Consider the following 284,526-nt stretch of genomic DNA (forward strand, 5'->3'; position numbering starts at 1 on the left):
GCAAAATAATAGAATTGCTTAATCTTTTTCTTTCTTTTCTTTAGAGATTGGTTCTCACTCAGTCACCCAGGCTGGAATGCAGAGATCACAGCTCACTGTAATCTCCAACTCCTGGTCTCAAGCCAGACTAATTTTTAAATTTTTTAAATTGAGACAGGGTCTCAATTTGTTGACCAGGCTGGTCTCAAACTCCTGGCTTCAAGGGATCCTCTCGTCTTGGCCTGCCAAAGTGCTGGGATTACAGGCATGAACTACTCTACCAGGGCTACTTAATCTTTCTAAGCATTTGTCTTATCTTAAAAGGCACCTAATCAGCACTTAACAATAGTTACTAACAATAGAAAACTAAAAATAATACGGATGTCCAACAGTAAGAGAACTGTCACAATTATGATCAACTAATAGATTACTTTTTATGAAACCATTAACAATCCTGTTTTGAACAATATTTAGTTAGAAAAATTGTTCCTATACTTACCTTTGAACTCCATGATTACATTTCCAACTAGATTATTTTCACCTGGCTGTCTCATGGTCCACAGTACACAGAAGCAATTAACCATAAGCAAATTCATTTTCTATGCCCCACCTCCATCAGACTTGCTTCTCCATTAGTGTTCCTTCCCTCGGGGAAAGGACACGGCCACGCCTTCTTCACCATCACTCCTTTCCCCCACACCCTGTCCATCTTCAAGGCCTCTTAGTATTACCTTCAGATTTATCTTGAGTCCAATTACTTCCCTCCATTCTCACTGTCCCTATACTAGTCCTACTTGGACTATTGCATAAGTCTCTTAACTCTTAAATTCACTCCTCCCTCTGAGAGGTGACAGCGTGCTGGCAGTCCTCACAGCCCTCGCTCGCTCTCAGCGCCTCCTCTGCCTGGGCTCCCACTTTGGCGGCACTTGAGGAGCCCTTCAGCCCGCCGCTGCACTATGGGAGCCCCTTTCTGGGCTGGCCAAGGCCAGAGTCGGCTCCCTCAGCTTGCGGGGAGGTGTGGAGGGAGAGGCGCGGGCGGGAACCGGGACTGCGCGCGGTGCTTGCTGGCCAGCGCGAGTTCCGGGTGGGCGTGGGCTCGGCGGGCCCCGCACTCGGAGCGGCCGGGTGGGGGCAGTGAGGGGCTTAGCACCCGCGCCAGCAGCTGCTGTGCTCAGTTTCCCGCCGGGCCTTAGCTGCCTTCCCGCGGGGCAGGGCTGGGGACCTGCAGCCCGCCATGCCGGAGCCTCCCCCACCTCCGTGGGCTCCTGTGCGGCCCCAGCCTCCGCGACGAGCGCCGCCCCCTGCTCCACTGCGCCCAGTCCCGACGACCACCCAAGGGCTGAGGAGTGCGGGCGCGTGGTGCGGGACTGGCAGGCAGCTCCACCTGCGGCCCTGGTGCGGGATCCACTGGGTGAAGCCAGCTGGGCTCCTGAGTCTGGTGGGGACTTGAAGAACCTTTATGTCTAGCTAAGGGATTATAAATACACCAGTCGGCACTCTCTATCTAGCTCAAGGTTTGTAAACACACCAATCAGCACCCTGTGTCTAGCTCAGGGTTTGTGAATGCACCAATGGACACTCTGTATCTAGCTACTCTGGTGGGGACTTGGAGAACCTTTATGTCTAGCTAAGGGATTGTAAATGCACCAATCGGCACTCTGTATCTAGCTCAAGGTTTGTAAACACACCAATCAGCACTCTGTGTCTAGCTCAAGGTTTGTGAATGCACCAATTGACACTCTGTATCTAGCTACTCTGGTGGGGACTTGCAGAACCTTTGTGTCCACACTCTGTATCAAGCTAGTCTAGTGGGGAGGTGGAGAACCTTTGTGTCTAGCTCAGGGATTGTAAGCGCACCAATCAGCACCCTGTCAAAACAGACCCCCTCAGCTCTCTGTAAAATGGATCAATCAGCAGGATGTGGGTGGGGCCAGATAAGAAAATAAAAGCAGGCTGCTCGAGCCAGCAGTGGCAACCCGCTCAGGTCCCCTTCAAGGCTGTGGAAGCTTTGTTCTTTCGCTTTTTGCAATAAATCTTGCTGCTGCTCACTCTTTGTGTCCACACTGCCTTTATGAGCTGTAACACTTACTGGGAAGGTCTGCAGTTTCACTCCTGAAGCCAGCGAGAACACGAACCCACCGGGAGGAACGAACAACTACAGATGCGCTGCCTTAAGAGCTAGCTGTAACACTCGCCGCAAAAGTCCGCAGCTTCAGTCCTGAGCCAGCGAGACCATGAACGCACCAGAAGGAAGAAACTCCAAACACATCCGAACATCAGAAGAAACAAACTCCGGACACGCCTTTAAGAACTGTAACACTCACCGCGAGGGTCCGCGGCTCCATTCTTGAAGTCAGTGAGACCAAGAGTCCACCAATTCCGGACATACCTCCCCACTGAGGTTCTTCATGCTACAACCAGAGTAATATTTAAAAATTTGGCTAAGCCGGGTGGCTCACGCCTATAATCCCAACACTTTGGGAGGCCAAGGTGGGTGGATCACTTGAGGTTAGGATTTTGAGACCAGCCTGGCCAACATGGTGAAACTCTGCCTCTACTAAAATAAAAAAATTAGCTGGGCATGGTGGTGGGCACCTGTAATCCCAGCTCTTCGGGAGGCTGAAACAGGAGAACTGCTTGAACCCGGGAGGCAGAAGTTGCAGTGAGCCGAAATTGTGCCACTGCACTCCCGCCTGGGTGACAGAGTGAGACTCCGTCTCAAAAACAAAAATAAAATAAAAAATAAAACAATAAAAATTCCCAACCCTTAGCTGGTCTGATGGTATTGGGTTATCAGAACTTATTAACATTAGTATCACTACACTTTGTATTAATATATAACACCCCATTGCTAAATTTGACTGTCTTTAAAAAATCCCAATTCTGATTCTATCTTTCCCCTACTTAAAACTCTAGCAATATCATTATTGTTAAGATAAAATATAAAACCCTGGACATGTCCCATGAGTTGTACATGATTTGGACTCCTTTCCTCTATTGTCTAGTAATTTGGACACCAGGTCAGCCTTAATAATTTACTGTTCCCTCACCAGACACACATACCCTTGATAAGCCAATATCTTTAAATGTTAGTCAAACACTTATTTAGGGGGGTGGAAATAATTTTCTTTTCCTTTTTTTTTTTGAGAGAGTCTTGCTCTGTTGCCTAAGCTGGAGTGCAGTGGTGCAGTCTCAGCTCACTGCAACCTCTGCCTCCCAAGTTCAAGTGATTCTTCTGCCTCAGCCTCCCGAGTGGCTGAGGTTACAGGCATGCACCACCATGCCCAGCTAAATTTTTTTTTGTATTTTTAGTAGAGACAGGGTTTCACCATGTAGGTCATGCCGGTCTGGAACTCCTGACCTCAAATGATCCGCCTGCCTCGGCTTCCCAAAGTGCTGGAATTACAGGCTTGAGCCACCGCACCCAGCCAGAATTTTTTTTTTTCTCTTGTGTTCTCTCTTTTTTTCTTTTTTTTCATTTTTTGGGACAGAGTCTCACTTTGTTGCCAAGGCTAGAGTGCAGTAACCTGATCACAGCTCACTGCAGCCTCCACCTATGATGCTCAAGCAATTCTCCCATCTCAGTGTTCCTGGGACTGTAGGTGCACACCACGCCCAGCTCATTTTTAAAATTATTTGTAGAGACGGGGTTTCGCCGTGTTGCCCAGGGTGGTCTTGAACTCCTGGGCTGAAACAATCAGCCAGCCTCGGCCTCCCAACCAAAGTGCTGGGATTACAGGCGCGAGCCACTGCACCTGGCCAGAGTTTTCTTTTAGAAACAAATCAATTTACCAATTTATTTCTTTTAGCCTAAGTGGAATCAAGGTTCTAAATAGTTTGGCAAAAGATTTCTCACTTCCTGTGATTCTTATTTTCTCTTCGGTAATGAGTGTATGTGTGAGAGACATTTTCTTACGACAGAGAAACATATTGAGAACATAATTGTTTTTTAAATTAAAAAATATCCGGTCTAGGCGATAGAGTGAGACCCTGTCTCAAATAAATAAATAAAAATAAATAAAAATAAAGCACTTGTTCCTGAAAATTATATGCCACTATATGCACTATTCTTCGAAATTTTGAAGAACTCTAATTGACTAGAACTGCATATCATGTAAGCCAAATATTGCACTCAGTAGACTCCAGAGGAGTTATTTCCCCTGGCAGCTATAGTTCTTTCTGGCAGGAGTGGGACTAGTTTACATTTCAATCAAAGTTAACTGGCATATGGCAGGGCGCAGTGGGTCATGCCTGTAATCTCAGCACTTTCAGAGGCTGAGGTGGGTTGATCACTTGAGGTCAGGAGTTTGAGACCAGCCTGGTCAACATGGTAAAACCCCGCCTCTACTAAAAATACAAAAATTAGCCTGGCGTGGTGGTGGGTGCCTGTAATCTCAGTTATGCAGTAGTCTGAGGCAGGAGAATCATCTGAACCCGGGAGGCGGAGGCTGCAGTAAGCTGAGATCACGCACTCCAGCATGGGCGACAGAGGGAGACTCCATCTCAAAACAAAACAAAACCAAACCCACAAAATTAACTGCCTTATTTTCTGTTGTACTTTTTGTGCTTAGTAGATTCATGTTCTAGACAATTCTCAGGTCATTTGTTCTTTAACCTGGCTCTGCTCCAGCCTCTTTCCTGCCTTTCTCCTTGTTCTCTATTACCTGACAATCATAGTCTTTAGACTTACACAAAATACCAGGTCCCCACCTGTCTGCAGGCCATTGTATTAGGTTGGCGCAAAAGTAATTGCTGTTTTTGTCAAACGGCAAAAACGCAATTGCTTTTGCACCAACCTACTACATGCTGTACACTCAGCCAGGAAACTCATCCTCCTCTTCCCTTCATCGTCACCTGGGGCATAGCTACATCCTTTGGTCCTCCACTTAAAGGTCCCTTCCTCAAATGATCTCATAGTTTCTGTAATTTTCTTTCTGGCAGTTCTTGGAATGTGCATGCACACACACACATTTGTGTAGATATTTAATATTTAGGTACCCCAAATTGCATGCTCCATGAAGTTAATTACCTACCTTAAAAATTTGATATAGGGCCGGGTGCAGTGGCTCACGCCTGTAATCCCAGCACTTTGGGAGGCCGAGGAGGGTGGATCCCCTGAGGTCAGGAGTTCAAGACCAGCCTGACTAACATGGAGAAACCCCATCTCTACTAAAAATACAAAATTAGCTGGGTATGGTGGCATGCCTGTAGTCCCAGCTACTTGGGAGGCTGAGGCAGGAGAATCGCTTGAACCTGGGAGGCAGAGGTTGCACTGAGCCGAGAATGCACCATTGCACTCCATCCAAAAAAATTTTTTTTTATATAGTTGTACATATTTATGGGGTACATGTGGTATTTTTATACAGGTATACAATATGTAATGACCAAATCAGGGTAAGTGGGATATCCATCAACTCAAATATTTATCTATTCTTTGTATTGGGAACATTACAATTCTTTTCTTTTAAAATATACAATGTTATTGTTAACTATATTTTCGTACCGTATTATTGACTACAGAACTTACTCTTTTTATGTATCTGTATTTTTGTACCCATTAACCAACTTCTCTTCGTCTTCCCTCCCCTCTTCCCTTCCCAGCCTCTGGTAACCACCTCTACTTCCACGAGATCTACTAGTCTCAGCTACTTGGAAGGCTGAGGTGGGGGATCACTAGAGCCCAGGAGATGGAGATTGCAGTGAGCTGAGATCGTGCCACTGCACTCAAGCCTGGGTGACAGAGTAAGACCCTGTCTCAAAAAAAAAAACAAAAACAAAAAACAAAAAAGAGAGATGGGATCTTGCCATGTTGCCCAGTCTGGTCTGGAACTTCTGGAATCATGTGATCCCCCTGCCTCAGCCTCCCAGAGTGCTGGGATTACAGGAGTAGATATCTCTTAGATATACTTATTTCCTTTCTTTTGTACATACCCAGCAGTGGGAATACTGGATCATATGGCAGTTCTATTTTTAGTTTTTGAGAAACTCTGTGCTGTTTTCCTTTATTTTTTTATAGAGACAAGAGTCTTGCTACGTTGCCCAGGCTGATCTCGAACTCCTGGGCTCAAGCCATCTGCCTGCCTCAGCCTCCCAAGGTGCTGGGACTACAGGTGTGGGCCTCCATGCCCTGCCAATACTGTTTTCCATAATGGCTGTACTAATCTATACTCCCACCAACAGGATATTAGCATTCCCTTTTCTTCTCGTCCTTGTCACCATTTTGTATTTTTTTTTCTTTTGATAACAGCCATTCTAACTCGGCTGAGATGATCTCTTATTGTGGTTTGGATTTGCATTTCCCTGATGATTAGTGATAGTGAGCATTTTTTCATATACCATTTCTATGTTGGCCATTTGTATGTCATCTTTTGAGATATGTCTATTCAGCAGGTCTTTTGCCCATGTTTTTCTTTTTTCTTTTTCTTTTTCTGATATGGTTGCCTAGGCTGGAGTGCAGTGGTAAGATTTTGGCTCACTCACTGCAACCTCCACCTCCCAGGCTCAAGTAATCCTTCCATCCTCAGCCCTCCGAGTAGCTGGGATTACATGCACAGGCCACCATGACTGGCTGATTTTTTGTATTTTTGGTAGACACGGGGTTTCACCCCATGTTGCCCCGGCTGGTGCCCATTTAATTATATTTTTTCCTTGCGTTTATTATATATTCTAGTTATTAATCCCTTGTCAGATGGATAGTTTGCGAATAGTTTCTCCCATTATGTAGGTTGCTTCTTCACTGTTTCCTTTGCTGTGCAGAAGCTTTTTAACTTGATGTAATCTAAGACCTATCATTTCTTAAATCACTGTCTCCAAAGCACCAAGCCTGGCAATCGTTCATAAAGTGATTTTAAACATTTAACGTATAAACATAACAGTAACTGTAAACGGTGAGATACAAAACCATTTACCTGATTATCTCAATATGGGGAGAAAATAAATATGCATAGAAGAAAAGAGAAATACACTAATTAAGAAGGGAAAGAGTCCTTTTTTTTTTTTTTTTTTTTTACAAAACTAAACGGAAACATAATAAACTAATGTAAGCGGTAACCTGTGGAGGAGTAGGAACACTTTTCTAAAGTCTATTTACTTTAAAATCCGGTTTTCATTTCTGAAACACTATAATGTATTATCTATTCAAAAACATCAAATGTTTAGAGGGCAGACAATACACTAAACCATTAATAGTGATTATCCCGGAAGGGTAGGAGTCAGGTTTTGTTTTCTGCTTCTGTACTTTTATGATCAGAAAAAGGATGCACTTTTTGGAAAAGATGTTTGGCGACCTCGAAGGACACGTCTCCGTGGAGTCGGGAAGGAGGAGGGCCAGGATGCGAAGGCAACGCTTTGTAGGTGATCGGACGGATTTGTTCCCACATGGGAGAGACCAGAGCACAACACGTTTGTGTACTGCCAGGAGGGAACCACGAAAAAAGCAGAGCATAGAAACGCAAGCACAGGATGGTGGTGGCCAAGAGGCGCCTGCCCCTAGTGACCTCACTTCCGCGGCCAGTGAGAGAGGCGAGGGAGCTCCAGCTCTGCCTGTAAGGTCTCGGAAGTAGGAGGCGGAGGGTAGGAAAAACGGAGGGCCAGACTGCTGTGGCTGCGGTGGAGACGAGAAACCAGGAAGAGGGTCGCCTTCCACTCGGCGACCGTAAGCGAAGCAGCGGAAGGCGAGCGCAGACATCAGCAGCTGCCCCCTAAATCCCCCCCTTCGTCTTGGCGGAAGCGGGAGACGGAGAGACGCGCGCAGCAGGGGCGGGACTGGAGAGGGGCCCCCACGCGCGGATCTCGCGAGAGCGCTAGAGGGCGGGAGCGCTATCCGAGCAGGATGCGGTTCGTGGTTGCCTTGGTCCTCCTGAGCGTCGCAGCGGCGGGTAAGACCCTCCATCGCGCATCCCACTCTTGCCCCCAGATCCCCCATTCTCACCTGGGCAGGTCACCTCTAGGCTCGCTTCTTCCCTGCCCGACCCACCTCTCCGCTAGCCATCGTCTCCCGCCCCACCCCCCACTCCCCATTCCCCCGCTGCTCCCGATCTCTTCGAGTTCGGAGGAGTTCCTTCTTCCCGCCTCCCCTTCTCCGGTGCTAACTCGTTTTTCTATTTCAGGAGCCGTGCCGCTCTCGGACACCGGAAGTGTCAAGCAAGAAGAAGCTGGAGTACGGCCTTCTACAGGAAACGTCTCCATCCACCCCAGCTTGAGCCAACGGCCTGGAGGCTCTACCAAGTCGGAGCTGGAGCCGCAGATTCCAAAAGGCAGCCCTGGCAAGTCGGATCCGGAGCCGCAGACTCCAAAAGACAGCCCTAGCAAGTCGAGTGCGGAGGCGCAGACCCCAGAAGACAGCCCCAACAAGTCGGGTGCGGAGGCAAAGACCCCAAAAGACAGCACTAGCAAGTCGGGTTCGGAGGCGCAGACCACAAAAGACAGCACTAGTAAGTCGGCTCCGGAGCCGCAGACTCCAAAAGACAGCACTGGCAAATCGGGTACAGAGGCGCAGACCCCAGAAGACAGCCCCAACAAGTCGGGTGCGGGGGCAAAGACCCAAAAAGACAGCCCTAGCAAGTCAGGTTCGGAGGCGCAGACCACAAAAGATGTCCCTAATAAGTCGGGTGTGGACGGCCAGACCCCAAAAGACGGCTCCAGCAAGTCGGGTGCGGAGGATCAGACCCCAAAAGACGTCCCTAACAAGTCGGGTGCGGAGAAGCAGACTCCAAAAGACGGCTCTAACAAGTCCGGTGCAGAGGAGCAGGGCCCAATAGACGGGCCTAGCAAGTCGGGTGCAGAGGAGCAGACCCCAAAAGACGGCCCTAACAAGGTGGTTCCAGAGCAGCCTTCCCGGAAAGACCATTCCAAGCCCATCTCCAACCCTTCTGATAACAAGGAGCTCCCTAAGGCTGACCCAAACCAGCTTGCTGACAAAGGGAAGCTTTCTCCTCATGCTTTCAAAACCGAATCTGGGGAGGAAACTGACCTCATTTCTCCCCCGCAGGAGGAAGTTAAGTCTTCAGAGCCTACTGAGGATGTGGAGCCCAAAGAGGCTGAAGATGATGATACAGGACCCGAGGAGGGCTCACCACCCAAAGAAGAGAAAGAAAAGATGTCTGGTTCTGCCGCCAGTGAGAACCGTGAAGGGACACTTTCGGATTCCACGGGTAGCGAGAAGGATGACCCTTATCAGAGCGGTTCTGGAAGTGCCAGCGCGGAGAGCAGCCACTTCTTTGCATATCTGGTGACTGCAGCCATTCTTGTGGCTGTCCTCTATATCGCTCATCACAACAAGCGGAAGGTAAGTCGACAGCGGCCTTCCGGAGGGGAGGGTTTCCAGCACCCTGGAAGCTTGGGTGTGGGTGGGTATCCCGTCACTAGATGCCCGTGAGCACTGGGGACTTTAAAACAAACCAGTTTTTTCCTCAGGCCCTATTAGGCCTCTTTACTCTTGTTTTGTGAATCGTGTTTTCATCCTGTCACCTGTTGACTCTGAGTGTCCTCTGCTACTGCATTAGGAGCCAAGTTAAGACATTATTAGGATCTGACCTGACTTGGAATCTCCTCCCATAGCTTTGCACTTAGGCCCTTCACAGCCTCAGAGGACCTGCGTACTTGACAGTTAAAGCACGTACCTTCCATCCTATTTCCATTCTTGAGACGAAATGTCATTTCTAGCTTCCTTTCCCAACATTCTCTCTTCCATCAGCAGTGGCACAAAGAACGGTTTCAATTACTGCGTCTTCGATACCAGCAGCAAAGAGCCCAGGGACTTCTGCAATTAATAATAATTAGAAGAAAGCCCAGAAATTGCACAGACACGTACATCTGTTACTTTTTCAGCAGGGTTTCGTCTGTTTATTAGCAACCACTCTAATGACAAAATGATGGCATTTCATATTGAGCCCCCAGAATTTAGAAGCTAGTTTCTGTAACCTGCTTAAAATTGGAGAGTCCAATTCTGGCCATAAGGCCTGTGGCTATAAAGAATAGAGGGGAAGACCTCTAGTAAAAATGTGCATTCCTGGCCAGGTGCAGTGGCTCATGCCTCTAATCCCAGCACTTTGGGAGGCCGAGGCAGGAGGATTGCTTGAGCCCAGGAGTTCGAGACCAGCCTGGCCAACATAGCAAGACCTCGTCTGTACATATAATAAAAAAACTAGCCAGACGGTGGTGGTGGACGTGTGTGGTCCCATCTACTCAGGAGGCTGAAGTGGGAGGATGGCTTGACTGTGGGAGGTCGAGGCTTCAGTGAGCCATGATCACGCCATTGCACTCCAGCCAGGGTGACAGAGTGAGACCTTACCTCTAAGAAAAAAAAAAGTGTATTTCTTATTCTATGTCCAAGCGTCCATTATGCAGGGTAACCTTGGTCATGAAATGAGATTGACAGAGTGTAGTTGACGTAGCAGCGTGGGGTACATTTGTAGATAGGAAATTCTGATTATGGTTTTTTTTTAAAGGAATGTCCTATATGCTAGATATCTCTAGGAAGGAGTTGATAGATCTTTGACTGTGTACCTTTGAATAAATCAAACAGACTTCCTCCCACATGCTAGAGCTCAGACAGCCTTCTATTTGTTATTTCCTATTAAGCAATACAAAGGATTCTGATGTAATTAGGCTCTGTGTTTCTTAAAATGGTTATAGTTTAAATAGACCTCTGTGAGTGTACTGCTCTTTCTACAGTCAGGGTCATTAATAAATATGCTACCAGGTGACTGGCTCTAATTTCAGAGACTGAACTATGCCATTACAGAACCACCTGTTAATCATTTTCTTTTTCCTTTCCTCAGATCATTGCTTTTGTCCTGGAAGGAAAAAGATCTAAAGTCACCCGGCGGCCAAAGGCCAGTGACTACCAACGTTTGGACCAGAAGGTAAGGAAGGAGGAGCCGGGTCCACGGGAGGGATAGGAGGGATAGGCAACGTCAGATGGACCCAGTAGTGGGCTTGCATTTGCCATGAGGCAGCAGTGGCTGATTCTGGGGGAGCTGTTGCTGTTGCATTCGCCCTTTTTAGACAACAAACTAGAAACATCTAGATACGCATATCTGTGACGTTAGAGCTAGCAGAGACCTTCGAATACTCTACAGCAGCTACCTCCCTTGACAGATGAGGAAATAGGCCCACGCAGAAACACTCTTTTTTTTTTTTTTCACTAAGTTTCTACTGCAAGTTAGTGGCAAACTCAGGACCTGATAGCAACTCCCTCGTCTCCCAGTCCTGAGCTTTCTGCATTCTACCAGCGCTCCATAAACTTTAATAGGCATTTGAATCACCCTGGGGAATTTTGATAAAAAGCATTATCTGATTCATTAGATGTGGGGTGGAGCCTATATTTCTACATTCTTTTTTTGGAGACGGAGTTTCACTCTTGTTGCCCAGGCTGGAGTACAACGGTGCAATCTCGGCTCACTACAACCTCTGCTTCCTGGGTTCAAGCGATTCTCCTGCCTCAGCCTCCCGAGTAGCTAGGATTACAGGCGCCACCACCACGTCCAGCTAATTTTGTATTTTTAGTAGAGACGGGTTTCTCCATGTTGGTCAGGCTGGTCTCGAACTCCCAACCTCAGGTGATCTGCCCTCCTCGACCTCCCAAAATACTGAGATTACAGGCGTTAGCCACAGTGCCTGGCCTGTGTCTACATTCTTAGGAAGTTCCCAGGTGAAACCAAATGCCACTGGATCCACACTTTATGTGGTAAAGTGCTAGACTGTGCTCCCTGGAAACACAAGCCCAGAAGCACATAGGCCTCCAACTCCCCACATCAGCCTGGCTTAAGCACTGTAGGCTGGAGTGAGTACAGCCAGTCCATTCCTCTGTCAGACAGATAAGCCCTCCTTCCACCCCATGGCAGCAGAGCTGAGCAAGGGTCTCTCTAAAGACAACCTGTCTAAGCAGGAAGACTGTACTCTCACTGCGTTGCTACCAGCATGCACCCTTCCTTCTGCTTTCAGCATAGCAACAGCCAGGACATTGGCAAAGAACCATTGGTGGCCCAACTATGAATTGTTCCCAGACTTCCTGCAGGGAACACGATTCTCTTATACAACTCAATATTAGCCACAGAACGAGCCACTGAGCTCAGAACATCTTTGCTAACTAGTCCAGTGGGCTAGCTTTACAGTTTAGCTCTGGACTACTACCTTTTCAGATAATTGACTTTAAGGATTTCCCCCTTTTATGATTTTTGTTTGTTTCTTTGTTTTTGAGACGGAGTCTTGCTCTGTCGTCCAGGCTGGAGTGCAGTGGCGCAATCTTGGCTCACTGCAACCTCCACCACCCGGGTTCAAGCAATTCTCCCTCTTCAGCCTCCCGAGTAGCTGGGATTACAGGCGCCCACCACCACGCCCAGCTAATTTTTAGATTTTTAGTAGAAACGGGGTTTCACCCTTTTGGCCAGGCTGGTCTTGAACTCCTGACCTCAAGTGATCCACCCACCTCAGCCTCCCAGAGTGCTGGGATTACAGGCATGAGCCACCGCCCCTGGCTTATGATTTTTAAAAAAATACACATGTGGCTGGGCATAGTGGTTCACGCCTGTAATCCCAACAATTTGGGAGGCAGATTACCTGAGGTCAGGAGTTCGAGATCAGTCTGGCCAACATGGTGAAACACGATCTGTACTAAAAATAACAAAAATTAGCTGGGCATGATAATCCCAGGTACTACTGAGGAGGCTGAGGTGGGAGAATCGCTTGAACTTCGGAGGCAGAGGTTGCAGTGAGCCAAGATCACGCCACTGCACTCCAGCCTGGGTGACGGAGCAAGACTCCGTCTCAAAAAAAAAAAACAAAACAAAAAAACCACCGCCAACAAAAAACACATGTAAATAATTCACAACAGTACAGAACAGTATGAAGCAGAAGCCAGGATTCCTCTCTCTCCATCAAGTTAGGTTTCATTTGAAACTTTAAAAATCATTTTGTGTGCTATTTTAATTAATTACTGTTTCTGTGCTGGTGGGTCAGTATGTCTTAATTCTGAATGTTTTCCCTGCACCTCCTAAAAGATCTTTTTTTCCCCCCAAAGTCCTAACAGAATGGTATATTCCTCTGGAAAAAGATGAACGTCACCAATGGATTGTGCTGCTCTCGTTTCAGCTTTGATTTTTTTGTCCTTGAGAACCTTGTCCTCCCTGCTGATTTGTTTCTAAATCAAAAGAAATGAAGAAAAAAGTACTGTGACCTAAGAGACACCCTCCTCTAGGATTTAGTGGCGGGTCTGGGCTGGCAGAGGTAGGGGGCTGCTTTGGGCTTTGCACCTGCACTTTGGTGACATTGTTCTTCTGTGTTCCCTTTATTTATGCTGGTGGCTTCCATCCATTCCTCCTCTGAGTGTGAGTGGTGGGGCACATGGAAACACGGCTATGACCAAAGGGAGATCCCAGCCTGGGCAGGCTGTGCTGCTGCCCACCCTCCCTGGGGCCCGGGCTCTGTAGGAAAGTTGTCCTTGACTGTGGCATTGCACTCTGCACTGTTTCTCTCTGCAGACCTAGGGGAAAACTGCAGGTAGAAGTGCTTTTCTACTAAGGCCTCTTACTTTGGGGGGGATGTGCCCTACAAAAGACATAGAAGATGGAGAAATGCCGGTGGGCAAAGAGCTACTTTGAATACATAATTCTCTTCAAAGACTTCAGCGGCAAACCAAAACAGCAGGTTAAAAAAAAAAATGCTTTTTTGGGTGCAAGTCTAACCTGTCTAGCATGAGATCTTCTTGATTTTCTGATTATTTTATGTAGCTTGAGACAAAGTAAATCAACTTCCACTTGGTTGTACCGAGCATAAAACAGAACTTGGGCTTCCTGGCAGTGAGGCCACTGTCCCATCACAGATTTTTAAAATAAATATGATTTGAAGTAGCGTGATCTTTCACACAATCATACTCAGTAGGAACTTTTTGAAATTGGGCGAGTTCATGTTTCATGCGAGAAAACATGAAGGAGGGTTTTGGTTTTGGTCTGCAGTTTTTCCAAAGGGCTTTTTTGAGATACATTTCCCACAAAGTCCATTTTGCCTTTGTTGCCTAAAACAGACAAAATAGACTTAGATGTATTAATAGAAACTATACTCTCTGCCCATTTTTACCTCAGTGTATTTAATGGTCCTTTAATCTGATATAAGATGCCAAGGGTATTTCATAAAAGTTCTTCCTCCATGCCATGTCAGGAGTTAATACAAATGAAGAAATTCCATGGGTTCCCCTGGGATAAGTGAGGGTAGTGTCTTGGACGACACTATTGTTTGAAGGTTTATCTCTTCTAATCATGCTCTACCGCATTGTAGAGAGCCTAAAGAGAGTTGTTTCTGAGTTGATCTCAGGGAAATACAAATAACGGGAGATGAGGGAAATAAGATGAATTCTGTGCTGTCAAGGCACTAAGTCTGCAGAAAGGACCATGCTTCTTATATTATCTTCCACCTTGCTTAAAACAGCCCATAGCTTTGAGTTGACATTTTCATTCTTGGCGGGTAGCCTACTTTATGAAGGTAAGTAATGAACTCCTACCCTTCTTGGGTCATTCTCTGTACTGATGCGTTAGTCTTATAATACTTTGCACCAACCTGAGGAATCTTTTAGGCTTCTCTAGCATCCCCTAAGACTGTGGCTATTTCACTTCTCTCTCCCTGCCTGCCTCCCTTTTCCCTGCCTTTCCCCTCCTCATGTTTTCTGGTTGTGCCCATCTATACCAGCTCCTTTCCTTCCACCTTCGTATGCACCCAGATTTTTCTGTTCCCATCTGTCCTATTTGTTATTCATCCCGCTGCTCAACTTCTCCAGTACGTTGCTTCCCTTAAGTTGCCATTCATTCTCTTCATGACTTTTACTAACTCACTTTGGTCTCTGTCAACTAAGCTTTTCTAAAGGTTACCAGTTATCCGATCACCAAATCCATGGCTTTTTCTCAAAGCTTAGTCTTGTCCTTGACAGAACTGGACAGTATTGACCATCCAAATGGAAATTCCCCTTTCTTGGTGTCTGTGACAAATGGTCCTTTGCCTTATCGTGTGCTGGTGGGGAAGAGGCCCTCAAAGCCAGGCCTCTCTATTCCTTTGACTGTCTCCTCAGCCATTCACCCATTCTTCATCCTCGGAGTGAGCGATTCCCAAGTCTTTGTCTTGGCTTAATTCCTAAAGAACCCAATCCTGCTGGTATTGAATAGTTCAGCTTGGTTGTCACTGAAGGGAATTTCTCTCTTCTGCCCATCAGTCTGTCCCTCCCAACTGTCCAGGACAGTCTTCAGTCACCTAAATTCCTAACTGCAGACTTTTGCCCTTTTTCTCTCTCATCACCAAAGTCCTATCCATTTTTTTTTTAAATAAAAGAGCCTTAGCTACAGTCTTTCCATTTTCCTTGCTTCTCTTATTGCACACCCCCAACCCATTTTGCTTCTCTCTTGGATTTTGTTTTTTCAGATCCACATTTATTGGGTTTCCTGTCCAGCTTCTTGGAAAGGAGCTCAATCTTGGAAAGACTGATCTTTCCAAAATATTTTCCGTGGTCTGAAGCTTTGGTCTGAACTTCTCAAGGCTTAGAGAATCCAGTTACAGACCTTTTGGGGTTCAGGATGCTATAGATTGACACCCTCCTGCCTGTTTTTCTCTGCATCCCAACCTGGCCAAGGCCCCTCCTGTGGGGTGCCCATCTGTGCCTTTATTCCGGCTGTGCCCTCGACTTTCCAGCTTCCCTTGGTTCTTTGGTTAGGTTTCTCTCCCTTCTCTTCTCTTCTTTCTCCTTCCCCAGTCTGCCTGTTTCTTCAGGGCCCAGTTCGTTTCCTTGTACACCTTCCTCACTACCCCACCCCACATGGTGGACTCTTTCCCTCAGCTCCACTAGCTCTTCATCATGCCACTCATTTCAGAACTTCAGCAAAACAGGGCAGTCAGGATCTCATGTCTTTCTGGTCTCCCTAAGAAAACTAAGCTCTTGAGGGACAGCCCTTGGCAATGCTTTCCTATCTGCTGAGCATGGTGACCTTCCTTAGGACTTCCAGAGTTCAGTTCCTTCTGGCAGAGAGGTTTTCTTTCTCCATGCCATATGGATGTGACTCAAATGAGGGGTCCCACAGCTTTTCCTGGCTACCACTTGCTGTGACCTTATACATGTTGGGGTTTGCTCTTAAAGAGGAGAGCAGGAAGAAAGGTTGGTTTCAGAAACCAAGAGGGTCGGCAGTGGACACATACATTTTGTCATGGAGTCCACAGAGCTGAGCTTTTGAGCAGACTCTGAGAAGTATCATTGCTTGTGTTGAAAGAATACAACAGGATTTAAGTTTCTCTTTAGAAATTGCACTGAAGAAAGGCTGGGTGCGGTGGCTCCCCCTGTAATCCCAGCGCTTTGGGAGGCCGAGGCGGGCGGATCACAAGGTCAAGAGATCGAGACCATCCTGGCCAACATGGTGAAACCCCGTCTCTAATAAAAATACAAAAATTAGCCGGGCGTGGTGACGTGCACCTGTAGTCCCAGCTACTAGATAGGCTGAGGCAGGAGAATTGCTTGAATCTGGGAGGCGGAGGTTGCAGTGAGCCGAGATCGTGCCACTGAACTCCAACCTGCCAATAGAGTGAGACTCCGTCTCAAAAAAAAAAAAAAAAAAAAGAAAGAAAGAAATAGCACTGAAGAAAATACTGCACATCAAAGGAAAACTTATTTTCTGCATGGTGTCTTTTCAAAGATAGAATATTTGAAGCATGTTTTCTAGCGATTGTGTGGATGAGGGTGAGCTGGCTGAGGCATCGCTCAAGCTTGGGGGTGGTGTGTAAGAAGCACGTGGAGCCACAGGAGGCACCTCCTATAGTCAGCTAAGGGCTTCCCTTTCTGCGCCCAGCTTTTGGGCGAAGGGTGATTTCTATTAGACAAATCTGTGCTTCAGTCATAGATGTTAATAGAGGAAGCAGTTTTCCTGCTGCAGATTCCTGAATAGAGTTGCTGAAAGAGTCTGCTTCTGGACTCAGGGGAAGTTGAAGGCCAGTCTGTGTAGAAAGGCTGAGGCAACTGGGAAAGACCTGACAGCTAGTTACATATACTCTGACATAGTACCCCCATAATGGCTTCTAGTGACACTTGTGCTGATAGAATTCTAAACCTCTGGAATTTCCCTGCTGGTGACTTCTATGGCCGTTGACTGTACAGGGTAACCTGATGCCAGATGCTGTGGGTGTGATGAGAACTAGAGCATTGCAGCATGGAGGAAACTGTGAGGCACCAGATCCTGTGCTTCTGCAGGCCATTTTCTGAAAACCCCTGTTAGGAAGGTTGGATTTGGCATGACTTGCTTGAGCAAGAGTCCTGGGGAGAGATTTTGAGGTTTAATTTAACGGTATATCCACAGCTAGCAGTGACTCAACTCGTCTAGTTCTGCAAGTCAGATGTAAACTTAGAGTCTCCTTTGTGAAGGGTTTGGGTCTGAGCTGTATAGTATGTCAAACTGCCAGTAAGCCAGCCCTTCACCCTCTGATAGATATTCCTTTAATTCACCAGACTTCATGTTCGATAAATGATTAATGGTTGAAATTGTTTCTCTTCTTTTGTGTTTTCCCAGTTAATAGATGGCCACTGTTTCCACAATGTTTTATACTTTCAGCTTTTTGTAACTTAACTATAATTACTTAATTTTATTTTTTTAAAGCTTGTTGTGGTCTAATGAGAAGTATTTTTCAGTGCATAATGTTTTTCTGAGCTTCTGTAAATGCCATCCCAATGTGGTTTTGTTTTGTTGAACAGAATCCAAAATAAATTTCAAAATGTTAAAGCAATGGATTTAATACATTTATTTATTTATTTTATTTTATTTTTGAGACAGAGTCTTGCTCTGTCACCAGGCTGGAGTGCAGTGGTATGATCTCGGCTGACTGCAGCCTCCACCTCCCAGGTTCAAGTGATTCTCCTGCCTCAGCCTCCCGAGTAGCTGGGACTACAGGTGCGTGCCACCATGCCCAGCTAGTTTTTGTATTTTTAGTGGAGACGGGGTTTCACCATGTTGGCCAGGCTGGTCTCAATCTCTTCTTCATGATCCGCCCACTTTGGCCTCCCAAAGTGCTGGGATTACAGGCGTAAGCCGCCGCGCCCGGCCAATAAATTTATTAATATTATATTAAGATGAACTACAATAAAACCTTTGGTATGTCAGTTTAACATAAGTGAAAGGTCCTTTTTATGCCTTTTGAGCCTTCCTTCACCTTCCATCCAACACACACATGTACCAGTAAATTGCAGATGCCATTTCTGGGCTTTGCACACTTTCTCTGTCTTTCCATGTTCTGCTCCTGACCAACTCTCTTACCATCTGACTCCTCCCAGCCTGGCTGCCTGTGTTGCTTTCAGTAGCTGGGCCATTGCTGGGAACACTCTGTTGCCTCCCTGCGCTGTCTACTGCTGTGCCATTGTCTGGAATGCCCTGCAGCCTGCCTCAACACAATGAAGTAATCTTCTTACCAGTCGATGCCCTGACTCCTGACATCACCCTTCCCTGCCCTGCGTCACCTTTCCCTTTTGGAGGATAAGGCTTGATTGAGGCTCGGATACCGAGCTCCCTGAAGGTGCCTTGACGCTGGCACATCGAGAACCAGATGCCACCCCGATGATACGGAAGACAGACCCGGGACTTCCATATGAATTGGATATGATCATCTGACATGCACCCTACTAACTAATGGATCCTGCTGTTACCCCAAAACTCCAGAACAACACTGGGCTGGACACAGGCATTTCCTGTTCCCTGAAGAGCCACTGAACCCAGCACAAAAGAGATCTAGAACTCTCCAAACCTATGGAATGGCAACCAAAACCATGCCCAGGTTTTGAGTTAAGCCTCATTAGTCTCCCTTTTCCCTTGACAGAGTAGAGCTGTGCAGCGCAGCACTAAGTGAATGAGAGCAGAAGCCTCAGGACAGAACTGAACCCACCAGCTTGAGCTGACAACACTGCCAGGGGTTCTATCCACCGACGGAATATTCGCTTTGATCACTGAGTTAGGAGGCATGGGTGAGGGATGCAGAGTGCCGCTCGTCATGAGACATCAAGCTATCCAAGTCAATATCCTATTAGTGGGGATGGCATATTATAGAAGGTGTAAAGAGCTCACCTGCCCCAGCTGGAAGCAATGATTCCATTGCCCCAGATTCGGAATTGTGATTTAAACTAGGCCTCTCTTCAGGCATCAGAACCAAATTAGAGTGCAAGGAACTAATGCCCCAGCCATTGGGCAAATTCCTCTGACTGCTCCCTGATGGAACTAATTCTTCTGTGCCCAGATCCTAGAATCAAGATCCTTAAGGTCTGAGTACAAGTTCCACTTCAGGATGGCGCTGCTGCACAGCAGGCCACCTTGCAGGGCCCCGACCAGCCCACAGGTGAAGATATCCTGGCCTAGGAGGCAAGAGCAGAGGCCCCTGAGCGTGCACCCAGGCAGGCCCAGGGGAGGGTGGGGCCCTGGTGCTCTTCCCTCCACGTGAGGGCCACCCAGAGCTGGCTCCAATCAGGACCGGGGCCACAGCCTGCTCAGGCAGCCCTGCTCAGGGGATGGGAGGCTGCAGGGGACAGCAGGGCCTGAGGGCAGGAACAGAGGACGTTGGGCGACAGGAGCTCAGGGTCTCAGGTCCTGACAACATGGGGCAGTGAGTATACCTGTCAGATAGAGGTTGGTGATGGGGCTCTGGGCCCTCAAGGAGGCCATCACACGAGGGTGCACGCGGCCCAGGTCATGGTCAGCCCCATAGCAGGCACCTCGGGGAGCAGCCAGAACTGGTTGGTGAGTGGGGATCCTGCAGTCACACTCTCCACCTGAGGGCACAAAGGGTGGGGCAGGCATGTGAGATCCTGGCTCCCCTCCCTCTTCTGCTCTTTCCCATTCGCTGACTCCGGGGTTGGGTGCCCTGTCCTTCCCTGGGGCTCGTGTCTTGGGGCCCAATTCCCCTGTCTCAAGGAAAGGGCAGAAACCGCACCGTGAGGTCCGTCACCACCCCAAATACTTTACCCCCCACCTTCCCCTCCAGCTGTGGAAACAGTTTCAGGACCACTGACATAGAGGCTTCCACAAAGGAGTTTTTGAAGGTCTCATGGTCACTGCCCCGCTTTCCCTTCAGCTCCGCCTGCCACTCCTCAAACCACTCGTAGGTGGTGGGTATGAGCATGATCATGGTGGACCGGCCTGGGGATCAGAGCTGATATTACTACTGCCCGGCCCCTCCCTCCACCCCCTCACCCGGGACCTGCAGCCCCACCTGGGAATCGGTCCTCCCAGGTCGGATCCTTGGTTGATGGGAAAGCGATGAAGAGAAGAGGGATGTGTTCCGCAGCCTCTTCCCTGGGCATGGAGACGTAGCGCTCCATCCTGCGTGTGACAAGAGTGTGGTGCTATCTCCAGGCTTTTGTCCTCAAAACCCCAGAACCACTGCAAGGACTGCTCATCCCTAGGGACTTCCCACAGGGGTGAGGCTGAGCCACAGCCTTGGCGTGACAAACTTCCAGGAGCAAATTGGAAATTGCCCACTTCCTCCCATTCCGTAACTTCTGCTCGTTCTCTGAGTCAAGTAGGGAGGCACAGGACACACACACGCACGCGCGCGCGCGCCATACGCCTGGTCCATGTCCGTGTCATAGTAAACATAGTAGTTGGTGGACGGCAGATGCAGGTCTTCCTTGGTGCCTCGCAGGCAGATGAAAACAGAGGTCATGCCTAAGCCGGGCCGCACCGTCCCCAGCTGCTGCTTCACACCTGCCAAGGGGAGTGGTTGGTGCCTGTGTGGACCATTGCCGGAGACAGCCACTCCCTGCTCCCAGGAGAGCCTCAGGGTGCCTGCTCACTGTGTCCTGAGCCTTATCCTCAGTTGCCAGCTTTGTGCCCAAGCCACTTTTACAGCTGTTTCAACTTGATGTTGGCAGGGGCCTGCTCTTCTGTGTCCTCCTGCCTGGGAAGGACACTACCCCAGGTTCCTATTCTTCCACCTTCCCCGCCTCTGCTCCAAGCCCCTTCAGAGCCAGGTGAAGCCCAGTCCTGGTCCTCAGCCCCCATGAGCTGGCTCAGCACCTGCAGGAAGGTCAGGCTTACTGCCTCCCATCTTCCCCTTTGTGTCTTGAAGTGGGGAGCGCATGACTGGGCTCCCCCCATGAAGACCACACATGAACAGCAGCTCATTACCAGCCTGATTTCAGGATGAACTTCTATGCAGCCACGGAGTGAGTGAACATGCATGATTCTTAGTGTGACATCAGAACACAGGGCCTCCAGAGGGATGCCATGCATGTGAGCAAAGGCAGGCAGCCTGACTGGTACTTGGCATCTCAGGACTCAGCTGGAGGGAGGAGGGAAGAACTGCACTACGGCAGAGGCCACAGCCACTGTGGGGCACCTGATGTCCCCCAGACCTAAACAGCTGGGCTTCCCCACTCCTCAGCAGATGACCCGAGACCGGTGTTCTGGAAACTGCCCCCACAGATTCTTCTGCTGTCTTCCCTTTCCCGTGCCAGAGGGATGCCTGGCCCCTGGCTTCTCTGCTTTTTCCATTTTTTAAAAATTTATTTATTTTTAGATGGAGTCTTGCTCCGTCGCCCAGGCTGGAGTGCAGAGTCCAGGCGATCTCTGTTTACTGCAACCACCTCCCGTGCTGAAGTGATTCTCCTGCCTCAGCCTCCCGAATAGCTGGGATTACAGGCATGTACCATCACACCCACTAATGTTTGTATTTTCAGTAGAGACGGGGTTTCACCACGTTGGCCAGGCTATTTTCAAACTCCTGACCTCAAGTGATCTGCCTGCCTCGTCCTCCCAAAGTGCTGGGATTGAAGGCGTGAGTCACCGTGCCCGGCCTGCTTTGTTCATGTAACTAAATATTTGTGAGTCCCTCAGGTTGTGTTCAGGAGGAAGAGACACAGGAATAGGGATGGAGGGCAAGAGGGACAGATGGCTCTAGCTGGGCTGCCTGGGTGAGGTGCTGGGGCCTGGCCAGGACAGTGTCAGTTCCCAGAGATCCTGGGACAGGGGAGAATGGAGGTGTCAGGGTCCCAGAGAGAAAGGCAGGAAGTAGCAAAGGCAGAGTCTGCCTGTGCACCATGCCCGACCTCCCTGCTCTGCCCCTGGGCCGTCTCTACCTCACCCCCTCAGCTCCCCTGGTCTGAGAGAGGGGAGGCCAAGCAGGCTGCAGGCCCAGCCACGTGGGGCAGGGGAAGGAGAGGCTGGCATTGGTGGAGCCACCCACTGCACTGCCAGTCATACAAAGTCTATCACACAGAATTATGTGCAGTATTTTTTTTTTTTTGAGACAGAGTCTTGATTTTGTCTCTCAGGCTGGATTGCAATGGCACAATCTTGGCTCACTGCAACCTCCACCTCCCGGCTTCAAGCGATTCTCTGGCCTCAGCCTCCCAAGTAGCTGGGACTACAGGCGGCCGCCACCATGCCCGGCTAAGTTTTGTATTTTTAGTAGAGAGAAGGTTTCACCATATTGGCCAGGCTGGTCTTGAACTCCTGACCTCAGGTGATCTGCCTGCCTCGGCCTCCCAGTGTGTTGGGATTACAGGCGTGAGCCACCGCGCCTGGCCTATAGTACTTTTTAATGAAAGAAATTACTATGTTACTGGTTTATGTATTTGCTATATTTTTATTGTTTTAAACAAAAAAGTTTAAGAAGTAAAAAAAAAAAAAATGTTTTTGTTTTTGTTTTGAGAGGGAGTCTCACATTGCTGCCCAGGCTGGAGTGCAGTGGCATGATCTCAGCTCACTGCAACCTCTGCCTCCTGGGTTCAAGAGATTCTCCTGCCTCAACCTCCCTAGTAGCTGGGATTACAGGCGCCCGCCACCGTGTCCGGCTAATTTTTATATTTTTAGTAGAGTTGGGGTTTCGAGGTCATGGTCTCAAACTCTTGACCTCAAGTGATCTGCCCACTTTGGCCTCCCAAAATGCTGAGATTAGCAGGCATAAGCCACTGCACCTAGCCCCAAAAAAGACTTTAATTAGAAAAAAAGCTCATAGAATAAGGATATAAAGAAAATATTTTTGTGTAGCTGTACAATGTATTTGCGTTTTGAGCTAAGTGTTATTACAAGAGTCAAAAAGTGTTTTAGTTGATAAAGTAAAAAAGTTAAACTAAGGTTAATTTATTCTTGAAGAAAGAATAATATTTCTTTATAAACCTAGTGTTGCCTAAGTGTACAGCGTCATGGTTACTCATCACTCACTGACGCACCTAGAGCAGCTCCCAGTCCTGCAAGCTCCATGCCTGGGAAATGCCCTATACAGCTATGCCATATTTTATCTTTTTTTTTTTTTTTTTTTTTCCCAAGACAGAGTTTTGATCTTGTTGCCCAGGCTGGAGTGCAACGGTGCGATCTCGGCTCACTGCAACCTCTGCCTCCTGGGTTCAAGCAATTCTCCTGCCTCAGCCTCCTGAGTAGCTGAGATTACAGGCGCCCGCCACCACGCCCAGTTACTTTTTGTATTTTTAGTAGAGACAGGGTTTCATCATGTTGGACAGGCTGGTCGCTAACTCCTGACCTCAGGTGATCCACCCTGCTCGGCCTCCCAAAGTGCTGGGATTACAGGCTTGAGCCACTGCACCCGGCCCATCTTTTATACCAGATTTTACTGTACCTTTTCTATGATTTGTTTTTGTTTTTTTGAGAAAGAGTCTCACTCTGTCGCCCAGGGTGGAGTGCAGTGGTGCGCTTTCGGCTTACTGCAACCTCTGCCTCCCGGGTTCAAGTGATTCTTGTGCCTTAGCCTCCTAAGTAGCTGGGATTACAGGCATGTGCCACACACCTGGCTAATTTTTGTATTTTTAGTAGAGATGGGGTTTCAACGTGTTGGTCAGGCTGGTCTCGAGCTCCCCACCTGAGGTGATCTGCCTGCCTTGGCCTCCCAAAGTGCTGGGATTACAGGTGTGAGCCACCACGCCCAGCCACCTTTTCTATGTTTAGATACACACTCACCACTGTGTCACAGTCACCTATAGTATTCAGTACAGTAGCATATGCTGTACAGGCTTGTGGCCTAGGAGCAATAGGCTATACCATATAGCCTAGGTGTGTACACCATTTAGGTTTTTCTAACTACACTCTATGATGTTTGCACAATAAAATTGCCCAACCACGCATTTGTGAGAACCTTGTCTCAGTTGCTAAGCGATGCATGACTGTATATGAAATGTCTAGAATAGACAAGTTTGGAGACAGAAAGTAGATTAGTTGTTGCCTAGGGCTGGGGGAGATGGGCAAAATGTGGAGTGATTTTCAAAGGATATGGGGCTTCCTTTGGGGCTGACAAAAACTTTCTAAAATTGACTATGGTGATAGGTGCACAACTCTGAACATACAGCCAATGAATTGTCTACTTTTTTTTCTTTTCTGAGATGAAGTTTTGCTCTGTTTCCCAGGCTAGAGTGCAATAGCGCCGTCTCGGCTCACTGCAACCTCCACCTCTTGGGTTCAAGTGATTCTCCTATCTCAGCCTCCCGAGTAGCTGGGATTACAGGTGCGCATCATCATGCTTGGCTAATTTTTGTATTTTTAGTAGAGACGGGGTTTCGCCATGTTGGCCAGGCTGGTCTCGAACTCCTGACCTCAGGTGATCCACCCGCCTCGGCCTCCCAAAGCGCTAGGATTACAGGTGTGAGCCATCGCACCCAGCCTGAATTGTATACCTTTTTTGTTTGAGGCAGAGTCTTACTCTGTTGAGAAGGTTGGAATGCAGTGGCACAATCATAATTCACTGCAGTCTTGAACTCCTGGGCTCAAGTGATCCTCCTGCCTCAGCCTCCTGAGTAGCTGGGACTACAGGCTTGTGTGCCACCATCCCCAGCTATTTTTTTTTTTTTTTTTAAGAGATCAGGTCTTGTTATGTTGCCCAGGCTAGTCCTGAACTCCTGGCCTCAAGTCATCTTCCTGCCTCAGCCTCTCAAAGCATTGGTATTATAGGCAAGAGCGGCTCTGCCCAGCTGAAATGTATACTTTAAATGGGTGAAGTGTAACTTTAAATGGCTGAAGTATATCTCCATAAAGCTGTTACAAAAAAATTAATTGTGGTGCTAGATACTATGGGAAGTATCCAAAAGATGCTTCCTCACATCTTGGCAATTACAAGTCAAATGGGTGATAGAAGCATAAGCTGAATGTCATTCCAGGAGGTAAATGCATTTAAATCAACTGTGAAAATGATTACTCCCTTTGCAGCTCAGTCATGGACACTGACTGGCCTATGTACATTTGAGACATAGGAAGCTGGGCTCAGGTTCTCTAAGGGTGTCAGGCATGCCTAACATTCCCGTGGCAAGTGGCAATCCTCCTTTGCATATCTGCGAAAGTCTAACGCAGGGTTTGGGAGTGAAACAGGGGGTTTGATTCAACAAAAGCACTAAAGAAACACTCAGAAAAGGTCTTGCAACTGCAATTTTATTTTCTTTTGTGAAAATAAACAACTGGGAGTTTAAATTGCTCCAAAAACCATAAAAACAAAAAGAAATACACACAGAAGCATGTGAGGTGATGGGGAAGGGAACAGGGTCTCTAGAACTTTGGCAGATTGTGCTGGCACGGACCCAGGTGACAGGAGCCAGACCATGGGGGCCGGTCCCACTTGCCACTCTGGGACTGTGAGGGGAATGATCGCCACTGGCAAGGATGGGGAGGAACACAGACTTCTTCGCTGAGTAAGTGGCAGGCACCTTGAGTCCCTTTAAATGTAGGGCTTGGGAGGAAACCATTTCAGAGGACCGCTTTCTCCACTGAAAGCTGGGGCTGGCGAGTTCGGGCCCACTGAGGGAGGGGACGCTGGTGGCAGCAAATCAGGCCAAGATGTCTTCTCACATGGTGACCGCCTCACACTGGGCAGAGGACAGAGGACGAAGAAGAACCCACGGTATTGAGCAGACGATGAAAACTTGGGCTGGGTAACAGGAAATGTCACAATGGCAGAGCTGCAGATGGAGTGGGGGAAGCTGGGGCAGGCGGCAGGGGCGAGAGGAGACAGGAGACAGAAAGTGCAAGAGAGGTAGAGAGAGATGCACCCTCTGCCCAGGTCCATCCACCACAGCACCTACAGGACGAACAGCACGCTACTTTTCAGTTCTCTTTCTTTAAAGATTTTTTTTTGTTGTTTTGTTTTGTTTTTTAAAAAAGCCTTAAGATCAGCTACTGGTTACATCTACAAACTGTAAAGTGCTGTTGTTACCAGCCACTTTACAGAACAGTCCAGAGTGGTCAAATATTGACCAATAAAGTCTCCTTTTTCTTTTTCTTCTGAATCATTACTACTCAATGAGTCACGTGATAGCCTGCAGGGGTCAGGGGGCAGCTTAGTGGGCAGACTTGGTGACCAGGGAAAGAGGCTGGGCCTGTAGCACCGGGAGGGCCTGGTGGGCATGGAGCGTGGCGGGGAAGGATGGGGGAGAGGCCAGCAGAGCTGTGGGCATGGACCCAAGGGGGAGGGGCCGGGACAGGAGGGGAGGCTGACTGCCCATCTGCCCAGAGGAGGAGGCTGCAGCCTTAGCTGACAGGAAGGCGGCAGAGTGGAGAGCCAGCTGGGCCCGGGTTTCTGGTTTGGTGGTGAGGGAGAGGGGCTGGGCTTGCTCCGAATGGGTGGCAGCAGGGGCAGCTGGTGAGGCCAAAGCTGCAGAGGGAGTGGCCGGGGAGTCCAGCATGCTCCCGTGGGAGGAGGCAGGGCTGTCACAGGGCTTCTCGGGGGGCAGGTACTGAACACATGGCTTCTTGCTCTTGGAGGCCAGGGCACCTAGGGGGAAGATACAAGAAAGAGTGAGCAGCTATAGCTCTGTGAGAGGTGGAGGCTGAGGAACAGCCCTGGTGATACATGTGCTTTGGAGACATAGGGATGCTTTTGGTGAGGACCTGACATTACTTCCAAAGCTTTCAAGACTAGGAAACTGCATTCACAAATACCCAGAGAACAGAGAAGAGCAATGCCCAAACTGATGAAGATCCACCCAGCATCAGATCGGAGAGAAGACGGCTCAGTGTCTCACAGGACCGCCCTCCTTTCCTAAAGCTCGTAACTTTTGGGATGAATCTCCAGTTTGCTTTGAAATCTTTGGCTTATGGTATTAATACAGTCAGAGAGAGTGCATGCCTGCTGAGCAGTGTGCCAGACAGTGGGTTCTGTAGCACGCATGGGTTCCACTCATGTGCGCTCCTATGTATAATGGAAGGAAGGAAGGAAGGGAGGAGGGGAGGGAAGGAAATAGGGAGGGAGGGAAGGAGAAAGGGAGGGCGGAGGGAGAAAGCAGGGAAGAAGAAACGGAGGGAGGGAGAAAGGGAGAGAGGGAGGGGGAAAGGGAGGGAGGGAGGGAGGGGGAAAGGGAGGGAGGGGGAAAGGGAGGGAGTGAGGGGGAAAGGGGGGGGAAGGGAGGGAGGCAGGGAGGGGGAAAGGGAGGGAAAGAAAGAGAGGGAGGGAGAAAGGGAGGGAGGGAGGGAGGGGGAAAGGGAGGGAAGGAGAATGGGAGGGAAGGAGAAAGGGAGGAAGGGAGAAAGTGAGGGAGGGAGAAAGGGAGGGGGAAGGGAGGGAGGGGAAAAGGGAGGGAAGGCGAAAGGGAGGGAGGGAGAAAGGAAGGGAGGGAGGGAGGGGGAAAGGGAGGGAAGAAGAAAGGGAGGGAGGGAGGAAGGAAGGAGAGAGATTGAAAGCACTTTACATCGTGCAAGCAGCGATACACTTGTCCTGGAGTGAGCACGAGATGGGGGCGTGACCTAAATATTAATAATAATCGTCACAGTGTGAGCATCTTTCTGTGCTAGGCAAGATTCTGTGCTAGGCAAGATGTGTATATAGAGATTTTATACACGGTTTTGACACAAAGTGCCTCCTAAACCCAAGCAAACTAATTTTTTCTGGTGTTCAACCAAAGAAACATCCAAGGAAACCTGGGGTCTCCTGGATCCACTGACAGGTGGGATGTCAGGGGCTCATGTGCTGCCTTCCTAAGGGTATTTCAAAGACAATTTCTACCTCATTCTATTAACCCTCAGGTAGGATGATTCACTTTTCAATGGAATTAAAGTATCTAGGCTTTGAAGTGACAAAGTCCTGGGATCAAATCCTACCACCACCACTGAAGCAGAGTGCCTGGGAAAATGCCTTCACATCTCAGAGCCTCTTAAGTGGCCACCTCGAGAAAGGGGCAATAGCACCCGCCCGCGAATACCGAGGCAGAAGCCCTGACCCATCAGGGAGCTAGAGACAGCATGGGCAGGTGTGGCTGTGATGGAAGGAAAAGCAGGAGAAGAGGCCAGTGCCCCCAGACGCACCCTCTGCCTCCTGGACTTGCTGCTGTGACTGTGTCTGGGACAGCTGCTTTTCTCTCTTCCTCTTCTTTTTCTTACCCTGGAAAATACAGCCAAAGGAAGAGGTAAGCTGGGAGAGAAGAATGCTGGCTTCTCAGGGGCTCCCAGATCAGAGAGAAGACAGGACGTTGCCCTTTACTGCTCTTGATCCCTCAGGGAGGGTGTGGAGAGATAATTCAGATCACAGCCGTGGGAGCCTGCGAGGAGGCAGAGGGAGCCCTTCCTCTCCTACAAATGCGTTTCCCCTCCAGGTCGGGTATCCAGGCCTTCTTGGAAGGCCTCCTCCCTCCACTGCCCTTCAGACTCTGTTTTTCTGTTTCTCTCCCTAGAACAATGCTTCTAGATCTTTTCTGAGGGGTCCCAGATCCCTTTGAAAGTTTGATGCAACTGTGGGTCCTCTTACCAGAAAAAAAGCAAAGAAGAACACGCATGCAAAAATTGGCTTGGTTTCCGGGAGCTTAGAGACACGCCCCCTGAGGCTCACACACTGGTCTTTGAGCCCTGGGTTAGGAGTGGCTGGAGACAACTCTTCCTACCACAGCTAACCCCGCGCCCTGTGTTATGAAATCGAGGGCAGAGTCCAGTTCAAAGGGAAATGCATAAACTGAAGTCCATCCTCAGGACTTGTTGACCTCCTGAGAATTAAAACGCCTTCCTTATTTCTAGAGAAGTATGGGCTTCTCCTTGATCTTAAGAGTCCTCTATAAATGCAGTCACTGGCCGGGCACGGTGGCTCACGCCTGTAGTCTCAGCACTTTGGGAGGCCGAGGTGGGCAGATCACGAGGTCAGGAGCTCGAGACCATCCTGGCTAACACGGTGAAACCCCATCCCTACTAAAAATACAAAAAATTAGCCGGGTGTGGTGGCGGGCGCCTGTAGTCCCAGCTACTCGGGAGGCTGAGACAGGAGAATGGTGTGAACCCGGGAGGCGGAGCTTGCAGTGAGCCAAGATCACGCCACCGCACTCCAGCCTGGGTGACAGAGTGAGCCTCTGTCTCAAAAAATAAAATAAAATAAAATAAAATAAATGAAAATAAACGCAGTTGCTTTCCTTTGCCCTTCCTCCTCTTGCAGAGGCTGCTCCTGGGGTCTGAGTGTCCTCTGCCCAGAGTGTGCACTTACATAGTTGTCCCGGGCTGACCAGGTTGGGTAGAGCTGCGAGTGAAGCTGCCGCTCCTTCCGGGCCAGCTCGTAGTACTTGGCCTGTTCTTCTCGAGACAGGTTGTGCCACTGGGGGAGAGAGGGTCAGAGACCACACGGAGCCATCAATGCAGGGACGCTGCCCCCATGGCCTGGAGGGAGAGGGCAGGTCTTACCTTTCTTCCCAGGATCTGGTTAATGGCTGCGCTTTCCTTCAGGGTGCACTCAGCCACCACCTTGGCCCTCATCTCCTTCATATACAACATGAAGGCATTCAGAGGCTTCTTCACATGGGGCTTCTTTTCTTCCTCCTTTTTCACGGTGACTGGTGATTTCCTGGGAAGGCATGTGGTTGTAGGTTAGCATGTCAGGTGTCACACAACTCATCAATCCCTGCCTGTCACTGAGACACCACTGATTGTCTCTGGGGAGGGGGGCAGGCTGCCTGGATACTAATTCAAGTGGCCCCATGGCTGCACTCAGCACCTGAGCACCTTCCTCCCGTAGTTTCCCACCTTTGAACGATCTCCAAGCCAGATTCTTTGAAAATCTACTCTCTAATTTCCTGACAGAGGAACAGAGCGTGGTGGGGTTGCTGAGATGAGCTCCCACTGGAGCTGGCAGGTGCTGGCGGAGGTGACATGACACAGTGTGGGGCACTCTGGGAAGAACCAAGTGGGGGGGGGGTCTCCTGGGATCTCCAGGGAGCACTGACTTTGGCTTCCTGCCATCTTTATGGCACATGGGCAAGGTAAGGACTCTGGTGCTCATCTCAGCTCAGACACCAGCCCACCACGAGTCCTTAAGAAAACAGTCTCCTTTCTGGGCCTCACCTTTTCATATATCTTATGGTGGGGTGTTAAAAGCTTTCTCAGGTTCTCTTTCAGCCTCTGAGACCTGACAGTAAAACTTTCCTTAATAAGAGAGAAGATGCACCATGTCCCTGAAAGGACAGGGACCCAGAAGGTCAGAGGGAGTAAGTCCCGAGGGAGAGGGAGGGCCTGGCTGGGGAGGCTGTGATGCCTGCTGAGTGACACCAAGAGAGAAGAGGACATGACATTTGCTGCTCAGAGTGTGGCCACCCCTCTCCACAGCCTGCACCCTCCCACCCGCAATCCAGGCTGCCGCTTACTTACGCGCTTACTGCAGGGCTCAGGCTGGGGGGTGCCGGTTCCTGCTTGACGATGGGGGAGACGATGGCAGGGTGGGGGATCCCTGAGGTGGGCAGGCCAGGGTGGGCGGGAGCTACCATGTGAGGAGAGAACCGACTGGAGACCAGGCTGTGCACCGGATAGAAACAAATGACAACAGAGGGGTTCAGGGTGGATACCTGCCACCCAGCAGAGGACACGGTGGCTCTCTGCCTTGAGGGCACAGGCATGTCCGTGGGGCAGAGTCTGAGGACTAGAAGGCTATTATTTGTCGTCTTCTAGAGAACCAGGTTTGGGAGATGCTTAATGCCTCTTCCCTCTCCCCACCAACACCCAGGCTGCCCATCTGGTGCTGGAAGCAGGTGGGATGAAACACACAAAAGGGGAGGAGGGTCAGAGGCCCGGGCACACTGTGGAAAAGAAGGGCTTAGGCTGTGGGCAGCTTTCCTCTGTCCTCAGAGGTTCCACTGTCAGGTAGAGCTGGTCCCTGAGACAGAAATCCCCTTTCACCAGCTCCTCTCTCGACATCATTTCAGGAAAAATTCATCTTCTCCCAGTCCCTGGCTTCAGTGCGATATACAGACAGTCCACGACTTAGGATTTTTTGACTTTACGATGGTGCAAAAATGGTATTAATAAAGTACTCTCCTTGACCTAGATGGGGTTATGTCTGGATAAAACCATCATATGTTGCAAATATTCTAAGGTGAAAGTTGTGTTTTCAATGTATGATGGGTTTATCAGGACGTGGCTCCGTCCTAAGTCGGGAGCATCTGTCCTCAAAATGCTTCAGTGCCAGAGCCCATGGCAGGAGGCAGAGTGCTAGGGCTTTGCAATCCTTCTGTTGGAGAGATGGGGACAGTGATCCTGTGGTCTCCATTCTGACCTGGGGGTGGGGAGCGCGTGGCACGAGAAGGTGCTTGATCAAAGAGAGGTGGGGGGACGGGTGAGCCCTGTGCCTGCTCATTAACTGGCTAGAAAAAGCTGTTTCATGGTCAGAAATGGAGTGGTTGCTAAGACAAACATGCGGACAGCCCCAGCCCCGGGACTCACCTGGACATCGAGGCGTTCATGGCGAGGGCAGGGTAAGGGTGCCGAAAGCCACCAGGAGGAAGGGAATACATGGGCTGGCCTTGCCTGTGAGGGTGAGGAAATCTGGTCAGCATATTGGGAAAGTTCAGGGCAGAGGAGGAGAGGCACTCGGGAAGAGGGGATGAGAAATATGGGAAGGAAGTGGGAAGGTAGAGTTGGGAGCAAGCTGCCCTGGCGGGAGCAGGGAGGCCTAATCCTGGGCTTGCCTCTGAGGGGGCTCCACTGTGCAAGGCGCGCAGGGCACAGAGGCAGAGCTCAGCGCAAGGAGGGAGCAGGGGGAAGAGAGGCTGTGGGTTCCTTACTGTGGGACGAGCCAGCCGAGGGGGTGGGGGATTTGTCCGACAGCTCCGGGAGAGAGTGGGTAATACGGTGACAGCTCGGATGGGTGAGGGGGCCGGGGGATTCCTGCTTCCAAAGAGAGATATGTCAGACTGTTCCCTCGCCCTGACAGAGCACCTTAACGAACATCAAATGGGAGCATCCTGCCCTATGTCCCTGGTGCTCTGGAGCCTAGCAGGTGCTTGTGTCATCGTCCTTGCCCTCTGTCAACTCCCTAGCAGCTCTCACCAGTCAGTCAAGGACATATTCAAGGGAGGCAGAACTAATGCACACCCTCTCTAGCTGCACGGATTCTATCTCTGTAAAGAGTACCTTCCAGCTGGCTGTGATACAGAAGCCAGCGTCCTGGAAGAGAGGGACAGGACCCACAAGATCAATGATAAGAGTCACTGGTGAACCAAGTCTCTAGAAAGCCCACCTCATTCATGGAGAAATAAACTTTGGATTCCTCCTCCACATGTGTCTTCCTCATTATCTGTAACTTGTAGTGACTGTTGTTTCTCCAAAGAGGGGCTCCAAAAATGCTTTGCCTTCCCCTGGCAACTCTGTGTGAATGCTATAAAGACAGTGTCTCCCTGGAATCGACAGGTCTGGTGGGCAAGTTTAAAAAAAAAAAAAAGGCCGGGCGCGGTGGCTCACGCCTGTAATCCCAGCACTTCGGGAGGCTGAGGCGGGTGGATCACGAGGTCAGGAGATGGAGACCATCCTGGCTAACATGGTGAAACCCCGCCTCTACTAAAAAAATACAAAAAATTAGCCGGGCATGGTGGCGGGCATCTGTAGTCCCAGCTACTCGGGAGGCTGAGGCAGGAGAATGGCTTGAACCCAGGAGGCGGAGCTTGCAGTGAGCCAAGATCGCGCCACCGCACTTCAGCCTGGGTGACAGAGCGAGACTCCGTCTCAAAAAAAAAAAAAAAAAAAAAAAAAAAAGCCAGCTCAGGTTGGGCACAGTGGCACACACCGGTAATCCCGGCACTTAGGTGAGTTGATTGCTTGAGTCCAGGAGTTTGAGACCAGCCTGGGCAACATGGCAAAAACCCATCTCTACTAAAAATACAAAAATTAGCTGGGCAAGGGCATGGTGGCATGCGCCTGTGGTCCCAGCAACTCGGGAGGCTGAGGAAGGAGGACTGCTTGAGCCCAGGAGGTCAAGGCTGCAGTGAGCTGAGATCACACTACTGCACTCCAGCTTGGGCGACACAGCAAGACTGTCTTAAATAAACAAATAAATAAAGCCAGTTTGGCCTCACTGCTTTACGGTTGCACTTCTATGTCTGCTTAGACTGATGAATCTATTTAAAAATGTTCAGTTTAGGGCAAAGGTGTCTTGGTGTAGGGAAGCACGGCCCACAGCTGGGCTAGACTTGGGCAGAGCCACCCCACACATTGCCTATGGAGCCAGGCCCTGTGCTTTACTGCATTTAATTCCTGGGGGCCTTATCATGACCCTATGGTGGAGAAGGTACTAGGGAGGCACAGATGAAAAAAAAAACGACAAGGCTAAAGTTAGCAGACAAGGTCCAAAGACTCCTGAGACAAAAAGCCATGATTTGAACACCCAGGTCAGCCTGATTCAAGGGCTGTTATGTTCCCACAAAAGAGAAGCCCGCCCGCCCTGCAGCAGCACTGCCTGAGTGGCAGACGACTTACCTGTCTTTGGATCGATCTCTGAGGAGAGGTGGGTGGGAGGGGAGCCGGGGGAGAAGTGGTCATTGCTGTAGGTGATGAGGGGAGTCAGCGGATGCATGTGATGCGGGTGCTGAACGACAGGAACTTTATTAGACTGAAAGAGAGAAAAAAGACCAGGAATAGTTGCCAAGGAGATGGAGAGTATGACCAGCTGTTATTTATGGAATCAAGTAAGTGCCAGGTATTTTCCAGGCAACATCCCATTCAGTCCTCAAAACATTCCCAGAGAGATGACAGCGGTGGACACAGCAGAGAAAAAGCAGCAGGACTTGAGAAAGGATCACACCCACCCTCCAGCTTCTCCCCCAAGACAACCCTCCATCGCTCCCCTCACGTGCACTGTGTGTGGGAAACACTACAGGCTTCTGGGGAATGATCTGCGCTGTGTCATCTCAAACACTACAGGCTGCTGAGGGATGATCTGCACTGTGTCATCTCACTGAATCTAAAAAGGTTTTTTTTTTTTTTTTTGAGATGGAGTCTTGCTTTGTCACCCAGGCTGTGCAGTAGCACGATCTCGGCTCACTGCAGCCTCTGCCTCCCGGGTTCCAGCAATTCTCCCATTTCAGCCTCTGGAGTAGCTGGGATTACAGGCGTCTGCCATCACGCCTGGCTAATTTTTTTGTATTTTTAGTACAGACAGGGTTTCACCATGTGGGCCAGGCTGGTCTTGAACTCCTGACCTCAGGTGATCCACCCGCTTCGGCCTCCCAAAGTGCTGGGATTACAGGTGTGAACCACTGCGCCCGGCCCTGAAAAGGTTTAACACACATTTTTCAAATAAACTTCATAGAAACAGTCGCTCTCAGGTTTAAGTCTGGGACTGGGAACAGGGCAGGGGGAGAGTTGCCCCCATTAGACCTCATACCACCAAGTCTCATATTCAGGTTTTACAGACACAACCCCAAAGCACTTGAAACACTTCTCTCTGTAGCACTTTACTCTGCTGACCTCATTACCACATTCTGTGTAAAAGACCACCAAATAGAAGGAGCACCATTATTTTATAAAGCTATTGAGAAAGAAAAACGCTGGCACGCCACAGACACATCTTCAGAGATGTTAACATGGGAAAAACCCATGCGTCCTACAATTGGTAAACAGAATTAACTTTTTAATTGTTTAAACCTAATCTGACTTATCCATAAGGCTTTTTATTTTAAAAACATCTACACGTCACTGAACCCTACATTACAAACACAGCACCAGGCATAATGTCTACTCCTTATAACCTAGAAAAGAAGCTGTGATTACCCCCATTCCAGAGATGAGGGAACAGCCCAGAAAGATTCCATGACTTAGCCTGGAACATAGTTAAGTGGCAGAGCTGGGATTCATATCAGCTGTTTATGGCTTTAATAAACAAGAATGTTTTCTCTTGTACAACCTGCCTCTCCCAGAACCTTCTCAAAACGTAAAACTTGTCACAGAGAAGGGACACACATTATGTTTTTTGATAATAAGATAAATGAGTTACAAGTGGAGAAGAGATTTCTTTTTAAAAGAGATTTGTGGACGGGCGCGATGACTCATGCCTGTAATCCCAGCATTTTGGGAGGCCAAGGCGGGCGGAACACCTGAGGTCAGGAGTTCGAGACCAGCCTGGCCGACATGGTGAAACCCTGTCTCTACTAAAAATACAAAAATTAGCCAGGCATGGTGGCGTGTGCCTATAGTCCCAGCTACCCAGGAGGCTGAGGCAGGAGAATTGCTGGAACCCAGGAGGCAGAGGCTGCAGTGAGCCGAGATCGTGCCACTGCACTCCAGCCTGGGTGACAGAGCAAGACTCCATTTAAAAAAAAAAAAAAAGATTTGTAAAAAAGATGATTTGGAGGTGACCCAAGGGCTACAACTCCAAATGGCTATATTCCTGTTTCAATTTTTCATTTCATAGAGTCCATGAGCCCTTTCTTTCATGTGGTGCCTATTTGGTACTCATAATGCAAACTCCAATCCATAGATTTCCTGGGTATCCTTGAGCTCACCACAGCCTTGTTCCTTTTCAGTGTGCCAAGCAGAGCGGCGAGGCGGAGAATTAAACCGTTTATAACCATGACCACCAGGTTGCGCCAGCACGCAGCTGGGCCCTGCTGGTGGCTGGTGGGCTCACTGGATGTTGCATAATGAATTTAAAAATTACTGTCTTCTTACTGTTTTCACCTGTCCAATTACTCGTTTTTGAAGATATCTCCATATACGTGAACATACAACACAAAAGTATTAAAAATTATTGTAAGATCAGATTTCCAGGAAGCCAATGCATCTTAATGATAGAGTTTCTGGAAACAGCTTTGTCTAAAGGGTGACTTTTAGTATTATAAATGCAATAGAATTATTACCAGAGTGAAAATAAATAATCACAATTAAAAAATACATAAACTCGGTAATTTAAAAAAAGGCTAAATAGAAGCACACCAAAAATGTAAACAAGTTATGTTTGAGTGGTGAAACTATGGGTAATTTTGTTTTTATTGTCTCTCTTTCCATATTTTCCAACTTTACTTTCACCATGATCTACTGCTTAAAAAAATATACTATGAATAACACAAACTTTCTAAGAAAGAAATACAAACTATATCATAATTATATCACAAAGCATTTAGACAACATAACTGCACCATCCTAACCCTGTCGCTATGGTCATTTTGCCATATCCCCTTTCATTAAGACTTTCTGGGCATCAGTGTGTGTGTGTGTGCGTGTGCGCGCGCGCCTGAGACAGGGTCTCGCTCTGTTGCCCAGGCTGGAGTGCAGTGGTGCAATCTCGGTTCACTGCAGCCTCTGTCTCCCAGGCTCAAGCAATCCTCCCACCTCAGCCTCCCAAGTAGCTGGTACTACAGGTGCGCACTGCCACACCTCGCTAATTTTTTGTAGAGACACGGTTTAGCCATGTTGCCCAGGCTGTTCTCGAACTCCTGGGCTAAAGTGATCCACCCACCTTGGTCTCCTAAAATGCTGGGATTACAGGTGTGAGCCACTGTGCCGGGCTCAGTGGCTCAAAATAAAATTTTATTTTATTTTGAGACAGAGTCTTACTCTGTCACCCAGGCTGGAGTGCAAGTGGTGTGATCTCGGTTCACTGCAACCTCTGCCTCCTGGGTTCAAGCGATACTCCTGCCTCAGCCTCCCAAGTAGCTGGGATTACAGGCGCCCACCACCATGCCCGGCTGATTTTTTTGTATTTTTAGTAGAGATGGGGTTTCACCATGTTGGCCAGGCTGGTTTCCAACTCCTGACATCAGGCGATCCCCCTGCCTCGGCCTCCCAAAGTGCTGGGATCACAGGTGTGAACCACCACGCCCAGCCTCTGCATCAGTTTTACATTAACATTTATTTACATCATTTATAGCTGTCTTAAAAACTGGTGATAGTATTAAGAAATCCTGATTGCTCATGTGCTGTATTTGGCCCGGGGAGAAACCAGCAAACAGGACTCAATGGGTAACAGAATTAAGTATTAGGTTGGTGCAAAAGTAATTGTGGTTTTGGCCATACTTTTAATGGCAAAACCACAATTACTTTTGCACCAACCTAATACAAAGTAGGGAAATTTTTATTTGAAGATCTATGTATAGTTGTCGAAATGCTGTGTGAGTTCTTACCGTTTCCCACTAGGTGGCATCATTGTCCAGAAAATGAACCGGGAGGAAAGGCGGGAAGTAGATGTGGCCTCCTAGAAGGAAGGTTCTCCTTGCAGGCTTCTGTCCCAATAAAAGTTCCTGCTCATTGCTCTCCTCAGCTGCCCCCAGGGACAGGATGTTCACAGCATATACCCAAACTGAGGACTAGGAATGTAGGGAACCACCGCACACCCCTCTGTGGATAACCCCAACAGGGACAAAACACACAAGCGTGGGCATGGGTGTGCATGGCCAGGAAGCTGAATCCAGATGCATCCAAAGAGCCCCTCAGAGCCACCTCAGACCTAAATCCTTCAGGCAAGCGCTGCAAGCCAGCTCTTTCTAGCTCAGGTGTTTCCTGTCTATTTCAGTCTGTTTCTAGAGTTGGTACAAAACAAAGGTCTTTAAACTCTGGTCTCCCTAGGAAGCCATGTGTCCTCTCTCACACACTTTTTTTTTTTTTGAGACAGAGTCTTGCTCTGTCACCAGGCTGGAGTGCAGTCTCGGCTCACTGCAATCTCCGCCTCCCAGGTTCAAGCAATTCTCTTGCCTCAGCCTCCTGAGTAGCTGGGACTACAGGCACCCGCCACCATGCCCAGCTAATTTTTGTATTTTTAGTAGAGATGGGGTTTCACCATGTTGCCCAGGATGGTCTCGATCTCTCAACCTCGTGATCTGCCCACCTCAACCTCCCAAAGTGCTGGGATTACAGGTGTGAGCCACCGAGCCTGGCCTACACATTTTTTTTTTTTTTTTTTTTGAGATGGAGTCTCACTCTGTCACCCAGGCCGGAGTGCAGTGGCGTGATCTCGGTAAAAATATAAAAATTAGCCAGGCGTGGTGGCACATGCCTATAATCCCAGCTACTCAGGAGGCTGAGGCAGGAGAATCGCTTGAACCTGGGAGGTGGAGGTTGCAGTGAGCCGAGATCGCACCACTGCACTCCAGCCTGGGCGACAGAGGGAGACTCTGTCTCAAACAAAAATAAAATAAAATAAAATAAATTAGACAGATAAATAAGTTTATTAAAATATTTTAATACAATGTTAAAATGCTAAGAAGAAAAACTAAGAGAAAGTATAAAAGAAATATAGAGGGAATGAGCAGGTTAAACAGGATGTTTCTAGGATGACCAGGGAAGGTGTCAATGAGAAAATGATTTTTTTTTGGAGACACAGTCTCACTGTGTCCCCCAGGCTGAAGTGTAGTGGTGTGATCTCAGCTCACTGCAGCTTCTGCCTCCTGGGCTCACGGGATCTTCTCACCATCCCGGGCTAATTTTTGTATTTTTTGTAGAGATGGGGTTTTGCCATGTTACCCAGGCTGGTCTTCAGCTCCTGGACTAAGCAATCTGCCTGTCTGGGCAACACAAAATGCTGGGATTACAGGTGTGAGGCGCTGCGCCTGGCCTGGGAACATGACTTTCACATTTGAAAGAAGTGGGGAGCTGGACACATTGATTGTGGGGAAGGACATTTTGGCGCAAGAAACACTAGTGTAGTATGCCCGGCATAGCACATGTGGGGACCCACAGCAGGCCAGCGGACTGCAGCAGAGAGGAGAATGAGGGTCTGTACGGATGTGTCAACAAATACTTTCTGAGCTCCTGAAAGTGGTGTGCTGCCGGCTACGAAAAATGTGAAGGTAAGTCAAGAGTCTCTGCAGGGCAACAGGAGACAGAAAAGGCTCAGGGAACTGGAATGTGCTTTCAGGTCCTTCTGAGCAATGGTATGTTTCTGAGGTCTTTGCAAGTAGGACAGGATTTATCATTCTTGGGATAAGCCTTTCCTTACCCAAACTCTTCTTTTCCCACTGTTTGCTGGCATTAAGGGTGGCAAAAGACAGCCCTAAGGTTACCTTTATTTTTGTTCCTTTGGCATTTGCCTTTTTTTCTCTTCTGCATGGGTGCTTGAAGGAAAACATTTCTAAACCCTTGCAATTTGAACTGTTTTTAGGATATGTCTAGGTGAATGTCAATTTTCATTGAGTTTTATAGAATTCAAAGGAGCTCTTTCAATCCATAAATTCAAGTTTTTGTTTTTAGAGCCCACTTTAACTTTCTTAATTGCCTCTTTTCATTCAGTTTGGTCTCTTCTTTAGAAACACTATTTGTAGAATGGTTTTTAATTTTTTTTCTCTGTATCCATCAGCGACTTTCTCATCACAGTTACAAATGGCACAAATGTGACTTGCCACAATGTCAACTCCAGTCTATACAAAGATGAATGAGCTGGGAGACATGAGTAAGAATTTCAAAGACGCTGAAGCTCAACAGCAGAAATGAATGGAAGGAACGATGCAGGTGGAAAACCATCACTGCTTGCTAAAACTAGTGGGTGAAAAATTGATGAGAAATAGGGCATTGGCATAGCCTTGGAGCCTCTCCCTACGAAACACTTATTAATTACAAAGGGAAAAATTGTTACCCTCGGGTGGAAACGTTTGTCAGATACCACCTAATCCAAACAGTTGACGCTAACATCACTAATACCGGGACAAAGGCAGACTGTAGGGCTGCCTCCTGAAATGAGGTACCGAGGATGCAATTTTAGTGCAGTGACATTCTGGCCAAAAATGCACAATCTGAATCTAACCATGACGAAACATCAGACAAACCCAAACTAAGGGACATTCTACAAAATAGCTGGCCTGTACTTCTCAAAAAATGTGAAGGTCAAGAAAGACAAAGACAGGCTAAGGACCTCTGCTGGATTTGAGCGAACTAAAGAGACATGATGGCTACATGTAATCCAAGATGTCGGGTAGAACCCGGGACCAGGAGAAACACATGGGCTATCATGGACATTATTGGGACACGGGCCAAAAGTTCAGTCTATATTGCGAATTAGATAATAATATGAAAAGTTAATGTTACTGGCTGGGTATGATGGCTCAAGCCTATAGTCCCAGCACTTTGGGAGGCCGAGGCAGGTGGATCATTTGAGGTCAGGAGTTTGAGCCCAGCCTGGCCAACATGGCGAAATCCCGTGTCAACTAAAAATACAAAAATTAGCTGGGCATGGTGGCGGGGACCTGTAATCCCAGCTACTCAGGAGGCTGAGGCAGAAGAATCACTTGAACCCAGGAGGTGGAGGCTGCAGTGAGCCGAGATCGTGCCGCTGCACTCCAGCATGGGCGACAGAATGAGACTCTGTTTCAAAAAAAAAAAAAAAAAAAAAAAGTAAACGTTACTTTCTTCATTTTGAAGACTGTACTGTGATTATTTAAGAGAATGCCTTTGTTCTTAGGTAATATAGCTAAAATATTTAAGGGTAAAGGGTCACAATGTTTCCAAGTTACTCTCAAACTTTTCAGAAAAGAAAAAACAGAGAGAAAGAGAAGCACAAAGCCCAGGGGAAAAATGTGTAAATCTGGATAAAGGTTATATGGGAGTTCCTTGTATTATTCTTGAAACTTTTCTGGGAGTTAAAATAATACTCAAAAGTGGCCAGGCACCGTGGCTTATGCCTGTAATCCCAGCACATTGGGAGGCCGAGGCGGGCGGATCACCTGAGGTCGGGAGTTCGAGATCAGCCTGACCAACATGGAGAAACCCTGTCTCTAATAAAAATACAAAATTAGCCGGGCATGCAGGCACATGCCTGTAATCCCAGCTACTAGGAAGGCTGAGGCAGGAGAATCGCTTGAACCTGGGAGGCAAAGGTTGCGGTGAGCCAAGATCACGTCATTGCACTCCAGCCTGGGTGACAAGAGCGAAACTCTGTCTCAAAAAACAAAACAAAACAAAACAAAAAACCCAAAAGTTATTACTGTGTATTAAGAATTACAATCAGTATTGAGGGTAGTACAGAGCACCAACAGGATATGCTATGGGTTTTGGAGTTTTCTACATCTACACAGGTATACTGGTAAGAAGATACCAGTATACCTGGTTATCTGTTTGTTATGTACAATTTTATTAAAAAAAAATTTTTTTTTTCAGACAGGGTCTCAGTCACCCAGGCTGGAGTGCAGTGGCCTGATCATGGCTCACTGCAGCTTCAACCTCCTGGGCTCAAGCAATCCTCCTACCTCAGCCTCCTGAGTAGCTGGGACTGCAGGTATGTGCCACCATGCCTGGCTAATTTTTTTTATTTTTAGTAAAGATGAGGTCGCACTATGTTGCCCAGGCTGGTCTCAAACTCCTGAGCTCAAGTGATCCTCCCACCTCAGCTTCCCTAAGTGCTGGGATTACAGGTGTGAGTCACCATGCCTGGCTATATGTACAGTTGTAAAAGAGAAATTCCAATGAATATTTTTGAGAATTGGCATGTTAAGCAGCATCAGGTTTCTCAGCTCAAAGCTGGGGCAGAGCTATTGATGTTCTTTCCGAGAGCATCCAGCACTGGCTCAGCAATCAATAATTTGGCATGAAACTATCCAGTTTGCTTCTGAGAGTGACCCAATTTGCAATGCTAAAACTGGGTGTTTACCATTATTAGTGCAGACAATGTCCCTATGCCAGTGGTTCTCAAAGCTCAGTCCCCAGACCAGCAGCATAAGCATCACCTGGAAACTTGTTAGAATGCAAATTCTCAGGCTCGACCTACCGCGATCCACTGAATCAAACTCTGCAAAGTTTGATTCACCCAGAGATGAAATCACCCAGAGAGCTTTTAAAATTCCCAATGCTCGGCCGGGCGTGGTGGCTCACGCCTGTAATCCCAGCACTTTGGGAGGCTGAGGCGGGCAGGTCACGAGGTCAGGAGATCGAGACCATCCTGGCTAACATGGTGAAACCCCGTCTTTACTAAAACTACAAAAAATTAGCCAGGCGTGGTGGTGGGCGCCTGTAGTCCCAGCTACTCAGGAGGCTGAGGCAGGAGAATGGCGTGAACCCGGGAAGTGGAGCTTGCAGTGAGCCAAGATCGTGCCACTGCACTCCAGCCTGGGCGACAGAGCGAGACCCCATCTCAAAAAAAAAAAAAAAAAAAAATTCCCAGTGCTCAGGCCACACCTAAATTCCATCAGAAACTCTAGGAGTGGGGTTCAGCAATCTTTGTTTTATCAAGTTCCCCAGATGACTCCGATGCCTGCTCAAGAGACCCACCAACGGGATGATAAGGAAGATGCTGCCAGTGTCTAAACAGTATTGGTAGGGTCCTTCTAATACTGAGAAGATGACAACCAAGAGAAATTCTAATTTTGATCCTACTGAAGATGCTAAACTCTGACAGGAAGTACTTGGACACGAGACTGTTAAGACTTGCAATAATTTATTTCTGTTTAGAGTATGTTCTACATTCTTGAATCTCAAATGCTAAACAAGATCAATAGGTCAAGATGTAGCCATGTGTTTGCTTTTTTATTTATTTATAATTCTCTTTCCTTCCCTTGCCCCATCAGTATTAGACTTGCCCCTATGTATTAGTCTGTTCTTCCATTGCTATAAAGAAATACCTGAGACTGGGTAATTTATAAAGAAAAGAGGTTTAATTGGCTCATAGTTACGCAGGCTGTACAGAAACCATGATGCTGGCACCTGCTCGGCTCCTGGGGAGGCCTCAGGAAACTTTTAATTATGGAGGAAGGTGAAGGGGAGCAGGCGCATCTTACTTGGTGGAGGAGGAACAGGACAGAAAGAGTGGGGGAGGTGCTGCACACTTTTAAATGACCAGATCTTACAAAAACTTGCTTGCCATCACAAGAATGGCACTAGGAGATGGTGCTAAACCATTCATGAAGGACCACTCCCGTGATTCAGTCACCTTCCACCAGGCCCTACCTCCAACATTGGGGATTACAGTTAGACATGAGATTTGGGTGGGGACACAGATCCACACCATATCACCTTATGACTTGCTCTGACCAATGGAATATTAGCAGACATGAAATGAAGTGAGAGGAAGCTTTCAATATGCTTCCCTTCTTTTGTATCTGCCACATGCCATGAGAAGGACATGACCTGGATAGCCACTGGTCCTGGGATAAGAGCCATGTGGAGAAGACCTGAACCTCCCCCTTAACAAGCTAAAAGAGCCACTCCAAGTGACCCACAGGTCCACCAGTGGAAAAAGAAATGTTTGCTAATGTAAGCCACTGAATTGTTTGTTACACAGCATTATCAAAGAAACAGTTGACTTGGGCTGGGTGTGGTGGCTCATGCCTGTATTCCCAGCACTTTGGGTGGTCAAGGCAGCCAGATTGGGTGAGCCCAGGAGTTTGAGACCAGCCTGGCGAACATGCTGAAACCCCATCTCTATAAGAAATACAAAAAATTAGCTGGGCTTGATGATGCACGCCTGTGGTTCCAGCTACTTGGGAGGCTGAGGTGGGAGGATCACTTGAGCCCAGGAGGTGGAGGTTGAAGTGAGCCAAGATTGTGCCACTGCACTCCAGCCTGGGTGACAGAGCAAGACCCTGTCTTAAAAAACAAAAAGAGAGAAATAGCTAACTTAAGACATAAAGTCTACAAAAATATTTTTTGAGAAATACACAAAAGTATAAAGAATGATACCACACCCAAAACCTGCCATGTGGGATTGTTTTTATAGCTTTTAAATTTTGTTCTTTTTTTCTTAAATAAAACATCACAGAAAGTTAAATCTTCTTAAACACTCCACCAGTCTCATGCTCCTCCCCACTTCCCAAAGGCAGCTACCATTTAAATGTTCCCATTCTCCCTTAAAAATACATATGACCAGTAAACTCAGCACTTTGGGAGGCTGAGGCAGAAGGATCACTTGAGCCTGGGAGGTCAAGACCAGCTTGGGCCATATAGTGGAACCCCATCTCTACAAAAAATAATAAAAATAGCTGGATGTGGTGGTGCACACCTGTAGTACTAGCTATTTGGGAGGCTGAGGAGGGAGGAATGCTTGAGTTTGAGGCTGCAGTGAGCTATGATCATGCCACTGCACTGCAGCCTAGGTGACAGAGTGAGACCCTGTCTCAACAAAGCACAAAAACCCAAAATCCGGGAGGCTGAGGCAGGAGAATCGCTTGAACCCAGGAGGTGGAGGTTGCAGTGAGCTGAGATCACGTGCCACTGCACTCCTGCTTGGGTGACAAGAGTGAAACTCCGTTCCAAAAACAAAACCAAAACCACAAAACCAAAACAAACACATACACACAAAAACGAAACCCCAAAAATATGGATGTTAAAGGTGCTTCCGGTAAGGCTTCAGATGGAAATGGGGAACATGTTATTGGAACTAGTGGAAAGGCGATTCTTGTTACAAAGTGGGAAGAAACATGGCTGAGTTATTTTGTAGTGTTTTGTGAAAGGCAGAACTTGTGAGTGATGAATTTAGATATTCAGCACAAGTTATTTCTAAGCAAAGTGCTGAAGGTGTGGCTTGGTTTCTCCTTACTGCTTGTAGTAAAATGTGAGAAGTAAATTATTGTTAAGCAAACAGGAATCAGAACTTGAAAATTTAGAAAATCCTCAGCCTAGCCTCATTGCAAAAAAATGAGAAGGTGTGTTCCTGAGAGAACACCAATGGTGTGGCTGGACGATCAGATAATAAGACTGGGGCTGTGACTCATGGATTCAACCAACCACTCCAGCAGAAATTAAAGCGGACAAACGACGAAGGGAAAGAAGGCTGTCAGACTTCTACAGAATGGACTACAGTGATGTGGCTGCAAACATTTATTATCTTTCAAGAAGAGGGAAGAATGACCCCAACAGGGGATTCACAAGGTGTGGCTGCTGCCCAGGGCCTCAGGGGCACAGCTCCCAGCTCCCATCCTGGTGGGCTGGAAGGACAGAGAATGAATGGTGCCAAAGAGGATTATTCTTGAGCATTAAAATTGAATAGAACTCTGCCAGCAGACTGCCTTTAGACTTAGACCGTAACTCTTTCCTGCCAGTCTCCAGCCTACCAGCCTACCATCTTAAATCTTTCTCCCTCTACACATTCACACTCACTCACTCACTCGCTATATATACATACATCACCTTGGTTCTGTTTCCCTGGAGAACCCTAACACAGAACTGTTCTATATCTTTTTTATTTTTACTTTTCATACCAAGCTAAGCTGACTAGGAGAACTGTTCTATATCTTGATTGTGGTGAACTCATGTATGACTGTAAAAGTTTGTCAAAACTCACAGAACTATATACTCGTGTGAATTTCACTATATGTAAATTATATCTCAAAAATGGGGAGGTTGGGCATGATGGCTCGTGCTTGTAATCCTAGCACTTTTGGAGACTGAGGTAGGAGGATCACTTGAGGCCAGGAGTACAAGGCCAGCCTGAGCAACACAGTGAGACCCTATCTCTAATTTTTTTTTAATGGGGGGAAAAGCGCACATATATACAAATATATGCACAGGATGTTAACTTTAGCTTAAAAATTGGGGCCGGGCGAGGTGGCTCACGCCTGTAATTCCAGCACTTTGGGAGGCCAAGGCGGGCAGATCACCTGAGGTCAGGAGTTCAAGACCAGCCTGGCTATCACGGTGAAACCCCATCTCTACTAAAAAATACAAAAATTAGCCGTGTGTGGTGGCAGGTGCCTGTAATCCCAGCTACCTGGGAGGCTGAGGCAGGGAGAATTGCTTGAACCCGGGATGTGAAAGTTGCAGTGACCTGAGATCGTGCCACTGCACTCCAGCTTGGGCGACACAGTGAGACTCTGTCTCGGGGGAAAAAAAAAAAAATTGGGCTAGCCGTGGTGGCTCGTGCCTGTAATCCCAGCACTTTGGGAGGCTGAGGTGGGTGGATCCCGTGAGGCCAGGAGTGCGAGACCAGCCTAGCCAACATGATGAAACCCCGTCTCTACTAAAAATACAAAAAAATTAGCTGGGCGTGGTGGTGAACACCTGTAATCCCAGGTATTCGGGAGGCTGAGGCAGGAGAATCTCTTGAACCCAGGAAGTGGAGGTTGCAGTGAGCTGAGTTTGTGCCACTGCACTCCAGCCTGGGCAAGAGTGAGACTGTCTCAAAACAAACAACTGGAAACCATCTATGTCTATCTATTTTTAAAATGTTTAAATAAGAGGCAACCAGGAAGAGAGAGGTGGCAAAGTTTCAAAGCTGGTAGATATTTCTGCCTTTGCACTAACCTCATCTAGATTTTTCTCCACACCTTCCTCTATCCCTCAACTCCTTACTCTCTAGGTCCCTTTTCTGATTCTGGATGCTCAGCCTAACAGCTAAAATTTGCATTAAAAAACCCCTGAATATCTGACCATTTTCCAAAAAGCTGGATTAAGTCACTCTAAAGTTTTGGAGAACTGCAACCATTTCCAAATTATCTGGATTATTTGTCTCCTGGTCTCTGGGTCTCTGGCCCCATTTGCCTGTAACTCAGCAGAATTTATTAGGCATCTACCTGGACAGGAAGCATTCTGGTCATCAGAAAGCAAGTTATAAGTATACACACACACACACACTCCAGACTGAAATACTATTTAACAAAATGTTTGTGGGTTGTGGGATTATAGATCTTTTTCTGTGCTTTCTGGCATTTTCCCAAGAGTTCTACACAGTGCATGCATTAGTTTTATGGTTTCAAAAAAAGATTTTTTAAAATTAAAAAACAGTTCTGAAAGAAAAAAGGGATTGGATCTTGGGTAAATGTGGGTAGAGAAGGGGTATTAACTTTTTACCAGACCATTCATTCTTCCATTCATTCAACAAATGCTCCCGAGCATTACAGCAGGCGCTCAGATGCAATTCCTGTCTTCGTGTTGTTTATATTCTAGAGGGGCTTATATGTGTTTTGCGTGGCTGGACACAGTGTTCCTGGGGGACAGTGGAGGGAAGACAGGCACCTGGCATGTGGGGCCATGGTGAGGGGTCTGGATAATAATCTGCAAGTGATGAAATTACACTGATCGGATCTTACAAATAGTTGCTTATACAATGTTACTGTTAGTCTTTAGAGCTCGTTTTGAAGGTGTAAAGTCCAAATTATTAAGCACTTAACTTCATCCCGCACCCTGGCCCAGTTGTGACTTGCTTAGACATACTTCCTTGTTAGGCAGCTTCTACATGACTCACTAAATCTCTGCAAGTATGCAGGCTGTTTCCTTCACTTGCTCTACGCCCAGGGCAAACCTCATCTGAAATATTTTACTCCTGACTCTAAAATACATTTCATAATCTCAAGTATTTTAACAAAAAAGCCGGTGTCCAAACCTCTGTGACTCCCTCCGAAAAACCTTCAAGTCCTGCTCACACGTCTGGCCTGGAGAGCCGCATCAAGTAAACTGGGATGTCTCTAGGTCCTCCTTCCACTCCGCCTCTGGTTTGTGATTTGCAATTACAACAGTGATCCTCGACTCTGGCTGCCCCTTGGAATCTCCCGTGGAGCTTAAAAACTAAGATACCAGCCGCACCCCAGACCAATTAAATCATATCCTTGGGGGATTAGATGCTAAATTCTATAGGCTCATTATCTCTGTTACCTCTGCAATCTGTCCATTTGTTCTGGCACCTAATTCAGGCCCTCATTACCTCTTAGTTTTGCTAATTAAACAGTATTTTCATTGTTCTTTCCCTCTCATTTAATAATAGTAGAGGTAGCGGTAGTGGTGATGGTGATGCTGGGAGTAGTAAGCTAATAGTTATTGAGGACTTATTTTGTGGTAGAGGCACAATTCTAGACTCATTACAATACACTGGCTCATTTTCGCACAACGACTCTATGAAGTCAGTCCTCTTTTAATCCCCATTTAATAGATGAGGAAACCAAGGCAAAGAGAGATGAGGTAATTTGCTTGGAGCTGCATAAATAGAAAGAGGTGGATCTGGGATTTCAACCAAGTGTATTATACAGCCTCCCACTCATATACCCTCCTCCCCGGGTATCTCAGGTTTTGCTCCTGCACGTACACACCTCTCGTTGGAATAAGATGCTCTGCCTCAAAAATTGAGAATGATGGTCTTCGCCCCATCTGTTGAATTCCCAGTTAATGTTAAGATTTTCTCCCATAAATGTTCCTTAAGTTTTTGAGGCCTGTTTCTGCTTTGCTATATTATAATATAGACTATGGTAATATAAAATTTACTAGAAAACTATCCATGTTGCTATCGATAATGCCATGTATGGCAACGGTTCATGCCTCTCTGCCCTTAGACAAAATAAGGGACCCCTGCTCCACCACAATGCTGAGTTATTATTTGCGGAGCACACATCTGCAGTGGTTAGATGTTTGTTTGGCAGTTGGAACTATGGGTGTAGAACTTTCTTGAGAGTTCTACAGCTCTCTTGATGAGATCTTATATATTTTTCTGTCACAAACATTGAGAGTAATAAGTGATGATGAAGAGCTGATTTATTTGAATAGAAGTCTAGAAAGAAAATGGGAGCTTCAAAAGGACAAACAACTGATTATGTGTATTAACACAATATCTTGGAGTCAATGAAAAGATTTACAGGAAGCAGAGAGTAGTCAGGCCTTGGCTGTCAGCTGTGTTGCAAAAAAGCAGGAAAATGAGTGGAGTTAGTTATTCGATGACGACTGGAGCGCTGAGCTGGGCTGCAGTGGAGTGGCAGAATAAAGGAGGTGACAGAGGTGTGGGAAGTCAGATGGTAAACATTAAAAAAGAAACAGGATGGTGCTCACAGGAACAGGAAGGCTGAACACAGGGTTTTTCTTTCATTTCTCAGAGAAGGATTGCTCTGTGCAAAAGGAAGAATGGGAAACTCAGAGTACACGCCTGTAAGTACTAACTAACACAGGCGTGTTAGTTTTGTTTTTTTGTTCATGACAGGGTCTCACTCTGTCACCCAGGCTAGAGTGCAGTGGCACAATCATGGCTCACTGCAGCTTTGAACTCCCGACTCAGCCTCCTGAGTAGATGGGACTATAGGTGCGAATGACTGCATCTGGCTAATTTTAAAAATTTTGGCCGGGCACAGTGGTTCACACCTGTAATCCCAGCACTTTGGGAGGCCGAGGAGGGTGGATCACCTGAGGTTGGGAGTTTGAGACCAGCCTGACCAACGTGGAGAAACCCCGTCTCTATTAAAAATACAAAGTTAGCTGGTGTGGTGGCACGCGCCTGTAATCCCAGCTACTTGGGAGGCTGAGGCAGGAGAATCACTTGAACCTGGGAGGCAGAGGTTGTGGTGAGCCAAGATCACGCCATTGCACTCCAGCCTGAGCAACAAGAGCAAAACTCCGTCTCAAAAAAAAAAAAAAAAAATTTTTTTTTTTTTTTTTGTAGAGATCTCGCCATGTTACCCAGACTTGTCTCAAACTCCTGGCCTCAAGCAATCCTCCCTCCTTGGCCTCCCAAAGTGTTGAGATTAAAGGCGTGAGCCACCATACCTGGCCCCTATATGTTCGTTCTTTTTTTTTTTTTTTTGAGACAGAGTCTTGCTCTGTTGCCCAGGCTGGAGTGCAGTGGTGCAATCTCAGCTCACTGCAACTTCTACTTCCTGGGTTCAAGCAATTCTCCTGCCTCAGCCTCACAAATAGCTGGGATTACAGGTGCATGTCACCACGCCAATTTTTTTTTGTTTGTTTTTGAGACGGAGTTTTGCTCTTGTTGCCCAGGCTGGAGTTCAATGGCACAATCTCGGCTCACTGCAACCTCTGCCTCCCGGGTTCAGGCGATTCTCCTGCCTCAGCCTCCCAAGTAGTTGAGATTACAGGTATGCACCACCACGCCTGGCTAATTTTGTATTTTTAGTAGAGACAAGGTTTCTCCACATTGGTCAGGCTGGTCTCGAACTCTCGACCTGAGGTTATCTGCCTGCCTCAGCTTTCCAAAGTGCTAGGCTTACAGGCGTGAGTCACCGCACCCGGCCTCATGTGTTAGTTTTTAAAGGGAAATAACGTTCTTGAAAAGTAGATGGAGATGCGACACTATGCAGAGAGACACTAAGACAGAGGACCCAGCCATCTCAGGTCTTCAGGAGTGGGCTGGTGGATGGTACAGGAGAAGGAGAGGAAGGCACAGATCTGAAACGGAGATGGCTGCACTGCGGGGAGGTGCGGGGCACGAGCCAGGTCTAGGGTGGGCGGATGTGGTCTGGACATCCTCCACCAGGGCTGACTGGCACCACTAGAGGGCACCCGTGCCTCGTGCTTGGCCATCCCAAGTGGGACTCCGGGCCAGAGCCACTACCCTGGCTTATGCCTGAGGTGTGGAGTGCTTGTTCAATGGCAGCTTGTGCCTTGGCGACTGGCTGCAGAACCTGCTGCCTTTCCCGGATGGCTGGTCCCGCCACTCACAGTTCCTTCCACTGTCATCCTTGCCTGACTCCCTGGTGATGGCTGTGACAATCACCTGAGAGCTACATGTGGCATCCCACTGTAGAGCCCACTGTAAACTCCCAAGGGCTCCACAGGAGTGGGTCTCCTGATTACTGGAAATCATACAGGCTCCCTGCACCCCTATTTATTTAGCTTTCTGCACATATCTTCTTTCTTTTCTGCTAGACTCTAAGCTTTTAATGAATAAGAATTATCAGTATTTTTTTTTTTTTGAGACGGAGTCTCTCTCTGTTGTCTAGGCTGGAGTGCAGTGGTGCGATCTTGGCTCACTATCAGCTCTGCCTCCGGGGTTCACACCATTCTCCTGCCTCAGCCTCCCTAGTAGCTGGGACTACAGGCGCCTGCCACCACGCCTGGCTAATTTTTTGTATTTTTAGTAGAGACAGTGTTTCACCGTGTTAGCCAGGATGGTCTCGATCTCCTGACCTCGTGATCTGCCCGCCTTGGCCTCCCAAAGTGCTTGGATTACAGGCGTGAGCCACTGCGCCCGGCTATCAGTATCTCTTAAAAATGTCCTATGAGATGAAATAATGTCTGGGATTCACTTTAAATCCCAATGTAGCAGGAGGGAAATTCTAGGTGAAGGGAACATGGGGATTCATTATGTAATTCTCTCTACTTTGATACATCTTTAAAATTTTCTGTAATTAAATTTTAATAAACATCATAGAAGCCCAACGCCTAATACCTAGTACAGGGCAGTAACTGTGAGGTCCTATGTCTGCTCGTCTGTAAAATGCATAGGTCATGCAGGATGAGGGTCCCTTCTAACCGCATTCCCTGATTCTGAGGCTCACTGTACAGTGGGCAAGCACCAGTTAGCTTGTGGGGTGAGTGTGTCTTAAGGCAAGTGTTGACCCAAGCACCCAGGAAAAGTCCAGGAAAGTAGGATATCTGGTTCTGTTCCAGGAGTATCTCTTATCAGCTTTGGGTTTCAGTCCTTTGCATGTCCTGAGGAGGCCAGAGGAACTGCTTGGATCCACTGCTCCCATCTCCCAGGATTGTCCAGACCCTCCTTTCCAGCTGGTATTGCCACAGGGCCTGGCAGAAGAGGCTCGGCTGCCCTGAGGAGCATTTGTTTGCATATGTCCTACTGAATTCTTTCCTATAACATCCTGTACAGAAGAGCCTCTTCGGCCGGGCGTGGTGGCTCATGCCTGTAATCTCAGCACTTTGGGAGGCCGAGGCTGGCGGATCACGAGGTCAGGAGATCGAGACCATCCTGGCTAACACGGTGAAACACCATCTCTACTAAAAATACAAAAAATTAGCCGGGCGTGGTGGCACATGCCTGTAGTCCCAGCTACTTGGGAGGCTGAAGCAGGAGAATCGCTTGAACCTGGGGGGCAGAGGTTGCAGTGAGCCAAGATCGTGCCACTGCACTCTAGCCTGGGCGACAGAGCCCGACTCCATCTCAAAAAAAAAAAACAAAAACAAAAACAAAAACAGAAGAGCCTCTTCAACTATTGCCTGGCAGCTATGAGGGAGAAGAGGAGGCAATTCTGGGTAAGCCTCAACAGGAGAGAGAGGCCACTCTTGCCCACGTGAAGTGGGCAGCGGGTTCAGATGGCAGCCGGGAAGGATCGGAGGCAGGCTTCCGTGATGAACCAGGGTGAGCAGCCAGGGCCGTGGGGGTTGGGGGACGGCTCTTCCAGTTACACAACATCTGAGGCGGTGTGGTGTGTGTGTTGAGGTCACAACCCAATTGTTAGCCCCAAGCACTCAGCTCTTCCTCACTGTACTCACACATTTGAGGAAACACTGTTGGACCCCATCTGCTTCAGCACAATGGCAGAAGGCAGTGGCATGGGATGAGGCCACTAACAGGGCCCTTTGGTGCTTTAAGGTGAAACAGACTTACCAAGTGTGCTGGAGATGGTGACCTCGTGTCCTTGACTGTGGCGCTGGAGGGGACATCGAGGAGGGGCCATTTCATCTGCAGGTACTGCATAGGGAACAGAAAAGAAAAAGTTGTTGGTGAGATGAGGCCTCACAAATACCCAAAGTTTGCTGGGCTCTGCTGTTAGGGTGCCGGGGCAGGCCACTGGGGTGGCCTGCATTTTCATGCCACGTGCCCAAATGATTATAACAGGGGCGAGCATATATTTACAATCACTACCACCCTCACCATGCCCTCAGTCATTTTGGGGGAGACACGAATGACAACTAAGCTGAACTTTAAGTGGTGGAGAGAACTGATCCATTCCAGCACAACCAATCAACATATTAAAAGAACCTATTGGTGAGGCTCAAGTCCCCTCCCTATGCTGTAGTCATGGACAGGCAGGGCTGACCAAGGAAGCAGAGGTTCCCAGATGGCCATCCTGCCTCACCCATTTCCATCGCTTACGACATCCACACACAATGCTCCCTACGAAACAGCCGTCCAGAAGTATCTGGGAATGAATGAATAAAAGCCATCTGCCTGACACGGAGTCATGGGCAACATCTACCCTAACTCAAGGATGCTGAGCTTTACTTCATTATAGCGTCTCTCAATTCTGAAGAGATTAGCCAGTACCCCATTCTTTCTCACATCAGTGCAAAAAACCGAAACCAAACATTACCTCCCCAACACACACACACACACACACACACATACACACACACACACAATCTCTCTCTTTCTCTGGCATGGCACAGTCCTTGTTTGGAGGACTAGGGACGGTGTCACATATTGAACACAGTGCCTCGCACATGGGAGACATTTGATAAATGACGCCTATTATTTCCATAAGCAAACCATTAGTCTTTGCCAGGAGCAAAAGCACACGTGTTGTCTTAGTGTCAACACTGACAGGTTGCTTCTGGGCAGCAGACCCGCAAGCAGCCTCTTCGCAGAATTCTTGAGACTCCTTTGAGAATGAAAGCTGTAACGGAAAGTGGTGGCCCCAGGAAGTTTCACAAAAAGAAGTCTTTGGCTGGGTGCAGTGGCTCATTCCTGTAATCCCAGCACTTTGGGAGGCCGAGGTGGATGGATCACTTGAGGTCAGGAGTTCAAGACCAGCCTGGCCAACATGGTGAAACTTCGTCTCTACTAAGTGTGTGTCTCTACTGGGTGTGGTGGCGCAGGACTATAGTCCCAGCTACTTGGGAGGCTGAGGCAGGAGAATCACTTGAGTCTGGGAGGCGGAGGTTGCAGTGAGCCAAGATTGTGCCATGGCACTAGAGCCTGGATGACAGAGTGAGACTTTATCTCAAAAAAGAAACAGAAAGAAGCCTTTGAATCATCTCTCACTCTGGTTATGTAATATCAGGAAAAATCAATCACAATCTGGCTCTGCTGTGTACAGGAGCAGGAGGGCAATGGGAAGAGCCCCAGAAGGCCCCTTTGCTCTTCATTCACCATAAGTCTTGACCAAGACGGCAGGGACTGGGCTTTCAAAAAGGTGTCCATGGGCAAGAACAACAACTTAAGGTCACATGTGCCACAGGCCAGACTAGCACATGGGATGGGCCAAGCAGGCCTGGCGTGGGAGACCTGGTGGGAAGTGGGAATGAAGCCCTATGAATTAGGATAGTCTTTTCACTTTGCGACCTCTGCACCCCCACCCCTCAGCCCTCAAATGGGGTCTCACCTCTGTCCCTGTCCTCTGCTGACCCTATCTTCTTCCTCCCTTCCCACCACCACCCATCCCTTGCCCTACCCAGAGCACACACCCCCGACATGAATTAACTGGTATTTCAATGCAAGTTAAAGCACTGGGCAAATATTGGTATCAATAGTTAAAACTCATTTCCACTGTGAATAACATTTGTGCTACATTTGCACTTGTCAAAGCATTTTCACACAGAAAACCCAGTGTAATCTGCACATCAACCCTGCAATGACTAGTAGGGGTGACTATCCCAAATTTTAAAAGGAGCTAGGCCGGGCGCAGTGGCTATGCCTGTAATCCCAGCACTATGGGAGGCCAAGGTGGGCAAATCATTCGAGGTCAAGAATTCAAGACCAGCCTGGCCAACATGGTGAAACCCCATCTCTTACTAAAAATACAAAAATTAGCTGGGCGTGGTGGCGTGCACCTTTAGTCCCACCTTCTTGGGAGGCTGAGGCAGAAGAATCACTTGAACCTGGGAGGCGGAGGTTGCAGTGAACCGAGATCACACCACTGCACTCCAGCCTGGGTGACAGAGTGAGACCTTGTCTCAAAAAAAAAAAAAAAAAAGGAGCTAATGGACATAAACAAAGGCTAAACGCTTGCCCAACTTCATACAAGACAGCTGGAGCCGGAGCCTAGGTCTCTTGACTTCAAATCCCACACCTTGCACAAGACCAAGTCACGAAGCTTTTCCTAAGACTGTCTTCCTCAACTCTCCACCCGCAGCCTTTTCTTTGCTCGGATGTGTTTTCTCTCTCCTTCTCTGTCTTGCACGGGGCTGATCACCCAGGAACAGAATGGGTCCATGCATGTCAGTGTTCTCCTGGAGGGATGCTGAAGGTGCCCAGAGCTTGCACTTGAAACCTAAACACCACACTAGTTTTTCTCGAAACAACAACTTGAACATTTCTGGTTTTTAAAATTAAACTACAATAACAACTATCAGGTGCTAAAGAGAAGTATCCCAAATCTATACCCCCTAATATTAAACAGGATAGATGGGTACCTAAAAATCCATCAACTCTACCAGCATCTGCTCCCTATTTAGGGCCACAAAGACACACATTCATTCTTGTTGGCTTACCAGGGATGTCCTTAGATCATATGGGGGTTGTCCAAAGAAATGTAAACCCTAGTTTGGGATGGTGCTAGAGTTTTGGGTCTTAAATAATCCTCTCAAGTGACCTTATAGTTTGTCTGGCAGAGTTGGCTTGTAGGACTGTAGTGCAGGGTTTCTCAATCTCAGCACTATGACATTTTGGGCTGGATAATTTTTTTATTGGGGGTGGTGGGCTCTCCTGTAAAGTTTAACATCTTTGGCCTCTAACTATAATACTAAATGCTGATGCGCTCCCATATAGATCATCAAAAATGTCTCCAGATTTTGCCAAATGTCTCCCGGGGCTGAGGGAGAGAATCTTCCCTCCCCCAACTGAGAATCACTGCTCTAGTGGCCAAGGAGCTGGTACCCAATACACTGCGAGCTCCATGAGGGTTTGTCTGCCTTGGTGCTGGGGATATCAAGGTACAGGTACATTTATGTATGCTTGTATTTTGTACACACATTCATAGTAAGGGTTTTCAGTAATAGCCACTCTTTTGGGTGTCTGACCATGTACTTGTTTTATCCACGTAACAAGAAGTCTTGGCTTCTGCTGGGAGGAGACCACACTGGCTGTGCCTACCACTGATACCTGGCCCCTTACAGCGAGTCAGGCAGTGTGAGGGAAAAGACTAGAAGGGAGAGGTGGTCCTGGGAACAGTGAGCATCTCACCGGGACTGACCCTGCTCCAGCCCTGCCTGGGGTGGTGCAGGGGCGGTGTGCAGGGAGGGACTCACTCTGGGAGGCAGGGGTGTGGAGGATCATCACTTCCCCTTTTCTATTTGTCTTTTTAAGATTTGGAGATAAGTGATGGGGGGAGGAGGAAGAGCTCTAAGACTTTGGAGCCCCTACAGCTTGGCCATGGACGGCCTCTGCATCACAACTCTGAGGAAAGGACAGTTGAACTTCCCAGAACCATGAATTGGGGCAGCAGGAGCCAGTGACACCCGTTGTAATCCTCTTCCACTGCAGTACCAGACATTTGAAGATGGCCAGGTAGTTCTGAATTCCTAGGTCAGGCCCAGCCCAACTAGAGTAGAAATAAAGTTCTTCTGTTTATTTATTTATTTTTATTTTTTATTTTTAGAGATGGGGGTCTTGCTATGTTGCCCAGGCTCGTCTTCAACACCTGGGCTCAAGCAATCCTCCTGCCTTGCTCTCGCAAAGTGCTGGGATTATAGGTGTAAGCCACCATGCCCAGCCAATAAAGCTCTTCTTAGCTGTGAGGCCAACCCCACGATCACCCTGAGGGCAATCACTCATGGGTGGGAGCATGTCCTTGGGGAAGTAAGTGATGCCGACTGTGCTTAGATTCTTTGCATGGTAATGGTATGTGGGCAGGTTAAAACTGCTGGTTTCTCCATGCCCAGTCTAGGGTACATTTAACTGGCTCTGCAAGGCCCAGCTCCTGACCAGTGTGTCATGGCTGGGCTTCAGCCCATAGCGAAGATGTGTACACAGGCTGGTCCAGCCACCTCCGTCCTGGGGGATGCCCACTGGAATGTAACACATTGAAATGATGATGAATGACATCAATGCAACTGATGGCCAGGCAACAGCGATCGCTCCCACTTCTGGGGTGCTTTCTATGGGTTAAATACTCGCTTTTGAATACTCAAAAATAGAAAGGAAAACACCGAACCCAAACGGCAGGTACGACTGTCTTCGATTTACATACGTCGTGACTATGTAAGACAGGACAGATACACAGTTTTCCAATCTCACTGAATCTGAGAAACACTTTTCTGGGGACTGGGGTTCTGCTACTGTGGTTCACAGTTAAGTAGACTGAGGCTGTGGTTTAAAACATGTCTTTACCTCGTTAAGGAAGGATGATTCTAATCCTATTTTTACATTGTTTTCATTGGAGCAGTTGTTGCATTTTTCTCTCAGCATTTACCAAAATGGTCATGTGGTTTCTCTTATTTGACTCATTTATGAGATGTATATATAGCAATAGATTTTCTTCATGAAGGCATTTTTGCATTTCCCAGGTAAGCCCTATTTGGTCATGGTGGTTTGTTCCTTCTTATGCTGTGTTGTGGAATGCTAGTCATGTTTTAAATGTTTGACTTTTACATTCCTAAGTAAAGGTGAACAAAGTTTTCTTTTCTTTGGGTGACATCTTTATCGAGTGTTGCCATCAGTGTTCTTGCGGCTTTATTATTCAGAGGGGCTCTGCTCCTCTCTTTCTCAATGTTTTTGGCCCCTCCTTAGAGCCCTCCTTGGGGCGAGCACTTGGCCAGGCGGGCTGTTTCTACTCAACGTGGATCTCGGGAAGGGTCCCTCTGAAAGATGCTGTCACTAGAGAGCTAGAGCCCCCTTTCCTGCAGGGAGGCGGAGAATCCATCCTACAGAATCCTCGCTTTGATTGGAGCCATGGAGCAGATTAATTGCAGCTGTGCCCTGGAATTTCCCCAACACACAAATCTTCATGATGTAAAACAGCTGGGAGGAAATCCCAGCATGCCCTGTACAGAGGCAGGACTGCCAATGAGCTACGGAGATTAACCCTCCGGCTCCCAGAAGGTAGGGAGGGCCCCGCCCCAGCCGTCCTCACCCTGTCCCACACTTGCTTAGTGTGGACAGGACTTTACAGGGCTCAGGGGAACGCCCACATTCTCCCTGTCCTCACGTTCTCACAGAAAAGCCTTTAAGCAGGGCCTGGGCAACAGAGGAAACAAAGCTTCATGTTACAGAATCCACAGCTCCCCACAGTTGCACGCAAGGAAACCAAGTCAGCTCCAAAAACTGCACAGGTGAGAAAACTCCAGCCCAGAGAACGCCTTCCGCTGCTTCTAGAGGAATGGCCCAGTAGGCAGAGAAAGCGCCCCTTGGTCCAGCCCCACAGTCTCGCCCATTTTTGGCCACTTGCCCATCAGCAGACGCAAAGGGTCCCTGTTTTGGTGACCGGTCCTTCCTGCCTCTCTGGACCCCTATGGTAAATAGTGACTTTGGGGACCTAGAGCCAGGATCCCCTTTGATAGAGAAGCAAGGGTTGCCCAGGCTTTTCGGGAGATGTAAAGTCCCAGTGCCACGCAGAACCCAAGGGTACACCCAAACTCCGGGTGCAGGCGGCTTCCCACCACAGTGACAATGACATTATTCAAAATGCTCTCCTTGTCCTCTTAGAGGCTCTATGTAACAGGAACCTATACTATAACTGTATTATAAATGAAAAATGTGAAGAAGCGATCCGTGTCTCCCCGTCTCCATTCTGCCACAGTTGCAGTCGTTTCTTGCCTGGACTACTGCAAATCCTGCCGGAGTCAGCCTTCTAAACAGCAGTCACATCTTTCCCCTGCTCAAAACACTTCCCTGGTTGGTTTCTGGAGTCAAGAGATAAAGCCCCCAAACTCACCAGCAATCCCGCACCACCCTATCCTTCTGGCTTCCACCCTCACCGCCCCCCACCCCGGCTGCACAGAGTCCTCACTGCACTCTGAACGCATCACGCTGCCCTGCTGCTCCCCGGCCTGCTACGGCCTTTACTGCGTCCTTCACTCGTGGGAAACTTTAACTCCCCTTCTTCAAAACCCAGTCCTCCCCCAAGGTCACCCTCCCTGGCATGAGTCCTCCACGAGTCCATTGCTCTCGAGGAGCAGCACATGGTGTTTCCACGGCACTCACCAGGCTACTCCTCCCCATTTGCACACTCTGTCTGCCCTTGGGACTGTAAGCTCCTCAAGGGTCATGCTGCACCTCAATTCCTTACCCAGAACCCGGCAATCATGATGTGTTGAAACCCTGTCCCGTGCTGTATTAATGCAGTGAGCTTAGGCCCAGTTTCCACATCTGTAATGTGGGGTTGAACAGCCTCTCCCTGAAACCTTTAGAGCAGGGGAGAGATGTGACTGGTGTTTAGAAGGCTGACTCTGGTAGGATTTGCAGTAGTCCAGGCAAGAAACGACTGCAACTGTGGCAGAATGGAGACGGGGAGACACGGATCGCTTCTTCACATTTTTCATTTATAATACAGTTATAGTATAGGTTCCTGTTACATAGAGCCTCTAAGAGGACAAGGAGAGCATTTTGAATAATGTCATTGTCACTGTGGTGGGAAGCCACCACACGGGAGCCTATTTCACTCGTGGGCAATGCCTGCTTCTCACAGTAACTGGCTTGGTCTGCCAAGAATATGTAAACGTAGCATGGAGGCTGGGATGCCCAACTTGGCCAGTTCCTGGAGACCTGTTTCTTTCTATCTTCTGTAGGAAAGTTCACAAATGGATCTAAGTTTGAAAATACACTGACACTGAGCAATGAACTCAGGAATAGGGAGACAGAAAAGCTTTCCCAATTGGGAAAACATTTTTAGTTTTCAGCAGTCAGTAAGAGAAAACGAAAGTGTAAAGAACTTGTTCCCAAACAAGATGGATTAGACAAAGAGTTCCAGGGGCAAAAGTGTAAAAGAAGTTTTATACTCTTATCCCTTCTTTCTTAAGAATGAGTAATTTATGCCTTTGCTTAACTTTGTGGATAGCACTAAATACCAAACACATTTTTTGTTTTACCTGAGGGTAGGTTAGATTCTTTCTTGAGGTTTTTTTTTTTTTTTTGAGATGGAGTCTCACTCTGTCGTCCAGGCTGGAGTGCAGTGGCGCAATCATAGACCACTGCATTCTCCACCTCCTGGGCTCAAGCAATCCTCCCATCTCAGCCTCTCAAGTAGCTGGGACCACAGGCATGTGCCACCACGCCTGGCTAATTTTTTGTATTTTTGGTAGAGACAGGGTTTCACCATGTTGCCCTGGCTGGTCTCGAACTGCTGAGCTCAAGTGATCTGCCCACCTTCACCTCCCAATTCTGCTGGCATTACAGGGGTGAGCCACCGCACCTGGCCTTCACTGGTCTTAAACCAATGAAGTGACTTTGCTGTCTCTAGCACCTGTTACAGCATTTAGTCAACAAATGGTTTTAAAGCCCATGCACTGGAAGCAGAGGGGCTCCAAAAGCATTTCATGACTGAATAGTAAACTCAAAAGTAAGAGTGTGTCAATTAGGTGTCAGTTTCACCATAAACACCTCTTTCCCCTGCTTTCCCCAAATGATTCTTTCTTTTGTGGATGATCTCAAACTATTCTCTTCCCCTCCCATTCCAAAGAACCTGGCAATTTTGCCTCCTAGATTTGATCAAAGGTTTGTTTTTAAAAACTGGCTCCCCCGCAGAAGCCAAGCTTTCGTTTTAGAGCACAGGAGGCAAGAGATCAGGGTTCCAGGCTCTTTCTAACCTTTCTGGACTCCATCTTCTCACCTTTAAAATGGGAATATTTTACTTCATCAGCCTGAAGCAGGGGCCTGGACTAGATGGTCTCCTTTGGAAGGAAAAATCAAACGCAGCTGTTTGTCTAAACACAGAGGGCGCTGGGAGTGCCGACCGGGTTGAGGTGTTCAACAAACATGGAATCAGGGGTCCTAGCTGAACCCCACTTACAAGCTGTGTGCCTGTATACATCACCTTTCAGAACCTCTGGTTTCCACATGTAAAATAGGAATAAGAACACCTACTGCCTGGCAGAGTGATTATCTCACGTGTGGCTGTCACACTCAAGTGTGAGTGTCCTCTCACACTGGAGAGGACCAGGCAGAGTGTGGGGCATGCGGGAGCTTGTAAGAAATCTGTGTTCAGTCACTAAATGTGTAAGTTATTGGTATTCTAGGAGCCTGTGACCTGCACTTCACCTGGGGAGACAGGTCTGGTTCAGTGGTGTGTTGGTAAATGCCTAACAACTGGCTCTCTAAGCAAAAAACAAAGTGAAAAACCGAAGCATTTGCTGGTATTCATGGTGTAAATACTCCCGCTGATTTCAAGGTACCACGATGAGTCACTGAAGGCTCAGTGCGGAAGAGATGCTACCAATTGGCTGGGTGCTGGCTGGCTCGGGCACACCAATGCCCGTGGGCAGGAGCCGGGTTGGGGGGCTGATCTCAGATGTGTCCTGACTTGCTGGGACTGCTGGAAAGCTGAGACACACATGGTTCTCAGCTGACGTGGGCCTGCTTGAGGTCTTGATGGAGAGCCGGACACTTGGCTAGGTATGTCCCCCTGACAGCTGCATGCTCTGGAGGAGGGAAAACTCTGCTCCCAGAGCACTAGGCATAGCCATTCCGTGGTGGCCCTGACCAGGGGGACCCCGGGACAGAGCCCTAGGTTTTCAAACAATGTCAAAGTTCAACTTGCTTTCGGGTCCGCATTTCTGCAGCCCGGAGCGCTGGGCCTGCTGAGTCGCAAGCTGCCTCTCCCATCGGCTGTGACCTTGGGTTTGCTGGGCCTGGGCAGTGTCTGTGCTCACTGCCCAGCCACCAATGCGCTGCAGGAAGTCTTCATGGAAACTGGCTTTGGAGGCCCGGTCCTCCTTTCTCTGAGGTGAACCCTGCTGGGCCCCTCCCTCTGTCTCTCCCCTGTCACTGTGTGCCTGGGAATCTACTGACACGCTTCCCTCCCCTCAGGCCCTTAGGTGAGAACATCTGCCCTGGCCCCCACGGGATGCAGAGTCCACCTGCTGGCCTCTGACCGGGAGCTCAGACTGGGCTGAAAGAGCAAATACCTTTCTCCTTCACAGCCTGCAGCCTGTTCTCTGGCCTGCACATATCCACCCACGCCACTCTGTCCCCACTCCATTTGCCAGCATAGTAGGGCTGGTCCCATAGCCATCCCCACAGAGCTGCCTCCTCCTGGGTTACAGCTACATAGCAGCCACCATAGGGTGGTGCCATAACCGACTCAAGGGGCCCATGCTCACAGACATGGAGGTGTTTCCCAGGCTTCTGCTGCAGTGAACACCCTTGAACAGTCACCATGTCGCCCATGTATGTCTATAATGGGAGGACACATTTCCAGCTGTGAGGGGAATCACTAGGTCAAAGATATGCACACTTAAGTTCTGAGGAGTGTTATTAAATTTCTCCCAGTTGACACTGCTAACAGCAACCTGGGAGAGGGCTTATTTCCCCACACCCTTGCCCATACAAGGTTATTAAACTGTTTAAACTTTGCCAAACTGACAGGTAAAAAAGTCCCCCGCTGGAGTTTCCATTACTCTTGTAATGAGTGAGGCTGCGAATTGTCCTCTGTATGGGTGATGATTTGAAGGAGGGAAAAAAGATGTGTGTGGTACAGAGGAAGTGGGGCGCACAATCTGCTGGATGGTGGGGACGGGGGAGGACGAGTATGGAGTCACTGCAGGTGAAACACAGGAGGGGTCTGTGGGTTCCTTGCAGCTGGCACAGCCTGTGCAACCTCTCCTGCACTTGCTCTTCACTCAGGTGGAAGAGGCCAGAGAGAAGGAGCTGAGGCTGAGTCTGCGCGCTGTCGTGAGTGAGGAGGAGGCGGGAGGAGAGCCCAGGAAGCTGCTGGTGGGCAGCTGCCCCTTCTGGTTCTCCCCCTTTCCCTTCCCAGCATGTACACAGGCTGCTTACATGCCCTCCCCACCTCCCAGGTACTTCTCAGCCCCCAGAAGGCTGGCTTCTGTTCCACTCCCTCCACTGTCTCTGTAGACACTCTCCCGTCTTTGCAAGGCAATGGATGACTTTAGAAAGAAAACAAAGGCAACTGGCTTTTGAACTGCCACATGACATGGGCAGCTCTGGGGAAGACTCTCTGCCCTCCTGCCCTGTGGCTGCAGGTTCTGCATGCCTTCTGGGTGATTTTTTTATTGATTGATTGATATACTGGTTAATGGATTGATTGATAGGGTCTTGCCCTGTCAGCCAGGCTGGAGTGCAGTGGCATAATTATAGCTCACTGCAGCCTTGACTTCATGGAATCAAGCAATCCTCCCACATCAGCCTCCTGCACAGCTGGGACTACAGGCAAGCACCACACCACCCGACTAATTTTTTTTTTTTTTTGGTAGAGACAGGGTCTCACTATGTTGCCCAGGCTGGTCTCAAACTCTCCGCCTTAGCCTCCGAAAGTGCTTGGGATTATAGCTTTGAGCTACCACGCCCAGCCATTCACATTTATTGACCTGAATAAACTGTCCTGGACAAACTGTTCAGTGAGAAAAGCCAATTAAATAATCTGGAAGCATAGTCACCCAAATGTTATCGCTGGATTTTTAACATTTCAGGCAATTTTATTAGTTCCTTTTTCGTATTTTTCTTCTTCACTTGAAATTTTTACAATCAGTATGTCTTATATCATAGCAACAGTAAGCAAAGCTATTAAAAGTTACTCCAGATGAATTATTTTCAATCCTGTGCTTTCAGTGTACCTAACCAGAAACCTCAAAACCCACTTTAATGCCTTTACTTACCTCCCTAACCTGCTCTGGGCCACTCAGTTCCATGGCTTCTGGACATCTTTTGAACCCTATTTTGAGGAGGGGCCCCTGCAGCAGCCTTCTGGGTTTGCTTGAGCTCCTGCAGATTCTCACCCAGGAGGAAGGCAGCGGGGGTGGGGGGGCAACCCAGTTTGAAAGGGGTGGTAGTGGGCTGCAAACCACATCGGCAGGTTGCTTTGCCTCACATTGACAAAATGTCTGTTGTCCAAGAATAGGGTAGTTGACAGAAATGAAGGGATCCCAAATCCTCTCTCCACTGAGTCACCAGTGCTCCTGTTCTCAGTTCATCTCTTCCAGTCTACCCTTCACTTACCTCCAGAAATATCTTTCTAAAATATGAAACTATGCTGTTTAAAGCTGGCAGGAGGCCACCCATTCTTACAGGACTGCCTACCAGATGATCAAGATGCAGTGGCAGCTCTGTACAGAGCCCTCCATCAATGTTTAGTGAGTATCTCACATGAAAGGTGGCTGTTTATGTGCATGATACACCACAGGAAGGTTTTTTAAAGTACATAAATAACTAGACTATAAGCCTGTAAATGACAGGTTCAGATAAGACAGGGATCGCAATGGGCAAGAATTATCATGGAACAACTGAAAACTTCATAGAGGAGGTGGCATCTGTGCTGGGTCCTGCAGGCAGGATATACTTCTATAGTTGTTTTACTTTTTAAAGCATTCCATATTAATTATCTGATTTGATATTACTGACTCCTGGATATAGGTAAAGTAGATATTATTATGTTCATTTAAAAAATGGGAAACTGGGCCAGGCACGGTGGCTTATGCCTGTAATCCCAGCACTTTTGGAGGCCGAGGCAGGAGGATCACGAGGTGAGAAGTGCAAGACCAGCATGGCCAATACGGCGAAACCCCGTCTCTACTAAAAATACAAAAATTAGCTGGGTGTGGTGGCGGGCGCCTGTAATCCTAGCTACTTGGGAGGCTGAGGCAGGACAACTGCTTGAATCTGGGAGGCAGAAGTTGCAGTGAGCTGAGATCACACCATTGCACTCCAGCCTGGGTGACAGAGGGAGACTCTGAATCAAAAAAAAAAAAAGGAAACTGAGCCTGCTGGAGGCTGTTGGATTTACTCGACACTGGCACTAGAATATAGGACTTTGGGCGTTTATGTTGTAACTCTAAGGGTACAAGGACATGATTTCTGCCTTCTAGAAACTTGTGGGTGGGAATGGGACTCACACTTCTAATCGCAGCATTTTGGGAGGCTGAGGCAGGTGGATCACTTGAACCCTGGAGTTCAAGACCAGCCTGGGAAACAAAGTGAGATGAGACCCTGTCTCTACAAAAATACAAAAAAAATTAGCCAGGTGTGGTGGCGCACGCTTGTAGTCCCAGCTACCCAAGAGGCCGAGCTGGGAGGATCGATTCAGCCCTGGAGTTCGAGGCTGCAGTGAGCTGTGATTGCGCCACTGCACTCCAGCCTGGGTGACAGAGTGAGACTCTGTCTTAAATAAAAAATAAAGAAACTTCCAACTGATCTTGGAATCTTGGGATAGCAAATATGGGGCACAGGAGCGGGTTCCATCCCTCTGTGCCTGTGGCAGACCCTGCTAGTAGACCATGGTACTCTTTCTTGATAAAGCTGGGTAAGACCTCAGAATCCTCAACACTGAGGCAGCTACTAACAGTTGATTAAAATTGACCTGTAAGATGCAGTCTATTTATTCTCTCTGATTTATGCCAGGAGGTAGATACAGATGTTCTGTCTGGTGAGAAGGAGGGGCAGAAATCAGGTCGTAGAAGCATCTCTCCTGGCTGGCACAAAGCGGAACTCAGCTCCTAGACAGAGGTGAAGGCTTCACCAAGAATGTGACTAGATGGCAAAAACAGTCATAATTTGCAGAAAGTCCATTGACCAAAAGCAGGCCTGAGAATTCTAAAGTTTATGGACTTCCCCCTATGGGAGGAGAAGCTGGAAAGCATCCCAGGTATTGAGGAGAAAGGAAGCAGGATCTGTGTATAATCAATGGGGAACAGGAAGCGCTTATCTGGGGCCAGTGAAATACTCAACACAAAAGAACAGCCAGGCAGCCTGGAGCTGCCTTCCAGCCACAGAGCTTCAAGGGTCTCTTAGAACCCTTCCCCGTGGCTCCTGCAGGCCCAGCAGCTGGCCAAAGTCAATAACTCCTGGGCACCGGGAGATGGGAAATGTCTGAGGAGGCCTCTCCATAGACGGGCAGTTCCAGGAGAGCTCTCCGACCCCACAGGTGAACAAGGACACAGGAGAATAAGGGTCACAGCAGCCACCTCTACACAGGGCCATTGCTCCTGATAAAGGAGCCTGAAGAATGGGTCCTGCACCCTACCCTAGTGTGTATGCAAATGTGGATAGCACATACGGCTTACATATCTCAGGGAACAACACAATTTTCTGTCCATATTAAAGAGAGGGTGCAGGAAGTTATGACGGACAGTGGAAGGGCTGAGAAGTTCCCATCTCAATACTATTAAACAACACCACCTATTTTTTAGTACCTAAAATATTTACATTAATAGGCCTTAAAATATATACGTATTTTTGGCTGGGTGTGGTGGCTCACGCCTGTAAGCCCAGCACTTTGGGAGGCTCACCTGAGCCCAGGAGTTCAACACTAGCTTGGGCAACATGGTGAAACCCTGTCTCTACAAAACCAACAAAACAAAAATGTATATATAGCCAAACAAACAAAATTATAAATACATATGTATGTGTGTGTATTTTTTATGTATGTGTATGCACATGTATATACATATACATAATTACACATACATGTTACAGGCAAAGTTTGATATCTTGGATACTGTTGCTTACAGTGAAGCTCCATTTTTAAAAAGTGGAAAAAAGTGAATCAATTCAAAGAAAAATAATTATGTAAATAGTATAGGTGGTATGTGGCAAAGATTACGTGAGTAAGTGACATCTGGGGAATACTGTTGTAGGATTGCATGTTTGTGGCCATCCAGGGGCTACTGCCAGTTGTGGAGGAGAGCACCCCTAGGAATTGGAGGAAGAGGTTCTGCACACAGACTCAAAGGTCAGAACGTCCCAGGACACACCACTATTGTCTTCCCAAATTGATTCTCACCAAGATCTACCATCTCTCTCTTCTCACGTACCTGCAGGGTCAAAACCTCAGACATCTTTTCCTCCACCTTCTTCCTCACTTTGTCATCTAGCCCATCAAGTCCTGTGTTTTTTCCATCTCAACTACCACTGTCTTGCAATGGCTCCCTAACATTCACCTCGCCCCACACTCGTTCCTCCAGGTCGGTCACACACCCTGCTGCCCGCTGACTCTCCAGCTCACAGCCAGGCTCATTTCCTCACTTAGCTTCCCCTAAGCTCTTTGGGGATAGGCATCCAATCTTTTTTTTTTTAACCTGCCGCTTCAGAAAGGCATCCAGGCTGGGCACGGTGACTGACGCCTGTAATCCCAGCACGTTGGGAAACCGAGGAGGGTGGATCACCTGAGATCAGGAGTTTGAGACCAGCCTGGCCAACATGGTGAAACTCCTTCTCTACAAAAAGTATAAAACCTAGCCGGGCATGGTGGCGGGCGCCTGTAATCCCAGCTACTCAGGAGGCAGAGGTTGCAGTGAGCCGAAATCCCGCCACTGCACTCCAGCCTGGGTGACATGAGTGAGACTCCGTCTCAAAAAAAAAAAAACAAAAAAAAGGCATCCAATCTTATTTGCCCTTTGGGTCCCCACAGCCTTAAGCACAGCATATCATTTGTGAGAGGTGCTTGATGACTATTGCAGGGTGTTCTAGGATTAACCAAATTAGAGGTGCAAGTCCTTCTCTCTGGAGGTGTTGCCTCCCAGGCAGCTCTAGTGGAAATGTTGTAGGCAAAGGCAATTAGCGGTCACACTCCTGGGGTTGTTGCCACAGACCCTAATTTAGCTGACCTAGAGTGAGAACAGAGAAACCATCACCTTTTGGGAGAATGATGGATAGAGGGAATAGGAAGGTCCGCTGCCAGTGGGGACCCTATCAGGCGAGTAAGACTCCATTTACCTAAAGTGATCAAATAAAAAACATTTACCGATATCATATCTGCTTCTATTTTTATATTTTCCCCTACAGTTAATATATTATAAAAAATAAACAAAAACATTCTAATCTTTTGTAGCTGGGGGCCCTGATGCTGGGATTCTTCTGTTCAGCCCCGCTGTGGAATACAGCACTTCTGAAATTCATACTCTGTTTGATATTAATATCATTTCAGATAAGCAAATAAGTATGTGCCAAATCCAAGGACAGGAAACTGTCTGCATAAATCTTGGATAAACAGATTTCTTTAAAGAAAACATTTAGTGATGTGTTACCTTGAGCCAAATACTCCATGTGTTATTTCGTTTAACCCCCACAACCTTATAAGTTGATGCTATTATTATCCTCATTTAACAGATGGAGGGATTAAGGTACAAAGAGGTTAACTAACTTGCCCAAGTCTATCCCAAACCCAAAAGCCAACTCTTTTTTTTTTTTTTTTTTTTTTGAGACAGAGTCTTTCTCTGTCGCCCAGGTTGGAGTGCAATGGTGCGATCTTGGCTCACTGCAACCTCCGCCTCCTGGGCTCAAGTGATTTTCCTGCCTCAGCCTCCTGAGTAACTAGGATTACAGGTGTGCGCCACCACACCAGCTAATTTTTGTATTTTTAGTAGAGACAGGGTTTCACCATGTTGGCCAGGTTGGTCTTGAACTCCTGACCTCAAGTGATCCACCTGCCTCAGCCTCCCAAAGTGCTGGGATTACAGGTGTGAGCCACCACGCCCAGCCCCAAAGGCCAACTCTTTTTTTTTGAGACAGAGTCTCGCTCTGTTGCCCAGGCTAGAGTGCAATGGCACAATCTTGGTTCACTGCAACCTCCGCCTCCCGGGTTCAAGTGATTCTTCCACCTCAGCCTCCCAAGTAGCTGGAATACAGGTACACGCCACCACACCCAGCTAATTTTTCTATTTTTGTAGAGACAGGGTTTCACCATGTTAGCCAGGCTGGTCTTGAACTCCTGACCTCAAGTGATCCGCCCACCTCAGCCTCCCAAAGTGGTGGGATTACAGGCATGAGCCACCACACCTGGCCAAGGCCAACTCTTAATCCTTTCATTATGCTAGTGCTGGAAGAGAAGAAAACATACCACTCCTGCAGCCCATCCTGGCACTCCTCAGATAAGGGCAGTCAGGCCCATGGGGTGAGCTGTCTCACCAAGGTCACGGAGGACACTGGCAGAGCTGGGATCAGAACAACCCAGGTGTCCTGGCCCCCAGCTACAGAAGAGCTATGATGGATCAGGTTATTTTTTTTACAACACATAAACGTAAAAATAATTGGAAGGGGATGAAATACTAATGTAAGCAAATCAATATTATAAATACCAATCTGAGAAGTCATAAAACACAACAAAAGAATACTTGTATTATTGAAAGTTTCAATATGGATAAGCCGTAAGGCATGCAGAGCATGCTCAACAGCTCCATACTGCCCCCTGGTGGTTCCCAAGTGCCCACCGGAAGCATGCTGGACCAATAGACCAGCGTGAAACAAAGGCCCTGGACAAGGATACCTGCTGCACTGAAAACCCCAGGAGCCGGTGACCTGGTGGGCCAGACAACAAAGATCCTCCTGGGCTGGGCACCAAGCCATCAAGGGAAATCTCTGGGTTCCACTCCCATTTGTTTGCAGAATTTGAGATAAAGAAGTTATGAACTCAGTAATGAGTTAACTACTTTTAGTCTCTCATGTTGGCAGTGGCCTTTTCCCCCTTTAATTACCACAGGCACTTTTTAATACCCTGTTGGTGGAAAAGTAAATTAGTAAATCCTGTCTTGTGCAATTTGGAAGTATGTATCAAGTTTTCTGAAGGCTTACTGTCTCGGAATGCATCCTAAGGAAATAATTAAGGATGCAAGCAAAATATAGCTGCAAGGATGTTCACTGAAGAGCTGTTTATAATAGCTGAAAGATATTAAATGCCTTATGCTACAATTATGATATCTGAATTTATGTAGTAGGTGGTTATTTACAGAAACAGAAAGGTGTTTACACTGTTAAGTGAAAAAGCAAGATACAAAACATGTATTTCCCCCTGTGTAATGGGGAGTGCTTAAAAAAAGAAAAAAACATGTATTGAATCCTACTTTTACTTGTAATTTTGTAAAACAGGTATCTTTATGTATGTTTTGAGAAATCTGGAAGAATATACACTAAGAGGTGAGTTGAACTTATCTCTGGGCGACAAGATTATGGGTGTTTTTATTTTATTCTTTTGGCTAAACATACATTGATTTTAAAAGGTAAATGCAAATATATGCAATGGGAATCACTTTTTAATTTAAAAAATTTAAATATATAAAAACACTCAGAAAAAAAAACAACCGAGTAAAGTCTAGATTCAAATCTTCAGCCTCTCATTTCTGAACTTCTGAGTGCTGTTTTCTTTTGAATAGGGTCTTGCCCCTGACAACCTTCCCAACCGTTCCCATTAGGGCCTGGAAAAATGTGACCTCAGCCATTTGGAACCCTTCAGTGATTCCTGGGCAACATACGCTGGGGCCAGTAAGTGCTGTGACTGCTAGCTGCAGTCCTTCCTTGGCTGAGGAAGGGTCCACTCTACAGCCCCGCCCTGGACACTCTCCTCCACTCTTTCCCTTCCAGAGGGATTCCCCTCTGGGGGAAGGTCTGGGCGCCAATTCAACCAGAGGAGACAACCCAGTCTGCTAGTTTTCAGATCTCACTGGCATCAGGGCTGCAGGGAGGAGCTTTAAAAACACTGATTCCTGTCCGCCTTCCCCATTATGATTTAACTCTTCCAGGGTGCTTAAGCATCTACTTTTTTTTTTTTTTTTTTTTTTTTAGCTTCCAGGTAATATTAATGTGAGGTCAGAGTGGTCCCCAAATGCTCACACCTACCCCTCCATAACTTTCGGCAGTTTCTACCCATTGTTTGGGCTTCTCTTTCAAAGATGACCTTCCTGGATCTATGGTCCTGTCTCTTTTACACTCTTCTTTCACAGGCCAGAGCAAGCATCCACCCACTTACTCATTAAACACTGTTTAGTGCTACTGTGTGCCAGGTTCATGGTTGTCCCCTACCTAAATCCTTGCGTAGAATACATATCTTCATTCCAGTGGATCCATTATAAGGCTCAAGGTGGAAGTTTCCGGTAAAAATGGAGAATCTATAACCTGAGAGCAGCCCTCATAAATTAGCCATCAGAAAGTGAGACAGGAAATGCCCACACAAGTTTCCTGATGGTTTGTTGGACAAATTCACTATCATAACCCATATGCCATAAACATTCCTAGCGGCGTTAGCACATTACATGCCTTCTTTCTGGGTTGGGAGAGGGGCTGCAATGCATTCCCCCAACTCTCCAATCAAATCCAGGGCTTGGTCTTTATGGAATTTCAAGCATCCAGGCTAGGCTAGTTGGGTTGGGGAGGAGGGTACATTTCAGAGCACAAAGGCTCTAAAAACATTTCTCAAATCCCCTGTCATTTCCTGACTGACCTAGTAGAACACCAGTTCTAGGCATAGCCTGTGCATGAAGTTGGTTACAGAACTTAACTTTCACAAGCAGCTGTTTGAGGACCGAGACTGGGTGGTGATCAGGTCTTGTTCAGGCCTGATGATGACCTGAAAATTCCACATCTTTGCCACTTCCTTCCTGAGCCCCCAGTTCCTATCCAGACTCTGAAACCCAATCACTGACCAGGTGACAACTCCATCTCATGTCCGAGGATTTGTGATGCATGCACAGCACCAGACTGGGTAGGTGCGGCCCGTTTGAATACTTTTTGTAAGTCCATTGGCCAAATTCTCATTTGATCCGCCTTGATTTTCTATGTTCCATTCTATCCATTCCTGGAGGTCAGCAATGCTCACTTAGTCACTCAAATACACGCTGAATTAAACTCCAAGTCATGGTTCAAATGGGTCATTGATTTCTTCCTCTTCAATTTCCATTTTTCCCTTCAAAGAAGGAAAAATGGGCAGGAAAAATCAGTGCAATTGGCTGGAGACCCACAGTTGGATGGGCCCTGTGCTGAGGCCGTCTCTCCCTTACAAGCTCTTTACAAAACCGTCAAACCCCCAATGTCAATGCCTCCACTCCCTCCAATCATTCGGCCCACTGCCACCTGCCTTCCACGTCACTGGCCCTGTTCTCGCTAAGGCCACTGCTGACCTCCTAACTACCAAACCCAATGTCACCTTCCAGTTCTTTTTCCTAAGAGGCCCCTCAGCTTCTGGGGCACCCTTTCAGCTGATTTTCCACTTACTCCTCCAGCCGCTCCTCAGAGCCTTGGCCTGTGCCTCGAAAGTTGGTGTTCTCTGGGTAGTCTCCTCCTCCTGCTGCAGGTCGGCACCCACGCGGTGATCACGCTCATCTCTGCAGCTGGCTCCAGCCTTCCTCCTCATCTCCAAGTGCTTCCTTGACACCGTGCTACAGGCAGCTCAATCCCACACAGACTCATCAAAATCCAGCCCTGATCCTGTTTCCTACATCCTATCAACCAAGGCTCCTTTGAAAGTGAAAGGGCACACCTTTAACAATTATGATGGATGATGTAACCCAGGACATGCGGTCACCCTGAGTATTGTACAAACCTTGGGGATCATTCTGGCCTATTCTCTTTCCCTCACTCTTTACAACTGACAGGGGACCAAGTCTTGTCATTCTAACTTCGACTGTCTCTCCAATTGTTCCCCTTCATCTCTGCTGCTCACTGCCCTGGACCTCTGTAAAGACTCTGAGCTGCCCTCCTGCCTGCAGCCCCTTCCCAGGCCACCCCACCCTTCCTGTGATTGCATTACTTCCCCCCCTCCACCCCACCCCCAACAAAAGCTCCAGGGGTTCCCGATGCCTGCTCAGTGGGCATTAAGGCCCTGGCCCACCCTTCCCATCTCCAACGGCCTATTCCCAACAACACCCTCCATCCATTTTCTAGCCAGCCAATCATTCCATTCTCTGAGTGTTTCGCTATTTATGCCCCCAAGTCTTTTGCCAAAAGGCTGCCATGCTTTTGCCAGTGACTGGACCATCACCCTGGGTACCTTTGGTCACTGGCTCAAGTGAAGGCAAACGGCTGCTGAGGGACCTCAGCTTTCCCCAGTTGCACGTGGAAAATGTGCAACTGTCATGATGTAGATGACACTCTCTCCTTCTCCCTCTCTCTCTCTGAGGCCCTTCTTTCTGGAGTTCCAGAGCTACTGGCCTGGCCCAAGTTTGGGGTAGGGGTAGGGTATCTGAAGCCACTGCAGTAGCAAGTACCCAGTGTTAGCCTCTAGTTCCCCGCTCTTGGGTGTCATTTCTTCCTGGGTCCATGAGTAGCCTTCCAAAGGGAATCTGCTGGAGAACTTATTGGAGGATGGCATCAGACTCCAACTCTAGGGACCACAACCCATATGCTTGTTCTCTAATTGCTTTCAGAGTTCCGGAGAGACCCTGTGACTTCCTGGGTATCCCCCATGTATATGATGGGGAATTCATTCTGCTGGTTTGATCTCTTTTCCTTTGGGCAACATCTTTAAAAAAAGTCTTCCTTGGAGACTTCAAACCTGGATCTTTAACAAGTCCTTGATGAAATGCTTGGAAATGCTCATGTTTTTACCCTGTACTTGACAGCAGCCTCTACAGACTCCTTTCTCCATATTCTGCTTGGCTTGTCAGAGGCTAGAGGGATCCAAAAGAATTCCTCAGGGGAGGAAGCCCTAAGCCTACATCTTATTCTTTTTAGTTTAGTTTTTTTTTTTTTTTTTTTTTTTTTAAGAGACGGTGTCTTGATTCTGGAAGTTGCTCTCAGAGGCAGCGTGCGGGTATGCTCTTTGTGAAATTCTGCCATGGCGTACCATGGCCAGGGCCAGAAAGTGCAGAAGGTGATGGTGCAGCCCATCAACCTCATCTTCAGATACTTACAAAACAGATCGCAGATTCAGGTGTGGCTCTATGAGCAAGTGAGTATGTGGACAGAAGGCTGTATCACTGGTTTTAATGAGTATATGAACCTTGTTATTAGATGATGCGGAAGAGATTCATTCTAAAACAAAGTCAAGAAAACAACTGGGTCGGATCATGCTAAAAGGAGGTATTCCTCTGCTACAAAGTGTCTCCAACTAGAAATGATCAATGAAATGAGAAATTGTTGAGAAAGATACAGTTTGTTTTTAGATGTCCTTTGTCCAATATGAACATTCATATTGTTTTGATTACCCTTATTACAAGATGGCAATAAATGCTATGGGATTGTTTGTATTACAAAAAAAAAAAAAAAAGAGAGATGCTGTCTTGCTCTGTTGCCCAGGCTGGAGTGCAGTGGCACGAACATGGCTCACTATGGCCTCCTGGGCTCATGCGATCCTTCCACCTCAGCCTCTTGAGTAGCTGGGACTATAGGCACCCATCACCACACCCAGCTAATTTTTTTTTTAACAGATGGTATCTTGCTATGTTGCCCAGGCTGGTCTCAAACTCCTGGCTTCAAGAATCCCACTGCCTCAGCCTCCCAAAGTGCTGGGATTACAGGTGTGAGCCACCATGCTTGGCTTCTTTTTAGCTTTGACGATATCTGCTTCAACTCACCTGACTGCTTAGGCTGGGTTTTAGTTACAGCTAAGGCACAGCTTCTTGTCCTTACAAGCTTTGTCAAGACACATGCTTGCTGGTGGAATCATGTACAGCCTCCACTTCACAAAGTCCTCTTGCAGGCATTGTCCAGGGAGGTATCCTTCGTGAGCACATGCTTCATAATCACAAACATGAAAATTATCTTCCTTTTAATGCCTGCTTTAAACAGTAGCCACTGGAGGTGGAGAATCCAGAGGTCTGGCCTGTGTAATTCACTTCGATAGAAACCAAATGCCCTTGTGTACAGGCCTATGGGCCTTGTTATTATAGTTAACTTTTATGGTGGGTTTTAGGGGCTGAAAAAATTCTACTAATATTATTGGAAATACATTTTATAGCTTTGGCTATGAAATACCACACACACACACACACACACACACACACACACACACACACACACACACACACCCCCAGCAATAATTGAGGAAGTAAATACATTTTATAGCTTTGGCTATGAAATACCACACACACACACACACACACACACACACACACACACACACACACACACACACACACACACACACACACACACACACACACACACACACACACACACACACACACACACACACACACACACACACACACACACACCCCCAGCAATAATTGAGGAAGTAATTGAAAACAAGTAACACTTGAGTATATGTGCAAATTCTACACAGGTGACTGCAAACCACAAAGATACTAATGAGAAATGGCAGACAGGTTCTTGGCAGGTAGGATCTCACAGGACGTGTGCAGGGCCTGTCACAGTAGATATGATAACTGAGGGAGAGCAAATTCTCGGTCATTGTAATAAAACCAAATCCCAGAAGAACTTCTTTTACATCCCAGAGTGGAGGACAGCTATTTTAGGATGTTGCTGCTTGGACACACCTGTTCTATCAGAAGGGGCTGAGGTGATACTGAGTTTTCTTTTTTTCTTCTGTATCTTTTCCCCCTTTGTATCTGTGGTACACAGTACAGCACATTATTCAACATATGTTCATTAAATGGCCACCGAAACATCTTTCACACAGGTTAACATATGGCCAGGCCTCACGTACAAGGTCTATTTGTTTATTTATTTTTTGAGATGGGATCTCACTCTGTCACTGGGGTTGGAGTGCAGTGGCACGATCTTGGCTCACTGCAGCCTTGACCTCCCAGGGCTCAAGTAATCCTCCTACCTCAGTCCCCGCCGGGTAGCTGGGACTAAATGCACGCACCACCATGCCCTGCTAATTTTTTTTTTTTCCTGTATTGTAGAGAAGAGGTCTCACTATGTTGCCCAGGCTGGTCTCGAACTCCTGGGCTCAAGCAATCTGCCCGCCTCAACCTCCCAAAATGTTGGGATTACAGATGTGAGCCACTGTGTCCGGCCACGTACAAGGTCTCTTTAAATGATGAATTGGAAACATCAGTATTTCTTCTTTTGTTTAAATTCCAGTCCCCTGCCAACGTACACTGCCATACCAAGATTAAATAGAGAAGGGCACCTGGAAGCATCTGGTTCGCTGTAAGCACTTGACAGCTATCAGCTATGATCATCATTTCTTCTTACTGATGTTACTGTAACATTGTGGATGAAGCAGTGTTTGCCTTAATGAATGGGGGTGAGTTTGGGAGGACTGCCCTCCAGGGATGTCTTAGTTCCAGGTGCTGCAATTTGCAGTCCTGGAAATGGAGAAAGGAGATAAGCCTGCAGTTTAGTGCCAACCGTGAAAGGTCAGTTGGGGGGGGGCGCTGCTGGGGGCCTCTTGGGAGTTCTCAGAGGCCCTCCCCTCACATATGCACAATATCTGGTGTCCCAGCCACCAAGATCTGGAGACCTCCAGAATGATAGGAAGCTTCTGCAGGGTCCAGCCAGTGCTCAGGAACACTCACAGCAGCTCTCCTTTTTCCTTTCCTCATTCAACATCCCCACATTTCAAGGCTCTCTACCAGCATTTCTTTGTTCATTGTTCAGAAAAAAATGAATCAAGCCATGACTAGAGGCTTGAATTCAACTTTAAAAAACTGTATGGCTCAAAGGGTCTCTATCCAAGTTTTTCCCAAAAGATTATTCTCCAAGGAAAAAAGAAAACAAAATGGCTAAATTGCAACATTTTTTCAGTCTCCATTATCCCACGGCTCTCTTAACCCCTTGAGACACACAATCTTCAATAGTAAACAGGGCTGAAGTTTGAGGGCAAGGCCTAGAGAAGCTGTTTAATTTCTACCCCAAAGACAAACTCAGATTCTTTCACAATTTTCCCTCAGGCCAGCCCTCTGCTTTATAGGGCCAAACCACTGAAAGAACAAATGAATGCGAACAATTTGCCTCCCAGCAGCGAGCACTAAGATTTCCTACAGATACGAATTCCCAAGCAAACCCTGCCCAAAGATAATAAAAATGAAGGTTGGGTTTATCGGGCTTTTTAAAGGGTGGCTGCCTCATCTTCTTTAGGATCTGAATACGTTTACACGGGGACTGGGGGGACGCTTACTGACAGAGCAGTTTTAGAAAACCAACACAGGCCCCAGAACACTCCTCAGTCTGCAGCGGCTCGGCCGCTCATTCCACAAATACTCACTGTGCATCCACCATGCGCAGCCACACTGTGTGTGGTGCTGTGGGGGACAGAATGACAATGTGTCTTGGGAGGTGGCCTCAGCTATAGGTAGGGAGGACAGGGCTTCTGTCCCAAATGGTAAATGTCATAGAGTGGGGGTATTACAGAGTGAGGCCAAGAAGTGGGATCTGAGCCAGACCTTGAAGAGTACAGATGGCAATTTCCACAGGGCAAGGCTGTATTCTAGAACCAACGTATTCATATTAATAAATAAGCAAGGGTTTTGAACTGAAAGGACCTACGACACTGTTTTCCTAAAGACGCCTTCGGGGGCAGGCATGGCTACAATTTGTCTTAAGTCTCAGAGGTCAGTGATGGTCACCCACTGGGGAAGGAAGGGCATGCAGACAGCCCCTCCAACCCCAATATCTGCAGGGTTTGGGACAAGAACACAGATGCAAGCCCATATGCTTACACATGTAAAAGTTACAACTCAAGCTGACAAACTGAGTTGTCAGCTTGACATTCTCTCCTCCCCCCTTGACAAATATGAATGCTATGAAAAGGCCAGGCTCGCATTTAGAATTCCCAGACTCCTGGGTTCTGTACCAGAATGCCGTGGTGGTAAGAGAGCCTGATCTGGCACCCCCACCATTCCCAGTTCCATCTTGTCCTATGAGGTCTTGGGACCACATATGGAAACATCCCAGACATCTCAGCACCCCCATCAAAGCTCAGCCCCAGGCAAACGCGAGCCCCCCATCTCAACCCATAGGTGTGCACACCAGTGGCTTGGTGCACGTCCAGGCAAGAGCCAGGCAGGCTCTCAAGCCTCAGGATCCCATTCTTTGGATCTTCAGCTCCGTGGATTCCTGGCCTGGTCAGGAAGGAAGTGGCCGGGGTGGTCAGAGCAGGGCCCTCCAAAGTAGGGTCCAATGCAGGCCCCCCTGCTCAGGCCTAAGGGTACAGTGTGCACAGGCAAGGTTTGGCTCACTGGACTGTGAGGCACACTGTGTCGTGTGGTTTTGATTATGATGATACAGGCTAACCTTTATCCCAGATAATGAATACAACATTAGTCTGGTTTTCACTTAATCCTCATCAGCCCTATTGAGTTTAGTATTGTTGTTATTCCCATTTCACATATGAGGAAACTAAGATTAGAGAGATTTTAATTTATCCAAGGCCACACAGCTAGGGGTTGTGGAGCCAGGATTTGACTGTTATACTGAGTCTCATGGCCTAAAAATACTCAGAGGAAAATCATTTCCTGATCCCGAATCATGGAAAATCAAGAGCCGGAAGGAACCATGACATTCATAATGTGGAACCCTCACTACGTGGCGGGAGGGGGCAGGTAGCAGAGAAGAAATCCAGGGTCCTGCTTCCGGGGCAGTCCCCATGCGGGCAGCAGCATGTCCCACAGAGTTCAGGAGGGCAGCAGCACCTGGTGGGTATGCTGTGCAGTGGGCGTGGGCTCCGCAGGGCATGCAAGGGGAAGCCAGTCAGGGTCAGGCAGGGCCAGAGCAGCCCCGTGGGCATGTGTGGCCAGCAGCTGGCACCACAGCCCTCTGTGAGCTGAGAAGGTGACCTCACTCCAAGTGGGGCCCTTGGAGCTATTTTCTAAAGCTGCTGCCTTTGATGCTTTCTTCAAATCCCGTGAGCAAAGTGGCAAACTTGGGTGGGGAAGCCCCAGAATCTGGCTGCTGTGCGACTTCATTCTGTTTCCAAACAGCGGTGTGGGAGCTCAGCACCCACTCCACCGGGCAGTCCGAGGATGCCCTGGAGCTAAGCCGGGGAACCTGTTCTTCCTCCCTGCAGCTGTGCTGGCCAGCCAAGGCCTTGGTAGGTCAGGAAAGAGGGATTTTTCTTTTTTTAAATTAATTTAAAATATTTAAAACTAAGGTGTAATATGTATATATAAGCAAGTACACAAATCTCTTGTGCGGCTCAATGAATTTTTAAGACAGGATTTTGTTCTGTTGCCCAGGCTGGGGTGCAATGGCTCAATCAGAGCTCACTGTAGCCTCGAACTCCTGGGCTCAAGCAATCCTCCTGATTCAGCCTCTCGAGTAGCTGAGACCACAGGCATGTGCACTACACCCAGCTAATTCCTAAAATTTTTGTAGAGATGGGGGTCTCACTATGTTGCCCAGGCTCTAGTGAATTTTTAATATGTAATTTTTTTTTTTTTTTATAAGATAGAGTCTCACTCCATCACCCAGGCTGGAGTGCAATGGTGCAATCTCAGCTCAGTGCAACCTCTGCTTCCCAGGTTCAAGTGATTCTCCTGCCTCAGCTTCCCGAGTGGCTGGGATTACAGATGCCCGCCACCACACCCGGCTAATTTTTGTATTTTTATTAGAGATGGTTTCGCCATGTTGGCCAGGCTGGTCTCGAACTCCTGACACCTCAGGTGATCCACCCGCCTCGGCCTCCCAAATTACAGGCATGAGCCACCGCACCTGGCCCAATATGTAAATATCAATGTAACCACCAGCCTAGATCAAGATGTAGAATGTATTAAATTGATTATAAGTTGCAGAAGCAATGCATGAACACACTCTCCTTGTAAAGCATTAAAACATGAGCTGTGAGCCGACCCGTTCCAGTGTCCCGCCTACACACACAAGGCCCCACTGTTATATGTAATTGATTGTGTGTCCGGAAGCAGGGGCTTCCCCCTAGGCATTCCCAGGCCTCCAGGCAGCTGAGCAGCCTGACCCAACAGGTTTGGGGTCTTTCTCCTTGAACATTCTCTTTTGCCCACTCCCTTCCCCCACCCAAATCCTCCAACAGAGAAAGAACCTGTGGATTCTCCCACCGTGGATAACACAACTGCCTCGCTGAGCTTCCTCCCTCCCTATCCTTACAACTTAAAGCAGTCTGACTCGGATGCTTCTAAGCTGTGGCTGCAGAGAACACAAAGAGCAGCCTTCGGCGCGTGGACGCACCATCGATGAACTGGGGTGGCGGGGGGCCGCCAACCGGCCCCAAAGCACATCGAAGCCAGAAACTGCCCGAACTAGTTACATTCCAGCAAGATTAGCACAAGGCCGGGCCTGCTCCTGCACCCACCCCTCCTCCCCTCCTGGGCCATGAATGGGATTTTTAACTATTTCCCTCCCACTTGCTGTCCAGCCTCACACATGGACAATGCTCCCCGCTGTTTGCACATTAACCTCCCATTTGCCAGGCAGCTTCTCAGGGGCTGCAGATTAACATCCACCAAACTCAGACAATGATCCCCGGGGAGGGGTGCAAGGGGCTCAGACAAAAGCTACAGACACTGAGCCCAGTCAATCACTGCACAGTGACCACTGGCCAACAGTGCAAGGGGCTCCTGGACTCCAGACACACAGGAATCACCACAGGCGGCTCATTCCTGGCTCTGGGCACCTGCCCCACGTGGGACCAGAGAGGGTACTCCCCTAATGCAGGCCTACAGCAACCAGAAGACACCCTCCCCACCCCATCTAATCTGCGACATTCTGGCCTAGGAGGGGCCCGAAAGGATCAGGGACTGAAGGGCTGGGAAGACAGAGGGCAGCCCTAGGCAGGCCTCGCAGACCCAGCCCACCCTGTTTAGGCTTCTCCTTCCTTCTGGCAAAGCAGAGCTCACAGGGGACAGAACAGGAAGCAGGTGCCTCGGGCCCCTGCCCTGGGGCTCCCTGGAAAAGCTGCCTGGTCTCTCAGCAAGAAGGGCCCCTGACTGAAGCAGCTTGTAGACATGATACCATACATCAAAGCCATTTTCCTATTCCCTTGTGTGCAGGTGTGCACACAGGCATGAACTTGGAAACACAACAGCATGTGGGGGGAGGGAATGGGGAGAGAGCTGGACTGTGAGGTATGGGAATGGTCCTTCTATGTCCTAGGCCAGCAGCTCAGCCCCCGCATTTGTATTAAAAATCTCCTCCAGGTGATGCTCATGCACCCTGGTCCTGAACCAGAGGCCGTGGAAGTGAACAATCGCATGCATTAGCTGAGGATCCCGTTAACATGCAGTCTGGGTCAAGAGGTGTGTCGTGGGGCCCAGGATGGTAAGTTTCTAACCAGCTCCCAGGTGACACACTCTTGGCCTACTGAGGCCTCAGACTGGGCGCATCATCAGAAGGGCGATCTCTCTGTATGCTGCTTCACCAAGTAGTTGTCTGGCTACAGTTTCCACCCTTCTGGAGAAAGGTCACCACCTCTCAAGACAGCCAGTTGCAGCTGCGGACAGCTCTGTTTGAGTCCTTCCTCATATTAAGACATCCAACAGTGACAATCTGAAGTCTGTCTTCTCTTGACCTGGTAGTTCCAGACCCTCAGAAGAAGACCCTGTGGCTTCCACTCCTGTTTTCCCCACATACCTGTGCCTCCTCATGTAGGCCAGTGAGGCTGTTTTTCTGAGCTTCATTCTCTTCTTAGTACTAATGCCAGACAGGGTGGGGGCAGGGGAGCAGATCTCAGTGCAGATTGGCGAGGCTATTTGGGTAGGAGTGAGAATAGAGCCCCCAACGGAAACAGAAACCAGAGTTCTAGCCTGGAGCAGTTAACATACAAGAAACTTAAGGACAATCAAAAAGCAACAACCACAATTAATGTGGTTTACACAGGCAAAACTCATTAATGTGGATCGGGGTGCTGGAGTTTACCTTTGCTAGGCAAACCCTTTTTACAGACAGTACAGATTAATTGCAAGCAAGACTCCAAGGGGAATATCTAAATGGCTATGAAGCAACCTTCGAGCCCCCCGATGCAGGAAAAAGCACCACTGACCTACAAGGGACACAGAGAGGACTTCGTCCAGGGAGCCCCCTTGCCAGTCTGGCTTCAATTCCTGGTGAAGCTCAGAAGCAATAAACCTGTGCTCCTTTTGAAAGGTTTTATAATTCAGAAGACCCCCTAATTCACACTAACATCCACCCCAAGTCTGAATTAATTGTGTTACCCAGCAGTTCTGCTAAGGAATCACTTCTTAGTACTTAGTTCTGCTAAGGAATCACTTCATCATCACTGCTGCAGGGAAAATTTGAGTGGGGCTGATGGTTTGCAGTGGCAGCAAGTCTACAAATGATTATCCCTAATGAGATGATGCGAGAGCAGCCTCAAATAAGGCACTCCTCCAGCTGCTCCATGCCCAGCTGGGCTTCCTGCCCTCCCACCCGCTCCAGGCCATGAACCCTTCATGGGGCTCTCATGGCAAGAGGGGGCTGGATCTTCCAAAGGTGAAACCATCCCAAAGACCCAAGGGCTCCCACTCAGTCTCCTGCTGCCACTCCCTGCCCCACTGCGAGGTCACAGATGACAGTGGGATCTGGCTGAGCTAGGACTGAATCCTGACTGTACTCCTTACCAGTTGTTACCTTGATCTAAAGTTAATCTTTCTGAGCCTCAGCTCCCACATGTTGAAAAGGTATTAGTATAATCCAGTTCCTAAGATTGTGTGGTGGTTTAACTGAGTGAATGCTTAGCATGCACAGGGCCTGGAGTAGGTAAACTCTTACAATGTTAGTAAAAAGGAGGAAGATTTCTTTTAAGGACAGAGAGATGGCCCCTCTTCCTTTGAGGCTCCAAAGCTCACTGTTCTTCTCTTGTGACACTAACATTTCCCTGCCTTGAGATCAGTTCCACTACTTTTGTTGTTGCTCTGGTGGACCAGGAAACAGAGAGTTCCTATATAAGGTCATGGCCTCACTCATCTTCTACTTACCTATTGCAACGTTCCACCCAATCCTTGCAATTAGTAGGAACCTGATCAATATTTCTGCATTGACTTGCCAGCATGAACCAGCCTACTCAGGACAAAGCATGGAGGTCGTAACCAGATGGGTCAAACAGCCAACAGACCAGACCTCCCTGCCCCCGCCCCTGTGAGCAGGTTTCTGTCCTTACGAACAACAGCAGTTGCGTTTAGGTAAAACGACAATTACACTTCTGACTGGCTGTCAAACTATTCATGAAAATGGCCACCAACATCCTATTTTTTAAATCAAACACTAAGCCATATGTCTGCTACACAATGAAAAATCCCAAACCTATGTGGTTTAATAGGCTTTCCAACATTTCTTCAGAAGCCTAGATCCCTAATGCTTACATTTAAGGTGACACTGGCTTACGGTCTGTTGTTCCATAGTCTTATTGCACTGTCTACACATCCTACCTCATTTTTACAGAAATGGGTCATTAGGTCAGGGACCACCTTCTTCCATGTCATGACATGCTTTGGTTGGGAGTGGCGAAGGTCTAATTTTAGGCCCTCTGAGAAAGGGCCTAAAATTTCCTAAAGTAAGCAATAGAGATCAAGTTTTTAGGTTTTCTGAGGTTTTAAAACCAGAAAGCCGTTCTGTTTCCTTGAGCTGCCATCCATTCAACCCTAGAAGTTGCAGCCTGCCGTTCTGGGCTCAGAGAAGGGAGGACTAATGCTCAGAACGGTTTCCCTGGGGAGCTGGATACTAGGCGCTGAGGTTGGGCTCCTTGGCAGGGACAGGCCTCGGGGAGCTTGTGGTAGGGGCTGCTTGGAAACCACACACTTACTCTGATGACACTGTTCGTGTGCAAGCATTTCTAGCCTGTTCTTTGGAAATGGGCTGTAGAAAACATTCATTCCTTCAAAACACACCGCTCTTTTGTGGTCTTTTATTTCCCCCTTCTTGCCTCTGCTGCTCTCCTGGGAGTCAGGGTCTCCCCAAACTCCCAGGGAAGGGATCTCTTTTGGAGAGGCCATGCAGAGGGGTCACACCGAGGCTCGGGTCAGGGTACTAGAGTGATAGCAAATGCTCATGTGGAATTGTCTGCCTGAACGGGTGGCTATAAATTATCACAGGGTATAACTGCCTGAGCCCATGTAGGTGAATTATCTACAAGTCCTGCGAATGCTCAGGGGTGGGTACCTAACAGCTGCCATGAATATGGCTTCACAATAAGTTTCCTTAGATGAAAACTAAGAGTCCAGAGGCATCAGCTAGCCTGTGGGGAGGATGTGGGAGGACCACCCATGGCCTCAGTTTCCCTGGGTACACCACTCACTTCCCTCAGAGTCCTTTCTGTGATACCTGCCTCCCCCAGCCCTCTTGTCACTGTACCACCTAATGCACACACAGCAGCAGAGAAGCATCTAAAGTGTGAGTGTGTGTGTGTGTGTTTTGAGAGAGGATCTCACTCTGTCGCCCAGGCTGGAGTGCAGTGGCGCAATCACAGCTCACTGAAGTCTCGACCTCCTGGGTTCAAGTGATCCTCCCACCTCAGCCTCCCAAGTGGCTAGGATTACAGGTACGTGCCACCACACCTGGCTAATTTTTTGTAGTGATGGGGTTTTGCTGTGTTGCCCAGGCTGGTCTCAAACTCCTGAGATTCACTCAAGTGATCTGCCTGCCTCCGCCTCCCAAAGTACTGGGATTACAGGCGTGAGCCACTGCACCTAGCCTAGAGTGTCTCTAAATTGCAATCTGAACTTGAATGGGAAACTGTCAGCTAGTTTAAGGGGCAAGCAGTAGATAGCTTCTTGTCACATTTTCTCAGTCAGATGCCAGTCACAGGGAACTATCAAAAAGCGGCGATTTACAAGAGCGACCTGAATAGACGCTCTGGTCTGGTCTCTCTCCTTCAGCTCTTATATCCAGCTGGTCCCTTCTGTCCTGAAGAAGTAAACAGCCTCAAGCGGGGCCCAGAGACTTGGGTTCTAACTCGACCCCAATTAGCAATGTGATGACTTTAGGCAGGTCCTTTCCCCTTGCTGATCACAGCTGCTAGAAAAAGCCTTTATGGAAACAAACATGTATTAGGCCCCTACTGTTTACACTATATACTGTGCACAATAAAAGGCAAAGGCTTTTTATTTCTTCCTCACAAGCTTCTCTTTGTGTGCAATAGAAATGAGGGCTGATTATCATTTAGACATAATAATATCCGGATATGGGTCATTAAGCAGGGCAGTGACCTACCCACTTGGTCCACTGACCTATTCTTGGTTATTGCAAAACATTATTCAGACAGCAAGATAAATTGGTTAATTTTTCTTTCCACTCCTAAATTGTTAAATTAGTTACAGCAAAAAACAAAACCCAAGTAAACAAACAACACAAACCTCCTAAATACAAAGTAGGGCCCTGATCCTGCCATCTGTTTTACTCCTAAATATAGGCTGGTTTATCTCTCTCCCACCTTTGGTGGCCTCAGGCCATGTTCTCAGGCCTCTAACTAACTCTTAGCTGCTATTTAGAATCCAGCTGTTAATTACTTCTTTAACACCTTTTTGCTGCTCAGTCTGAACACTAAGTATTCTCGGAGACGACAGTTTCTCCTTTGCCTTTCTTTAGTGGCTCTGAAAGTCTCTCAAAGGTTATCTGTCCTCAAGATGTGCCTAATTCTGTGCATTCAGGGCTTGCTTTGCAGGGGACGGCACAACTTGGGAGCTTTTAACATACACAAAACACAAAATAGTGTAATACAAAGCTAGCCAGGCTTATTAAAAATCTCATTTTTCGGCTAGGCATGGTGGATCACGCCTGTAATCCTACCACTTTGGGAGGCTGAGGTGGGCGATCATTTGAGGCCAGGAGTTCGAGACCAGCCTGGCCAACATGGCGAAACCCTGTCTCTACTAAAAATACAAAAATTAGCTGGGCGTGGTGGCCGGTGCCTGTAATCCCAGCTACTCAGGAGGCTGAGGCATGAGAATCGCTTGAACCCGGGAGGTGGAGGTTGCAGTGAGCCGAGATCGCACCACTGCACTGCAGCCTGGGCGACAGAGCGAGACTCCGTCTCAAAAAAAAAAAAAAAAAAAAAATCTCACTTTTGAACTAGTCTATGTTTAATATTTAATATATTACCAAGTGCTTTTTAAAAAGGCCCAGTTACCAATTCCTGTGTGTGGCAAGGTGAGAAGGCCAGGGGTGGTGGGTTCCTTATGGCTTTGGTCTATTGCAGATGCCTTCCGGTAGTGGACCAGAGCAGCTGGCACTGGTGTACTGGCATCTCCTTCAAACTTGGTGTTCAGTGATGTCACGTTGGTAGCTTGAAATCAGCCACAGGGAAAGTATTTACATCATGGAAATTGGCAAACGCTAATCAGAGCACAATCCTCCCCACCAGGAGCTGACTGTTAAATATTTACCAGTACATCACTGCTTATAACCCATTTCCCCACTTCTCTTTCTATCATTAATTTAAAGGACTCATTTATTGGGCACACAGTCCACTGCATTAGACACAAATGCCACAGAAAAACAATAACAAATGTTACCTTTCTCTGTCCCTAGCACTGTCTATGTCTTTACACTGCAAACTCACTTAATCCTCCGAACAACATAGTGGGATAAAGAAATAGTGTTATCACCTTTTCAAAGATGAGGAAACTGAGGCACAGAATGGCAAAACCTTGCTCATGGCCGCAACAGATGATGCGTCCAGACCCAGAACTGAGGGCTTTTCCCCACCCCACAGAGCCCATGGGTTTCCTACTCTCCCAGGAAAAGGCCTGGATGGAGGCCCAGTGTGTAAAAACTCAGGGATATGTTCCACCAGAACTAAGACTCAAGAGCAAATGAGTTTTATGGAGGCTTTGTACCAGGAAGGGTTCTTAAGGGAGACAGTTGTGCAGGCTGTGAGGAAGGTTCCGCAGACCCCCAGAAAAGCAGGTGAGTGGCAAATGAGGTCACCTTGAGAAGAGGGGTTTTGGAGTACAACAGGCCCCTTGGCCTGGTACACTTCGTCAAGGCAGAAAAATGCCTTCCACTTCTGGAGGGAAAAAAAGGAAAGAGGCGCAGGATGCAATTAGGAAAGAACAAATATATCCTCAGATTCTCACAGCTGAACAACTAGGGAAAACCCAGCCTGTAAACAATCAAAAACTGGGTGTCGCCAGAGCAAATACCCAGGTCTCTGCTCACCCATGCAAGGGTAACTGCACAAGAATCAGGGCCCACACCAGAACAGGCCAGCGAGGGACCACTTTTTCCTTAGCAGTAGTGGCAACGGCAGCAGCTGGTTCTCCTGCTGGGCTCCCAGTTGGAAATTCCAAAGGGAACTACTTTTTGCATTCAGCACACGAAGAGAAAAACTGCAACTAGTGAAAAATAAAAACTAAAATTTCAAATGCTACTTTGTAGAATGCAAACAGTCATAGTCTGCCAACAGACATTAGACTAGGTATTTCCTTATGATACTTACGAGAGAAAGAAAACCAAGTTCACTACCCCTTTCCCTACTTCCTCCTGTTTTTTTTCCCTCCCCAAGGGAATGAGTCAAGTCAGTCAACAAGTATTTATGGAGCACCCACAGGACTGCAGAGTCTGGGAGGAGGCACGGGTTGCTGGAAGAAGCCCAGGATAGCTCTCATTTGAGACAGTTAAAGGAAATGTCAATCCTCAGGCCAGGTCTAAACAGGGCAGTAAAGAACTGACTGCCACCTGGGTGGGTTTATTCTGGACCAATCACTCACTCCTGGCTGAGCTGCCTCTGTTATTGGCAAGGCCAAAGTGGGTGGATCAGCTACGTTCATGTACATTTTTGGAAAACTACAAGCACAACGCTAACAATCTTGATGGTTTATGGGGTGGGAGTTGGTGGTTGGCTGAGATACTCTTCTTCCTCCCTCCCAAAAGGCCCCACAATGATAAAAATTAAACAAATGTCAGGTGTTCTCCTCTGCAAATGTAAGTGTGTATAAGTGGGACGGGAAGGCTAGCAAAACCCAGGGCCCATGGAAACAGCCTCCTGGGGGCCTGTCCGCTCTAGTTTGGAGACTGGGTTGTATTTATTTGGCTGCAGATCCTGCTACTCCAAGTGTGCTCCCTGGACCAGTACCATCAGCACTATGTGGGATTGTGTTAGAAATGCAGAGTTCCAGGCCCCACGACAGCCCTACTGAAGTAGAATCTGCATTTACACAATATCTTCAGATGGTTCCCATGCACTGGTGAGTTGAAGAAGCATCAGTCCCAATAACCAAGCAAGTGTTTGTTATTAAACCCCAGAGAGCCCCCAAAGTCACATTTGGGGAACATCTGCCTTTCATATTGCAGGCGGGCAGTTAGCTCCCTAGATTTCCTGTTCACAGAAAGCAAATACCAGTAAAGCCTAAAGATTTATAAATCTATTATGACTCCTGGTTTAAAAGTAGGTGCCTGGAAGGACCCAGGTCAGTTGCACATTATTCAATCACCATAGGAAGATATATTCTTGGAGCTAACAGAACCGAACACTACCAGCCACAAGGAGTCCTTTCACATCTACATTACACTCAACTAACTGCGTGCTGGCCTAGATTCGCTTCTGTTTTAAATATCCAAGCTATGTTTGAATAACCTGTATGGTTACAACTAGGATCACTGCATCTGGAAAAGTCACCGCAAACCCCCACACATAAATATGGTGATTTTAATAACAAATAACACATTTGGAGGCTGGTATATAAGTATGCAGGCAGAGGAAGCCACTGAAGATGTTAATTTGCATGTTCACAAAGAAATGGAATCCAGCTGCAACGTTAATGCTTAATTCTACAGAGCCATAGGACACCCGCGCAACCTTACCATGGGCATGCTCTAAATTTAAAGCCGATTTTCAAACCCTCACAATTTTGGCAAAAACCTCAATTCAACTGCTTAAGGAGACTGGATTTTCTGTGAATCCTAAAATAGTGCTAGCAGAAAAAAGTCCATTTGTTTAAGTTTTGCAAGTAAAAGTTAAAGACAAGCATCTGAATTGATTTGATGCAAAGTTTCTCAAAACATTCACCTTGGGGCAGGAAAAACAAAGGTCTCATTGGAAGAGATTCCTTCTTATAAGGGATTGGAATTTATGGACTAGGGTCTAAGTTAGCTGTTGCTTTCTGGTCTCCTACACTTATATTTACTGTTTAAAGTAAAATGTGAAAATTATATCAGACTTTAAGAAGATAAACCTTCTGAAATAGGATTCATATGAGTGAATGTGTTTATGTAAGAGGGAGAGGTTATTAATAATAGCGGTCATGGTAATATTAATAACAATAAAAGGTAGTGTGCTAATTTGGATATTGTATCCTGGTAAGCTGTGTTCACTTCACCAGTTTCTCTAAGAAAATGGAGTCTGTTGAACTGCTCACTAGCATGGTGTACTTGCTCAAGCACCTGCAAAAAGACAGAGGGGGCTTCTTGTAGGGATGCAAACCCAGTAGGGCAAACAAACAGAGCCTGGTAATAGCACAATCAATCAACTGTTTCAGTTATGAAGGAAAGAGCTGCTAAAACCTCCCACTCCAGTGGAATGTACCTCATTGAAAGCTCTTGGCACTCACTCTTTACAGAGAATGGTGGGTAGCCAGGACCTATGGTGACATCAGGCACAGAGCAATTCTCCTGTCCTACAAGTGGACAAGAGGGAAGGAGGGTGGTGGTCAAAACCATTATGGGGGTACATGTATCAGATAATGACTAGACTGCATGATTTCATGGGATAAGAAAAAATATCTTGAGAGAAATGCTTGAGAGTCCTTAGGATTGCAATTCTGCTGAGCACTTGGCTCATCTGTTATTAATAAATGCTGGTGGCAATATCTGTGAGTACACTTGTCAGAGGGGCTACTTCCTTCCCCACCGAGCAATGGCCAGATGGAGAAGTCAGGAGACCTGCGCGGAGAGCCTCGCCTTGCCAGGGGCAAATCCATCACCTCAATAAGCCTCAACTCACTGTCTATTAAATAGGAGTGATTATACCAGCTGCACTTAATTCTTAGAACTATTTTGAGGATGAAATGAGATAATGGATGTGAGTCGTTAAGTATGTCAATCTGGGAATATGTGGGTGGAGCTGTGTGGGAGGTGAGCTCCCTTCTGCTCTGTCATGAAAGGCATGTGACACTCTTCATAGTACTTCCCTCTCCCAGGCCCCCAAACAAACTTGCCTGTCAATTTTGACACATTTAGAATTCATTAAGTAATTAAATCCATTTTGATCTGAGTTTTCCTTTGAGGGCAGTTTAAGATTCCACTAAGCCTGTGAAGCTTATGTGTAATTGCAAGTGGAAATTCCAACTGTGTTGAGACGTCCATCATCGATTTTTTCCCAATGCATGATTTCACTTGCCTGGATGGCACTGTTACATCTGGAGATCAGAACCAAGCCAACCACCACCACTAGCAGAAGCAATAAATAACACCATTGCATTGAGTCAGCACTGTGGACAGTCCTGTCCTAAACCACACTCATGGGGGACACCTGACTGCCATTCACTTGGAGCTCTTTCTGGGCAAAGGAGAGCTGGTCAGTCACTGGGTGACCAAAACCGGCACTGCACTGCCCAAGAGGGACATGGCCATCCTTTAACTGTTTCCATCTGACAAACTGCTTTTGGTATATGGGCAACTGTTATCTGTTTATTTATTTATTTATTTATTTTGAGATGGACTCTCGTTCTGTCGCCCAGGCTGGAGTGCAATGGCGCAATCTCGGCTCATTGCCAGCTCCTCCTCCCAGGTTCACGCCATTCTCCTGCCTCAGCCTCCCGAGTAGCTGGGACTACAGGCGCCCGCCACCATGCCCGGCTCATTTTTTGTATTTTTTTTAAGTAGAGACCGGGTTTCACCGTGTTAGCCAGGATGGTCTCGATCTCCTGACCTCGTGATCCGCCCGTCTCGGCCTCCCAAAGTGCTGGGATTACAGGTGTGAGCCACCGTGCCTGGCCCGGTCTGTTTTAAAGAGGCAGGGGGCTCTGACCTTATAGCTCAAAGATGAGCCATGTGGTTCCAGGTCCCCATCTGGGATTTCTGGTTGCACTGTGCCAGTGGGAAGCCTTGTCAGCTGACCTACCCCATCTTAGAGGGAAGAGGGACTGGTGACTGATGCCCGATGAAAAGGCTTGCCTTTGGCCCTCCATCCGAGAAGGGAACCCCCTATGGCCCACTATCCTAAGCAAGTGCTGAGCCATAGTCAGCTTCACCCCATTCTCTATGGGAGCCTGACACCAAACCATTGATTACACCAATCTTCTCAGATAAGGGAGTCCAGCTCAGGTTCCAAGTCTGGAGACTTTTGCCTGAGTCTCCTAGGGGGCCAGACGTGCCTGGGATTTTGAAGAGCCTCCTCTCCCTGGTATCTGTCTTGATATCAGATTCTATTCTGGAATCTGTCCTGCTACCCGGCAGAGTGCCAAGTCTATATTTTGAGGACAGCAGAGACCTGCATTTGCTAAACCTAATGGTTGTTTCTCAGCCCTCATCTCACTCGACCTTCAGCAGCACCCCCTCTTCCTTCGTACACTCCCCTCCTTGGCTGCAGGAATGCGGCGCCCACCAGGTCTCCTCCTACCTCTCTGGATGCTCCTTCTCAGTCTCCTTTGCCAGTTCTTGCTCTTCTCTCCAGTGTGCAAAAGCTGTAGTGCCCACAGCTCAGCCCTTGACCTCTTTTTTTCTCAGCTTCAGTCTCAGGGATCTCCTCCAGTCTCATGGCTTGAAGTACCATCAACATACTGATGACTAAAGTCTCTGTCTCTAACCTAGACCTCATCCCTGACTTCCAGACCCAATTACCCCACTGCCTATCACTCTCCCCACTGGATGTCCAAAAAGTATCTCCAATACAACATGTCCCAAACAGAGCTCCTAATTATTTCCTCCCAAACCTGCCCCTCCCACAGTCTTCTCCATTTCTGTCAATGACACTTCCTTCTTTCCCACTGCCCGGGAGACGTTCCTAACTCTTCTTCCTCTTGCTCCCCACATTTGTTCCATCAGCAAATCCTGTCACTCCTCCTTCAAAATGGGGCCAGAATCTGAGAACTTTCCCCATTTCTACCGCCACCATCCAGGCCCCACTGGCCCAACAACTTGTCTCTGATTTTCTACCCTTGACCCCTTCGGTCTATGATTATATCATGGCAGCCATGGCGCTATGTTAAAACAAAGGTTGGATCATGTCACCTCTCTGCTCAAGACCCCTCTCTGCTCCCCATCTCAGTCAAAAGGCTTCATCATGGGCTGCATGCCCCTGTGACCGGCCCCCTGTCCCCTTTCTGACTGTGCCTCCTTCAGTGCTGCCCCCCAGCCTTGCCCACTCTGCTCCAGCCACTCTGTTCTGCCCGCTCCTGGAACCTGCCAAGTGCCATCCCCTTTGCACCTGCTGTTCCCTCTGCCTGGCGTGCTCTTCCCCCGCGTATGTGTCTATAGAGTTTGTCACCTCCCTGTGAGGCCTTCAATAAGTATTGAATAAATGAATGAACAAGCAAACTGAAGGCTTTACCCTGAACCCTCCCTGGCAGGCCGGGATCCCACAGTTTGCCTGTTTGTTCTTTCCCTGCGGCTGGATACTGAACTCCGCCCACCACATCTCCCACCTCCAGGGGGTGCTGTTCACAACGTGGTCCGTGGCTAGCAGGGCAGCTCCCAAAGTCAACTCTGCAGGGACCCGTGTGAAGTCATAATATGAATATTCGGCCCTTTCTAGGGTGCCTGGCACATAGTGGATGGCTCAGCGTGTATCTCCTGAACGAAACTTCACCTCTCACCCTGAGCCAGAATCCTGCCCACTCAGAACCCAAGACCCATGCCTGGGGCTGCCTCTGGCCAGGAAGCTCTCTCTCCTCAGCCCATCCCCAGCCTTCTCCTCCTGGCCCAGCTCCCCCTTCCCTTGCTGAGTTTCTAGCACCTCTTATGCTGTTCACACCCAGACAATTCCGAAAACACAGGATCCCCTGTGAATGATGTGGAAATGCAACTTCCCCACGTGGAGTCGCTGGGCATGTTCCCCTTCTCTTCCCCTCGAACCCTGCACAGAGGGGGCCATTATGTCACACAAGGCCACTTCACGAGTAAGGCACGAAACGGCCCTTTTGGAACTCGAAACAAAGCTTACGAGCCGCACCTGAGTTACTAAAGCTTCCACTCAGCCTCACCCATTCCTAGCAATAAGCTACAGCAGCCGGATCTGCTCCCACCTCTGGGTGATGGCTGGGAACACCAGGCTGTTACCTTTCATCAAAAACACAAAGGGACAGCAAGGGACCTCAGGCATGTAATGGCGCCAAGGAGTAGCCATAACATGTTATTACAGAATTAGTTCTTTCGAAACTGCGTGCCAACTGATTATTAATAAACTGCAAAAATGAGCTAAGGGTGGAATAATTGGGGCTGAATGCATACCAATCCTGCACATGTTAACCAAGATATATGAGGTTCAACTAGAAGCCAATTGAACAGTTACTTATTGTTAACTACTATGTGCCAAGATGTTGGTGCGTTGAGATCTTTAAGACTTGTGGGAGGCCCCACTGCCAGAGGTGTGTAATCTAAACGGGGAAAGGAAAGGAAAACATGCCCTTTCATTCAATAGTTTTTAAAACAGTACAGTGTACTAGCAAAGGCTGAGGTAAAACATCTGCTTCAATAGGGAGGCAGAGAAAAGGGGCTATAGAGGGCCTGGGGAGATTTCTTGAAGGAGACAGAAAACTGGCGATCTGCAAAGAGAAGAAACAGGAGGAGGCAACACGTCCCGTGTGGAAGGGGAGAAAGTGGGTGCTGTGAGCAGGAGTGACAAAGTCTTCAGGAAGACTGAGCCTGGGGACAAGGCTGGCCTTAACACTTGCCTTCTATACAGGGTGTGCACAAACCTCAATGCCAAGCCCCATTCAAGGAAAAGGAGGAAGGCCGTAGATGGACCTCACTGACTCTCCCTACAGCAGAAGTGGGCACAGCCGGGTGCAGGTCAGGAGAGGTGGTGTTTGCATTCATGCTGTCATAATGGCTGTGGTCAGGCTTGGATGAGGATGTCAAGCTGACAAAACCTCAAGGCGATGGAGGACCATTTCTTCTATTATTTGAGCCATCCCAGAAAGAAGGGAGGTAATTCTTAAGCGCGACATGTTCACAAATGGAAAAGTGTGGATTTGGCCTGGATGTTGGCATTCTACTCGGGCCGAGGCTTTATGTGACGTGGGTTCTATGTTGGCAGCCCAGAGGCAGCCAAGTGCCCCGGGAAAGCCAGCAACCATAAGGTTTCCAGCCTCATGGTATCAATGGAAGAATTATGAGATCACAAATGTCAGAGCCCCTGGGGCCTTGAAGGTAAATGCTTGGTTTGATTTTAAGTGATCCAGATAGTGGAAGAAGTTCTCACTGGCTTCTTTAAGATGGTCCCTTAGACTTACAAATGTTTTTAGGTTCTCGTGAATCAAAAATCTATTCTTGCCCCACCCTGCAGCCACCCCCCCCCCCCCGCAAAAAAAAAGCAAGCAAGCAAAGAGAAACCTGAAAGGAATATTTACCAAAAAGCAAACTATTCCTGGACTCACGGAGTTATCCAAGTCCTAAGGAAATACAAATAGAGTCCAACGGACAGTTTAGTTAAAATACTAAAATTAAACAGTGGCTGTATTTAATTTCTTTTTTTAAGTTTCTAAGGAAGTCAATAAAATAAAAATATATCTGGGGCCTGAATTATCATTCATGAACAAGGACTGCTTAAAAGTGCATCCAGGTCGGGCGCGGTGGCTCATGCCTGTAATCCCAGCACTTTAGGAGGCCAAGGCGGGCAGATCACCTGAGGCCAGGAGTTCGAGACCAACCTGACCAACATGGTGAAACCCTGTCTCTACTAAAAATATAAAATTAGCTGGGCATGGTGGCGGGCACCTGTAATCCTAGCTCTCAGTAGGCTGAGGCAGGAGAATCGCTTGAACTCGGGAGGCAGAGGTTGCAGTGAGCCAAGATGGCGCCATTGCACTCCAGCCTAAGCAACAAGAGTGAAACTCCGTCTCAAAAAAAAAAAAAAAAAAAAAAAAAAAAAAGTGCATCCAGTCTTCTGGATCAAAGAGTGCGAAGAGGCTCTTCCCTGCTGTTCCCCTGCTCCCATCCTCTAGACTCAATGAGTCAGTCAACAAACTTCTACTGTGCACCACCATGTAGAAGGCACTGAGGACAGGGCACTTCAAGAGTCAAATGAGGAAATGCTCGTGTGCCAACTTCTGTTCCCACACTGAGAAAGAAAGAGAGCAAAAACTGCTGAGTTCCAAAAGACACGCTGTGTAAAAAATGTTGAAAAGGAAGACAAACCCTTTAAAAGGGTGACCTTGGGCGGGCCCTTCCCAATCGAGTTAAATGTCACTACTCTGAGAACTTGTACTTTCTGATTTCCTGATTTTGCAGAATCTAAAGCTAGCATAATGAATTTAAACCCTCCAGCTTCCTTCCTTTCTCCATTTCCTTAAAAACAAAAACAAAAGGCACAGATTTAATATTTCCATTAAAATAAAACTTAACAAAAAGCATCGCATACTTTTACTATTACCATAGTTTAGGAAAGAAACACATTTTTCTCTCTTTTTGCTGCAAGATTATTTTTTCAAATTTCAGCAGGCACAAAATTCTGCCCCTGGGTGACTTAATCTGTAAGTATAAGCACTATTTCAGGCAACTGATTTTTTTTTTTTTTTTTTGAGGCAGAGTCTCGCTCTGCTGCCCAGGCTGGAGTGCACTGGTGTGATCTTGGCTCACTGCAACCTCTGCCGCCCGGGTTCAAGTGATTCTCCTGCCTCAGAGTAGCTGGGACTACAGGCACTTGCCACCATGTCCAGCTAATTTTTTTTTTTTTTTTTTTTTTTTTAAGTAGAGATGGGGTTTCGCCATGTTGGCCAGCCTGGTCTTAAACTCCTGACCTCAGGTGATCCACCCGCCTTGGCCTCCCAAAGTGCTGGGATTACAGGTGTGAGCCACCATGCCCAGCCGATGGTTTTATCATCTGTGTGTTTCTCAGTTATCTCCTTCACCTCTAACACGGGAACTGTTAGAATCAGTAGGGAAGTTCCCGTATCAGCCCTTTGACTCCTCTCCGGTTTGCCATCCACACCCTCAGCGACGACAGCCTGAGGTTTAAAACATCCTTCATCTCCACAGCAGTCTCCCGGCTTCCTCTGTGTTCACAACAGCCTTGTGAGAGAGGGAGGTGCAGGGACATAATCATCTCCATTGTGCAGAGGAGGAAAGGGAGGCTCCCAGAGCTGCTCTGTGCAACGTGCTCCATGCAGTGCAGTGGCCACTTGCCACATGTGGCTATGGAGCCCCTGGAAATGGCATGCAGGCCACAGGAAACACACACGGAACACTCAGTACAAGAAAAGAACATCCAACGTCTCAGTAATCAGTCTTTAAATTGATTACATGTTGAAATGCTAATACTGTTGATGAATTGGGTTACATAAGATATAGTATTAAAATTAATTTACTTGCTTCCTTTTCATTCTCTTGTTTTTTTTTTTTTTTTTTTTTTTGAGATGGAGTCTCGCTCTGTTGCCCAGGCTGGAGTGCAGTGGCGCAATCTTGGCTCACTGCAACCTCTGCCTCCCAGGTTCAAGTGATTCTCCTGCCTCAGCCTCCCCAGTGGGTGGGATTAACAGGTACGTGCCACCATGCCCGGCTAAATTTTTTGTATTTTTAGTAGAGACGGGGTTTCACCATGTTGGTCAAGCTGGTCTCGAACTCCTGACCTCAAGTGATCCACCTGTCTCAGCCTCCCAAAGTGCTGGGATTACAGGCATGAGCCACTGCGCCCAATCTTCATTCTCTTTTAATGTGGCTACATGAAAATTTAAAATTACTGCTTCAGCTTATATTTCATTTTTATTGGTCAGTACCACCCTGGAGAGATTGGTGCAAAGTCATCCAGCAGGCCAGGGACAGACCTGGGCAAAATCCACTGCTCCCACTGTGTTTGGGGGCATGGCATCTTCCAGGGCATGATGGGTTGGGAAGAGTTTGCACATAGAGGAGAAACAGTCCACACTGTGCCCAGCATGAGGGGGAAGGATGCTGCCTGGGGTCTGTGTCCGTGGCAGGGCAGGGAGGGGTCTGGAGGGCAGGGAGCAACCCTCACAGCAGCAGAGAAGGAGGGCAAAGGACCACAGGGAAGGCCTCCGACTACGTAGGAAGGCGCATACAGGGACTGCAGGGGGAGTCTCAGCCTGGCGGGCTGGTCCAGTGAGGGAAGTGGGGTATATACAACTCCAAAACAGGGACCCCCGGGGACCCAACTCCTATCCCTTCCTTCTATCTCTTTTCTACATAGTAGTTAGGGAATTACGTTAAATTTTATATCAGATTTAGTCATACCCCTGGACCCCTTTAAAATGCTCCAATACCAGTTTGGCCAACATGATGAAGCTCCATCTCTACTAAAAATACAAAAATTAGTCGGTGTGGTGGTGGATGCCTGTAGTCCCAGCTACTCGGAACACTCAGGGAGAAGAACTGCTTGACCTCGGGAGGCGGAGGCAGCAGTGAGTGGAGATTGCACCACCGCACTCCAGCCTGGGCGACAGAGTAAGACCGTGTCTCAAGAAAAATAAATAAATAAATAAAATGCTCCAAAAGATTGTTCCCTGTCCATCCAACCTAAAGTAGCCCCTCAGATACTACCCCACCGTGCCGCGCAGTCCTCTGTATGGTGTATCATTACTGTCTGGGTGTTTCCATCTGTTCACTGTCTGTTTTCCCCCAGCAGAATGTGATATCCATGAGGGCATAGACTTTGCCTGTGTGGTTTTCTGCCCCATCCTCAGATCCTAGAACAGTGACCGGAGGCAGAAGGCAATCCATAAGCAAGTGTTGAAGGAAGAATCAATGAAGGAACCACAGCCCCGGCTGTGCGGGATGACTCAGTTCCTACCACAGGTGCCATGTGCTGGATAAGATGCTGCTCTGAATCCCCCCAAAAGAGTAGTCATCTTCCTTGCAGAGAAGGCAGCTGAAGGCTCCGTGTCTCTGTTTGCTTGTGCCCTTCCCCCAGTACCTGGAGAACAGCCTTCCCTGCCCCAGCCCACCTCCAGCTGCCTGCCCTGACTTCGGGGCTCCTCCCCTTCCTCCAAAACCCTTCACAGGACACAAAGGGCCGATCCGGAGTCGTCTATGTGCTGGCCTTTCTTCCCCATGTGCTTATGGACTGTTAGTGAATAGTGCCCATGTCTTACACAACCGAATCTCCACCCCCCTCGCTCGCTGCCACTGCGCCAGAGCTACTCTGGGTATACAGCAGGAACCTAATAATCATCTGCTTCAACTGAGCCAGGCAGGGACAGCCTTTCCTCCCACTGACCCCGGTGGCCCAGGGCGGAAGCCTCCTTTGCCTGGAACGCCACCACCTGTCGGGTCCTGCCCGCATCACCTTCCCCCCGCATCACTTTCCTCTTTGTCTGCTCACACTTTGCTCGCATGCCTCCTGCTTCTGTGGAGGCATGTCCTCCATATGTGAAGAGCCAGGGAGCCTGCGAACCCCGCTTTAGGCCTCCTGCTCTTACCCTCCCCTCCCCGACCCTGCCTGATTTGGCAGCCCCCCCACCAGCCCCCTCCCTCCTGCTTCATGCCCCTCCTCCTCCCCCCATTATCCTTAGCTTTGCAACCCACCCCCCCACCCCACTGTTTACACAGCTGCAGAATGAAGAGATGCTCTCTTCTCCACTCTCCAAGCCCAGGGTTAATATATGTGTATTTCTGGCTCCCCACAACTTGGGGCAGAGGGAACACTGCCCCCAACCCAATCTCCTGTAAATAGTTGGTACGTGGATAATGGCATTTTCTGAGGATGGAAAAGCATGTTGAACCACTTAGAGTGAGTGATCCTGTGGATGCCTGTGCAGGTTGTACATAGCCTTCCTGTAGCCCAGGAAAGCAGCAGCTGCTCCACACTGTGGAAGCCCCAGACAGCAAGCAACAGGCTGAGAGGGGGCTGCACTGCAGACCTTGGAGTCACCAGGGCTCCAACCAGGGGCTGTGATATAACTGTGAGCTGTGATTGCACCACTGCATCCTTCTCAGTCCAAAGCTTGGCCAAGTGTGTGGGCAAGTTGCTGGAAATTTTAAAAAATACAACAAACTACTAGATAAACTGTCCAGGAGTTCTAACAAATACCTTAGAACTATAAGAAAAGGCTTGAAGGTATTTTGGGCCTCTCCAGTCCTAAGAGGTGCTCCAAATGGTCACCACCTCCTGGACCATACTTCAGGGCAGATGGGAAAACCCAACCAGACAGGTCTAGAAAGCACCTCTCCTGAGCCTATGGTGGTATCTCAGCATCCTATTTCAGACTAATGCAGGTTATCTGAGATCAGAGTTCCAAGAAAAGAGCTTACGACAGTTACCTGAGGTCTGAGGGATGCAAAGAGCTGATGCCCTCGCCCCGTGGTGGTAGACAGTTTTAGGGAACAAAGCATTTGGAAATCTCACTCACTGCAAATGACCCTGCAGTCCCTCCTCCTCTCCTCCTGGTTCCTATCACTCTGCAATACCTAGAAAGCCATGAGACTTTTGACGCTCCTCTAAAATGAAATTGTTACTTTGCATTCTGACTTTCTCCCAAGAGCTCAGACTTGGGGCCCTGTTTACCTCTTATGTTGCCCCTGCCCCCAACACAGCCCTCAGAGCATGACACATGGGTAGATACATATAACTGATCCCCCGCAAGGCTCTCTTTCCTTTTCAAGAAATTACCTGACTTATCTTATGGGGTGCCCCCCCAGCCAGAAATCTGACAAGCCCAGCACCTGTCTCTCACCTTTCTCTTGAAAATTCATTCTTACATTCTGGGGCTCCAGGGACACACCAGGGGGTTCACACAATTGCATCCAGAGGCCTCCAGCTGCAAACATAGAAGGAAAGCCCCTGGATCTGACCCACACCAGAGGCCTCTCTGCAGACAAACGGGGGAAGTATGGACCTGATTTTGCCTGTGATGTCTCCTGGAGCCCAGGACAACCATGGCGACCCAGGTCATCTCAACGCAAAGGACAGAGTCCAGAAAAATCTGCCTGTATGGACAGAGTGCCATAGGGTCTGAAATACTCGCTGATACAGACAGGGCCTGAGCGAATAACTCACTTCAGGGTTGTTAAAGCCATCTTGGTGTGAGTCTCAAGGTTGGGTTTTTTTTTTGTGGGGGGGTGGCATGGTTTGAGACAAGGTCTTGCTCTGTTACCCAGGCTGGAGTGCAGCGGTGCAATCACAGCTCACTGCAGCCTTGACCTCCAGGACTCAGGCAACCCTCTCACTTCAGCTCCCCGAGTAGCTGAGTGCGTGCCACCATGCCTGGCTAATTTTTTGATTTTTTTTGTAGAGGCTAGGTCTCACTATATTGCTCAGCTGGTCTTGAACTCCTGGGCTCAAAGCAATCTTCTCGCCTCCGCCTCTCAAAGTGCTGGGATTACAATCATGAGCCACGGTACCCAGCCTGGTGGGTTTTTATTTTTGGTAGAGACAGAGTCTCCCTATGTTACCTAGGCTGATCTTGAACGCCTGGGCTCAAGTAGTGCTCCCACCTTGGCCTCCCAAAGTGTTGGGATTACAGGCATGAGCCACACCACACCTGGCCCCTTATAAGGTGTAGCCAAGTTTTTATGTATGTCATTGCTAAAAAGGTACATGTTTTGCCCTTGCCCTTGAGATCCTAATGCCTTGGCTAGTGGAGAGCATCACAGGTATAACGCCTTGGCTGCCTCTTCCTAGTTGAGCTCCGCGAGGGTTCTGGGCTGCAGGTAGGGATTAGCTCCATGGTACAGATGAGGAAATGTGCCCACAGTCACACCACAAGGGAGCCAGTCCTGAGCCTAGCGGGTGAGGCTCCCAGCACAGGGCCTTCCTCTTTTCCACACTGCCCCTTAGGAACCACATTCCCAGCATCCCCAGAGGGTGGTGATAAACCAACCCTGCTCACTCCGCTGCATCCTAGATTGTAGGATAAAGAAATGGCTTCGGGGAGACAGGGTAGGGATAGACAGAGTCCAAAATGAAGCCAAACTCACATCCAAGTGCTTTGGATTAATATGAGCGTGTTATTTCTACTTAGTGTGAACCCAGGCCTAAACTAAGGGAAAATGAAAACAACTCTGACAGCCATTTCCTTGCTTTCTTTCTCCACCCAAGAGGTACCAGTGGTTAACAGTATGGTGGCAACAAGTGGGTCAGAGGTCAGCCCCTCAGTCAGCGCTGGTTTCCATGGAGATGAGGCCTATTCATCCAGCACACAGAGCCTCTTCACAGCCACTTACACACAATTGAGCTATTACTAGGAGCCCAGGAGAGCCCTGTCTGGAGCACAGTGCACTAGACAGGGCAGGGTTTAATGGAGCTGATTAAATGGTAGTTGGGGAATTATCCAGAGCAGGATTTGAGAACACCCTTCAGAAACAAGTTAAATCCCCAAATCTCGGCCCATCCCCAGCAACTCTCTCCTGCAGAGCCTCTGCAATCCAAGCCACCCTTTCACCTTCAATGATGCCGACATCTGCACACTCAAGCTGACCTCACCTTTCTTCCCATGTGTCCATGAGAGGACAAAGCCCTATTCTGAGTTTCCTGGACCTCATCACCTTTGGCATCTTCATCTTTTGCTTAGTATCATGGTGCTTTTGTGATTTAGAAAGGTATCAACCCACAGACAAAAAATTAAGTTAAGTAGGCGATCCACTTCGGGCAGAATATAAATTCCAGCAGATGGGGAATGTGGTCCAAGACTTCTCAAGAGGTGAGAAATTCTTTGGCATTTGTTTGGGAATTCGTGAAATCAATTTTTTGAAAGAATGGGGGCATTCCTTCAAAAGATTCAGTGCCATCTGTAACTTACCAGGCAGAGTTTCTACCAAAATTTCCACAACCTTTAAAATCAGAGTGGAACGGCCAGGTGTGGTGCCTCACACCTGTAATCCCAGCACTTTGGGAGGCCGAGGTGGGTGGACCACGAGGTCAAGAGATCGAGACCATCCTGGCCAACATGGTGAAAACCCATCTCTACTAAAAATACAAAAATTAGCTGAGCATGTTGGCAGGTGCCTGTATTCCCAGCTACTCGAGAGGCTGAGGCAGGAGAATCGCTTGAACCTGGGAGGCGGAGGTTGCAGTGAGCCGAGATCACGCCACTGCACTCCAGCCTGGAGAAAGAGCGAGGCTCCATCTCAAAAAAAAAAGAAAAATGAAAAAATCAGAGTGGAACAAGAGAGATGAAAAGTGAAATGCCTTATTAGAAGATTATATTCTCACACAAAAACTTTACGTGACTATTTATAACAGTTATATACATAATCTTCCCAAACTAGAAACAACCCAAATGTTCTTCAGCAGATGAATGAATAAACAAACACGGGCTCATCCATACAATGGAAAACCACTCAGTAATGAAAAAGAACTACTAATACCTGCAGCAATGTGGATGAATTTCAAGTGCATATTATTGAGCGGAGGAAGCCAGAATCAAAAGGCTACACACCATACGAATCCACTTATATCCTGGAAAAGGCAAAACCAGAGGGATGGAGAGTGGATCAGCAGTCGCCAGGGTTTGGGGCTGACTCCAAAGCGGATGCCCGGGGGAAATTTGGGGGTGGGTGGAATTGTTCAATGATTGTGGTGGTACAATTTGTTAAAACCCCAAAAGTTAATTTTATGGCATGTTAAAAATAATTCTCTGGCCGAGTGCGGTGGCTCACGCTGGTAATCCCTGTACTTTGGGAGGCCGAGGCAGGCGGATCATGAGGTCAGGAGATCGAGACCATCCCGGCCAACATGGTGAAACCCTATCTTGTATTGAAACCCTATTTTGTATTTTTAATACAAAAATTAGGCAGGCGTGGTGGTGTGTGCCTGTAATCCCAGCTACTCAGGAGACTGAGGCAGGATAATCGCTTGAACCAGAGAATCGGAGGTTGCAGTGAGCTGAGATCACGCCATTGCATTCCAGCCTGGCGACAGAGCGAGACTCCGTCTCAAAAAAAAAAAAAAAAAAAAATCTCTGAATTTAACCTTTTTAGAGGACACAAAAAGAAAGTGTGCTGACTCTTCAGGTCAGGATAAAATGACGAAGAATCTCCAGGATGGGCGTGGGGGCTCACACCTGTAATCCCAGCACTTTGGGAGGCTGAAGAGGGTGGATCTCTTGAACCCAGGAGTTCAAAACCTGCCTGGGCAACACAGGGAGACCTCTTCTCTACAAAACAGCCCAAAAAGTTAGCCAGGCATGGTGGCACACACCTGTAGTCCCAGCTACTCAGAAGGCTGAGGTGGGAGGATCTCTTGAGCCCAGGAGGTCGAGGCTGCAGTGAGCTGTGATTTCACTGCACTCTAGCCTGGGCGACAGAGGGAGACCCTGTCTCAAAAAAATAAAAATAAAAAATAAACAAAATCACAAACAAAAGCAAAAAAGAATCCCCTTTGTTCTCTGAAGTTACACCTGCCAAGCTGTAACAGTAGCCCACTGGTTTTAATTCCTGTTGCTGTTATTGCTAACCAGGGTAAGGTAAAGATGAATATATTCCAGAACTGAAGCACTGCGTGGGTAAGTATAAACACTCTAGTGACAACCGGGATTGGATGGGGGAACATCAACATTTATATTTTTTGAGATCTTGCTCTTCCTGAATATGTCACTAGAAGAAAAATAACAGTGGAGGAGATACCCCTTAATCAGTAGGAGAAAATAGCGGGAAGGAGAATGCAAAAATAGGGTTTAATGCCCTTATGCTGAACAGTGGTGAACAAACTTAAGATCATCATGCAAAGGGGTCAACAAGACCTCACAGAGGTCTTGGCGGAATGAGACAGACGGATGGCTGCTTGTGTCCATGGAATGTCAGCTTCCCCAGGACACTCACATCACTGCTGTGGCCCCCAGAACAGCTGTGGGCCATGGAGCTGCACCATCAGTATTTGTTGGATAATGAATAAATCTGAGGGTAGAAGTTCAGAGGAGGAAATTTGATTAAAAAGAAATGGAGAAGAAATAATGGAGGATGTATACAGATCGCTTGACCAGGCTGAGCATCACGAAGCTTTCCTGAGAGAGACTTAAAATAACAATCACAAAAACAAACACATACAGAGCAGAAAACAAAAGACAGAAAGCAGACAAAGGCGAGAATGGATTGCACGAGAGCCTCAAGTCTCCAGCCTCTGCTGGCAGCTACTCAGCCCTGACCCGATCGCCTTGTGGGCTGCTGATCTGGGAGGCTCACTGGTCAGATGCAGAGGAAATATGATGAAGATCTGGACTCTCAACGGTGTGACAATGAGAAATGACACCCATCTTACAGCATACCAGGCACAGTCCGAAGTCCTTCGCTAACATTAACTCAATCCTCATGAGCACCATCTGAAGTAGGGGCTGTTGAGGGTCTCATTTTACAGATGAAGAAACGGAGGCACAGGGAAGCTCTCTGACTCACCCAGGGTGGGATCTGAACCTACCCTGACCAGAGGGTCTGCACCCTGAACCCCTACACTACGCTAGAAAAATGAGATAAACCCACCAACACAAGGTTAACAGAAATGACATCCTATACCCATGCCAGGGGTGGGAAATAGTGTGTGGAAGGGGACATGGTGGGAGGGACAGTTACACATGTGGACAATAACTTTCGAGGGAGTCGATTTTACAACATGGGTGCCGGAAAAAGGAAGCTGCTTCAGTGGCCAGCATGCTCCCTGGTGCCCAGGGACTGGTGTCCTGATCTTGGATACACCAGTGGTGGCCCAGAGTGGAGTTGGGTGGGTGGTGCAGAGAGCTGAGGACATTCAAAATGATGTTGTAGGAGACCATCAGTGTGAGGAAGGTGATCTGAAAAGTGAAAAGCTGTCACGTGAACAAGGAGGAATTCAGTTTGCTCTAGGCTGCCCCCATCACTGCAGGTGTTCAGACAGAGGCCAGGCAACAAATAGTTGGACCAGATAACTGTGATCTCAGCCAACAATTGATCATTCTCAGATGTGAAGTGGTTCTTAGGTCTTCTAGAGCTACTCAGGAGTAGAAAAGCCCAGTTTCAACTCAAAGTAGGAATACAAACCAGGATGCTAGGAGGAAGCGCCAGACAGAGGAGAGATGCTTGGGCAGCTGAGTCAGGTGGGCAACCCTACAGCCCGGGGCTCTCTAACAGACCCACCTCAACAGGCCTGGCTTCCTGGGGGTGCACATTAGACCTGGCTGTTCCTGCTGGCCGGCTTAGTAACCTCGTTCATCTGCAAGATACTTGCAGATGTTTCAAAGGATTTTCAAGTACCCTATAATGTTTCTGGGAACATTTATATGTTCTTCCCCTCTAAATAGAGCATTATTCCTGAGGGGACCAAGATTTCAAGACACAGCGATCTGTCCAAACTTAGACTAAGTTTTGGAAAGTTTCAGGCATTTGTTCCTTTGTGGAAAACTAACAGCAAATTAAAAGGCGATATCCACCCATCCCCTCAGGCTTTTCCTCTGGCAACGTGTATGCAGCCTTGAAGCTATTACAATTTTTGTTTTTTAAAAAAGCACGTTAGTAGTACTGGTTCTTCTCAATAACAAGGCTGCCCCACAGAAAGCAGAGTGTCACGTAGGGATGCAGGAGAAATAGGCACTCTATGGTTGCCCCGGGTATAAGCTGATTCAGCCCCCTGCAAGGAAATCTGGCGATATGATGTAGCTTCAAGATGTTTCTAAGGTTGGGCGTGGTGGCTCACGCCTATAATCCCAGCACTTTGAGAGGCTGAGGTGAGTGGATAACCTGAGGTCAGGAGTTCGAGACCTCCCTGGCCAACATGGTGAAATCCCGTCTCTACTAAAAATTCAAGAAATTAGCTGGGCGTGGTGATGGGTGCCTGTAATCACAGCTACTTGGGAGGCTGAGGCATGAAAATCACTTGAACCCAGGAGGTGGAGGTTGCAGTGAGCCGAGATCACACCACTGCACTCCAGCCTGGGCAACAAGAGTGAAACTCTGTCTCAAAAAAAGATGTTTCTAGCCTTTTACTCAATGAGCCCAAGTCTAGGATTGTACTCCAGGGTACTAATCCTAAATTCAGAAAAAGCTTAATCCATAAGAATCATGCACCGCACTATTGTTTATGAGAGTAAAGCACCAGAAAAACCCGAGTTTCTGAAAACAGGGAAACAGGGGAGTCAACTGAAGAAAGTGCTTAGGATAAAATATGAAGTGAAAAAAGCTGGACACCAAGTTGTACCTCAGTATAAAGACAACGGTATTTGAAAAAGAGAAAGAAGCAGAAAACTTACACGCCAGAAGAAAAGTCTGGCAGAAAGTGGACCAACATTTAATTTATTTATTTGAGACAGGGTCTCACTTTGCCATCTAGGCTGCAGTGTTACTGGCACTATCTCAGCTCATTGCAGCCTTGACCTCCCAGGTTCAAGCGACCCTCCTGCCTCAGCAGCCCATGTAGCTGGGACTCTAGGCCTGCGCCACCACGCCCGGCTATTTTTTTGTATTTTTAGTAGAGACAGGTTTTCCCATGTTGGCCAGGCTGGTCTCAAAACTCCTGAGCTCAAGTGATCCACCTACTTCAGTCTTCCAAAGTGCTGGGATCACAGGTGTGAGCCACTGCACCCAACCTGGACCAACATTTTAAAACTGATATATATTGGTGGCTGGATGATTAAGTAAAATTTAAAAAAATCTTCCCCCAATCTCCAAATTTTCTTTAATCAACACACTTTCACCTTCCCTTCTCTCTCTCTCTAGTAGCTCAAGACAGACGAGGTGATGTCCCCTCTGAATGTGCTCCCCCCTTCTCTGTATGTAACTCAGTCTGGTGTGCCTCTTCCTAGTGTCCTGTCATAATAGAGCTGCACTTGTACACATGTTCCTATCATTCCAGTTCTTTCTCTCTCCATCTCTTTAGCAGAATTGGGGTTATAGGACAACTTTTCAATAGCTCCTGTTTCCTTCGAAATAAGGTTCCAATCTCCTTCCTTCCTTTTCTTTTTTTGAGACGGAGTCTCGCTCTGTTGCCCGGCTGGAGTACAGTGGTGCGATCTCAGCTCACTGCAAGCTCCGCCTCCCGGGTTCAAGTGATTTTCCTGCCTCAGCCTCCTGGAGTAGCTGGGACTACAGGTGTGTGCCAACACGCCCAGCTAATTTTTTGTATTTTCAGTAGAGACAGGGTTTCACCATGTGGGCCAGGATGGTCTCAATCTCTTGACCTCGTGATCTGCACGCCTCAGCCTCCCAAAGAGCTGGGATTACAGGCGTGAGCCACCGCGCCTGGCCCAAGGTTCTAATTTTCCTTTTTTTTTTTGAGACGGAGTCTCTCTCTGTCGCCCAGGCTGGAGTGCAGTGGCGTGATCTCGGCTCACTGCAAGCTCTGCCTCCTGGGTTCATGCCAATCTCCTGGCTCAGCCTCCCGAGTAGCTGGGACTACAGGCGCCCACCACCCTGCCCGGCTAATTTTTTGTATTTTTTTTTAGGAGAGACAGGGTTTCACCGTGTTAGCCGGGATGGTCTCAATCTCCTGACCTCATGATCTGCCCGCCTCGGCCTCCCAAAGTGCTGGGATTACAGGCGTGAGCCACCGAGCCCAGCCTAAGGTTCAAATTTCTAAGAATGATAAAGAAGGACTTTGAGGGCTGGTCTCTGTTACCTCCCTAGCCCATCTCTCAATATCTCCTTCCTTGCTTCCTGTGACTAAATTCCAACCATTCTGAACTCCTTGGGAACCCCAAGTCAGGTGGCATACTTTGAAGGGAGCCCCAACCCACCTCTTCGCTCCCTTTCAAGGTCTAGGCTGCCCTTCCTCAGCATAACGTCCCCACTGGTGACTGGATATTCATCCCTCTCTCTCACTTGAAATGCAGTCCCTCTAAGGCTGAAATCCTATCATTTAATTTTTATTAAACAGAATTTTGTCTCACTCTGTTACCCAGGCGGGACTACAGTGGTGCAATCATGGCTCACTGCAGCCTTGAACTCCTAGTCTCAAGGGATCCTCCTGCCTCAACTCCCCAAGTAGCTGAGACTACAGGTGTGCACCACCACACATGGCTGATTTTTAAGATTATTTGTAGAGACCGGGTCTCGCTATGTTGCCCAGGCTGATCTTGAACCCGTGGGCTCAAGTGATCCTCCTGCCTTGGCCTCTCAAAGTATTGGGATTATAGGCATGAGCCACCACACCCAGTCTCCTATCTTTTTAATACCTTAGTCCCTAAGACACTGCCCAGACTGCTAGGAGCTACTCAAGGATTAAATGTTGAATGGAAAAACAAATACCCAAACAACATGAAAATGTTTGTGACTAATTTTTTTTTTTTTTTGAGACAGGGTCTTGCTCTGTCACTCAGGCTGGAGTGCAGTAGGGAGATCTTAGTTCCCTGTAGCCTTAAACTCCTGAGTTCAAGCAATTCTCCCACCTCAGCCTCCCGAGTAGCTGGGACTACAGGTGCACGGCACCATGCTTGGCTAATTTTTATTTTTGTAGAGACAGGGTCTCACTCTGTTGCCCAGCCTGGTCCTGAACTCCCAGCCTCAAGAGATCCTCCCACCTTGGGCCGCAAAGTGTTGGGATTATATGTGTGAGCCACTGTGCCCAGCCCAGAATCCAGAGCTTATAAGGAGGATGGGAAATGAGCCATATACACTCAAATAAGTGGCAGGCATCACTGGTTTCTATTAGAATGGTAGAAACAAGACTGAAGAGTCAAGTTTTTAACTAAAGCTAAGCTTATATAATTTAAAAGACTGTCCTTTGCTCTAGGGTAAGCTTGTCCCCCCACCCACCCTTTTTGTTATTATTAAAATATTCTTTTCCAAATGAAATTAGGATTGTTGTTTCTCTCAATATTCTTACTTGGTTTTAAAAAAAAAAAAAAAAAAAAGAGGGGGTATTACTCTGACAGTCCCTTTCCCCCACCAAGTTTTCTGAAATTCGAATGGTCCAAAAAACCCAGGTGGCAAGTACTCTAGTAGTTGTTCAAGTGGCAAGTACTCTAGTAGTTCATGGGAAGAACAGGTCGCCAAGGCCTGAGGGAGAGGGAGGCTCCTTTAGTTGAGTCCAGCGGGGGTTTGATAGGGTAAGCAGAGGAGAGCAATGCAGTGAGCGGAGCTAAGTGCAAAGGGGTGAGGGCAGGAGGAGAAGTCCAAAGATAAAGGGATTTGGTAGAGTTGTTACAAGGTAGATGCTGGAAAAACAGCAAAACAGCAAAGGAGTGAACATTTGTTAAGCACCAACTGACTCTGGGAACCAAGTGCTTGTATTGTCTCAGCCACTCTATGTATGCTTTTGCACATCTGATCTTAAAGCCTCTCTGAGTGAGTCCCATCCCCATCCTGCAGGGTCACAGGGTAAAACGGCGGCAGTGGTGCTATTTGAACCCAAGCCCTGACTGTTCCTGCTGTCTTAGAAGCAAGACCTTGTGTTCAATTTATGATCAATGAGGATGCCTTGAAGGTTTGCAACCACGAGAATGACATGGAGAAAGTGGTGCACTGGGAGGTTAAAAAAAAAAAAAAAAAAAATGGCGGGGGCAGATAAACAGAAAGGGAAGAGCTGGAGTCAGGGGCACTACCGCAGTGATCCAGGCTGGAAAACCACAAACTGTGTCTTCTGAGAGATGGCTCTGGGATCAGAGGACAGTTTTAGAGAATACATAGGACCTAGGAATGAGCGGTTATTATGGGACAGGAGGGAGAGAAGAGCTGAAGTCAGCAAGTTTGGGTGATTAGGAGAATGGGAACTAAGAGAATAGAGAAGTTGGGAGAGGAAGCTACTTTATGGTCATAGATTTCCACCAAAACTTGGAAGTTGCACTGACATAGAGAAGCACAGTGTGGCACAGCAGCAAGAAGCCAGGTTCCAGGCTAGCCCAGGTTCAAATCCTGGCTTTGCTGGTGACTTAAGGGACTTGCCACTGACTTAGGCAAGTAATTTATCTGTGTGTCAGCTTCCTTAATGGTAAAATAGGGACAGGTACAAAATGGAGCTGGTACCATTCCTTCTGAAACTATTCCAATCAATAGAAAAAGAGGAAATCCTCCCTAACTCATTTTATGAGGCCAGCATCATCCTGATACCAAAGCCTGGCAGAGACACAGCAAAAAAAGAGAATTTTAGGCTAATATCCCTGATGAACATCAATGCGAAAATCCTCAATAAAATACTAGCAAACCAAATCCAGCAGCACATCAGAGAGCTTATCTACCACGATCAAGTTGGCTTCATCCCTGGATGCAAGGCTGGTTCAACATATGCAAATCAGTAAATGTAATCCATCACATCAACAGCACCAATGACAAAAACCACATGATTATCTCAATAGATGCAGAAAAGGCCTTCAACAAAATTCAACAGTGTTTCATGCTAAAAACTCTCAATAAACTAGGTATTGATGGAATGTGTCTCAAAATAATAAGAGCTATTTATGACAAACCCACAGCCAATATCATACTGAATGAGCAAAAACTAGAAGCATTCTCTTTGAAAACTGGCACAAGACAGGGATGCCCTCTCTCTACACTCCTATCAACATAGTATTGGAAGTTCTGGCCAGGGCAATCAGTCAAGAGAAAGAAATAAAGGGTATTCAATTAGGAAAAGAGGAAGTCAAATTGTCTCTGTTTGCAGATGACATGACTGTATATTTAGAAAACCCCATCGTCTCAGCCCCAAATCTCCTTAAGCTAATAAGCAACTTCAGCAAAGTCTCAGGATACAAAATCAATGTGCAAAAATCACAAGCATTCCCATACACCAATAACAGACAAACAGAGAGCCAAATCATGAGTGAACTCCCATTCACAATTGCTACAAAGAGAATAAAATACCTAGGAATCCAATTTACAAAGGATGTGAAGGGCCTCTTCAAGGAGAACTACAAACCACTGCTCAATGAAATAAAAGAGGACACAAACAAATGGAAAAACATTCCATGCTCACGGATAGGAAGAATCAATATCGTAAAAATGGCCATACTGCCCAAGGTAATTTATAGATTCAATGCCATCCCCATCAAGCTACCAACGACTTTCTTCACAGAATTGGAAAAAACTACTTTAAATTTCATATGGAACCAAAAAAGAGCCCGCATAGGCAAGAAAATCCTAAGCAAAAAGAACAAAGCTGGAGACATCATGCTACCTGACTTCAAACTATACAATGCTACAGTAATCAAAACAGCATGGTACTCGTACCAAAACAGATATATAGACCAATGGAACAGAATAGAGGCCTCAGAAATAACACTGCACATCTACAACCATCTGATCTTTGACAAACCTCACAAAAATAAGCAAAGGGGAAAGGATTCCATATTTAATAAATGGTGCTGGGAAAACTGGCTAGCCATATGTAGAAAGCTAAAACTGGATCCCTTCCTTACACCTTACACAAAAATTAACTCAAGATGGATTAAAGACTTAAATGTAAGCCCTAAAACCATAAAAACCCCAGAAGAAAACCTAGGCAATACCATTCAGGACATAGGCACGGGCAAAGACTTCATGGCCAAAACACCAAAAGCAATGGCAACAAAAACCAAAATAGAAAAATGGGATCTAATTAAAGAGCTTCTGCACAGCAAAAGAAATTACCGTCAGAGTGAACAGGCAACCTACAGAATAGGATAAAATTTTTGCAATCTATCCATCTGACAAAGGACTAATATCCAGAATCTACAAAGAACTTAAACAAATTTACAAGAAAAAAACAAACAACCCCATCAAAAAGTGGGCAAAGGATATGAACAGACACCTCTCAAATGAAGATATTTATGCAGCCAACAGGCATATGAAAAAATACTCAACATCACTGGTCATCAGAGAAATGCAAATCAAAACCACAATGAGATTTCTCACACCAGTTAGAATGGTGATCATTAAAAAGTCAGGAAACAACAGATGCTGGAGAGGATGTGGAGAAATAGGAACGCTTTTACACTGTTGGTGGGAGTGTAAATTAGTTCAACCATTGTGGGAGACAGTGTGGCGATTCCTCAAGGATCTAGAACTAGAAATACCATTTGACCCAGCAGTCCCATTACTGGGTATATACTCAAAGGATTATAAATCATGCTACTATAAAGACACATGCACACCTATGTTTATTGCGGCACTATTCACAATAGCAAAGACTTGGAACCAACCCAAATGTCCATCAATAATTGACTGGATAAAGAAAATGTGGCACATATACACCATGGACTACTATGCAGCTACAAAAAAGGATGAGTTCACGTCCTTTGCAGGGACATGGATGAAGCTGGAAACCATCATTCTCAGCAAACTATCACGAGGACAGAAAACCAAACACCGCATGTCCTCACTCATAGGTGGGAGTTGAACAATGAGAACACATGCACACAGGGAGGGGAACATCAAACACCAGGGCCTGTTGGGGGGTGGGGGCTAGGGGAGAGATAGTGTTAGGAGAAATACCTAATGTAAATGACGAGTTGATGGGTGCAGCAAACCAACATGGCATACGTATACCTATGTAACAAACCTGCTCGTTGTGCACATGTACCCTAGAACTTAAAGTATAATAAAAAAAGAAAAAAAAAGGTAAAATACAGACAAAGAACAGCACATACCTCATGGGAGGGTTGCTGTAGGGACTAAAGGTGTTCTTATTTGTAAAGTCCTAGAAAGTGTATGCCTTGCGGGGTTAAATCGCTCATTCTCCCAATTTTTGCTGTGGGTGGTTGCTTCTGAGTACTTTTTGCTGGGTTTTGCATCTTTCTTCATCCTCCTTCTCATTCTCAGCACACCAGTATCTATCCAGCTCTACCTGGGGAAGCAGACACCCCATACATCCACCTCCAGCAGCTCACCTGATCAGGCCTTATTCCCTACCCTTGCCGGCCCCTCCCTCTAACCCCCCTTGGCTGTGGGGTCCTGCAAATGAAATATTTAAAACCTTTTATTTTGTGGCCAGGCATGGTGGCTCATGCCTGTAATCCCAGCACTTTGGGAGGCTAAGGCAAGAGGATCACTTGAGGCCAGGAGTTCGAAACCCTGTCTCTACAAAAAATTTAGAAAAATTAGCAGGGCGTGATGGCACACACCTATAGTCCCAGCTACTCAGGAGGCTGAGGAGGGAAGATTGCTTGGGCCCAGGAGTTTGAAGCTACAGTGAGCTATGATTGCACCAGTGCACTCTAGCCTAGGCGACTGAGTGAGATTCCATCTCAAAAACAAACCATTTTGGAAAATTTCCAATGTACACAAAAGTAGAGAGAACAATATAATGAATCTGGTTAAGCCACCACCAGGTTCCACAATTACTAGCTCATGGCCCATCTCCATTCATCCATCCCCCACCCACTCCTTGCTCATCCACCCCTAAGCCCAAGACTATTTTGAAACAGAGCCCAGAGAGCCTATCACTTCATTGGTAAATATTTCTGTGTGTTATCTCCAGAAAGCAGGAAATTTTTTTAAATCCTAAAAAATGTTTTTAAGGGTTAACAATGATTTTCTAATATTATGTCTTACAAATAATTTTTCCCTACAGTTTATTTCAATCAGGATCCAATGCATGGTCCATACATTTGCTATTGGTCATTTTATGTATTTTATTCTTTTTTAAAGCCTTTAATTTTTTTTGAGATGGGGTCTCACTCTGTCACCCAGGCTGGAGTGCAGCAGTGCAATCTAGGCTCACTACAGCCTCTGCCTCCCTGGCTCAAGCAATCCTCACAACTCAGCCTCCCAAGTAGCTGGGATGACAGGTGCATACCGCTGTGCCGGGCTAATTTTTTGTATTTTTGGTGGAGACAGGGGTTTCACCATGTTGCCCAGGTGGGCCTTGAACTCCTGGGCTCAAGCAATCCACACTGTGGCCTCCCAAAGTGCTGGGATTACAGGCGTGAACCACCACGCCTGGCCAAGCCTTTAGTCTTTTTTTTTTTTTGAGACGGAGTCTTGCTCTTGTTGCCCAGGCTGGAGTGCAATGGCTGATCTCGGCTCACTGCAACCTCCACCTTCTGGTTTCAAGCGATTCTCCTGCCTCAGCCTCCTGAGTAGCTGGGATTACAGGCATGCGCCACCACGCCCGCTGAATTTTGTGTTTTTAGTAGAGACGAGGTTTCACCATGTTGGTCAGGCCGGTCTCGAACTCCTGACCTCAGGTGATCCACCTTCCTCGGCCTCCAGAAGTGCTGGGATTATACGCATGAGCCACTGCATCCGGCCACCTTTAGTCTTTTTTAGGCTTTTAATCTTTAGGAGTCTTTTTCTTTCCCTATTTCCACCCTGCCCACGCCTCCTGTATTATTCGTGGAGGAAACCAACTTATTGTTCCTGTAGTTTTTTTTTTGTTTGTTTTTTTTTAAGTCTGGATTTTGCTAATCATATCCTCATGGTGTCAATCTTCTGAACTGTATTTCTGGTAAACTAATAATTAGATCTAGAGGCTTGATCAAATTCAGGTTCAATGTTATTTTACTTTATTTAGGGGAGAGGGAATGCCATGGTCTGAATATGTCTCCCAAAGTTCATGTTTTGCAGACTTAATCCATAATGCAACAGTGTTGAGAAGTGGAAACTTTAAGAAGTGATTAGGTTATAAGAGCTGTGCCCTCATAAATGTATTAATGCCCTTATTGTGGGAGTGGGTTCCTGATAAAAGTATGAGTTTGCCCCCCATCCCCCATTCTGCCGTCTTGTGCACACACATGCGTACTCTCTTGCCTTTCTGCTATAGGACGATGCAGCAAGAAGGCCTGCACCAGATGCTGAGCAGATGTCGGCACTATGCCGTTACAGCAACACAAAATGTGTGCTGTTACAGCAACACAAAACGAACTAAGACAGGGAACAAGACTATTTCTTCTTCATTTATTAGCTGAAATATTTCTGTAAAGAAAAACTTTCCTCAACTAGTGGCCCAGTGGCAAACAGCACACAGCACAGGCAGGATAAATGAGTGATTCTTTCTCACTATTAACATATTGAAAATAATGACTTAGCTCCCTGTTGTCCTCCAAAGGAGACCAGTGTTGTTTATTTGCTTGTGTTTTTTGGTGTCATCGTGAACTTAAGGATTTTAATAAATATAATATATTCTTGATGATCTAATTATTTCATCTTTTCTGTCTTATTCAGTTTGGCTGCTGAGTCCTTCTGACCTAGCAGCCCTAGTACTTGAAACCGTAACAGTAGACTTGGGTCTCTAATGGTCTTCAATAGCTTTCATGCTTTCTTGTATAACAATATATTCTAGGCTAACTTCATACGTCCAATCAGCTCCTTCTCCCAGGAGCCTGGTTTTATTTTAACTGGGAAATGGGATTTGGCGAATATAATCTGAGCACTGGAGCTGGTCAGTGCTATTGAGATAATCATTGTTTCTAATCTTTTCCAGTGGATAGAGCTACAAAATATATATTCTCTCTCTTTTAAGCACCAAAATAACTTTCAAAATAAGCTTTAATTTTAAAATGAAAACTAAATTATTTATTCCCACTTTTCTGAAGTTTTAAAAATGTTATTTATAGTTATGGAACAAACTATCATCTAGTTATAAAACTATAGGCTGGGTGCAGTGGCTCATGCCTGTAATCCCAGCACTTTGGGAGGCCGAGGCGGGCAGATCACGAGGTCAAGAGATCGAGACCATCCTGGCCAACATGGTGAAACCCTGTCTCTACCAAAAATACAAAAATTAGCTGGGCATGGATGCACGTGCCTGTAGTCCAAGCTACTCGGAAGGCTGAGGCAGGAGAATCGCTTGAACCTGGGAGGAGGAGGTTGCAGTGAGCTGAGATTGCGCCACTGTACTCCAGCTTGGGTGACAGTGAGACTCCGTCTCAAAAAAAAAATATATATATATATATATATATATTTTTTTTTTTTTTTAAGTAGAGAAAGTAAGTAGAGACGCTAATGGACCCCAGATTGAATAGTTTATCATTTTCCTATATTAATCTCATAGCTCCCCACCTCTTTTTTTTCTTAAGGAAATAAAGTGTTATTGATATAGCTCAAGTATCCGATCTGTCATTCATTTATCTGCCCTCCCAGAAGTAACTGTTGTCCTAAAGGTACTGCTTGTCATACCTCTGCATGTTTTTCATTGAATATATTTCACTACATATGTATTATCCACAATTTATAGGCTCAATGAGTGTCTTCAATTTTTTATTTTGAAAAGTTCCATTTTACAGGAAAGTTACAGGCAAAGTACAATAAACACCCATCTGTCCTTCATCCAGATCAATCATCGTTAACATGTTCACACATTGGCTTTGCTTACCTCCCTCCCCTATGTATGTATTCACACAAACACATTTTTATTTTGCAGAACCATTTGAAAGTCAGTTGTCAACATTGTAACACCTTACCTCAAATACCTCAGCCCAGATCTCCTAAACACCAGGGCATCCTCCTGTATAACCAAATGCAATTATCATTCTCTTGGGCATTACAAACATTCTTATAAATGGCACTACATTTTAGGTATTTTTTAGCCCCTTATTTTTTCTTTCTTTCTTTTCAAAGAGATGAGGTCTCACTATGCTGCCCATGCTCGTCTTAAACTCCTGGGTTCAAGTGATCCCACCGCCTTGGCCTCCCAAAGTGCTGGGATTATAGGTGTGAGCAACTGTGCCCAGCCTAGCCACTTACTTTTTCTAATGAGTGTTAGACTTTTGGAATTTATTCATGTTAATACATGTAGATCTGAGTTAATTCATTATATTCTACTAGATGACTATATTTATTTATTTAATACATAGATGGCCACATATGTTGTTTCTAGTTTATGCTACTGTAAACAATGCAGCAAGGAGCGTTCTTGTTCATGTCCCTTGTGCTCATGTGTAGTAGATTTGCTGGGTCATAAGATATGTGCATCTTTGATTTTACTAGATATTGCCAAATCATTCCTCAACATAATACACAAATGTGTCATTTATTAACAAACATCCTCGCCAACACCAGTATGCTTAGACTTTAACTTTTGCCATCTCATTGTTTTAGTCTGCATTTCTCTGATCCTGCTTCTTTCTTTCAATGGAAAGCATACAACAGCCTTTTCTGGAAAAAAAAAAAAATTTTTTTTGTTTTTTGAGATGGGGTTTCACTCTGTTGCCCAAGCTGGAGTTCAGGGGCACAAACGTGGCTCACTGCAGCCTCTAACTTCTGGGCTCAAGCCATCCTCTCACCTCAGCCTCCTGAGTAGCTGGGATTACAGGTGTGTGCCTATTTTATTTTATTTTTTGTAGAGACAGGGTCTGGCTATGTTGACCTGGCTGGTCTTGAACTCCTGGCCTCAAGTGATTCTCCTGCTTCAGCATTCCAAAATGTTGGGATTACAGGTGTGAGCCAGTGCTCCTGGCTCTGAACATCTTATGTCACCATTATGACCGTCCATCACAGGGTATCCTTTTATATTATTACTTCTCATATTTTCCCCTGCCTAGATGGTCAGCTGCCATTTAATCTGCAGATGAGTGCCCTATATAATAACCAAGCAGTGTTCTTTTATCAAGTCAGGAAAGCCTGGGTAAATATCCAAGGACTTCTCCTAGAGGTAAAAATGCAAAAGCTTTAGGAAAGAACACTATCACCAGTTTTTTCCCCCCTCATTGGAATAAAAAGATATTTTAACTAAACATTTCCTAGTTCATGATTTTAATATAGATGTTTGGAACCACTAGAAGTCAGATAAGGCCGGGCGTGGTAGCTCACGCCTGTAATCCCAGAACTTTGGGAGGCCAAGGCGGGCAAATCCCTTGAACCTAGGAGTTCAAGACCAACCTGGGCAACATGGTGAAACCCCATCTCTTCAAAAAATACAAAAATTAGCCAGGCATGGTGGCATGTGCTTATAGTCCCAGTTATTCAGGAGGCTGAGGGAGAAGGATTGCTTGAACCCAGGAGGCGGAATTGCAGTGAACCAAGATCGTGCCACTGCACTCCAGCCTGGGTGACAGAGCAAGATCTTGTCTCAAAAATAAATAAATAAATAAATAAATAAAATAAAATAAGTAAAGTTAGAAAGTGTGGGATGCATTTTAGAACATTTTAAATCAAAAACAGCTAGAGTTAATTATAGTGCTTTGAAAAGGGAGCACTTATTGTCTGGAAAAAAATTCTTAAGGGATATAAGACATATATAGGAAAATTTCACCCTATAAATACACAGTGAACACCTCTCGGGCATTCTTCTAGGCATGGGAGAAGAGGACATGATTTTTGATCCCAAGGAATTCCATGGTCTAGTGAAGGAGACAAAAAAGAAAAAAATTATTTTGATAAAAACTGATTAGACCTAATTTAATGCTAGTACAAGTTGAGCATCCCTAACCCCAAAATCCAAAATCCAAAATGCTTAAAAATCTGAAACTTCTTGAGTGCCAACATGACACTCAAATGAGATGCTGACTGGGGCATGTCAGATTTTCCAATTACAGATGCTCAGCTGGTCAGTATAATGCAAATATTCCCAAATCCAATAAGAGTTCCAAAACTGCGAAACACTTCTGGCCCCAAACATTTTGGATAAGGGATACTTGGCCTGTACAGGGTATTGGGGAAGGGAGTACAGAAGGGAATCATGGGCAAGGAACATGCTACTCAGTGGCAGGTAGGGTGTCAGTAAACTCTCAAAAAGAAAAGTGCCTCAACAGCACCTTGGGGTCATTGGTGAGGATACTGGTTGGCAGTGGAACGTCCGAGTCTGTATGGCTGAAGAGCATGGTGCCCATAGGAAGAAGCTGGGACACAGGCTGTGACACCCTATACTGCGACATGAGTAGTGAGTGACATCAAACGTGAGCAGAATGTGTCTTCCCTCATTTGAACTCATCCACTTTAAACAAAGACCTTGGAAATTAAAGCGTGTAGAACACCTTGATTTCCTTTTTCTGTGAACAAATTGTTCTGTTTCTCAGAGTGCTTCAGCTGCAAGTCAGTATAACTTGCCAGGTTTGCTTCTATCTTATCTACCTCGTGCTTGTAATTATCAAAGTTAGGAAGTTCACAGGCTTAGGTGGCCACTTACAAACATTTGTTGTGGAGTGAAAATGGCCACAATGCGTACACTTGTTTCAAGTTGACGCTGTCAGTTTGCCAATGTGGTGAGGGCAGGAGGTGTCTTAAACAATGCCTCATATTCAACACACATGTGGGATTCCCCTTCTGAATTGAAGATGGCTTGCCTCCGAAGACTTCTGGTAAATCACCACGTTCTAGGGCAATGAATGGGGTCATTAAGAAGGCAACTCTTCCTTGCTGGGACACGGGGAGGAAGGCTTGCATCCAGGTAGTACTAGAACCCATACTTGGACTGTCTCCTGCAAGGCTCAGCTCAAATGTCTCTCCAAAGCCTCTGCCTCCTTCTCCAAGCTTGAGAAGCCCCTTTCTCAGGTATTTCAGGTGACATTTTATTCCACTTTGTTGGCGCTCATCGCAGGTATTGCAAAGACTCATGTTTCTGTTTGTTCTCTTACATTGTAAGCTCTGGAGGGCTGGGACCCTATCATGCTCTCCTTGGTAACCACAGAAGTTGTTCGGTACCTGCTAACTGGAGAGGGGGATGCATGCACACCAGGCATTCTTCCAGGGCCGGGAGGAAGGGGCTAACGTTGGTCTGATTAATTTCCCAACATACACATTCTAGAAGCAAAAGGAAGCATGGAAATGTTTGTGGGCTGCTATGTTTGTTTCTATCTTGTTTTACTTTCTGAGGCAAAATAAAAAGGGTAAGATGAACTAAGTTAACTTAATATCACCAACCGCTCACTGGAAGTTGTTTGGAATCCATCGTTTCCGAAAACTCCAAGCACAGCAGGGTGCGAGGTTCCCAGATGGCAAGTGGGCTGTCGGGTCTTCATGGGCAGCGGAAACGGGCAAATTGCATTTTGCACAGTCACATACCTTCTCAGCAGAGCCCAACTATTATTTCCTCACCAGTCAAGTAATGCAGGGTGGGGGATGGGGGGAATAAAAAGCTGCCCAGAGCCACGGGGAAGGAAAGGCTGGGCAGGCAGGGCCCAAACTTGCTCATACTTTGTTAGCGCCTTTTCTTCCCTTTTGAATAAAATCTGCATTCCCTTTCTCGGAGAAGGGCAGCCGGGCTCCCCACCTAACACAGCCCTGAATGCAGTGGACTTGGTGCCCCAAAGCCAAGCTTCTCAAGGAAGCTGAACCCAGGCCAGCATCAGCACAAGAGGAGAAAGGGAGATTGTCCCCCGCCCAGCGCCAACATTTCATTCTCTTCAGAGGCCTCAAAACCCTAATTTGACCACAAAAACCTGGCCTCTGGTGTTTCTGTTATGAGTATCGGATTCCTTCGGCTGAACTTGGCTGTTCACTGCCTGAACAAATTACATTAACAATACAGAGAAATGTATACAGGGCCTTAAAAACACTGCTGAGCAGGGACCAAAACAAAGACAGCCGTGTCCTAGCAACAAACCTCACCATCTCCCCCACCCCCCACCACCCCCACCCCAGCAGCCTTGGGCTCTGCCAGGGATTGTAAGCCATTGAGCTCCTCTCTTCTCTGCAAACAATTAGGGACAGAGAAGTCACAATTACAGATGGGATTTACAGCCAAAGGAGCAATCTATAAATCACAGTGCTCCCACCCCCGGCCATTCCCAGCCAGATAATCAGAGCCAGATGTTCGGCACAGCTGCTTCAACATGGGTACACTGTTGGCCAACTCGACCATGCTCCCGCTCTGAGAACCAGCAAAGGCTCCAGCCAAGCCATCCTGCCAAGCCAGAGGGGGCCTCTGCACCCTGGAGCCCACCCAACTGTAGGAAAAGTTGCATCGTGTGGGAACTGTTTGTTGAAGCCATTGTAGAGGTACATCACTGGCGAGGGTATGTGGCTCCCTGGAGTTCCCTCGAACGCTGCACAATTTCGTGATAGTGGCGACAATGACAATCAGCATCTTTAGCATTTATTCATCACCTGCTATGGACTCACCACTGGGCGGAGCACGTTACAGGTACTCCTTTGCTAAAGAACACTCAAGAGTTCACCCAATTCACAAAGAAAAGGAACCTGAGAGAGGGCAACTGTTTTTCAGAAGGTCCCGGTGTTAAAGTGGCAGAACAGCAATTCAAAGCTGGATCTGCTTGACCTTGATGCCCCAGGAATCTCATCTAATTGTAGAGGGATGGACAGACAGACTCTGGTTTCAGGGCACAGGGCTGGAGTTTCCAAATTACTCTCTTGATGGTCAAACTAGGAAGAGACTTGCCATTATTTTACTCTCCACAGCTGGCTGGTGTTTTAAATGTCTGGACTGAACCAAATCAGGTTTTTAGCACCTACGACCAGGGGACAGCAAACTCCAAATATGGTAAAAGCTAGGTTATTCAAATGTTGCCAAGGTGTTTCTGTTCACAGTCCACCTTTATGCATCTTTTTCTTTATTGTTACTTATTCACTGAGATATAGCATATATACAGTAAAATGTACACATGTTTTTTAAAACGCAGAGAGCCCTTGCTACCAGAATAGGTTCAGAGCGATTCCCCACATCTTAAATGTACAGCTCAATTAATACATCTGTATAAACTTGTGTCACCACCACCAGATCAAGATACAGAACATTCCAGAACCATTCTAGAGGTTCTTGCATATCCTGTCCCAGCCAACATTCCTCTGCCCCCAAGGTAACTCCTACTCTAACCTTTATCACCATAGACAGTTTTGTTTTTGAGCCTTATTGTGTCTTGTTTTGAATACACATGTCTTTTGTACAATTTTGGTTATTCTCAGGGTCAAATCAAGGCTCCCAATTCAAAACTACCAAAAATGAAAACTCGAGATAACACAACTAGTCCCATCGGCTGGCACTGGCTTTGGGAGACAATTCCACAACATCCCTAACTCCTCCTCACGGGACCCTGCTCCTGGTGACTAAGACTGCCCCTGCCCTCAAGGGGCAGAGAGGCCCCAGGCCATTTGTCTTTGAGCATCACCCGGTAATCAAATCTGGTAGTAACAAGCTGTGTTTACCCCTCTTGCCACCCGTCATCCTTGACACGCTGACAGCCACCATCTTTCACTCCTCAGGAAGTGCAGCAGGGCATGGAGGATGTGGCTGTGGCTCTTCACGGGAGGGGGAGGATGACACAGGCTGGAATGCCTGGGCTCCCTGACACGGTTCAGGCTGCTGAGCACGGCACTTGCTAGTCATCCCTTACACCTCTCACTACCCTGGAGGTGGCTAAGTCAGGGGTGTTCTGGGGTGAGAATGACAGCAGGAGCATCCCACTGGGGCGAGAGGAAGCCCCCCATCCATGCACAGTGGGACATCCTCTGCATCCAGCCTTTAATTCAGAAATCTGGACAGAAAGCTATGCAAGATATGGGGGCAGTGGGTTGGAGCTGTGAGATGTTTCAGTCAAGATGACACAAAAAGGCTAGCACATCAGACAGAGATTCTGAGAAAAGAAAACACACTCCTGGGCACTGGGAGGAGGGGCATCGGCAGAATTTTCTTTTCTTGGCCTTCCCTCCACAGTCTTGACCTCACCCGAAAGCGCCGTACTGCCCACCTTAGCTCCTTGGCACTGCCACAGTTTCACTTCCCAGCGTGGTTATTTTTAGCTGCCCCAAGCACCTGTTTGTTTCCATGACTGTTGAAAACTCTAAATGTGTTGGCATATTATGACATGGGACACTTCCAAGGGATCTAGTGCCATCAGCCGGAAATGGCAAATCCTTAGGAATTTTCACTCTCATTCAAGTATTTATGGCTGATACATAAATACAGTGACCTTAACTTCCAAATAAAACACCGGGGCATGGGATTCCTCAAAGGCTATTTTTGGGTATTACTTCCAAGTGTGAGACAATCAGAGGTGTCATTGGGATGTGGAAACCGTAGAATTATAGGATATTCCTGATTTGTAGGGAATATGTCTCAATACCTATAATAAGGACCACTAGAAAATTCAGAACTTAGAATCAGCATAGACACAGGCTACTCTAGAGTTCTGCATTTCGAAGTTTAATACAGTTCCTTGTCATGGCTGCTCCCACCCAAAAAGGAGCTGGGGTCCATTCATGCACCTGGCCCCCAAACCCTCCCCTACCCCCAGCCACAGGGAAACTGGAGGCTTCTCCTGTCCGTCTTTGTGCTCCCCTTCAAGGCGTCTTCTGGGCCTCCCTTGGGTCACCAGTCCAGTCTTGCACAACCCCTTCTCACCCCACCCTACACCTCACCCACTTCCAGGACTCTGCCAGACAGATTTTCTAGATTCTCTTCTGCTGAGGGACAAGGTTTTGTCACATTCGAGTCCCAGGGGACATCTTAGGACCATTCAACTTCCCAACCCCATAATGACACAGAAGGGTCCTCTGACCCTCCCCATGTCTCTGTTTGGACCCCACAGTGACCTTGCCCACAGCCTGCTCAGCAGGTTCGTCTCGCTGTCCTGAAGAAGGCTGTGCATGCCCAACCTGGGAGTGATGACATCCTTCCTCAGGGGTCCAAGACACTGACATGCACCAAGACCCAAACCCATTTGCAACTCACACAGAAACAAAAGAAAACCCCTCAACAGTCATAAAAGGACTCTGCTGACAGCCACTTGACATGGTGCACACTTTCCACCTCTGCACTTTTACTCTTGCTGTCCCCTTGTGTAGCATGGCTCTTCCCTCTCGCAGTTCAGGTCCAATTCAAAAGACAGCTCCTCTAAAAAATCCATCAATCCCCAGGCTGCGATGAGTTTTCCTTCTTCTGACCCACAGAGCAAGCACATGAGCAGAGAGGAGTCAGGATAATAACAGCAGCTACAATAATAACTATCAGGTGCTTCTGGCCTTTTACACAGACCAAAGCTCAGCAAATCCCCACAACAAGATCAGGACGTAGGTACTGCTGCTGCCCAGACATACGGAAGAGGTCAGGTAACCTACTTGAGGTCATGCCAGCTGGTAAGTGGTGGGTCCAGGGTTTGAACCCAGCCCCACTCTTAGCCCAGACACACCACAGAGCTCTGCAGGAGGGGTGGCCACGGCCCATCTGGGGGCTGCTGACTGTTACCGTGTAGGAATTTGAGCCCATTCTTGCCATACCTCCTGATTTTTTGAGACAGGCTAGAAGTCTGGAATTTTTTTTTGAGATGGAGTCTTGCTCTGTCGCTCAGGCTGGAGTGCAGTGGCGTGATCTCAGCTCACTGCAACCTCTGCCTCCCGGGTTCAAGCAATTCTCCTGCCGCAGCCTCCCGAGTAGCTGGGATTACAAGCACGCGCCACCACACCCGGCTGATTTTTGTATTTTTACTAGAGATGGGGTTTCATCATGTTGGCCAGGCTGGTCTTGAACTCCTGCCCTCAGGTGACCCACCTGCCTTGGCCTCCCAAAGTGCTGGGATTACAGGCATGAGCTACCATTCCTGGCTGTAAGTCTGGATTTTTACATGACTTTTTTTAACTTTGTAAAATCACTGTTCCTGCCCCAAATCACAGCTACAAGGGATGTGGGCCCATGGGCATAGGTCATACCTGCTCTAAAGACCAGACCAGGCACTGCCATGTGGGGTCTCCCCTGCTGTGGCCTGGAATTATGATTTCTATGTCTGTGGTTTCAGAAACTCTTCTTGCCTAAATTATAAGCTAGGTGAGGGCAGGGAGCAGGTCCTATAATGCATCAATGTTTTGTGAAATCCCACATAGGTTGCCCCTCCTGGGAGGCACAGGGAGAGACTTACCTTCATGGAGACCCCACTACGAGCCAGCATTGGATGAGACCCTTCCCATGTGTTGTCTCATTTAATCCTCATAATGACCTGTTGAGGTTGGTAATACTGACCCAGCTCTTTCTTTTTAAACCAGTGAAGATCTAAAGATCAGAGAGGTTAAGTCTCTGACCAAAAGTCACAGACATCAGGGGAGTGCTGTGCACACACCTTTCAGCTCAGAGAACTGATGTACATATTGTTGATAGTCTCCATCTTGGTGGTTCCAGACAATTCCTAAATTTATTAATAAGGAGGAGTTTATGTTTGGCAGGATCTCACCAGAGACATGCGTATCTCTCAGTAAATAAGAAAGCACTTGGATCCCTGGATACCTAAATTATCAGAGCTCTCAGGCCACTATTTGCCTTGAAGACAGAAAACTGCCCTAGAGATGAAAGCTATTCAGCAATGCATACTGAATCCCTACTGTGTGGCCTATTTTATGAGTGCGGAAGTCAAGGTGCCTCTGGGAGACAGACCCATCTTGCTGTGTGACAGGAGGCAGTGCAGTGTGAGTGGTGCCTCGTGCAGGTTCCTGGGCTCTGCCACTTGTTAGCTATGTGACCCTTGGGCAGGTTGCCTCGATTCTCCCACACTTCATTTTCCCTCCCTGTATGTGGAGGTAATGAGATGATGCTGACCAATATCGCCACCTCACAGGGCTGTTGTGAGGATTAAATTAGTTGATATACATGTTTAGAATGATGCCTGGCACATGGCAAGTACTCCGGAAATGACCGTGTTATTATTTAGAACACTAAGTTGCTATTCTCTTGCCACTCCCCATGGAAGAAAGAGGCCCTAATAGACAAGGACAAAGGGCTGGGAACAACCTGGATGAACCCAGCCCTCCCTCTGCACTGTTGTCTGAAACTTCCTTCAATGGCCTGGTGAAACCTCTTCCTCCCCTGGACGAATCTTGGCTATGGTGGGTTTTCACTTGACTCTCTTGGGTTTTCCAGGTAGACAATCTGCAAACTGTGATAGTTTGACCTGTTCTTTTCCAACCTTTGTTGTCTTGGCTACTGTGCCAATGCAAAACCCTTGTCCTCCTCTCCTAGCCCTTCACACTTGTCTACCTAGCACCAACCCCATGGCACTAGTGGAGATGCCTGCCGAGGGGAGAAACTACAGGACTCCAGCCAGGGGCCATAACTGTGCTGGGCCCTTAGCCTCCCCAGCAGGGCAGAAGGTAGAATGGAGATGGGGATGCCCATGTGTGTGGGGAAGGGGCCAGGCAGGAGCGAGGCCTCTCAGAGGAGGCAAGGGGAAAGGCACAGCTGGATTACTATAAGGAACCAGTTAATGGTAACGTGGCTGGGAGTGTTCCCCATGGGGCCTCACCCAGGGCTGGATCTCAAGAAATACTGCTGAATCAACACTGACCTGTGAAGACTATATCCAGTTTGCCATGGGCACAGCCTAGGTGGGGCCCTTCTGAATTCTCCCCTTTGCCAGGATTCTAAGAATATGGAGATCCAATTGCCTTATAGTTTACCAAGAGACACCCATGTCTCAAACAGAGATCCCTGCTAAAAAATGAAAACAGTTTCCTAATTCATTAATATTCTAACTGATTTCCCTGTCTGGAACCACCCCAGATCTGCTAAATTAGACTCCCTGGGAAGGAGCTATAGGATACATTTTTAGAGGAAATAAATCTCCTTATAATCAGGACATGCAATAGCTGCCTCGGTGGGTTTCTATGCAAAGGTGTCACTCCCCACTGCCTGGGTGTATGTGCCTGTCACCCCTGGGAGACAGTCCCTTAATTCCAGTGCTGCACCTTCTGTGCCTTGGAATGGGCGCAGGAGTCTGCATTTCGACAAGCACCTGTGATGATTCTGAAGCAGAGGTCTGTGGACCACACTCTGAGAATTAACGCCCTGGCATTTTCCAGGTTTAAAGTTCCTGGGCATCCTCTGTGGTTTCCCAATCTCTCTTCTCACCCATGATGCTCCTTAGGGCATTGAGGTTTCAAACAGTGCCTTTTCAGAGCATAAGCAATGGGCAGACCACAGGAAAAGCAGCAAGATTCCCAGCAAGTACTGGCACTGCCACTGAAACACCTAGTTTGGAAAGGGCTGCAGAATGGTCAGCTAAGCCTTTCCATCTCATGCATGTACCCGAATAGGACGAGTGCCACCACTTCACATATAACTGTGTCCACAGTTGCAGGCAAAGGAAGGTGAACATGTCACCCAGGCCTCCACACCTTTGTGATCCCTCCATTGGAGACAGCAATCACTTTCCTCTTTGGGCTACTGCTTAGAGATATACTGCCTTATTCACTCTCTAGCCTAACTTATGAAGGCCAGCTGGTTCTAAGGGCCTTCCTGGCAATCGGAAACAGCTTGCCTGCTACCTGAACTGGATATGTAACATTCGTCTGTCCCACTTGGAGAAAACGCTTACAACCAGACCACCCTGTTTTAATGTGGCGCCTTTCAGATTAAGAGAAATATTTGACCCCGTTATTCTATGACTTCTGTAAAATCCTACAACAGATGCAGAGAAAAATGTAAAGAAATCAATGACATACAAATGAGGCTGAACCTGCCAAGCCCAGAATGTTTTGTAAAGTAATCTTGTTCTTATTAACTTCCTATTGTCTCTCAAGAGGAGAAGTAAAAAAATTCACATTTTCAATGATCTATTACTTCCTCAAGATAATAAAAAGTAAATTGAAGATATAAAAAATGTGGCCCATAAATATCTTTTTCCCACCCTGGAATTGTCCCTTCCACAAAAAGAGGCAGCTCCCATTCCCATCCTCCCAGAGGCCCTCTTCCACTAAACCTGGTGTATTTAGCTTTAGATGTGTGGCAAAAACTAAAACTGCACCATGAGACAAGATAGACACACAGATAGAATTCACTCTGAAAACATGGAATGGTGAGAATTTAGCCATGAACTGGATATGGCTCATCCCTTCACTTCCTTTGAGTCTCTGCTCAAATATCACCTTCTCCATGAGGCCCTTCCTGACACACATGCACAACAACATCCCCACCTCTTCTCTCTACCTGCCTTACTCTGTTTTATCTGCTCTATTTGCTCATAGTGCCCGTCCCCACCTGACACGCTGTATACGTACGTCTCTCTCCCCTGCCGGAAGGTGACTTGAGAGGTGACATCTGATTCACTGCAACAGGCCAGTACTAGAAAGTACCCCATACTCAAGTACAGATGTTCCTCCACTTACAACAGGGTTACATCCTGATAAACCCATTGTAGGTTGAAAATATACTAAGTCAAAAATGCATTTAATAGGCCAGGCGCGGTGGCTCACACCTGTCATCCCAGCACTTTGGGAGGCCGAGGCGGGTGGATCACAAGGTCAGGAGATCGAGACCATCCTGGCTAACATGGTGAAACCCTGTCTCTACTAAAAATACAAAAAATTAGCCATGTGTGGTGGCGGGTGCCTGTAATCCCAGCTACTCAGGAGGCTGAGGCAGGAGAATGGTGTGAACCCGGGAGGCGGAGCTTGCAGTGGGCCGAGATGGTGCCACTGAACTCCAGCCTGGGCGACAGAGCAAGACTCTGTCTCCAAAAAAAAAAAAAAAAAAAAAAATGCATTTAATAGACCTAATCTACTGAACATCATTGCTTAGCCTAGCCTACCTTACACTCAGAATACTTACATTAGCCTACAGTTGGGCAAAAACACCTAACACAAAGCCTTAATAATAGTGTTGAATATCTAATGTAATCTGTTGAATACGGTACTGAAGTATGGTTTCTACTGAATGTGTATCACTTTTGCACCACCGTGAAATAAAAAAATTGTTCAGTCAAACCATCATAAGTTAGGGGCCATCTCTGTTTGGTGAAAGAACTATTCCATCTGTCCATCCATCCACCCACCTACCCTTTCACGTTCCATCTACCCACGCTTTAGTAAAAGCTAATGATGAGTGAGGCACCATGATGACCATTTTATAAATGGGTGAAGAGAACAGACACAGTATTTGCTCTTGGAGGGATAGCTAGCCAGCAGCTGTGTGTACAAAAAAATACAAAGCTATGTTTCGGATAAGTGCCAAGGGTGCTATGAGAAAGAAAAAAGGAGGAACCTGTGTATGATTAGGGAATCAGGGATGTGCAGAGCACACAGGAAGTGGGCAGGTGCAGTGGGCGGAGCTTGGTGGTTGTGACTGAGGGACAAAGTGGTGTGAAAGACAACAAGGGTCAGACCACACCTGCCAGCAACCACTGCTTTGTGTGCATGGTAGGTCGCAGGCAGTAACTTGGAAGTGAATTCATCAGTGACATGCAAGTATTAACTTTATTTACAAGATTTATAGAAGGGATGAACAAACTTAAAATGTTTGCCCCTACACTGATTATAAAAGAGTACTAAAATCAATTACGAAAATGTGGGTTTAAATTCCTATTTGTTCTGCATCAGTGAAGATGCTTCTTGAGTGTCTGAGAAAAATCTTGGTATGAGGAGTAAACATAGCTAAAACATTTTGGGTGACAGAATACCACGCAAGCCCCTTAACACTGTTGTTCTGAATGACATTTCTGACCAGAGAGTGGTGTCAACATTCACATTCAGGAGAATGATTTAATGCGTATTGCCCTAAAAACAAATCCTTAAAAGATTGGATTATCTTTTTTTCCTAGAGTAAAATATCTCCTAAGACATTTGTTTCCTGGGATTAATTTTGTCCTAAAATTATAGTACATGCAACACTTTTGATTAAATGAGGCTCTCTTTATTGAACTAGAAACTCTTTGAAGGGAGGCATTATCTCTGGACTTCCAGCACTAGGATCAGTGCCTGGCCCATAGGAGATCCCTAAAATACACTGGATGAGCTGAAAGGGTCCCAGTTAGTCAAGATTTTGCTGAGTCTGGATTAGCACAAACCCCACTCTCAATATAGTGTCGGCCACATGCTAGCTTTGAGATTACAGGTTGTGGGATGGACTTTTTGGAAAATTAAATGAAATCATGACTTACAAACAGTACCCATCCTGGAGCCTGGGACTTGACAGTCAATCAATTAGTGGCAGAGATTACTGTTTTGTATTCAAGAAGAAACATGATTGTTCATGTAGCTTTTACACTATCACCTTAACTGCCTTCTATCAGAATCTTACCTTGGCATAAAACCACTAACCCAGTGACACATTTTGTGGTCAAACAGCCCCACAGAGTGACTGCAGAGCATCTCTGGTCAAGAGCCAACACACAAGATGGCCACCAACAAGGCAAGGTCAGTGGTGTGTGGGTGGAAGAATTGCCACTGACTTCCCACCAAGGTGGACTTCGTACCAATGGGCAAATCACAGGCTCTGTTCTTGAGCCACGTGTGCTCATTTCTCATCATGGCCACTAGTCCTAGCCCCTGCAGACAGGGTACAGGAGCCCAACAAGAGGGAGTTAATAGCCCCAGCTAACAGGTACCTTCACTTGGAACTTTATCAGTAATAAAGGTATGCTGTGAATTACAGAGTGGACTGTCAATCTGTTCTTGGTGACAGGACTCTGAAGAAAGCATCCAAGTGGATGGCAGTCCTTCTCAATGAATTATCCATCTCCAGGATCCAACTAAAGTGGTAACATTCAATTTTTCCATCATGTCCACTGTTTTAAAGAAGCACAGGATTGGAGAAAACTGCTTGAGCAACTAGAATAAAGAATATGGAGGCTGGGTGCAGTGGCTCATGCCTGCAATCCCAACACTTTGGGAGGCCAAGGCAGGTAGATCACTTGAGGTCAGGAGTTCGAAACCAGCCTGGCCTACATGGTGAAACCCCTTCTCTACTAAAAAAAAATACAAAAATTAGCAGGCTTGTAATCCAAGCTACTTGGGAGGCTGAGGTGGGAGGATCGCTTGAACCTGGGAGGCAGAGGCTGCAGCGAGCCAAGATTACACCACTGTACTCCAGACTGGGTAACAGAGTGAGACTCTGTATTGAAAAAAAAAAAAAGAATGTGGGCTGACAAGCATTTCTGCTTGCTGTCCCGGAAGTCTTCTATGAAAAGGCCAGGAGTGTGGATGCACACAACAATCTATCTGCACATGAGTCCATCATTTCAAGATACAGGCTTTAGTTGACAATTGGCCATACAGAAGTATGGTATTGCTACAGCCGGAAGACAAAGGCTTTTAATATACAGTTCACTCACCATCTTCAACTCTAGGCCTGCTCAGCACTGAGAGAGAAAATGCAACATAAATTATGCTGCAAGAGGGCTTTATTTTTCTTTTAAAAAATATCTTTATTCTTTTTCAAGTTCCAAAAGCAATATACATTTATTATTTTAAAACAACTTGAAACTAAAATTGTATTATTTTAAAACAACTTGAAACTAGAATTTCAATTTAGAAAATAAAAATTCTAACTAGAAAAAATTCTAACTAATCTTCCTAATTCTCCTAATCTCATTCCACTTCTAGGTAGTTTTCCCTTTTCTATTTCTAAATATGTTGTTTCAAATATGAAATGCTTCACAAATGTGTGCATCATTCTTGCACAGGAGCCATGCTACTCTTCTCTGTACTGTTCCAATTTTAGTTTATGTGCTGTCAAAGAGAGCCCCAGGTAGTTTTCTGTGTATAGACTAAAGAAAAAACAAACAAACAAAAAAAAACTAAGTAATACCTTCTACAAATATTTTCTCTGCTTATTAAAAAAAAAATTTAAATGAGGTATAATTTCTGCCCATTGGATTAATTTACATTTTTAAAAAGTTGGCAAGGGTATCACTCCCATACTATTCATTAAAGTGTAATTTCACAAAGCCTTTTTTTGGATGGTATTTTGGCAGAATTCATTAAAATTTAAAATGCTAGCTGGGCGTGGTGCACGTGCCTACAGTTCCAACTACTTGGTAGGCTAAAGTGGTAGGTTTGCTTAAGCCCAGGAGTTCAAGTCCAGCCTGGGCAACATAGTAAGACCCTGCCTCTACAACATAAAAGAAAATAAAATGCACAAATATCATCAGACCCAGTAAATCTACTATTAGCAATCTATGCTGGAGAAAGACTAGTTTGGGCATACAAAGGTGTGTTCAAGTATGTTCTTTTTTTCTTCTTAGCATGCCTACCAACATGGGAATGCTTACAAGGTACATCTCTACTATGGAATACAACACAGTGGCTAATTAGAATGAGGTAAGCCCATATGTACTGATCTCAAAAGGTCTCTGAGATACCCTATTAAGTGGGGGGGAAAAGCAAGTTATCAAATAGAAATAACGGAATCCTCTTTGTGTTAAAAAATACACAAAATAATACATAGTAGTTGTATATGTATATATTCAAACCAGCCAGGAAGAACACACACCAAATAGCAGTGAGTGAAGTGGAGCTAGGCAGAGAGGGGAAAAGAAAGTCAAGGAAGAATTTCATTTTACTTGTACTGTTTGAATTTTTTACTTCCATTAGCAAGCATCTCTTTATTAAATGTAAAAAGAATAATGAAATAAATCTTTCATTCAGTTGATATATTTGAGTGTGGCATGAGGTAGGCATCTAACCCCCCTTCCAAACCGCCCCTCCCTGTATAGTTTGAGTCTGTTTAGGAGATTTCCCTTGCGTTCTTTTGGTCTATTATCACATCATTATCACTTGCTGTGGCTTTTATAGGATGCTTCAACATCGTTTTCAAAACTCTTAAAGGTATCTTTTAATTTTTTTAAACTTCTTTTTAATCTATTTAGAATTTATTTTCTTCCCTTCTTCCCTTCCTTCCTTTTCTTTCTTTCTTTCCTTTTTTTTTTTTTTTTTCTTTTTTTGAGATAGGGTCTCACTCCGTCACCCAGACTGGAGTGCAGTGGTGTGAACACGGCTCACTGCAGCCTCGACCTCCTAGGCTCAAGTGATCCTCCCACCTCAGCCTCCTGAGTAGCTGTGACTACAGGTACACACCACCATGCCTGGTTAATTTTTCATATTTTTTTGTAGAGACAGGGTCTTGCTATGTTGCTCAGGCCTCAAGTGATCCTTCCACCTTGGCTTCCCAAAGTGCTGGAATTACAGGCGTAAGCCACCATGCCTGGCTGGAATATATTTTCTTCTATGGTATACATTTTCCATTTGGCTGAGTCTGATGTATCCATAATCTGAACATGCATTTCAACTAACCTTGGTTATCTACCAAAGAATTAAGATCTTTAAAAATATGACAGTGAGTTTGGCAACTCACGTGTGACAGAGCCATGCAATGTTCTAGTCATGTTCTGGTGTTAAGATACACATAATACCTCAGAAATAAGTTATAGCTTCCCAATGTTAGAAATGCTATTAAAACTGACTGAATAGAGAAACTATGGAGAATACACTTTAACCTTTCATAAGAGTTAGGAAGTACTGGCCGGGCACGGTGGCTCATGCCTGTAATCCCAGCGCTTTGAGAGGCCAAGGCGGGCGGATCACGAGGTCAGGAGATCGAGACCATCCTGGCTAACATGATGAAACCCCGTCTCTACTAAAAAAATACAAAAAAATGAGCTGGGCGTGGTGGCGGGCGCCTGTAGTCCCAGCTACTCGGGAGGCTGAGGCAGAAGAATGGCGTGAACCCAGGAGGTAGAGCTTGCAGTGAGCCTAGATGGCACCACTGCACTCCAGCCTGGGCGACAGAGAGAGACTCCGTCTCAAAAAAAAAAAGAAAAATAAAGAGTTACGAGGTACTTTAGGTTCAAACAGGCCTTTAGAGTCAGTTTATCTCTCAATTGAACCTCACAGTACCTTACGTGCCTCACCATCACAATAAGGGACTAGAGCTCCCAAGCCCCGTGGCCTAGTCTAATATTCTAATATGATCAACTTATCTTGCACAGAATGAAGCTGTACTCCTACCTTTTTGGAGTGATAAAATCTACCTAACACTGTATATAAAAATTAACTCAAAATTGATGACCTCTAAGAACTGAAATTATAAATATCTTAGAATAAATTAAAGACATATTTTTCATGACCTAGGACTAGGCAGTGGTTGCTTAGATATGACACCTAAAGCACAAATGATAACAGAAAATATAGCTAAATTAGACTTCATCAAAATTAAAAACTTTTGTGCTTCAAAGAATACTACGAAGAAAGTGAAAAGACAACCCACAGAATGAGAGAAAATATTTGCAAATAATGTATTTAATAAGGATCTAGTAACCAGAATACATAAAGAAAGAGCTCTTGCAACTCAACAATAAAAAGACAAATAACTCAATTTTAAAAGGTCAAAAGAGCCCGGGCATGGTGGCTCATGCCTGTAATCCCAGCACTTTGGGGGGGCCAAGGTGGGTGGATCACTTGAGGTCAGGATTAGAGACCAGCCTGGCCAACATGGTGAAACCCCGTCTCTACTAAAAATACAAAACATTAACTGGGTGTGGTGACATGTGCCTGTAGTCCCAGCTACTCGGGAGGCTAAGGCAGGAGAATCACTTGAATTTGCGAGGTGGAGGTTACAGTGAGCTGAGATTGCACCACTGTACTTCAGCCTGGGTGACAGTGAGACTCCATCTCAAAAAAATAAAATAAAATAAATAAATAAATAAAATAAAATAAAATAAAAAGTCAAAAGACTTGAATAGACATTTCTCTAGAGAAGACTTAACAATGGCCAATAAATACATTAAAGGGTACCCAACATCATTAGCCATCAGGAAAAGGTAAACCAAACTACAATGACATACCACTTCACATCCATTAGGATAGCTATAGTCAAAAGCACAGAAAATAATGCCAAGTGTTGATGAGGACGCAGAGAAACCGGAACCCTCATACACTGCTGATGGCAATGTAAAATGGTGTAGCCATTTTGGAAAACAGGCTGGCACCTCCTCAAATGGTTAAACATAAAGTGACCGTGCAACCCAGCAATTCCACTCCTAGATATACAGTTGACCCTTGAACAAAACAGGTTTGAACTTTGTAGATCCACTTATATGTGAATTTATTTCAATAAATATACTGGAACATTTTTTGGAGATTTGTGACAATTTGGAAAAACTTGTAAACTATGTAGCCTAGAAATGCTGAAAAAATTAAGAAAAAGGTATGTCATGAATGCATCAAATCTACGTAGATACTAGTCTATCATTTACTACCACAAATATCCATAAATCTATCATAAAACATAAAAATTTATCAAAACTTTTGCACACACAGACTGTACATGGCACCACTTATAGTCAGAGAAATGTAAACAAACATAAAGATGCAATATAATCACTGCATAAAATTAAATACAGTACATACTGTATGACTGTAATAATTTTTTTGTTTTTGTTTTTGTTTTTTGAGACGAAGTCTCTCTCTGTAGCCCAGGCTAGAGTGCAGTGGTGCGCTATCTCGGCTCACTGCAACTTCCGCCTCCCAGGTTCAAGCGAATTCTTGTGCCTCAGCCTCCCAAGCAGCTGGAATTACAGGCGCACACCACTGCACCAGCTAATATTTTGTATTTTTTAGTAGAGACGGGGTTTCACCATGTTGGCCAGGCTGGACTTGAACTTCCAACCTCAGGTAATCCACCTGTCTCGGCCTCCCAAAATGCTAGGATTACAGGCATGAGCCACCGCGCCTGGCCACTACTGTAATAATTTCATAGCCACCTCCTGTTGCTATTGCCGTGAACTCAAGTGTCACAGGTATCCAACAGCTAGATGCTAGTGATCTCTATGTGAGCTGCTCATCTCTCCAGTAAACTGCTTATTCCAGTAAAAAGTGATCTCTTGCGGTTCTCACGTAGTTTTCATCGTGTTTAGTGCAATACCATAAACCCTGAATAATACCATGAGCCCCATATGAAGTGCCACTGGTGATGCTGAAAGTGCTCCCAAGAAAAGAGAAGAGTCATGACATTACAGGAAAAAGTTGAATCGCTTGATATGTACCAGAAATTGAGGTCTGCAGCTGTGTAGTTGTCTGTCATTTCAGACAGACAATTCCTCTTGTAGACAGACAATGTAAACTTATGGTATTAATACAGTATTTTCTCTTCCTTATGGTTTTCACAATAACATTTCCTTTTCTTTAGCTTACTTTATTGTAAGAATACAGTATATATACATATAGCCTACAAAATAAGTTGTTAATCGACAGTAGGCTATTAGTAGTTACGTTTTGTCGAGCCAAAAGTTATACATGGATTTTCTACTGCATGAGGGGTTGGCGTCCTAACCCCTGCATAGTTCAAAGGTCAACTGTATACCCAATATAACTGAAACCATATGTCCTTACAAAAACCTGTACATGAATGCTCACAGCAGCACTGTCCACAACAGCCAAAAAGTGGAAACAACCCCAACGTCCACCAGTGGATGAATGGACAAACAAAATGCGGGATATCTACATGATGGGATATTATCCAGAAATAAAATGGAATGAAGTACAGATACATGCTACAACATAGGTGAACCCTGAAAGCATTAGGCCAAGTGAAAAAAGCTAGACATAAAAGGCCACATGTTGTATGACTGCATTTGATGAAATGCCTAGAATGGGCAACTCCACGGAGACAGAAAGTAGAGGAGTGGTTGTCAGGAGATAAAGGAGAGTGACTGCTAACAGCTAAGGATTTTTTCTGGAATTAGAGAGGGGTGATGGTTGCACAACTCTGTGAGTATACTAAAGCCACTGAATTGCATACTTTAATAAGAGGATGAATTTCATGGTATGCGATTTATATCTCAATCAAATAAATAAATAAGATATATTTTTCAGCTATTATTAGAGAAATAAAAAAATTATCTTGTACAATATTTCTGGAAATAAATCTGAATCTTTATATCCAACTGGCATACCCCAACAATGACTCCCAACCCTGGCAGCCCATTAGAATCACTCGGGGAGCTTTTAAAAACATACAGACACTTGGACCTCCTTCCTAGAGATTATGATTTAATTGGTCTGGGGTGGAGTTTGGGGACTGGTGTTTTTCAAAAGCTCCCCAGTTGATTCTAATGTGCAGCCAGAGTTGAGAACCACTGCCCTAGAATTTGAGCTTTTAAAAGAGTCCCTGGTGTTGGTTTAGATATCTGTTATTTAATCCTTTCTCATAAACATGAGACAAACAAAATTTTAAATGGCTCACGGTTTCTGGCTGTTAGAACTCAGTAGAACTGGGATTTTATTTTATTGTCTCTTCCACATTTTTTTTTAAGATCAGCAGATTGCCATTTTATAGACAGAGAATCTTAAATGCAAAATGGCTAAGACACATACTGAGATCACCATTGTGAGCTGGGCAGGGATTGAATTACAGTTTCTTCCTTGGGAACCTAACTGAGTTCTTTTTCTAGTTACTCCAGCCTGAACCATCATGGACATCAGGGACACCTGCTCAGCACAGGTGGCAGGACAGGCAGCATCTTGGCACTGGCAGAGACAGAAAGCTTGGGTGGAGCCTCATAGTCTGGGAAAACTATAAACTCTCAAGTCCACCTTCAGATTTGATGAAATGGAGCCTCCCTCCCTACCTCCTCCTACCCCCACAAAAAACCTTTTTCTTTACAGGGCTGGGAAGATGAGGTTTACATCACCTACTTATCTCTGGGAAGCCATCCCAAAGTGCTTACTTATCTAGATCACTACTGGTCTCATTTTCTTTTTTCTTTTTATTTTGGAGAAAGGGTCTCATTCTGTCACCCAGGCTGGAGTGTAGTGTCACAAACAGAGCTTACTGCAGCCTCAACCTCTTGGGCTCATGCGATCTTCCTGCCTCAGCCTCCGGAGTAGCTGGACCACAGGCGTGTGCCACCACACCCAGCTAATTTTTTGTAGAGACAGGATCTCACTTTGTTGCCCAGGCTTGTCTCAAACCCCTGGGCTTATTTTTATTACTTTCCCCAAAGCTGCTGAAGTCTGTCAGTTGGGTCTGCATTAGGCTCCCCATTCATTCTGGAGAAAGCCATTTCTAAATGGCAAAGTCATGGCCAGCGAGGGCTGCTCATTGGCTTAGCTTTGGGAGTCTGACTGGGTCTGAAACCAGCCCCTGCCCATGGAAAACGCTCAGAACAGAGGACCCTCCAGGCCTCTGGGACCAGAAGTGAGGGAGCCACAGACACCTCTCCCTGAGCTCCGGCTCCGCATTCACTTCCCTACTTGCCAGCTCAAGGAGTGCACGAGACGGTGGTGTTTGGGCTCTAATTGTGTTGAGTAATTGCTCAATGATTTTCTACGTAGTGCCCTGGCTCCCCATCCCACTTTCTCACTCAGCTGTTTTGTAAGCTGAATTCTAATCTGGGTTTCTTCACAATGTCGCCTTTCACTAAAAGCTAATAAAACCCCAAATGGGAAATTCAGAAGTCGCAGCAGTACCACATGACTGTAACTGAAGGTTGTTGGTCAACTTGATTTGGTTTTCAAGCCTGTAGACCATCTGAGGACTTCAGTCTCCCACCCGACTTTGTAGCAATAAAGGTCTTTGTCTTTCCTTGCACTGAACGTGAGTCCTGAACCTTTCTGAGGAGTCCTGCAGACAGCCTCACATGGCCCAGACAGCCCACTGGACCCCTCCTCTGCCACCTCTACTTCCTCACTCAGGCACCCAGCACTGCTCACTGAAATAAGTTACCTCTATGAGGCCACAGGCAGACTCCCTTCTAGAACTCTGCTTTGCACCTGCCACCCGGTCAGCTGAGCCCAACCCTGGGCCACTCTGCACAACCAGGAGGCTGCTCAAACTCTCCACAGAGGAAACATTTTCAGTAACAAGCAAAATCTCATGCAAATCTCCAACACAAAAATCAGATGAATCCATAAGAAGAACAAAGGTGTTCAGCTGCATCCTAAAAGGCATGGTGACGATGGAGAGTTGTCTTATATCACCACATCAGCTAGTATTTTATTTTTGAATTTTGTTTTGATTGCAGAGAACCAAAAAAAATCTTAATTTCCACAGATAAGTGGTAGCAAATGCTAATTAATGGACTTTCAGTAGACTGCCTTTTGATCCTAGGATAGCCTTTAGTTACGTCAGTGTTTGTTGGTGTTTCTTTCATCACTGTCCCACAAGGAGCCTTAGCAGACATTTTGCCTATTTGTGCCGCCCCACTCCTGAAATATTTTTTTTTTTTTTTTGAGACAGAGTTTTGCTCTTGTTGCCCAGGCTGGAGTGCAGTGGTGCACTGCAACCTCTGCCTCACGGGTTCAAGCGATTCTCCTGCCTCAGCCTCCCAAATAGCTGGGATTACAGGCGTATGCCACCACACCCGGCTAATTTTTTATTTTTAGTACAGACTGGGTTTCACCCTGTTGGCCAGGCTGGTCTCGAACTCCTGACCTCAGGTGATCTACCTTCCTCAGCCCTGCAAAGTGCTGGGATTAATACATATTAATACATATACAATCACATACACTGTTTTAGTATCACAAAGGAAAAAGAAGAGGAGGACTCACTTATGCTGGGGGCGGTGAGTGGAAACTGTCCATGTGAGAAGTGAGGTAACACCAACCTAGGCAGAGAAACCTGTGGGCAAGGCCCTGAAACCGTGGAGTTTGGACGGCCTGCGGTAGGTTGGTGTGGCTGGGGAGTGCCGGGGGCTGAGGAAGAGGCTTGCTCCTCCTCCCCATCCAGGCAGGCAGCAGCAGTCACTGCAGTCAGGGGAAGGGGTTGGGCAGTGGGAATGCCCCACTTACTGGGTGACATAAAGCAAAGCAGGAATGCTTTCTCAGGCTTGGTTTCCCATGTATAAATCCAGAATAACATCACCTACCCAATATAGAGGTGATTATTAAAATGCACTATCCTCTAGAAGCTGTGGTTATTAACCTTGACTACACATTGGAATCACCTGGAACCTTATAAAGTCCGGGCTGGGTGTGGTGGCTTGCACCTGTAATCCCAGCACTTTAGGAGGTCAAGGTGGGAGCATCACTTGGGGTCAAAAGTTTAATACCAGCCTGGGCAACAGAGTGAGACCCTGTCTCTTTAAAAAAAAATAGTCCTGATGGCTGGGACCTACCACCAGGCCTGGCCTGGACATTCCAAATCATCCAAGCTCCCCAGGTAATTCCAATGTGCTGCTGGGCTGAGAATCACTGCTGCACAGCACCTGGCACAGGTAAATGCTCAGAATAACATGTGCTGGGTGCAGTGGCCTGCGCCTATAGTCCTAGCTACTCGGGATGTTGAGGCGGGAGGATCCCTTGAGCCCAGGAGTTTGAGTCCAGCCTAAGCAATATAGCAGTTTGTCTTTAAGAGAAGGAGAAGAATGACATCGTTTATGTGGGCACGAAGGCTCAAATGAATCATAAACTATTCAGGGATACACTTGCCCCTGGCATCTGAACTCCTGTCCTGAGTTTAGGAATCCCTGCTTCTCGTATGAGTCCTGGCAGGACGCAGGGTTCACCTCCCACTCTGGAAGCTGAAAATGCCAGCAACATCAACAGCACAGTGGCCTCACCACTCTGGTTTTGTGACTATTGTGGGTGCAGACTGGGCTGCTGCCTGGTCTCCATGGTTTGAGTCCACAGCCGTCCCAGTGAGACTGGGAACCACCCCAATGTCCTTTAAAGCAATCCTTTTTCTGATCTCAGTCAGCTGATACCTACTGCTCAAAACTAAGAATGCTACTGATAAAAATATTCAGAGTAGGACTCTTTTTATGGTTTTTAAGAAAGAAAATAGGGCCAGGCATGGTGGCTCACACCTGTAATCCCAGCACTTTGGGAGGCCGAGGCAGGAGAATGGCTTGAGCCCAGGATTATGAGACCTGTCTGGGCAACATGGCGAGACCCCATCTCTTAAAAAAATACAAAAATTGGCCGGGGGTGGTGGCGTGCCCCTGTAGTCCCAGCTACTTGGGAGGCTGCAGTGAGAGGATCTCCTGAGCCTGGGAGGTTGAGGCTGCGGTGAGCCATGATCCCATCACTACACTCTAGCTTGGGCAACAGAGTGAGACCCTGTCTCAAAAAAAGAAAAAAAGAAAGGAAAGCAGAAAAGCAAGCAAACAAGCAAGCAAGCAAGAAAATCGGTCTTCATATGTAATGAGATCTTATTTATTGATTTATTTTTGAGACAGTGTTTCCTCGCTCTGTCACCCAGCATGAAGTGCAGTGGCGCAATCACAACTTACTGCACCCTTGACCTCTTGTGCTCCAGTGATCCTCTCGCCTCAGCCTCCCAAAGTGTTGCAATTACAGGCATAAGCCACTACGTCCCGTGCACGCTAACATTTCTTGAGCACTGACTGTGCTAGGTGCCGGTTCTTTTCACCTACCAACTCATTCAGTCTCCATGACAACCCTATTAGGTCTAGACTGTTATTATCCTGACTTTACAGATGAGAAAATGTAGGCAGAGAAAAGGGTAGGTAACTTGCTCAAGGTTACAAGGTTTGTAAGTAGTGGAGGTAGTTGGTGAACCCAGATGATCTTGCTCCAAAGCCCACAGTCCCAGCCACTACGCCATAGGGCAAATGCTGTGAAAAAGGACTGTAGGGAGATGAACTGTCCACACCTGTTACCTTGGGGGTGGGACTAGGGGGTGGAGCTGAAAGAGGCCGCTGATGTATTCCTTCTGTTTGCTTTGAACCTTTTGCAATAAGGACTACTCACATATTATTTTCACACAAAGCAGCATTTTTGTGGTGATTAAACTTGAACCAGTGTGCCTGCAAACCAAAGGCTTGCAACAGACTCCACAGCAGCTGCCACCATCCAAGATCTTGAGGGGGATTCCGCCCTGAATCTCATGCCAGCGGTTTCCTCCTGATTCTTCTGTGAGAACCCACTCCTGGAGTGTTTACTGTGATACGGCACACACTGCTGGTTGCTGTAATCACACCAGCTATTTACCCTGGGCTCAAGGGCATCTGGGGGCACACAATTCTAGACTCAAGTTTGGCTGGCTTAGTTGCAGGATCCCCATCATCCTCAGAAGATCCCCTGACCATACGTTGGGTTTCCTTGCCCATCTACCCTGCCTACTTTTCCTACAATTTTCATTCTCCAAGGTCCAAATTCATGATATTTCTCCCGGCAGACTTGGTTTCTCCTCTTCTCTTGGCTCATTATCAGCCTGATCCTGCCTTAGCCTCCCAAGTAGCTGAGATTACAGGCGTGCACCACCACACCTGGCTAATTTTTGTATTTTTAGTAGAGATGGGGTTTTGCTATGTTGACCAGGCTGGTCTTGAACTCCTGGCCTCAAGTAATCCACCCACCTTGGCCTCCCCAAAGTGCTGGGATTACAGGTGTGAGCCACCACTCCTGAATTCTGTAATTCCAACTTGGCAATGCCTTAGAGTCTGCCCACATCATTTCCTGAAGGTAATCCCTCCTGTTTCGGTGGGAAGGTGCCCTGTTTGGGGGACTTTTCTTATTCAGTTTATTCCCCCTCTTCGCCTCTCTTCATTCACATGTCTTCAGCCCTCCACTCCCAGGGGGTCACCTTCCAGAGTTCTGCCCCACCCCTCTCCATCCCACAGCCCCTCTCCCATCTTTTCACATTAACCCTCCTACCACCTCAGCCACAGGAGGGCTTTTTTTAAAAAAACTTTTAAATACTAAAATAATTTCAGACTTATACAAAAGTTGCAAGAATAGTAAAATGAACTTCCACATACCCCTCACCTACATACCCCAAATGTTAACATTTAACTACACTTACTTTATCTCTTTCTCTCTCTATATATATGCATTTTTCCCCAAACCATTTTAGGGTAAGATGCACACATGATGTCCCCTTTTGTCTAAATACTTCTGTGTGTATTTCCCAAAAAAGACATTTTCTTACAATACCAGTTTACCTAGTCATAAAATTGCCATCTTATTTATTTTAATTGCTTTTTATTTTTTAAGGCTAGTCAAGTGGAGCAGTGGTAGTGGAGAAGGAACAAAGAACAGAAAATTACCTCTGGTAGAATACTATCACTCAATCCACAGACTTTAATCAAATGCTGCCAGTTGTCCTCATAATGCCCTCTATTTATTTACTTATTTATTTTTAAATATAGACACGAGGTCTCGCTTTGTTGCCTAGGCTGGTCTTGAACTCCTGGGCTCAAGCAATCCTGCCACCTTGGCCTCCCAAAGTACTAAGATTACAGGCATGAGCCACTGCACCTGGCCCTAATAACGTCCTTTAGAGCAAGAAAAAAGAAAGAAAAATGCACGATCAGAATCCCACCCAGACTAAATATCACTTAGTTTAAACTTGCCAGCTTTGAGACCTGCCTGAGACTTGGCTCCTCAGCTGTGGAAAGAGCCATGGATGGGGAACTGTCACTGTCTACGCAGATTGGACAAGTCACTTGGCCCTCTGTGCTCTACTCGCCATCACCCATGAGAATAAAAGGACAGGGAAGCCATGGGCATTTAACCTGCGTGCTCTACATAAATATCAAGCACAGCAAAGGTGGTCAGTCAATGGAGTCACAACTACCAAAGCAACCTTTGGCTTCTCCCAGGTATCGGTACAATTCATTTAAATGAAAAAATAAGAGCTTAATTTTATTGAGTGATTACCCAATTAGATAAGACAGAGCGGGCACAGTGGCTTATGCCTGTAATCCTGGTGCTTTATGAGGCTGAGGTGGGAGGATTGCTTGAGGCCATGAGTTCAAGACCAGCCTGGGCAACAAAAACTTGGCAGAGAAACAAAAATTTCTCTACAAAAAATTTTTTAAAAATTAGCCAAGGATGGTAGTGCATGCCTGCATCCCACTTACTTGGGAGGCTGAGGCAGGAGGATTGCTTGAGCCCAGGAGTTCAAGGTTGCCATGAGCTGTGATCACACCACTGCACTTCAGCCTGGGCAACAGAGCTAGACATTGTTTCTTTAAAAAAAAAAAAAAGATTAGTCAGGCCAGGTGCCACGGCTCACACGTGTAATCCCAGCACTCTTGGAGGCCGAGGCAGATGGATTACCTGAGGCCAGGAGTTCGAGACCAGCCTGAACAACATGCTGAAAACCCCATATCTACTAAAAACACAAAAATCAGTTGGGCATACATGCCTATAATCCCAACTACCCAGGAGGCTGAGGCATGAGAATCGCTTGAACCCGGGAGGCGGAGGTTGCAGTGAGCCAACATCACACCACTGCCTGGGCAACAGATCGGGACTCTGTCTCAAAAACAATAAATAAATAAAAAATAAAATTAGAGCTCTACATGTTTCACATGTATCATCTCATTTAATACATACAGTTTTCACTGCTAGCTCCATTTTGCAGATGACTAGACTGAGTTTGGGGGAGAGGGGTGGTAGCTGACTGATTTGCTCAAGCTCTTTCCAATGCTTAAATTCAGGATTAGAAATGAGGAGGATAGAAAACATGTAGTCATTTGCAAGATGACATATCTTCATTAGGGTGAAATAGGGTAGAAGGAAGCAGACCTCTGAATGGAGACCACTGCCCCTCAGCTAACTGTGGCTGCACCTGCCATCAGGCACAGGGCTACATAGCTGGAACACCCAGCTCTATGCAGCACAGAGTCCCCTTGTCAGAGGACAAATGGATTCTGGGACCATAGTGAAAACAAAAGTGCACCAAGTTCCATGCTGCAAAATGACTTCTCTTGGTGACCTGGAGTTAAATTTTTGTCCTCTCCCTATGAAAAGCTTTATCCTAGGGACCTGAAGATGAAGTTTCTTCCCTTTGTAGGAAGTTGCTCACATCCAATGAGGAAATAAACTTCTTTTTTTTTTTGAGACGGAGTTTCACTCTTGTTGCCCAGGCTGGAGTGCAGTGGCACAGTCTCAGCTCACTGCAACCTCTGCCTTCCAGTTGCAAGCGATTCTCCTGCCTCAGTCTTCCGAGTAGCTGGGATTACAGGCACCTGCCACCACACCCACCTAATTTTTGTATTTTTAGTAGAGACAGAGTTTCACCATGTTGATCAGGCTGGTCTCGAACTCCTGACCTCATGATCTGCCCTCCTCAGTCTCTGAAAGTGCTGGGATTACAGGCATGAGTCACGTGCCCAGCCGAGGAAATCAACTTCTAAACGCACTCAACAGAATAGTACAGAGCACACAGCATGCAAATACTAACTAACCCTATGAGAGGTGCCATCCCATTTCTATACCATTGCATAGTGCAGGGAGCTGAGGCCAGGCAGGGTTTGGTGATCTGGCCTGGGCTGGCACCAGATCAGGGTCTGTGAGATGTCAGTTAGCACCTGTGCCTAACAGAAGAAGCTGGCGGGACCAGACGGTTTGAAACCAATGTCATGTTAAGTGGTTCTACATCCCTCCCTTAGCCATGGGGCAACCTAACTCCTTCCTTGGAAGGAAGGCCATGCAGTGGGTTTGTGATCACCTCCCCAGGGTATGTGACAAGTAGGAAAGCTTTTCCCTATCTGTCCTCAGCATGGATACCGCCACTCGGCACTGGCAGCTTGGAAAGTGTTTCTATATTGTGTGCTACGTTTCTCCAACTAAGTTATAAGGCCCTTAAAGACTAGTAGAGGTATGTTTCCTTTTCTTCCTTCTTTCTTAACACTTAAAACTGATGGAGAAATTATAAAGATAACTCAGTTCAATGCACCAGAGTCATTAGTGCTGGCAGCAGCCCTCACCTCAGTTGCTAAGAGCCTAAGCCCCTGTTTCCACTGAAGCTCTGCCACTCACCTTGGGAAGCCACTTAATATTTCTGAGCCTCAGGTATTGCGTCCATAAATGGGAATAATAACCTTTCCTACCTTAAAATGCCTGCAGCACTTACCACTCATACGTGGGTGTATATAACAACAGAACAGCTTAAGTCAGTGAAGTATTATGTACAAAGCTCTTAGTCCAGTAAATGCTCAATAAATAGAAGATTCTACTATCTCTTTGGCTACTACTGTGACTGCTGCTGTTGTGATCCTTAAACACAATTTTGTAAAACTAGGAAACACAAAGGCTCCTTAGCATCTTGGCCTGTGCTTTTCATTCCCCCATGTTCCTAGGTCAGTCATCAGGTGCCAGAGGTTCCCAGGGTGTTGGCTGCTATATGGTAAGTGTCCATGAAGTCCATTCTCCCATCTCCACATCTACCACCAACCGGTTCCAAGTCAGCACCAGGTCTTGCCCTTTCCTGCAAACCAGCCACCTAAGGCTGGCCTCTGAAGAGGCCTATGGTGCTCCTTACTCAGCCTCTCAAATTCCAAATGCAGATCCCTGGCCATCAGCACCCTGTTCTATGGCAACTTCCCACCCTGAAAATGTCCTTCGTCCCTCCAAGATCTCAAAGTCTACTCTCCTTGACCTAAGAGGTGATCCCAGTCTTTTCAGTAAGGTGATCACAGCCCAAGAGGCAAAATATCCTGTGGCCTCTTCAAAGGACAGTAAAGTACATCAGTGTGCCTGGGGCTACATGAAAGGAGCAGCAATGTAGTTCACTCCTTCAACAAGGACTTAATGAGTGCCTCAGGTATGTGGGATTATAAAGATAAAGAAGACAAGGTCTCTACCCTTAAGCAGGGGCTCCAAGAGGTGTACACAAAGATAAAAGCTGAAGGTCAGGACCAAAGATAAGCCCTAGCAGCCCTGAACTTGCTCATTCCCAGCTCACTGCAAGGTATTCCCACCCCTCCCTTCCAGAGGCTCCAAGTGCATGGAATGAATGAACCCCAAGTGGCTGTCCAGTGTCATTCCTCTGGGCTCACTCCCGGGACCTGGGCTCCTTCAAACAATAGGAGGCAGGCCGAGTGGACGCATTCTCATGTGCAGGGCTCGCAGCGCCCCTCTCAGCTGATTGTGTCCAGGCGGCCGGGGTCTCGGAGGCGCATGAATGCCCCTGAATGGGCTCTTTCAGCCTGATGGACAGGAGCTGAAAGCTGCACACACACAAAAGCCACTGGGCAGCCGGGAGGGCTTCAGCCCCGGGGTTTGCCCACGGGAAGGGAGGCCGTCCTTCCACAAAGAACAGTGTGAAGACTTCTCCACTTTTCAATGGCATCCTCTGGCCGCCAACTGTACAGCACCCCCACCCCCACCCCTGATGGTGGTAACAGCAGCAGAGGATGGCACTACATGGAGAAAGCCTTAGAGGGCTAGAGACAGAAATTAAAATCCAACAAATAAATAACAGAATGCCCTTTTCTTTAAGAGCAGGATGGGGATCTGAGCCAAAGGCGCTGAAGGGCGCCTCCGTGTGCTCATCACGTACATCTGTTAGCAGCATTCCTGACACCCACAGTGATCTTTAAGGACGCAGACTGACCTGAGATTGTTTAACATGTCACCAAGAAAAATGATCTCGAAAGGACACAGCCAATATTTAAATCAGGAATGGAGAGTCCCAATTCTTGTGTCACTCACTTGGTATATTCCAGGAAAAAAAAAAATCCCCGAAGCGACATTTGTATTTTTAAATAGGACCAGGAAGGGGAGAATCACCCATCTGGAATTCTTTTAATTGCTTCAGGGGGAAGGGCAGCCTCCACCAGTTGGAGGAGCAGAGAAGTCTATTTACACTGTTGCACACAAATATTTTAAGTTCACAGTCAGGTGGCTACTTTGGAAGGGACGATGCTCTGCTTCTGAGATCACATTACTTTAGAAACATCCCCCCAAAAAGATAATTAAAGATAGTTCCTCCTCATAATGCAATACTATAAGGAGCAATTAAAATTAAATTAGCTTGTCATAATAAAAAAGATGGATTATGTTCTTAAGCTTCCCAACCCAGAGTTAGTAATTCATGGAGAGAAGCCTGTGACCAAGCAGCAGTTTTACTAAAGAAATATTAAACATTCAGACCACTTTTGTGAGTGGACCAAGGTACCAGGGAGATACATACCCTGGCGTAATTATTGCTTTTGTTTACATTTATTTTATTTTTTAAATAATGGAATGATTCAAACACATAATAAAGGACAGGGAAAAACACAACAAATAAAATCCATCATCCTAAATTCACAAATGTTAACATTTTGTTATGTTTGCTTCAAGACCAGGTTTTTCTAAACAAATAAAATGTTATGAAATCAGATGAAGCCTCCTTTTGCAGAGGCAACTGTATGTCCATATTTTTACAGGTTTGCCATTCTTGATGTGACATAAACAGAATGTAATATTGTTTTAACTTTTTATTTCAAAATGATTATAGATTCACAGGAAGTTGGAAAAAAAGTGTACAGGGAGGTTCCAAGCATCCAGCCTAGCCTCCCCCGATGTTAACGTCTTGCATAGCTAACTAGCATGCTATCAAAACTAGGATATTGACATTGGCACACTCCACAGAACTTACTCAGATTTCACCAGTTTTACAAACACTCGTGTGTGTGTGTGTGTGTGTGTGTATGTGTAGCCCTATGCAATTTTGTCACATGTGTAGCTTTGTGTAACAACCACAATCAAAATACTAAACTGTACCATTACCACCAGATTCTCTCATGCTACCCCTTTTGAGCAACACCTATCCCTTATTCCCCTCATCCCTAGCCCCTGGCAACCACTCATCTGTTCCTCCTTGCTATAATTTTGTCATTTCACGAATGTTATATAAATGGCAAATGCAGTATATAACCTTTGGAGACCGACTTTTTCATTCAGCATCATTTCCCTGAGGCTCACCTATATTGTTGCATGTGATCAATAATTTTTTCTTTTTTATTGCTGTATTCCATGGTATAGATATACCACAGTTTGGTCAACCATACACCACTGAAGAGCATCTGGATAGTTTCCAGATTGAGGCTATTTTGAATGAAGGTGCTATGAACATTCACATGTATAAGTTTCTTTGTGAACATAAGAGAAAGGCCCTAGAAGAGCCAAAACTATTTTGAAAAAGAATAAAGGAATCTCTCTTCCCAGTGTTAAGGCTTACTATATAGCTCCAGTAACCGTGACAGCATGGACTTAGTAGAGGGCTAGACATGGAGATCAATAGAACACAACAGAGAACACAAATTGCCCACTTGCTTTTTTACAAAACAATTCAATGGTAAGAGGTAGTCCTTTCAACAAAGTGTGCTACAGCAAGCGGACATCCACAGGAGGGGGAAAAAAATCAACTTCAACCTAATCATTACACCTTATATGAAAAGTAACTCAAAATGGATCTTAAATGTAAGACTTAAGACTTCAATGTAAAACACAAAACTATACAACTTTTAGCAAGAAACATAGGGCACATGAGGACATCTGAGTTCTATAATTCTGGGTACACCAGGAAGAGTCTCTTTCCTTAACATCTCCCCATCTAGTCTGTCCCAGATGACTGAAATTCCACTATTAGACAGTCATACCTTTGGCTTAAAGGCTCATCCAGAAAATTCTTTTGGGAGAGATAAGAAATGGGAGCTTTGAATCTTGGGGTGAATAGGAGTATCAGGTCTTCTTTAGCTGACAGCTGAGAGGAGGCTCTAAAAGGAAGTGAAATGAAAAGGGCACTTGGAGAATGAATGAGGATGGGAGGGGTAAGAGAAAAAAGACGACGTTCTGACAAGTTCCACCTACTTGACAACAATAAGGTCAGTTCTTCCAAAATGTGTATCTGGTGCTGCATCTTAGGGCTGGGGGCAGGGGATGGAGTATGTTCACCAAACTACACTCAGCCAACATGTGCAGACATTTATACATGGTATCCACCAACTCACATGCAAAGAAAAGGAGTGTATATACACGTCAAAGGGTGGCAGTTCGTTGTTGTTGACCTTTCCTCATTAGTAAAGTACAAATCTAGCTGAGAACAAAGAATTTATATTCCAAACAGGATAAAAGTACAAAAAATGTCTTTATTACCTACCTAGTATTTTCCTTCCTCCATTTATGACTTCTTTTACATACATGTTTTACGGAATTATTCAGGCAAATGCCTTCTTTGGGACTCCTAACTCTGCGTGCAGCATGGTTGAAGAATGGGATATTCCTGTTACAGATACATCGGGCACATCACCAACTCCCAACGAATCAAATCCAGTTGAATGCTTTTAACCCTAAAACTTTCAGGAAACAAATTTATCATCTTTGCTAAATTAGAAGACACAATGGGAGCCATATGGTAGTGGTGATCATATTTCCCAAATTATAAATTTATGGCATAGAACCTGAGGAATGCTCATCATGGAAACAACAGGAATGAAAATTTAAATGCCAGCAGTGTGGGCCCATGTGCTCTATGGCTACCATGGCTGCCCGTCCCATTCAAGTGGGATGTGTTCAGAGGAAGCGATGACTCTGGATGGCGCCCCCTCATGGCAAGGAGGAGCCACTGCAGCTCAGAGAACCTTTAGCTTTTCCATGTTAACTTTGATCGGGCTCTAAAAGAAAGTCCGCTGTGGCCGGGCGCGGTGGCTCATGCTTGTAATCCTAGCACTCTGGGAGGCCGAGGCAGGCGGATCACGAGGTCAGGAGATTGAGACCATCCTGGCTAACACGATGAAACCCCGTCTCTACTAAAAAATACAAAAAACTAGCCGGGCGTGGTGGCAGGCACCTGTAGTCCCAGCTACTCGGGAGGCTGAGGCAGGAGAATGGAGTGAACCTGGGAGGCGGAGCTTGCAGTGAGCCGAGATTGCACCACTGCACTCCAGCCTGGGCGACAGAGCGAGACTCTTGTCTCAAAAAAAAAAAAAAAATTCCCCTGTGTTGTCTCCTGACTGGGAGGTAAACTCGTATCTCCTGGCAGGCTGCTCCGAGGATCTAAGTCTCAAGTTAAATGAGGCAGCAGTGCATACAAACAGAGTAGGAGGCCTCCACCAACATGGGGCTACCCGCACAGTGAGGGCCCTCCCAGTTCTGACCACCTTCCTCTCTATCAGACCATCACAAAAACCTGCCACAGGCGTGAGCTGCCACTTCCTAAGACATCCTAACCCCAAGCCAGGGGCTGCCACAACCTCAGCAGAGTGTGGTGTGTCAGACTAAGACACATCCTCTCTCTCCAATGCAGCCTCCCCAGAAAACCCACAAGCAGAGATAGACAGGACAGCCCTCTCTGGAGCTGGGCCACGTAAACAAGCAAGCTTCCATAAGAAGCTCTGGCTGCCCTGTGGTTCAGTGTGAGACTCTATCAGCTGGCTCCTGCTTGAGACTGGCTCTACCTGCGTGACCCCAGACAGCTCATTTAACCTCTCTGTTCTCTGTGCCTCCCATTTCCTCTTCTGTAAGACGTGATGTTGCTGAGTGTGGTGACACTTGCTTGTAGTCCCAGCTAATGGGGTGGCTGAGGCAGGGGGATCGCTTTAGCCTAGGAGTTTGAGGCTACAGTGAGCTATGATAGCACCACTGCACTCCAGCCTGGGTGACAGAGCAAGACACCATCTTTTAAAAAAAAAAAAAAAAAAAAAAAATGCTGTGATGCAGATTCATGAGTTCAAACGCTGGCCTGGCACAGAGCAGACCCTCAATACAGGCTGGTTATTACGTCACTTATCGTTACTAGGGCATACTCTCCTGAAGCTAATTTCTCAGGCGTCGCTAAGTCCTTGCCCAGGTAGTCACTTTCCTAAAAAACATGAAATTCTTCATCTGGGGCTATAAAAGATCTTGAATGGTGGAAGAGAACAAGCTCTAGAAGTGGAGTCAGAGAACTAAGACACAGGTAGAACCTGTCACTGAACTTTGCTGCGACACCCTGGGCCAGGCCCTTGACTCTCTGAGCTTGTTTCAGTCAGAAACAAAACAGATCGGCTGCTAAGTCTTTGCCTTGTAAGGGTGCTGTGAGGACCAGAAGGGATTACTCATGTGACAGCCCAGCCTGCCTGGCCAAACTGAACAGCAAAGACCTAGCCCAGGTAGAAGAGAGGGGAGCACAGCCGTTAGTTTCCCTAGCCTTGTCCCACCCCTATACCAAGGGCAGGGAACATCAGCAGGGCCACCTCAGTCTAAGCACAGCAGCATCCCCTGAAAGAGGGTCCAAGTGCTGCAGCCTTGTCCTTACATACCATGAAGATGGGCCAAGAAAAGGGTAGGTTGATGAGATCATCTTCTGTGGGGCTCTCCAGGTGAGGAATCTGGCCTCCCACCTGCATGCTCCAAGGGCTGGGGCTGCAAAGAGACTTCATAATCACCAGCATCATCTAGACACCAGAACCACCAAGGACTATAGACCTATTTCCTGAAAGCTGGCTCTTAAATTTGCTCCTTGTCCGCTCATTCTCCTCCAATACCAAATCTGAAACAGCTTCTGGGTTCCCTTCCCCACGGAAGGTCCCACAATCTTCAGGCGGACTCCACTTTCCCGAACACTGCCTCTCCCCTGCCAGCCCCAGCTCTGATACCAGGCCTGGTCCTGCCTTTCTTCCCCGCCTCACTGCCCATCTGCTGACTGGAGCGTCCTCTCCTTCTGCTCACCTAAATCCTACCTGGCCTTTAGAGATTGGCTAAAGGCTCGCTCCATGGAAAATGCCCTTCCAGATTTCTAACCCACATGGACACCTCCTTTTCTTCCCAAAGTCATTTCCTTAACATGAAATCTGCCGAACTGTGTGAACAGTTCTGGTGCCTACATACCCCAAGACAAAAAACAACCTCACTCCACTGAGGAGAAGAGAACTTAGGCCTAGCTCTCCTTCCTGGAATGACACCTTATATCACCTCTTTTCCCACAACCACAACCCAACTTTACACAGATTTCAATGGCTGAAATGCCCCTTGACTTTCCCTCTTCTCCAGGCGGAGGCCTCCCAGACCCTTGCTATCATCTGTCTAAGTCCTGGTGAAACTGCAGCTCCTAGAACTAAGCCTGAAGCTCCAGAAGTGGGTTGCACAGTATGGAATTGCTGGAGCCATTCCGTATCCTGAGCTGGGCTCTGTAATGCCACCTCTGGCTAATACACTTGCAGTCTGCACTAAGTCCTCGCTTACTTTATTTGGGTTGCTTTTGCCTCTCCAAACAGCCTGGAGTCATGTTCTCTTACATCCTCCAGAATGCTAGGCACAGGCTTAAACCTGCTGACTCACCCAATGATTTTCCCCAAAATCAGGGCTGAACTATATATGACATGCTTATTCACCATGGCTAAGATTCTGAATATAAAACACCTACTGCCTTATTCAAGCCAGCAGGGTTATGGGCTCTGAGAGACACCAGGCAACAAAAACACCAAAAAAGACATGTTGAAATCATGGAAATGTCAGAAGCAAAGTCCATGAGGTCCAACAATGATCTGACTACTGTCTGACGCATTCTTCCCTAGGCCTAGGATATAAAGCTTGGACTGGGGATACCACGGGCCATCTGTCCTAGGAACCCAAGTCCTAGGTGACTCCCCTTGGTGCTAGCACAATAGGACAAGTTATACATTCAGTAATGACCTTCATTCATGATCTGCCTTCTTGAAAGGCATGTATGCCTATGAGTCAGTGACACTCTTGGCTGACTTGCCCATCCATTTGAAATGCATTTTGATATCTAGTATTTCAGGCAGAGACCAGGTTAAACCAGGCTCTGTGCTGCCCCTTTTCACTGTGGCACAGACAATACCATTTGATTTTCCTCCTGGGCGCACAAAAGGACTACATTTCTCAGGCTTCCTTGGAGTGAAGTGGGGCCATTGTGTCTGACTTCTGCTCTCTCTCACCCCTTGAAGCAGAAGCTCTAGTGGGGAACCACGAAGCCCTAGAGCGGGGATTCTCAGTGTGCTCCCTGGACCAGCAGCATCGGCATCCTCTGAGAACTTGCTGGCAATGCAGATTCTCAGGACCTTTCCTCTGGAGGTGGGGACCCAGCAATGTATTTTCACAAGTCCTTAGGTGATGCTGACACTCCAAGTGGGAGCCACCACTCAGGAAGACAGCAGAGCTCTTAGACAGGAAGATCTGGGTTCCTGAATGCACAGGCAGTGCTGATGCAGACTTGCATTGGACCGTGACGGGAAGAGAAATCAACTTGTATTGTGCTAAGCCATTTGGGGTGTTACTTTGAAAGTGGTTATTCTGTCCCTACTGAAGCAGTAATCATCACCAGCTTCATGTCCAGTCTACTCAGAGGGCCATTTCCCACCTGGGGTTTTCTAGCATCAAAAGCTGGTAGCACAAGCTCTCTGGAGTGCAGAGAACCAGGGTTATCTTATCCTGCCTGGAACAGCCTGACCGGGAACCTCTCTACTCACTTCATTCATTCCTTCACAGTCTGGCTGGTATGCTACAATGGGTGAAGAGGAAGTCACAGAGGGCCAGGATCAGATAGCAGCTGCTGGCATTAATACATTCCTTCTACCCTCAGCTCTCTGGCACCCCAGGCCAGCACCCACCTGCTTCTCAGTTAAAGGTGTCTGAAGCCTGCGTCTGGCCTTAACTCACAGAGAGTATCAGGGACTCTGCCTGCAGGTCCCGCAGGCTAGCAGCTATGACTGCAGAACAGACCGTGCCCCAGATCACATGCCAGACCTCATGGAGAGGCTTGGATGTCCATCTCCCATCTGACGAGCAAGCTCAGTTTTGAGGGCCTCGTCTCTCCCTGCCATCTTTGCTTTTCCTCTCCAACCAAAATCCCACTTAACTCCTTCAGGCGCCCCGTCCATCCTGCCTCCTCCTCATGTCCACCAGCTGCTCCCTTTTCCCCTGTCCTTTGGCAGGATCTGAGACTCCTGGTGTGGCCTTAGACACCACAGGGCCCGCCCTATAAGGTTTCAGTTTTACACAAAGTTCTGCATCTCCCTCCCTATTGAAATATGGATCTTGTGGCAGAGGCTGCATTCAGCATGCCTTGTACACACCCCTGGCCTTGGCACCGAACACAAGACACTTGTTAAATTGACACCCACTCAATGCTTGCTTAATGGTCAATGAGTGAGGTGCCTCGAAGAGGGGCAACACCAGATGAGCACCCTGGGAACCCTCCCTGAGGATACTACACAGGCACAAAGGAACCAATGGTCTCAGATTTAAGATGCAGACACACGGACCAGTCACCTTAGCTGGGGACAGTTTGGCCCTAGACCTTCTCCTCCAAGCAGAATTCCTCTCCCTCTCCTCCAGCCAGCCTTTTGCTCCCCTGGGATCATTCAACTACAAAAAGGAATGCTTCCCCTTGGCTCTGGGAGCTGCCTGGGGTTCCCCGTGTGTGCTGAACCCTCTCCCTCTCTCCTGGCCACCACACAGTCACACACATAGTTCTTTTTTTCCTCCGGGCTACTTGCTTCCTTTTGCTGCTGCCCCCAGCAGGCGGGCCCATGCCCAGCAGGGAGGCACACCCATACCTCTGGGAGCCTCCTATACCTCCTTCTACCCTCCAAAGCAGGGCCTTTCCCCGGAGCCGTTTTGAAGGCTGTAGTTTACTCACTTACACCTAGCTTTTGGCTATATGCCAAATTAGACAAGGAATACATTCCCTCTGTGCTGCCTGCCCCTCACATGCACACTCTGGCTACTGTCATTGGGCGGGTCTATCTATTTACCACTTCTCCCAGCCCTCTCTCAGGTGCTCCCTGCTCTCTGCACCTCTTTCTTTTATAACTCTCCTCCCTAATCTCCCAAAAGAAGCCCCGACTCAGGAGGGGTCACAGGGCAGCTGGCCTCTTAGGTCTATGAAACCTGAACCCACCAGTGTCCCCCTTTTCTCCTTCCCTCAGGAACTGCAGAGGAGAAACAGTTGACTGCTCCAGTCAGCAGAGCCACTCTGGATGCCAGGGGAAGGCCACTGTCTATTAGGGGCCCTTAGCAAGGCTGGGGCTAGGAATCATGTGCTTCAGACCTGCCAGGGAGGAAGCAGTCTAGCTACTTGCTATTTGCTGGCTGTGAGATGCTTGGCACATCATGCAACCTCCCAGCACCTCAGCTTCCTTACCTATAAATGGAGCTAGTGACAGGTCCTAACCTATGTGTTGGGGCTGCTACAGATGACATGAATGAATAAATACAGATACTTGGAACAGGCTCCTGGTGCACAGGAAACACTCCAGGGTCAGCTGTAACTCTTATCGTGGTGGTTATTTCCTCAGTCCTCACTTTAGGAGGTCACTAGTCTCTGAAGAACGTGAAAGGCAAGGAGCAGAGACCATCGTGAGCCAGGTGGTGTGGAAGATTCCACTGAGGTCTGTAATGTGGATAACTGAGAAGATTCACCAGGATGGGAAACACAAGAAATCTGTGTGGCGTTGGAAGGCACATTTGAGGGGTATGATAATGTGTGGGGTGTAGCCGTCATGAGGCTGCGATTGCTGAGGGTCAGGCAGGTAGACACACCCTCCAGGTAGCTGGGCTCACACACTGTTCAACAAAAAGAGCACTTTGGGGCACCATAGCTCACATCTGTAATCCCAACATTATGGGAGGCCAAGGCGGGACAATCACTTGAGGCCAGGAGTTCAAGACCAGCCTGGGTAACATACAACATAGCAAGACCCTGTCTTTACCAAAAAAAAAAAAAATTAATTAGGAAAAAAAAAACCACTTTGCAGATCAGAAGTTTAGAAACTCAATACTAGATTCTCAGCCTCACATCTCCCTCCCCATCTCTCAAAGGAGATTTTCTCAGCCCTCTCCCCAGCTGGTGCCCCCTGCCCCTTTCTCCATCAGTCCTTGCAGCTGTTCCCAGGACCCAGCTAAGCCATGTCCTGGGCAGTGACACCCTACACAGGAGGGCAAGACACCCCCTATGTGTGAAGCCATTAACAATTATTAAAAATTAACCCGAGAGATCTTCTACAGCTACAGAAAGGCACCCAGAGAAAAGTGTTCAAAGAACAGAGCTTTAAGCCTCTTTTTTTCATTCAGCAACTAACAATAGTGATGACTCAAGAGAAAGGATATATTTCTTTCTTTCAAAAAACGGTAAGAAATCTTTTTTATGCACTTGCCATGGAAAATGCTTAGCTCATCAAATTCCTTGTGCTAAAAGGAGCTAAACCAACACCACAGCAGGGCCCTCCCCGTACCAGCCCACTCAGCCCTGTTCTAATCCTAATCCCTGCATAGCAGCAGGTAATGGAGGATTTCAGCCTGAGGGGCGAAGGGTGTGAGCAGAGCAAGGGAGGGGGCAGTTCAGCTCCAGGACTTAGCCAGAGCTCCTTGACTGAAACTCTCTTTTTGATGGCTCTCTACCACATGTAGTGGATTACATTAGGTTTTGGAGGGGGAAGATAAGAATAAAGGCCCAAATCTGAGAGATGACCTAGTATAGAGGTTCTCAGAGTCCCATCTGGGACCAGCAGCATCTGCATCACCTGAGAACTTAGAAATACAAATTCTCAGGGCCCCACCCCAGAATCCCTGAATCAAACACTCTGGGAATGGAGCTCAGCTTGTGTGTTAACAGGCTCTCCAGGTGATCTGGGTGCATTTGAGAACTATTCTTCCAGGACTCAGGTTGTGTTTCATTCCAAGGGAAACAAGAAACTTCTGTGCCTGGCTAGTAGGCAACAAACCACAGGTGGTCCCAATTTCATTCCCTAGGTCATATCATTTTGAACTCAGGGTGAGTGGCTCTATTGATTTTAACATGGCAATAAAGGCAATTAGTCTCTTTTTGCTGTTAAGGAGCAAAAGACAACAACGCCTGCAGAAGCCAGTGGCTCTGGAGGGAAAGCAGCTCAGAGGTGGAGAGAAGCATCAGCTCTGTCTTCCAGGAGCCCTCCCTTATCAGCCCCAGGCTCTGACAGGTGGGTAGTTACTTTCTCTCCTCTCAGGTTAACCAGCCCCTTTCTTCCAACCATCCTCTTGACTGTCTCCCCAAACTCCACTTCCCTTTGAAATAGGCTGTAGGCAGGAGATCCAACTACAGTGGGGTTGGCTGAGGCTCCAAAGTGACCCCCACCTTGAGACACCTAAGACAAGAGTGTCTAAAATCACAGCCCTGCCTGTCTTGTCTCCATGGTTCTCAAAGCTCAGACAGGATGCGTGGCAACCATGGCTGAGCCAGGGCTTCAGTGAGGCTGCACCAACCTCAGATTCTAGGCCGCAGAAAGGTCAATTAACACTGGCAGGCCTCAATTTCTCTGTCTATAAAATGGACAAATAACCATCTAGTAAGTGCTCATTAAATATCAGCATTGCTGGCCTGAAGAGAGTAAGCCTTCTGAGCAGGAGCATGAAAGGGCCTAGATGCCAGGATTCCAGCCCCACTGCCTTCCACACAGCTGTCCCCTTCCCACCCCTGCCACCCTGCTCCTTCTCCAGCTCCTTCTGAAGCCTTAGGTGCACAGGAGGAGTTCAGTAAATAGTGTGAATTAAGGGGAGATAGATGGAAGGAAAGAGACACATGAACCATGTATGACTCAGGCAAAGACTGAATCGATCCGTGTTGGTATTTGAGGGGGAAGGAAATGGCTAAACAAAACAAACTGTGTTTACCACCATGAAAGGAAGCCCAAACAGTAACCAGCTAATGGCAGGTGAAAACACAGGAAATTCTGAAAAGTGTGTAAGAAAGGCACTGTGTTTTTTTCTTCTAAATAATTCAAATGGTTCAAAAGCTTATTCCTTTCCCCTCTGAAGAGCTCACTGTCCACGAAGACATCTCTGGGAGTGTAGTGTAGCCCTACCTCACACCATTTTTTTTCCTCACCTGGCAAGGTCCCTGCTTTTTCTCAGGGCTTGGGGGCCCTGCTCCTGTCTTCACTGATCTGCTTGCTCTCTGTCAGTATCACTGGTTAACAAATGACTCTATATCCATTCCACAGAACGGTGTGCAGCCATCCCAATGCTTACTGCAGCTACGTGATATATGTGTTCTGTCATCTTCACCTTACAATGCCTAGAACTTTGAGGGAAATCATTATACAGCGGAATGAAGAAACCACCGAAACTATGTACCTATGCTTTGATTGTAACTATATAAAATATGAATTCATCAGAATAAAGACAAAAATAAGACTCAAATGAAAACAGTTTGTTAGGTGGTAGGATTATAATTGTCTTTTCCCTTTTTTCATTTTTTTATTTCTATTTTTTAGAGACAGGGACTTGCTCTGTTGCCCAGGCTGGAGTGCAGTGGTGCAATCATGGCTCACTGCAGCCTCAAACTCCTGGGCTCGAGCAATCCTACTGCCTCAGACTCCCGAGTAGCTGGGACTACAGGCATGCACCACCACACTTGGCTAGTTTTTTATTACTTTGTAGAGATGGGGTCTTGTCTTCTTCCCCAAGCCACTTTCAAACTCCTGGGCTCAAGTGATCCTTCTTCCTCAACCTCCCAAAGTGCTGGGAATACAGGCATGAGCCACCACTCCAGGTCTCTCTTTTATATAATGTGGTGGATGTTGACTTTATACTTAAAAATTTTTAAAAACATATGACAAATATTATAAGGTGTTTGTGCCCCACACCCCTGCCACCAAATTCCTATGTTGAAATCCAATCCCCAGTGCGATGGTATTTGGAGGTGGGGCCTTTGGGTGGTAATTAGGTCATGAGGGTGGAGCCCTGATGAATGGGATTAGTGCCCTTATAAGAAGAGGCCAGAGAGCTGGCTTGTTCTCTTTCCACCGTATGAGGAAAGCAAGAAGTCAGCAGTCTGCAACTTGGAAGAGGGTCCTCAACAAAACCCGACAATGCCACCACCCTGATCTCACCCTCTATCCTCCCAAACTACGAGAATAAACATCTGCAGTTTATAGTCCACTCACCCTCTGGCACTTTGTGGTTGGATTTTTTTTTTTTTTTGTGAGACAGAGTCTCGCTCTGTCACCCAGGCTGGAGTGCAGTGGTGCGATCTCGGCTCACTGAAACCTCCACCTCCTAGGTTTAAGCAATTCTCCTGCCTCAGCCTCCTGAGTAGCTTGGATTACAGGTGCCCGCCACCACACCAGGCTAATTTTTGTATTTTTAGTAGAGACAAGGTTTCACCATATTGGCCGGGCTGGTCTTGAACTCCTGACTTCAACTGATCCACCTGCCTCGGCCTCCCAAAGTCCTGGGATTACAGGCGTGAACCACTGTACCTGGCCAGCACTTTGTTATAGCAGCCTGAACAGACTAAGATGTCAGGCTTCCAAAATCTACTGATTTTCCCATGAAATATACAATTTTCAGAAAAGCATTATTTTTCTAGGATAATGAAGGATGAGAGGGTCATAGCCCATGTGAGAACTACTTACCTGGAGACACCAAAGCCTTTGGAGCTAGGGACATGAAAGAGGATGCAAACTTGCCATGGGAAGTCCAGACAGTGGAATGGAGGAGAAAACAACAGCTAAATATAAGGGAGAAATTCCCTACAAGTGGAGCTGTCTAATAACAGAATTGCCAAGGTCCAGTCTCCTGACCATGAAGATGTATGGGAAGAGGGTATTAAATAATCATCTACCTGCAGACACTGGGGAGCTCAGGTGCTTCCAGATCTCATTTCATACCACAACAGGCTGCAGTGTAAACATGTGGTCAGTCAGCAGAGGACTGAAACCTCAAACTCAGATGTCCCAGGGCCTGGACTGCTGCTGCACGAGAGCTACACCAGAGCTTCCAACCGGTGCTTCTTTGCATGCCCAGGGTTGGCTGCCTCCAGCCTGTTGGCTCACCCCAGTATGCCCTACAAATATCATCATTTTCCACCTTTGCCATGAGACAGAAAGGTGGGGAGTACCCCTTATCACAGCAAAGAGGAGGAGATGGCTTCCTACAAAAGCTAGTAAGTATTTCATCAGAAGGAAGTCTGTCCTCCCAGGAATTGTCCCAGCTAGACTTCCAATCCCTAACCCTGATTTTAAGAGATCCACCTGATAAATGCGTCTTCAGGAACAACAGCCAAAAACAAAGACTGACCTAAACATGGCTGGTGACAGCAAGAAAGGGAGGAGAGCCAGGAACCGCAGAGGGCCAGCACTGAAAGAGTCCAAAGTATTGGTCACGCTTCCATATCCTGGTTCATGTTACAGCCAACTTTTGTTTACCAGGCCTACAGTCCCTCTTCCTGTCATTCCCAGCTTCCTATTTTAATGTTCTTTTTTTCTCTGTTCACTACTATCTAGGCAGACAATGAATACAGATAACAGAGCGACAGTGAAAAAATTCAACTGAGTTATCTGCTACTGGGGATTACCTGATCCATTGGGAAATCACAAGTTGACAAGAGGACAAAGAACAGGGTGTACCTCATTGTTGTCGATTTGCTTATCTCAAGTTGCACCCACCCCCCATCCTGGCTACCCATGCTCAAGCCTATGACCAGGAGGGAGGGGAAGCACTTGCCCCCGTGGCTCCCCACTGCTCGGACGTTATCAGAGGTCTTGCTGGATGGTGGCCGGGCACCTGTCACTATCCTGTGGAATTTACACAGCTAGGCATGGTCAGAAAGGAAATCCATGGTTCAAATTTTTATCAAAATTCGGGTAATTTTTCAGCTAGCTCAGCCATCCATATGCTTTCAGGAAATAACAACTGTGGGGGCAGGGGGTGGTAAAGCAGGCTTCAAACTGATTTAAACCTGATCCCCTGTCCAAAGAGCATTGTACAACTGAGCAGGTGTCTCCATTCACACTTCCACCCTCTCCAGTTACATGGCAAAGGGCTCACAACTCCCAGACACTGAGCCAGCCAGCATTCACAGAGAGCCCACTGTGAGCTGTGCCGGGTGGGCCAGGGACAAGGATGTCACATGGCACTGCCTGTGCCACGTTACAGTGAGGGTTTGGTTGAGGCCATAAGGCAAATCAACGATATCAAAGACACAAAATCACACACATAAACAAAAAACCACACACTTAAACATAGTAACACTTTGAGACAGTCATGTCCAAAAAGGCCTGAGGAGCTAGTCTAATATGAGGTCCGGAGGAAGAAAGGTAGGATCGGGCAGGGACCTGCAGTGACCTGAGGATGTAAGAGCAGAGGCTGAATGCCCCAGCAGGGCCCAAGTGTGAGAAAGCTGGAGGCCCTGGGCACAGACTGTGAAGAAACCAGTTGGGCAGGAGTGAAAACTGAAGAGAAATGATGGTTGTCAGGCGGAGTCAGAGGGATGCTATCCTATGAGGAGGCTCTCAGGCGCTAGGCTAATGAGTTCAGACTTGACTCACCGGTCAAAACACAGGAACGCTGACCATCTTACACACTGCACACCAGCACAGAACAGCCACAGAAATGGGGGAAGGCCCATTTTCGGAGTTGACAGTGACCAGCTAAATGAGATGCATGTACCATTGCTGAGCCTCACACCCACCTGCCAGGTGGGCAACATCACCTCTTTTTTGGAAGCGAGGAAACTCCATTAGCCTTGAGCCTTGCATCACATTTCCAAATGACTCAGCGGTAGCCACGAAGTAGAATGAACCCAAGTGATGAATGGATAAACAAAATGTGGTATATCCATATAATGCAGTATGGTATTTGGCAACAAAAACAGAGGAAGTGCTGATACACACCATGACAGAGAGGAACCTTGAAAACACTAGGCTAAGTGAAAGACACCAATTACAAAGACCACACACTGCACGATTCCCTCTCTATGACAGGTCCAGAACATAGAAAAAGAAGGCCAGTGGCTGCCAGAGGTTGGGGGAGAGGAGAACAAAGTGACTGCTAATGCAGTGATGAAAATATTCTAAATTTAGATAGTGGTGATGGTTGCACAATCCAATGAACACACTGAAAACTGCTGAATTGTACCCTTTATAAGAATGAATTCTGGCCGGGCATGGTGGCTCACGCCTGTAATCCCAGCACTTTGGGAGGCTGAGGCGGGCGGATCACAAGGTCAGGAGTTTGAGACCAGTCTGACCAACATGGTGAAACCTTGTCTCTACTAAAAATAAAAAAATGAGCCAGGCGTGGTGGTGCGCGTCTGTAATCCTAGCTACTCAGGAGGCTGAGGCAGGAGAATCGTTTGAACCCAAGAGGCAGAGGTTGCAGTGAGCCGAGATCACGCCACTGCACTCCAGCCTAGGCGACAGAGAGAGACTCCATCTCGAAAAAAAAAAAAAAAAAAAGAAAGAAAGAAAAAAAAAAAGAATGAATTCTATGGAATGCAAATCTCAGTAAAGTTGTTGTTTAAAAATTGGCTTAAACCAGGCACCGTAGTATGTGCCTATAGTTCCAACTACTCAGGAGGCTGAGGCTAGAGGACCCCTTGAGTTTAGGAGACTTCGAGATCCCTGTCTCTTGAAAAACAAAAACTAGCATAAACGTATTTGCGATTCCCCTGCCTTCATATATAGGACATGTGTGATTCAATTTAATCTTTATTAATAATTCAATCAATAGGTACCCTGTGCTGTAATCAAAATCATGTGCCCCTCCTCGCCGCAGAGTGCTTCTATATATCCCCCCCATGGTGCTGTTTCTGTTTTTCTGCCTCCTGCCTGTCTCCAGTGCCCCCTGTCAGGCTGTGGGCCAACACCTATCTGCTGTTTGGAGCTCCCCGCCCCTGCCGTACCCACTCCCCTGCTCCTCCACACCCCTGCGGCTCAACTGTGCAAGGGCAGGTCTGTGCTTGTGCCAATGCTCAGAATGAATAGTTTCAATCAGTCACCCGGTGAGGCCCCTCTGCTCAGACAGAGCAGAAAAAGGTGGGGAGAAGACAAGCTTGTTATCTTCATTTTCCTTTTGAAAGGAATATTTATTTGGCAAGTTTAACTTTTCTCAGGAAATAAGGTGTGTGTGGGCAAAGGAGGGCAATTTTGATCTTTTAAAATACTGCTGCCACTCATTTATTCATTCTTTTAGAAATGTTTCTTGAGCACCTCCAGTGTGCTGGCACTGTCCGGGTGCTGGGGTAGAACAGTGAACAAGCCCTTGTGGCGCTGCCATGGTAGCGAGTGGAGACGGGCAATGACCAATGATGGCAGGAGTGCTCTGGAGTCAAATAAATCTGGGAGAGGGGTGAAGAGGGCTGAGGGTGAGGCAGATGCTGCAATTGTAAATAGGGTAGTCAGGGGAGGCCTCACCGAGGAGGTGACAGTTAAACTAAAGGAGGGAAGAAGTGGGGAGCAAGCCTGAAGTTGTGAAAGGATAAAGAATGTTCTAGGTGGCTGGGCGTGGTGGCTCATGCCTGTAAATCTAGCACTTTGGGAGGCCGAGGTGGGTGGATCACCTGAGGTCAGGAGTTCGAGACCAGCCTGACCAGCATAGTGAAACCCCGTCTCTACTAAAAATACAAAATTAGCCGGGCATGGTGGCACCTGCCTATAATCCCAGCTACTCAGGAGGCTGAGGCAGGAGAATCGCTTGAACCTGGGAGGCAGAGGTTGCCGTGAGCCGAGATCGCGCCACTGCACTCCAGCCTGGGCGACAGAGCAAGACTCTGTCTCAAACAATCAAACAAACAAGAATGTTCTAGGTGAAGAAGGCACAGAACAAGTGAAAGGCCGTGTGACAAGAGTGTGCCAAGTGGGTTTGGGAATAAGAAGTATGAATCAAACAAAGTTGGTGTGGGGGTGGTGGCCACAGGGGCCACGGGAAGGTCAGCTCAGTGGGAAGAATTCTGCCTTCTCTCCGAGGGAGAGGAGGGCCGACCATTACCTCAATGGCACCCCATGGCCCTAACATCATTGTCTGATGCTTGTTGGCATACCAAGCTGGACATGGCTGAGTGGGATGTGAGGTGGGAAGCACTGCGGGGCTCCCCTGGTGGACACATGGCTGCAATCAGGGCCTTCTGGAGGCAATGTCAAGGACACATTTCAAACAGGCCTTGGGGAGGACACTGCCCATCTCATTGGACGGTGTGGGAGAACACCCAGGAGCAGTGAAGACTGAGAAACTGGTCTCCCCAAGGTCCACGAGGACTCAGGCAGTAACCCGGGATATGTTTAGGGCAGTGTGAGAGGGGGAAGATGGGAATGGTTATCCCAATAGGATAAAAACAGTAGCTACTGAGGTACCAGGGATGCTTGACATGTACACAAGAATCTGGCAAAGGAGATGTCACAATCCCCATTCTGGAGATGCAAGATGGAGGCTTGGAGAGTCCAAATTATTTGGCCAAGGCTGCAAAGCTCACAGGCAAGAGATGGTCAACTCCAAGCCCCAGCCAGCCTCACTTCCTGGCTCTATCAGTGAAACTGCATAGAATTGCTAACCATCAACTATTTCTGACTTATAAAAATGGCTTATAAAATTTCATATGAAATTACTTATAAAATTTCATATGAACCCTATGAAGAGGACTGGCTTTCCCAATATTTACCCACAACAGAAGCTCTGAAGGTCTCTGACAAAGGCAGATCATCTCATTCATATCTACTGCCCAGTCCTGTGAGTAGCAGTACACACCACAAAGCTCTCAAGCCTGGCTGTGGTCAGAATCACCCTAGAATTTGTTGTGGATTCCCAGTCCTGTCCTATCTGGAGCAGAAATTACAGGGGTGAAGCCCAGTATGTGCATTTTAAAACAGCACCCCCAAATCATTCTGACATAATCCTTCTCATGTGGTTTGGCTCTGACCCTACCTAAATCTCGAACTGTAGCTCCCATAATTCCCACGAGTCATGGAAGGGACCCGGTGGGAAGTAAGTGAATCATGATGGCAGGTCTTTCCTGTGCTATTCTCATGACAGTGAATAAGTCTCACGAGATCTGACAGTTTTATAAAGGGGAGTTCCCCTGCACATGCTCTCTTGCCTGCCACCATGTAAGACGTGCCTCTGCTTCTCCTTTCCCTTCTGCTATGACTGTGAGGCCTCCCCAGCCATTTGGAACTGTGAGTTCATTAACCTTTTTTTCTTTATAAATTACCCAGTCTCAGGTATGGCTTTATTAGCAGCATGAGAACAGGCACCTTCCCAAAGTCTAAAAAACCAATAGCCTCATTATTCCTTTGACAAGTAGCTACAGAACTAATTTCAAGATGTGCATTTTCCAAGATGTCCCTAGGCAGGAAAATCCAAGGAAATTATTTTGTTCACAGCCCATCTGTTGTCCTCCTGTTGTGGTTCCATTCGGGGAATGGCTGCAGCAAGGGAGACTACATCACACCTACTATGTGCTGGCTTCCTGGGCAGATGGGAAAAGCTCACTTTCAAAACTCCACTCTGAGTGGGTTTCCTGGGCACCATTTTTCTTTCCTGGGATGTCCGGGTACTAAGATCTTTATGAGACAGAAGTTTCTCCAATTAGAAGAGAGAGAGAACGACAGCGAGAGAGAGAGAAAGAGAGAGGAAGAAGAATCAGAGAGAACGCTCTCCCTTTACAATAAGGGAAGAAGTCTTTGGATAGCAGCAGGAAGGCAGTGGCAAAAGGAACCAAGGAAGAGCTTCTGATTATAATTGGAGGCTCTGGCTTGTTTTAGAACACAGTGGCATGGCACCAGGAACAAACCCATGATTTGGCACTCCAAACCCTGAGCATAGCTATTTGCTCCTTAAATTTTTTTATATCTCAATTTTCTATATTGCTCAATTTTCTTTTGATGAATATGTATGACTTTTATTCCTCCAAAATTGACTTGATTTTACAAAGTGAGATTGCTCACTTTGTTGAAAATGCCAGGCTTGATGCTTCTGAAAATGAAATCCACCTATGGAAGATACAGTCTCTGCCCCAACCCTAAGATGACCCAGCAGAGCAAAGTCAGCTCCAGTCTCCACAATGAAGGGAAGGCGGGGTACACAACTCTATTCACTGGGCTGCAGGAGCTGTTCCAGAGAGTGAGCACACTGCTGGCCCTTGGGATCTCATCCTCCTCTCTCTGAAATATTCATCTTTCAAGGCTATCTTGTCATGCTCTAGATCCAAGTTTGCAGAAAGCAGGTTTATGCAATATCAACTTCTAGTAACAAGAAAGTATTGTTGGCTCTTCTTTTTCAATTTGGATCTTTCACAGTTATCTCAAAATGAGTTTAACTATCTTGTGCCCAAGTAAAACCTAAACATTAGCTTAAAAAATCCTGATTGCCAGCCCCTTGCATTCCAGGCTAATGACTACTGTAATTATAAATTCCAGTCTGTGCTGGATGAGTCTGCCAAGGAAGAACCCAGACCAGGGCTGTGTGGCCCTGCATCATGGGAGCTGGTTGTACTGTCACCCAGCAAGCACAGATGCAGGTACATGGCAGCACGGGTGCCCACAGCAGACCAAAAAATACAGCCTTCGTTAAAAATCCCTCCCCTCCCGTTGGCTAGGGAGACAAGGCCTCTGCACTGAAACAATTAGGGAACAACACAATATGCTTTGTCTTGTTCACCAATCACACATAGATAAATGACAGAAGTTCTCAGATAATACATCCTATAAAAAGGCAATTGTGTTCGATTGTGAGGTACATATGAGAAAATGTGCACTTTGGGAGGCTGAGGTGGGAGGATCACTTGAGCCCAGGAGTTCGAGGTTGCAGTGAGCTATGACTGCACCCTTGTCCTCCAGCCTGGGCAACAGAGCGAAACTCCATCTCATTTAAAAAAAAAAAAAAGAAAGAAAGAAACTGTGGACAGCAGGCAAATCTGGAGTTCAGGTCATCAAAGCCAATGTTGTTAGGCCAGCGTGCTGGGGGGTAGTCTGGAAGGAGGTAGAAGCGCACTAGGTGTGTTCAGTGGGGAAGGTTCAGAGACTGCTGAATGAAGGACGGATGAGAAGGAAGGCTGACCTGACGGAGTGAGGTCAGACGGGGAAAGCCTTGAGAGTTACACAGGGAAGTTTAGACTTGGTGTGTAAAGTGAAAAGGAGCAATTGTGGCTTTCCTAGAAATGAAGTTATGAAATGATGGTGTTTTTTGGAAGATGAAACTGACACTAATGGGCAAGGGAAGTTGAATGGAGGAAATAGAGGCAGGAGGTTCTCAATCAGATTTATTCTGTCCTGGGATTGCAGCAACCCTGTCCTCCTGCCACAAGTTTAGTTTCAAAAATCATATTTAGACTGGGTGCGGTGTTTCATACTTGTAATCCCAGCACTTTGGGAGGCCGAGGTGGGTGGATCACGTGAGGTCAGGAGTTGGAGACCAGCCTGGCCAACATGGTGAAACTCCGTCTCTACTAAAAATACAAAAATTAGCTGGCTGTGGTAGCGGGTGCCTGTAGTCCCAGCTACGCAGAAGGCTGAGGCATGAGAATCACTTGATCCCGGGAGGCAGAGGTTGCAGTGAGCCAAGATCGCACCACTGCACTCCAGCCTGGGTGACAGAGTGAGGCTCTGTCTCAAAAAAAAAAAAAAGTCATATTTACAGATGGACCTGTGGCCCTCCTCTGATAGCCTGCCCGGGGGTGCAGCTCCCAGGTTCGGTCCGCGCAGCTCTACCAGGCGGTGGATGGTGCTCAGACTCGGCAGCACCCAGCTCCATGACTCCCCGACACCCCCACACCACCTGAGGTGTCCCCCTCAGGGACAGTGAAGGGCCTGCCTGGTTAAACCACCCCTACGCCTCCTTCTCCATCTTCACTGTTCCCACACTTACTCTTTTTTTTTTTGTTTTTTACAATTTTGTTGAGGTATGATTGATATACCAAAAAACTGCACTTATTTAACATAGATAATTTCATGAGTTTGAACATGTGCATACACCCATAACACCATTACCATGGTCAGGGTAATAAACACATCATCACCTCCAAAAGCTTCCACGTGTCCCTTTGTGTGTGTGTGTGTGTGTTTGGTAAGAACACTTAACATGAGTTCAACCCTCTTAACAAAGTTGTGAGTGCCCAACTCTAAACTATAGGCACTATGTTGTACAGCGGAACTGTAGAGCTTACTCATCTCATATCTGTAACTTTACACCCACTGAACGACACATTTCCTTCTTCCCCCATTCCCTGGCAACCAACGTTCTTTAAGTTTGACTATTTTCGATTCCACATATAAGCAGAATCATACAATATTTGTCCTGTGACTAGCTTATTACACTTAGCATAATGTCCTCCAGGTCCATCCATTTGTTGTTACAAACCGCAGGATTTCCTTCTCCTTATTTATTTTTTTGAAATAGAGTCTTGTTCTGTTGCCCAAGCTGGAGTACAGTGGTGGGATCTTGGCTCACTGCAGCCTCGACCTCCTGGGCTCAAGCGATCCTCCCACCTCAGTCTCCTGAGTAGCTGGAACTACGGGCATGCGCCACCATGCTCAGCTTATTTTTGTATTTTTCTTAGACACGGGGTCTCACTGTGTTGGCCAGGCTGGTCTCGAACTTCTAGGCTCAAGTGATCTTCCTGCCTTGGCCTCCCAAAGTGCTGGGGAATACAGGCATGAACCACCATGCCTGGCTCCTTTTAAAAAGCTGAATGATATTCCATTGTGCACAGAGCCCACATTTCCCTTAGCCATCCATCTGTTGACGGACACTCAGGTTGTTTCTGTAACTTGGCTATTGTGAATAGTGCTGCAGTGAATGTGGGGGTACAGATCGTCTCTTTGACAGTGATTTCACAATTTTTTTGGATATATACCCAGTAATGAGATTGCTGAATCATATAATTCTTTAATTTTTAATTAATTTTTTGTTTTTTGAGGAACCTCTATACTGTTTTCCATAGTGGTTGCACCCAACACTTGCTCTTGGGAGCTGGTCTTGTACCATGTGCTAGCCCCTTACCCCCCAGCCAGTCCCACATTGCTGGAATCAGCCAGAAGAAAAGGTACGGTGGGAGAATGATACTTGCAGGTGTAGAGTAGGCGTTATCTCTGACTATAAAGGTAAGTACTTAGCTGAAAACTTTAACCAAGGACACTGGAAAAAACGGCAAACAAGAAATACAAATAGAAATGCATGCACCAAAATTAGCCGGGTGTGGTGGCGGGCGCCTGTAGTCCCAGCTACTCAGAGGCTGAGGTGGGAGAATGGCGTGAACCCGGGAGGCGGAGCTTGCAGTAAGCCAAGATCGCGTCACTGCACTCCAGCCTGGGCGACAGAGCAAGACTCCCTCTGAAAAAAGAAAAAAATACACGCACCAGCATTGCCAGATATCTAAACCCATAAAACCCAGACACAGTATGAATATTATTATCTTTTGTGGTTGGAGAATGTAGCTTTCCACTTAATCAGATGTCCTTGGTTAACTGAGAGGTGATAAAGAGACAATCAACACATGACTGGCTTTGGGACAAAACCACCACCTTAGTTTTTGAGTGTGCTCTGAGATTTGTATCAAATGCCTTCCCATCTACTGTGGTAATCGGATCTCACATTATAGGCTGCAGGAAGCCATGCCCAGCAGTGATGTTTGATCTGACTGTACTCAGCACAGTCAGTTCCAGTGTGCATGGGAAGGATGGGACAGGGCTCCTGGGTACCCCCATGCCCGCCAGGCTAAGACCTTAACCTACAACCCTCACCACGCCACCCAGGTCTAGTCAGGGCATCTCTATTTATTCCTGACCTGTCCCCTCATTGCCTATGAGGCCTGGAGCTCTTCTTTGCACCCCTGAGGACTCAGCTGGTGCCCTTGTGCCCTGCCCCTCACTCACATTATTCCTGCTCTCCAGCCCAGAGAAACATACTCTGCTCCCAAGGTCTAGCCCCAGAGTGCTTGTGCCTGTGAAGCAAGAGGCCACTGGCACCCAAGACTCCTGCTGCAGTGCTCCAGATCCAGGCTGAGCCCTGTAAATGATAGCCCACCTAGCACTGGACTCCAAATGCTCTGGGGCTCAGCCCTACAGTCAAGTCACTACCTCCAGCCCCAAGGCTGACCAGACAGGTAACTCAGGAGGCAGATGTTACAACCACCACTGTGACCTGAGGCTAAAGGACAATTTAACAGAACTGATACAAACTCACTGCCATTTGCCTCCCGATCAAGTTTTAAAATAAGTTCCATAAAACAGCTCTGTATCTGATTGTGGTGTTAGTTACACAAATTTATACATGGGATAAAACTGCATAGACCTGTCCACACAAACTACACACACACACATACACACACAAAACATGAAGAATGGTGAGGGCTAAAGGTCTGTAGTCTAGTTAACAGTAATGTGTCAGTGTTGATGTTCTAGTTTTGATATTGAACTTCAGCTACATAAGATGACACCACTGGGGAAGCTGGAGGAAGGAGTTCTCCCGAATCTTATGTCCTATTTTTGCAACCTAAGTCTACCATTATTTAAAAATAAGACTTAAAACAAAAAACAAACCAAGTTCCATAAACCTAATGATCTATAGCAGATTATTTTCACATCAACCAGGGCCCATGATCTGGCACCATACATGTTTTTCCAGGCCGCCCCAAACAGGTCTTCCAACCCCAGCTTTAGCGTTGTCAGCTAACCAGCCTCAGCGTCTCCAACACAGCCACTTGGGCACTGGAACAGGGTTTGCACATTTCCAGAGTGACCCAGAAGATCACATCTCAAGGCAAGTAACTCTGGAAGGAGTGGGTATTTATTTTGCCTGCAGCTCCTCTCAGCCCCACTCACTTGAGACTGACTGGCCAGGGACAGGGACCAGCTTCCCAAGAAGGATCCAACAGGACTGGAGGGCAGATTTAAGGCTGGGCTTGTTCAAAAGCTTCTGCCTAATCACCTAATCTCTGATGTCTTTGAAAAGAAGGCAAGCTGTAGTCTATATAGGCGCACACGTGTGCATACACACAGCAGCCTCAAGGAGCCAAAAAGAGGAGCTGTAAATTTAACTATTAATAAATCAAGCAATGGTCAAGACTGTAATCTAGAGTTATCTCCACTTACAGGATTTATTCACTGACTGGGAACAGGAAACAGTTATTATAAATGCAAACCAAGGATCCCTATCCTCTTCAATGCCACAGACCCCTCCTCGGTAGGCCAGGGAAGCCCACAGAGGCCTCCACAGAATGATGCTAAATGCACAAATTAAATACACAGCATTGCAAAGGAAACCAATTACAGTAAAATGCAGTTATCAAAATATTTTAAATTTTCCACCATGGTAATATTTAATTAACATATTAAATAAGACCTAGCAGCAAATTTCGTAACAACCTTAATTCTGAAGTATTAAGAATTGCTAAGGATAACAGTATATCAAGACATCTACAATGACTCTACCACGCTGTAAAAAATTCACTTTGCTTTCATGTACCCATAATTACATCGGTGTACTATGTACCCACAAACATTTTTTAAAAATTCACTTTGCAATTGCTATTGGTGACAGTCACGGATACTGTTAATGTCACTGTGGTTTATAGCCTACATTCATAATTGAAGAAAATGTCAATTTTCAGTTAGTGAAAATAAAATGTAATTTCTTTCCATTCAGGTTTTTGGAGCTTCCCTGAATTCTGTCTGTGGGCGGACTCCGGCTGAGAGCCTCTGACCCCAGCGGTTGATACAGAATAGCCACGGGAACGGAATGCCTCCTTCTCTCCATAACTCTGCCACTCCCCAACCTGTTCACTAATGAGATGTCCATTCCAAAGTAGCCTCGCTTTAAAGCAAATCCCTCTTGTCCAAAGAGTTTTCACAATCCTCTCCAGCTGATGTTTAACACTAGCCCCTGACCCCAGCCTTCATCTTAGGCAAGAGGGGCCCACCTCTCACAGTTCACCTCTCCCTTCAGCCACTGCTGCCACTGTGAGGAAATTAGGGGAATTATATTCATCTCTGGAGGAGCCTGAATGCAAACAATCATCCTCCGAGTGTACCCAGAAGCCAGGGAGCAGACGCCAGTCAGTGGGCAGGTTCATGCTGAACGCTGATAGGCAACCAGCCCTGGGCTCTGGTGTTTCGAGCAATTTGAGGGTGAGAGTGCGTGTAAAGAAAAAAAAATATGCAGCTACCCGTTAAAGGCTACAGTCAAAGTGGCCGGCTTGGAAGGTATTTGTTATGGGTTGAATTGAATCCCCCTCACACACCCCCAACAAAAAAAGTCATGTTGGAGTCTTAACCCCCCAGTACACCTCAGACAGTGACCTTATGTGGAGACAGGGTGTACTATGTACGTGTACTATGTGGAGACCCTGTCTCCACATAAGGAGATAATCAAGTTAAATGAGGTCATTAGAGTAAGCCCTAATCCAATAGGACTGCTGTCCTTATAAAAAGCAGGAACAGAGACAGACACCCACAGAGGGAAGACTGTTTGAATACACAGGGAGAAGGCAGCCCCCTACAAGCCAAGGAGAGAGGCCTGGAGCAGATCCCTCCCGCACAGCCTCAGAGGGAATCAACCCTGCCGACACCTTGATCTCGGACTTCCAGCCTCCAGAGCTGTGAGACAATGACTCTTTCTGTTGTTTAAGCCACGTGGCATGGGGTACTTTGTTATGGCAGCCCTAACAAATTAATACAAAAATACAACATTCAAAATCAAACGTATGGCCTGAAACAAGGAAATCTTACTTTGGAGCTTATCACATCCTTTATGTTTGCCCACTGATAGATCTGAAATTAGATTCTGTTCGGAGTCTGCTTCTGGTAGGGCAGGAGGGATGGTCCGAGGTAGGTCTGTTGGATGATGTGACTGGGTGATGGAGGGGCATAGGGAATCCAGGAATGAACTGCTGGCAACTCTACCACCAGCCTATGGTCTTATGGGGGAGGGGGCCCAATACCTCACTAGGCAGGGATCTGTTTAATCCTTTCATTCAGATATTCAGTGAGGAGCTTTCAACTAGAGCAGTGGTTTGCAAACTTGGCTGCATATTAGAAGCCCCTGGGGAGCTTTTAGAAAATTCCAGCAAAGCCTGAGCCCCACCCCAGACCAGTTGAATCAAAATCTTTGTGGGTGGAGGCTGGGCATGACCATTTCTAAAAAGCTCCCCAGATGATTCAAATGTGCAGCCAGGGTTGAGAGCCACTGGACCCTATGACCTTGGAGGGCCTTTCCTTCTCAGAATCCGGCGAGAGTGCATTTTGTGTTTATTTTAGTGGTTCTGGGGAGTGTGCTCTGGGGCTGCCTGGAGTCTGGTTTCCTACAGGTTCAGTCTACGGCGCCCTTTACTGGCTATGTGTGGATGAGTAATTCTGATGAACAGCGGGGAATGGTGGGAAAAAGGGAGCTGAAAAGGACTTTTCTCCCTTTCACTAAAACATCAATTCAGTAAGCTTGTGTTACAAAGCTCCTCCGTGCCAGCAGCTCAAAGGTGAACCAGAACCAAATGCCCAGACTTCTAGAAGCTCAGTCTCACTCCAGAAACAAACTGACAGCTGCTACACAAAACAGGGCATACCACAACTCATGTCCTTATCAGTGTCCCTGCGGCAGAGGCTCAAACACCCCCAAGGCAACCGAAGGTGACCCCAGAGATGGTCTTAAAGCAGAAACAAGAATGTCTTTCATGGGGACTAAAGAATATCAGAAGGTTTGACCCATGATGGGCTAAAATCATTCTGTTTGGCTAAAAATAGAGAAAATATGTCTTCAGAGACCAAAAAAATTTGAGAACCATTGTTCGAGGGAAGCTGGTGTTTAATAAGGGGTGGCCTGGCTTGGGTAAAGTAGTGCCTGACCTTCCAGCAGGGGCTGCCTTCTACCTGGATCCACAGAGCAGCCTGGGATCCCACTGTGGCCACCCTACCTGTGTACCAACTTTTAAAAGCGAGCTTTGAATAAATGTATGTTCCAGGGCCCCATGTCCAGAGATTGTGGGCACAGAAGTCAGGCATGTGGACTTTCTTTTTTTAAAATTATTTATTTATTTTTTTTTGAGAGAGAGGGTCTCCCTCTGTTGCTCAGGGTGGGGTGCAGTGGCGTAATCATACTTCACTGCAGCCTCAAACTCCTGGGCTCAAGCAACCCTCCTGCCTCAGCCTCCAGAGTAGCTGGGACTATAGGCATGCATCACCACACCCAGCTAGGCATGTGTATTCTGATTTTTTTTTTTTTAATCTCAACTTTTGGGGGAACTTCAGGGCACTGCTCTCCAAACCTCTATCTTGAGGGCAGAAAACCAGGCCTGTGGCCCAACACCTGGCTTGCCTTACTGGGCCTGCCTCGCTAGACCCTCAGCCTCTGTTTCCCATGTGGGACTGTTCCCCTGGCTTCCCCTCCGGCTCTGTTTGATCACCACAAGCCTCTGAGCTCTGCCTCGAAAGACCCAGCCACGCCCAGCCCTGCTTCCAGCCCTGGCTCCTGCTCTCAGGCCAGCATCCTGGCACCAACCTGACCAAGTGGATGACCCTAGAGTGCAGGCCCCACCACAAGTTAATCACCACAAACCCGCAAGCCACAGTGTGGAAAGGCACTCTCATCCTTTTACTCTGGACCAAATCTGCACAAAGATAGAAACAGGGACTTCTGTGCTCGAGCTTCACGTGTTAACCTGGCTCCCCAGACCAAAGACCAACACCGCAGGGGTGAGTTCATCCTCTGCCAACAGCAATCTTTCCCTTCCTCTGAGGCCAGCCATCCCCATCCCAGGAGGCAGGGGAAGCAAGCCCGGGGCGGGCGGGACAGCTCCCGGCTCAGTGAAGCAGCCCCACCGGCCCCGAAGCGCCTCCCTTGCTCACAGCTCAGAGCCCCGCTTCTCCCTGCTGCAAAGAGAACTGCAGCCTTCAGACTGACTTCCGTACCCCTCTAGCTAGGGCCCATCACTTCAAGTTCTGCCACCAAAAACCAAGAAAGTAAATCACACTTCATAGACTTTATTTACCTTAAAAAATTCCTGAGTTCATTCATGTCTCCAAACCACTAGAGAACCTGAAAATTCACCAGGAAATTGGGCAACTGCAAGTTATCCTGGAGACTCCAGAGTCAACACTTCATTAAATGAGAACAATCTGGTTCATGCGTTGAAGCTGTTACAGTAATCAGGGCGACATGGGCAGGGGAAGCAGATTTTTCTGAGGACAAGGCATATGGTAAATCCTTAGCTCTACAGACGCTGGTGTATTCCCAGAAGTCGGCCCACTAAGGGCATGCATGCACCAGTGGGCCAGCGGACTGTGGTCCTCATTCCTCCACACGGAGAGACCCCGACAGCCACCCCTGTTTTACACCAATTAAACAGGAATGATGTGTGGGTTCTCACTGACATTTGCAAATGATCTTCTGGAACAAAACTAAGCAGCTTCTTTTTTTTTCTTTTTGAGACAGAGTCCTGCTCTGTCCCCCAGGCTGGAGTGCAGTGGTGCATCTAGGCTCACTGCAACCTCTGTTCCTAAGCTAAAGTGATCCTCCCACCTCAGCCTCCTGAGTAGCTGCGACAGGGGCTTGCTACCACACCCAGCTAATTTTTGTATTTTTTGTAGAGATGGGGTTTCGCCCTGTTGCTCAGAATGGTCTGGAACTCCTGGGCTCAAGCAAGGAGCCTCCCACCTCGGCCTCCAAAAGTGCTAGGATTACAGGTGTGAGCCACTGCACCCAGCCTGCTGCTTCTTTTTTTTAAAAAGGTGTACCAAGACTTCAAAAAATAAGGCTGGGCGCAGTAGCTCACACCTGCAATCCCAGCACTTTGGGAGGCTGAGGTGGGCTGATCACCTGAGGTCAGGAGTTTGAGACCAGCCTGGCCAACATGGTGAAACCCCATCTCTACTAAAAATACAAAAATTTGCTGGGCGTGGTGACACATGCCTGTGATCCCAAGGAAGATGGGAGGCTTCAGGAGAGTGGAGATGATTTGCATGTCTTTATCCTACATGAGAAGGTACCAAGGACATTTCTCAGAAGATGCACACAATGTGGCCAACAAATCTTTGCTGGGGTGTTGGAGAACAGAGCAGTGGCTGCCAGGGGGAAGGGGGCATGACTACAAAGGGATGGCACAGGAGATTTTTAGGAATTTGGAACTATAGTGGTGGTTACATGAATCTGTACATGTGTTAAAACTCGTAAACTGTATACCCAAAGACTCAATCTTTCTGTATGCTAATTTAAAATTTTTGAAAGGAAAAAAGCCTTTAGGTAGAGGGAGAAAAGCATTTGCTGGAGATGGGACATGGCAAGAACTCCCCCACCATGTGACAGTGTCCCAGGTGCCTGTGAAACCTACAGAGCCAGTGGCCATCGGTCAGGGAGCCTGGGGAGAGGAGGGAGTCAGACAAAGGGGGAAGCAACAGAGATGCTTGTGGAGGAAGCTGGGCCCCCTTGGCACACAAGAAAGCCAGCAAGGAGGGACTTTGTGAGGGCAGAAGGAAACCAGCAAAGCCGGCAGGATGTCAGGCCAGGCCTGCTGTGAGAGGGACTCGGAGAAGGCCAGATGTCACACCTCACCCTAAGCATCCCAGGGCGCAAGCCTTCCCACAGGCCTTGGGTCACGGAAGCCTGAAAACGATCTTGAATTTCTCTGGGGCTTCTCCCATCTCCAACAGGTCAAAGGGCCAGTACCACAAGCAGAGGAGAGGGCAGGCACTGGTCTGGAAGGCACCAGGAACTGCCAACCTGTTTCCCTTCACATTCCGTCAGATCTTCCCAAGTGCAGGCAGCCAATGTGTGCCTGCCCTCCCTGGTCCTTTCTGCAGAAGGTTTCACTGGGCATGCAGACAACCACCACAACTCGGTAAGGCCGGAAGAAAGGCCAGAAGAGGACAGTGCCTGCACAACTGGTCCCTGAGTAGCCCAGAGCAACCAACAGACAGCTAAACCTACAGAAGCTGCAGGCTGAGCAGGAGACCAGGTTCCCAAGGTGAATGGTCTGCCCAGGGAGGCCCGGGCGCCTGGGCACCATCAGGAGGAGAACGCAGGCTCGAGAGGGTGGCCTGTAAACCCCAGGAAAGGCCTAAAAGGCTGGGAAGAAGCCGCAGACACTGCAGGAACACTAGGAAGTGTTTCCTGTCTCAAACGCCAATCTCTCTCGGTCCAGGACTCCCCTTTTCCTGAAGCTGGAGCCTGCTTCTATTTTTGATCGAAGGCCGAACTGCACCGTCCAGGGTGCTACGAAGCCCTCCTCTACCACAAAGCCAGATTATGCTTCAACATCCTCGCAGCCAACTCTGAGACAGCAACTTGCCTGGGGTTAAGAAAATTTGTAACCAGAGATGGAAATGCAGGCAGATTTAAAGACACATTCTTCGGTAACAGAGATCTACCTTAGGGTGGAGCAAACCTTCCAAGGACAAACAGGAAGTGTGGCTGGGTCCCAGCTTGTGGCAGTACCAGGAGGCCCTTCAGTAGATGAGCTGTGGCCACAGGGCCTGGACCACCTCCAAAGGGCCGGCCTTCAACTGAGGCCTGACAGAGAGAAATTAGCATGCTGTTCTGCTCAATTATCCACTTACAGAGAGGCATAATCACATTTTCTTAAAGCTGGACATGTAGATGAAAGATATATCCATGATAGAAAATCCCGGGAGTTTTTTTCCAAAAGAGATAAAAACTTTATCACACCCCCGAAACTAACCTGGCCTGAGCTATCATGATTTTGGCAATAAAGACACGATGATTTTTCTTAGGACTCAAATGTGAGCTTTCTTTCTGCCCCCAACCTCTCTCAGGCAAGAGTTTGGGCAGACATTATTTTTAAACAGGCTCATATCACCCCAAGACAAAATACATTGAATAACCACTAAAACAGCCTGCAGGGGTTTGGGCCTCAGAGTTCTGGACTGGCTTCAGCTTCACACGGAGTCATGTGCATGGTCTCCTGGACACCAGACCCAAAAGGAGAGGGGAAAGAGAGGACTCCCAGAGGGGACTGGGTCTCCTGTGTTCTAAAGTGCCATGCTGGTGGGCACAGGAAGTTAAATGAAGTCATTTACCAGTCCGTTTGGGTTTGGCTGCAGAAGCCAGAACAGGAGTCCTGGACTAGACTGGGGTGGACGTTGAGGGCCATGCACCACACTTGCTGTCAGCTCTCCTAGCCCCTGCCCCGCCTTCTGCCCACTCAGCCAGCACCTTACACCACTATGGCTGGGAGTTTGTGAAGCTGACCTTCCCAGGAGCAACTGCACTCCTTCCTCCTTCCCTGGAAATGCCTGCTTTCCTCTGTCCGCCATGCAGCATTCTGAGTTCCCAGGTTCTCTCCATTCCAGAAGGCACCTCTAAAAGCCATGTCCCCATCTGCACAAATGATGAACAATTACCACTAACTGCCCCTCACCTCGCATTAACCCTGAGACCTCCCTTAAGGAGGGGAGGAGGGAGAGGAGGGGAGGGGAAGGCAGGAGAGCCAGTCAGGGCCCCTCCATCCTGCCCCTACCCAGCTCCCCTGGTCCTTGCAGGTAAATTGGCCACCATCATTCCTGCTCTTCACCCAGAGGCCTCCTAAGCAAGGGCTGCAGACCCGAAAACCCCATGGGTTCAATAGCTCAGGGCCTCTTAGGGACAAGGTTCAGGCATTATTAACCATTTCCAAACTGGAGCTTAAGAATGCAACTATTGGAAGGAACCCCATGGGTCCCCAGTTCAGCATCTACACTGCCTTGTCCCTCAGGCTTACACAAGCTGTCAGCATGGCCCTGGGGGAGGTGGTGCCACATGGTAGGGGCTGGGTGAATCTGGTTTCCAAGCCAGTCCCTGCCCCGGGCTTGCTGAATGGCCTCAGGCAAGGATCTTGACCTCTCTGGGCCTTGATTTCCTCTCGAGTAAAGGATGAATAACCAGTTCCTACTTGCAGGGTCATTCTGAGGACTAAACAAAGTAATGCATGCAATATTCCTCTGGGACACAGAGAACACCCAAAGAATGAGGGTTCTCAATCTAGCAGTAGTTCGGAGTAGTACTCAGAGTAGTACTCGGAGTAGTTTGGAGTAGTTTGCAGTTATCACTGCAAAAAGTACTGTTCAGAGAAGCCAGAAGCCCAGTTTCTGGGCCTGCTATGCTTCTCAAGAGCTTTGTGACATTAGGAACTCTGTTCACCTCTCTGAGCCTCAGTTTCCTCAACTATAAAATTCAAATGGGTCTCTAAGGCCTCTTCTAGTAAATAAATATATACTGAATATGTTTTTATTTATGTGTATATATAATATGTGTATATGTACACCAGGGATTCTCAGCCTCGGCTATGGACATTTGGGGCCAGATAATTCTTTGTTGTGAGGAACCATCCTATGCATTGTAAGATGGTTAGCAACATCCCTGACCTTTAACCCTCTAGATGCTAGTAGAATGTGCCCCCAGCCCCACCCAAGTCTAACCAAAATATTTCTAACCAAAATATTTCTAACCAAAATATCTCCAGGCATTGCCAAATGTCTCCTGGGCAGCAATGCTGCCCCAAGCTGAGAACTTACTTGTCATGCACACATGTGCATGCATGCGTGTACACACATACACACACAGAATAATAAGATGTGAACTTTGATACAGTGAAGAGGTAAGCTGGTGAGAGCAGAGGAACTCAATTTCTGTGTACAGAGGCCTTGAAATGTGCTCATGGAAACTCTACAGGGAATGAGACTACAAACATACACAGGACTTTTGAGCTTCTTTACATCTGTAAAACGGTTACTGTGCTAGTAAAGACTGCCTGCAGACTTAATTTGGCATATACATACAGAGTCCCATTTAGTGCATAAACGCGCTGGGCCCCAGAGCTCCCCACATCTGGTCTGCCCTGGTCAAGAATGTACTGGGAACTTGGCCTGGGGGAGATGAACACAGGGGGATTCTGTGTGCTCCCTTCCTGAACACTCGCCTTGAGCACCCTGGAGGAAAAGGAAGCTGAAGCTGGACTGGGGCAGCAGGCTGCGGTGGTCATTCCTGAGGAAGAGGGCATTTTGCCAAATGTGCAAATCCCTTTGACTTAGTGGATTTGACCAGACTTCTCAATGTACTATTTTCCTAGTTCAGCAGAGCTTGGTGAATGAGGCTTGTGCTCACCGACATGAGACCATAGACGTACATACCTACCCACTTGGCTCATTGAAGTAAAAATGAACAATTATCACGAAGACGGAACACAGAAGTTCCAAAGAGGGACTGGTAAAGTGGAGGAGGGGAGGTGAACATCAGCTTTAAAGAGAAGTCTGTTTACCCTGAGTCTTTAAAGGCCGGAATCCTGAACTCCTTTTTTTTTTTACCTCATTATGACTTCTTTAACATTTGTTTTTAATTTATTCAAGATCATAATCTTCACTGAGGACCACATATGAGCCAAACTTGAACTTGAAAACCAAGCTGGGCCTTTTGTTCTGCCTGTGTTAATTAGTGTACAAAGGGGCATCTGATTTCCCCCCTCCCCCAACAGTCTAAAACACTGGTTCCTATTTATGTAACCAAGAACGTTAGAGTGGGGTGCAGGTGGGCCTGGTGGGTTAACTGGCCCTAGGACAGGTATCAGGAAATTAATGTCCTAATCCTGGCTGATTCTCTGTGTGCCACTAAGACACGCTATTTCAAGTGCTGAGCCTCATCTTTAAATTAGTTAACAGTTCCCTGTTAGCTAAAAACATGAAGTAAATTAACTAGAATTATGAAGATCTATAGTATTCTAGTTATTTGTACTTGAAAATGAAGTACCAAGACTAGAGCAGTTCCATAGACCAATCTATGGTTCTCAAAGTGGGTTCTGTAGAGCACAAGTCCCGTTGTGTCCAGAGTTGGTTCCTTCTGGTGGGTTCATGGTCTTGCTGACTTCAAGAATGAAGCCGCAGACCTTCGCAGTGAGCGTTACAGCTCTTAAAGGTAGCACGGACCCAAAGAGTGAACAGCAGCAAGATTTATTGTGAAGAGCAAAAGAACAAAGCTTCCACAGAGGGTTGCTGCTGCTGCTAGCTGGGGTGGCCAGCTTTTATTCCCTTATTTGTCTCTGCCCATGTCCTGCTGATTGGTCCATTTTACAGAGTGCTGACTGGTCCATTTTACAGAGTGCTGATTGGTCCATTTTACAAACCTCTAGCTAGCTACAGAATGCTGACTGGTGCGTTTTCACAGAGCACTGATTGGTGCATTTTACAAACCTCTCATAAGACAGAAAAGTTCTCCAAGTCCCCATTCGACCAAGGAAGTCCAGCTGGCTTCACCTCTCACCATGAGATGCTACTTGGAGAAAAAATGTTCTGCTGGGTGTGGTGCCTCAGGCCTGTAATCCCAGTACTTTGGGAGGCCAGGGCAGGAGGATCACAAGGTCAGGAGTTTGAGACTAGCCTGGCCAACACGGTGAAACCCCGTCTCTACTAAAAATACAAAAATTAGCCAGGCATGGTGGCACGCACCTGTAATCCCAGCTACTCAGAAGGCTGAGGCAGGAGAGTTGCTTGAACCCGGGAGGCAGAGGTTGCAGTGAGCTGAAATTGTGCTACCGCACTCTGGCCTAAGCAACAGAACAAAACTCTGTCTCGAAAAAAAAAAAAAAGTTCTATGGGTGCTTCACTCACCTGGGCGGCAAATACTTGTTTGACGGCCTTTCTTATGTCTGGTGCTGAGAACACAGGAGGGAAGGAACAAAACAAATCCACTGCCTGCCTTCTTCAGTGAGTTTAAGATCCAGAGGATCAGATCATTATTAGGCCACATATTTACCGACAGTGAAATGTGCTCAAGTACAGAGAGCTGAGAACTTACAGCAGGGAACCACATCTAAGGCTGGGAGGCAGGGAAGCATGAGGTGAGACTTACGCATGGGGTGACGGGGAGTAGGTGGAGGGGTAGTATTCCAAACACAAGGAAAGCCTTGGTCAAACAAACCCAAGGAATCCTGCATAACACACTCCCTTCTGTGAGATTCACTGGCATGTTAAAGGCCTGAGAAGTCCTGCAGAAATGAAGCCCAGCACGTTCTACCTATTAACATCCCAAGGATGTTACTCTGGGAAGTACTTAAAGAGGCACTATTGTTCTCATAGCCTATAAGAAACTTTAGTATAAAACAAAAGCTCTTGTTCATATAACTGGAAAACTATCATGTGTCCTCTCAGAGCAGCCAAAATACCTTGGAGTTGCTAATGTAATTCTCAAGTATTTTCCTTGGCACAGGCCTATAAAACGATATGGCCTCTACAACTGCTCACATACTCCCAGTAACACAGATGAAGGAAAGTCCATAGCACAAACCAGCGAGCCAGATTCAATGTTCTAACTCTAGCACAGACCTCGGCTTTATTTATTTTTAAAGGACGTACAGCCTCAATTCTGGGATGAATTGAGAAAACTTCCATAAAAAGCAAAATAAAAATGAACAACCACCAGTAATCAACTTATCAAAAATTACATATGGAAAGATACCCGAAGTGAACAATGATTTCCCTTGTTAACCTAAAATGTCTAAGAGGAAGACAGTTTTTTGCTGTTTATTTTATTACACACTGTGCATAAAAAAGAGGGAAATGTAAATCAACAATAACAGATATTCACACATATGCAGAAAGAAGGCAGACTTTGTGTGCAAAGAATGGTGTTAGCGACAATGATCATCAAAAGAGAAATATGACAGCCAGCATACTTAAGAATATGTATTCTAGAAAACTAGCAATCCAAAATTAAACATAAGTAAGTGTCCTAGGAATAGTGCAGTGTAGAGATTAAATTTTATAGAGGCTAGCCGGGCGCAGTGGCTCACGCCTGTAATCCCAGCACTTTGGGAGGCTGAGGCGGGTGGATCACAAGGTCAGGATATCGAGACCATCCTGGCTAACACGGTGAAATCCCATCTTTACTAAAAATACAAAAAATTAGCCGGGCGTGGTGGTGGGCACCTATAGTCCCAGCTACTTGGGAGGCTGAGGCAGGAGAATGGCGTGAACCCGGGAGGCGGAGCTTACAATGAGCCAAGATCGTGCCACTGTACTCCAGCCTGTGTGACAGAGCGAGACTCCATCTCAAAAAAAAAAAAAAAAAAAAAAAAAATTTATAAAGGCTAGCAAGATCCTGAAACCCAGGACCACTAAAACAGATAATGAGTTTATCTTAACAAAAACCTTGCTGTGTGTGCCAGGCACTGTTCTACATGCTTATATGCAACCTTATTTAATCTTTGCAACTATGAGGTAGATCCTGGGAATACATCAAAATATGGCTTCAGCCTACACTAGTCAATGGAAATCTGTTATCCAACTTTAGCATGAATCTTCAGAAGGACTGAACTTCTGCCTGATTGATGATGATGTGATCACACAGATGACCAACATATCTCATCCGTGTAGCAATGTGAGAACTAAGGAAACAAAGCATTGTTCGAATCTGCTGTCATTATCTGAGCATGCCCTTTCAAAAATAGGTAAACATTCCACGTGTAACTTGAGTGGAAAATCTCGTGACCCTTATCTGTTGAAATGTATCAGTTGGTAGAAATATATATATGCTTATTTTTTGTTGAAAGAGTAAAATATAAGTATGAAAAATATTAATTTTATGTAGAAAGCAATTATCATGTAAAATTATACAATTATTAAGTAGGGGGATTGATGAACAGAATCACCAATATTAAGAGTCCATTTAAAAAAAGAGACTAGGCTGGACGTGGTGGCTCACACCTGTAATCCCAGCACTTTGGGAGGCTGAGGTGGGCAGATAACCTGAGGTCTAGAGTTTAAGACCAGCCTGGCCAACATGGTGAAACCCTGTCTCTACTAAAACTACAAAAATTAGCCGGGCATGGTGGCATGTGCCTGTAATCTCAGCTACTTGGGAGGCTGAAGCAGGAGAATTGCTTGAACTTGGGAGGCCAGGGTTGCAGTGAGCCAAGATCGTGCCACTGCACTCCAGCCTTGGTGACAGAGCGAGACTCTGTCTCAAAAAAAACAAACAAACAAAAAAAAACAGAGAGAGAGAGAGAATGGTATATCCTTTTAGAGCAAATAAATGCTTATTGTTTTAAAATTACAATAGGCATATTATATTCTACCTCTAGTCGCTACAGAACTGCTTAGTGCACTCATAACATTAAATACAATAACCTTTAGTAGCTATATATGCAACCCTAGGTTTCAGACAGTGGTCTGTACGTAACATTTTCCACTAAAAGAAGACAGAGCTCCTTCTAGAAATGGCCAGCTCCTGGCCTGGGACAAGAAATGTACAAGGTATGCCCAGAGTATCCTGCCAGACCAGTAAGCAGAGAAGCATCCAAGACCACCAGGATTGTGTCACAAGGACTCAGGAGCCAGCCTGAAGAGGCTCCCCCTGGCTAAAGACGGGATAGTTTGGGTATCAATAAGGATAATAATTGCAAATGGATTGAAAGACACTAAGTAGGTTTAAATCTATTTCATAATATTTTTAAGCTTCATTGGTCACCTTTACAGGGTGCCATGAAACCAGGAGGAAACTGGTATATAAAGGGAAAGAATGAGGCATTTAAATTGCTTTCCCCATACGATCTAAAACAAGGGTCAGCAAATTTTTACTGCAAAGGGCCTCACAGAAAATCTTTCCAGCTCTGTGGGCCACATATGGCTTCAATCACAGCTAATTAACTGGGCACCTTGTAGTGCCCCAAAGCTGCCCTAAACAATATGCAAATGCATGAATATAGCTGTGTTCTAATAAAACTTTATTTATCAAACTAAGTGGCAAACTGGTCTTAGCCTGTAGACTCTAGTTTGCTGACCTCTGATCTGAGGTTAACTAAAGAGTTGGTGAGGGGTAGTTTCTCTTTTTAAAAATATTATAACTGATAGACAAGGGAATGATACAAATAGACTATCATCATTTTGAAACTGCAAATGAGGTAAAGGATGTGGGTGCTGATAATCAGTAGCTGCTGACATCACAGAGAGATAATCAGTGTCTCTGATGGAAAACAACATCTATTGTATGAAGCAGTCTTGCAAAAATAAGTTAAAAAGAAGAGAGGGAATTGGGGGGAGAGAGAGAGAGAAGCACTCTGAATCTTGACCAAAAATCTAAATCTAACAATTTTCAAGAACTTCAGGGGACAGAGAAACATGTTAAAAGATATCATGAGGTTGCATTTAGCAAAATACAGACTGTGAAAAACTCCACAGGAATCATCAAGATAAAAACCTAATTAGGAAGTTACTCACATCCTATGAAAAATGCTGAGCAGAATGTCAACTTTGCTATCTCAACATTTCATAAGGAAAAAACTCCAAAATCTTGCAGTATAGTTTCTTGATAAATCATCTTTGGTCCAGACATAATAAAGACTATAAAAGCTTCAGAGAAAATAAACCTGTTATTTTTTAAAAATGAGAGACCCCAAGATATCTCATACCTTCACCTTATTTAGTATGCACAAATATGTTCTATAGTGTCACAGAAACAATCTAGCAATTGAAAAAGTTATTGCTCCTGCCCTACACTGTCAATTTTTAAAAACTGATCATCAATTTGGCAACTGTCACAGTGGAAATTGTTTCTGGCAAGAATCATCAATGGCCACTAAAACCACTGGGTAAAGGTTTGATGAGAAATGGGATATTTACATAGTTTCAAAGTATCTCCCATAAAGTACTGATTAATTACAAAGAAGAAAAGTAGTAACTTTCTTGGAGAAAGCTGGAACACATGATTTTAACCAAGAAAACAAAATTAGTATCACCTATAATGGGAAAAATAGATAATGTTCCTGAGGAGATACAATAAGAAGAACATCGTATCTTTCCTGCCTAAAATGTACAACCTAAAGTTATCCATGAAGAAACACCAGAAAAAAAAAAAAAAAAAAAAGAAAAGTCAAGGTTCTTCTGCAAAATAAATGGCCTGTAATCTTTAAAGAGTCAAGAACATGGCCAGGCGCGGTAGCTCACGCCTGTAATCCCAGCACTTTGGGAGGCCAAGGCGGGTGGATCACAAGTTCAGGAGATCGAGACCATCCTGTGTAACACGGTGAAACCCCATCTCTACTAAAATACAAATAATTAGCCAGGCGTGGTGGCGGGTGCCTGTAGTCCTAGCTACTCAGGAGGCTGAGGCAGGAGAATGGCGTGAACCCGGGAGGCGGAGGTTGCAGTGAGCCGAGATCGCGCCACTGCACTCCAGCCCGGGCGACAGAGTGAGACTCCGTCCCCCCCACCAAAAAAAAGAGTCAAGAACATGAGACAGAGGCCAAAGAACTTCTAGACTAAAGGAGACTAAGAGACAATTAAGTGTAAGATGTGATCTTGGACTCATCCTAAAGCCAAAAAAATAAATACTGTCTCTATGTTAATTTCCTGATTTCAGTAATTACACTTCGGCGAATGTCCTTGTTTTTAGAATGTATCTTGTCCCTTTATCTTATTTAGAGTCACAAATATGCTCTATAGTTATCAGAGGTGCAATCTAGCAAATTATGCCCCCTTAAGTAAAGGGACATTACGCCTGCAACTTACTTGCAAATGGCTCAGAAAAAAAGTTACAGAGCCGGGCACAGTGGCTCACGCCTGTAATCCCAGCACTTTGGGAGGCCGAAGCAGGCAGATCACTTGAGGTCAGGAGTTTGAGACCAGCCTGGCCAACATAGTGAAACCCTGTCTCTACTAAAAACACAAAAATTAGCCAGGTGTAATGGCAGGTGCCTGTAATCCCAGCTACTTGGGAGGCTGAGGCAGGAGAATAGCTTGAACCCAGGAGGCGGAGGCTGCAGTGAGCTGAGATGGCGCCACTGACTCATGCAACGCCAGGTTGCAGCCTGGGTATTGCAACCAGACTCCATCTCAAAAAAAAAAAGTTACAGAAAGAAGGCAAATCTAGGGGAAAGTACAAGGGAATTATTTGTGCTATTTTTATATATTTTCTGTGACTGAAATTATTCTAAAATTAAAAGTTAAAATGTAATTTATATTTATATACTATACTGCTTATATATATCCTACATATAAATTTTAACTTATTTATAAAGTTAGTGTGTGTGTGTGTATATGTGTATACACACACACATATATACGCACATCATCTTGTTGATAGCTATTTGATCAAGAACTCACACAAACTGGCAATTACGTTAAAGTGGTACGTTAAATTTTTGCAAAGGGAATTGACAACGATGTAAATTCAAAACCTGCACTAAATACTGATGTTGATGTACTAATTACTTTTGCTTATGCATTTCTGGCTTCTCCCCTGACTCCATTTAGTCATTTCCTATAAAAAAATTTTTAAGGGCTGGGCGCAGTGGCTCACACCTGTAATCCTAGCACTTTGGGAGGCCAAGGCGGGTGGATCACCTGAGGTCAGGAGTTCGCGACCAGCCTGGCCAACATGATGAAACCCCGTCTCTACTAAAAATACAAAAATTAGCTGGGTGTGGTAGCAGGCGCCTATAATCTCAGCTACTCGGGAAGCTGAGGCAGGAGAGAGAATCGCTTGAACCTGGGGGGGCAGAGGTTGCAGTGAGCCAAGATCGCGCCACTTCACTCCAGCCCGGGCGAAAGAGGGAAACTCCGTCTCAAAAAAAAAAAAAAAATTAAATACTGTAAGAAAATATCCACTTGTTAAGATGTTGGTTAAAATATTTGGCTACTAAACATCTTAATAAAGTTGTGATAATACTGTACATTATTTTGGTAACATTTCTAATTTCTTTTTATATCCTGGAGATTCTATGATGCTGATATTTCATTTCGGCCTCGGACAACTCCTGATTTTAAAACACAGTCCATTCAGACAAAATGTTACGTCAGTGCTTCTCAAAGCATTATCTGTCCCCATTTATCATTGTGACTATCATTATCCCCATTCTCCCTGAGGGGGGCCCTGGGGCATAGGGACACAGCCAACTCACGATGCGGCTGGGATTCAGTGCCCTGCAAACCCTGGCCAAAACCCAAGTTCCAGACCACCCCCCCCAGACACACTGCCACCTGGAGGGACAAGGGGTGGCCTGTTAGAATATTCTCCATCCCTCAAGCCTTGGGCTTCTTTTTCTCCACACAAGTTCCTCTCCTCTCTTTCCATGCAAGGTCCAAGGAACTGCTTATTAAAGGGCTGTCCCAGACTCCACAGACTCTCCCCATCCCAGCCCCTTACTGCACTAACTCTCCTTTGCATCATCTGGGAACACCCTTGTGAAGATGACCCATTTTCCACTCCAAGGCTTCAGCACCAGTGTCTCACTCTCCCTAACAAGGATTTTATAACAAAAAAAGCTTATGTTGTAAAGTAGAAAGCAAAGTGTTTTCAGCTCATGCACTCTAATACCCCTACTATACTCTTACCCTTCCATGGTATCTCTCCTCTATGTATCCCACCCAGAACACAGTTTAAGTCAATAACATAATTAATAAGTAAAAACTACAGACAGTCCCTAACCTATGATGGTCCAACTTAACATTTTTTTGACTTTACGATGGGTTTATCCGGATGTAAGCCCATTTAAAGTCCAGTCACATCTGTATATCCAATGTAAAGTTACACCCACACATGCATGAGGATGTGGGGCTGGTCAGGAGTATGAGCAAGACAACAAACTAAGGCACCAAACAGATGCCCACCATTATTACATATGGTGTATAGATTTAATACCCAGGCACCACCACGTCTGCCACTGAGTGGATCCCCAAGGGCAGCTTCATCCACAAGTGGCACAGGGGCTATACCTTAATGCTAGGGTCCTGGGGCCCCCGGCCTAGCTGGGACCACCAACATCCTGTCCTCCTCAATCTCTGGGACTGGGGCTCCCCTCCCTCACTTTCTCTGGAATCCCCTTGGACCCCAAGAGCCAGGAGTCCCCTCCCTGTCTTTCCTCCTCTCCCCATCTCCAGCTAGCGCCCTACCACTGCCCTCATCTAGGAGGTGCTGGGGTTTGGGTTCCCACAGCATCACGTGGGGAGGGGCAGGGAAAGAGTGACAGGTGGGAGGGGGACACACAAGCAATCACCAATTCACGTTGTACGGAAGATTCCACAGAGTGAGGACAGGGTGAGGGTATTTTGTGACCCCCCACAAAAAGCTTCATCATAGACAAGAGAATAAGGATCTGCTGCAACCTTGGCCTGAGGTGGAGGACACCGCCTAGGCAGAATCCAGGGTTTCCAGATGTGAGACTACAGGGACTTTGAATGTGGCTGAAGAAATAGGCCTTAGTTTATTTATCCTGGGTTTTTAATTCCTAACTTTTTCAAACATACAGAGAAGTTGGGTGAATGGACTGATTGCCCGTGTACCTCCACCTAGAACTGTAAACATCTGACATATGATATTTAAGGAACCAAGTGTACCACCTCAAAATATCATAAGAAAAACAAAAGGGAATTTGGAGATTGGGAAAAACAGAATCAATGGAGCTGCACAGTGCAGAAAAGCAAAGAAAGATTAAGATAACAATTAACACCACCCCGAGACTGTAAATCAACCAGCTATTAAGGCTCTGATTCTACATCAGGCACTAAAAATGCCTCCTAAGTGAAAGGGATAGAAATGCCACTGAAGCCGGGCACAGTGGCTCATGCCTATAATCCCAGGACTTTGGGAGACCGACGCAGGCAGATCACCTGAGGTCAGAACATCAAGACCATCCTGGCTAACACAGTGAAACCCCGTCTCTACTAAAAATACAAAAAAATTAGCCAGGCGTGGTGGCAGGCGCCTGTAGTCCCAGCTACTCGGGAGGCTGAGGCAGAAGAATCGCTTGAACCCAGGAGACGGAGGTTGCAGTGAGCCGAGATCGTGTCATTGCACTCCAGCCTAGGCAACAAGAGCGAAACTCCATCTCAAAAAAAAAAAAAGAAAAAGAAAAAGAAAGAAAAGAAAAGAAAAGAAAGAAAGAAATGCCACTGAAAAGAATATATGCCGAGGGATGTTACTCATCTTTTACTTCTACACACCATTTCTTTCAATCTTGCCCCAAATGGCATTTTCATGCATTGTCATGTCAATTTGGCTCTCAATTTTCAGAGGAGGGAAATTGCAGCCCAATGGAACCAGAACCCCCCACAGCTGGAATGCTGGCTCTATCACCTTCTGGGGAGGTGACTTTGGGCCTCTGGTTTACTGTCAAAGTCTTGGCTTCCTCAAGGATAAAATAGAGATGATAATATCAGATGCACAAGAATTCAGTGTAGGAAGAGTTAGAACAGCGTGATATAGTGCCCTGGAACATTAAAGGTGCTTATGGGGCTGTTTTTTAATATTGATGTTTAAATATTCATGTTGTCAACAATCAACAAGTGAATCACTTATTATGAGTCAGGTGTTAGGTTTTAGATAAAGAAGTATTTCAAGGTGCATCATCTCAGCTGGGCTCGGTGGCTCACACCTGTAATCCCAGCACTTTGGGAGGTTGAGGTGGAAGGATCACTTGAGCCCAGGCATTCGAGACCAGCCTGGGCAACATAGTGAGACCCTGTCTCTATTTTTTTTTTAAATAAACAAAAAATAAAATAAAATAAAAACATAGCAAAAAGAGGTGCATCATCTCTGGAGCACTGCTGGCTGTGTACTTCCCTGAGTGGCAGAAGATGAAGCTTTACCACTGTAGAGTGCAGCTGCACCCTAGTCCTGTTTCCATCACTCCTAATTGTTTGCCCTTGGGCAGGTCAACAACTGCCCTGAGCTTGTGCTCCTCACCTGTTGGGTGGGTGGGATGGTTCCACCTAGCTCAGAGGGCTAGAGGACACTCTAGCTCAGAGGGCTAGCTCAGAGGGCTAGAGGACACTCCCACAGGGTCCTTGATAAGAATCTCAGGGACTAACACCCAACCACCTCTAGAAGGTATGCCTTGCAAATCCGGCTGAGTTTAATGACCCTGACATATCCTTTTTTGGAATTTAGAGGGGAGTGTAGTCCCAAACATCAGAAAGCACTACTGCCAACAAATCTGGACTTGTAAATTGATCCGCTTTTCATACCACTCATTCCTACTTCGTTTTTCTTCCTCATTATCAATGAGATCCATCTGTTCCTTAATCACAGTTGCCATCTCTCAAACTTACACCTTTCTGCTTTCTCCACACATTGTCTATGGACATTCCTACATATAATAGTCCCATTCACTTTAATGAGGTCTAAGATATTTATCTAAGATTTAGTGCCTTGCAATACCCAGGTCTCTAGGATGGCTTAGGTAGGACCCCAAAAGCCTCCCAACTTCTGTCAACCATATCATAAGCCCCCTTTGTTAATCTTTCCACCATGCTATTATTGGAAAGTAATTTGGGAAGTAAAGGAAAAAGTATGGAATGTCATGATTTCTTTTTTTTTTTTTTGAAATGAAGTCTCGCTTTTTTGCCCAGTCTCGGCTCACCGCAGCCTCTGCCTCCCGGGTCCAAGCAATTCTCCTGCCTTAGCCTCCCGAGTAGCTAGGATTATAGGTGTGTGCTACCACACCCAGCTAATTTTTTGTATTTTTAGTAGAGACGGGGTTTCACCATGGTGGCCAAGCTAGTCTTGAAATCATGACCTCAAGTGATCCTCCCGCCTCGGCCTCCCAAAGTGCTGGGATTACAGGAGGGAGCCACTGCGCCCGGTGGAATTTCATGATTTCTAACCATCTTAAACACACACACACACACACACACACAGAGAGAGAGAAAAGGGGATGGGAAAGAAGACAAATACCCCCTCTCCAAATAACTGTGTAAATGTTTAGTATGTATTTCTTTATTGTTTAAAACAAATTTTTTTTTGAGACAGGATCTTACTCTGTCACCCAGGCTGGAGTACAGTGGGGTGATCTTGGCTTACTGCAGCCTCAACAGCCTGGGCTCAAGCAATCCTCCCACCTCAGCTTCCTGAGTAGCTGGGATTACAGGCACACACTACCACTCCTGGCTAATTTTTTTTTTGTAGAGACAGGGTTTTGCCAAGTTACTCAGGCTGGTCTCGAACTCCTGAGCTCAGGCTATCTGTCCGCCTCAGCCTCCCAAAGTGTGGGGATTACAGGCGTGAGCTACCACATGCGGCCTAGTATGTATTTCCTTAATGGTCAATTAACGCTGAAATAGTCTTTTATAGATTTTTGGGACTGATTTTTCATTTGTGGAGAGCTTAAAGAAAGCAACCAATTTATAAAATATTTTATAAGATGAACCATAAGGAAATAATACTTGTACATTTGGTTCACCAGAGCTGGGTTAACCAAACTATGTTGTAATCCAAATTGTGAGTATAGTAAGTTTACTCCTCCAGCGTTCTTCCACACCAAAGACTCGTTTGCGTATTCTTCCAACCCTCACCAATTTCAATGAGGAAAAACAATCCCCAATTTCCAAACAGGTCAAATGCTAGCAGGTAAGCACCTTTTCCTCGGATGAAGTTCCTGGGGCAGCCCACGAAAGGTCATTAACCCCTCTGGGGCGCTGCACTGGGGGAACAACTTCAACCACAACTGTCACTCGCTTCTACAACTGTTTATTCAGGAAAGTACATTCTCAGGTCCAGTGTGTAAAGCTGGAACAAATCTATCCACCCTCAACCCCAGCTGATAACTCATACCAGGATTTCTGAACTGGGAAACAAAGGTCAGCTGCTCTTCTCTGGAGAGGAGGAGGAGCTAGTTCTATCAGGCATGTGTGTAAAATCACATGCGTAGGAATGGAAGACCTAGACTTTGGACTCACAACCAAGTTCAAATCTTGGCGCCATCAATTACCAGCAATGTAACCTTGTATGAGATACTTGACTTCTACAAGTCTGTTTGCACAGCAGCAAAATGGGAACAAGTATCTACTACTTAGCAGGTTAGAAGCTATGAAAAATACTAAAGTCTTAGCAGTCATTGCCAAGTGCTTTCCAAATGGGGTGGAGCTATTTACGCCCCTTAAGACCAGCCAAAAAGAGCAGCCAGAGCAGCCATTTTACCTCACATTCGCCAGCATTGAAGAGGCTTATTCAGAGAAAATCATAATGTGGTGGGCCAAAGATGATTCTTGTATTAATTAGTATTTTTTGACTGCCTGGGAAGTTAAACATAGTTTCACATATTTGCAGCCATTTATAGTTGTTCTTTTGTGAATTTCATGTTTATGTTTATTTTCTACAATTAGGGTGAACACTTGGGGCCTTGTTCCTCCTCTTGAATAGAAATGAAAAGATTTCCAAAAATGCTATGACACAGTTTCAGAGCATGAGTGTGAGCTTATTTCCTGTCCTGAGGACCCCAGGTAATTAGAGTTAATGCCCTTGACCATATCCACAAAAACTCCTGAAAAAGGCTATGTTTAGGAAAACATTTTTATGATTTTATTTCCAAACTTTGAAGTATACTTCTCAATTAGAAGATCATTTTCCTGATCTGTACATTATGCACACAATGAAAAGGAAAGATTTAGAAGTTTGAAATTTATTTGAGAACCTTAAATGTATCTGTCAATTGAGTGAGCTCAGAGCATTGCTAACACCTTGTGAGTCTCAGAAAGAAACTGCAGAAGTGTCCTGGGGCTGTTCCCTGGGCAGCGCATACAGCACAGAGGAAAGGGCAAGTCCCCTTCACTCCCCTCATGGTTCCCTTCATTTCTGAACACCAAGGTTTTGGAAACTGCATTTATTTTATTGTTCACTAAATCTAATCCGGTTTGGGAGAAATAATATAAAACATGGGATATATAAAAACCTCCTCCAAAAATAGATTAGAATAGACAATCTGGGACAGTTTTCTATATGCTCTTAAGCGACCAGTCCTTCCCCATCCCCAGTTACTTATTACTTCAATATCTCAATATCTGCCCCTAGCTACACACAAATTGTGTCTGTGTTGTGTGTATATATATATATATATACACACACAACACACACACACTTTTTTTTTCTTTTTTTGGAAACAGGGTCTCACTCTGTCATTCAGGCTGGAGTGCAGTGGCGTGATCATGGCTCACTACAACCTCCATGCCCAGGCTCAAGTGATCCTCCCACCTCAGCCTTCCAAGAAGCGGGTGCCCACCACCATGCCCAGCTAAGTTTTTGTATGTTTTGTAGCGATGGGGTTTCGCCATATTGCCCAGGCTGCTCTCGAACTCGTGAGCTTAAGCAATCTGCCTGCCTTGGCCTCCCAAAGTGTTGTGATTATGGGCGTGAGCCACCACACCGGGACACAAAGTGTATTTTGATCCTCTACCCCTCTTCAACATCAGCCAGCTCTAGACAATAAAAGGAGGAAAAATTTCCCAGGTGTGCCATGCCTTCCTTTCAATCAATACACAAACATTTCATTATCTAACATGTAGCTAAAAGGTTCCCAACATTTTGGGCTTTATGAGAGGATGGAGAGGAAGTTCCCGCAGTCTCCCTGCTGCCAACAAAATTCCAAGGCCCCCACTCTAGCCAACTTGCTCTTGGTTTTCCTGAGAATACCAAGAAGCCATCTGGTCCTCCAATGCACACTATCCATTTCTGCCAATTCACCTCTGCATTCCCCTACAACCTCATCTTCAAGTCTTGGGCTCGTCTTTAAAACTGGGGGGAGACCTACTATACAGCACCCTCCATGGATGAAGGAAGAAGCCTACCTGCTTTTGAAGCTCTCAGTCTCACCTCCTCTTCCTCTCATCTTCTTTCTCATTCATCTTCAAGCCTGCCCTATGGCTCCTACAAACAGGCTCCCACTCCAGCATCCCAAATACACTTTCTCCCAAACTTGCGGCTCCTCCCTTCCCTCTTCTTTCCATAGCCAGGCTTTTGAAATGGGTTGTCGAGTCTTTGAGGTTCCCCGTGGTGGTACTGAGATATGGAAGGTACACCGGGATAGAAGGAGAAGGCTGCTTGAAACTGCAGGAGTCTGGTCTGGGGTTCCAGCTGAGGGGGAGGCACTGGGCCACACCTGAGACCAGTCTGCAGCTTGGCGCCTTGGCTATCCTATTTGGGAAGCACTGAGCTAATGTCTCTTCTCTCTACCTTTATCACCACCACTTGCCTGGAACACTTCTCTCCGTGGGCACCAGTAACTTCCTAATAGCTGAATTCCAAAAGCTCCTCTTATTTTTTATTTATTTCTTAGAGACAGGGTCTCACTCTGTCTGTCACCCAGGCTGGGGTGCAGTGGCACAATCATATCTCACTGTAGCCTTGAACTCCCGAGCTACCACCCTGCCTGGTCAATTTTTCAAATTTTGATAGAGATTGGGTCTTGTAATGTTGCTCAGGCTGGTCTTGAACTTCCGGCCTCAAAATATCTTTCTGCCACAGCCTCCTGAGTAGCTGGGATTACAGGCACAAGCCACAGCATCTGGCTCAAAAGCTCCTCTTGACTCCTCGATCTTCTTGTCCCCTCTCTCTCTGTAGCATCTAACACCAAGGACACTCTCTTTTCTTTCTCTCTTCTCTCTTCTTTCTCTCTCTCTCTTTCTCTCTTTCGCTCTTATTGCCCAGGCTGGATTCTTTCTTCCTTTCAGATGGAGTTTCACTCTTGTTGCCCAGGCTGGAGTGCAATGGCGCCATCTCAGCTCACTGCAACCTCTGCCTCCCAGGTTAAAGCAATTCTCCTGCCTCAGCCTCCCAAGTAGCTGGGATACAGGTGCCACCTCCTGGGTTCAAGTGATTCTCCTACCTCAGCCTCCTGAGTACCTGGGATTACAGGCACCTGCCACCATGCCCAGCTAACTTCTGTATTTTTAGTGGAGACAGGGTTTCACTGTGTTTGCCAGGCTGATCTCGAACTCCTGACCTCAGGTGATCCACCCGCCTTGACCTCCCAAAGTGCTGGGATTACAGGCATGAGCCACCGCCCCTGGCCTCCCACTTTCTTTCCCTCCAGCTTCCATCATGGAGGGAAAAGAAAGGGGGAGGGGAGTCCCTAAGCGCTCCTCCTACCTTACCCAGTGCTCCCTTCCATCCTCCTCCAATGACTTCTGTCCCTGCTCTAAGCACCCCTTCCCCTTCTTCTATACCTCTCTTACATCACCCAGTTTCAATCATCCCCTCACACCTAACATGTCTCCAATGAAACCGAGGGGTTCCTCCCAATGAGAGCCTCTCATAGACTGTGTGGGCTCTGTTATTGCCAAAATATTCAGTAAGCATCTGTCCACCACTGGGGAGGTAGAGACTGGGGAGGCCTCCCCACCTACAGAAGTCAGTCCCCAGGTGCCCAAGCTTGGACACCAGGAATTAACTGTGACATCAGCCACTTTCTGGATCTGGTACCTCCCCTCCCCACAGAGGTACAGACAAGAATCCCATTTCCTCCCATCCCACCTTTCCTTTCCACTCTGCTACTCTGAAACCCTTTTCACCTCACCCCTGGCTCCTGTGAGTCTAACTGTTCTATCCCCTTCCAGGTCCTCCTCCTCCAATCCACCATTATCTTTCTAGCCACATGTACAAGTCACCTCACTTCCCAGCCTAGCTTCTGATGGTTCTCTGCTGCCTCTTGAATAAGATCAGATTCCTTCCCTGGCATTCTAGGTCCCTTAGCCCATGTCCTGGCCCCTTATCCTTCCAGGCAAATGGAAATGAAATAAGCTGCATTACCCCAAATCGCCCTGAACTTTTCCTTCCTCCATGTCTTCACTCTCCTGGTGCTGGCTCCTACCTCAAGATAAGAGTGAAGGAGGACTTCCACTTTTTCACTCTAAATGCCTCCTTTTACTGTTTACATTCTTCTAAATTAACAAGAATTACCTGGATTAAAGAACGACTGAGTTTTAAGGACTAGTTTAAACCTACTTCTTCGACCTGCCTTCTTGGATCACCCAGGAAGTAATTTTTCTCAATTTATATTATGAAAATGCTTCTCCAGACTTTACTACCTCTTAACTTCTTATTACAGTGCTACCACGACTTCTTTCCTACTTAATTTTTAAATCCTTTAGGGCAAAGCCTGGGTCTTATCTTGTTTCCCATGGTCCCTTAGCCATTGCCCATGATAGGTATCCAACAGACTTCAGTTGAAGAAGTTGAGGAGTCAGGAATTAGTTTTAAGAGTGCAAATCTAGTCCGGGTGCAGTGGCTCACGCCTGTAATCCCAGCACTTTGGGAGGCCGAGACAGGTGGATCACGAGGTCAGGAGTTCGAGACCAGCCTAGCCAACGTGGTGAAACCCTGTCTCTACTAAAAATACAAAAATTAGCTGGGCGTGGTGGCACACACCTGTAATCCCAGCTACTCAGGAGGCTGAGGCAGGAGAATCACTTGAACCCAGGAGGCGGAGGCTGCAGTAAGCCAAGATCACACCACTACACTCCAGCCTGGGTGAAAGAGTGAGACCCTATCTAAAAAAAGAAAAAAAAAAAAGAGTGCAACTCTAAATTTCCCTAGGTTGGCAAGTAAAAGGTGTCTCTAAATTAGAATGTAAGTAGGGCCTTCCTATTATAGAAGATTTAAAAGATTTTCCAGTGAGTTAATCATTTATACTTTTTCTTATTTCCCAATTATTTTAATAACACTGCACATCACTGTAAAGGCTGGAATATGCTGTTAGATTGTGTGTGTGTGTGTGTGTGTGTGTATGTGTGTGTGTTTTGCTTCCCTTTTCTTCAAGAATCCCTAAAAGTGTGATCAATGAAGAATGTGACCAAACTATAACCTTCCAAACTTATAACAAATCAAGTCAGCTATTCCCTGCCCAATCCACCCAACCAAAGAAAAAAGACTGACAGGTTCCCAGTCCTTCCCTACAGAGTTTGTCACCAGTATCACCCCAGCAATCCAAGGGCGAAAACTTCAGCAACACAGGCCCTCTCAAAAGCTTATTCCATGTGAAAAGCCCTCATTAAACTCTGAGTTATATTTAGAAAAAAAAAAAAATGAAACAGAAGCTATATTTAGATGAAATGGCTCAAAAGAATTTTACCAAAAGCAGCATGTTTATACTGATCTTCCAAAAGAAAAGGTTTCCTTAGCTTTTACATACAACTCCTAAAAACAGACAACCTCTTCATACGTATACATACAAAGATTTCTGCTTGGGTTCCTTTGGGTCTGGAAGAACAGGAGCTCCCAGGATATGAGCAAGACTGCCCATGGGAAGCAGTGGGATATAAAGGACTTAAAAATGAGCACGCGTTTGAGGACCAGGACAATTTCATACAAAAGCCTGAGTTGAGATGGTCTGAGAAATAATAAAGCAAAGTCTTTCGTGTGCTTGTGCTGCACGAAAGAGGTTCTGTAATTTATAAGATGGACACAAAAACCACAGACTCCCTCAGCAATACTACCTAGAAGTGTTTCTTTCCAAAATGTCATCAGCCCTCACTTCACGGTCACAGTCAAACTACTTTCTATCACATTGTAGCTGGCTTGCTGAACCACATTCAACATTTTCTTTTTGGCTCTTCTTTGTCTTAAACTATTTTTGGCATTCACTTTCTAATGTGTTGACTTAGATTTTCTTTCTTTTCTTTCTTTCTTTCTTTTTTTTTTTTTTTTTTTTGAGGCAGAGTCTCACTCTATTGCCCAGACTGGAGTGAAGTGGCACAATCTCAGCTCACTGCAACCTCTGCCTCCCGGGTTCAAGAGATTCTCATGCCTCAGTCTCCGATGTAGCTGGAATTACAGGAGCTTGCCACCACGCCTAGCTAATTTTTGTATTTTTAGTACAGATAGGGTTTCACCACGTTGGCCAGGCTGGTCTCGAACTCCTGACCTCAGGTGATCCACCCGCCTTGGCCTCCCAAAGTGCTGGGATTACAGGCGTGAGCCACCGCACCCAGCCAACTTACATTTTCCTAACAAAATTCTAGGCAACAGCCCCAAAGTGGTTTAGTAAACCGTGAAGCCTTTTCAGAAATAAACGTATAATTTTGAAGTGATTATTTGAAAAATGGTTTGTGGCAGTTATTGCTCTCTTCACAGGGTCCCAGGGCCTCCAGACAAGAAGCAATTGCAGCTCACAGAGACTTGGCCCACATCCCATGCTGAGGGGACCTCTTCTCTAAAGAGCCTCAGGAAAAAGCCACTTCCCAGCATCCCAGCCAAAGCACAGTGGAGGGCAAGGGTGAGGGCTCATGGGGAGAGATGGCCAGACTGTACGATGGGCCAGCCCCCAGTGGTCTCAGCAGGAATTATGCCAGTGGGTGAGGCTGCTGAAGCCTCCTGCCTGCTATTCCTAGGGTTCATTAACACCCTGAAAACACTCCAGCCAATTCCCACTTCTGCATCTGGCTTGGTATTTCCAGAGGAAGTGTTAGAGCAGCAGATAACTGGGGTCACCTAATTTTATACTACCTCTAGGCCTTAGAGCAGCAAAGCCTAAAGTGGTGCAGCTTAGAGGCCAAACAACAAAAAAGACCTAAGACGTCAGAGAGATGGGATCATATATCCCAGGCACTTTCCTCCCTCCTCCCTCCCCACCCATATCTATCCACATTCATTTTACCAGGCTGGGAAACCAACAGAGGGCCACTTTGTCTGCACCTACCATTTGCCTACAGTGACAATTACCTTAATTATATTAATAGAATCATTCAGAGGAAAACCATCATCTCCACCCTATAGTCCAGACAACCAAGTGCTTAAGTGTTTCCTCACTTGCTTTACTTACTGGCAGCAAAAGAACAGGGTCAAATTAGGTTTAACTGTGCTGACCTAACGGCAGGACACTTCCCCAGTATATCCGTGAACTGACACAGCGAAAGGCACACAGAGACACAGAAACACTGGGAACGGAACTAACTTCTGTAAGGGCAAGTCACCAGGGAAACAAGATGTGGGTATGGGGGTGGGATGGGACATACTAAGTCCCCAAGAAAGTACATGTCCTAGGAGGCTTTGAAAGGAGGCTGGTGTCTGGGCCAGGGCAGGGAACAACTGCAGAGATGAACAAGGACAGTCAGAGAGGCATGCAGAGACGAAAGGTTGGCTGCCTCAAGGAGGGCTCCAAAATCCCACACGGGCCTGGATTTAGTAATCAGGAATCTCCAGAATCAGCAAGAATCAGCTTTTGGAAGTTCTTAGGCGAAAGAACACATAACGTGATAGAAGGAAAGAAGGAGGGGACACTAACAAAAATCTGTCTCACTTGGACTGTCAGAGAGAGGAGACAACAGAGCCTGGATGAATCCAAATGCCCTAAAGAGAAATGGGTGCATGGAGAAATAGCCTTGAGGGAGCCATAGTCATATTTGATGGTGAAATAGTCCTTTCTGGTGACTTTAACTGCACCAGGACTTGGCTGAAGGCTGATGCACAGATGCTAGTGCCTCCCAGATCCCTCTCTCTAGATATCCTAATGGTAAATGGAAATCTGAGACTTTAGCGGCATTAACTCTCCCCCATACGCAAAGTTACACAAATCCCATCAAAACTTGCAGAACTAAGCTAGATGTGTGGGCACTGGTGGGAATCACTGAAAACCTAAATAAGACCGCAGCAGCTCGTTGATCCCCCCACCCCTTTGATTGGCACGCACCTCTTTTCTTTTAATGAGAAAAAGCAACAGCCATAGACCCACATCCAGTTTTCACTGCAAAAGTGACACTTACATTCAGGACTTCCTGGGGTGCTCCAGGCCAGCAGGGCCAAAGCTGCAAGGCCTCCCTCCCTCTCGGGGCAAAACTGTGAAGTCTGTGTAGTCCCACTCCCCATTCCCCTCTCTCTCAGTCAGTCTCTTCCACCGCCCCCCGTCAACCCCCCACCAACCCATCTGGTGATGGTAGCGCCCCTGCTGAACCAGATGTGGAGGCCTTGGCTCTCCACCGACCGCTGTACAATGACAGCAGGAATGGCCATTCAGCACCTAGCCTTTCTCTAGCACCCTTTAATTATCATCGTTATTTTAGGGCAGCCTTAGCATAAAGTGTGTTGCTGGGACCCTGCTCTTAAGAGGCTAACACTCCTTGTCCCCTTACCCACCGTCGACAGCGAAGTGGCAGGCACTGGGAATCTGGGCGGGAAGCAAAGAACTACTACGATTCACATCGCGCCCAAGCAGCAGCACGCGGGAAACTGGCACACAGTAGGTAGGCGTTCACCCAAGATCTGTCATCGGACCCAGTACCTGGGCAGGGAGCCTATGGGTGGAGTGGCGGCTTGGGGGACACAAAGGCCTCGCCAGCCCCCAGCTGCGCCCCTCGCAACGCGGGGGGCGGGAGTTTAGAGCCAGAGAGAGGGGGCGAAGGAATCCGCCCTCATTTGCACGTCGTCCAGGGCCCGGTCAATTTGCTTAATCACCGCTCTAAATGCCAGCGCGCAGCACACAATACGCGCCCATTAACAGGTTTAAAGTGTCGCAGCGCTCGCTTTAAATGAGAAAAGCAGGCGACAAAAGGGGGAAAAAGCCAAGTTCCTCAACTTGAAGAATGCCTCGGGTTGCCTCGAAATCATCTACGCGAGTTTAAAATTCGGAGCTAGCTCCGCAGAAAAGCTGAGGCCCCGGTCCGAGGGCTGGGGGTGGGAACGGGGGCTGTGAATAACCCGCCACGAAAACTGGGTTTCTTAGGAACCAGCCTGCAGCCGCCCAGTGAACCTGGAGTCGGAGGACAACGTCGCCAACCCAGCTCCCTAGGCCCCTTGCCCCACTGCCAGAGAAAGCTGACCGATTTCCAAGAAGGAAAGCGAGACCCCCCCAAAGCGGGCACAAATCCAAGTTTCCTTCGGTGCAGGCGAAGAATTCTGGAGGCCAAGGAAGATCCCAGAGGTGGACTCCAAAACCTCAACCCGCAAGAGGGGAGAAGTTAAAGTAACTTTACTTTCATCCAGGCACTGGCCAGCGCAGCCTCGCGCTCGGCCGCCAGAGAGTAGCTCAACTCCGCAAACAAGTTCTGCTTGGGATCGGCGCAGAAGGCCCCATCCCCCACTCCATGGACGAGCCCGGGGGCGCATCCTGCGGGCCGCGGCCTCCCACCCTCCCCGGCGCGCCCGACGGGCACTCACTGTGCGCGCTCCTCCGGGAGACAGGGGTCCGTTGGAGAGGTACGGGCTGCTCAGGTCCGGGATCATCAGGAAGGGGTACCCAGGGTAGGGGGGTCCTTTAAAGAACGCGCTGTCCTGGGGCCTTCTCACTGCGAACAAGACCAAGGCGAGGTGAGGCCCAGGCCCCCGGGACAGCGCCGCAGCAGGGGGCTCGAGGCGGGAGCCGGGGACCCGAGCGCCCCCCACGCGCGCCCCACGGGGGCTGCCGCCAATAGGGGCGGAGGGCAAGGGTGCGTCCACCCGAGCGAGGGGGACCGTGGGCCGCCCGGGCTGAGCAGCCGAGCGCAGCGGGAATCGAGAGTGGGGGGCTGTCCCGGCGGGCACGTACCTTCGGCGAAATAGTCCCGCGGCTTCTGGAAAGTGTCCCGGGCGGGCTGCGGGCGCCTCTCCGCCTGCGGAGGAGACACAAAGGCGAGAGCGGGTGAGCGGACGCAGGGCCGGGATCCCCTGGGGCTGGCCGCGGTGCTCCCTTACCTCCGAGTCCGAGCTGCTGCTCTGGTTCTCCGACTCGTTGACCAGGGACGACTTGACCTCGTCTAGGTCCCGCTGCGCCGAGGCGCTGTCGCTGCTCGGCTCCTGCTCCTCGCCCCCCTCGTCCTGGAAGGGGATCAGCTCGTCGTTCGCCCCGAGGTCGTCCCCTCCGCCGGCCGCCCCGGCGCTGGAGCCGCCGCCTCCCCCGCTGCCGCCGCCACCGCCGCCCCCGCCGCCGAGCTGGGGCATGATGGGGCCGCGGGCCGGGGCCGCCGCTCTCGGAGCCCCTAGCCGCCCGCGCCCTGCCCGGCCCGGCCCGGCCCGGCGCCCCTCCCGCCCGCTTGCCGGCCCGGCGCCCCTCCCGCCCGCTTGCCGGCCCGCTGCGCTAGCCGCCGCGACAAAGTTTGACAGGGCGTGGCCCCGCGGGAAGCGGGCCCGGCGCTGCCCGGCCGGGGCGCAGGCGGCTCGGCTCGGGCCCCTCCGGCAGCGCCGAGCCTAGGGCTCCCCAACTCGCCACCGCCGCCGCCTGCTCCGCCGGGGCGTCCCAGCCCCTGGCCCGCCGGGGAGGGGCGAGCGGGGAGGGAGGGAGGAGGGACCGCCGGGCTGGGCAGGGGGGCCGGAGGGAGGAGCCCCGGCTGCAAGCTGACACCCGCGCGCCTCGCGGAACCCGGAGAGCTGCGGTGCGCGCGCGCACACACACATACACATACACACGCACTCACACACGTTCACACTCGCACCTTCCAGGGGCTGCGTCTCCCTGCAACGTGCACCGCCCCCAACCCCCTCCTGCGCCCCACACTGCACCCTCGGCGGCCCTCCCCACGGCCTCCCTGGAGTCCTGGAAGTCTTGCCCCCACCCCTCCGCATCCCCTAACTTTCTCCCAAAGAACCTCCAGAACTCCGCGCAGGTTCACACCCCCTCCCACCGTATGGGCGCTTGGGCGGGCGGCACTGCCCCCTGCGGGAAAGCCTCGGACGCACAGACTGGCCGCGGGGCCCTCCCCCTGCCTAGAGTCCCTCCGAGCGCGCCAGCTGATGCACGGACTAGGACACTGGGGACATCTATGGAACCCCGGAAAATGCCCGGCGGCTTTCCGCGCCTTTTTCCTGTGGGGTTCCAACGCGACCCCCGGCCCGGGTTTTCAACCTCGTGCAGATATACAGATTTCCCTGCTGAAATCTTGAAGATCACCTTTTCTTCATTGTTTGGGACCAGGTCCTAAATCGAAAAATCGCGGTCTTGGGTTCAAAAAGAATTTGGATTTGGTTCATTGCGAGGGAAAAATTGCCTGTCCAGTGATCTCCGAAGCCATTCACAAAGCTGCGTGAGTAGCCAATGAACACGAGAAAAATGCTCAACCAGCCTCATACCTAAGTAATGCCTGTGGTGCGAGCGCCACGGCCCGCGCCTGGAGTTCCATCTACTCCCGAGGCCGAGGCAGGAGGATTGCTGGAGCCCGGGAGTTTGAGACCAGCCTGGGCAACATAGCAAGACCTTGTCTCCAAAAAAAAATTTTTTTTTTAAATAAAGAAATGCCTGTTACAATGACATTAAGATGTTGTTTCTCTCCAACCTGTGCGGGAAAGTTTGAGGAAAATGAATAATATCTTGTGTTATCCACCGTGGGGAACTATTAGAGCATAAACTTTGAAAACAGCTTGGAAGGCAGTATGGAACTATGTAAAACTATTTTCAGCCCAACTGACAGAAGAGTTTCTACGGAGGTGCCCGCACATATGGGCAAAGCCACATATGCTAGGTTCAAAGCATCAGAGAGCTTGGTGACATGCATTCTTCATCTTTCTTTACAGTGACAGTCCATGTAGCTGGCCAGTTCTATGCAGTGTCCCCGCCCCTCCCCCCACCTATACACACACACACGCAGGCACATGGACCTAGATTGATTTTGGAGGAACATCTTTAAATGAAACACTATATATGACACTCACTATTTTATTTTTGTTTTTTAAAAAATTATACACATTTATTTCTGCGTAGAAAAAAATCTGAGAAGATTGAAATTATTATCAATGACTATTTCTGGGAAAGGATAAGTGAAAGGAGATAGTTTTCTGCTTTCTATGAACTTTACAACAAGCAGATATGCCTTTTCTAATTTTTTACACACTACGTGAGTACAGTCTCATAAAGCGTTTTCAAATAACAGATGTATCTTGAGCAGTATCGAGTAACAAGTAAAAGTTCTTCTTTCCCCCCCAGGACACAGGACCCTTCTAATTAACCACTTCCAGTTAACTGCCTCTGGTTAACCACTGTTACTAGTTTGGTATATATCCTTCCAGACACTTTCCTAGGCAGTTATGAACATATGTAAACGTATTTACAGATATTCTGATTTACATACATAGAATCATACTCTTTGTATTATTGTGTGTTATTTTATTTTTATAAGATTTAAAAGTCAGACGATTTTTCATGTTTATGGTCCATAAATATATGAAAAACCTATTGTACTAGTTTCCTGCTGCTACTGTCACAAATCACGAAAAACTTGGTGGCTTAAAACAACAGAAGTTTATCCTCTCATAGTTGTGGAAGACAGAAGTCCACTGTCAGTTTCACTGAGTAGAAATCGAGGTGTTGACGGGGCCATGCTCCCTCTGGAGGGTCCGAAAAGAATCTACCCTTGTCTCTTGCAGCTTCTGGGAGCTTGTGACCACATCACTCCTACCCTTGCGTCTGTAATCACATTGCCTTCTCCTTTTTTTGTCTGTGACAAATTTTCCTCTGCCCCCTTCTTGTAAGAAACCATACTTGTGGCCGAGCACAGTGGCTCACGCCTGTAATCCCAGCTTTTTGGGAGCCCAAGGCAGGTGGATCACGAGGTCAGGAGTTCAAGACCAGCCTGGCCAACATGGTGAAACCCTGTCTCTACTAAAAATACAAAAAATTGGCCAGGCGTTGTGGCAGGCGCCTGTAATCCCCGCTACTTGGGAGGCTGAGGCAGGAGAATCGCTTGAATTCGGAGGGCGGAGGTTGCAGTGAGCTGAGATCGCACCACGGCCCTCTGGCCTTGGCAACAGAGTGAGACTCCATCTCAAAAAAAAAAAAAATGATACTTGTGATGGCATTTAAGGACCACCTGGATAACCTGCCCATGTCAAAATCCTTAACTTCATATCTGCAAAGACCTCTTTTCCTTAAACATTCACAGTTTCCAGGGATTAGGTCATAGATGTAGCTTTGGGAGTGAGCCATTATCAGCCTGCCACACCTATAAACCAGAAACACAAATGGAAGCAGCATTGAGATAACCAGTTTTCATCTGTCAGATTGGCAAAGGAAGAAAAGAATGGTAACACCCAGCATTGGCCCCTATACTAAGAAGCACATAGATGCTGGGCCATTGTGTAACAGTTCTAAAGAGAAGTTTGGCAATACCTGTGAAATACCTTTAAAAGTGTGAACCCTTTGACTTATCCACGTACTTCTAGGATTTTATCAGAAGGAAACAAGTGGGTACACAAATAAACCTGTAGAAGTGTGTTCATCACAGTGAAAAAATCTAGAAACAATCTCAATGTCCCCTATAGGGAATTATGAAGTTAAATCATGGTGCATTCATCTAATGGAATGTTATGACATTGTGGAAATATGTTTGTCAATATAGAAGGAGGCTCATAATGGAAAGCAAAAGTAGCAAATTAAAATTAACATGTAGACTTCCACTTCCCATTCTAATGGGGTATTGATGTCAGATTGACTCCATCAAGAACAACTAACTATAAACTCTGGATAAAATACCAAAATAAAACAACAAAACCCAGCTGAGTTGAAGGCATCACTGTCAACCAAGTCAGCCAGGACGTGAGGAGTCAAAATACCAGAAGGGAAATTCATTCAAGCGAGTTTATATTCACTGCTGTTTCATCCCCTCAGATAATTTGGTGATTTGCAGCACCAGGCATAGAGGCCAAACCAAAAACAACCATCTAGAGCGGCATACTACAGCTTGCTGCCTGTTTTTGAATGGTCTCAGCTAAGACTTTTTTTTTTTACTTTTTTTTTTTTTTGAGACGGAGTTTCTCTCTTGTTGCCCAGGCTGGTGTGCAATGGTGCCATCTCGGCTCACCGCAACCTCCACCTCCCGAGTTCAACTGATTTTCCTGCTTCAGCCTCCTGAGTAACTGGGAATGTAGGCATGCACCACCACGCCCAGCTAATTTTGTATTTTTGGTAGAGACGGGGTTTCTCCATGTTGGCCAGGCTGGTCTCGAATTCCTGACCTCAGGTGATCCGCCCAAGTGCTGGTTTTACAGGTGTTAGCCACGTCGCCCGGCCGCTTTTTTTACATTTTTAAGTGGTTGAAAAAGATCATAAGGGCCAGGCTCAGTGGCTCACAGCTGTAATCCCAGCACTTTGGGAGGCCGAGGCGGGTGGATCACCTGAGGTCAGAAATTCAAGACCATCCTGGTCAACACGGTGAAACTCCGTCTGTACTAAAAATACAAAAAATTGGCCGGGCGTGGTGGTGGGCGCCTGTAGTCCCAGCTGCTCAGGAGGCTGAGGCAGCAGAATGGCGTGAACCCGGGAGGCGGAGCTTGCAGTGAGCCGAGATCGTGCCACTGTACTCCAGTCTGGGCGACATAGCAAGACTCCGTCTCAAAAAAAAAAAAAAAAAAAATTAGCCGGGCGTGGTAGCGGATGCCTGGGCAACAAGAGCGAAACTTTGTCCCAAAAAATAAAAATAAAAATAATATTTATGACATATGAAAATTATATGAAATTCACATATCAGTGTTGATAAAGTTTTATTGGAACATAGCCATACTCCTTAGCCTATACATTGCCAATGGCTGCTTTCACAAAACAATGATGGAGTTTAGGACATGTATTGCTTAATGATAGGGATACATTCTGAGAAATAGGCAATTTCAGTGCTCTGTGAACATATGGAGTATACACAAACCTAGGTGGTATAGCCTACTACACACCTAGAGTATATGATGTAGCCTGTTTCTCCTAGGTTACAAACCTGTTCACCATGTTACTGTACTGAATACTGCAGGTAACTGTAACACATTGGTACGTATTTGTGTATCCAAACATATGTAAAGATAGAAAAGGCACAGTAAAAATATAGTATTACAATTTTATGGGACCCTATCATGTATGTGATTCCTCATTGACCAAAACTTTGTTATATGGTGCCTGACTGTAGTTGCAACAGGGACAGTATATGCTCTTATCACTTCATACTGCTGCTCAGTACACCACAAATCACAGTGATACAGTGTTTTCAGTGCCATGCATATCTTTGTACTGTGACATTTATTTTAAATTTTTATTACCAGGGCATATCCATTATGTCAAAACAAGAAAAGAAAAATAGATGTATTCATCCGTTTCCACACTACTATAAAGAACTACCTGAGACTGGGTAATTTATGAAGAAAAGAGGTTTAATTGACTCACAGTTCCACAGGCTTAACAGGAAGCATGACTGGAAAGCCTCAGGAAACTTATAGTCATGGCAGAAGGTGAAGGGGAAGCAAGCGACTTCTTCACATGGTGGCAGGAGAGAGAGACAGAGAGGAAGCGCTACACATTTTCAAACAACCAGATCTCGTAAGAACTCTACCATGAGAACAGCAAGAAGGAAGGTCCCCCTGCCCCGTGATTCAGTCACCTCCACGAGGCCCCTCCTTCAACTCATGGAGATTACAATTCAACATGAGATTTGGATGGAGACACAGAGCCAAACCATATCAGTAGACTATGAATTTTGTGCTTTGAAGGCACGGTGAAGTATGGATTATTTTATTAGCAAATTAGGTGACAAAGCATTGTGTTTAGTATGCAACAACAGCAGTTATGCTAAGAGAACATATGTCAACATCACGAGAGTAAGCACTCATCAACAATTTTCCCAACTGAGAGGAAAGGAATGACCAGAAAAATTTAAAAATTGAAATCAAGCAGGGCGCGGTGGCTCACGCCTGTAATCCCAGCACTTTGGGAGGCTGAGGCAGGTGAATTGCCTGAGGTCAGGAGTTCGAGACCAGCCTGGCCAACATAGTGAAACCCTGTCTCTACTAAAAATACAAAAAATTAGCTGGGCGTGGTGGCGGGCACCTGTAATCCCAGCTACTAGGGAGGCTGAGGCAGGAGAATCGCTTGAACCCAGGAGGCGGAGGTTGCAGTGAGCCAAGATCACGCCATTGTACTCCACCCTAGGCAACAAGAGCGAAACTCCATCTCAAAAAAAAAATTGAAATCAGAATATCTAATCACAGCAAAATTTCTTCACAAAGTAAGTGTCCTAGAGGCTCATTTGTTAGTAAAGCAAGGAGAGCTATTAACTGATGGTGACTCAATTAAATTGTACTCAAGAGCAGTAGCCACAGAAATATGTCCAGAGAAAATAAACTTGCCTTTCACCATTGCTAAAAGAGTTTAGGACATTGAAAATAACATCAATAGTCAATGGGGATTGGGTGCAGTGTCTCACCTGTAATCCCAGCACTTTGGGAGGCCGAGGAAGGCAGATCACCTGAGGTCAGGAGTTTGAGACCAGCCTGGCCGACATGGCGAAACCTTATCTCTACTAAAAATACAAAAATCAGCCGGATGTGGTGGCGCACCCTTGCAATCTGAGCTACTCAGGAGGCTGAGGCAGGATAACTGCTTGAACCCGGAAGGTGGAGGTTGCAGTGAGCTGAGATTGTGCCACTGCACTCCAGCCTGGGCGACAGAGCGAGACTCCATCTCAAAAATAAATACAATAAAATAAAATACATGACAGCAATAGCACAAAAGGCAGAGAGGGGACATGGCATTGAACCAAACTAAGGTTGTCTGAGAAGTGGTGAAAGTAGGAATTTAAAGTACACTCTAGTAGGCCAGGCATGGTGGCCCATGCCTGTAATTCCAGCACTTTGGAAGGTTGAGGGTGGTGGATCACTTGAGGTCAGGAGTTCGAGACCAGCCTGGCCAACATGTCAAAACCCCGTATCTACTAAAAATACAAAAATTAACTGGGCATGGTGGCGCACACCTGTAATCTCAGCTACTAGGAAGGCTGGAGCAGGAGAATTGCTTGAACCCAGAAGGCAGAGGTTGCAGTGAGCCGAGATTGTGTCACTGCACTCCAGCCTGGGAGAGAGAACAAGACTCTGTCTCAATAAATAAATAAATAAATAAATAAATAAATAAATAAATAAATGCACTCTAGTAAGTCAAGAATGCATGTGTTTATCCCTAGAATAACACTTACTGAATAATTAAAGAATGTATAACTGGCTGAGTGTGGTGGCTCACACGTGTAATCCCAGCACTTTGGGTGGCCTAGGCAGGTGGTCAGAAGTTCGAGACCAGCCTGATCAACATGGTGAAACCCCTTCTCTATTAAAAATACAAAAATTAGCCAGGCATGGTGGTACACGCCTGTAGTCCCAGCTATTTGGGAGGCTGAGGTAGGAGAATCACTTGAACCCAGGAGGCAGAGGTTGCAGTGAGCCAAGATTGTGCCACTGCATTCCAGCCTGGGTGACAGAGGGAGGCTTCGTCTCAAAAAAAAAAAAAGAATATTACTAACAAACTAATGAGCAAGAAAGAAGAAAGACAAAAATTAAAGAACAAATGAGACAAATAAAAATATATTAAAATGATACAGTCAAAATTTCAGTAATTATTTTAAATGTATATGATCTAAACACTCCAAATTTAAAGACAAGATTTTTAGAGTATATTTTTAAAAAAAGCAGCTATCTGCTGCTTACAAAAGCTACACCCTTGAGGTGATGACAAATCAGGTTGAAAGTAAAAAGAGGGAGAAGGATAAACATAAAAATGCTAACCTAAAGAAAGCCGATTAGCCGGGCACGGTGGCTCATGCCTGTAATCCTAGCACTTTGGGAGGTTAAGGCAGGCAGATCACGAGGTCAAGAGATCGAGACTCTCCTGGCCAATATGGTGAAACCCTGTCTCTACTAAAAATACAAAAATTAGCTGGGTGTGTTGGCATGCGCCTGTAGTCCCAGCTACTTGGGAGGCTGAGGCAGGAGAATCACTTGAACTCAGGAGGCAGAGGTTGCAGTGAGACAAGATCGTGCCACTGCACTCCAGCCTGGCGACAGAGTGAGACATCGTCTCAAAAATAAATAAATAAATAAATAAATAAATGCTGATTAGGCCGAGTGCAGTGGCTCCTGCCTGTAATCCCAGCACTTTAGGAGGCTGAGGCAGGTGGATCATTTGAGGCCAGGAGTTCAAGCCCAGCCTAGCCAAGATGGTGAAACCTCATCTCTACTAAAAAAATTAAAATTAGGTGGGCATGGTGATACATGCCTGTAATCCCAGCTACTCAGGAGGCTGAGGCAGGAGAATCGCTTGAAACCAGTAGGCAGCAAGATTCTGCCATTGCATTCCAGATTTCAGCCTGGGCAACAGAGTAAGACTCCGGGGATAGCGTGGGGGAAGAAAGCTGATTTATTTATACTAATGTTAGACGAAGTAGGCTTTAAAACAAAAATATTAGTAGAGATAAGTGAGACATTTCATCATGATAAAAGGGGAAGATAAAAATAACTCAAAATTTTCATTTACCTAATAACATAGTTTCAAAAATATGCGTAAAAACAGAACGAAAAGGAGAAACAGACAAAACTACAATCATAGCTGGCAATTTTAATATACCTCTTTCTGTAACTGACCAAACAAGCCACAAAAAATCAACAAAAATATAGAAGACTTGAACAATGCAATTAACAAACTTGACATATATAGAAAACATCGCAACAACAACTGCAGAATCCATATGCTTTTTTTTTCCATTGAGACGGAGTCTCACTCTGTCACCCAGGCTGGAGTGCAGTGGTGTGATCTCAGCTCACTGCAACCTCCGCTGCCCTGGTTCAAGCAATTCCTCAGCCTCCCGAGTAGCTGAGATTACAGGTGCCTGCCACCACGCCCAGCTAATTTTTGTATTTTTAGTAGAGACAAGGTTTCACCATGTTTGCCAGGCTGGTCTCGAACTCCTGGCCTCAAGTGATCCACTTGCCTCGGTCTCCCAAAGTGCTGGGATTACAGGCGCGAGCCACTGCGCCCCATCTGTATATGCTTTTCAAGTGCACATGCAAATTTCAAAGAATGGCCATGCAGAGTATGTTTTTTGACCACAGTGGAGATAAGCTAAAAAGCAATTTTAAGGCCAGGCGTGGTGGCTCATGCCTGTAATCCCCGCACTTTGGGAGGCCGAGGCGGGCGGATCACGAGGTCAAGAGATCGAGACCATCCTGGCCTAACATGGTGAAACCCTGTCTCTACTAAAAAATACAAAAAATTAGCCTGGCATGGTGGCGGGTGCCTGTAGTCCCAGCTACTCGGGAGACTGAGGCAGGAGAATGGCGTGAATCCGGCTTGCAGTGAGCCGAGATCATGCCACTACACTCCAGCCTGGGAGACAGAGGGAAGACTCCATCTCAAAAAAAAAAAAAAAAAGCAATTTTAAAAGAAAATAGGAAATTTGAATATCCGAAAAATTTGGAAATTATGCAAATATATTCCATTTTATTTATTTAAAATAAAAAAATATATATTTTTTATTTTTTGGGACAGTGTCTCGCTCTGTCACCAGGCTGGAGTGCAGTGGCATGATCTTGGCTCACTGCAACCTCCACCTCCTGGGTTCAAGTGATTCCCCTGCCTCAGCCTCCCAAGTAGCTGGGACTATAGGCGCATGCCACCATACCCGGCTAATTTTTGTATTTTTAGTAGAGACAGAGTTTCACCATGTTGGCCAGGATGGTCTCAATCTCCTGACCTCGTGATCCGCCCGACTCGGCCTCCCAAAGTGCTGGGATTACAGGCGTGAGCCATCGCGCCCGGCCCTATTTTTAAATTTAATTTAATTTAATTTTTTGAGACAGACTGTCTGTTGCCCAGGCAGGAGCGCAGTGGCATGATCTCGGCTTACTACAACCTCTGCTTCCCGGGTTAAAGCGATTCTCTTGCCTCAGCCTCCCGAGTAGCTGGGATTACAGACATGTGCCACCACGCCCGGCTAATTTTTGTATATATACATTTTTTTAGTAGAGACGGGGTTTGACCATGTTTGTCAGGCTGGTCTGGAACTCCAGGCCTCAAGTGATCCGCCCACCTCGGCCTCCCAAAGTGCTGAGATTACAGGTGTGAGCCACTGCCTGTATATATACTTATTAAGTGCGCATGCAAATTTCAAAGAATTGCCATGCAGAGTATGTTTTTTAGCCACAATGAAGATAAGCTAAAAAGCAATTTTAAAAGAAAACAAGAAATTTGAATATCCCTACAATTTTGGAAATTATGCAAATATATTCCATTTTATTTATTTAAAAATAAAATATATTTTTAAAGAGAAAAGGTATAGTACCATAATGAAAGGGGACCATAAAACACAAAATATATCAATACTTAAGTAGTAAAAGGATATTATGAACAACTATGCTAATAAATTTGAAAATTTATATGAATGAACAAATTCCTTAAAAAACTTGACCTCGACTCATATAAGAACTGAAAAATCTGAATAGGTCTATTATTGTTAAATAAGTGGAATGTGGCAAGGTGCCGTGGCTTACACCTGTATTCCTAAGAGTTTGAGAGGCTGAGGTGGGAGGACTGCTTGAGGCCAGAAGTTTGGAAGCAGTCTGGGCAGATTGGGAGACCCCACCTCTACAGAAAATTTAAAAATTAGCCAGATGTGTTGGTGAGCACCTGTAGTCCCAGCTACTTGTTGGGGGCTGAGAGGGGAGCATCACTTGAGCCTAGGCGGCTGAGGCTTCAGTGAGCTGTGATTGTGCCACTGTACTCCAGCCTAGGCAACAGAGAGACCCTGTCTGGAAAAAAAAAAAAGAAATCCATAATTTAAAATTTTCCTACAATATAATTGTACACCCAGATGGCTTCGTTGATTAATTCTTCTAAACTTTCAAAGAAACAAATAACACAATCTGTTAAAGGTTGAATTGTGTCCCTTCCAAAAATGGATGTGTTGAAGTCTTAACCCCCAGTATCTCAGAATTCCAAATGTGAGTACATTTGGAAATAGGGCATTGTGATGCTATTCATTAAAATGAGGTCATGCTGGAGCGCCTAAACCAATATGATTTGAGTCCTTATAAGAAGACAACCATGCGAAGACAGACAGAATGCCAGGTGAAGATGGAGACCATGTATCTGTGAGCCAAGAAACACTGAGGATCGGCTTCACCGGAAGCCACAAGAGAGGCAGGGAGCAGATCCTCCCTCAGAGCCTTCACAGAAGGAACCAACGCTACTGCTCCTTGATTTCGGACTTCCAACCTCCGCAACTATGAGGGAATATATTTCTGTTGTTTTAAGCAGCCCAATTTGCGGTACTTTGTTACAACAGCCTAGGGATACTAATACACAATTTTATATAAACTCTTCCAGAGAACAGAAAAAGCAGAAATACTCATTTTATAAGTTCAACATAATCTTGATACAACAACTAAAAAATATATTGTAAGAAAAGAAAATTACAAGCCAATCTTTCTCATTACCATATATGCAAATATCCAAAATAAAAAAAAATTTTTTTTGAGACAGAGACTCACTCTGTCACCCAGGCTGGAGTGCAGTGGTGCGATCTCAGCTCACTGCAACCTCCGCCTCCCAGGTTCAAGCCATTCTTATGCCTCAGCCACCCAAGTAGCTGGGATTACAGGCGTGCGCCACCACACCCAGCTAATTTTTGTGTATTTAGTGGAGACAGGTTTTCACATGTTGGCCAGGCTGGTCTTGAACTCCTGGCCTAAAGTGATCTGATTGCCTCGGCCCCTCAAAGTGCTGAGATCATAGGCATGAGGCACTGTGCCCCGTCAAAATAATATATTATTATACTGGATTCAGCTATATATAAAAAATGAATAGAGTTGAGTGCAGTGTCTCAGGCCTGTAATCCCAGTTACTCAGAAAGTCAAGGCTTGAGGCCAGGTGTTCAAGACCAGCTTGGGTGACATAGGGAGATCCCAGCTCTGAATAAATTAATTAAATAAAAATTTTAAATATCAATAAAAAGAATAGTAAGTCATGATAAATTGGATTCATTCCGAGACTGACAATTCATTTATCATTCAAAAATTTAATCAATATAATTTACCACAATTACAGAATAAAGGATAAAAACCATATGATCACTTCAAGATACTATTATTTTATATAATTCAGTATCTATGTATAGTTTTTTAAAAATAAAAGCTCTTGGCAAACTAGAAATATCAGGAATTTCTGTAATAAGGTAAACGTTGTCAATCAAAAAACTACAGTAAATATCATGCTTGATGAAATATTGAAAACTTTCCCTTTCAGATTGCGAATAAGAAAAGGATGCTTGCTAACATCACTTCTATTCAGATTTATGACAGGAGCTCTTAGACAATATAACAAGGCAAGCAAAATAATGAAAAAGGGCCGGGCGCGGTGGCTTATGCCTGTAATCCTAGCACTTTGGGAGGGTGAGATGGGCGGATAACTTGAGGTCAGGAGTTCGAGACCAGCCTGACCAACATGATGAAACCCCATTTCTACTAAAAATACAAAAATTAGCCGGGTGTTGTGGTGCACACCTGTAATCCTAGCTACTCGGGAGGCTGAGGCAGGAGAATTGCTCAAACCCGGGAGCTGGAGGTTGTAGTTAGCTAAGATTGCACCACTGCACTCCAGCCTGGGCAACAGAGTGACTCCATCTCAAAAAATAAAAAAATTAAAAATTAAAAAAATTAAAAAAGAAAGAGGCTGGGTGCAGTGGCTCACGCTTGTAATCCCAGCACTTTGGGAGTCCAAGCAGGGAGGATCACCTGAGGTCAGGAGTTCAGCCTGGCTAACATGACGAAACCCCATCTCTACTAAAAATACAAAAATTAGTGGGGCATGGTGACATGCCCCTGTAATCCCAGCTGCTCGGGAGGCTGAGGTGAGAGAATTGCTTGAACCCAGGAGGAGGTTGCAGTGAGCTGAGATTTCACCATTGCACTCCAGCCTGGGTGACAAGAGCGAAACTCTGTCTCAAAAGAATGAAAAGGTATATTATATTAGTTGGAAGGGAAGAAATAAAACTCATTATTTTCAGACAATATGATTTGTATGTAGGAAAATGTAAAAGAATTCATAAACTATTAGAATTAAGTGAATTTAGCAAAATCTCTATATAGATCAATATAACAAATATCAATTGTATTTCTACATACTAGCAATCAACAATGAGAAAATCAAATAAACGATATCATTTAGATAGCATCAAAATTTACCGAATCCCAGAAATAATTTCAACAAAAGATATGCAAGTCATCTACATAGAAAACTAAAAATATTACTCATGGGAATTAAAGAAGACTTCAACAGAAAGAAAAGGTAGGAATAGTCTGTTTTCATCAACTGGAATATTTAATATTATAAAAATGTTAATTCTACTCAAATTGATGAATAGATTCAATATAAACCCAATTTTAAAACCGTGTGTGTGTGTGTGTTTGTGTGTATAAACTGACAAGCTGATTCTACAATAGATATGTGTATTAATCATGTTTTTTATTTTCTGTATTTTATTAATCTTTTAGATCCTGAAGGCCTTGCTGACCTGGGAGAGACTGCCCCTCTCAGGGCTAGCTAATTCCTAGAAATAGCAAATGGCTTTTCTGTGAGGGAGCCTTTCAGATGCAAAACAACCAATCCAGAGCCCATACCCTCCAACCTCCTCCTTTGTTGCGCTCTCACAGGGCTCTTACTCCTCAATATTCCCCTTCCCTAATCACCCCAGGGCCAGGTACCAGACAGCTCAGGACCACTCCTGCTCCCTGGAGCCTACTGAATTTATTCAAACTAGCCAATGCCAGTCCTTCTTAGCCTGTAATTGCCTCTCCCATACTACCTGTGAAAACCACAAAAAAGGCTCCTACCCATGCTTTCTCCTCATTTCTGCCTCCTAACTGGCCATGGTGCTTCCCCACGTGGCCCTGTGTGGTGTGGCATGCCCCTTCTTCTTGGGTACTGTGAATAACAAATTATCTTTTCAATGGCAGTTGTTCCTTAATCTGTCAGTCTCACCAAACCTGAATAATAATAAAACCTACATTTTAAAACAATATGGCATGTAGAAGGCTAAAAATAGCATAGAACAAAACCTGAACACTTACACTAACAGATTTTTTTTTTTTTTTTAGACAGTCTTAATCTGTCACTTAGGCTGGAGTGCAGTGATGCAATCTCAGCTCACTGCAACCTCTGCCTCCTGGGTTCAACTGATTCTCCTGCCTCAACCTCAACCTCCCCAGTAGCTGGGACTACAGGTGTCTGCCACCATACCTGGCTAGTTTTTGTATTTTTAGTAGAGACAGGGTTTCACCATGTTGGCCAGGCTGGTCTCGAACTCCCGACCTCTAGTGATCTACCCACCTCGGTCTCCCAAAGTGCTGGCATTATAAGCATGAGCCACCACACCCAGCCTGCACTAAAAGATTTTAAGACTTGTTAGAAATGTACAATGCCCCTTCTTGGTGCTAGTCTAGACAATTAGACTAACGGGAAAATCTCGACACAGATCCACACTTATATGATACCTGATTTATGATAAAGTAGTCATGTCAGTGAAAGAGAGAAAGGATGGGATTAGCAATCATCCATATGGAGGGAAAAACCTTGATCTCTAATTCAAGGCATACACAAAAATACAATTCAGATGGATTGTAGATCTACGCTTAAAGTAAAACAACAAAGCTCCTAGGACACAATATGGAGAATATCTTCATAACCTTGACGTGAGCAAAGATTTCTTCAATAGGATCCACAAGTAGTAACTATAAAGGTAAAGTGAAAACTGGACTATATTAAACTTAAGACTTTTGAGCCAGGCGTGGTGGCTCACACCTGCCTATAATCCCAGCACTTTGGAAGGCTGAGGCAGGCAGATAACTTGAGCCCAGGAATTCAAGACAGGCCTGGCCAATATGGCAAGACCCCATTTCAACTAAAGATACAAAATTAGCTGGGTGTGGTGGTGTGTGCCTGTAGTCCCAGCTATTCAGGAGGCTGAAGCAAGAGGATCGCTTGAGCCCAGGAGGTTGAGGGCGCAGTGAGCTGTGATTGAGACCCTGCCTCAAAAAAAAAAAGGTAAGAGTTTTGAGTTTAGATTTCTTTTTTCTTTTCTTTTCTTTTTTTTTTTTTTTTTTTTTTGAGACTTGCTTTATCACCAGGCTGGAGTGCAGTGGCGCGATCTCAGCTCACTGCAACCTCTGCCTCTCGGGTTCAAGCGATTCTCCTGCCTTGGCCTCCTGAGTAGCTGGGACTACAGGCGCGTGCCACTACGCCCAGCTAATTTTTTGCATTTGTTTTTTTTTTTAAGTAAAGACGGGGTTTCACTGTGTTAGCTAGGATGGTCTTGATCTCCTGACCTCGTGATCCACCCGCCTCAGCCTCCCAAAGTAGAGAATTTTGATTTCTTAAATAACATCATTATTAGAGTAAAATGGCAATCCACAGACAAGATGAAAATATTTGCTTTACGCACATCGGACCAGAGACTCATTCGGAATATATGAAGGACTTACACAAACCCATAGGGAAAAAACCAGACAACCCAAGAAGAAAATAGACAAGATACTTGACTGGATACTTCATCAAAAAGTATATCCAGATAACCAAGAAGCATATAAAAAGGTAGTCAACGTAATTAATGCCTGACAAATAGTAGATGCACAATAAATACTTGTTGCATAAATAAACTAACAACTTCGTGGCCATTATTATTATTTCCATTCTTCTTTTTTTTTTTTTTTGAGACGGAGTCTCACTCTGTCACCTGGGCTGGAGTGCAGTGGCGTGATCTCGGCTCACTGCAACCTTCGCCTGCTGGGTTCAAGCGATTCTCCTGCCTCAGCCTCCTGAGTAGCTGGGATTACAGGCACGCGCCACCACGCCCGGCTAATTTTTGTATTTTTAGTAGAGACAGGGTTTCACCATGTTGGTCAGGCTGGTCTCGAACTCCTGACGTTGTGGTCTGCCCGCTTTGGCCTCCCAAAGTGCTGGGATTATAGGCGTGAGCCACAGGTCCCAGCCGATTTCTACTCTTCTATAACGCCTCAAAACTTTCTCCAAGATGTAAGTTCATTAACCTATCTGTTCATGAATTCGGCAGCTACTGACCTAGTGGTAAGTTTGCCAAGGATATGGTTTGTGCCCTGGGGAATTTGCAGTCTCTCAGGGAGGTAAAACAGAGAGAGCCCTGCAATGCCCTGGCATAGCACCAGCGGCCCCTCATTCTTACCTTCTCTGCTCCCATCTGTGCAACTGCAGACCCAGGGAGATCTCACTGTCTCCACCCCTGCTGGCCCAGCTACCCTTTACACCTGACCTCTTGGGCCTATGGATCTCCCTGACTTTCATAGCCTGGAAGAGGGCAACTTCCTGTACTTCTTTCTTCAGCTGAGACCAGATGGGAATTTCCTTAAAATATCTTTTATTAGGAAATCAAGGTAAAGCGATGACAAAAATGCTCAAAAGACAAAAGCATAAAAATGGAACGGTTTATAAAATCTGGACTTTTCACCTCAAAGTCTTGCTGCAATCATGTTCTTTGAAAGGTTAATTAAATGCTCAGTGACATGAAGTTCTTCAACAGCTGAACTTTTGCTGCCGTGATATTTGAGAAGTCAGTCAATGCAATAATATTCCTGTTCTGAGTTTATAAACTGTAATCAGATTAGAAATTAATAAATATGTGTGTGTGTACACACGTAACTTCTAAGATTCTGTCACCTCCTTTACATTTAATAGAGGTTGAAGAGAACTATGTAGCAACACAGACAATGCTAAGCAATAAATAGCACAATGGAAAACTATAGGTACCAGATCATTACATTACACATATGGACAAGGTCTTTAAGGAAAATGAAAATGTGTTCATGTCGTGGATGAAGTGGGTGATTTTTCCCCTTTTTTCAAACATCCTTCATTATTTTCTTCATGCTACTCTAGCAATACATAAAAGTCACACAAAGATTTGATAGAGCATGAACATAGTGGAATGCCAATTTGTAAACTGCTCCCAAGTCCAATTTTGTGCTGCTAATTTTAAAGCTAGTGCTATTTTCTAGTAAATAGAATATATGTAGAAGTCTGCATTTCTTTTTGTCGATTTGACCAACATATTTTAGCATCATCTGCAAACTGGCAAATAAAGTATAAGGCATAACAAATGGTTTTTGTTCTAATCTGGGATAATTTCTTGCAGCAATCACTGGTGGTTGTTCTGATACACCAGGAATGGAAGCTGAGGGGGTGGAGAGGGGGTGAGGATTTGTTTTGTTCTTATCTTGACTGCAAAGTCCAAAGCTATTTACTTTTTTGGTCTAGATTTCTTTCACAGAGCATTAATTACCTGGAGAAATTTTTTCCTAATTGCAGTTTTTTTTTTTTTGGAGGGTAATCATTTCTAAAGAAATAAATATTCCTTCCAGGTGGCTCAAAATGTTCCTGGCATGCAACACCAGTTTAATATAACGTGTATATTTTAAGTATTTTCATATTACTGCACGCCTGTTCATGACAAATCTGCTGTGGTCAGAATGAATTTTTTTAGTTACATCCTTGTGTCTTTTTGCAGATATGGAATGAAATCATTTTATGGGTAGGTTAAGATTTGAACAAGAGTGCATAGCCTACTTATTCCATGAGTTGAAGGATTTTCCCATCTACCAAAAATTGCACTGAATCACCTCAATAAATGATTATTAAGCATTCTTTGGATTTTAAAAATGGATTGTGCAATCAACCTGTCTTTCCTGTTGTTGCCAGCATGAAGAACGTGGCAAACTGAAAGCCGTGAGGATTTGAGTTTGCATCTGGGTTCTAATCATTACTATGTGACTCTGGACAAGTCAGCTTAGTATTCTGAAGCCTTGGTTTTCTCATCTATGAAACTGGAAAACAGAACCATGAAATGTCTTGTCTGGTCCTGATTATACAGACAAATCAGCTGCTAAGGACATCTGTGGTCCAACAGGGGAAATCTCAACATGGTCTATGTATAGAAAGAGAAGATGACAATTTATAAAAATGTCTTATTATTTAGTATTTTCCTCCAACAAGTCACTTTTCCTTTCTCAGTTTATTATGGACAGTCTGGCCTCTAGCCATTTTGTGTTATTTTTATTGTTCTCATGCTTTATGTTCTTTTTCTCTCTGATTTGAAAGAGGAGAGGACACCCAAGTACTTTTCTCTAATCATAGCTTAAAAAGTTTTTCAGTATCTTAAAGTGGCACATGCTCTACACATACACACACACACACAGAATTTTTATAAAGCAAGTTAGCTTTTACTGCTGAGAGCCCTAAGATGAACAAATTCTGATATTTTCTAATCCCATTTCTTATCATCTTTTGGTCTTTAAAATATTGTCAATTTATTATTATTTCTCCAAATTATGAAAGATGTATTGGCTATACAGAAAAAAAATCTGAAGCAATATCCACCAAGCAGTGAGCAGCGCTGCTTTCTGGAGATGAGCTCATAGGGGAGACTTTTTCCTTCAACATTGTGAGGGGTGTGTGTGTGTGTGTGTGTGTGTGTGTGTGTGTGTGTGTGTGTGGATTGGGCAGATAGAAAAGTTGAATTCACAACAATTGCAAGAGAGGACTTAATGGATCTCACAGGGAGCTTTAGTGCTGGAATATTCCTTTAGATTTGCCCCAAATTGAGGCAAGGGGGCCAGACCTTTGTATCCCTATATTGATTAGTTGTTGGATATGAACTGCCGCCAGAATAAGGGCAAAACCTTGGGCAAGGCAGCTCTCTTTTGCCCAGAGCAATTTCTAGAGAAGGATTCGGCTGTGAGCCATTGGCAGACAATACTCCTGGCAGCTGAAGAAATGAGTAGCTCAATTCTTAAGGGGGAATTCTGTGTGGTATACCACAGCATCCACTACAGCTTATCCCTTGCACCACTTGGATCTGCTTACTTTGTGCATTCAATTCTGGGAACAGCTCCAGGATTCTGAATAATTTTCTTTCCTGGAAGAACTTTGAGAAGAAGGTTATTGGGACAAACTATCGCCCTCACTGCTTCAGCTGGTCTTGAACCACAGTCCCCTTCCTCTAATACGTACTCTCGTCTAGGAGTCTAGATTTCTTTCATCCTCAGCTAGCACCTTTGCTGGTCCAGATGGCTTATCTGATGGGTGGCCCAGACCCTCATGATTGAGTGGCCTAAAGCCATGGTCATCATGCCCTTCTTAGACTGTGGCTGCTGTCCTTGTCCATTTACCATAAATATTGGGCAGGGAGTACCAAGAGATTTCTCAGTAAACCACTTGGGTGCAAAATACATTCTTCCCTATCCCTATTGAGTAACAGCAACCCTATCTTCTTCTGATGATAAGGATCAATTAATTACCTGTGACAGTACGGTTACTACTTTCCTTTCTTGATGTCTCTTGGCACAAGGATCCCAAAGTGACTAGGCAATAGCTATAGGAGACCCTTACCATGTCTCCTGGTGGAAGCATTCCCCCCCTGGGAACCAGGATCTCTAGGCCTTAAAATTGAGGGGATGGGAAGCACAAATTTCCCAAGTGGGCCAGTGGGATTGATGGCAAGTGGGGCCATTTCTATTGACATTCTTTGGTATCCAAACTCATGTACTATGTCTCTTGGGGATACAATATCGTGTAATAGTCATTGATTTAGGGTGTATATTGCATCCTGGAAGATGATGTCCTATTCTTGTTGAGTATCATTTCTTTTTTCTTTTTTCTTTTTTTTTTGAGATGGAGTCTTGCTCTGTCACCCAAGCTGGAGTACAGTGGCACGATCTCGGCTCACTGCAACCTCCACCTCCCAAGTTCAAGCGATTCTCCTGCCCAGCCTCCTGAGTAGCTGGGACTACAGGTGCCTGCCACCACACCTGGCTAATTTTTGTATTTTTAGTAGAGATGAGGGTTCACCATATTGGCCAGGCTGGTCTCGAACTCCTGACCTTGTGATCTGCCTGCTTTGGCCTCCCAGTGTGCTGGGATTACAGGCATGAGCCACTGTGCCCAGCCTGAGCCACCGTACCCAGTCGAGTATCATTTCTAACCTGGTATCTTGTCTACAGTTTCCAAAGGCTATTCCCTCACTTTATTGAGTCCAGAAGTTCCTGAGTGATGTGGTATATGATGGGACTGGTGGATCCCATTGTCATGTGGCCATTGCCACACTGTCTTGCTGTAAGTTGGGTTTCTTGGTCAGAGGCAATGCTATGCAGAATTCCATACTGGTAGATCACTCTGTGAGTTCTCAGAGTGTTGTCCAAGGCCCTGCAGGCAGAAAAGGTAAGACTATATCTAGAACATGTGTTAATTCCAGTCAAGATGAAGCAATGCTCCTTCTAGAGTGGATAGGGCTTAGTAATCATCTTGGCAGAAAGTGGGTGGTTGGTCTCCTCAAAGAATGATACTGTGCTGGGGACTCAGCATTGGCCTCTGCTGCTGACACGTTGGGCATTGCATGGCAAAAGTAATTATACCAGCTTTAGTAAGTAGGAACTCATACTTTTGTGCCATTCATAGCCTCCAACCTTGCCATATGACTACCCCATTCATGAGGTGATCTGGCCAGAACTTGGGTGAGTGATAACAGAGGGTAGCTAACATCGACTGGCTGAGTCATCCTGTCTATTTGGTTGTCCAGTCAGTCTTCTGTTGGTGGATGCTGTCATGTGGTCAATGAAATGCAGAAAAAGACATTCACATTTTTTTTGCCCACTTCTTTGGGTCCATCTATACCAAGGATGGGCAACTAAAACTCACAGGGCAAATTCACCCACTGCCTGTTTTATGAATAAAGTTTTATGGGAACACAGCCATGCCACTTGTTTATGTGTTGAATATGGCTGCTTTTATACTACAACGGCAGAGCTGTGCAGTTGCAACAGAAACTATATGGCCCTTGAGTCTGAAATAGTTACTCTGACCCTTTATAGAAAAAGTTTGCAGACTCTTGATTTACATGCTTCTTTCCAATATTGTCCCCAGCATTCCAATCTTGTTCCTTTCAGGTCCTTGTTCAATTAAGCCATTTGCCACTACCTTCACGTCTGTGTATATTTTCATCTTGGGCCACTTCTCTTTCCACATAAAGTAGAAGACCAGATGTACTTCTCAAAGCTCTTACCATGGGAGGATTTTGTCTCAACATGCTTTCAGGGCCACCCTGAGTGAGTCAGCACTGTATCACCAGTCTGCTTTTGGTTTATATCCACAAATCAATCTAGTGCATCCAAGAATCAAGCTTGGCCTTTGCTTCCTGCATCAGTTGGTCATAATACCTTCTATGTGGACGTAAATGGAATCCAGGGAAAGGCATCCATGCAACAGTACTGGATGACAGGATGACATGTGGCTAGTGGCTTACTTTTAGCCTCTGGCTGTACTTGATACCCAATCCTGATACACTACTGCAGTCTTATAACGGACTGCTGCTGGACCCGCTCAACATTATGACTTGATGGGTCTGAGAGAAACCAGCTCAGGATGGGCAGTTCTAACCACAGGCCACCTGATGTCTCATAGTCAGCTGATTCGTCTCCACCATGACCCAGGAGTATGCCAGGAACTATTTATTGAGTGGCATACAGCTGTCTGGGGTTTTCCATACATTCCTACAGGTGTTTTTACACCCCAGAAAGCTCTAATATCACAAAGTCTCCTGGGTCACCTGGCCTAAGTGACAGGGTTGCTTGTAATGCAGCATGAACCAGCTGTAGAGCCTTTCCTTACTCTGGACACCACTCAAAGTTGTCAGCCTTCCATGTGATTCAGTAAATGAGTCAGAGTAGTTTTCCCCAGTATAAAACATACCATCTCCAGAACCCAAAGAGGCTAACAAGTATTATGCTTCCATCTCAGTCAATCCCTAAACATGTCACTGATGTGGTAGGACCCAGAATCTTCCTAAGATTTATCATTTATTGCTCATTCTTTGGAAAATGTGTATCTTACCAAGGCTTCAACTTACTTGCCACTTCTTACTCATGTGGTCGATAAACATCATGTTATTGACAAAATGGACCAGTGTGATGTTCTTCAGGATGTTCAGATAGTCAAGATCTATTTGGACTATATTATGACAGTTTGCTGGATTTAAAATATGTCCACAAATTCTTTGATGTTCCTCCCTTCAAGAGGTGGAGTCTAATTCCCCTCCCATTGTAGATCACTTGCTCTGGGGAAAGTTGGCTGCCATATTGTGAGGACACTCCAGCAACCAATGGAGAGGTCCACCTGATGAGGAACTGAGGCTTCCTGCCAACAAGCATATGAATGGGTCAGTTGGAAGTGAATTCTCTAGCCCCAATTAAGCCTTCAGATAACTGCAGGACCTGTAGATGTCCTAACTGCAACCACATTAGAAATCCTGAGCCAGAACCATCAAGCTAAGACATTCCTACATTCCTGACCCACAGAAGCTATAAGATAATGAATGCTTATTTCCTGCCCCAAGGCTTCTCTGACACAGTGCCATTGATACCAGCAGGAACCCTCTCAGCATTCATATATGGTCAACCCTTATGTGTGAGGTATCTTGATCAAAGCTAGCTTTTCATTACCTGGCAAACAGTTCTGAAGCACATTTCATAAGACTCCTCAGATGGCTCCACAGAATCAAGCACTGGTTATCTATAACGCCAGCCAATTGGTCAGTACATCTTGCATTGGCTTTCCCTATTTCATTCCTCCTTATTTCTCATGCTTATTCTCTGGGCTCACCTTCCCACATAAACAATATGCAGAAAATTCTTTGTCTGTTTTCAGAGGAACTCAACAATAATGTGAAAAGGCACATGGCACAATTCAAACCTGATTATATCTATATAAAACTCCTCAAGAGTTAGCCTCTTATCTTAATTTAAAAATGCTGGCTGGGTGCGGTGGCTCACACCTGTAATCCCAGCACTTTGGGAGGCTAAGGTGGGCAGATCACTGGAGGTCAGGAGTTCAAGACCAGCCTGGCCAACATGGTGAAACTGTCTCTAATAAAAATATAAAAATAAGCTCGGCATGGTGGCATGTGCCTGTAGTCCCAGCTGCTCAGGAGGCTGAGGAAGGAGATTTTGCTTGAACCCAGGAGGCAGAGGCTGCAGTGAGCCAAGATGGTGCCACTGCACTACAGCCTGGCGACAAAGTAAGACTCTGTCTCAAAAAAAATGCTGAAGTGAGGAATAATGTCTACTATCTCCTCTATGACTGAACATTATCTTGGAAGTATTAGCTAAAACAAATTATACAAGGGAAATCATATCAGGCAAGAAACACAGTAATTGAAAAGAAAGAGGCTGGGCGCGATGGCTCACATCTGTAATCCCAGCACTTTGGGAGGCCGAGGCGGGCGGATCACAAGGTCAGGAGATAGAGACCATCCTGGCTAACACGGTGAAACCCTGTCTCTACTAAAAATTTAAAAAATTAGTTGGGCGTGGTGGCGGGCGCCAGTAGTCCCAGCTACTCAGGAGGCTGAGGCAGGAGAATGGCGTGAACCCGGGAGGCGGAGCTTGCAGTGAGCAGAGATCGCGCCACTGCACTCCAGCCTGGGCGACAGAGCGACAGAGCAAGACTCCATCTCAAAAAAAAAAAAAAAGAAAAGCAATCTCTATTTATAGATAACATAATTGTTTAGTTGGAACACCCAAAAGGATGGAAAGAAAAACTCTCACAAACAATAAGCAAACTAAGTAAAGTAACTGGATATAAAAATCAACATGGGCCAGGCGTGGTGGCTCACGTCTTTAATCCCAGCACTTTGGGAGGCCGAGGCAGGCAGATCACCTGAGGTGGAGAGTTTGAGACCAACCTGACCAATATGGAGAAACCCTGTCTCTACTTAAAATACAAAGTTAGCCAGGTGTGGTGGTGCATGCCTATAATCCCAGCTACTCGGGAGGCTGAGGCAGGAGAATTGCTTGAACCCAGGAGGCGGAGCTTGCAGTGAGCCAAGATCATGCCATTGCACTTCAGTCTGGCGATAAGAGCAAAATTCCATCTAAAAATAAATAAATAAATAAAATCAACATGTAGAAATCATCTGCATATATACAAACAGTAAGTAATTAGGAAATATAATGAGAGAAGGCCTGGTGCTGTGAGTGACTCATGCCTGTAATCCCAGCACTTTGGGAGGCCGAGGTGGGCGGATCACTTGAGGTCAGGAGTTGGAGACCTGCCTGGCCAACATGGCGAAACCCCATCTCTACTAAAACTACAAAATTAGCTGGCTGTGGTGGCAGGCGCCTGTAATCCCAGCTACTCGGGAGGCTGAGGCACAAGAATCGCTTGAACACAGGAGGTGGAGGTTGCAGTGAGCCAAGATCACGCCACTGCACTCCAGTCTGGGCGACAGAGTGAAACTGTGTCCAAAATAAAAATAAAAATAAAAAGAACAGGAAATATAATGAGAGATGAGAGAGAAGATCCACTTAAAATAGCAACAATAAAGTAAAATATTTGCTGTAGACCAAAAGAAATGTGCAAAACCTATATGAGTACAAACTATGAAACACACATGGAAGACACAAAAGTGGACTTAAACAAATGGAAAGACACACCGTGTTCTTGGATAGGAAGATTCTATCATAAAGATGTCAGTTCTCCCTAAATTAAATGATATATTAATCATAATCCCAGTGGAAATTACCATGAGATTTTGATAATTTTGTAGTCTTACAAGTTTTTTATATAAAGATTTTTTTAAAAAGAATAAACACTAGCCTGGGCAACACAGTGAGACCCCATCTCTACAAAAATACAAAAATTAGCTGGGCAGGGTGGCACATGCCTGTAGTCCCAGCTACTTGGGAGGCTGAAGTGGAAGGACTGTTTGAGCCTGGGAGGCAGTGGCGGTGGCACATGCCTGTAGTCCCAGCTACTTGGGAGGCTGAAGTGGGAGGACTGTTTGAAACTGAGAGGCAGTGGTTGTGGTGAGTCAAGATCATGCCGCTGTACTCCAGCCTGGGTGACAAAGCAAGACCCTGTGTCCAAAAAAAAAAAAAAAAGAAGAATAAACAAGCAAGAATTCTTCAAGAAAGAGATACACAGGGAGGCTAGCCCTCCAGGACATTAAAATGTTATAAAGTTTCTGTAATTAAAAGAATATAGTGTTGATATATGAATAGACAGATCAATGAAAGGATGCATCTCAGAGCAGTGAGAAAGAGCCAAACTTTTAAATAAACGGTATTGAGACAACTGCAACTGTGTACCCACATGGAAAAATATAACATCAGCTTCATTCTTCTCATATGCCAGAATAAATGGCAAATGGGTAAGAGATCTAAATATGAAAAATGAAAACACAAATACTAGAAGAAAAACTGAATGTGTCTTTTTAAACTGGGAGTGGGAAAACATTTATAACTTTAAAAGCAGAAGCTATAGAGAAAAGACTGATAACTGTTACTATATAAATGTAAATATTATTTGCAAACATGAGAGAGAAGAAGAGAGAGAGAGAAGACCTAAAATATTTAAAAGAAATTAACAAACTGTCAAAAGGTATTGACAAGTCATAACACACTAATACTCCTAACATACAAAGAGTTCATGATTTTTAGAATCATGAGGAAGGAGAAAGGGCAAAATATATGAACATAGATAGTAAAAAAAAAAAGAGGCTGGGATCAGTGGCTCATTCATGTAATCTCAGTCCTTTGAGAGGGCTGAGATAGGAGGATAGCTTGAGGCCAGAAGTTCAAGATCAGCCTGGGCAACATAGTGAGACCCACTCTCTACAAAAAATAAAAATAAAAAAATTAGCCAGATACAGTGGAACATGCCTGTAGTCCCAGCTACTCGGGAGGCCGAGATTGGAGGATTGCTTGAGCCCAGAAGGTCCAGGTTGCAGTGAGCTATAATCACTCCACTGCAATCCAGCCTAGGTGACGGTAGAGATCCTGTCTCTAAAAGAAAGGCAAATAGCAAAGATGGTCAGCCTTTTACATAATGAGGAAAGTGCAATTTTTTTTTTTTTTTTGAGAGAGAGTCTGGCTCTGTTGCCCAGGCTGGAGAGAAGTGGCATGATCTCAGCTCACTGCAACCTCCACCTCCCGGGTTCAAGTGATTCTCCTGCCTCAGCCTCCCAAGTAGCTGGGATTACAGGCACATGCCACCATGCCCGGCTAATTTTATTTTATTTTATTTTATTTTATTTTTGTATTTTTAGTAGAGATGGGGTTTCACCATGTTGGCCAGGCTGGTCTCCAACTCCTGACCTCAAGTGATCCGCCTGCTTCGGCCTCCCAAAGTGCCGGGATTACAGGCACGAGCCACTGCGCCTGGCCGGAAGTGCAAAGTAAAATCACCCTGAGATAATATTTCTCCCCTATCAGATTGGCAAAACTCCAAAAGTTTGACAACATACTCTGATGATGAGATATAGGGAGTCAGGCTCTGTTATACATTGCTTATGGAATGCAGGATGATATAATCTTTGTGGAAGGCAACTTGGCAATGTCTAATGAAACAGAATATGCATTTACCCTTTGATTTAGCAATCCTACTTCTAGGAATCTATCCCAAGACACACTAGCAAAACCAATAAATGGCATACAAACAAGACAATTCATTGCAGCACTATTTGTGTCAATAAAAGACTGGAAATAACAAAAATGGTGTTTGGGGACTGGTTGAATGTCGCATCTATACAGTGGAGTCCTATACAGATGTAAAAAGCAATGAGAAGACCCCCTATCTACCTCCGTGGATTCCAGAAAATATGGCTAAATGGAAAAAAGCAAGGGGCAGAACAGTGCATATGGTGCCATTCTTTGGGTAAGAAAAGTGTGGAAATATGAATATACAAATTATATGTTAAAATTATATTTTCATAAATAATGAAAACAGAAATGGTTGCCTATAGAGCAGTCTTTCCCAATCTTTTCACTCCAGGGGGACTCCTTTTTTTTTTTTTTTCTTAGACAGGGACTCACTCTGCCACCCAGGCTGGAGTTCAATGTGGCACTGCAGTTGAATTCACTGCAGCCTGGACCTCCTGGACTTCAGAAATCCTCCCACCTCAGCCTCCTGAGTAGATGGGACTGCAGGCATGCACCACCATGCCCAGCTAATTTTTGTATTTTTTGTAGAGATGAGGTCTCACTAAACTGCATAGGCTGGTCTCAAACGCTTGGGCTCAAGTGATCCTTCCACTTCGGCCTCCCAAAGTGCTGGGATTACAAGCGTGAGCCACCGTACTGCTTAGAACAACTCTTGAAATGATTTTTAGGTCTCAGAGAACCCCTGCATAAAAATTATACCTACAGCTCATGGTATATTAGCATGATTAGTAAGATGTAGATATAATCATTCAATAATAAATCAGTAATGCCATTTTGAGTAGAGAATTTTTTTTTTTTTTTTGAGATGGAGTTTCACTCTGTCTCCCAGGCTGGAGTGTAGTGGCACAATCTTGGCTCACCGCAACCTCCGCCTCCCTGGTTCAAGTGATTCTCCTGCCTCAGCCTCCCAAGTAGCTGGGATTACAGGCATGCGCCACCACGCCCAGCTAATTTTGTATTTTTGGTAGAGATGGCGTTTCTCCTTGTTGGTCAGGCTGGTCTTGAACTCCTGACCTCAGGTCATCCACTCACCTTGGCCTCCCAAAATGCTAGGATTACAGACGTGAGCCACCGCACCCGGTCGAGAAATTTTTTTTTTTTCCCTGTGAGTTGTGCATTTTGCTGAACTTATTAGCACACACTTTTTGTGTGGTCCCTCCAATCCACAAAGGATGTCAACTCCCATGCAAATCGATAGTATAGGTAAAGAAACCTTTTCATTTTAAAAATGTCTTCCTTATTTTACTTTATCCAAAAAAATCCAAAGCCTTATTACAAATTTCTACTACACAAGATGTTGATCAACTGTGATATATAGTGCATATTTCATCCCCACTAAAAACAAAAAATGACTTTTTAACCAAACTTTCTTGAAAAATATAAAGCTTAGTTTAACCTTTATTGAAATTAATCTATTTCTTTCCTTTTCATAAAAATTTTAAACAGCTTTATCAGGATATAATTCACATAGTGTACAATCCACTGCTTGAAAGTATAAAGTTCAGTGGTTTTTAGTATATTCACAGAAATGTGCAACCATCACCAGAGTCAATTTTTTTTTTTTTTTATACAGAGTCTCGCTCTGCCACCAGGCTGGAGTGCAGTGGCTCTACCTCGGCTCACTGCAACCTCCACCTCCTGGGTTCAAGCAATTCTCCTGCCTCAGCCTCCCGAGTAGCTGGGACTACAGGCGCGTGCCACCACGCCCGGTTAATTTTTGTATTTTTAGTAGAGACGGGGTTTCACCATGTTGGCCAGGATGGTCTCAAACCCTTGGCCTCATGATCCACCTGCCTCGGCCTCCCAAAGCGCTGAGATTGCAGGTGTGAGCCACCGTGCCTGGCCCACCACAGTCAATTTTAGAACATTTTCATCACCTCAAAAATGAACCCCATACCCTTCAGCTGTGACCCCCTCTCTCCCCCATGCATCCCAGCCCAGGAAAACCACTAATCTCTTAAATAGAATCATATAAAATGATTATAGTATCATTATGAGAAATATCATAATGTTTTCAGGTTCATTCACATTGTAGCCTGTGCCATTACTTCATTCCTTCTTATGGCCAAAAAACAGTTCACTGTTTGGATATATCATTCTACATTTTCTCTACAGATTTGTGAGTTGACAGACATTTGAGTTGTTTCTACTTTTTGGCTATTATAAATACGGAAGTTATAAACATTTGTGTAAAAGTTTTTATGTAGACATACGTTTTAAATTCTTCCCGGGGTACACCTAGGAGTAGATTTGCTAGGTCATATGTTAACTTTATAATTAATCATTTGAGGAAGTGCTAAACTGTTTTCCAAAGCAGCTGCACCATTTTGCATTACCACCAGCAGTATATGAGGGTTCTGATTTCTCCACATCCTCAATACCACTTGTTACTATCTTTTTCATTATAACCATACTAGTGGGTGTGAAGTGGTATCTCACTGTGGTTTTTATTTGGATTTTCCTGATAACTAATAATGTTGAGTATCTTTTCATGTGCTCATTGGCCATTTCTATTTCTTCTCTGGAGAAATGTCTGTTTTGAACATTTGCCCATTAAAAAAAAATTCTTTTTTTCCAGAGATGAGGTCTTGCTGTGTCACCCAGGCTGGGGTGCAGTGGTGCAATTGTAGCTCACTGCAGCCTCGAAGTCCTGGGCTCAAACAGTCCTCCTGCCTCAGCCTCCTGAATAGCTAGGACTACAGACATGTACCACCATGCCTGGCTAATTTTCAAATTTTTTGTAGAGATGGAGTCCTGTTATTTTCCCCAGGCTGGTCTCAAACTCCTGGGTTCCTGTCTTGGCCTCCCAAAATGCCGGGATTATGGGCATGAGCCACCCCATTTGGCCTAAAAAACTTTAAAAAATTGTGGTAAAATATACATAACATAAAATTTACCATCTTAGTCCTTTTACATATACAGTTCAATAGTGCTAAGTCCATTCACCTTGTTGTGGTTTTCCCATGTTAAAATTTAATTATTTGTATTTTATTGAGTGTGAGTTGTGATTTTTATGTCTTTTATGTGTTTAGCTATAAATCCCTTATTAGCGATGTGATTTATAAAATTTTCTCCCATTCTGTGGGTTGTCTTATCACTTTCTTGATAGTGTCCTTTGAAGCACAAAGGTTTCTAATATTGATCAAGACCATTTTATCTCTTTTTTCTTTGGTTGCTTGTGCTACTGGTATCATATCTAAATATCCATTGCCAAATATAAGGTAATCAATATTTTTCTTCCAATACCTTTATGTTTTCTTCCAAGACTTTTATAGTTTTAGCTCTTACACTTAGGTCTTAGATTCATTTTTAATTAATTTTTGTATATGGTAGAAAGCCAACTTCATTCTTTTGCATATGGCTACCAGTTTTCTCAGCATCATTTGTTGAAAAGACAATTTTTTTTCCCATTGAATGATCTTGACATCTTTGTCAAAAATTAGTTGACTGTAGACACATGGTTTTATTTTTGGACTCTCAATTCTATTCCATTGATCAATATATCTGTCCTTATGCTAGTACCACATTATCTTGCTTACTGCTGCTTTGTATTAAGTTTTGAAATCAGGAAATGTGAGTCCTCTAACTTTGTTCTTCCTTTTCAAGATTATTTTGGCTATTTGGAGTTCCTTTCAATTCCAAATAAACTTTAGAATCAGCCTGTCAATTTCTTCAAAGAAGTCAGCTGGGATTTTGATAAGAATTGCATGGAATCTGTAAATCAATTTGGAGAGTATTGCCATCTTAACAATATTAAGTATTCACAAAAAAGCCTTATGGTAAAAATAAATAAATAGGCTGGACGTGGTGGCTCATGCCTGTAATCCCAGAACTTTGGGAGGCCAAGGTGGGTGGATTACTTGAGGTCAGGAGTTCAAAACAAGCCTGGGCAACATGGTGAAACCTCATTTCTACTGAAAATACAAAAATTGGTGGGTGTGGTTCTGGGTGCTTGTAATCCCATACTCTGGAGGCTGAGGCGGGAGAATGGCTTGAATCCAGGAGGGAGAGGTTGGAGTGAGCTGAGATTGTGCCATTGCACTCCAGCCTGGGTGACAAGAGTGAAACTTCATCTCAATAAATAAATAAATAAATACATTTAAAATATTTACGTCTTCTGGAAACGTAGACCAGCTGGCGGACGACGTAGACCAGCAACAAACTACCAACACTGTAGAGGAGCCCCTGGATTTTATCAGGCTCAGCCTAGATGAGCGAATTTATGTGAAAATGAGAAATGACCGAGAGCTTCGAGGCAGATTACCATGCTTATGATCAACATTTAAATATGATCTTGGGAGATGTGGAAGAAACTGTGACTACTATAGAAATTGATGAAGAAACATATGAAGAGATATATAAATCAATGAAATGGAATATTCCAATGCTCTTTGTCCAGGGAGATATCATTGTCCTGGTTGTCCCTCCACTGAGAGTTGGCTGAAACAAAGAATTTGTCCTGTATGGAAAATAGGAGACTTTGCACAGTGGCCTCTTTAAATGTACAAGACATTCAAAAGAGAATCCTGCATATATTTTGATATTAAGAAATAATTCTGGGGATTCTTCCACTCCTGAAATGAGTTGATTTGCAGATGACTCATAATTAAGCTAAATGGTATTTTCATTTCTTTCATGAATATTTTCATAGTTTCCAGAGTATAAATTTTATGCTTCTTTAGTTAACTATATTCCCAGGATTTTATTCTTTTTGATGATATTGTAGATGAAATGGTTTTCCTAATTTCATTTTCAGATTGTTCATCGCAAATGTGTAGAAATATAATTAACTTTTATATATTGATCTTACATCTTGCGATCTTGCTGAATGTATTAGTTCTAATAATTTTTTGTTTGTTTGTTTGTTTGTTTGTTTTTTGAGACAGAGTCTCGCTCTGTTGCCCAGGCTGGAGTGCAGTGGTGCTATCTCGGCTCACTGCAAGCTCCGCCTCTCGGGTTCACGCCATTCTTCTGCCTCAGCCTCCCGAGTAGCTGGGACTACAGGCACCTGCCACCACACCCGGCTAATTTTTTTTTTTGGGTATTTTTAGTAGAGACGGGGTTTCACCATGGTCTCGACTGCCTGACCTCATGATCCGCCGGCCTTAGCCTCCCAAAGTGCTGGGATTACAGGCATGAGCCACAGCGCCTGGCCAAATTCTAATACTTTTTTTACTAGATTCCTTAGGATTTTCTATACATAAGATTTGCAAATCAAGATAGCTTTACTTCTACCTTTTCATCCTGATGGCTTTTATTAAATATTGTGGCCTAATTGCCCTGGTTGGATCCTCCAGTACTATGTTGACTACAATTGGTGAACACTCTTGTCTTGTTCCTGACCTTAGGGGGAAAGCATCTAGTCTTTCACCATTAATTATGCTATTAACTATGGGTTTTTCAGAGATGCCCCTTATCAGGTTGAGAATTCCCTTCCATTTCTAATTTATTAAGTATGTTTTGTCACAAAAGGGTGTTAGATTTTGTCCAGTGCTTTTCCTAATTGTATTGAGATGATCGCATAGTTTTTGTCCTTTATTTTGTTGATATGATGTATTATATTAATCGATTTTCATATATTGAACCTACCTTCCATCCTTGAGATAAATCTCACCTGGTTATGGTGTACAAAACTTTTTATACATTGCAAACTTTTGTTTGCTCGTGTTTTGTTATGGATCTTTGTGTCTATATGCATAGGGATACTGGTTTATAATTTTCTTTTCTTGTGATGTCTTTGTCTGGCTTTGGTATCAGGGTACTAATGGCCTCATAGAATGGGTTAGGAAGTATTCCATCCTCTTCTATTTTTTGGAAGAGTTTGAGAAGGGTCGGTGTTAGTTCTTCTTCAAACATTTGGTGGGATTCATCAATGAAACCATCTGGTAGCTTTTCTTTGTTAAATGTTTTTAGATTAATGACTCAATTTCTTTGCTTGTTATAAATATATTCAGATTTTCTATTTCTTTTGAGGTAATTTTTGTAGTTTTTGTCTATCTAGGAATTTGTTCATCTAAGTTATCCAGTTTGTTGACATACTTTTTTCTTTCTTTCCTTTCCTTTTCTTTTCTCTCTTTTCTTTCTTTCTTTTTTTTTTAGAGACAAGGTATCACTCTCTCACTGAAGCTGGAGTGCAGTGGCATGATCACAGCTCACTGTGATCTTGAACTCCTGGGCTCAAGCAATCCTCCCACTTCAGTCTCCCAAATAGCTAGGACTATGGGCATCCTACTATGCCCAGCTAATTAAAGAACTTTTTTAAAAAAAGATGGAGTCTCTATGTAGCCCAGGCTGGTCTCAAACTCCTGGTCTCAAGCAATTCATTAGGATTACAGGTGTGAGCCTGGTCAGTAGTCTCTTACAATCCTTTTTTTTTTTTTTTGAGATGGCGTCTTGCTCTTTCGCCAGGCTGGAGTGCAGTGGCATGATCTTGGCTCACTGCAATCTTCACCTCCCAGGTTCAAGAGATTCTCCTGCCTCAGCCTCCCGAGTAGCTGGGACTACAGGCACGTGCCACCACGCCCAGCTAATTTTTGTATTTTTAGTAGAGATGGAGTTTCACCATGTTGACCAGGATGGTCTCAATCTCTCGACCTCGTGATCAGCCCATCTCAGCCTCCCAAAGTGCTAGGATTACAGGCATGAGCCACGGCGCCCGGCCTCTTATAATCCTTTTTATTTACGTAAGGTTGGTAGTAAATTTCCTCTTTACTGATTTCAGTAGCTTGAGTCTTCTCTTTTTTTTCTTGGTTGGTCTAGCTAAATATTGTCAATTTCACTGATCTTTTCAAAAAACCAACTTTTGGTTTTGTTGATTTTCTCTGTTCTCTATTCTCTGTTACATGTGTCTCCATTCTAATCTTTGTTAATTTCATTTTTCCATTTGCTTTGGATTTAGTTTGCTCTTCTCTTTCTAATTTCTTTTTCTTTTTCTTTTGAGACAGAGTCTTACTCTGTCTCCCAGGCTAGAGTGCAGTAGTGCAATCATGGCTCATTGCAGCCTCAATCTCCCTGGGCTAGGGTGATCCTCTCACCTCAGCCTCCTGAGTAGTTGGGACTACAGGTGCGTGCCATCTCACTCAGCTAATTTTTGTATTTTTTGTAGAGATGGAGTTTTGCCATGTTGCCCAGACTGCTTTCGAACTCCTGGGCTCAAGCAATCCTCCTGCCTCAGCCTCCCAAAGCGCTGGGATTACTGGCATGAGCCACCATGCCTGACCCCTTTCTAGTTTTTTAATGTAGAAGATTAAGTTGTTTATTTGACACCTTTCTTCTTCTTTTATGTAGACATTTACAGCTATACATTTCCCTCTAGGCACTGCTATTGCTGCATCCCATAAATTTTGGTATGTGTGTCTTCATTTTCATTTGTCTCAAAGTATTTTCTGATTTTTAAAAATTTCTTTCTTTTTTTTTTGAGATGGAGTCTCTTTCTGTCACCCAGGCTGGAGTGCTGTGGCGCGATCTCGGCTCACTGCAACCTCTGCCTCCCGGGTGCAAGTGATTCTCCTGCCTCAGTCTCCCAAGTAGCTGGGATTACAGGTGCACATCACCATGCCTGCCTAATTTTTTTGTATTTTTAGTAGAGACGGAGTTTCACTACGTTGGCCAGAGTGGTCTCGAACTCCTGACCTCCTGATCCACCTGCCTCGGCCTCCCAAAGTGCTGGGATTACAGGTGTGAGCCACCGCGCCCAGCCTTAAAAATTTCTTTCTTAGCCAGGCGCAGTGGCTCATGCCTGTAATCCCAGCACTTTGGGAGGCTGAGGCAGGTGGATCACCTGAGGTCAAAAGTTTGAGACCAGTCTGACCAATATGGTGAAACCCGATCTCTACTGAAAATACAAAAATTAGCCTGGCGTGGTGGTGGGCGCCTGTAGTCCCAGCTACTCGGGAGGCTGAGACAGGAGAATTGCTTGAACCCGAGAGGCGGAGGTTGCAGTGAGCCAAGATCACGCCATTGCACTCCAGCCTGGACAACAAAGCGAGACTCTGTCTCAAAATAATAATAATAATAATAATAATTCTTTCTTGACTAAATCATTATTTAGAAGTGTGTTGTTTAATTTCCACCTATATGAGCTTCAAGTCAGTAATTAAAAAAAAATTCCACCTATTTGTGGATATACCAAATTTCTCTCTGTTGATTTCTATTTCCATTTAATTGTAATTGGAGAACATAATTTGTATTATTTCTATCCTTTTAAATTTATTGAGGTTTGTTTTATGACCTGTCATATGGTCTATCTTTAGAATGTTCCATGTGCACTTAACAAAAATTTTGATTGCACTTTTGCTAGGTGGAGTGTTCTGTAGATGTCTGTTAAGTCTAGTTGGTTTCTAGTGCTGTTCAAGTCTTCTATTTCCTTGTCGACCTTCTGTCTAGTTGTTCTACCCGTTATTGAAAATGAAGCATATAAGTCTTCAACTATTATTGTCAAATTGTCTGTTTCTCTCTTCAATTCTTTCATTTTTTGGCTTCACATATTTTGCATTTCTGTTGTTAGCTGCATATATGTGTGTAATTGCTACATTTTCTTGATGGATTTTGCGGCAGCTCTTTACAGAGGAAAAGTAATCTTGAATTTTATTGCAATTTACAAATATTACAAATGTTAAGGTATTATATTTATTGGTGACATCTCTTGAGTCAGTCTGAATAAAGATGTTGTTAATTTTACTGTATTGCATAAAACCTCTTTGGCATTAGGTAACAATGTCATTAACAGAGGGCCTTGTTGCACTTTGGGGGAGCAAAATCCTCCCATTTCTCATGCTGCATATTGTTCTAGAGTCCACTCAACTCTAAGTTTCCATCTGGCTTTGTTAGTGTCTCATTAACTGAATGACTTTTCCTATCCTAGGCAATAATTCTGCTACTAAATAATTTTTTTCCTGAGCCTTTTTGCTGCTTGTGACTTTTAAAAACTTTAGTCTGTTTGAAGATCCCAGTAACTACTTACAATAATCAGCCCCTTTACTTGTCAAATGACTATGATTTGTAGTTAAGTGTCTTTTCACTTTTGTGGGAGCCATTGCTGAATGTGTAAATTGCTCACCACAGATGACACACAAAGGAATAGAAAACTCAAAGCCCATGTAAAGCCCATTTACAAATATCTTTAATTATATAGATGAACTTTTTTGTGTTCATTGTCCTCTAGTGCATTGAAATGACTCAGAAAACTGAAATTTCTCATCACTAATTTGAGAAGTGTCTGTAGCCAGGTGCAGGGATGAGTGCCTGTAATCCCAGCTACTTGGGAAGCCAAGACACCTTAAGCTTGGGAGTTCCAGACCAGAGACCAGCCTAAGGGCAACAGAGCAAGACCTTGTCTCTTAAAAAAAAAAAAAAAAAAAAAAAAGAAGCCAGTGTAGTGGCTCATGCTTATAATCTCAGGACTTTGGGAAGCTGAGGTGGGTGGGTCACTTGAGGTCAGGAGATCGAGACCAGCCTGGCCAACATGGTGGAACCCCGTCTCTACTAAAAATACAAAAATTAGCCAGACGTGATGGCAGACGCCTGTAATCCTGGCTACTTGGGAGGCTGAGGCAGGAGAATCACTTGAACCTGGGGTGCGGAGGTTGCAGTGAGCCGAGATCACACCACTGCACTCCAGCCTGGGTGATAGAGTGAGACTCCATCTCAAAAAAGAAAGAAAAAAAAAAAAGAAGAAGAAGAAAAAGGAAAAAAGGGAAGTTTCTGTAAACCTAGGTTTTGAATCTTCCTTTTCTTTTTTATACTACATCTATCTTCAAAAATCAGCATATTGGACTATCAAACATGTTGGTAAGACACAAATGCTAGTTCTAAGAGGATATAACTGGAAGAGTATGGTAAATATCTACCTAAGAAAATTGAAAAAATGATGAATGTGTCGCAATACGCATCACTTCTAATATATGCAATTCACATTTTGCAATGTTTACAGTAACTGCAAAATGACAAGGATGGATAGCTAAGTTGTAGCACTAAAAATTCCATCTTTAGCATGAAACTTTACCTCTTATTTTCTACTAAACTGATAAGGCGTGCTTGCCTTGTGAGTAAAATGGCAGTATGTAAGGAAGCTGGGAAAGGAAATTTGAGTGAGAGAGTGTGGTGTTCTAAAATATGTCCACAAAGTTTTGAATATTTTTCCCTTCAAAAGGTGGAGCTGGCTCACACCTGTAATCCCAGCATTTTGGGAGGCCGAGGCGGGTGGATCACCTGAGGCCAGGAGTTCGAGACCAGCCTGGCCAACATGGTGAAACCCCATCTCTACTAAAAATGCAAAAAAATTAGACAGGTGTGGTGGCACACACCTGTAATCCCAGCTACTAGGGAAGCTGAGGCAGGAGAATCACTTGAACTCGGGAGGTGGAGGTTGCAGTGAGCTGAGATCGGGACACTGCACTCCAGCCTAGGTGACAGAAACAGACTCCATCTCAAAAAAAAAAAAAAAAAAAAGGGGGAGCCCATTTCCCCTCCCCCATCCCCTTAAGCATGAGCTATCCCTAGTGATTCGCTTAGTGAATGGCATGTGGCAGAAGTGACAGTGTGTGATATTCAAGATCAGGACATACAGAGCATGTGCAGCTGTGCATGGTGGCTCACACCTATAATCCCAGCACTTGGGGAGGCCAAGGCGGGAGGGTCACTTTTGGACAGGAGTTTGAGACTAGCCTGGGAAATATAGCAAGACCCTGTCTGTACAAAAAACTTTAAAAATTAGCCAGGCATGGTGGCACGTGCCTGTAGTCCCAGTGAGGTGGGAGGCTGAGGCAGGAGGATCCCTGGAACCCAGAAGTTAGAGGTTACAGTGAGTAATGATTGCACCACTGCATTCCCGTCTGTGCAACAGAGCAATACCCTGTCTCTAAGAAAAGGAAAGCATTGTGACTTTCTCCTTGCGCTCTCTCTTGGATCACTCTCCTGGGGGAAAACCAGAAACCAAGATGTCAGGACACTTAAGCAGCCCTAGGAAGAGTCCCACATGGCAAGGAACTGAAACCTCCTGCCAATAGTCAAGTAAGGGAGCCATCTTGGAGGTAGACCCCCACCAGACCCTGTCAAGCCTTCAGGTAGGTGACTGAATCCCCAAATGACATCCTGATTGCAACCTCATGAGAGCCTGAGCTAGAGTTGCCCACCTAAACTACCAAATTCCTGTCCCACAGAAACCATAATATGAGATAAATTGTTGGTTGTAAATTTTGGAGTGATTTGTTACGCAGCAACGGATAACTAATACGGATTGGGGCTTACGCCATCAGCTTATCATCCTCCTCCACACAATACAGAGCTCATCCCCTATTAGCAGCCTCCCCATCTTGTGTCGAAACTGAGAATGGCCTCAGGCAAATGAACTCAGTGCTACTTTGCACTATCAATAATGTTCCATTGACCAAAGCAAGGTACATGGTCAAGTCCAGATTCAAAGGCAGGAGAAATAAACCATATGTCTTGGTGGGAGAGGCTGGATAAAGATGTTGTTAATTTTACTGTATTACATAAAACCTCTCTGGCATTAGGTAACATGTCATTAACAGAGGGCCTTGTTGCACTTTGGGGGAGAAAAATCTTCCCATTCCTCATGCTGCATATTGTTCTAGAGTCCATTCAACTCTAAGTTGCAAAGTCATATTGCAAAGAAGCCTGCATACAGGAATGAGAGGGATTTGTAACCATTTTTAAAAATCTACCACTAGCAGAAATAAATCTTGTTGTGCCAGGAAGCACAGAAACTGTCAAAGACCAATGAAGTCATTTGAAAAGGACATAGGAGACAACTTGAGGGGGCTTTGCTGGCCTAACATGGAAAAATTAGGATTTGTTTTTAAATACTTAAGAAAAGTCCAGGCACAGTGGCTCATGCCTATAATCCCACAGCTTTGGGAGGGTGAGGCAAGGGAGCATCACTTGAAGCCAGGAGTTCAAGACCAAACTGGGCAACATAGTGAGACCCTGTCTCTAAAAATAAATAAATAATTAACCGGGCATGGTGACATGTGCCTGTAGTCCCAGCTACTTGGGAGGCTGAGGTGGGAGGATTGCTTGAGTCAGGGAGGTCGAGGCTGCAGTGAGCCATGGTTGTGCCACTGCACTCTGGCCTGGGTGGCAGAGTGAGACCCTGTCCCAATAAAATAAAACAAAATACTGAAGAAAAAACAAAATTGGAGTGTGGAGACATAAAACAGGTTTGACAGAATGTTGAGAATAGCCAAAGCTTAGTGATGGACAGAGGAAGATTAATTTTTTTTTGTCTCTTTACTTTTGGCATGTTTGACATTTTTCTTAATAAGAATTTTCAAAAAGTAGTATGTATTCAGGACAAAAAATTTAGAAAACACAGAAATGTAAAAAGTGAAAAATAATTGGTTAATCCCACCACTCAGAGATAAGTGTTGGTAACATTGGACTGTCCTTCTAGGCTGTTCCTATTCATATTTGCAAACCCTGGCCTCCCAGCCTTGCTCAGAATGTCACTAACCATTGTTGTCTTAGTCTGTTTTGTGCTACTATAACAGAATACCACACATTGGCTAATTTGTAACAAACAGAAATTTATTTGGTTCATGGTTCTGGAGGCTGGGAAGTCCAAGATTGAGGGACGCATCTGGTGAGGGTTTCTTGCTGCATCATAACATGACTGAAGGCATTGCATGGTGTGAGAAGGCAAGAGATTGAATTTGCAGTCTCAAGCTCTTTTAAAATTGGCATTAATCTATTCATAAGGGTGGAGCCCTCATGATCTAAACTGCTCCCAATGGGCCTCATCTCCCAATACTGCTGCACTGGGGATTACATTTCCAACACATACTTTTTGGGGGACACATTCAAGCCATAGCAATCGTTAAGTAAACACAGCCTTCTGTGACACACCAGGGAGCTGTGCCTCATGGTTACTTGTAGGAGAAGCAACTTGCTTGCACATTGTTACCTGTAATTTGGGTCCTGTGGACTTGGCACTGTGGCTTTGGGGCCCATGTCTGAAACCATTTGTTGTTTTGTGTGTTTTTTGTTTGTTTGTTTTGTTTTGCCCTGACTCAGGATCTTAACACTTTGGGAGGCAGATCCCTTCTGGCCCTTATAGAGATCTCTTCTGAAACCTGTTTAGCTGCCTATTTCTGGGCAGGCCCCCACAACTATAGAGGGAATTGTGAGTATGCCACAAACCTATATTTGAATGCAACCTATCCTAAGCATACTCTAAGCTTCCCTTTCCTTTTCACGTTATTAGGTAATAAGAAAACTGAAATGTTGTTTAATTTGTATGGATTTATTTTACAAATGTCACCAAATCAGAACCATATTCTACTTTTTCCACTTTACATATACTGGGAATATTTTTGTGTGCTATTAAATATATATATATATATATATTTTTTTTTTTTTGAGATGGAGTTTTGCTCTTGTCACCCAGGCTGGAGTGCAATGGCACGATCTCTGCTCACTGCAACCTCCGCCTCCAGGGTTCAAGCGATTCTCCTGCCTCAGCCTCCCATGTAGCTGGGAATACAGGTGCCTGCCACCACACCTGGCTAATTTTTGTATTTTTTGTGGAGACAGGGTTTCATCATGTTGGCCAGGCTGGTCTTGAACTCCTGACCTCAGGTGATCTGCCTGCCTCGGTCTCCCAAAGTGCTGGGATTACAGGCGTGAGCCACCATGCCTGGCCTTAAATACACTTTCTAATATGATATTTTGTGCTGGCATAATTTTCTGAAGTTGCGTGTTATACGTTCAAATTATTTTCCACAGCAATTTTCACAGCTCTAAATAATGCCGCAATGAATATTTTTATAAATAAATCTTCCACTACCTCTCTGTCTTCTTAGAATAGGTTCCTCAATATGGAATTACTGAATCAAGGCATTTGAACATTCATTTAAAACTCTTTATATGCATCTTGTTTTATGTTAAAATGTTGCCAATGTGATATGTGAAAAAATGATATTTTCCTTTTTTTTTTTTTTTGAGACAGCAGGTTTCTCTGTCACCCAGTTTGGGGTTCAGTGATGCAGTCATAGCTTGCTGCAGCCTTGATCTCCTGGGCTCAAGCAGTCCTCCTGCCTTAGCCACCCAAGTAGCTGGGACTATAGGCACGCACCACCATACCTGGCTAATGTTTTATTTTTTGTGGAGATGGGGGTCTCACTATATTGCCTAGGCTGGTCTCTAACTCCTGCGCTGAAGCGATTCTCCCTCCTTAGCCTCCCAAAGTGCTGGGATCACAGGCATGGGCCGCTGCGTCTGGCTGATTTGCTTTTCTTTGATCACTGGTGAAACAAACAAACAAACAAACAAAAGCATTTTAATGATTTTGGCGAAAGGTCAGGAGACATTAAGTGAAAAAGGACCCAGAACTCACTCTTTTGAAAGTCAATTTCTATAATATGACCTGCCACTACTTTAGCACTTGGTAGGAATTAGTATTAGAACACTGGAGCTGGACAGATTTGGGCTTGAAGTCCAGCACCTTCCAGATGTAACCTTGCACAGGTTCCTCACCCTATTTCTTCAACCTGTGGGAAGGGAGCCATAGGAATCCCCACCATCCTGTGTCCTGTGGCAATTTCATGAAGTCAAGTCTTAACTTTTGCCTGCCCTGGAGTAAACACTCAACAAGGTAACTGTCAGGGCCATGACATACACGGACATTTGGAAATATTATCAAGTGTAAACAGAGATTATTGCTAAATCGTGGTGTACCATGTGATATTTTTGTTGTTCTTTTTTACCTTGTTCTGTGCTGTGGAAGTTTTCTTTGTGTTTTTTTTTTTTGTTTTTTTGAGATGGAGTCTCCCTCTGTCGCCTAGGCTGGAGTGCAGTGGCATGATCTCAGCTCACTGCAACTCCGCCTCCCAGGTTCAAGCGATTCTCCTCCCTCAGCCTCCTGAGTAGCTGGGACTACAGGCGTGCACCACCACACCTGGCTAATTTTTGTATTTTTAGTAGAGACGGGGTTTCACCATCCTGGGTTGGCCAGGATGGTCTCAATCTCCTGACCTCGTGATCCACCTGCCCCAGCCTCCCAAAGTGCTGGGATTACAGGTGTGAGCCACTGCACCTGGCCACTGTTGAAGTTTTTAATAATTATCATGTGTTTTTTAATGAAGCCAGAAAACTTTTTTAGACTTTTTTTTTCAAATGCAGCACCTCCTAGCTGGAAGTCCCCACTCCCCAAGGCTTGCAAATACTTCAGCACTAAGCTGGCCCCCAGACAGCTGACTCCCCAGCCCACCCGCAGCTGATGTCTCAGAAGGCTGCAAGGATCAGTGCGTCAGGGCCGTCTGCCAGGTGCACAGCTGTGACCTCTTACAGTCTGAGCTGCTCTTGCCACAGCGAATTGGGGGCCCTGCTGGCTGGGGAGAGGGTCCGGCTGGAGCTGAGCAGAGATGGGGAAGCTGAGAACTGCTGTGATAGCCCCAACCCATCCGGTACTACCATCTATGCCTCTGGCCTGGCAATCCCCGCAGGACTTGGAATATTTTTAGAGCTGACAGAGGCCTTCCTGATCACCTAGCCCGTGGTTAAGCCTTGGCTGCCTGTGAGAATCATTCAGGAAGCATCTTCAAACAAGCTGATGCCTGTGTTCCACTCCAGACCTTTTAGAGCAGGATCTCCAGAGGTGGGCCCAGGTATTGGCAGGCGATTCTAATAGGCAGACAGGGTAAAAAACCACTGCATCCAATTTTTTCCTTTCATAATCAGAGAAGCTGAGCGCCTCTCGTAGCATCACATGGTAGGACATGTGGTAGGACTCCAGTGGAGTCCTCAGATGGTACAACAGCACAAATCATCACAGTCCTCCCTTACAACCTGAGAAGACTGAGTGGTTTGCAGAGATTTTTTTTTTTCAATCATCTCAATTAGTCCACATAACGTGGGGTGAGGAAGGCAGGTGGATATTTTCTCTGTTCCATGGGTCAGAAAACTGAGACTCAGGAGGGTGACGTGAATTGCAAGTTTGAGACAGAAGCAGAACGACAATGTGACTTAATTCCCAAGACATCCAGAGGCAGGGCTCCTTCCCAGGGAGCCACTAAGGTGGAAATGCCTTTGCGGGCTGGCTGAGAGGGGCATTCTTGAGCCCTGTTCCAGACCTGCTGCACCAGCACATCTGGGTGTGGGAAGGTGTATGTGCAGTTTTTAGAAACTCCTCAAGGGATTATAGTGGACACTACAATTTGAAGATCATTTCAAGTGACTCTACTGTGGGGACCTGTGGCTACACAGCAACAGTGTATTCCAATTTCTAATTGAATTTTAATAATGGGAAGCTGAGCAGAAGAAAATCTCAAAGAAACTATAATTCATATTCTCAGAGAGATAAGATACTATATTCACTAAGCTAGCATAGGATGGTATTTAATTTTTAAAAGAAATGGCGACATTGAAAAATAAAAGGCAATGGAGATACGTTGACAAAATTCTGAGTGCCAATGTTTATTTTTGTTTTGGGGGGATTTTTTGTTTTGGTTTGGTTTTTTTTGAGACAAGAGTCTTGCTCTGTTGCCCAGACTGGAGTGCAGTGGCATAATCACGGCTTACTGTGGCCTTGAACTCCTGGGCAAAAGCAATTCTCCCACCTCAGCCTCCTGAGTAGCTGGGACCCCAGGTGTGCTCCACCATATCTGGCTAATTCTTTTTTTTTCTAGAGATGGGGGTGTCACTATGTTGCCCAGGCTGTTCTCAAACTCATGAGCTCAAGAGATCCTCCCACCTCAGCCTTCTAAAGTGTTGGGATTATAGGCATGAGCCACCATGCCCAGATTTATTTTTGTTTTTTGAGATGCGGGCTCCCTATATTGCTCAGGCTGGCCTCAAACTTCTCTACTCAATCTTCCTGCTTCAGGATCCCTAGTAGCTGAGATTACAGGTACATGCCTCTGCACCCAGCTGACAATGTGTGTGTGTGTGTTTTTTTTTTTTTTTTTTTTTGAGATAGAGTTTCGCTCTTTTGCCAGGCTGGACTGCAGTGGCACGATCTCAGTTCACTGCAACCTACGGCCCCTGGGTTCAAGTGATTCTCCTGCCTCAGCCTCCCGGGTAGCTGGTATTACAGGCACCCACCACATGCCCTGCTAATTTTTGTATCTTTGGTAGAGATGAGGTTTCACCATGTTGGCCAGGCTAGTCTCGAATTCCTGGCCTCAGGTGATCCACCTACCTCGGCCTCCCAAAGTGCTGGGATTACAGGCATGAGCCACCACGCCTGGCCAAAGCTGACAATGTTTTTTAACCAAAGAACTCATTCTATGCCTAGCCAAACTATCACTGAAATGTCTGTGAAACAGAAAGACATATTAGGACTTGCAAAATGAAAAATGAGCCAACTAATAACTGAGCAAACAAATGTATGTGCCCTTTCTCAGAAGCTACTGTGCACCACAGTTAGAAACCGGCCAGTTCAGACTGCAGCAAGAGGACAGACGACAGAGGCTTTAGGATGGATGCTTTGAGAAAAACGATGAAATGAATGCCTTTGGTCCTAGGGATAATTGTGCTAAGAGGATAGAGCTGTAGAGCTGTTGGAATTTAGGGAAAGCTGTGGCCAGAGATTCAGAGAGAACTAAACAAATGGAAAAGAATGAGGCAAACACAAAAAGTTATGTTAGAAAGGAAATGCAATCACAATACTCCACCTGCTTATTGTGGAGTAGAGTTTCAGCATCATACTAATGGAAACACTAATTATGGATTCCAGCAAAAATTGTCGTATATTTAGGGGACAGCAGAAGTAGGGGGAAGTCATCAGGAGGCTTATTGCTTGAACACACGTTAGTGACGGGTACCCAGAAATGAGCAATAACTTGGTAAAAGTCAAAACAAGCAGGGCAGTTGGTGGGAGTGCAAATTAGTTCAACCATTGTGGGAGACAGTGTGGTGATTCCTCAAGGATCTAGAACCAGAAATACCATTTGACCCAGCAATCCCATTACTGGGTATATACCCAAAGGATTATAAATCATTCTACTATAAAGACACATGCACATGTATGTTTATTGCAGCACTATTTACAATAGCAAAGACTTGGAACCAACCCAAATGCCCATCAGTGATAGACTGGATAAAGAAAATGTGGCACATATACACCATGGAATACTATGCAGCCATAAGAAGGATGAGTTCATGTCCTTTGCAGGGACATGGATGAAGCTGGAAACCATCATTCTCAGCAAACTAACACAGGAACAGAAAACCAAACACCACATCTTCTCACTCATAAGTGGGAGCTGAACAATGAGAATACATGGACACAGGGAGGGGAATATCACATGGGGCCTGTCGGGGGTGAGGGGCAAGGGGACGGAGAACATTAGAACAAATACCTAATGCATGCGAGGCTTAAAAGCTATGATGGGTTGATAGGTGCAGTAAACCACCATGGCACATATATACCTATGTAACAAACCTGCATGTTCTGCACTTGTATCCCAGAACTTAAAACTAAAATAAAAAAACAAAACAAAAAAAAAATTAAGCAGGGCAGGTGCTAACACTCAGGGAGTCATTGAGGCAACAAGTGACAGCTTTATATTACATGTCTATCAATGGATGAGTGGATAAGTAAGATGTGGCATAGCCATACAATCAAATGTTATTCAGCAATAAAAAGAAATGAAGTATTGATACATGCAACAATAGGATGAACCTTGAAGACATTATACTAAGCAAAACAAGACAGTCAGGAAAGACTGTGTATGGTGTGATTCCATTTATATGAAATGTTCGGAACAGGCAAATCTACAGAGACAGAAAGCAGATTAGTGGTTGCCAGGGGTTGGGGTGAGAGGAGCGGGAGAATAGAGGAGTGACAGTAACAGATATGGGGTGCCTTTAAGCGTAGATGAAAATGTCCTAAAATTGATTGTGGTGATAGTTAATATATTAAAAACACTCAACTCTACACTCTAACTGGGAGAATCACATGATATGTAAATTAAATATTTAAAACAATTTAAAAAATGTATCAACCTAGCAATCATGCTTCTTGGTATTTATCCAAATGAATTGAAAACTTATGTGCACAGAAAACCTGCATGTGGATGCACAGAGCAACATTATTCTTGAGTGCCAAAACCTGGAAGCAACCAAGATGCCCTTCAGTAGGTGAATGGATAAACAAACCCTGGTACGTTCAGACATGGATTATTATTCAGAGCTAAAAAGAAAAAAGAAGTGAGCTAAAAATAAATCAAGTCATGAAAAAATATGGAGGAAACTTAAATGCATATTACTAAGTGAAAGAAGCCAATTTGAAAAGGATACATACTGTATGATTCAAACTATATGACATTCTGGAAAAAGTGAAACAGTAAAAAACAAACAAAAAAAGATAGTAAAAAGATCAGTGGTTGTTAGGGGTTGAGGGGAGAAAGGGATGAGTAGGCAGACCACAGAGGATTTTTAGGGCAGTAGAATTATTCTGCATGATCCTATAGTGGTAGATACAGTTCATGATTCGTTTTTCAAAACCCATAGAACATGCAACACCATAGGTGAACCCTAATGTTAACTATAGACTTTGAGTGATAACCGTGTGTCAATATAGGTTCATTAGTTGTAACAAATGCAACAGTCCAGTGTAGAATATTGACAGTTGGGAAGGTTGGTGGGGACAAGGAGTATATGAGAAGTCTCTGTACTTTCCGTTCAATTTTGCTGTGAAGCTAAAACTCTTCTGAAAAATAGTCTATTTTAAAAAGAAAAGAAAGCAATCTCCCTATTTTATGTGTGTGTGTGTGCGCGTGCATGCATGTGTGTGTGTATATATAATTTCACTGTGTTCTAGCTTTTATAATTGCTATGAGAAATTGACTGCAGATCTAATTCTAGCTTTATAGGTGATATTTTTCCTGTGGTCTTTTAAAATATTTCTCTCTTAAGTGTTCTGCATTTCCACTGCAGTGTGTTTAGGTGTTGATTCCTTTTTATTTATCCTGTTTCCTGTAGCTATGGGTTCTAGTCTATCCTCAGTACTAGACATTTCTCAGCCATTATCACTTCAAAGATGCCTCTCTTCCATTTTCTGTATTATTTCATCCTTGTGAAGTTTTCATTGGGGTATGTTGAACCTTCTCACTCTACTCTTCTTATTTTCTTCTTTTTTTTTGAGACGGAGTCTTACTGTGTCACCCAGGCTGGCACGCACTGTCGCGATCTCAGCTCACTGCAAGCTCCTCTTCCCGGGTTCATGCCATTCTTCTGCCTCAGCCTCCTGAGTAGCTGGGACTACAGGCGCCCGCCACCACACCCAGCTAATTTTGTTTTTGTATTTTTAGTAGAGACAGGGTTTCACCGTGTTAGCCAGGATGGTCTCGATCTCCTGACCTTGTGATCCGCCCGCCTCGGCCTCCCAAAGAGCTGGGATTACAGGCGAGAGCCACCACTCCAGGCCTCTTATTTTCTTATTCTTATTTTCTGTCTCCTTGGTCTCTCTCTTTCCATTTTCGATAAATTCTCTCTTCATCTTTATATACTCTTCTCTTTAACCCTTCCATGGAGTAGTGTTGTTCACTTTTTAGTTTGAGAGAATTGTAGATTCACATGCAGTTTTGTGAAATAACATAGAAAAATCCCACATACTCTATCCAGTTTCTGCCAATGGTAACATCTTGCAAAACTACAGAACAGTATCATAACCAGGACATTGACAATGATACAGTCAAGATGCAGAATATTTCCATCACCCTCATGGAATCTCATGGAACATTTCCTCACCCAAGAATCCCTCATGCTGCCCTTTTATACCCACCCCTACTTTTCTCCCACCCCACCCACTTCTGGCAACCATTAATCTATTTGCCATTCCCCATTTCTATAATTCTGTCATTTTAAGAATGTTATATAAATGGAATCTTACAGTATGTAACCTTTTGGATTGACTTTTTTTCTCTCAGCATAATTCTGTGGAGATTCATCCCCTCCATTCCTATTTTTCTGAGAGTTGTTTGTTTGTTTGTTTAATCATGAACAGGAGTTGAATTTTGTCCAATACTTTTTTTTGCATCAATTGATATAATCTCGTAGGTATTTTTCTTTAGCCTATTAATATGGTAGATTATATTGATTGCTGTTCAAATATTGAACTGGCCTTCCATGGCTGGAACCCTGTCTAGTCATGAGGTATAATTCTTTTTATATATTGCCAAATTTTATTTGCTAATATTTGTTAAGGATTTGTACATCTATATTCATGAGGGAGATTGGTTTATTGAGTTTTTATTTCAACAATTATATTTTTAATTTCTAAACCTTTAGTTTGTTTTAAAATCTGTCTTGCTACTGACAATCTGTTGTTGCTTTCACTTTTTTGTGTTTCTAGCTTTGTTTCTTTGGTGATAATGAATTGTGAGTTCATATTTGGTTTATCTAAATCTGGGAGGAATCCCTAGAGCTTACATTGGGGATGGTTTCCTCCAAATAGAATTTGCATTTTCTTTTGCTGTGGGCCAGAGAGCCACTCTCCTAGGGCCACTTTAACCCTCTTTGTTCCTATCTCCTCTCATCAGGTCTCAGGCCAAGTTCCCCATTCCAGCCCTTTGCTACTGGCCCATGAATCAATCTCTTGACTGCAAGACTGCAGGTAGCATTTACTGTCCAGGCAACTCTGTCTCTTAAGACTTTTCTCTCTTGAAAATTTCTCTCCATTTCTCACAAACCCAGCAAAGCAATACAAACAACGGTTTAGGCAAGATCTAGGATTTCCTTCCTTCCTTTCCTTCCTTCTTTCCTTCTTTCCTTCCTTCCTCCCTCCCTCCCTCCCTACTTCCCATCCCTTCCTCCTTCTCTCCCTTCCTTCCTTCCTTCCTTCCCCCTTCCTTCCTTTTTTCTGTCCTTCCCTCTCTCTCTCTTTCTTATTTCTTTTCATTTTCATAGGAGGTGCCCTAAGAATATCTTGTCTACCATACTGCTGGTAGTGGAATGACATTCCATTGTACATCCACCATATAACAAATACTTCAATGTTTGACACTTCAAATGTTAAGAAGAGAGAGTAATTGAACCCTTACACATTGCTAGTAGGAGCATAAATTCAAGACAATAACTTTGGAGAGCTAGTTATTATTATCTAGAAAATTTGAAAGTGCACATATCCTACATTTTATTTCTAGCCCATACTCTACAGAAACTCTTCCACATATGGCTAATAGAGACATAGAATATTCGTTGTGCATTGTTTATAACAGAACTCATTGGAAACAGACTAAATGTTCATTAATAGCATAATTGTGGTATGTTTATGCAATGGAATACTATGCAACAATGGAAAAGAATAAACCAGATACACAAGTATTAATATGGGTAAGTCTCACATACATAATAAGAGTAAACACAAAGCAAGTTGCAGAGAAATACATATAATATGACTATGTTTGCAAAAAGTTTAAAACATGCAAAACAGCAATAAATATGACTTAAGAACCCCTACATATGTAATAAGAATATGAAGAAATGCATAATAGCAATAAACACCAAACTCAGGACAGCAGCCTGAAGAGAAGGCTGAAAATATAAAATATAAATAGAAATAGAAAGGAGGGCCCAGGGACTGAACTGGTATTGTTTGTTTTATTTCTTAAACTGGTGATGAGGACATGGTTATTCACTATATTACTCCTTGTACCTTTTAGGAGGTCTTGCCTTGTCTTCTAGTCAGCTTAATACCTCTGAGTACTTCTAATGGAGTGAATCCCAGAATCACTAGTAGCAATGGAATTAAGTTCAACTAGGGAGAAGGTGTGTATGAGAAGACAGCTGAGGTCCACCAATATCTCTGGAGGCTGAGAAGGGGGAGAACTTGGCAAGTGTGGTGTTTTCAAATCCATAGGAGGGGAGAGCTTCAAAAAGGCTTATGTAGTAGGCAGCTTCTGAACTGGCTCCCAACAATCTCCACCTCCTGGTATTCACATCCTCATGTAATCCCCTCCCATCGAACATGGGATGGACCCAGTCACTTGATTCTAACAAATATGGTAAATTGATTTCCTAGCTTAGGTTACAAAAGAGTGTGAATTCTGTCTTGCCCAGACTTTCTTTTACTGGCTCATCCTACTGGCTTGCTGTGATGAAGCAAGCTGCCATGTTGTGAGTTGTCTGATGGAGAGACCCACATGACAATAAACTGAGGGTGGCTGCTAGCCTACAACAAGCAATGAACTGAGGTCTTTGATCCAGCAACACTTGAGGGACTGAATCCTGTCAACAATAATGTGGGTAAGCATGGAACTGGAGGCTTCCTTAGTCAAGCTTTCAGATGAGACCACAGCCCCAGCCAACACCTTGATTGTAGCAAGCCATGCAATCTGCATGCCATAGTTTCAACCTACAGAAACTATGAGGTAATAAGTGTTGTTGTTATAAGTCATTACGTTTTGGGGTAATTTGTTGTGTCTCCATCAATAACAAATACAGATTTTGGTAACCAGAAATGGGGGGCTGCTGCTAACTAACACCTGAAAGTATGGGATCAGCTTTGGAACCCTTGGTGTGCAGAGACTGGGAAGATTTAGAGAAGCATATTAGAAAAAGCCTAAATTGCCTTCAACACATTGTTAGTAAACATCTTGACTTTGAGAAGGCTGCCAGTGGGGGCTAAAAAGGAAATGAGGAAAATATTATTAGAAACTAGAGGAAAGATGGGTGTGTGCTTATTGTATAGTGACAGAAAGCTTAGTGACACGTCAATCTGAAATCATGTGGAAGCCAGAATATGTGGCTAATGAACTAGGTGATCTAGTTAAGATTTTCAAATGAAGTATTGAAGGTGCCTCCCGGTTTCTTCTTGCTGCTTATAGTAAATTGCAAGAGGTGAAAGATAAAGGAAGAACTATTAAAACTATTAAACAAGCCAGGCGAGGTGGCTCATACCTGTAATCCCAGCACTTTGGGAGGCCAAGGCGGGTGGATCACGAGGTCAGGAGATCGAGACCATCCTGGCTAACACGGTGAAACCCCTTCTCTACTAAAAATAAAAAATATTAGCCAGGCGTGGTGGCGGATGCCTGTAGTCCCAGCTACTTGGGAGGCTGAGGCAGGAGAATGGCGTGAACCCAGGAGGCGGAGCTTGCAGTGAGCTGAGATCCAGCCACTGCACTCCAGCCTGGGCAACAGAGCAAGACTCTGTCTCAAAAAAAACCAAAAAACAAAAAACTATTAAACAAAAAAGGAGCCAGGACTTTATGATTTTGGAAGTTTGCAGTCTCTCTAGATGGCAAACTATGTGAAAGTTAAGAAATGGCTTCTTGGCTGGGTGCAGTGACTCACGGCTATAATCCCTACAGTTTGGGAGGCTGAGGCAGGAGGGTTGCTTGAGCCCAGAGGTTCAAGTCCAGCCTTGGCAACATAGTGAGATCCCTGTCTCTAAAAAAATTTTAAAAAATTAGCTGGGTATGGTGGTGCACACCTATAGTCCCAGTTACTATGGAGGCTAAGGTGGGAGGATCACTTGAGCCTGAGAGGTTGAGGCTGCAGTGAGTCAAGATTGTGCCACTGCACTCCAGCCTGGGCAACAGAGTGAGACCCCATTTCTTTCTTTCTTTTTTTTTTTTAAGAGACGTCTCCCTCTCTGCAGCCCAGGCTGGAGTGCAGTGGTGCAATCTCGGCTCACTGCAAGCTCCACCTCCCAGGTTCATGCCATCCTCCTGCCTCAGCCTCCCAAGTAGCTGGGACTACAGGCGCCTGCCACCATGCCCGGCTAATTTGTTTTGTATTTTCAGTAGAGATGAGGTTTCACCGTGTTAGCCAGGATGGTCGAGTGAGACCCCATTTCTAAAAAGAAGAAAAGTATTACTTCTGAGCACTGTCAGAAAAACATGGTCTGGCAATAAAATAAAGGCAAAGGTGTGACTCTACAAACTTTCATTAAGACTTCAAAGCTGGGCGCGGTGGCTCACGCCTGTAATCTCAGCACTTTGGGAGGCCGAGGCGGGCGGATCACAAGGTCAGGAGATCGAGACCACCCTGGCTAACACAGTGAAAGCCCGTCTCTACTGAAAATACAAAAAAATTAGCCGGGCGTGGTGGCGGGCGCCTGTAGTCCCAGCTAGCTACTCAGGAGGCTGAGGCAGGAGAATGGCGTGAACCCAGGAGGCGGAGCTTACAGTGAGCCGAGATCGCGCCACCGCACTCCAGCCTGGGCGACAGAACGAGACTCCGTCTCAAAAAAAAAAAAAAAAAAGACTTCAGAAAGACCAAAGAATCAGAGTATTAGTCACATATGGGGCTCTTTCAGGAGAATTAGGGTGTCCCTCCCTGATCCTTTCCAATAAAACAATAGGTCCTCCAGGAAGTTTAAGAGCATTGGCCCCAAGCAGAAGCCCAACACTTTTGACAAATAGAGTCAACCCTGGTGAGATTCACAGAAGATGCACAAAGTTTTTGAGAAAATTATATAAGCAGAAATACCGCCAGCTTGGGCTGAAAGGGACCAAGATGTACAAAATGAAAGAAGTCTATTGGACCTCCAACATTTTACTGGAAGGAAACAGGCTGAGAAAACCATTCAGGTGCAAAGGATTGTTACCTTTCATGATAAAGGAGGGATGGCTCAGAGGCCGAGCCAAAAGCCTAAAAGATGCAGCCAAAAGTAATGGAGAATTATTCCTAGGTCTTGAAACCTCATCAAGGAACTCCCAACATTTTAGTCAACTGGATTTGAGAATTTCTGTGGACCAGTGGTTTCCTTGCCTCTCATTTTCCCAATTTTTGGGCAGGAATCTCTACAGCTGTGATCCATGTCTGTCCCACCACTGCATGTCAGGTGGATTGGTACGGGGCAGACATCTGGTCTCTTTGGTTTCATGAATCCACAGATGGAGAGGAAACACACTTAAAGTTGGAGCTACACCCCAGGAGCCTCCATCACACCTGGACCTGATTGAGATGATGATGCGGAACTGGACTTTCAGCTGATGCCGAAATGGAAGGAGAATTTAAGGGACTTTGGGAAAGAGTTAATGCATTTTGCCTGTGATGGAGTTCTGAATCTTTGGGGGCCAGAGAATGGACTGTGGTAGGCAGCTTTTGAGAGGGCCCTCTATGTCCTCACCTCTGAGTGTTCATAAGTGTGATGTAATTCCCTCTCCTTGAGCTGCTGGACTTAATGAGCCTTCCTGAAACCAAGGGCACAGACTTGAGGCCCTCCAGACATGGGTCCTGTGGTTCAATACAGGGCCCTGTAGCTGCAGGTTCCCTGAGAAGGGTGGATGGCAGAGCAGACTGTGACATCTCCAGGCGGCTCCTGAGCACCTGCTCTGCTCAGCTTCCCATCCAGGCTTTCTGATTTTGGCTGCTTGGCCGCTCGCCATCTTCCAGGCTCTACGCTCATCCTGTGAGGGCATGAACTGATCTGTGCTTAGCCTGCAAGCTCTATTCTTTCCCCCAGACACCTCACACTCTGTGGGGACCCTGGAGAGAAAGGTAGCCTTGGGCTTCTTGGAAGTGCCAGGAAAGGAAAACAATCCAATAGTTTAGGGGCCCCACTTCTCATTGGAGCTGGGGACCCTCATCCCCTAGGAAATGCTGGTCCTTAATCACTGCCCTCCTGAACAGACCTGCTGCTGCTATGCCCAGCATCTTTGCTCACCAGCCTCATCATAATATGAAGGCTGAAGGCACATTTGGGCTGTGCTAGGAGCCAGGGTGATTTACAGCTGGAGCTCCTAGTGGGGCTCATTAAGGGAAGCTGGGTGGGGCCTAGGGGAGCTCACTCTCCCCTGCCAGCCCCAGACCCAGGCGATGAGCTGGGAGGGGGCAGGAGAGGGGGTCGGAGCAGCCAAGCTGGATGTCCTCTGCAGCCTGCCAGCTTGAGGCACCAGCTGTGCCCACTGCCGAGGGCCAGGCTCTGCTCCTGAAGGCCCAACAGCCAGCCTGGAATATTCATAAGTGCCAAAGCCTCCTACCCCTGGGCCTGTGGGCTTCCTTAGACCCCCCTGGAACATGCCCTTCATGGCCTATCGTTCTAGAGACATCACCAGTTACTACGCACTACTCCCAACGCTTCCTCCTCCCTGTCCAAGTCCTCGCTTTCCATAATTTCCCAGTCTTGCAACACACACTGGGCCTGCCTGTCATTTTGATTTGCAGATTGAATCTCCTGAGAGCTAGTTATAATATGCAACATTATAAACCAGGAGTAAATTTCTCTATGTCTAACAAGGGCTACTGGAGAGAGTTCTTTTCTGTTTATACCCTTTTATCTTGTTTAAATATTTTTGTGTCTTTTAGTTCCTTTCAAAATCAGGAAAAACAAGAGATATTTCCTTTTTAGAAGGGGAAAAAGCCCATTATTTCCCCTCCTGGTGGTAAAGAGCAAGGACCCTGCAACCAGGCTGATTGTGTTTGAATCCCTATCCTGGGTGACCTTGGGCAAGTCACTTAACCTCTCTGTGCCTTAGCGTTCTCATGTGTAAAATGGAGTTAATAATTCCTTCCTCAGAGGGTCATGAGGATTAAATGCATTAGTGTATATAAAACGCTTACTGATACATAGCAAATCTTTTTTTTTTTTTTGAGATGGAGTCTCGCTCTGTTGCCCAGGCTGGAGTGCAGTGGCACAATCTTGGCTCACTGCAACTTCCATCTCCTGGGTTCAAGCGATTCTCGTGCCTCAGCCTCCCAAGTAGCTGGGATTACAGGCGTGTGCCACCATGCCTGGCTAATTTTTGTATTTTTAGTAGAGATGGGGTTTTACCATGTTGGCCAGGCTGGTCTCCTGCCCTCGTGATCTGCCTGCCTCGGCCTCCCAAAGTGCTGGGATTATAGGCATGAGCCACCGCGCCCGGCCGATACACAGTAAATCTTAAATAAATATTTGTTGAATAAAATTTAAAACTCAGCTGCCTGAGAAAGGAGACCAGTGAGTCGTAAGGTCCAGAGGCTTCCATCTCAGCCCCTGCCTCCGTCTCTTCCTACACATTTCCGACCACAGAGTCCAGCTGTGAGAATTTGTGCTGGTTTCAGTTCTTACTCCAAGCTATTTGCCCAGGACACTGCCCAACTCCGAGGCTCCTGGGCAGGTCCTGTGCATTTTCAGCCACCTGTGTCCTCTGCCTGTAAGCTCCATCCTGAGGACCAGCAGAGCCTGTGGACAGGCCATGCACACCCCAGCTGCCCTCCCATCTGACTTCCCAGTGTTACTGAATCCTTCCCTGGGCCACCTTAAGGCCCTAGGACCCTGACTGCAGGCTGCCTGGTCCTCCAATAGCACCACACAGGCCTGTAGCTCCACCAGCTGTGCTGATCCCTTGCCATGGGCCACGGTCTAGGACCAAGTCCCAGGCTTCCCTCTCTGGGTGCAATGTCCTCTCCCTGCCGGTGAAGTCTGCGGTTCCCTCCCAAGGACCCAATCTCTGTCATCATCCTTTCTCAGCCCTGCCCTGCTTCTCTTGGGGCAGAGACAAACTTGAAGACTCTTAAGGATTCAGTTGTCACTAGTAAGAATCAGGCTGGGCTCAGGCTGCAAAGACTGTTTTCTGTTATGACCAGGGAGGGAGACTGCGGGCAGAGCCAGGGGCAGTGAAAGGGGATGTGTAATGGTAAGGGGTCTTCCTCATGGAAGAAGAGGCAGGGCTGGGGTCACATGAGGGCCAGAGTTTGGGAACAAGACAGCCAAGAGAGAGAAGACGGCTAGCTAGGTAAAGTACTTCCTTGTGATGCTTTCTGCCTGAGCATCAGGGCTGTTCTAGAGATGGTTTCCAAAAGGAGCATCTGTTTAACAAGTGTCCTGGGGCAGTGATCAACCTCTCTGACCGTTAGTCTCTTTATCTGTAGGATGGGATGATAATGCCTTCCTCAAAGACTTGTCAGGAAGATCCCATGAGATATTGTTGTGGTGACTGCAAAGCGTTTAGTACATTGCCTGGCATGATAAATCTTAAACATGAATGCTGGTGGTGGACGTGGTGACTCACGCCTGTAATCCCAGCATTTTGGGAGGCCAGATGGGAGAATTGCTTGAGACCAGGAGTTTGAGACCAGCCTGGGCAACATAGTGAGACCCTGTCTGTAATAAACAAACAAATAAATTTAAAAAATGCTGAAAAGCCTTCTTGACTGCTATTAACAAGGTCTGTCTTGGGAGTTGGGTCCTAGAATAAAAGCCTGACTATGGGTGAGGGGTTGCAGGCCAGATCATAAAATGACAGGAGGTGTGAGGTGAGCCTGGCAATGATGGCAGCTATATTCTCCTGACATTAATTCCCCAAGAAGTTCTCTACTCCCAAATTCTATTTTCTGTCTTTTTTGATCATAACTTAAAGAAACCGTAAGCCTGAAATGGGACCAGAGATAACAGGTTCCACAAGCCTGGTTCGCACCTGGCGCTCACAACAGTGCTGTGGCAGGCTGTTCTGTCTGTGTGGAACGGCCCTGTCCCCCTCCCCAGGAAGGACCAGGGCATAGCTTGGGTTACCACTAAAAAGCAAATTCATAAAGACAGAAAGTATAACACAAATTACCAGGGGCTGAGGGGAGGGGATAACAGGGAGTTATTTTTTAATGGGTACAGAGTTTCTGTTTGAGATGATGAAGAAGTTCTGGAAATGGATAGTGATGGTTGGATAACATTGTAATGCCACTAAATTGTACACTTAAAAATGGTTAAAATGGTCGGGCACAGCGGCTCACGCCTGTAATCCCAGCACTTTGCGGGGCCAAGGCGGGTGGATCACATGAGGTTAGGAGTTCGAGACCAGCCTGACCAACAGAGTGAAACTCTGTCTCTACTAAAAACAAAACATTAGCCGGGTGTGGTGGTGCACCCCTATAATCCCCACTACTTGGAAGGCTGAGATAGGAGAATAGCTTGAACTCGGTAGGCGGAGGTTGCAGTGAGCCGAGATTGTGCCACTGTACTACCAGCCTGGGCAACAAGAGTGAAACTCCGTCTCAAAAAATAAAAATAAATAAATAAATGGTTAAAATGGTCAATTTTATGCTATGTATAGAAACATATGTGTATGCATATACACATTTTTCTCAAGTGCATGTAGCTCATTCTCCAGGGTAGACCATTTGTTAGGCCACAAAAGAAGTCTTAATAAATTTTAAAAGATTGAATTATCATACAATATATCTTTTCTGAATACAATGGAATAAAAGTAAGAATGAATCACGGAAAGAAAACTGAAAAAGTCACAAATATGTGGAAATTAAACTTACTCTTAACCAATGGTTGTTTAAGAAGAAATCACTTGGGAGTTGCTCTGAACCTGTTTTGGTTTGGGGGGTGCCCAGAAAAAAAAAAGAAATCACAAAGGAAATTTAAAACTACTTAGACATGAATGAAAAATATAAAAACAGGCTGGGTGTAGTGGCTCACACCTGTAATCCCAGCACTTTGGGAGGCCAAGGTAGTGGATTGCTTGAGCTCAGGAGTGCAAGACCAGCCTGAGCAACACAGTGAAACCCATCTCTACCAAAAATACAAAAAATTAGCCGGGCATGGTGGCACGTGCCTGTAGACCCAGCTACTGAGGAGGCTGAGGTAGGAGAACTGCTTGAGCCTAGGAGGGGGAGTTTGCAGTGAGTCAAGATCTTGTCACTACACTCCAGCCTGGGTAACAGAATAAGACCCTGACTCCAAAAACAAACAAACAACAACAACAACAAAAAATATATATAAATAATACATCAAAACTTATGAAATGCAGTGTTTTGAGGGAAATTTATAATAGTTAATGACCTCATTAAAAAAGAAGAAAGATCTCAAATTAATAACCTAGCCCAACTTTTCGAGGAACTTAGAAAAAGAAGAGCAAACTAAACCCAATGCTAGCATAAGAAATTAATAATAAAAAAATGGAGATAAATGAAATCGAGAATGGAAAAACAATAGAGAGAATCACTAAAACCAAGATTGGTTCTTTAAAAGATCAACAAAACTGGCAAACCTTTAGCTACACTGACAAAGAAAAAAGATAGAGGATGCAAATAACTAAAAATCAGGAACAAAAGTGTGGGTATTACTACTGACTTTACAAAACTAAAAAGGATTATAAGAAAATACTATGAATAATTGCACACCAATAAGTTAGATAACCTTGGTAAAATGGGCAAATTATTTGAAAAACACAAACTACCACACTTACTCAGAAGACATAAAACATCTGAACAGACCTATAACAATTAAAGGGATTGAATTAATAATCAAAAACTTCCAAAGAAAAGTCCAGGGCCAGATAGCTTCACTAGTGAATTCTGCAAATACAGAAAAACTAATGCCAGTACCTCTCAAACTCTTCCAAAATTTAGAAGAGGGAACACTTTTTAATTCATCTTATGAGGTCAGTGTTATCCTGATACCAAAGCAAGTCAAGGACACCGCAAGAAAAGAACACTATAGAGGGTGGCCCTTATGAACATAGGTGCAGAAATCCTCAACAAAATACTAGCAAACTGAATCCAAGAGCATATTAAAACACCATGGCCAAGTCAGATTTATCCCAGGAATTTTTATGTTGAAGGGTGGTTCAACATAAAAAAAAATCAATCAGTGTAATATACCACATTAATAGAGCAAAAGAAGAAAATCATGAGATCATGATCAATGTTGCAAAAAAGCATTTCACAAAATCCAAGCGCCTTTCATGGTAAGAACACTCAGAAAACTAGGGATAGAAGGGAATTTCTCAATCTAATGAACGGCACTTCTGAGAAACCCACAGCTAATATCATAGTCAATGGTGAAAGACTGAAAGCTTTCCCCTAAGATCAAGAACAAGACATGATGTCCATTTTCACCACGACTATTCAGCATTGTACTAGAAGTTCTAGCCAGACAATTGGGCAAGAAAAGGTAATGAAAACCGTCCAAATTGAAAAAGGAAGAAGTAAAACTATCTGTATTTGCCGATGACATGATCCTATATTTGGAAAATCCCAAATAAGTCACAAAAACTACTATTGCTAATAAACAATTTTAGCAACTTGCGGGTGCAAAATCAACACATGAAAATGAGTTGTGTTTCTATATGCTATTATGGATAATTCAATTTACAGTAGCATCTAAAAGAATAAAATATCTGGGAATAATTTAACCAAGGAAGTGAAAGACTTGTATATTGCAAACCATAAAACATTGCTGAAAGACCTTAAGGAAGACCTAAATAAATGGAAAGACATCCCATGTTCATAAATTGGAAGACTTACCCTTAAGATGGTAGTACTACCCAAAGCTATCTAGAGATTCACTGCAATCTCTATTAAAATTCTGCCTATTTCTTTTTGAAGAAATGGGAAAGCCAATTCTCAAATTCATATGAAATTTTTAGAAACATTGAGTAGCCAGAATACTGAAAATGAAGAACAAAGTTGGTGACTCATATTTTCTGATTTAAAGACTAACTATAGAGCTACAGTAATCGGTCGGGCACGGTGCCTTACGCCTGTAATCCCAGCACTTTGAGAGGCCGAGGCAGGGGCATCATGAGGTCAGGAGTTCAAGACCAGCCTGGCCAACATGGTGAAACCCTGTCTCTACTAAAAATATAAAAATTAGCCGGGCTTGGTGTTGCACACCTGTAATCCCAGCTACTCAGGAGGCTGAGGCAGGAGAATGGCTTGAAGCCGGGAGGCAGAGGTTAAAGTAAGCCGAGATCATGCCACTGCACTCCAGCCTGGGCAACAGAGCGAGACTCTGTCTCCAAATAAAGAAAAAAAGAAAAAAAAAGCTACAGTAATCGAAACAGTGTAGCACTGCCACCAAGATAAACATGTAGAAAAATGGAATAAAATTGAGAGTCTAGGAATAAACCCATTCACTTAGGGTCAATTGATTTTTAACATAGGTAACAAGACCATTCAACTGAGGAAAGACTGTCTCCTTAACAAATGTTGCTCAACAAATCCACATACAAAAGAATGAGATTTTTCATTCTTATGCAATATACAAAAATTAACTCAAATACTTGAGGGGATAGATACCCCATTTTCCATGATGTGATTATTATGCATTGCATGCCTGTATCAAAACATCTCATGTACCCCATAAATATATATACCTACTATTATATCCACACAAATTAAAAAATTTAAAAATTGGGCTGGGTGCGGTGGCTCATGCCTGTAATTCCAGCACTTTGGGAGGCTAAGGCGGGCAGATTGCTTGAGCTCCTGAGATCAGCCTGGGCAACATGGCGAAACCCCATCTCTACAAAAAATACAAAAATTAGCCAGGCATGGTGGCACAAGCCTGTGGGCCCAGCTACTTGGGAGGCTGAGGTTGGAGGATCGCTTGAGCCAAGGAGACAGAGGTTTCAGTGAGCCGAGATTGTGCCACTGCACTTCAGCCTGGGAGCCGGAGACAGACAAAAATAAAAATAAAAAATATATAGTTTTACAAATTTAAAAATTAACTCAAAATGGATCAACAACCTGACTAGAAGGGATAACACTATAAAACTCTTAGAAGTAAAAATATGGGAAGTCTCATGACCTTGGATTTGCCAGTGGATTTTCAAATGTGACAACAAAAGCATGAGCAACAAAAGAAAAAATAGATAAATTAAACTATGAAAACTGTAAGTTTCTGTGCATCAAAAGACATTATGAGGAAAGTAAAAAGACAACTTGCAGAATGGTAGAAAATGTTTGCAAATCATAAAGAACTCTTAGAATTCAAAAGCAAAAAGACAAACAACCCAATTCAAAAATGAGCAAAAGGACTTGGATAGGCATTTCTCCAAAGAAGTGATACAAATGGCCAATAAGCACAGGGAAAGATGCTCAACATCATTAGTCATTAGGAAAATGCAAACCAAAAACCACAGTGAAATACCACTGCATATTTACCAGTACGGCAATAATTTTTAAACACCAGAAAATAGCAAGTGTTGATGAGAAAGTTTTTCTGATTTAAAAACCTAAATTGGAATCCCTGCATACTGCTGGGATTAATGTAAAATGGTGCAGCCACTGTGGAAAGCAGTTTGGCAGATCCTCAACAGGTTAAACATAGAATGATCATTTGACCCAGCCATTCCATTCCCGGGCATTTACCCAAAAGAATTGAAAACAGGTATTCAAACAAACATTTGTATGCATGTGTTCATAGTAGTGTTATTCACAACAGCCTAAAGGTGAAAACCACCCAAATGTCCCTCAATGGATGAATGGAGAAACAAATTGAGGGACGCACATGCACTGGGATATTCAGCAGGAAAAAGGAATGAAGCACTGATACATGGTACACATGGATGAACCTTGAGAACATGCTAAGTAAAAGAACAGAAGGTCACATATTGTATGATTCCATTTATATGCAATGTCCAGAATAGGTAAATCTATAGAAACAAACCAGATTGGTGGTTGTCAGGGGTTGTGGGGAAGAGAGAATGGAGAGTAATCACTGAGTGGGTACAGGGTTTTCTGGAGTGATGAAAATGTTTTAGAAATAGAGGTGGTGGTTGCTCAACACTGTAAATGCACTAAATGCCACCGAATTGTTCACTTTATGGTTAACTTGGCCGGGTGTGGTGGCTCACGCCCGTAATCCCAGCATTTTGGGAGGCCGAGGTGAGTGGATCACCTGAGGCCAGAAGTTCAAGACCAGCCTGGTCAACATGGTGAAACTCCGTCTCTACTAAAAATACAAAAAATCAGCCGGGCGTGGTGGCAGGCACCTGTAGTCCCAGCTGCTCGGGAGGCTGAGGCAGGAGAATCCCTTGAACCTGGGAGGTGGAGGTTGCAGTGAGCCAAGATCGTGCCATTGCACTCCAGCCTGGACAACAGGGGTGAAACTCCATCTCAAAAAAAAAACCAAATAAATAAAAAATAAAATGGTTACCTTTATGTTGTGTGAATTTAAATTCAATAAAAGGGAAGAGCCAAGATGGCCGAATAGGAACAGCTCCGGTCTATAGCTCCCAGCGTGAGCGACGCAGAAGACGGGTGATTTCTGCTTTTCCATCTGAGGTACCGGGTTAATCTCACTAGGGAGTGCCAGACAGTGGGCGCAGGACAGTAGGTGCAGCGCACCGTGCACCAGCCGAAGCAGGGAGAGGCATTGCCTCACTCGGGAAGCGCAAGGGGTCAGGGAGTTCCCTTTCCTGGTCAAGGAAAGGGGTGACAGACGGCACCTGGAAAATCGGGCCACTCCCACCCGAATACTGCGCTTTCCCGACGGGCTTAGGAAACGGCGCACCAGGAGATTATATCCTGTACCTGGCTCAGAGGGTCCTATGCCCACGGAGTCTCGCTGATTGCTAGCACAGCAGTCTGAGATCAAACTGCAAGGCAGCAGCGAGGCTGGGGGAGGGGCGCCCACCATTGCCCAGGCTCGCTTAGGTAAACAAAGCAGCGGGGAAGCTCGAACTGGGTGGAGCCCACCACAGCTCAAGAAGGCCTGCCTGCCTCTGTAGGCTCCACCTCTGGGGGCAGGGCACAGACAAACAAAAAGACAGCAGTAACCTCTGCAGACTTAAATGTCCTTGTCTGACAGCTTTGAGGAGAGCAGTGGTTCTCCCAGCACGCAGCTGGAAATCTGAGAACGAGCAGACTGCCTCCTCAAGTGGGTCCCTGACCCCTGACCCCTGAGCAGCCTAACTGGGAGGCACCCCCCAGTAGGGGCAGACTGATACCTCACACGGCCAGGTACTCCTCTGAGACAAAACTTCCAGAGGAACGATCAGACAGCAGCATTCGCAGATCACAAAAATCCGTGGTTCTGCAGACACCGCTGCTGATACCCAGGCAAACAGGGTCTGGAGTGAACCTCTAGCAAACTCCAACAGACCTGCAGCTGAGGGTCCTGTCTGTTAGAAGGAAAACTAACAAACAGAAAGGACATCCACACCAAAAACCCATCTGTACAACACCATCATCAAAGACCAAAAGTAGTTAAAACCACAAAGATGGGGAAAAAACAGAGCAGAAAAACTGGAAACTCTAAAAAGCAGAGCGCCTCTCCTCCTCCAAAGAAACGCGGTTCCTCACCAGCAACGGAACAAAGCTGGATGGAGAATGACTTTGACATGTTGAGAGAAGAAGCCTTCAGATGATCAAACTACTCTGAGCTACAGGAGGAAATTCAAACCAAAGGCAAAGAAGTTGAAAACTTTGAAAAAACTTTAGATGAATGTATAACTAGAATAACCAATACAGAGAAGTGCTTAAAGGAGCTGATGGAGCTGAAAGCCAAGGCTCAAGAACTACATGAAGAATGCAGAAGCCTCAGGAGCCGATGCGATCAACTGGAAGAAAGGGTATCAGTGATGGAAGATGAAATGAATGAAATGAAGCGAGAAGGGAAGTTTAGAGAAAAAAGATTAAAAAGAAACGAGCAAAGCATCCAAGAAATATGGGACTATGTGAAAAGACCAAATCTGCGTCTGATTGGTGTACCTGAAAGTGACGGGGAGAATGGAACCAAGCTGGAAAACACTCTGCAGGATATTATCCAGGAGCACTTCCCCAATCTAGTAAGGCAGGCCAACATTCAGATTCAGGAAATACAGAGAACACCACAAAGATACTCCTTGAGAAGAGCAACTCCAAGACACATAATTGTCAGATTCACCAAAGTTGAAATGAAGGAAAAAATGTTAAGGGCAGCCAGAGAGAAAGGTCAGGTTACCCACAAAGGGAAGCCCAACAGACTAACAGTGGATCTCTCGGCAGAAACTCTACAAGCCAGAAGAGAGTGGGGGCCAATATTCAACATTCTTAAAGAAAAGAATTTTCAACCCAGAATTTCATATCCAGCCAAACTAAGCTTCACAAGTGAAGGAGAAATAAAATACTTTACAGATAAGCAAATGCTGAGAGATTTTGTCACCACCAGGCCTGCCCTAAAAGAGCTCCTGAAGGAAGCACTAAACATGGAAAGGCACAACCAGTACCAGCCACTGCAAAATCATGCCAAAATGTAAAGACCATTGAGACTAGGAAGAAACTGCATCAACTAATGACCAAAATAACCAGCTAACATCATAATGACGGGATCAAATTCACACATAACAATATTAACTTTAAATATAAATGGACTAAATGCTCCAATTAAAACTGGCAAACTGGATAAAGAGTCAAGACCCATCAGTGTGCTGTATTCAGGAAACCCATCTCATGTGCAGAGACACACATAGGCTCAAAATAAAAGGATGGAGGAAGATCTACCAAGCAAATGGAAAACAAAAAAAGGCAGGGGTTGCAATCCTAGTCTCTGATAAAACAGACTTTAAACCAACAAAGATCAAAAGAGACAAAGAAGGCCATTACATAATGGTAAAGGGATCAATTCAACAAGAACAGCTAACTATCCTAAATATATATGCACCCAATACAGGAGCACCCAGATTCATAAAGCAAGTCCTGAGTGACCTACAAAGAGACTTAGACTCCCACACAATAATAATGGGAGACTTTAACACCCCACTGTCAACATTAGACAGATCAACGAGACAGAAAGTTAACAAGGATACCCAGGAATTGAACTCAGCTCTGCACCAAGCAGACCTAATAGACATCTACAGAACTCTCCACCCCAAATCAACAGAATATACATTTTTTTCAGCACCACACCACACCTATTCCAAAATTGACCACATAGTTGGAAGTAAAGCTCTCCTCAGCAAATGTAAAAGAACAGAAATTATAAGAAACTGTCTCTCAGACCACAGTGCAATCAAACTAGAACTCAGGATTAAGAAACTCACTCAAAACCGCTCAACTACATGGAAACTGAACAACCTGCTCCTGAATGACTACTGGGTACATAATGAAATGAAGGCAGAAATAAAGATGTTCTTTGAAACCAGCGAGAACAAAGACACAACGTACCAGAATCTCTGGGACACATTCAAAGCAGTGTGTAGAGGGAAATTTAGAGCACTAAATGCCCACAAGAGAAAGCAGGAAAGATCCAAAATTGACACCCTAACATCACAATTAAAAGAACTAGAAAAGCAAGAGCAAACACATTCAAAAGCTAGCAGAAGGCAAGAAATAACTAAAATCAGAGCAGAACTGAAGGAAATAGAGACACAAAAAACCCTTCAAAAAATTAATGAATCCAGGAGCTGGTTTTTTGAAAGGATCAACAAAACTGATAGACTGCTAGCAAGACTAATAAAGAAAAAAAGAGAGAAGAATCAAATAGACGCAATAAAAAATGATAAAGGGGATGTCACCACCGATCCCACAGAAATACAAACTACCATCAGAGAATACTACACAAACACCTCTACGCAAATAAACTAGAAAATCTAGAAGAAATGGATAAATTCCTCGACACATACACTCTCCCAAGACTAAACCAGGAAGAAGTTGAATCTCTGAATAGAACAATAACAGGATCTGAAATTGTGGCAATAATCAATAGCTTACCAACCAAAAAGAGTCCAGGACCAGATGGATTCACAGCCGAATTCTACCAGAGGTACAAGGAGGAACTGGTACCATTCCTTCTGAAACTATTCCAATCAATAGAAAAAGAGGGAATCCTCCCTAACTCATTTTAGGAGGCCAGCATCACCCTGATACCAAAGCCTGGCAGAGACACAACCAAAAAAGAGAATTTTAGACCAATATCCTTGATGAACGTTGATGCAAAAATCCTCAATAAAATACTGGCAAACCGAATCCAGCAGCACATCAAAAAGCTTATCCACCATGATCAAGTGGGCTTCATCCCTGGGATGCAAGGCTGGTTCAATATACACAAATCAATAAATGTAATCCAGCATATAAACAGAACCAAAGACAAAAACCACATGATTATCTCAATAGATGCAGAAAAGGCCTTTGACAAAATTCAACAACCCTTCATGCTAAAAACTCTCAATAAATTAGGTATTGATGGGACGTATCTCAAAATAATAAGAGCTATCTGTGACAAACCCACAGCCAATATCATACTGAATGGGCAAAAACTGGAAGCATTCCCTTTGAAAACTGGCACAAGACAGGGATGCCCTGTCTCACCACTCCTATTCAACATAGTGTTGGAAGTTCTGGCCAGGACAATTAGGCAGGAGAAGGAAATAAAGGGTATTCAATTAGGAAAAGAGGAAATCAAATTGTCCCTGTTTGCAGACGACATGATTGTATATCTAGAAAACCCCATTGTCTCAGCCCAAAATCTCCTTAAGCTGATAAGCAACTTCAGCAAAGTCTCAGGATACAAAATCAATGTACAAAAATCACAAGCATTCCTATACACCAATAACAGACAAACAGAGAGCCAAATCATGAGTGAACTCCCATTCACAATTGCTTCAAAGAGAATAAAATACCTAGGAATCCAACTTACAAGGGATGTGAAGGACCTCTTCAAGGAGAACTATAAACCACTGCTCAATGAAATAAAAAAGGATACAAACAAATGGACGAACATTCCATGCTCATGGGTAGGAAGAATCAATATCGTGAAAATGGCCATACTGCCCAAGGTAATTTATAGATTCAATGCCATCCCCATCAAGCTACCAATGACTTTCTTCACAGAATTGGAAAAAGCTACTTTAAAGTTCATATGGGACCAAAAAAGAGCCCGCATCACCAAGTCAATCCTAAGCCAAAAGAACAAAGCTGGAGGCATCACACTACCTGACTTCAAACTATACTACAAGGCTACAGTAACCAAAACAGCATGGTACTGGTACCAAAACAGAGATATAGATCAATGGAACAGAACAGAGCCCTCAGAAATAACACCGCATATCTACAACTATCTGATCTTTGACAAACCTGAGAAAAACAAGCAATGGGGAAAGGATTCCCTATTTAATAAATGGTGCTGGGAAAACTGGCTAGCCATATGTAGAAAGCTGAAACTGGATCCCTTCCTTACACCTTATACAAAAATTAATTCAAGATGGATTAAAGACTTAAATGTTAGATCTAAAACCATAAAAACCCTAGAAAAAAACCTAGGAATTACCATTCAGGACATAGGCATGGGCAAGGACTTCATGTCTAAAACACCAAAAGCAATGGCAACAAAAGCCAAAATTGACAAATGGGATCTAATTAAACTAAAGAGCTTCTGCACAGCAAAAGAAACTACCATCAGAGTGAACAGGCAACCTACAAAATGGGAGAAAATTTTCGCAACCTACTCATCTGACAAAGGGCTAATATCCAGAATCTACAATGAACTCAAACAAATTTACAAGAAAAAAACAAACAACCCCATCAAAAAGTGGGCAAAGGATATGAACAGACACTTCTCAAAAGAAGACATTTATGCAGCCAAAAGACACATGAAAAAATGCTCATCATCACTGGCCATCAGAGAAATGCAAATCAAAACCACAATGAGATACCATCTCACACCAGTTAGAATGGCAATCATTAAAAAGTCAGGAAACAACAGGTGCTGGAGAGGATGTGGAGAAATAGGAACACTTTGACACTGTTGGTGGGACTGTAAACTAGTTCAACCATTGTGGAAGTCAGTGTGGCGATTCCTCAGGGATCTAGAACTAGAAATACCATTTGACCCAGCCATCCCATTACTGGGTATATACCCAAAGGACTATAAATCATGCTGCTATAAAGACACATGCACACGTATGTTTATTGTGGCACTATTCACAATAGCAAAGACTTGGGACCAACCCAAATGTCCAACAATGATAGACTGGATTAAGAAAATGTGGCACATATACACCATGGAATACTATGCAGCCATAAAAAACGATGAGTTCATGTCCTTTGTAGGGACATGGATGAAATTGGAAATCATCATTCTCAGTAAACTATCGCAAGGACAAAAAACGAAACACCACATGTTCTCGCTCATAGGTGGGAATTGAACAATGAGAACACATGGACACAGGAAGGGGAACATCACACTCTGGGGACCGTTGTGGGGTGGTGGGAGGGGGGAGGGATAGCATTAGGAGATATACCTAATGCTAAATGGCAAGTTAATGGGTGCAGCACACCAGCATGGCACATGTATCCATATGTAACTAACCTGTACATTGTGCATATGTACCCTAAAACTTAAAGTATAATAATAATAATAATAATAAAATAAAAAGATAAATTCAATAAAAATATAATTGTGTAGTTCTTGGATGATGTAATAGAATTTGGTGGTAAAATAAACTTGATTATAGATGTAAATGTATAAAATAAAATTATAAAACTTTTAGAAGAAAACAGGAAAAAAATCATCACGACCTGGCATTAGGCAAATAATTCTTAGACATGACACCAAAAGCACGATCCATAAAAGAAAAACTGAATTTCATTAAAATTAAAAACTTCTCTGTGAAAGATGCATTAAGAAAATGAAAAGTGCCGGGCATGGTGGCTGAAGCCTGTAATCCCAGCACTTTGGGAGGCTGAGGCAGGCGGATCACTTGAGGTCAGGAGTTCGAGACCAGCCTGGCCAACACAGTGAAACCTCGTCTCTACTAAAAACACAAAAATTAGCCAGATGTGGTGGCACACACACGGAGTCCCAGCTACTTGGGAGGCTGATGCATGAGAATCGCTTGAACCCAGGAGGCAGAGGCTGCAGTGAGCTGAGATTCCACCACTGCACTCCAGCCTGGGCGACAGAGCAAGACCCTGCTTAAAATTAAAAAAAAAAAAAAGAGGCCAGGCGCGGTGGCTCATGCCTGTAATCCCAGCACTTTGGGAGGCCAAGGCGGGCAGATCATGAGGTCAGGAGATCGAGACCGTCCAGTCTAACACGGTGAAAACCCCTTATCTAATTAAAATACAAAAATTAGCTGGGCGTGGTAGCACACGCCTGTAGTCCCAGCTGCTTGGGAGGCTGAGGCAGGAGAATTGCTTAAACCCAGGAGGTGGAGGTTGCAGTGAGCTAAGATCTTACCACTCACTGCCCTCCAGCCTGGCAAAAGAGAGAGACTCCATCTAAAAAAAAAAAAAAAAAAGAAAAAAAGAAAGAAAGAAAGAAAATGAAAAGCTAAGCCACAGACTGGGAAAAATTATTTGCACAGTATATATGTGGTAAGGACTTGTATCCAGAATATATAAAGAATTCAACTCTGACTGGCCACAGTGGCTCATGCCTATAATCCCAGTACTTCAGGAGTCTGAGGCAGGAGGATCACTTGAGTCCAGGGGTTTGACACCAGCCTAGGCAACACAGTGAGACCTTGTTTGTACAAAAAATGAACAAAATTAGGCCAGGCATGGTGGCTCACGCCTGTAATCCCAGTACTTTGGGAGGCCGAGGCAGGTGGATTACTTGAGGCCAGGAGTTCAAGACCAGCCTGGCAAACATGGTGAAATTCTGTCTCTACTAAAAATACACAAAAAATTAGCCAGGCTTGGTGGTGCACGCCTGTAGTCCCAGCTACTCGGGAGGCAGAGGTATGAGAATCGCTTGAACCTGGGAGATGGAGGTTGCAGTGGGCTGAGATCGCCCCACTGCACTCCAGCCTGGGCAACAGAGCGAGACGATGGTGCATGCCTGTAGTCCCATCTACTTGGGAGGCTGAGGTGGAAGGATAGCTTGAGGCCGGGATGTCAAGGCTGCAGTGAGTTGAGATCGTGTCACTGCACTCTAGTCTGGGCAACAGAGCGAGACCTTGTCCCATGGGAAAAAAAAAAGAAATCAATTCAGTAATAAGGTAAACAATCAATCCAATTAAAATATGTACAAAATAGACATTTCACCAGGGAAGATACACCAATAACTATAAGTACATGAAAGATGCTCAATATAGTCAATTTGGAAAAGCAAATTTAATCCACATCGAGAACCACTACACACCTATTCAAATTGGTATAACGAAAAGAACTGTTGAGATTGGGCCAACTACCAAGAATCTCTATTTCATACACCTTTGGGAACTGAGTTTAGCCAGAACTCCATTTATACCTAGTCACTATATGCTCCTATTTTTTTTTTTTTTTTTTTTGAGACAGCTTCTTGCTCTGTGGCCCAGGCTGGAGTGCCCTGGCATGATCATAGGTCACTGCAGGCTTGAACTCCTGGGTTTAGGTGGTCCTCCACCTCGCCTCCTGAGTAGCTGGAACTACGGGCATGCACCACCACACCTGGCTAATTTTAAAATTTTTGTAGAGATAGGTTCTTCCTATATTGCCCAGGCTGGTCTCCAACTCCTGGCCTCAACTGATCCTCCCCTCTTAACCTCCCAAAGTGCTGAGATTACAGGTAGGCGCCACTGTGCCCAGCCTATATGTGCCTAATTCTAACAGGGGCCATGATTACACTTGGGATCTAAGGTTATTCATATCTACTATAAGTCTGTGTCTAATTGTCCTTAAGATGTTTAGTATTTTTTTTTCCCAGTGCCCAATTACCCAAGTAAATAGTCTTAGGTCCCTTTGAGGGAAGGCCTAAAGGAGTCATTACATGATCAAATTGCCACGTGTCACAGGGTTCTTCCTGCTGGAGTTGCAGGCGCTGCTTCAATCAGTGGGTTCTAGGTTCAAAAACTGACTCAGTGTAGAAACTGGGCAAGGGAGAGTGACTTTTTATTGGAGCAACTATCCTCAGCTTCATCATCACCCATCCTTGATTTCTTTTGATGGTTCAATTTGAATAGCACTCTGTTAGCTACTGCAACTATTTCGCCTTTTGTTTATACCAAGTTGTATTAACCATCTCCAGAAGTGTCTTCTGAACTGACCGTTAGCGCCACTCCCACCGTGCTGCTCACTACGATAATCGCGCCCCCTGGCGCCAGCAGTTACGCGCTGCCACTTGTCCTCCGTAGCTCTGGAGTCCTGGCCTGTCGGTTGCTAACGGGGCCACTTTACAGAGGCGGAAGCAAGCTCAGGGAGGGTAAACAGGAAGGGTAACTAATTTTCCTGAGATCACACAGTCGGTAAATGATGGAGGCAGCATCGACCCCAGGCAGTCTGGCCCGAGACACCACACTTTTACCCAATTCCCACAGCTGCCTGGAAAATAAATAGAAATCAAGTAGATGTTAACAAGGACCTTTGAGAGGTGTCCGGCGTTTGGGCAAGGGGTTGCTCTTCTGTTTCATGTTAGTCCACCGCCCTCACGTGGCCACGTCCTGAACTTCACCCTTGTTAGGTCCCAAACTTTATGTAAAGACCCTCACCGTCCTGGGAAACAGCACCGCTGGCCTCGGAGTTAAGGACACAATCTTTACCCCTCCTGGGCCTCCGTTGTGTTCTTTCCAAAATGGGATAATGGTAGCAGGTTAATGGAAATGAATAAATAAAATAATCCATCTAAATTCCTGGATCGAACGAAGGGTCCAATAAACATTAGCTGTGCTGCTGTAGTGCTCAGTGCCTCTCTCTCAAAAGGGGGTGGCAACAGACACCCTCACACCTTTGCTGTAATGAGAGCTCTGCAAAGCCAACTGCAAATATTAGGAATCAGTGTCCATCACGAGGCCAACCCCTTTCCAAGGCTGCTTGGAAAATGCTTTGCTAGACTAGCTTGGATCTTGCTGGCTTGACTCAGACCACAGTTGAGCAAATGTGCAGAAGAGGAAGAGATGAAGGAAGGCCTGGCTCAGTGTGCTCAGAGCTTCGATTTTGAGACTGTTCGGGAGGAAAAGTTCCTCACCAGACAGTGCTCTGTTGCTCTTAAAGCTAGAAGGACAGAAAGATTTCTCCACAGTTGGGGTCATGGAAATGTGTATTTTCCCCAAACCTTTTTTTCACTGGACCAATTGTTGGAGCCTTCCATTTGAGACCTTGCGATGCCTTCATGGACATTGTTTCTGCTCATCCACACAGCCAGCAGGGACTCGTGCAGCAGAAGGGGCAGGGTGAGAGTTAAGCAGCTGCTCCAACCTCACACAGCTAGCCTGGGCCTGATCTGGAGCTTGTCCCAGATCTGGAGCTTCCCAGGCTTGACCCTGGGTCACTAGAGCAGAACCTCCTTGCCTCTTTGTGGACGTGGAGCCAATTCACTGTGGCCAATCACCAGCCTCACAGACTAAGGTGGCAGCCCTGCCCCTGCCTACACCCCCACCACTGCTGAAGCCATCTCCGTGCTGACAAACACAAGCAGAAACTTCTGAGGATCTGCTGCCTCTTGTTCCAGGGAATTAGGTGAGCTTCTGTCTTGAGGACAGAAGAGGCAGGTGGAAGATCAGGGTTGTGGTTGAAGAAGGCCTAGGTGAGGTGCCATGACTCAAATGTCCCTAATGCGTGAGGGCTTTCAACCTTTGGAAACTGCAGTGGCAATTTTGGAGACAATGTTTATAGTGTAAAGACTGCCAGTTTAATTTCTAATCCTGAAGAAGTGTATATGTGGTCCCAGGCTAATGTTTCTAAAAGTCATCAAGTGACTTTACGTGTCCTAGCCCCATATTTCCCCAAAGATGACTGTCTAAATGCCCCCAAGAGAGGCTTTGGAGTTCCTTGACTTCCCTGAATTGTTGTAGTAAAGATAAGGCAGAAATTTTGAAGAGATCAGAAAGAAAAACTTTAGAACAAATCTTGTCTTTTCTAGAACTGTCTTCATTTTAATTTACTGTCGTATCAGATAACATGCCAGATGGCTTTTACTGTGTCTGACTTGAGTCAGACCAGCTGGGATGGGATCCTACCTCCAGCAGTGGTGGGCCCCAGGAACATTTATTTCATCTCAGCATTAAGCATTCCCAAAGCAGCAGGGGCTAACGGGGCCGTAGAGATTACCCCTGCAGCTGTGGGGCTGGCCAGCCACACTTCCGTAGATTTGTCTGTAGGGAGACATCGAGCCACATGGATTCAGACAGGTTGTTACGTACGCACACAGCAAAAACAAAATCAGCATGACGTGTCGCTCCTTGTGTCCCTCGTCCCACAGGAGGACCCAAGGCTGGAGGGTTCGGACACCAGATGGCATGGACAGTGGGTTGCCCTGCTGTGTAGCAGCCAGCTGTCAACTGGAACCGAGCACTCTACAGACTTAGCAGGCACCTGCAGACGTATCTTGTGGTAGTGGGGAGAGAGGAGGAAAGCGCTGAGCTCAACAGAAACTAGGGAGATAGATGAGAAATGGCCTTGCAGCAGTTCCAAAAGGGTGGGGAGGCAGGTGAGACCGCTCACGGCAGCGATACACAGGGGCACTTAACGCCCCTTGCTCAGTGAGGAATTGCAGGGTGTTCCACCGAGACGCAGATCAGGTTGCCATCGAGCCCGGTGGAGATGTGCAGGGTTGCTGGGCACTTGGCAGAGCTCCCCCTGACACACACTTTCATTATCAGTAAAATGGGGATGTTAAGAATACTTACTGCAGGTATGTTTGACTTTTTTTTTTTTTTTGAGATAAACTTTACATAAAATTCACCATTTTAACCATTTCAAAGCGTACAAATTAGTGGCTTTTCATATATTCACAGAGTTATGCAACCATCGCCATTATCTAATTCTAGAACCTCTTCAACACTCCAGAAAGAAACCCAGTGCCCACGAGGTGCCACTCCCCACTCTCTCCTTGCCCAACCCTTGGCAACCACTAATCCACTTTCTGTCTCCACGGATTTGCCTGTTCTGGGAATTTCATTTAAATGGAATCATATACTCTGTGGCGTTTTGCGACTGGCTTTTTTCACTTACCATGTTTGCGAAGCCCATCCAAGTTGCAGCATGTGTCAGTACGTCATTCTTTTTTATGGCCGCATAATAGTCCATTGTGTAGATCATGTTTTGTTTATCCTTTCATCAGTGAATGGACATTTGGGTTGTTTCCACTTTTCAGCTATTATGAATGATGCTGTTCTGAGCATGAATGTAGGAGGTTTTGTGTGAACATATGTTTTCAATTCTCTTGGATATACCTGGGAGTGGAATTGCTGGGTCACATGGTAATTCTATGTTTAATGTTTTGAGGAATAGCCAAACTGTTTTCCACAGGGACTGAGTATTTTATATTGGTATGCACTTTTGAAATAATAAAAAACACTCTTAACAGAGCCTGGCCCACACCATTCATTCTTTTATCCCACAAATATTTATGGAGCACTTACCGTGTGCCATGCCTTATAGACATGGAGATACAAGGGTGACTAGTGGACAGCCCTGCCCTCAGGAAGCTGGCATTTGTGTGTGTGTGTATGTAGGGGTGTGTGTGTGTGTGCACATAATGTGTATATGGGGTAGGGAGGATGTCAGATGGTGATAAGAGTTATAGAGAAACAGGCCAGGTGCAGTGTCTTATGCCTGTAATCCCAGCACTTTGAGAAGCTGAGGTCGGTGGATCATCTGAGGTCAGGAGTTCGAGACCAGCCTGGCCAACATGGTGAAACCCCGTCTCTACTAAAAATACAAAAATTAATTGGGTGTGGTGGTGGGCGCCTGTAATTCCAGCTACTTGGGAGGCTGAGGCAGGAGAATCGCTTGAACCCTGGATGTGGGGCTAGGGTGTGCCGGGTGGGCCTGGGATCCCTGTTTTCAGTTGGGTAGTCAGAGAAGGCCTCATCGACAAAGAGAAGGAGACGAGGAAATATGGATCTTCCGAGAAAAGGGGACTGCAAAGGCAAAAGTCCCAGAGCTGTGGCATGCCCGAGGGACAGCAAGGTGGTCAGCGAGGCTTGGGGGAGGGAATAGAGTAGCAGGGGATGAACCCCAAAAAGGAATGAGAGCCACAGCCTATGGGAGCCAGGGGCCGTGGTGAGGACTCCGCCTTTCCTCTGAGAGGCAGGAGCGGCAGAGGGATTGGAAGTGTGGGTTCTGACAGGATCACCCAGGTGCTGTGCTGGGACATGGAAGGGCAGGGTCAGGGATGCCACTTGGAAGCTATAGCAATGACCCCTGTGGGGATATGATGGAGGCCTGGGCCAACGGCAGCAGTGGAGATGGTGGGAAGGGGGCAGTTTCTGGAAAAGTGTGGAAATAGAGACAGCGGGATCTGCTGACGAAATGGATGTGAGGTGTGAGAAAAAGAGGAGAAAATGATTCCAACAGGTTTTGGACTGAGCAACTGGGAAGCTGTGCTACTTAGTGAGCTGGGGACCTCTTTGCTTTATTCACTGGAGAACCCCAAGTGCCTAGAACAGTGCCAGGCACTTAGTAGATGCCCAAGAAATTGACTGAGTAAATGAAGAGGTGGTGGGATCCATAGTAAAGCCTCAGTTGATGTTTATTCTTCGATACCTATGGTCTCCTGACCTAGGGTGATCCCGTCCTTCCCCAGCTCTTGAACTCCTCAGATAAAGAAACTTGAACTTCCACAATTTTTACCAGGTCACTGACCCTCATGGAGTTTTGCCAGAATGACTTAGAAGTATTTGAAGCAGGATGGGGCTAATTAAATCAATGTGCTATGTTTGCGTAGAAGTTATCTGGCTCTGTCTTTGCTCCCAAGCAAATCCCACTCTTTATTTATTTATTTATTTATTTTTTGACAGAGTCTCACTGTGTCGCCCAGGCTGTAGTGCAGTGGCGCGATCGGCTCACTATAACCTCCACCTTCCTCTAGTGATTCTCATGCCTCAGCCTCCCGAGTAGCGGGGGTTACAGTCACCCACCAACACGCCTGGCTAATTTTTTGTACTTTTAGTAGACATGTTGGCCAGGCTGGTCTTGAACTCCTGTCCTCAAGTGATCTGCCCGCCTCTGGCCTCCCAAAGTGCTGGGATTACAGCTGTGAGCCACTGCGCCCGGCCCAAATTCCACTCTTTCTATTGACCACCTTTGGGTCCCTGTTATGTTGGTTGCCTTCTGAGGCACCTGCCATTTTTTTATGGTTACTTCACACTAGGCACTGTATTAGCACATTATTTAATACTATGACTAGCTACATTTAACAGTGAGACAATAGGCACATTGTTTAATTAAAGTTAATTAACTTGGCCAAGATCACACAGCTAGTAAGTGGTAGGGCCAAGATTGAAACTCACGTCTGTGCTTGTAACCACAGCACTTTATCTTCTCCCTGTTCTGGGTGGATATTTACTTGTCAGGAAGGTTTCCATGGGAACTCCTGCACCCAGAGAGCAATTAGACCTTTCCAATTCTAAGCTTTAATTCCAGAATTCCATTCTCCAGGTTTTCCCTAACTTCACCTCTAACCCAGCTTGATTTTGAGCCCCATCCACTGCCCTTGACACAAAAATGTGCATCTCCTTCTCCCCACCATGAATTCCAAGTTCTAACATCTGATCAAGCAACACCACCATTTTCCCTTTTTCTTTCACAGTGCAGGCACTGTCAGTAATCCAGGAAATTCCGCAAATTTTACCTCCCCAGAATTGACCTACCAATTATTACCCATGTCTTACCTCCTAGTCCAAGCATGATCTGGGTACTTTTGAAGTAAGAGAGAGAACCCCAAGATTATTAGCTGAACCCTAATTTCTAATACAGAAGATTCACATCCATTCTCATCATTCATTGTAATTTTTCCAACCACTTCTTTTTACAAACTTAATTCCATTCTTTCTCCCAACCAACATCTGTTATGGCTGGCTACAGAATTTATAAGCATCTAAAAGCTATCTTACAAACACTTCATCAAATGCTGTCTACTTGAAATGTCTTGTAACAATGTCTAAAATGTGTGCCTTACAACAGTATAAGATGTGAAAAGTGCTATTTGTTGCAACCTTTACATTTTAGGATTAGTGGAGCAATCAACCAACCCACCCCAATCCTTGGCAGCCAGACTCTACCGGAGCTGAAGGCAGTTTGAAAGACAGCTGTGTGAAAAGAATGTGTTGCCCAGGACTGGAGAAGCACCTGCGAGTGGACATGGTGGGTTTTGGTTTTGTTAGGTGGACTTGTTTGGGGCTTTATAACCATACAATGGTGAACACTTGGAAAATACTATGAAAGGATTAAAAGTTTTATCAAAATATGCCAAAAGTGTTCTTAAAAAGATCCAGCCAGGCATGGTGGCTCACGCCTATAATCCCAGCACTTTGGGAAGCCAAGGTGGGCAAATCGCTTGAGCCCAAGAATTTGAGACCAGGCTGGGCAACATGGTGAAACCCCATCTCTACAAAAAATACAAAAATTAGCTGGGTATGGCGGCATGTGCCTGTAGCTCCCAGCTACTGGTGAGGTAGAGGTGGGAGGATAGCTTGAGTTCAGGAGGTCTAGGCTGCAGTGAGCCGAGATTGCACCACTGCACTCCAGCCTGGGAGACAGAGTGAGACCCTGTCTTAAAAAAAAAAAAAAAAAAATCCAATCCACCATCCTCCTCAGAACACAGTGACTTGGGGGACAACCCTAGAGCTCTAAGCTGAAGTGAAAGGCATTTGTTCAGGTAGATACTAAAATGTAATTTTCACTACTTGCTTTTTTTTTTTTTCATGATTTTCTTTTTTTTTTTTTTTTTAAGTATTTATTGATGATTCTTGGGTGTTTCTCGGAGAGGGGGATATGGCAGGGTCATAGGATAATAGTGGAGAGAAGGTCAGGAGATAAACACATGAACAAAGGTCTCTGGTTTTCCTAGGCAGAGGTCCCTGCGGCCTTCGGCAGTGTTTGTGCCCCTGGGTACTTGAGATTAGGGAGTGATGATGACTCTTAAAGAGCATGCTGCCTTCAAGCATCTGTTTAACAAAGCACATCTTCCACCCCCCTTAATCCATTTAACCCTGAGTTGACACAGCACATGTTTCAGAGAGCAGGGGGCTGGGGGAAAGGCCATAGATCAACAGCATCCCAAGGCAGAAGAATTTCTCCTAGTCAGAACAAAATGGAGTCTTTTATGCCCACCTCTTTCTACACAGACACAGCAACAATCTGATCTCTCCTTCCTTTCCCCACACTTCCCCCCCTTCTCTTCAACAAAACCGCCATCGTCCTCCTGGCCCGCTCCCGATGGTCGCTGTCTCTTCAGAGCTGTTGGGTACACCTCCCAGACAGGGCGGCTGGGCAGAGGCGCTCCTCACCTCCCAGACAGGGCGGCCGGGCAGAGGCGCTCCTCACTTCCCAGACGGGGAGGCCGGGCAGAGGCGCTCCTCACTTCCCAGACGATGGGTGGCCGGGTAGAGGCGCTCCTCACATCCCAGACAGGGCGGCCGGGCAGAGGCGCTCCTCACATCCCAGACGATGGGTGGCCAAGTAGAGGTGCTCCTCACCTCCCAGACGGGGCGGCCGGGCAGAGACTCTCCTCACTTCCCAGACGGGGTGGCCGGGCAGAGGCTCTCCTCACTTCCTCCCAGACGCGGTGGCAGCCAGGCAGAGGTGCTCCTCACTTCCCAGACGGGGCGGCCGGGCAGAGGCGCTCCTCACTTCCCAGATGGGGCGGCCGGGCAGAGGCACTCCTCACTTCCCAGACAGGGTGGCCGGGCAGAGGCGCTCCTCACTTCCTCCCAGACGGGGTGGCAGCCAGGCAGAGGCGCTCCTCACCTCCCAGATGGGGCGGCCGGGCAGAGGCGCTCCTCACTTCCTCCCAGACGGGGTGGCAGCCAGGCAGAGGCGCTCCTCACCTCCCAGACGGGGCGGCCGGGCAGAGGCGCTCCTCACTTCCCAGACAGGGCGGCCGGGCAGAGACGCTCCTCACTTCCTCCCAGACGGGGCGGCCGGGCAGAGGCGCTCCTCACTTCCCAGACGTTGGGCGGCCAGGCAGAGGCGCTCCTCTTCTCCCCGACGGGGCGGCCGGGCAGAGGTGCTCCTCACTTCCCAGACGGGGCAGCCGGGCAGAAGCGCTCCTCACTTTCCAGACGGGGCGGCCGGGCAGAGGCGCTACTCACTTCCTCCCAGACGGGGTGGTGGCCGGGTAGAGGCGCTCCTCACCTCCCAGACGGGGCGGCCGGGCAGAGGTGCTCCTCACTTCACAGACGGGGTAGCCGGGCAGAGGCACTCCTCACTTCCCAGACGGGGTGGCCGGGCAGAGGTGCTCCTCACTTCACAGACGGGGTAGCCGGGCAGAGACACTCCTCACTTCCTAGACTGGGTGGCGGCGGGGCAGAGGCTGTAATCTTAGCACTTTAGGAGGCCAAGGCAGGCGGCTGGGAGGTGGAGGTTGTAGCGAGCCGAGATCACACCACTGCACTCCAGCCTGAGCACCATTGAGCATTGAGTGAGCGAGACTCCGTCTGTAATCCCAGCACCTCGGGAGGCCGAGGTGGGCAGATCACTCCAGGCCAGGAGCTGGAGACCAGCCGGGTCAACACAGCGAAACCCGGTCTCCACCAAAAACACAAAAACCAGTCAGGCGTGGCGGTGCGCGCCTGCAATCCCAGGCACTGGGCAGGCCGAGGCAGGAGAATCACAGGAGCCCGAGGCAGGGAGGTTGCAGTGAGCCGAGATCACGGCAGTACAGTCAAGCTTCGGCAACAGAGGGAGACCAAAAAAAGAAGTAGAGGGAGACTGAAGAAAGGGGAGACGGGGAGGGGGGGAGGGGGGGGAGGGGGAGGGGGAGCGGGAGCGGGAGCGGGAGCGAGAGCGAGAGCCAGAGCGAGAGCGAGAGCCACTACTTGCTTTTAAACTTGCCATTGGCTTGGCCGGGCGCGGTCGCTTACTCCTGTAATCCCAGCACTTAGGGAGGCTGAGGTGGGAGGATCACCTGAGGTGAGGAGCATGAGACCAGCCTGGCCAACATGGTGAAACCCCGTCTCTCCTAAAAAAATTTGCTGGATGTGGTGGCGCGGGCCTGTAGTCCCAGCTACTCAGGAAGCTGAGGCAGAAGAATCGCTTGAATCCGTAAGGTGGAGGTTGCAGTGAGCCGAGATTGCGCCACTGCACTCCAGCATGGGCGACAGAGTGAGACTCCGTCTCAAAAACAAAACAAAAGAAAACAAACAGACAAACAAACAAAACAAAAAAAACCCCTGCCATTGGCTAGAAGCAGTTGAGTGTTCAAAATGGGGAAAAACAACCACCAAAAGCCAACAGGAACTCTGAAGAGCGAAAAAAAAAAATGGATAAGGAGCAAGTCTTGTCCCTTCTGGTCCTGAGTGGGTGGGGCTTATGTTCATGCTGAAGTTCGGGGGGCTCCTTCTCAAGTCTTCTTTCTAGTCTTGCCCTGTGAAGCTGTAAGTAGAATCAGTATTCCAAAGTCCTTTTCTGGACTGAGGAGAGAGGCCACATGTTCACCCCTCAGGCTCAGACACCAGCAACAGTGGTAACCTGGGTGGTCCTGAAAATTCTGTAGGCAAATGGAACTGAAACTGCAGATGTCACTGGAAGTATTAATAAAACACACACACACACGCACACGCACACGCACGCATGTACACACGCACACGCACACACACATGCGCGCACACACACGCGGAAACAGGAGAGGACGCAGACAGGGACAATAGGAGAAATGGTATTTCACAGGGGATTTAAAACTATAGAAATGAGGCCAGGTGTGGTGGCTCACGCTTGTTTTCCCAGCACTTTGGAAGGCCGAGGCAGGTGGATTACCTGAGGTTAGGAGTTTGAGACCAGCCTGACCAACATGGTGAAACCCCGTCTCTACTAAAAATACAAATACAAAATACAAAATACTAACAACACAAAAAAGTAGCTGGGCGTGGTGGCATGCATCTGTCATCCCAGCTACTTGGGAGGCTGAGGCAGGAGAATCATTTGAACCCAGGAGATGGAGATTGCAGTGAGCCGAGATCATGCCACTGCACTCCAGCCTGGGCAACAAGAGCAAAACTCCATCTCAAAAAACAAAACAAAACAAAAACTATAGAAATGCCGAAACACCAGTGCCACAGATGACCAAGTCTGTGTTGAACATTACTTACATCTTAAGATGACACAACACTGAAGTCACACTCAGCTATCTCAGTGAATGCAATGGAAAGCGAGGTGCACAACACAAAGTTTATTCAAATCAGAAAACAGATAAGCTTCATGACAGGTGGTGATGTTATAAAAGATAATCTATATCAAGGGTTCAGTACAAATTAGTCTCAGAGCCTGCTACAATATGCAATTTACTCTAAAGTACTGTATCATCTGTGTGATATTTTCCAAGGTAAGTCTGAATCCTGAGTGGTCAGCACACATGGTGGCTGCTATCTGATAGGGCAATTCAACAGACACTGCTAATTGGCATACTATATATTTAAAAATGGACTTTTATGGGGAAACTAGTGTCTTGTTAATTGTCATGAGAGGTTCTTGTGGGCAAAATTAAATGGATTCAAGGCTGGCCAGAATAGCTTTCGTGACTAGGGTGTAAGAATCCATGAACTCTCCTTCAGTCCCTAGTGACAGTGGCTGAGGCCTGTGTCTGTTGGTCCAGTCCACTTGCCAATACAGGAGTATTATAGAATCTTACCCCAGGAATATCACTGCATCTACCTCAAGAAAACCTTATATACAGGGTGTGGTCAGAACATCTACAAGGAGAGAGAGCTGGGACTCCATTCAGCTTACAGAAGAGGATGCTTCTGGGCTGGCTTCACTATTACATGAATATGGATCTCTTATGTGTGAGGCAGATTCCAAACGCTCTCAGTCTAATTTGGTAGGTTTAAGGGAGCAGCTCACTCACCAGCTCTGATTGGTCATGTGACTGACCAAAGGCAACCGGTTTGGTGACCTTTGAAAACATTTCAATTGTGTAAGGGAGAAAGGCTCTTTTAGAAAATTCTTACAGGGGAAGTCTGTAAAAATCGCAGTTGGTAAATAATGTTTAGACAAAGCTTCGTACCTACTGGGAACTCAAAACGTATGTATGAATGAGAGAGCAGCGAACTGATGGTTTCTATAGACAGAGGAGCCAACATTCTACAGGCTACATGCACTGTCTGCCAAGGACAGAGTCAGATGCTAGGTTCCCTGTGGTTAGTAAAGGCCCCCTTGAAGAGAAACATCATTATCTAGGCCTGTGGAAAGCAGCCCCAGGCTGTGCACATGTGGCCCACATGGGTTTTCTTTTTTTTTTTTTTTTGAGCAGTCTCATTGTGTTGCCCAGGCTGGAGTGCAGTGGCGCAATATCGGCTCACTGCAACCTCCGCCTCCCGGGTTCAAGCAATTCTCTGCCTCAGCCTCTCGAGTAGCTGGGATTACAGGCAACCGCCACCAAGCCCAGCTAATTTTAGTATTTTTAGTAGAGATGGGGTTTCACCATCTTGGCCAGGCTGGTCCTGAACTGACCTCGTGATCCACCCTCCTTGGCCTCCCAAAGTGCTGGGATTACAGGCGTGAGCCACTACACCCAGCCCCACATGGGTTTTCAAATCAGCCATGTGCAGCCCTCATCCATATCTGTGCATTATCTGTAGAGCAAGTAAAGTTACCTGGGACAGTCAGACTTAAGGGTTCTCTTTAGTTGCTGTAAAGTTAATTGACTTACTGAAGTTAACGTGAGGACTTGAGAGCGTTCTCCTTTGTGATTTGAGGAACCCATGTTAGGCATTACCCACCTAATAGCAACCGACTAAAATGTGATGTGGAGGTTCAGGATCAACTTCTCTGAGACGAATCGTCTTTCAAAACTTGAATTTACTAACCAAGTTGAGGCAGTGGCAACAAACATCAAGACATCTTATTCAAGGTCTGCTGCAGGGTTCCTTAAATAATGAATGTATGCATTTATAGAACACTGACAGAAATGGGTTGAAAAACTACAGAAACCAAGAGGCAAGAGTACTAATTAGAAACAAACGTTGTGTAAGCATAGTTGAAGCCGATGAGCACAGGGAATTAGATTTTTATACTATTCAGAAAAACAGTCACTTGAATTTGGCTTTGGAATACGGCAATGACTGACTCAGACATAGCCATGTTTAATAGCACAGAATTTCATGACATTGTCACAACCTGAAAGTCTGCAGACTGCTGCTCCATCCTGCACTCTAACGCTAACCTCTACCCACTCCAGGCCAGACATAGGGCTTCAATTACTGTTGAGGCTGAAATGAGATGAGTTGAGGGGCTCCTCCCCAGCCTCTTCCCTTCCCCCTGCCCACCCCATCCCACTTCCGGTCTCAAGGAGAGAACTGTTTTAGTGTCTAGTTGAGCTTTAGAAAGAGCACAGATAAATGTAACTTTTTTTCCAGCATGAACACCAACTTTCGCGTATTAATTCTGGGAGAATTTCGTACCTAGTGTTTTAATTTTTTTTTTTTGAGACGGAGTCTCGCACCGCCGCCCAGGCTGGAGTGAAATGGCGGCGTGATCTCAGCTCACTGCAACCTCCGCCTCCCAGGTTCAAAAGCGATTCTCCTGCCTCAGCCTCCAGAGTAGCTGGGATTATAGGTGCCCGCCACCATGCCCAGCTAATTTTTTGTATTTTTTAGTGGAGACGGGGTTTCACTATGTTGGCCAAAACTCCTGACCTCGTGATCCACCTGCCTCGGCCTCCCAAAGTGCTGGGATTACAGGCGTGAGCCACCACGCTCAGCCGTGTTTTAATTTTTACTGCACATGAAACCAATATTGCATGTGCCCCTTGAACTGTGCATGCGAATTAAGAAACAACAGGCATGTCATATATAGTAAACACTGCTGCAGGGCTTCTCTACAAAACTGTTAAGCGCTTTTAGCACCCAT

At 46.0% G+C, this 284,526-nt stretch overlaps 3 protein-coding genes, 1 non-coding gene and 2 pseudogenes across 13 annotated transcripts; 3 read left to right on the forward strand and 3 right to left on the reverse strand.

The window, feature by feature from the left end:
- Positions 1 to 6,223: 6,223 nt before the first annotated feature.
- Positions 6,224 to 24,363, forward strand: TGOLN2 (trans-golgi network protein 2). Of its 7 annotated transcripts, none has more exons than XM_054545960.2 (5): positions 6,224 to 7,856; positions 8,088 to 8,794; positions 8,969 to 9,265; positions 10,761 to 10,844; positions 17,772 to 18,103. In XM_054545960.2, the coding sequence occupies exons 1-5, from the start codon at positions 7,811 to 7,813 to the stop codon at positions 17,808 to 17,810; spliced, it is 1,173 nt and encodes a 390-aa protein (XP_054401935.1). In that variant the 5' UTR covers positions 6,224 to 7,810; the 3' UTR covers positions 17,811 to 18,103.
- Positions 19,203 to 20,643, reverse strand: LOC100435822 (all-trans-retinol 13,14-reductase-like). The gene is made up of 4 exons (XM_054547987.2): positions 20,546 to 20,643; positions 20,191 to 20,300; positions 19,595 to 19,750; positions 19,203 to 19,336 (listed from the first exon to the last, which is right to left on the reverse strand). The coding sequence occupies exons 1-4, from the start codon at positions 20,641 to 20,643 to the stop codon at positions 19,203 to 19,205; spliced, it is 498 nt and encodes a 165-aa protein (XP_054403962.1).
- A 969-nt stretch (positions 24,364 to 25,332) lies between the features above and the next one.
- TCF7L1 (transcription factor 7 like 1) lies at positions 25,333 to 201,881 on the reverse strand. Of its 4 annotated transcripts, none has more exons than XM_054547964.2 (12): positions 201,619 to 201,881; positions 201,473 to 201,536; positions 201,106 to 201,233; positions 52,327 to 52,410; positions 33,624 to 33,756; positions 31,937 to 32,042; positions 31,596 to 31,679; positions 30,528 to 30,671; positions 29,568 to 29,727; positions 29,374 to 29,481; positions 28,215 to 28,290; positions 25,333 to 26,688 (listed from the first exon to the last, which is right to left on the reverse strand). In XM_054547964.2, the coding sequence occupies exons 1-12, from the start codon at positions 201,862 to 201,864 to the stop codon at positions 26,255 to 26,257; spliced, it is 1,767 nt and encodes a 588-aa protein (XP_054403939.1). In that variant the 5' UTR covers positions 201,865 to 201,881; the 3' UTR covers positions 25,333 to 26,254. The 4 variants fall into 4 exon arrangements, with proteins under 4 accessions (XP_054403939.1, XP_024097989.2, XP_054403940.1 ...); XM_024242221.3 differs by having other exon boundaries at positions 31,937 to 32,039; positions 201,619 to 201,880; XM_054547965.2 differs by lacking the exons at positions 201,106 to 201,233; positions 201,473 to 201,536; positions 201,619 to 201,881 and adding an exon at positions 91,832 to 93,183.
- LOC112132017 (small nuclear ribonucleoprotein E-like) lies at positions 73,307 to 73,656 on the forward strand (annotated as a pseudogene).
- Positions 130,491 to 130,597, reverse strand: LOC112132131 (U6 spliceosomal RNA). The gene has a single exon (XR_002913946.1). It is a non-coding gene; the product is annotated as a U6 spliceosomal RNA (small nuclear RNA).
- A 27,513-nt stretch (positions 201,882 to 229,394) lies between the features above and the next one.
- Positions 229,395 to 232,666, forward strand: LOC100437338 (U6 snRNA-associated Sm-like protein LSm3; annotated as a pseudogene).
- The last annotated feature ends 51,860 nt before the right edge of the window (positions 232,667 to 284,526 follow it).

The sequence above is a fragment of the Pongo abelii genome, chromosome 12 (genome assembly GCF_028885655.2).
Source record: "Pongo abelii isolate AG06213 chromosome 12, NHGRI_mPonAbe1-v2.0_pri, whole genome shotgun sequence".
NCBI classification, from domain to species: Eukaryota; Metazoa; Chordata; class Mammalia; order Primates; family Hominidae; genus Pongo; species Pongo abelii.

Bases quoted from the DNA above. Each gene is read 5' to 3' on its own strand.
- TGOLN2 (XM_024241918.3), top strand. From the start codon at position 7,811: ATGCGGTTCGTGGTTGCCTTGGTCCTCCTGAGCGTCGCAGCGGCGG. The intron at 7,857-8,087 runs GTAAGACCCTCC...TTTCTATTTCAG, and splicing joins CCTGAGCGTCGCAGCGGCGG to GAGCCGTGCCGCTCTCGGAC. The intron at 10,845-12,939 runs GTAAGGAAGGAG...CTGGTGGGTCAG, and splicing joins ACCAACGTTTGGACCAGAAG to TATGTCTTAATTCTGAATGT.
- LOC100435822 (XM_054547987.2), bottom strand. From the start codon at position 20,643: ATGACCTCTGTTTTCATCTGCCTGCGAGGCACCAAGGAAGACCTGCAT. The intron at 19,751-20,190 runs GTGGGGCTGCAG...TTGTGCCCTCAG, and splicing joins CTGGGAGGACCGATTCCCAG to GTGGAGAGTGTGACTGCAGG. The intron at 19,337-19,594 runs GTATACTCACTG...CTTGCCTCCTAG, and splicing joins CACCAACCTCTATCTGACAG to GCCAGGATATCTTCACCTGT.
- TCF7L1 (XM_054547964.2), bottom strand. From the start codon at position 201,864: ATGCCCCAGCTCGGCGGCGGGGGCGGCGGTGGCGGCGGCAGCGGGGGA. The intron at 31,680-31,936 runs GTAAGGAACCCA...TCACCCTCACAG, and splicing joins CTCGGCTGGCTCGTCCCACA to GCAAGGCCAGCCCATGTATT. The intron at 29,482-29,567 runs GTAAGACCTGCC...TCTCTCCCCCAG, and splicing joins ACCAGATCCTGGGAAGAAAG to TGGCACAACCTGTCTCGAGA.